The sequence below is a fragment of the Diceros bicornis genome, chromosome 20, assembly GCF_020826845.1.
Source record: "Diceros bicornis minor isolate mBicDic1 chromosome 20, mDicBic1.mat.cur, whole genome shotgun sequence".
Taxonomy (NCBI): Eukaryota; Metazoa; Chordata; class Mammalia; order Perissodactyla; family Rhinocerotidae; genus Diceros; species Diceros bicornis.
This window is the reverse complement of record NC_080759.1, coordinates 8101571-8361836: the sequence shown is the minus strand read 5'-3', so window position 1 is coordinate 8361836 and position 260266 is coordinate 8101571. Positions and strand designations below refer to the sequence as shown.

Sequence of the window (260266 nt, the reverse complement as noted above, 5' to 3'; positions counted from 1 at the left end):
TACTCAGCAGTTAAAGAAATTGTTACAAACAATATAGGTGAATCTCAAAAACATTATGTTAAGTGCAAGAAGCCTGACACACGAGTTCATACTGTATGATTCCATGTATATGAAGTCCAAGAACAGAGAAGACTAATCTATAGTGACAGAGCACAGAAAGTGATTTGTATTAATTTTCTACTGCTTTCATAAATTACCACAAACTTGGTGGCTTAACACAAACTTACTATCTTACAGTTCTGTAGATCAGAAGTCTAGTGTGGGTCTCACTGGGCTAAAATCAAGATGCTGCAGGGCTGCATTTCTTTCTGGAGGCTCTAGGGGAGAATCCATTGCTTTGCTCAATTCAGGCTCTTGGCTGAATTCAGTCCTTGTGGTTGTAGGACTGAGGTTCCTGTTTCTTTGCTGGTGTTCCCAGCAGGTGGTGCTTAAGGCCAGTTGCATTCCTTGGCTTGTGGCACCAGGCCACAACAATGGGTCTTCCTCCATCTTCAAAGCCAGTAACAATGGGTCATGTGCTTCTCACACTTCAAGTCTCAACTGCCTCTTCTTCCACAGTTGCATCTTTCTCTGACACTCTTCTGCCTTCTTCTTCTACTTTTAAGGACTCGTGGTTACGTTGGGCCCACCCAGGTAATCCAGGATAATCTCCCTATCTCAAGGTCTTCAAAGTTCCTTTAGCCATGTAATGTGTTCACAGCTATGTTCAGATTCTCAGGTTCTGGGCATTAGGGCAAGGACACTTTTGTGGGGGCCGGGGGGGGGTCATTATTCTGCCTACTACGTGGTTGCCTCAGACAGGGAGTTCATTGAAAAGGAGCAGGGGGGATCTTTTTGGAGTGATGGAAATGTTTTATATCTAGAGCAGGATAGTGGTTACACAGCTGTACACAACTGTCAAAATCTTTTTAATTATAATTTAACTTCTATATTGCATTTTCTTTTTTAAGTGTTTTTATAGTTTGCTAGTAATTATTAATTTAGAAGCTGCTATGTGCTAGGCACTGTAGTAAGCCCTTTAAGTGCATTTTTTCTCCTAGTACTCTGGTGTTATCACATAACTGATCAGTTCAATAATGCAGTATAGTAGACTAGATTTTTTCAGGTACATATTGTTCCACTTTATGGCTATTTTCCATTTGAATTTAAAGGCCAAGGAGGTTTCCCCTTGCAACAGTATAGTACATCAATCTATCAAAATTAATATTCACACAGTTATGAAAAATCTGTTTAAGAAAATAATATAAGTCAATATTTATGGTTTTTTAAACATTTAATAAATTCATTCATACTCAAGAAAAATTTATTGAAGTCTTTTATACCAAGACATTGCTTTAGGAGCTAGGGATAAAGCCATCAATAAAACAAAGTCCTGCCCTAACAGAGCTTACTTTCTAGTGGAGGAGACAGACTAATATATAAAAATGTCAGGTTGTGATAAGTACTATGAAGAAAAGCAATAACTTATTGAACTCTTACCATGTACCAGATGGGCACTGTTCTAAGCAATAAATATGTATAATTATTACCCCTATTTTACCCATGAGGAAACGGAGGCATAAAAAGTTTAACTTGCCCCAAATCATACACCTAGTAAGTAGTAAAGCCAACTTTCCAAACCAGGCACTCTGCTTTCAGGCTTGACCCTCTTAACTAAAGCAGGATACGAGGATAGAGAGTGACAGGGGTGCTAGAGATTGGCCAAAGAGGATCCCCATGGAAGAAGACTTTAGAAGCTCATTTAAGTAGGAAGGCGAACAATATCCAGTGTCCTAGACCATATTCTACTAATATCCACTACTCTAGACTGCGAGAATGTCAAACGCAAAGGCATCTAGGAGGAGGTGCTTAGCATGACAGAAGACGAGCAAGAAGGCCAATGTGACAGCAAGATTGGGCAGATGGTGTGGTGGGGACTTGGAAAGCCTCTGGAGGGCTTTGAGGAAGGGACTGGATTGAGCTGATGTGTTTCAGGGTAACACAGCATCAGGGTAGGAGAATGAAAGTGGAATCGAGAGGAGAGTTAGGAGGCTTTTACCAAAGCCCAAGTGAGAGAGGACGGGGACTTGGACTAGGTAACATATTCATTGCCTCTTATTTGTAAGTTTGCTGTTTAAGGTAAAAAATGAATCAGACACAAACGCTGCCTTCAATATAATTATTACAGTAGGGAAGATAAGATGTAAATAACTAATTCAAGATTTAGAGAGATTTGGTGCTGTAAGGGAGTGGCAAAATTCAAAATATAGAGGTTACTTTTAGCTGAAGGGAAGAGGAGGTGGCATTTGATAGACCTAACGGACCAGTGGGGTTGGAAATATGATGGCAAGGGGATTAATTCCACCTGGAGTGAAATGTGTAATCCCATTAGTAGTTCAGCTTTGCATAATTGTGGCTTTTGGGTATGGAATGAGTAGGCCTACAATTAGAAAGGAAGATTAGGAGCAGGGCATTGAGGGTACTTGAATACCAGGTTACAAGTTAACCACAGACCTGTTAGGTAATCATATGAGGGTTAATTGTCTAGCCCTGAAAAAGCATCAGGTGAAGTTACACTGACTGATACTTTTCAAATGCCTTCCTTCACGTAGAGTTTCTCATTGTGGAGTTGCCTCGATTTTCCAGAGGAGCAGGATAGGAATGCCTAATATGGAAGACTGCAAATTGTCCAGTGGGCTGGACACTGACTGGCCTAGGAATAAGACCCTCCACCATAGCTGTGATCTAAGGGCCAGTCGCTTATTCTCTGACTTAGAATGATGGGTTTTGGATCCAACGAATGTGAGATGATCCCTTGCAGTCCTATGAAATCAAGGCAATAGTCCTAAATTAATCCAAGGGAACCATTAGAGTCACCTATTTAGTCAACAGATGCCTAATATATATAAAACAGTGGATGAAACAAAGAGGTCTGATATGGCCTCTGCCCTTACAGGGAGGCAATCGTTACTGAGCATATAAAAACATGTAAAAAAGAATGAAGAGATACATGCTGGGAGAAAAGTAAATGTAATATCGTTCTGAGTTCAGAAGCAGAAGAAAACTCTTTCTCCTAGGAGATTCAAAAAACCTTTACGGAGGAGAGGGCATACATTGTTAATCAGGAAAAATCAGTGGATTTAGCTATGATTTTGAAGCTTGACTTGTCCATATCCTGGCTATGTGACAAATCTGCTAAAACTCTGAGTTTCAGGTTCCTCAGCTAGGAGCATCACAGAGTTTTTGGATGATCAACGGCACTTTTCATCTACTCCCACCTCTGACTCCACCAAACAGCTGACTGTAAAGTACAGTTGGGCACCAAGGCAAGACTTAAATTGTGCTTTCAAGTTTCTGCTCTGTACTGTACCCCATGTTACTCAGCTCCAGTCTTTAGAGTCTCAAGCTACTCAGCCTTCTGGAAAGACTACTCACTACACAAAGACTGCCTATTGTGCAGAGTAACCCTGGGAGTGGATTGTGGAAGAGAATCCTACTCCAACTTCCAGGACTAGCATGAGCCCTCTCTCATTCTCCATCACTTTCTCTCAGGCCTCCTCTTTTATTACTTGCACTTCCTCTTCTTCTTTCCCTTTTATCTGCCTCCATCTTCATGCCATCACTTAACTTTGCAAACTGAAAGTCCTTTGAGGACTAAAATGAGGCTTTGTAACCAAGTTCCCCTTGCTAGACTGCTATAATTAATCACAATAAATAGAGCCTCAGTGCTGAGGAGACGTTTTTGCATGAGAGCCAATTCAAGAAAAATTTAAATACATACAGACCACATTCTAAATATAACAGTTTTTCACTATCTTCTCAAGTACTAATTCTTTAACACTCTTACCTCTGTAAACCAATTTGCATGTCCCAACGCCCACACACATACACCTCTAAAGATTTAAAGATTCTTAAATTTCAAAAGGAAGAAAGCACAGCAAGAGATGGAGAGACAGTCTCCTTTGCTTGATACCTGGAGCCAACCATGCCTCAAGCTAGGTACTCCTTGGACTTGTCAGTTTTGGGAGCAAATAAATTTCCTTTGTTACGTAATCCAGTTGGAGTTGGGTTCTTATCACCTGCAACAAAAAGTCCTTATAATAGTTATGATGCTAATGAAGTTCTTTGTCCTCTTAACCAAAGTCACCCTGCCCATAAGAGATGAAAAAGGGAAGAAAATAAAGGGCTGATGGGAGAAGGAACTCTGTCTAATGTTATCATATTGTAATAATTTATCTTCATATCTGTAAGAATGTGAGCACCTTAAAAGCAGGTAACCCTAGGCACAGTGTGTAAAACATAGTTAAAGCTCAAAAAGTATTTATTGATTGAATAAACTTGATTTATTCACAATTTAAAAAAAAAAGATTTAAGGGCCAGCCCCTTGGCATAGCAGTTAAGTGCGCACACTCCGCTGCTGGCGGCCCGGGTTCGGATCCGGGGTGCGCACCAATGCACCGCTTGTCAGGCCATGCTGAGGCCACGTCCCATATAAAGTAGAGGACGATGGGCATGGATTTCGGCCTCAGGGCCAATCTTCCTCAGCAAAAAGAGGAGGATTGGCAAGGATGTTAGCTCAGGGCTGATCTTCCTCACACACCAAAAAAAAGATTTAAAGATTCTTTTGAAATCTATGTACTCTTACGTGTACATAGAACGTTCTTCAAGGATACCCAAGAACTCTTCAATACATTTTTGGTTGTGGAGGAGGACTTACTCTTTATGGTATAACCTCCTTGACTGTTAGATGTAGCATCTAAAACCTAAAAAAAAAAAACAGCAAAGCTACCATCAACAATTCAAGGAACAGAGGTAAGAGGTTAAAGTATATACCAGCTCTACAAATGGGACAGTCAGTGTATATGATTGAAGAAGTTATTTCACGATGTTTCTCTATATCCTGGGTCTTCTTTTTCAACTCCTGTTTCTATCTCCATTTTAGTGTGAATGTCCCTGATTTTCAGTCAACACAATCAACCACTCCCCATCTTTAACTTCATTTTTTTCAGTTACATATGTGCATAGTTTTAAGTTAGTTCTTTAAATCTTATAACAAAATCAGCACACCTCTGATCAGCAGCCCATTCCTGCTGTCCAAAAGGAACCATTTTCTATTCTTTTAACTGTGTGATTCACTGTTTACAGTCATAATTCTCAATAATGTCCTTATACTGCTATTTTTTGGTTATACAGTTTTAAAAATTACCCACTAACTTCTTACAATGGAAGATGAGGGTTTAGCTCTTTTATACCACCACCAGCACACATGTACACTCATATATATCCCTCTCTCTCCCCACTCTCTCAATACAGTTGAATCATAATTTTTGGTTAAATCAGTATTCAGTGTTTCCATTACTGTGACTGTATGATTTACCATAGTGCCCTATGTACCCTATTGTGATTACATTTCCCTTTTTTCTTTTAACAACTTTTAGTTTGCTCCAGATTTAATACTGCCTTGTTTATTTTCATTTGCCTAGTTTTTTTATGCCTATCACTAATTTATCTCCAACTCTACCAGAAGTGTAAATCTCTTCTCAGTACGCTCAAATACATCAGGTAATTTATCAACTTCATTGTTTCGCTTGGCGATGTCCCACTTAGAGCCAACCATCCCTGTCAATCTCCAGCGTGCACTGACTGCTCTCTATGCCTACTGAAAGGTGCCAGCCTAGGATCATCCAAGTCTTGACAATTTCCTTTGCCCCTCTTCTGTGTTGGAACTACTGTTTCTTAGATCCCACATCTTCCTCTTTTTTCATTTTCATCCTTGTTTTGGGAGACTACACACTCCAATAACTTCCTAAGAAAGGGTACACAGGAGATAATTTTTTAGACTTTGTAAATCTGAAAATGCCTTTATTCTACCTCATGGTTGTTTCGTGGTTTGGCTTGGTACAGAATTATAAACTGAAAATCATTTTCCCTCAGAATCTTCTAGCTTTCAACATTGCTGTTGAAAGTCCAATTCCTTTCTGATTCTGGATCCTTTGTATGCTGATTTTGTTTCCTTTTAGGGTCTTCCCATTATTCTTAATGTCATATGCCAGCACAGTGTGCCATGGGATGAGTCTTTTGTTCACTTATTGTGCAGGGCACTCAGACGCAGTTCGGAAAACTCATGTTGTTCACTTCTGGGAAGTTTTCTTATATTATTTCTTTAATAATCTCCTCCCTGCATTTTCTCTGGTCTTTTTTTCTGGAACTCCTATTAGTTGTATACCAGACCTTGTAGGATGATCCTCTAATTTTCTTATCTTTTCTATAGTCCATCTTTTCGCCTTTTTTCTGGGAAATTTCCTTGACTTTCTCTTCCAAACTTGCTATTGCATTTTTAATTTTTGCTATCATATTTTTAATTTCCTAAAGCTCTTTTTTTTTTTTTTTTGGTGAGGAACATCCACCCTGAGTTAACATCTGTTGCCAATCCTCCTCCATTTTGTATGTGGGTCGCCTCCACAGCATGGCTTGACAAGTGGCATAGGTCCACACCCCGGATCCAAACCCGTGAACCCAGGCCCCCAAAGTGGAGGGCACCGAACTTAACCACTATGCCACTGGGTCAGCCCCTCCTAGAGCTCTTTGTTAAACTTGCTTCTGGATGCATTCTTATCTTTTATTTCTCTGATGATATAGATGGTAACTTATTTTTATTTCTTAGCTTTCTACTTTTAGAATTGCCTGTTACCTTGGAGTTTCTTTTTATGTTTGTTTGTTTTGGTCTTTTTCTTTCAAGTTGGAGGATTTCCTCAAATGTCTGGTGCTCCCTAGATGGCTATTAATAGTTAAGAGTAAGACACTAAAATATTGATTAGAAGCTCTGTGTCAGTCTGTAAGCATGTCAAGTACTGAGCATCACTTTAAGAGTGACTCAGCCTTTTCACTGGACACTCTAACCATCAATATTTTTAAGACTTTTCTCTTGGGCTGGTCCATTCCACAGAGAAGCATGCTCTTGTCTCATTTAGGAGGATATAAATTCAGCTGCCTGCATTTAGGGGACTGAGTGGGCGAAGAGAACTGGAGGTTTCACCATTTGGTATGAAGAATTTTACTTCATCTGAACTCCAGAGTTCTTTTCGTTTGGCCTCTCCAGAACATAAAATAAACCTCCAGTCATCTGCCAGGACCAGGAAGAGGCTGCACTTTCACTGTGCGCAGATGTGCAGGAGGGAATCGACTAAGCCTCTTTCCAGCTCCACCGACACCAATTTCATAGGTTCCTGGTGCCTCCAATTCCTGAGACTCGATGGAGTCTATTGCATGAACCAGCTTGCTTCCTGGCTTTCCACCGCTAGCTTAGATTTCAACTTTCTTGGGCTGTCTGATACTTCTATTACGATTCTTCAATGTGCTTTCCTGCCTCCAAAATGTTGTCGGTATTGTCTCCTCACCCATCCTTGAGAGTTTTGCAGTTTTTTTTTAAATCCCTTTACTGTCTTCAGGAAAAAGAGAGAGAGAGAAATGTGCATATTCAATCTGCCATGTTAAACCACTATACCCTCTGTGAAACACTGCCTTCCCTTTTCTGAGACACCACTATTTGGTCTCCCACCTCTCTGGTGTTCTTGCCCAATTTTCTTAACTGGCTTCTCCTGCTCTGTACAATCTTTACATATGAAGGGCCCCAGGGGTTGCTCCTGGGCATCTACTCTTCTTTACAGTTCTCTAGATGACCTCATGTGTGTGAGGGTTTAAATACTATCTAGAGCAAAAGGAGGCTTTAGCTCTCACCCTGACCTCTGCCTAGTGAACCTCTCCTCTTGCATATCTCTAAGCATTCCAAAAGTAGCAGAATTTATCATTTCCTATCTAAACCTGCTACCCCCTAAAAGCTGCTCATCTCTTAGTCTTCTCTGTTTGTTACTCAAGCCAAAACTTCAGTCATCCTTGATTCCTTTTTCGCTCACTCCAAGCATGCAAACCATCAAGATCCAGCAAGTCTACCTCCAAAATATATCCAGAACCCATCCCTTTCTGTCTAGCACTACTAGTACCATCCAAGCCATCATCTTTTGCCTGGCCTCCCACAATAGCCTCTTAATGGCTCCCCTTGCTTCTCTCCTCCTGCTTCCCCTCCACCTCCCCACCTACACACATTCTCTCCACAATGACTAAGGTAATCTTTTTGCAAAACAGATTATGCCACACCTTGGCTTAAAACCCTGAACGTGGCTTCCACTGCACTTATGATACCCCAGACCCCTTAGCTTGGTCTACAAGGACTTATATAATATTACCCTCTCCAATCTCTTTAATCTCATCTCTACTCTCCCCTCTGCCCTATATTCAAGCCACACTGGCTTTTCTGAACATGACAAGCTCATTCCTATCATTGGGTTTTCACAGACTCCTTCCTCTATCCGAAATGTTCTCCTTGTCATTTAAGCCTCAATTTAAATGTCACCTTCTCAGACCATCCCTGACCACCAAGTCTAAGTTCGAAATTATTTTCAAATAAAAAGCTAAAACAAAAAGATTGGCTTTGGTAAACAATTTGAGAAGTAATCTGGCAGGTTAAGAACCTGACAATATTCTTGAGACAATTAGTGTTGTGGAAATATCACAGATCCGGAAAAAAAAAACAAACCTAAGTTTGGTCCCTGTGTTACTAATGTGTGATCTTGGGAAAGCCACCCAAAGCCTCTCCGAGCTTCAGTTCCTCCACCCGAGTGTTGGAATGATCAAACGAAAGAAGGTACATATATAAAAGCCTTTCCTCTGTAGTAAAGTGTGTAACAATAAGTAGGACTAGAGCCATAACACGTTCTCACTTTCACAAACTGCGGCTGCTCCACTGTCACTTTCCCGAGATACAAGGCCGTCCCCTTGGCTAGCTCGGGGGGCACACAAACTTGCCTCTCCAGGAGGCCCACACGCGCACCACTCGCCTATCCAGGTGCCAGCAGCAGCTGCGCGAGAGCGCAGGCGCAGAGCCAGGCCACGTGAGGGCCTGGCCAGGCTCCCCGGGGCCGCAGCCTCGCTCTGGCCCGGCCCCCTCTCGAACCACTTCGCGGGATCTCCATGGAAACGCATTCTCGCAGGAACCGGCAGCCGCCAATGGGAAGGGAGCGAGTGCCGCGAACAGCCCAATAAGGAGGGAGCGGCGCGGGGTTTAAACCTGAGGCCGGCCCGGCTCCTCCTGGCGTGCTGCGCAGGAACGGCTGTTGGTCGGTGGTGGGTTCAGGTTCCTGGCTCGTCGGGGGCTCCGTTGCTCTGCTTCTCCCCACTGAGCTGCTGCCTGGTGAAGAGGAAGCCATGGCGCTCCGGGTCACCAGGGTGAGCTGCTGCGGACGGTGAACAAACGCGGCCTTACTGGTGCGCTGCGTGTCCTCGCCCTATCTCGCCTTCCGGAGGCTCCCCCCCGCCCTCGGCAGGAGCGGACCCAGGCAGCGATCTGGGGAGGTGGAGGGGGGTCGGTGGGCCTCTGGCATGGTGGGGGAGTTTGGGGGACGTACGGACAGAGAGAGGAAGGTGAGAAAGAGAACTGGACGGGCCTTGGATAAATGTTGGGGAGGCAAGTGGAGGGTTGACGGGAAACCAGGGCCCCTGAGTGAGCTCCCACCGATTGCTTAACCCCCTTCCCGGAACGAAGGTGCCTGCAGTTGAAGGTTTTTCGGTTTTCTTTCAGATGTAAATTCGTGGTATTTTAGGGCCGGCGGGGACTAAACCTCGATGGGTGAAAGAAGAAGTTCTGGGAGGAAACTAACTTGTCACAGCCATAGCGTAGACCCTGGGACCCCGGTTTCCCTTGGACCCATTTGCAGCCGCCTTTCCTTCCGAGAGCCTCTCTCTTGTCCCACCTTAATTAACCCTTGACTCACTCTAACCTGGCTGGGCCAGCTCTCAAAGTGCTCTTGCTTCTTTCAGAACACGAAAATTAATACTGAAAACAAGGCGAAGGTCAGTATGGCAGGCGCAAAGCGCGTGCCTGTGGCAACTGCTGCAGCCTCCAAGCCCGGGCTGAGGCCAAGAACAGCTCTTGGAGACATAGGTAACAAAGTGAGTGAGCAGCCGCAGGCCAGACTGCCTCTGAAAAAGGTAACTATCTCCCGATTCAACTTACCTGAGTCCACCTTCTAACTGTGACTCTTGATGGAGGAACATTCCATTCTCTCCTTTTCATCCACAGGAAGCAAAAACTTTAACTGCTGGAAAAGTTATTGCTAAAAAACTACCAAAACCACTGGAAAAGGCGCCCGTGCCTGTGCCAGAGCCGGAGCCCGAGCCTGAGCCAGAACCCGAACCTGAGCCTGTTAAAGAAGAAAAACATTCTCCCGAGCCTATTTTGGTAAACTTATTGTGCCAGTTTAGAATCTGTTGATTGTTTGTTGCCCCTCGTTTTACTAATGCATGGAATAGCATTTAAATAAATACTAAAAATTGTAACATTTATCCAGTGCTTAGCAGGAGGTAGTTTCTGCTAAGGGCCTTACATGCATTGACATAATCTTATACTCTCTTACCTAGTATTATTACCTCTACTTTTTTTAGATAGTGGTTTAGAAAAGTATTAAGTATCTTTTCAAGGGTCACACATCTAATCAGTGGCACATATTGGATTCAAAACCTGGCTGTCTGGCCTCAGAACCTGTGCTTTTAATCGTTTTGTTCTATTGCCCCTCCTTCGTTAATGGTATTGAGTAGTAGCTGCCTGGACCAGTGATTTTGCTGTCTTTGGTACAAGCCATCACTGTCCAATATTTGTTGACTGAAACACAAATTATTCTCTTGAATCTTTTTTTCTCCCTAATATGACCACTGAATAATTAATAAGCCTGTAACATTGCAATATATAAAGATGTAAAGCAGAAAGAAAGTGTAGCTCTTCAGAGAACAGGTAAGAAGATGAGTTAATGTGTAGCCTCAAAAACTAAGAACTTTTTATTAACTATCAGGTATGTAAATATATCTACTCCTGTGAAGGAAAATCAGACCATCTAAAAGAGGCTACTTTGCTGAAGTTGCAGTGAACTACATTCTGAAGCTCTAATTTTAAAAACTTAGTTAAAACTTCTTGGGAAAATATCTGTAAAAGTCATTCAGCCTAGCTCCTTATATCTGAGGGTAGGAGATTTGAGGCTATTGCTTTAGTATTGACCTTCTGGACATAGCACATGAAACCTGTAGCATGCAGTCTTTAATTGGCCATACCAAACCACCTGAGGTTTCCTTGAAAGTCCCATACTGATTCTTGCCTTGGCTTTCCCACTTATTAAAAATGCCTTTCCCACCTTCTGTCTCTTTTAGCTAATAACCTTTGCATCCTGCAAAACAGCTCAAGCATCAATTCCTGAAACTCCCTAACTTCCCCCAACCCCACCCTTGTTCCTAGAATCAGTCTCCTTACTTCATTTACTTATTTCTTCTAAATTCAAAGCCCCTTGAGGACACCATAAAGCCAGTGCCTAGCACAGAGCTTGACTTGAAGAAAGTGTTCCATAAATGTTTGAACAATGGGGTGACTGGAGCTTGAAGAAAATGGTTAATGGTGATGAAGTCAGTTAATCCTTGGTAGAACTTATGTTCTCCTGAGCAGTGAGAAGCAGTCCATGTTTTCACAGAAAGTCTAAAGACTGACTTGTCATTCCTTTGGATTAACTTCACATGTTGCTGATAAACAGATTAACTACTTATCAGTTTCCTTTGGAGGAAAGTCTAGAATATGAATTTGCTTCTCTGTTTTACCTGTTAGTGTTTAGGTTCTGTTCTCTTCAAATTGGCTCAGTCTAAGTTGGCATTTCAGTTTTCATATTAATCACTTCCTAAAGAGAAATTGAATACATTTGAAAAGAAGATCCTTTTCCATTAAGGAAATGAATTACATGTCTGTTCAGCAGATGGTCTCTTGAGTTGGTACCAGTAATCTGACCTTCATGCCCAGATTGGATGCTCTTGCTATTATTTCAGAAGGTCTCTCTGTTTCAAGGTTGATACTCCCTCTCCAAGCCCAATGGAAACATCTGGATGTGCCCCTGCAGAAGAATATCTGTGTCAGGCTTTCTCTGATGTAATTCTTGCAGTGAATGATGTGGATGCAGAAGATGGAGCCGATCCAAACCTTTGTAGTGAATATGTGAAAGATATCTATGCTTATCTGAGACAACTTGAGGTCAGTATTATTAGTCTTTGTTTTTTCTAAAGTGCACCTAGCTTTATTAAAGATATTTCCATTAACAGTTTACAATAGTTCAAGGATGACGTGAGCAGCATTTCTTAACAGTAGATTTCACTTTCAAAATCTCCTTCATAGAATACCAAACATAAAAAGTTGCTAAACAGACCAATGAAGTCTTTATTTTCCATTTTGAACAGGGAGATTTCCAAGTGAGAGCAGATACTACTATGGCTCTTTGTAATGGAAAGTCCGCAGATTGAAGGATATATTTATATCCATCACAGTTAGGAGCCAGCAAGTCCCAAACATTGGGTTTAAGAAGGCTAACAGGCAGGAGGTGGATGGTAGTGCAGAAGATGCTGAAAAATTACAGCCAACCCCAACACATGGCATTTTGAGTGAATGTGGCTGATGGGTGTGCCATATCAGGGAAATTGTTGTTTGTGTCCAAGAGGAATTTTCTTCCATTTCATCCCACTTCTGAAACTTTCTATTAGTGGCATTTGCCCTTTCCCCCCAAAACTAAGGAAGCATTCTGTATGCTAACAACATGAGCTATACAGTTACTAAATTGACCCAATTGTTGGTTTATAATGCATTCTCTTCTCTTGGCATCATTAACATCTTCAGTTTCTTGCCTGGTTCTTTTGGGGATCTCCATTTTCTACAGGATTGTCCTGCAAGAAGACTTCTTTGCCAGGACCTGCTTTGGGTTTCTTCTCCCTTTTTAAAGTTTGTGTTCTAACTGTGGAGGAGTGGGCTTAGCAGATGTATGTGCTGGTCCTTGATGGTTCATTCTTCTCTATCTGTGGTGTTTTTGGGGTTTAAACCCTGGAGCAGGAGAGTGGTAACACATTAGGTTCCAGCTGATCTGGGAGCTGCTGCTATTTTCTCTACTTCATAAAGCTCAGGTTCTGGGTTTAGAGTCTTAAGTGAAAAGATCTGAGATGATAGTATGGCATCTTTATTTGGGAAGAAGTGAGTGCGGCGTGTGGGCCAGTAGCAGTGATGGTTAATTGAACATAGATTTGCCAATATGAAAAACCTGTCACATTTTCCTATTTAATGTTGGCTTTCTTCCTCAGTGATAGAGCTGTTTATAGTGACCATATGAATAATTAAGCTTAGAACTATTAGAGATTCTAAATGCTCCACAGCTATTCTGTAGTGACTGATATTTTTGGTCAGAAATGTCACGTGGAGTCTTGCTTCTAAGGATAATCCAGCTTTTTTTTTTTTTTTTTTTTTGCAGGAAGAGCAAGCAGTCAGACCAAAATACCTACTTGGTCGTGAAGTCACTGGAAACATGAGAGCCATCCTAATTGACTGGCTAGTGCAGGTTCAAATGAAATTCAGGTTACTGCAGGAGACCATGTACATGACTGTTTCCATTATTGATCGGTTCATGCAGGTGAGCATAATTCAGTAATTGAGGGTTCTTCCTTCCAGGGTCCTAGCATAGTCAGAAGAAACAGATGTTTTCAGCTAAAATCTGTCTTGGTGGAGAGGGTGTCATTAACTGAGATTTTGTTATGGGAGTAGGTCTTTCCCACCTCTCATTCATAGCTCTGTGTCTCCTTTTTCAAATACGTGTTACTTAATCAAGGTGAAATTCCCATTGCAGAATAATTGTGTGCCTAAGAAGATGCTGCAGCTGGTTGGTGTCACTGCCATGTTTATTGCAAGCAAATATGAAGAAATGTACCCTCCAGAAATTGGTGACTTTGCCTTTGTGACTGACAACACTTACACTAAGCACCAAATCAGACAGATGGAAATGAAGATTCTAAGAGCTTTAAATTTTGGTCTGGGTCGCCCTCTACCCTTGCATTTCCTTCGGAGAGCGTCTAAGATTGGAGAGGTACAGATTTCTTGAGAAATCTTTGATAATGGTACATTAGGGAATACTGCTAACCAAACGGATCTAATTCAACTGACTTATATACCTGTAAGTACATGAGGAAGGGATAAAGGTGTTCTTTATTTCCAATCAGGCTGTATATTATTAAAACCTTCCATGAGCAATTGCATTTGAGCGTTTATAGACAAACATTTGTAGTCATAGTTATGGGCATCTCGGATATTGCCAAGGCAGAATTCTCTGACAGAAGCTCAGTGACCTGTCTGCTTTGTTCTAGGTCGATGTTGAGCAACATACTTTGGCCAAATACCTGATGGAACTAACTATGTTGGACTACGATATGGCGCACTTTCCTCCTTCTCAGATTGCAGCAGGAGCTTTTTGCTTAGCGCTAAAAATTCTCGATAATGGTGAATGGGTAAGCTCTGTCCCACCGACCTAGGTTACCCTAAGCTTTTAAATTGTAAATAGTATTTGCCTGAAGACAGAACCCTTTTCATTAAAGGGCAATTCAAATGGTTCCTAAATACGGGATCTGTTGAGGGAATGATTAAAAATGGTATCCTGTTTGTGATGTTTTCATAGAATGTTTCCATTTCATTACCTAATTTCATCTTTCTACTCCTTTGAGACTCAAAGGCAGAGCAGTTACTACTTACAAATGGAGTAGCTCAAATAGGTCAAATGACATACTAGAAGTTCATTCATATTCATTGATTCAACAAATATTTCTTCTATGTGCCACATGCTGCCCTAGGAATAGAACTAGGAGTGAGAAAGTCAGCCTCAAGGATCTTGGAGTCTGCTGACTTGTCCACTCCAAAGCTAATTACAAAAGTGTGATTAGGTTCGAGCACATTAATATATAATAGCTTTAAGCACAGGATCCTAGAGAAGCCTGAAAGAATACCTGGGGAAGAAGGGGTCTTAAGCTTATCTTAAACTTTAATTATGATCAGTCATACAGTATCCATCTCCCTACCCTAATCTCGAATAACATCTAGAAATTTTATGAAAACTATTGTTGGTGAGCATTTTTAACATTAACTTTTGTTGTCATAGACTCCAACTCTACAGCATTACCTGTCATACACTGAAGAATCGCTTCTGCTTGTTATGCAACACCTGGCTAAGAATATAGTCATGGTGAATCGCGGGCTTACAAAGCACATGGTAAGTCAATCAGTTGCATGGTAGAATGTTGGGGAAAAAAATGAAAATAGTGAAGACTTCATGCCCACAAATGCATAGCTTATTTTTGAGGAGTTGATGTTTTAAGTTAATATCTGTACCATTGGATCTTAGGATGTTTTCCTTCATTAATTACTATGCTTTTCCCTTCCAGACTATCAAGAACAAGTATGCCACATCTAAGCATGCTAAGATCAGCACTCTAGCACAGCTGAATTCTGCACTAGTTCAAGATTTAGCCAAGGCTGTGGCAAAGGTGTAACTTGTGAACTTGACTTGGAGTACTATAATATCTGCAAATAAAATTGGCACCATGTGCCATCTGTACATATTATATGTTACATGTATTTACTTTTAATAAAGTTTCTGGTCCTTTTTACTTCTTATACCTTAACTCATTTGAATGTGGCTCCTTCCCACTTTAGGGTAACCTAAAAGTTGTCTTAAAGATATGGTGGGAAATATTAAAAACTTTTTCAATTTACCTGGGACCTAATTAATATATATAATTGTTGCTTATTGGTTCTTATTGTTTTATGTACCTGGCTTTTACTTTATTAATATGAATTACTGAGGTCGTGAAATCATTTAAAAAACCCTTTTTAGTGCATATAAGCCCAGTCATCATGGAGAACCTGCTGCCTAGTTCTACTAAAGTAAAAGTCTACCATCTCATCCCTAGTCCCCGTTTTCTGTTTTCTTCTGGTGGTTGCTTCCATAATTCTAAGTAATCTAATTTTACCATTTTCTTGAATTATCAACTTTAGCTAGTATCTTTTTCACTTATTTTTTTAAGAATTTTAATTTATATTCTAAACCTAGTTTAGTTTTTGTTTATTGGTTAAGAAAATAAAACAGGATCCTCAAATACAAAAGTATCTAAAAAAGATTACCACTCTCCCCCTTACTCTTCTACTGTCTCGATTCCATCTATATGAAGGATATCAGCAATTTGGGATGTATCCATCCATGCCTTCTATAAACATAGACATGGATAGAAATTGTTATGGGGGTTTTAACAAATGGGATCATTCTGTATAGTACTTATAATTCCTTTCAACATGTATAGGCCTTAACTGTATTGGGGCATTACATTCCAATATATGGATATACTATAGTATATTCAACCATTCACCTGTTGATATTCAGATTTCTTTTTCTCTTTTCACCTGCAGACAATGCTGTTTAAATATCATTACATACCATGCTTTTCTTTATGTACACTGAGTTCTCCAAAGAGTATGTATGTTTTAAGTTCTGGCAAGTACTGCCCAGGTGACTTTCTCAATGTCATCAGCAATGTACAAAAGTGCTAGTTTTCTCTGCATCCTTGCCAGAACTGAAGGTAACCATTCTCTTCAGTTTCGGTAAATTTGGCAAAAAATATCCTCTCTTGTTTGCTGTTTTAATTTATGCTTCTGATAGCTAGTTGAATAAATTATTGTTGTCTATTTATCAATATGTAAGGCTTTCCCAGTTTGTCATTTGCTCTTAGACTGTGCTGTCTTTTGCCATGGAGACATTTTAAGTTTTTATATTATCAAATCTATTTTTTTCTGTAGTTGCTTTTGGATTTTCAGTCTTAAGGTCAACTCCATCCCCAAACCATAAACATCTAAATTTTCCCCATTTAGCTCTATAATCCCTCAGTAAACTTTTTCTGTGTGGTATGAGGTAGGATTCTTACTTCCAGATGGATGCCTATTCGTGCCAGTACCACGGGATTAAAATCATTCTTGTCCAATTGAAACATCAGTGCCCATCTGTTGTTCCCTGACCTACTTGTTTTTTCCTGAGATAATAGTTTTATATTAAGTTTATCTGGTGAGATGAGGTGACCACTATTTTTGAAATATTTGGGAGCAATTTCAAACACAATGAAGTTTACAGTTACATCCAGTTACTGATAAGCTCCTTTGAGATTTTGACTATACGTTATGTGTATATGTATAGTACATTATGTACTAGTTCAAGATGGACTGACATTGTTTTCCCATCCAGAAACTTTTCTCCAAGGCTTGTTGCATGCCCTTCATAACATAATACAATGTTAGAATTTAATTATATAATTGCTGGACTTTCTTGTCAGATTAATTACTAGGTTTATGGTTTTTTGTCACTTGTGAATAGGATCTATTTCCCACTTCTATTTTTATTGCTAGTTGTATTTTTCTTAACCAGTTGACATCAATTTTCTTGATTTGTTTTTAGTGGAGTTTTCTAAGCCTTAAGTCCAAAAATTTCATTTTTTCAATGTTCATGGCATTTATTCTATTAGAATCTCCAAAATAATCGTTGATAATCGGTAGATCCCTCTCTTGTTTCTGGCTTGGACATCTCTATTACTTTTACTATTTAATATTTTTGCTGCTAGTCTTTAAGTGGTCTTTATATTTTAGGTATTTCTCTTCCTGTTTAGAGTTAATAGGCAAGGCAGTGGAATTGCATTTACTTTTTCAGCTTATGATATCATTAGGGTTTTTCTCTTTTAATTTGATATATAGTACTGCACATTAGAGGTTTTCTAAAATGGAAAGAATTCTTGCTCATGGTATATATATTTAATCTGCTAATATTTCACTTAGAAAATTTTGCATCTCATTTGGGAAATTGGCTTGGTTTTTGTTGCTACTGTTTTCTGGTTTTTGTCTTATTTTACCAGCTTTAAGGTAGATTAAAGAGGTTTTCATCTTCAAGTAGTATAATTTGAAATCCTTATTTGTTCATTGAAAACTAGCAAAATTAAACTGTGAAGTCATTTGGCCTGGAGCTGCTTAAAATGGTAGTTTTCCGTGGTCTTTTAGGGCTTTTCTTCCCTCTGTTAATAGATAATCACCCATTCTAGATTTTTTAAATTACAGCTGTAGAGGTGCATGATATAATTAATCTCTTCTGTATTATATCTTCTTTCTCATTCCTGATACTGAATACTTCTGTTTTCTAATCAGCCTTGCCCAGGAGGCTCTTTTATTGGTGTTTTGAAAGAACCAGTGCTTTGTGTTATCATTTCTACTACTTTTATTTTGTAGTTTTAGCTTTTATGTTAATACTCATCATTTGTTATTTCTTTTGGTTATTTTCTAGTTTAAGTTAAATACGTAATGTATTTTAGTGATAAAAGCCTTTACACATTTTCCTCTGAGATAGCTTGTTGCTGAAGTCCTCCTTTTCATCAATTTCTGGTTAAATTATAATTTCTTTTGTGGTCTTTGATCTGGAGGTTTAGGTAATTTTCTAAGTAGTTTCATTTTTAATTTTTTTGTGAGACACCTTTATGTGGGCGATTTTTAATTTCATTGGTGATGTGATCTGTACAAAGCCTTTTTGAAACTTAATGTTTTCTCTGTGGATAAAATAAGTGACTTCTGTTAATATTTCATGGACATGAGAAAGGATTGTATTTCCTGATAGGAGACAAAGTTCTAGTGATATATGTAGGCAAATATTAAACATTAGGTGGAGGGAGAGACAAAGTGTGTGTGGGGGGGGGGGGTTATACATATTCGTCTGTGTGTGTGTACGTGCATATATTCCTTTTTTTTTCAGAGCCATTTGAAAGTAAATTTCAGGTGTCAAAGATCATGTCACCTTAAAATGCATCTCCTAAGAATTAAAGTCATCTTCCTAAAAAACCACAATCTTTTTTTTTTTTTTTTTTTTTTTTTGTGAGGAGATCAGCCCTGAGCTAACATCCGCCAATCCTCCTCCTTTTTTGCTGAGGAAGACGGCCCTGGGCTAACATCGGTGCCTATCTTCCTCCACTTTATATGGGACGCCGCCACAGCATGGCCTACCAAGCAGTGCGTCGGTGCACGCCCGGGATCCGAACCAGCGAACCCCGGGCCGCCGCAGCGGAGCGCGCGCACTTAACCGCTTGCGCCACCGGGCCGGCCCCAAAAAATCACAATCTTTTTATCACACTAAGAAAATGAACAACTCCAAGGGCCGGCCCAGTGTCGCATGCAGTTAAGTGCATGCGCTCCGCTACCGCGGCCAGGGGTTCGCCGGTTTGGATCCCTGGCGCGCACCTATGTACTGCTTGGCAAGCCATGCTGTGGCGGCGTCCCATATAAAGTGGAGGAAGATGGGCATGGATGTTAGCCCAGGGCCAGTCTTCCTCAGCAAAAAAAGAGGAGGATTGGCAGATGTTAGTTCAGGGCTGATCTTCCTCACCAAAAAAAAAAAAAAAAAAAAAAGGAAAATTAGCAACTCCATATATAATGTGTAGTACATATTCAAATTTCCTCAATGGTTCCAAAAATGACTTGCAAACTTTTTTTTCCAATCCAGGATCCAATCAAGGTTCATTTGTTTTTCCATATAGAACAATTTCCCTGCTTTTTGTTTTTCAAGGCATGGACATGAATTGTCTAGGCCATTTGCCTTGTAGAATATCCCTCATTCTAGATTTCTTGTTTCATTGTTTCTTCATGGTTAAGTTCAGGTTATGCATTTTGGCAAGAATATAGGTGATTTGTACAACTTACGCGCATCACATTAGAGTCACATATCAGATTGTGACACTACTGATGATACCAAGTTTGATCACCTGGTTAAGGTGGTAACCATCAGATACAGCTCTGCTAAGGTCTGTTCTCTTTTTAGTTTTAGCATCCATTAATGACCTTTGGCTTTGAATTATTTATCTCACCAGGAGTGGCATGTTGGTAGTTATCCCTTCTATATTATTTGACATTCTCTAAAGAATAGCTCCCCACCCATACCTGCCCTTTTTTTACTCTGAATTTTTTTTAATTCATTGTTAATGATCCATTACTGCAGTGGCTCTCAACGTGTCATCCCCAACCAGCAACATCATCACCTGGGAACTTGTTAGAAATGCAAATCGGAGTCAGTGACATGGAGAGGCACCCAGCAGTCCTCCCCATGATTCTGATGCATGCTCAGATTGGAGCACAACTGCATAGTCTTTCCCCCAAATTTGGCCAATGGACACCTGATAGGCAACTGCTTAAAAGTAGATTGATGTGAGATATTGGAAGACATCTTGGATAAATTGGTAAGGTGAAAAGAGAACAATAGGATCACTTTTATACAAAACAAAAAATGAAAATGCTCTTCCAGGAGTTTGGGGATAGGAGAGGCGAAGCTAACGTCTTATTTTATGTCCTACCGTGCCTTTTGAATCTAACTTGTACCAAGAGCTGTTTTACTTTGATAACAGAGAGGGAGAAAGGGTTGAGGTACAGAGTTGCTGTGCTCGTGCCTCAAGGACAGTGTCCTTTACATAGCTGACCACGATGAAAAAGTACAAATCACTCGAGCATATATGTCCTGCGTTTTCTCCATTACCCGCTTACTGTCCAGCGAAGAAAGCTCAATTGTAATCTGCGGAATCAACAAGCTAACACGAGGCAGCACCCTACTCTGTTACTACTGCGAACCTCCTGATAGCTGAATTTCATGCTGCAAGTCTGGGGTTCAAGTGTCTGCACTGGCCCCTAGGGGGCCGGGGGGTTCTCTGAACTTGGACCACTCGTTTCTCTGCCAAACGAGGGGTCTGGACCTTATGAGCTCAGATGAAAAGTCTGCTTAACCCTCCAATGTTTCTCTTTCCCAGCCTGCTGGGGACACCCATTTTCCAAGGCCACGGAGGGAAAGGGAATGCCAAGGTGGGTCAAAAAACTGCTGTCCTGGAGCTCCCCCCTCCCAGCGCCAATGATGAATGACAATTTATGTCGGGTGTTCCCTTCCGAGCTGCGGTTCCCGGGAGCCGGGGAGCGTCCCAAACGGCTGTAACCCAGCACTCGACAGGGCTGACAAAGTTGTTCGAACTTGTACTAGTGGTCTGCAATGATTTCAACTAGTAGAGCTGGGGTGAGAGAGGGTACAGCAGTAATCAAGGCAACCGGAAGAAGAGGCGGGAAGGGCGGGGCCGTGGGACGGAAGGGGCGGGCAGGATGCGACGGCTCTTCGGCCCCTTCCGGGCGTCAAATTAGTGGCGGGAAAAGCGGCGCGTTCGGCGGCCGTGTCTGCCGGGCCGGCTTGGGCGCTGTTCGCGTCGGCCGGTATGGAGAAGCAGTCCGAGGAACAAGCTGCCGCCGAGCCCGCGGACTCCGGAGGGGAAGGCGGGCCGCCGCAGTTCGCCGGCGCCCAGGCTGTTCGTCCCGAGGACCGCGTGACCCTGTTGCTCAGGTTGTTCTCTCTGGCCGCTAGGCCGGAGCCAACTGGGCGTGGTGGCCAAGAGCTCCGCCCTTTGCTGAGAATGTCCAGGGTTCAAATTCACTCTCAGTCACTTAATGGCTGCGTGACTGCATCATTCGCTTAAGCATTTTAAGCCCCTTTCTTCATCTTGGTGGAGAAAAATGACGCCCTCCTAGCAGAGTTGCCACGGGGGTTAAATGAGATACCCTGGGACTAGCGTTTAGCATAAAGCCCCTGAGCCCACGGAGCTGTAAATTCCCTCTCGCTTTCTTACTCCCTTGTGTCCTAGGGCCGTGATCTTCAAGCGGTTTATGGGGTGCATCCAAGCCCCGAGTTACTGGGGAGAGGTTGCCCCGCCCCTTTCTTTTATAGCTGCGACCCTTTTCAATGCAGAAGCGTTGTTACATTTTCTACCAAGGCGGCGATATTTATACTTTTTCACTAAGCAGTTGCTAGGGGAAGATTTGACAAGAAGGAAGATCAATTTTCTAAACCAGTGGGCAAACTAAGGCCCTGGGCCGAATCCACCCTACTGCCTGTTTTTGTGTGGCCCCTCAAGCTAAGAATAGTTTTATGTCTTTAAATAGTTGAGGAAAAAAAATCACAAGAGGAATATTTAATAACAGGTGAAAATTATAGGAAATTCAAATTTCAGTGCCCTTAAGTAAAGTTTTATTGGAACACAACTTTCCTGCTGCAAGGGCCGAGTTGAGTAGTTACAACAGAGACCATATCACTCTCAAAGCCTAAAATATTTACTATCTGGTCCTTTACAGAAAAAAATTGCAGACTTCTGTTCTAAATCATAAGGGGAAATTTTTTCTTTTTTTTGATAAGCATTGTAACTGTATTTTAGCTTTACCATTGCTTTGAAAGGCCTTGGCTAATAATAAACCTCATAACCCCACTTTAAAAATTCCCTCCTACCTACAATATAAAATACTAAAATATTAAAGATAGACAATCTCCTTTTTCATCTGTTAAAAAGGAACTATTCTTTCAGTGTGTCTTATAAAATGCCAGCCTACTTAACCTCTGAGAAATTGCTCTTTTCATTTGGAGTTTCAAAACATAAGGAATTTATGCATGGAGCTTGAGAAATTTGTCTGATGTTTCTTAGCTACTTAAATAGGTCTCAAAGTCACAAAGCAAACAGTTTCAGAATTATGAAACTACCATGTAAAATGTGAAACATGTTGTAAGTACAACTTAATAACTAATTACCATTTTACCCATAGCTTTTCTACTTATTTTATGTATGACTGTGAGGTAAATAGAATCATAGGACAACGAAGAAACTATATAAATTACTTATCTATCCAAGGATTAGTATCTTTGTTATTTTTCTGTATCTCCTGAGAATGTTACAGTCTGTTAGTAATTCATTACAGTGTTTGCAGGTTTCACTGTTTTCATCTATTTCTTCTTTGTGTAGCAGCTCTCATTAAGCCCCATTTCATTGTGGCCCATTAAGAATAAATTTAAAAATCACATTTTTAACTCTTTCTCAAAATGCTGTTTTCCCACTGTATTCCACTTTGTGTCTCCTGTGAGGCCTTACAGTTCTTTATGTCCATTTTAAATAAAATGAGGCCAAACTGGAAGACTTTAATGCTGAGTTTATTTATATTCATTTTATCACATCAGCTTCTGAAAAAGATGAATTGGTTTATCATACAGTAATGAATAAAACCTCAATTAGTAAATATATGACTTTCTCTTCTTATCTGTTTACAGGCTGAGAGCACAGACAAAACAACAACTATTGGAATATAAATCAATGGTTGATGCAAGTAAGTATTTTAATTTTCAAATAAGGTTTTGTGAGTTTGATGATGAACTGTATTCCAGGGAAAAGAAAATCAACTTTACAAAAAATTATTTATTTCACATAAGAAGGCAAAAAGCAGGCTTGCCCTAACCCTTAGGAACTAGTTAGGGATTCAGGAAATATATATAAAACAACTAACAATGCAAGACAGTTAAGTTCTATTGATCAGAGAATTGGGAAATCCCTGTGGGCTGAAGGAATCATAGAACCTGCTACTATCAACAACTTGAAGATTAAATTAGCAGATCAGATGATCATTAAGTAATCTGAGACCTATACTTTGAGAAACACTGGATGATAGGAATAAGAGGCAGCAGGGAGATCAGCTTAAATACATGAGTCACAATTTTCCATTTAAACACAAAAAATTTAAATTTATCTTTTTAAATTATTAAAAGTCTCAGGGACCAAGAGAGTAGTAAAATGATGGGTTCTTCCCTAAAGTCTTCCTAAAGTAATAACTGCCAATTGCCACCTGATGTATAAGCCCTTGGGTCACAAGGATAGATTTTGGTGAGTCTTTCTTTGTGGCTTAAGGAATAAAACCAAATAATACAAGAACTGTGGAAAAACCAAGGGACCACATAGATGTCATCGTCATTTCACCTGAGTCCATGCTTGAACTTAGGTAATTTTGGACTCTGCTCAAGCTCTTTTTTTTTTTGGTGAGGAACATTAGCCCTGAGCTAACATCTGTTGTCAGTCCTCCTCTTTTTGCTGAGGAAGATTGGCCCTGGGCTAACATCTGTGCCTATCTTTCTCTACTTTATGTGTGGAACGCCTGCCACAGCATGGCCTGATAAGTGGTGCATAGGTCTGAGCCCGGGATCTGAACCTGTGAACCCCAGGCCATGGAAGCAGAGCGCGTGAACTTCACCTCTATGCCACAGGCCGGCTCCTCAAGCTCTTTTTTAAGGCCATAGATCTGAAAGCAGTTCTGATATGCTTTCCATCCGATATTCAAGGGTTTCTAAGTTCATTTTATGCAAAAAAAAAAAAAAAAGACTAAAACATGGGTCCCCTAGCCTCTTTCCTGCTTACTGTAACTAGTAAATTATGGAACTGGGATATGAACCAGCCTTCTTGCCTTCGAAGCCACAACCCTTCCATTCTATCAATAATGCTTACCTCACATGATCCATAGGTCACTGTCCTTCCCCTGCAGGAGCTAACGGTCTCCTTGTTTCCAAAGCCCGTGCTTCTTGTATTAAACCAATGATCTTTACCTCAGAGATGAGAGATAGGACATAGCTAATGCTTTTGCTGGCATAGGAGCCCACATAATATAAAAAGATAGTCTATCTTCTTAGAGGACAAGGTATAGGAGAAAAGCAATTCAAAGTGTGGACCATTGAGGAATTATCTCTATAGGTATTCCTGCATTCATTCAGCTCATTTTTAAGTGTTTGATATGTCCCTGCCACCATGCGAGGGCATGGAGAGATGGTCTTGAACAAGATAGACTTTGCCCTCTTGGAGCTTAAATTCTATGCAGCAAAACAGGTAAGCAAAGAAACATGCAAGATCATTATGAAGTGTGGTAGGTGCGAGGAAGGAACTAATGGTTTGATGGGGGGGAGGTGCTGCTTTAGATAAATTAATCAGAGATGGCTTCTCTGAGATGACATTAAAGCTAAAATCCAAGTGATAAGAAAGAGTCGTCCTTCTCATATGATCCTTGTTTTCCTTGTATAGATTATTGCATCTTTAAGGGATTGTAACATCTGAAAACTTGAGTAGATTTAATAGTCCACACTATAAAATTTCTACAACCAAAGGAGAGGACAGATTTAAAGCAGGCCATGAGAAGTTAGGTTGTAGCCTTTGAAAGAATATATTTATCTAAAATTGATTATTTTACCATTAAAAAATATATTACTGAGACTTTATTGCTTGAAGGATTTTTTTTTTTTTTTTTTACAATAAGTACATCTATTTTAGGGGTACAATTTGATGAGTTTTGACAAATGTTAACAGCTGTGTAACCACTACCACAATCAAGATACAGAATATTTCTGTTGTATCTCCCCTGTGCCACTTCACAGTCCCCACCCTTATTCCCAGCAACCACCAATTTGATGTTTGTTACTACAGATTTGTCTTCTAGAGTTGTGTTGTCCAGTACAGTAGCCACTAGCTTCATGTGGCCTTTTAAAGTTAATTAAAATTAAATAAAATTTAAAATTCAGTTCTTTAGTTGCACTAGTCACATATCAGATGCTCAATAGCAACATGTGTCTAGTGGTTGCCATATTGGACAGCACAGATATTAAACATTACCATTGTCACAGAAAGTTCTATTGGACAGCACTGTTCTAGAATTTGATGCAAATGGAATTATATGATATGTATTTTTTGTGTCTGACAACTGTCTTTTAATTAAGACTTAATTCACGTAATATAAAATTCATTTTAAAATGTACAATTAACTAGTTTTTAGTGTATTCACAATGTAGTGTAATCATTACCACTATCTAATTCCGAAACGTTTCCATTACCCTAAAAAGAAAGTTGGTACCTGTTAGTAGTCACTCCCAATGTCTGGCTACTTTTGCACGTCATGTATTCTTGTTATTCCTCCATGTTGGTTTTTTTCAGTAATTCATTCCTTTTTATCGTGGAGTATATTTCATGATGACTGTACCACAATTTGTTTATCCAGTCACCTGTTGATGGATATTTGAATTGTTTGCAGTTTTTGCCCATTATAAATAAAGCTGCTATAGACAATTGTCATTTGTATGTGCCTTTGTATGGACATTTATTTTCATTTCTCTTGGTTAAATATCTAAAAGTGAAATTCTGGGGTCATATGGTAACCCCAAAGTATATGTTTAACTTTTTAAGAAACTGCCAAACAGCTAAAATGGTGATACCATTATGGTACACTCCCTCCAGCAGTGTATGAGATTTCCAGTTACTCAATATCCTCCAAAACTTGGTAGTTGGTCTTTTTAAATTTTAGCCATTCCAATAAGTATGTAGTGGTAATCTTATGTGGTGTTTTTTTTTTTTTTTTGTGAGGAAGATCAGCCCTGAGCTAACATTTATTGCTAATCTGCCTCCTTTTTTAATCCCCAAAGCCCCAGTAGATAGTTGTATGTCATAGCTGCACATCCTTCTAGTTGCTGTATGTGGGATGCAGCCTCAGCATGGCCGGAGAAGCGGTGCGTTGGTGCGTGCCTGGGATCCAAATCCGGGCCGCCAGTAGCGGACGGAGAGCGCGCACTTAACTGCTAAGCCTCTTATGTGGTTTTAATTTACATTTCCTTGATAGCTAATGATATTGAGTATCTTTTCATGTGCTTATTGGCAATTTATATATCTACTTTTATGAAGTAGATATATAAATCTACCTTTATGAGGTGTCGGTTCAAATCTTTGCCCATTCTTAATTGGATTGTTAGTCTTACTAAGTTTGAGTTCTTTGTTTATAAATGAATACAGTCCTATTCTTAATTTTTTGAGAAATCTCCATACTGTCTTCCATAGTGGCTGCACCAGTTTGCACTCCCACCAGCAGTATATGAGAGTTCCCTGTTCTCCACATCCTCTCCAACACTGATTATTTCTTGTCTTGTTAATTATAGCCACTCTGATGGGTGTAGGTGATATCTCGTTGTAGTTTTGATTTGCATTTCCCTAATAATTAGTGATATTGAACACCTTTTCATGTGCCTGTTGGCCATCTGTATATCTTCTTTAGAAAAATGTCTGTTCAGACCTTTTGCCCATTTTTTCATTGGGTTGTTAGTTTTTTGTTGTTGAGATATATGAGTTCTTTATATATTTTGGATATTAATCTCCTATCACATGTATGGGTTGCAAATATCTTCTCCCAATTGTTAGGTTGTCTTTTCATTTTCTTGTTGGTTTCCTTTGCACTGCAGAAGCTTTTTAGTTTGATGTAGTCCCATTTGTTTATTTTTTCTATTGTTTTCCTCCCCTGGTCAGACATGGTATTTTGAAAGTATGCTGCTAAGACTGATGTTGAAGGTGTACTGCCTGTGTTTTCTTCTGGAAGTTTTATGGTTTCAGGACTTACATTCAAGTCTTTAATCCATTTTGAGTTAATTTTTGTGTATGATGTAAGATAATGGTCTAATTTCATTCTTTTGCATGAGGCTGTCGAGTTTTCTCAACACTGTTTATTGAAGAGACTTTTCTTTCTCCATTGTATGTTCTTGGCTCCTTTGTTGAAGATTATCTGTCCATAGATGTATGATTTTATTTCTGGGCTTTCAATTCTTTTTTTTTTTTTTGGTGAGGAAGATTCACCCAGAGCTAACATCTGTTGACAATCCTCTTTTTGCTGAGAAAGATTGGCCCTGGGCTAACATCCATGCCCATCTTCCTCTACTTTATATATGGGATGCCTGCCACAGCATGGCTTGATAAGTGCTGTCTAGGTCTGAAACCAGGATCCGAACATGTGAACCCCAAGCCACCAAAGTGGAGCACGTAAATTTAACCACTACGCCACCAGTCCGGGCCCTGGGCTTTCAATTCTGTTCCATTGATCTGTGTGTCAATCTGTGTGTTTCTGTGCCAATACCCTGCTGTTTTGATTACTATAGCTCTGTAATATATTTTGAAGTCAGGGATTGTGATGCCTCCAACTTTCTTCTTTTTTCTCAGGATTCTTGGGCTATTCAGGGTCTTTTGTTTTTCCATAGTAATTTTAGTATTCTTTGTTCTGTTTCCATGAAGAAGGTCATTGGGACTCTGATAGAGATTGCATTGAATCTGCAGATTGCTTTAGGTAATATGGACATTTTTACTATGTTTATTCTCCCAATCCATGAGCATGGAATATCTTTCCATTTCTTTATGTCATCTTCGATTTTTTTTCAATAATGTCTTATAGTTTTCAGTGTATAGGTCTTTCGCTTCCTTGGATAAATTTATTCCTAGATATTTTATTATTTCTGTTGCAATTGTAAATGGGACTGTATTCTTTTTTTTTTTTTTTTTTGGGAGGAAGATCAGCCCTGAGCTAACATCCATTGCCAATCCTCCTCCTTTTTTTTTCCCCAAAACCCCAGCAGATAGTTGTATGTCATAGTTGCACATCTTTCTAGTTGCTGTATGTGGGACGTGGCCTCAGCGTGGCCCGAGAAGCGGTGCATCGGTGCGCACCTGGGATCCGAACCTGGGCCGCCAGTAGTGGAGCTCGGGCACTTAACTGCTAAGCCATGGGGCCGGCCCTGGGATTGTATTCTTGAGTTCTCTTTCTGCTAGTTCATTATTAGTGTATGGAAATGCAACTGATTTTTGTAAGTTAATTTTGTACCCTGTAATGTTGCTGTAGTTGTTGATTATTTCTAATAGTTTTCTGGTGGATTCTTTAGGATTTTCTATATATATGATCACGTAGACCGCAAACAGCGAGAGGTTCACTTTTTCCTTTCCAATTGGGATACCTTTTATTTCTTTGTCTTGCCTAATTGCTCTGGCCAGAACCTCCAGTACTATGTTGAATTGGAGTGGCAAGATTGGGCACCCTTGTCTTGCTCATGTTCTCTGAGGGATGGCTTTCAGTTTTTCACCATTGAGTATGATGTTGGCTGTGGGTTTGTCATATATGGCCTTTATTATGTTGAGGTACTTTCCTTCTATACCCATTTTATTGACAACTTTTATCATAAATGGATATTGGATCTTGTCAAATGCTTTCTCTGCATCTACTGAGATGATCATGTGATTTTTACTCTTCATTTTGTTATTTATGGTGTATCACACTGATTGATTTGCGGGGTTGGATCATCCCTGCGTCCCTGGTATAAATCCCACTTGATCATGGTGTATGATCCTTTTAATGTATTGCTGTGTTCGGTTTGCCAGTATTTTGTTGAGGATTTTTGCATCTATGTTCATCAGCAGTATTGGCCTGTAAATTTCCTTCTTTGTATTGTCCTTGTCTGGTTTTAGTATCAGGGTAATGTTGGCTTCATGGAATGAGTTAGGAAGCATTCCATCTTCTTCAGTTTTTCAGAATTGTTTGAGAAGGATGGGTATTAAATCTTCTTTGAATGTTTGGTAGAGTTCTCCAGAGAGGTTATCTGGTCCTGAACTTTTGTTTTTTGGGAGGTTTTTTGATTACTCATTTAATGATACAATCTCATTACTTGTGATTGGTCTATTCAGATTCTCTATTTCTTCTTGATTCAGTTTTGGGAGGTTGTATGAGTCTAAAAATTTATTTATTTCTTGTAGGTTATCCAATTTGTTGTCATATCCTTTATCATAGTGTTCTCTTATAATCCTTTGTATTTCTATGGTATCTGTTGTAATTTCTTCTCTTTCATTTGTAATTTTATTTATTTGAGCCTTCTCTCTTTTTTTCTTAGTGAGTCTGGCTAAGGGTTTGTCAATTTTGTTTATCTTCTCAAAGAACCATCTCTCAGTGTCATTGATCCTTTCTACTGGTTTTTGGTCTCTATTTCATTTTTTTCTGCTATAATGTTTATTATTTCCCTCCTTCTGCTTACTTTGGGCTTTGTTTGTTCTTCTTTTTCTAGTTGTATTAGGTGTAGTTTAAGACTACTTATTTGAGATGTTTCTTGTTTGTCAAAGTGGGCGTGTATTGCTATGAATTTCCCTCTTAGCACGGCTTTTGCTGCATCCCTTTAAGAGTTAGTATGATGTATTTTCATTTTCATTTGTCTCCAGATATTTTTTGATTTCTCCTTTGATTTCTTCATTGATCTAATGGTTGTTCAGTAGCATGTTATTTAGTCTCCACATATTTGTGACTTTGCCAGCTTTTTTCTTGTAGTTGATTTCTAGTTTCATAGCATTGTGGTCAGAAAAGAATGCTTGATATGATTTCAATCTTCTTAAACTTATTGACGCTTGCCTTTTTTCCCAACATATGGTCTATGTTTGAGCATGTTCCATGTGCACTTGAGAAGAATGTGTATTCTGCTGTTTTTGGGTGGAATATATATATCTATTATATATATAATAGATAATATTACATATAATAATAATATTGTATGTTATATTACTAATTTATAATTTATATCATTAATTTATTTATAATATAATTTATTATATTATATATAATACGTATATTATAATATATGTAATAGATATACATAGTTCTTTATATATCTATTAAGTCTATCCTGTGTAGTTTTTCATTTAGGTCCACTATTTCCTTGTTGACTTTCTGTCTGGATGATCTATCCATTGATGTAAGTGGGGTGTTGAGGTCCCCTACTATTATTGTGTTGCTTTTGATTTCTACCTTTAGGTCTGTTAATAGTTGCTTTATATACTTTGGTGCTCCTGTGTTAAGTACATACATATTCCTAAGTTTCATATCCTATTTGTGGAATGTTCTTTTTATCATATACTGCCCCTCTTTGTCTCTCATTGCCTTTTTATCTTGAATTCTGCTTTGTCTGATATAAATATGGCAACATCTGCTTTCTTTTACTTGCCATTTACTTGGAGTATTGTCTTCCATACCTTCACTCTAAGCCTGTGTTTGTCTTTAGAGCTGAAACGTGTTTCCTGGATGCAGCATATTGTTGGTTCTTGTTTTTTAATCCATCCAGCCAGTCTGTGTCTTTTGATTGGAGAATTCCATCCATTTACATTTAGAGTGATTATTGATATATGAGGGCTTAATACTGCCATTTTATCATTTGTTTTCCAGTTGTTCTAGATTTCCATTGTTTCTTTTCCTTTGTGTTTCTGACTGCCATTTCAGTTTGTTGGTTTTCTGTGATGGTTTTCTCAATTTTCTCTTTATTTATGATTTGTGCTCTGCTCTGATTTTTTGTTTAGTGGTTATCTTGAGGTTTGTATAAAAGATCTCAGAGATGAGATAGTCCATTTTCTGATAGCCTTTTATCTCCATTAGCCTAAGTCAGTTCCATCCCTTTCTTCTTCCCCTTCTACGTTTTTGTTGTCACACATTATTCTGTTTTGTGTGGTGAGTTTGTGATTAAAATGAAGTGTTTATAGTTATTTTTGATGCTTTCCTTCGCTTTATCTTTTATGTTATAATTGTTTGCTAAGCTGTTCTGATATAGAGCTGCAATTTTCTGATTTTTTTCTGCTGAGGATAATTTGCCCTGATCTAACATCCGTTGCCAATCTTCCTCTTTTTGCTTGAGGAAGATTCACCCTGAGGTAACATCCTGAGGTAACATCTGTTGCCAATCTTCTTCTGGTTTGTATGTGACTTGCCGCCACAGCATGGCGGCTGACAAGTGGTGTAGGTCTGTGCCTGGGAACTGAACCCGGGCCATCAAAGTGGAATGCAGTGAACTTAACCATTTGGCCATGGGGCCAGCCTCCCCCCACTTATTTTTGCTGAGTAAGATTAGCCCTGAGCTAACATCTGCCAATCTTCCTGTTCTTGTATGTGAGTCACTGTCACAGCATGGTCACTGACAGACGAGTGGTGCAGGTCTGCGCCTGGGAACTGAACCTGGGCCACTGAAGCAGAGTGCACTGAACTTAACCACTAGGCCACCGGGGCTGGCCCCGGTTTTCTGATTTTGTCTGTCTTCTTGCTTAAGGCTTTTTAAACCTTTGCCTTTTTTTTTCAGGTATGAGGGCATCCTTGATCATTTCTTGTAATCGGGCGGGGGGGGTCTAGTGGCGATGAGCTCCCTTAGCTTTTGTTTATCTGGGAAAGCTTTTATTTCTCTATCGTATCTGAAGGATAGTTTCTCTGGATAGAGTATTCTTAGCTGAAAGTTTTTGTGTTTCAGTATTTTGAATATAGCATTCCAATCTCTTCTAGCCTGTAAGGTTTCCACTGAGAAGTCCACTGAAAGCCTGATAGGGGTTCCTGTGTAGATTATTCTTTTCTGCCTTGCTGCCCTTGATATTTTTTCTTTGTCATTGACTTTTGCCAGTTTTACTATTATATGCCTTGGAGAAGGTTTTTTTTTGCACTGATGTAAGTAGGAGTTCTATTGGCTTCATATACTTGTAAGTCCAGTTCCTTCCCCAGGCTTAGGAAGACCTCAGCTATTATTTCTTTGAACAAGCTCTCTGCTCCTTTTTCCCTTTCTTCTCCCTCTGGAATACCTGTAATCCTTATGTTGAATTTCCTAATTGAGTCAGATATTTCTCAGAGTTTCTTCATTTTTTTTGTCTTAGTTCTCTCTCCTCCTCCACCTGAAGCATTTCTGTATTTCTGTCCTCTAAATTACTAATTCTGTCCTCCATAACTTCAGCTGTTTTGTAAGGTTTCTAGATTGTTTTTTATCTCATTCATTGTGTTCTTCTATCCAGAATTTCTGTTCATTTTTTTTTTAGGGTTTCAATCTCTCTGTTGAAGAATTCTTTCTGCTCATTAATTTTATTCCTGAGTTCATTGAACTGTCCTGAGTTTTCTTGTAACTTGTTGAGTTTCTTTATGACAATTATTTTGAATTCTCTGTCATATAGATTGTAAGTTTCTGTAAGTTCAGGATTGGTTTCTGGAGGCTTGTCATTTTCCTTCTGCTCTGGATGTTAATGTAGTTCTTCATGGTGTTTAAGGAAGTGATCCTTTGCCAGCACATAGTGGTAGTTTCAGGTCACAGATTCCACCTGCCACCTCTGGGTGGGGCAGGAGCTGTGTTGTCTGAACCTGCCTTTTCTGCTGCAAGTTGTGCTGATAGGGCTTAACTGTGTTTGCCTGCTGTCCACAGCCACTTTGCAGGTCACAGATGCACGCGCAGGTACTCTGGTGAGGGACTGCTGCCTTGGCCGGAGACCGGCCAAGCTGGTGCGCTGGATGGGGGAGAAGGGCACTTTCTTTCATGCATGCAGGCCTGTTCTGTGCTAACAGGTGGTTTGCTTGGGCTGCTGCGCTTGATGGGGGTGCCCACATGGTGGCTGAGCTGCGCCATTCGGTGTGATGCATTCCTGCAGGCTGGGCTGCAATCCAGAAGTGAAAGCGTTTATGCACAGGCCTGCCTGCTCCCCTGCCTCCTCTTATAGTCGTGTGCTGGTTGCTGTGTGAGGACCCGTGACCTAGATTGCTGCCACTGGGGATTGGGAGGGGTTCCACTCATCTCCTTCCACTGCTTCCCGGGGATCCAGTACCCCCACCTTCAGATGTATGGTTGCATGCATCTCTCAGACGTCCTATTGTGCTTTGTAGGGAATCCTCTGTTGGATAATCAATGTCCATTTGGTTGTAAATTAGGAGGAAGAGACTAAGGGAACACCTCACTCTACCATGATGCTGACGTCATTCGGTTCTAGAAGTTTTATGGTTTTAGGTTTAACATTCAGTTTTGTGATCCTTTTTGAGTCAATTTTTGTGTATGGTGTAAGCTTAGGGTCAAGGTTCATTGTTTTTCAATATGGCAATCCAATTTTTCTAGTATTATTTGTTGAAAAGACTTTCTCCATTGTATATGTATGGGTCTATTTCTGGGCTTTTTGCTCTGTTCCCTTGAGTTGTCTCTGCTTATAATAGTACCACACTGTCTAGATTACTGTAATTTTATAGTAAATCTTGATATCAGCTATTGTAAGTCCTCCAACTTTGTTCTCCTTTGTTCTCTCAAAATTGTTTTAACTATTCTAGGTCCTTTGCATTTCTATATGCATTTTTTTTTTTTTTAAGATTTTATTTTATTTTTTTCTCCCCAAAGCCCCAGCAGACAGTTGCATGTCATAGCTGCACATCCTCCCAGTTGCTGCACGTGGGACTCGGCCCCAGGATGGACGGAGAAGTGGTGCCCCAGTGCGCGTCCGGGACCCGAACCCGGGCCACCAGCATCGGAGCGCACGCACTTAACCACCAAGCCACGGGGCCGGCCCGATTTCTATATGCATTTTAAAATCAGCTTGTCAATTTCTACAGAAAAAAAAAGCCTGAGAGGGGCGGGCCCTGTGGCTTAGCGGTTAAGTGCATGTGCTCCGCTACTGGCGGCCCGGGTTCAGATCCCGGCCGTGCACCGACACACCGCTTGTCCAGCCATGCTGAGGCGGCGTCCCACATACAGGAACTAGAAGGATGTGCAACTGTGACATACAACTATCTACTGGGGCTTTGGGGAGAAAAAGGGAAAAATAAAAGGAGGAGGATTGGCAATAATTGTTAGCTCAGGGCCGGTCTTCCTCAGCAAAAAGAGGAGGATTGGCATGGATGTTAGCTCAGGGCTGATCTTACTCACCAAAAAAATTGAAAAAAAGCCTGATAGAATTTTGACTGGGATTTTATTGGGGTCTATAGATCAATATGAGTGAAATTGTATTAGCAATATTGATTCTCCCAATATACATGCATGGTATATTTTCGATTTCAGTATTTGGTAGTGTTCAGTGTAGAGGTCATACACATATTTTGTTAAATTTATCTTTAAGTATTTCATGTTTTTGAATGCAATTGTACATGGTATTTTTAAATTTTAATTTCCAGTTTGTTGCTAAAATATATAAACATACAGTTAATTTTTTGATGTTGATCTTGTTCATTTTTAATCCCTCTTATTTTCTATCATTCTAAAACTGTTCTGTACAATATGGTAGCCACTAGCTCTACCTGAGTGTTGAACACTTGAAATGTGGTTAGTCATCTTGGAGAAGTGCTATAAACATAAAATATGCACAGAAGAAAAGATTGTGAAGTATTTTATCTGTAATTTTAAATTGATTACCTGTTGAAATGATAATATTTTGGATCTATTGGGTTAAATAAGCTATGTTGAAATTATTTTCACTTGTTTCTTTACTTTTGTAATGTGGAAACTAGAAATCAATTGGTTTGTGTTCGTGGCTCCATTATATTTCTGTTGAACAGCGTTGTTCTACAATGTTACTAACTTCAAAAAATTATTTATTTGTAGATGAAGAAAAAACTCCAGAACAAATCATGCAAGAAAAGCAAATTGAAGCGTATGTCTTACTTTTAACTTTTATTTGTTGTTTTTACTAAGATTTAATAATATTATCTATCTTATAATATTATCTTCCTTTCCTTTATTTTTCCAAGCAATTTGTCATGCATGTATTGAGAAGCTGTTGACTTGGGATGTGGACTTAAATGTGCATACATGAGTGGTCATATTAGCACTTTTGGCATCCCCCCTTAACAAGATACTTAGCAGAGTATCTCAGGAGGCACCAGTTTACCAAATTTGTAAATACATTGGTGTGGTGAGCTGTAGAATACTTTTATTTAGATAGAAGCATTTTTACTTTTTTCAAAGGTTTACTTTATACATTTATTCCAATAGTTACTTTTCTGATATTACTGAAATTCTTTTGTTCATGCTTCTTTGATAGTAAAATTGAAGACAAGGAAAATGAAATTGAAGAGGTGAAAATTGCTTTGGAAATGAAAAAGCTTGCATTAGACAGGTAATTATTACATTTTAGGTATAAGCATTGTGAATTGAATGCAAAATGAGTATGGCATGAGGTAGAGGGAATATTTTAATTAGTCTAAATGAATTAATCCAGTGAAATGATGATTAGATAATGGCCACACAAATCTTGAGCCCTGAGAGAAAAGTTACATCATTCATTAATATCTTCATTTGGAGAAGTTACCTAAGATAGGGTTAATAAGGAAATGTCAATCAAGACAATATAAGTGTGAGGTTAAATCCCATTCAATTTGAAAGGATTACGTGGATTCATTTATTTCATTAACTACTAACTGAGTAAAAGAATTGTCATTGAATTTAAATATATTTTTAATTATAGGTTTTGCATCTGTATTTTAAAATTCATTCAACAAATATTTGTGCGCTTACTATGTCCTCAGCTTTATGCTAGGTGCTGGTATACAGTTGTTAATAAGACAAACATGGTCTTTTATAGATTTGTGATCTGAATTAATAATCTCAATTAATTGAAAGAATCTTAAAATTACTTCTTTGTATTTCTGGCCTTACCAGATTAATTTCTTCATACATTTAATTGAAAAGTAGTGAAAGCCCGTTTTTTAAATTGCTTCTTAGCAGTGAAGTTTTTTTCCTCATCTCATATGCTGGCTCATTTTATAGATCATATTGTTTAACTGAGGTGACTTCAGAGCTATTAAGGTATCTCCTTTCAGTGAATCTAATTTTTGTGTGTGTGACAGAAGGAAAGAAATGACTCTAATATTGCTGAGTTGATTGCCTTTTTATTATTACTTATTTATTAGCTATTTGAATTTAAAAGTAATTTATGGAGCTTGTTTGTATGTAGGCATGTTTTGAAGTTATAGTCAAGTATGGCCTTGTGTTCCCTAACTCCATTTCAGGCCCATGGTGATCTCTTTAGTGCCTTAATGCTCAATGCTTCCTCCAGGCCCTGCACCAAGGTGGATAGCTTGGAGAGCAAAGCTCCGGCTGGATTTCAGGTCAACTGGGCCCTGCAGACCGGCAACGCACAACCACATGCAACTGCCTCATCCATCTTGGTGTTACTTCATATTTCTGTGACTCATTTATCAAAGTCTTTCCCATACAATACTGTTTAAAAACCTACTTATGTTTTATGTTATATTTAAAGAGAAATCAATCTTGTATTTTTACATTTTCTTTTCAATGTACTATAAATGTTATTCATGTTTTATAATGCAAGCTTTTTTTCTGTCATAGGATGCAACTTTCGACTGCACTTAAAAAATACCTGGAGAAAAGTGACACCAAGACTAGGTAATTTTTTTTCTGGATTTGCTAAGGATGGGAATAAGAAGGGAAATCTGCATAATGACTTCAGTTTCATGAAATATTTTTTTAAAATTAATTTTCACTGCCTTCCACCTATATATCGGAAATAAGAAGTCATGGAATTTTTGTGGGCCCTCCTCAGCATTACAATAGCTTTTGTAGTCCCGTTGATATCTTGTTCGGATGCAACCCTAAGAAGCAATGGAAGTTTTATCCAGACAGTCTGAAAATTTTGAAGGAAGATTTTGAAAGTTAACTTTTGTTCAGTATTTACTGTAAAACAGGAACAATGCTGTCTCATTTAATGAGACAACAACAACCCAATGAGATAGGAAGTATGCTCCTCATTTTTCATTGGCAGAAATGAGCTTATATACATTTAACAGTTCGCCAAGGAATATGAAATAAAGACTTTGGTAGTCAGGGTCCTCTATAACCTGGTCCTAAGTGTCTAACCTTAGGGGCCTTACCTGTGATCTTATCTCTCAAAGCTTTAACAATCTTGTGATAAAAAATCCCCTCCCTTTAGCACCAGAAAAGTGCCAAGATGGATCTGAGCTCTTCCCGTATCTGGGCATCTTAGTCCAGACTGATAGACATGCTCCCATATCACGTTTAACTCCAGGATTACATAACTCCTAAAACCTGAATTTGGGCTCTCTAACCATTGCTCCCCCATAGAAGGAGACCTTAAAACATTCTTAAGTTAAAGGGTTACAGGACAGATTCATCATATTGACACACAAAGATGACAGAAAGGTCAAGTAGGCTGAAGCATTGCCTTTAGGATGTTTTAAAGTTTACAACCAAGTACAGCTGTAACTAGGAGAAAATGAGTTCAGCTCTCCCAGGACTGTGCAAAGATTCCCTTTTTTCAGCCTCCCCAATAAACTTCTACAATGTTTCTCATTCCTGGCTGATTATCAGAATAATTAGTATTATCACAGTGATCATATTGCTGGTCCTGTCCAAAATCTACTGACTCAGAATTTCTGAAGACGGGGAGTGGGTGGGGGAATGGGGGAAGAGCTGGCAATCCACATTTAACAAGCCTCCCAAGGAACTTTGTGGCAGTTTGAAGTATGAGAGCCACTGTTCTTGTCCAGTCCTAGTGCACACCCTTTTGCTACCGCCATAGCAAACTACTTGACTTAGGTGGTGTAGGTAGTTACTTCACGTCCTTGAAGATTCAAGGTTTCCCTTGTTCTGCTCTGTGCACAACTCTTACAGTGCTTCACATCCACTGGTTGTAATGAAACCATACTATGGTTGTGGATTTATGTTTCTCTCCCACCAGATTTTTTCCTCTTTGAAAACAGGTACTGTGTTTTAGTCTAGTTTGCATTCCTGCTGCCTGGCACAGTTCTTGGCATGTAGTAGGCACTCAGAAATATTTGTTGAACAAATAGGGATAAAAAACAGCTTATTCAGTGAAACTATTCTGTATGGTAGATACATGTCATTATACATTTGTCAAAACCCATGGATGTACAACACCAAGAGTGAACCCTAATGTAAACTGTGGACTTTGGGTGATAATGATGTGTCAGTGTAGGTTCATTGTTTGTAACAAATGGGCTACTGTGGTGAGGGATGTTGATAGTGGGGGCAGCTGTGTAGGAGCAGAGGGTATATGGGCTTAGCTTCCACTCAGTTTTGTTGTGAACCCAAAACTGCTCTAAAAAATAAAATTTGTTTTTAAAAAAAGCAACTTATTAGCAAGTTATTAGGGTTTTTTTCCCCTAAGTATGAGGTTTTTAGAAATGTTCCTACATGCTTAAATTTGATATTCTTTGTCATCTGTGACTAAAAATTTTTCTAGGGAAATGCATCTCTAATTTTAAACAGAAATTTAGTTTACATCAAACTTTTCCAGATTTATGTTGTTAAATGGTGACTTTCTATTGAAGCGTACAGTGAATTTAATGAAAGTAAATATATACTAATTGATTTCTTCATTAATGAGATTTATTATTTTTAACTAAAGTTAACAAATTGTATTTTTTATTCCTTTTCAGTGTGCTCATGGATCACATGAAACACATATTAAAGCTAAATAAATTAATAATGAAATCACAGCAGGTAACTTTGCACATTAGGCTGCTTATGCATTCTCATTTCAGTAACACCTTCTGGCTGGTAACTGTATTGTATGTGATTAAATAGGATTACCCAAAGGGACTGGTATGGTTATAATTCCCTGTCTTTAAGGTTTCTCTGTCTTTTTCATAACTCCATTATTTCTGACTAATGTTGCTAATTATCTACTTATAATTTAAGCTACTGCCTTCTCTTTTTTCTTATGTGGAAATAAAGGTATTGAAAACTGGAGCTTTAGAAAATATAAACTAATAGATAAAATTCAGTGATTTAAGTATTACAGATTTGTTCTTAGGTAATATGCCTTAATCTTTTTATTTCTATTATAGGAATCTTGGGAATTGGAGGAAAAACTGCTTGATGTTAGGAAGAAGAGATTGCGTATGTAGAACAGTTTTTGTTTGTGTTTTTTTTGTAAACACATTTTCACCTACTATGGAGACTGATAAGGCCAGATCTCTCAGTCACTGAGAAATTTCTTGATGTTCAAATTTTCTTAAAAGTTTTGACATGCAGTTTAAAAAGTAGTATATAAAATGCATTTTGCTTGATTTATTTTTGTTGTTTTAGAACTTTAAATCACAAAATTAATACATTCTCAATGGGGAAAAAAAATCAAATGATCCAGAAAAGTATAAGGTGAAAGCAATGCCTCCTTCCTGTGTGACTACAGTTAGGCATATATCATTCTGGGCCTTTTTCCATGCCCATACAAACATATTTATATATGCATAATTTTTTTTTGTGTGTGGGGAAGATCAGCCCTGAGCTAACACCCATGCTAATCCTCCTCTTTTTGCTGAGGAAGACCGGCTCTGAGCTAACATCTATTGCCAATCCTCCTCCTTTTTTTTTTTTCCCCAAAGCCCCAGTAGATAGTTGTATGTCATAGTTGCACATCCTGCTAGTTGCTGTATGTGGGACACGGCCTCAGCATGGCCAGAGAAGCGGTGCGTCGGTGCATGCCCAGGATCTGAACCCGGGCTGCCAGTAGTGGAGCGTGCGCACTTAACCGCTAAGCCATGGGGCCGGCCGAATATATGCATAATTTTTAAATGATCAATTCATACATATAGTTCTACAGCTTTTTAACTTAATGAACATGAAACGGCTTTTTGCATTGAAATTATTGAAATTTTCATTTCAAAATAATCCACGTTCTCTAGAATATTTGGAAACAGAAAAGTATCATAGGAAAAGTTAAATTTTTTATTTTACCATTAAGAGATGATCAATCTTCAATGCTTGTTTCTTATAAAATAAAATTGGCATCATTTTATTCTGTGTTGTAAACTGCTTTGTTCATTTAACAGCATAGGCATGATTTGTTATTTTAAATATTATACAGACTTGCCTGTTTGTAAGTAATCTCAGGGTCACAAGTAGTCTTGGTCATCTGACCTAATAACCCTTTGCATATTTAATTTTTTTCCATTGCATTCCAACCTACTTTTGATACATCACTGTCAAGGAACCAAGCTCCTGGGGCCGGCCCCGTGGTGTAGTGGTTAAGTGCTTGCGTTCCGCTCCTGGCAGCCCAGGTTCCCATTCCAGGTGCACACCAGTGCACCGCTTGTCAGGCCATGCTGTGGCGGCGTCCCACATAAAGTGGGGGAAGATTGGCACATATGTTATCCCAGGGCCAGTCTTCCTCAGCAAAAAGTGGATGTTAGCTCAGGGCTGATCTTCCTCACAAAAAAAAAAAAAAAAGGAACGAAGCTCCTGAGACACACCCATTTATGTTTTCAAATAGTTTATTCTTAGAACATTTTGGGAATTACAAAAAATGGTTGATGATGTTTATCCTTGGAGAAGGGAATCTTACTTTTCATTGAAAATTTATCTTGTTGATGGGGCCGGCCTAGTGGCACAGTGGTTAAGTTCTGCATGCTCCGCTTCAGCATCCTGGGGTTTGCTGGTTTGGATCCCGGGCACGGAACTACACTACTCATCAAGCCATGCTGTGGCAGTGACCCACATGCAAGATAGAGGAAGATGGGCATAGATGTTAGCTCAGGGCCAATCTTCCTCAAGCAAAAAGAGGAAGATTGGCAACAGGTGTTAGCTCAGGGCCAATCTTCCTCACCAAAAAAAGAAAGAAAGAAAATTTTTCTTGTTGATATGTCATTTTTGTAAATAAAGGGTGAAAAAGTATTTCCTTACATATATCTCCTGCCTATTCTTTTGGCAACCCAGAGTAAGTCCTCTTTGACATGATGCCACTTCAGACATTTGTAGACAGCTATCATTGTCATACATACATACCTTGAACATTTCACAGAGGGCATTACTGGGTATAAAATTAAAATATTGGTCATTTTCAGATCAAAATGGAACTGAAACCCAAAATGCTACTTACAAAAAAATTTTCTCTTGACTGAAATAACCAGCAACTGTTCTGATTCATAATTCTTCAAGATTCTTATTTGTAGAAGTTGTCATATAGTGTATATTGTTTTATTTTTACTCATAGAATTAAAACAAGCTTCAGAAAGTAAGCTTTTAGAAATACAGACTGAAAAGAACAAACAGAAAGATGATTTGGACAGTATGGAAAATTCAGACAAGATAAAGACCATACAACAAAACCTACAGATGGAAATACAGATTACTACAGTTATTCAACATGTGTTCCAGGTAACATTTATATAAATTAGGAAGGGAGGTAAAGAACTTTTTTAAATGATTGATTCTATTAGTTTCAGACTGACTTTCAGTTAGTCTTGGATCTTGACAAAATAATTAATTCAGTATTGGTCTGTTTACATATAGTATTTGGAATTCATGTATATTTAATGTATAAGGCTTTGATTTTTCATTATGGTTAGACCTCAGGCATTTATAAATGGAATGATTTTAGCAGCTCTGTGGAGGCAGAACGTTATAATGGTTGAGAGCACTAGAATCCAAGTTGGGAGGTGGGAAAACATGGATGGGGTGATGGGAGTCTACATTGCTACTTAATACTTGCTGACCTTGTGCAAATTATTTAACTTTTCTAAGCGTCAGTTTCCTTGTTTAGAAGGAGTGGTTGTGAAAACTAAAGATAGTTCATGTTAATCTGGTTAGCATAGAGTCTGGCTCAAGTAAATTCTCAATAAATGTTGGTAGTTATTATCATGTCAATTTTTAAATTTTATGTGTTCCTTTGTTCTGGAGGTTTTTCGTTACATTTTGAATTATAAAATGTGTCTGGAGCTGTTGAGATGAAGTACTTAAATTACCAGTTTTCAATTATGAAGATACACAGTTAAAACTGCCTATTATATGTAAAGCAAATGCCTGTTATGTATAAAGCATATCCTTATAGAATATAAGGTCTTATATCTCACCATAAGAAGTTCTTCCCCGGGTCTTATGCCTACTTTTTAGTAGCAGTGGGTGATTTGATTAGTAACCAAATCCCCTAGGATAACCTTAAGTGGAGGATTGCATCATAAGTACACAATCATTTACATTTTCTTTGGCACATGTTCCTTCCCACTGCTTTGAGAGTTGTATTATTCTGCATTTATTAATTTTTATTCATATCCTCTAAATTAGTGTTAATTTTGATTTGATGAACTCATTGCTTTGTTAAACAGAACATAGCTTTGGCCAACTTAGGACCTATCTTTGTTCCTAAAGGAAGATCAGCCCTTAGGAGTTCAGTCATGTTTGCAGGCTTACTTCCACCTGCCTTTGTAAATTTGACTGGATTTATATATACTAGCTCTTTCATTCACTTACAGCAAGAATATGCCTTATATAGGCCAAAATTTTAATATTTTTATACATTACAATGTAATACTTATACTCTAAAATCTCTTTTAACAGTATTTCAATTAGTAACTCAATAATATTGAACCATAGTTTTTCAAAGAATAATGACCAGAATTTTCAGTAATTATGACTATAATTATTCCTCCATTATCTACCAAAAATATTCTTCACCTTTTTCAGTGTCTTGAAACTTTGCAAGGGCTGAGAACTAAGCTCTTCTTTTACCTCTTTTTAAAATAGGGCATCTTATATACTCTTAAATTGTTTTTCACCATAGAAGTGCAAAATGAACTCTGAACCAGAGCTGCAGTCTTTTTCCTTTAATCTAGGATACCACTGCAAGTATCCTTAATTAGGTAAAAACTATCCACAAAAACTGATGAAGCATAAATAATTGTTGTAAATATTCCCTAGCATTATGGCAATCAAGGCTAAAGCCTTCCTGAAAGTAGAAATGACGATACAAGAATGTATTACTATTTTTTCTCATGATCACAGTAAATGTTCACACCTAGTTCAGTAAATATTTGATAAGATCAATGAAGGAGGATTTTTAAAAATCTTGTTAGGGCCGGCCCCGTGGCTTAGCGGTTAAGTGCTCGTGCTCCGCTGCTGGCGGCCTGGGTTCGGATCCCGGGCGCACACCGGCCCCGTGGCTTAGCGGTTAAGTGCTCGTGCTCCGCTGCTGGTGGCCTGGGTTCGGATCCCGGGCGCACACCGACGCACCGCTTCTCTGGCCATGCTGAGGCCGCATCCCACATACAGCAACTAGAAGGATGTGCAACTATGACATACAACTATCTACTGGGGCTTTGGGGGAAATAAATAAATAAAATTATAAAAAAAAAAATCTTGTTAAATTTTTAAAAGTACTAACTGTAATTTCAAAAAATTCTTTTTTTTAATTACAGAACCTCATTTTGGGGAGTAAAGTCAATTGGGCAGAGGATTCTGCCTTTAAGGAAACCGTTCTGCAGCTTGAGAAGAATCTCACCATGATCTAATAAGAATTCTATTTTGGCATTTTTTGTTTCTGTCTTTGATATGTCATTTAAATAGTAAATTTCAAGTGAAATGTTTTTTCATTGTTTTTGAAACTATTCTAATACTGCTTTTTTTTTTTGTAGCTTGAGTTAACACTATAACATGGAATCTACTCTTTTAAATAGGACAATTAAAGTGACCGGCATACTCTACAAGAATCTGAAAATCTTAGCCTTGGAAGGGTTCCAAAGACATGTAGTTCAACTTTCCATTGAATGTGGACATTTTTTCTACAACATTCCTGGCAGTGCCCAACTTGCATTTGTAATACTTCTGTGCATTTATTTGTTTGTCAACCAAGATATTAGAAAAAGTAGAAAAGCATATCCACATCATTATTTTTCTTTCAACTGTTGGTTGTATTTTATTCAAATAAATCTCATTTTAGATTTATCTCACTATAGATTCTTTTTTTTATTGAGATATAATTGACATATAACATTGTATAAGTTTAAGACGTACAACGTGTTGATTTGACCACTGTGGCATTAGCTAACATCTCCATTAAGTTACATGATTATCAATTCTTTGTGATGAGAACATTTAAGATCTAGTCTTCTTAGCAACTTTGAAGTATACAATACGGTATTGTTAACTCTGATCACCATGCTGTGCGTTAGATCTCCAAAACTTACTCATCTTCTAACTGCAAGTTTGTACCCTTGACCAAGATCTCCCCAATTCCCCCACTCCCCATCCACATCTTTAAATAGAGACCCAGATAAAGCACGTCGGTCTTGAAAAAGGAAAAGAAAAACATATCTGAATAGTTTTACTTCATTTGTTTTGATAAATCATAATTTATGTGTAGTTTTATTCTCTTTTGCCATAGTGTATCCTTGGAAATTGTCTACATAAATTGTTGTAAAACAAGGTAAATTTTTCTGATAGGAAAACATTCTGGGAATTACCTTACTGATCCAAATATACAGCATTAAATAAATCACAGATGCATACTTGATCAGTGAATCCCAACTCAATGGGTTATCAGCATCATCTGAAAAACTTTTTGCATTTTCCAGGGATTTTATTGTCCTGTGTGTGCCCTCTTAAAGCCTAACTCTGAGAGAAAAATTATATTAGTCTAGCTTTTCCTGAAATCAGGCTGAACAACAACAAATCTCGGTGGCTTATAACAATAACATTTATTTCTCTCTTGAATCCATGGTTTGGCTGATTATTGTAGGACCCAGGCTAAGGGAGCAGCCACTATCTGAAACACGTTCTCTTGGCTTACAAGGCCAAGTCAAACTACACAAGCACATTTAAAGTTTCTACTTGGAAGAGGTGTACATTATTTCCACCCAGGTTCCATTGACCAAGCCCAACATCACTGGGGCAGGAAAGCAGACTTCTCCCACAGCAGGGGAGTGCTGGGTTTCAGAGTAGGGGAAAGAAAATGGATTTTTGCTGAAAAGAATACAGTCTAGGGGCCAGCCAGGTGGCGCAAGCGGTTAAGTGCACGCACTCCACTGCAGCGGCCGGGGGTTCGCTGGTTCGGATCCCCGGCACGCACCAACGCACTGCTTGTCAAGCCATGTTGTGGTGGTGTCCCATATAAAGCAGAGGAAGATGGGCACAGATGTTAGCTCAGGGCCAATCTTCCTCAGCAAAAAGAAGAGGATTGGCATCAGATGTTAGCTCAGGGCTGATCTTCCTCTCACACATGCACAAAAAGAATATAGTCTACCACAGTCTGCTATCTTGGTCTTAAATGTTAACTTCTCTTCTGCATGTAAAAGACACACTCCTCTCTCCAAGGAAGATAAGCTAACAATATCATCCAATCATAACAACTTCAAAGTTTGGAATCTCACCATAGGCTTCACATCAGGTCCAGATGTGGCTCTTCTTGATCTGGAGACCTATGAACTGAAAAGACAAGTTATATTGCTTCACACAGCCATCAAACAATAGTGGATGAGGTCTGTAGCAATTCTGAAATATTTCTTGGTAAATGATAGGAGGTGCCCCTTCCTAGGGGATAGAGAACACCTTTTGATTAGGCTCTTGTGCTACTCTCTGAAAGCAGCTGTTTGTCTGTGGTTCTCCACTCTGCCCTTTGGGAGGTTCTCCCTTTCCATTACTAACCTTGGCCATATCTGCAGAGGGTGTTAGAGAGTATGCCTTTCTGAACAGCTTCCTTAATTGGGGACTGAAAGAACTTTTTACATCTCAAACAGTCACAGTCTTTTAAAATCAAGGCTAGCGGTGCTTTCGTTAATATATTTTTCTCAAAAATGCTGCTGTTGGCAGTGGTGATGGTTGTTTTCGTTGGTTGATTCATCTAGATCAGGGATCAGCGAATTTTGGCTTACCAGCTGCCTGTTTTTGTAAATAAGTTTTATTGGAACAAAGCCATGTCCATGCATTTACATATTATCTGTGGCTGCTTTCCCTCTACAATAGCATAGTTGAATTGAACTGAGTAGCTGCAACAGAGATTATATGGCCTCTCCACCCCATTTTTCTTAGTCATTGACTTGAAGAAACCAGTTACCCTGTAGAAAGTTCTCTATTCTGATTTGTCTGATTGCTTCCTAGTAGTTTATGTAGCTTGTTTCACCTCTGTATTCCTGTAAACTAGAAGTTAGATCAATCTGCTTTATTAAATGTAGTTTCAAATTTTTTCATCAAGAAAATTCACCAATTGTGCTGGGTACTTTATATTGTTTCATATCAGGAGGCTGTCATGCATGCTGAGTTCTGCCTAACAGATCTACAGTCAATGTCAGGAACAGGGTACATGGAACAAGAAAGGAGTTACAGGCCAGGTAAGATAGGGACATTAAGAAGACACAATACAAGAGGTAGAATCAGATGGTGTGCTCAGGGTCCATGAAAATAGCCAAATAATAGCATTCATACACAAAAATCATGGGACCTGAGTGGGGTGAGTAATCAGATGATCTGATGACAGGAGGCTGACTGAAAGTGAGCAGCAGGAAGAGAAGATAGGATTTGGGGATTGAGGCAGTTCACTTTTTTTATCTTCATCCTAGAAAGAACTAATCCAGAAGGGGCCTGGATGAGACTTCCTTGAAGGAGTACGAATGCCAACACTTAGAAATAAACCCACAAGCAAAGAAAAGTCAGAGCATTTTCCTGGCAGACTCCCCAAAACAAAATCCACACCAATATGACCAGTAATTTGCCCTACATTTGACATTTTCTGAATGTATCATCAGGTATTCCCACGAGATTTCTTGGTATTAGAGGACTTGGAAAGTTTATCTTTTAATAAAAACTCCAAATCCTGGGACTTTTTTGCCCACTTTCTTCATCTCTTTCTCAAATAGAGTCATAAAGAAAAATGAAAAATGTTTATTTTATTTAGAGAAGTAGCCAAGATAGTCTGTGTCTTTTAAATGACTTCAGAAAGAGAATCTAATATTGTAGTTTTTTACATAGAAACTTGCTGTTTCTCTGTATGTAAATAAAAAGTCTGTGTACTAGGAATCTAAACTGCTGCTGCTTTTGGGCTTTTTTTTTCTCCCAACTTTATTGAGGTCATTGACAAATAAAATTGTAAGATATTTAAAGTGTATAACATAATGATTTGATATAGGTATACATTGTATGAGGATTCCCACAATCAAGTTAATACCATCACCTCACATATTTACCTTTTTTTTTTTTTAGGTGAGAACATTTAAGTTCTACTCTCTGAGCAAATTTCAATTATACAATACAGTTATCAACTAAAGTCACCACTTTTGAGCTTTAAGAACACATTAGTCTATCTGGTTTCAGCAATGTCAACTTAAAAGTTTTTTAAATAGACTTTATTTTTTAGAGAAGTTTTAGGTTCACAGCAAAACCGAGCAGAAAGTACAGAGAGTTCCAATATACCTGCTGCCCCCACACATGCACAACCTCCCGCACTATCACCATGCTTCATTAGAGTGGAATATTTGTTACAATGGAACCTACATTAACATGTCATTATCATTCAAAGGTTGTACATTCTATGGGTTTTGACGAATGTGAAATGACATGTATCCACGATTATAGTATTATACAGAATAGTTTCACTGTCCTAAAAAGCCCCTGAGCTCTGCCTATGGTCAATCCCTCCCCCAACCCTTGGCAACCACTGATCTTTTCACTGTGTCCATAGTTTTGCCTTTTCCAGAATGTCATATAGTTGGAGTCACCCAGTATGTAGCTTTTTCAAGTACCATCTTTTAATCCCACCAACAATGTACATGAGTGCCTCTTTCCCTCCAGCCTCCCCAGAGTGTGTTGTTCAAATTATGTATGTTGGCAAATTTGATGGATGAAAGTAGTGTTTTACTGTAGTTTAAACTTTTCTTAGGATGAGTGAGGTTGAATTCTTTTAATATTTTTAAGGGCCATTTGCATTTCTTTTTCTGTGAACTGCTTGTTCATGTCCTTTGCTCATCTAATCACTTTATCACTCTGATTTTAGAATATGTGCTGCTAACACAAGCTTTGAAAGCTTTTTAAAAAATAGATTTTTGGAGGAGTGACGTCAGCATCATGGCGGAGTGAGCTTTCCCGTGAATTCTTCCCCCACAAGATACAACAAAAGCAACAGCCACAGACCAACAACGGAATCCCAGACAGTGAAAAGCTAGAGCAGAGGGATCCACACTGCCGCACATCTGAGAGCGGAACATACTGGGCCCCCGGAGGAAGTGGGGAGAGGTAAGGAGAACTCCACTCCCTCCCCATCAGATCAGCGATCCCGGTCCGCGCGGCTCCCAGAGAGGGGGGAGGGGCGGCCCTCGGCGGGAAACTGTAGCTCTTCGGGCTCTCTCAGCCAGTGGGAAACTCCCGCACAGAGGGCTCAGAGGAGCCACAGGGCTACCATCAACATCTGAGCACCCCAGAGAGCGGATAAAGAGGGGCAAACGAGAAGCCTCCCACGTCAGGGACCCAGAGGGCAAAAGAGAGAGCTCCCCCCTCCCCGCAACCCGGAGTCTGCAGCTCGACCAGATCTAGCGATCCGAGGCAGACCTGAACAAACTGGACTGGACCCGTGGATCGCAGTGGGGAAAAAACAAAACAAAACAAAACAAAACTGCGGATCGCAGCAGAAAAACTGGGGCAGAGCGCAGGGGGCTTAGACTACACAGCCCTTTACCACCAGACAGTGGCGGCAGGTGGAAATTGCAACCAGAGACTTCCAGGATGAGGAAAATCAAAACCAACACAGGAACCACAATGCAAAAATATATGAAATCACCAGACCAGAAACAAAATGACAAGCACCCAGAAATCAACCCCGAAGACACAGAAATCCATAAACTAAATGACAGAGATTTCAAAATAGCTATCATAAAAACACTCAACGAAATACGAGACAACACAGACAAACAATTAAATGAGATTAGGAGTTTCTTCACAAAAGATATTGAAATCATAAAGAAAAACCAATCAGTGCTGATGGAGATGAAGAACACAATGGAGGAGATAAAGGAGAATCTGGAATCTTTAAAGAACAGAGCTGACAATATGGAGGAAAGAATTAGTACCTTAGAGGATAGGAATACAGATATACTCCAGATGGAAGAAGAGAGAGAACTAAGACTAAAAAGAAATGAAGAAAGACTCCGAGAAATATCGGACTCTATTAGAAAATGTAACATAAGAATTATAGGTATTCCTGAGGGAGAGGAGAGGGAAAGAGGAACAGAGAGCCTATTCAAGGAAATAATAGCTGAAAATTTCCCAAATCTGGGGAAGGAGCAGGAAATACCAGTAAGCGAAGCCAACAGGACACCTATATATATTAACAGACAAAGGCCTTCACCACGACACCTAGTGGTAAGGCTAGCCAGGGTGAACGACAAAGAAACAATATTAAGGGCAGCTAGACAAAAACAAAAAATAACGTACAAAGGAACTCCCATCAGGCTCTCAGCGGATTTCTCAACAGAAACTTTTCAGGCTAGAAGAGACTGGAATGGTATATTCAAAATACTAAAAGACAAAAACTTTCAGCCAAGAATACTCTATCCAGCAAAAATATCCTTCAAATATGATGGAGAAATAGTAACTCTCCCAGATAAACAAAAGCTAAGGGAGTTCATGGCCATGAGACCCCCACTACAAGAAATACTCAAGAAGGCCCTCAGGCCTGAAAACAAGAAGAGAAAGGGAACACAAAGCTTGGAGTAAGGAGAAAAGTAGGTAGACAAAATCAGAGAAATAGTAGATCTTTACCGGAATAGGTTAGCAACCACTTAAATACTAAACTCAAAGATCAAAGGAAGAAATTCACCAAAAATAAATTTAACCTCATCACTGTAAACACATAGCCACAACACAAGATAGAATAAGGTATAACAAGAGCAACTTAGAAGGGGAAGAGGAAAGTGACTGAATTGACTTAGTATAAGGAAATAGGAGGCTATCAGATAATGGACTATCTCATACACAAGATTTTTTGCCCAAACCTCAAGGTAACCACTAAACAAATAATCAAATTAAAACCACATATGATAAACAAAGAGAAAACTAGAAGAATCATAAGACAGAACAACCAAACTGAATTGGCAGTCCAAAACAAATGGGACAAGAAACAAAGGAAATGCAAAAGAACCAGAAAATAAGTGACAAAACAGCAACATTCAGCCCTCATATTTCAATAATTACCCTAAATGTAAATGGATTGAACTCTCCCATCAAAAGATACAGAGTGGCAGGATGGATTAAAAAGCAAGACCCAACAATATGCTGCCTTCAGGAAACACATCTTAGCACTAAAGACAAGCACAGGCTCAGAGTGAAAGGATGGAAGACAATACTCCAAGCTAATGGCAAACAAAAGAAAGCAGGTGTTGCCATACTCATATCAGACAAAGTAGACTTCAAGATAAAACAGGTTAAGAAAGACAAAGAAGGGAAATATATAATGATAAAAGGGACACTCCATCAAGAAGACATATCACTTATAAATATATATGCACCCAACATAGGAGCACCAATGTACATAAAGCAACTATTAACAAACCTAAAAGGAGAAATCAACAACAACACAATAATAGTAGGGGATCTTAACACCCCACTTACAGCAATGGATAGATCATCCAGACAAAAAGTTAATAAAGAAATATTAGACTTAAATGAAAAACTGGACGAGATGGACCTAGTAGACATATACAGAGCACTCCACCCAAAAACAGCTGACTACACATTCTTCTCAAGCACGCATGGAACATTCTCTAGGATAGACCATATGTTGGGAAACAAAGCAAGCCTCAATAAATTTAAGAAGATTGAAATCATAACAAGCATCTTTTCAGACCATAAGGCTATGAAACTGGAAATGAACCAGGAAAAAAAAACTGGGAAAGTGACAAAAATGTGGAGATTAAACAACATGCTACTGAACAACCAATGGATCATTGATGAAATTGAAGGAGAAATCAAAAACTATCTGGAAACAAATGAAAATGATAACATGCCATATCAAACCATATGGGATGCAGCAAAAGCGGTCCTGAGAGGGAAACTCATAGCGATACAAGCCCACCTTAACAAACAAGAAAAAGCCCTAATAGGCAACCTTAAATTACACCTAACAGAACTAGAAAAAGAAGAACAAACAAAGCCCAAAGCCAGCAGAAGGAGAGAAATAATAAAAATCAGAGCAGAAATAAATGATATTGAGACCAAAAAAACAGTAGAAAGGATTAATGAAACAAAGAGTTGGTTCTTCGAGAAGATAAACAAAATAGACAAACCCTTAGCCAGGCTTACTAAGAAAAAAAGAGAAAAGGCTCAAGTAAATAAAATTAGAAATGAAAGAGGAGAAATTACAATGGATACCATGGAAATACAGAGGATTATAAGAGAATACTATGAGAAATTATATGCCAACAAATTGGACAATCTAGAAGAAATGGATAAATTCTTAGACTTATACAACCTCCCAAAATTGAACCAAGAAGAAATGGAGAATCTGAATAGACCAATAACAAGTAAAGAGATTGAAATAGTAATCAAAAACCTCCCAAAAAATAAAAGTCCAGGACTAGATGGCTTCTCCAGTGAATTTTACCAAACATTCAAAGAAGATTTAATACCCATCCTCCTCAAACTATTCCAAAAAATAGAGGAAGATGGAACACTTCCTGAATCATTCTATGAGGCCAACATCACCCTGATACCAAAGCCAGACAAAGACAATACAAAGAAAGAAAATTACAGGCCAATATCACTGATGAACATTGATGCAAAAATCCTCAACAAAATATTGGCAAACCGAATACAACAATATATTAAAAAGATCATACACCATGATCAAGTGGGATTTATACCAGAGACGCAGGGATGGTTCAACATCCGCAAATCAATCAACGTGATACATCACATCAACAAAACAAAGAATAAAAACCACATGATCATCTCAATAGACGCAGAGAAGGCATTTGACAAGATACAACATCCATTTATGATAAAAACTCTCAGTAAAATGGGAATAGAAGGAAAGTACCTCAACATAATAAAGGCCATATATGACAAACCCACAGGTAACATCATACTCAACAGGGAAAGACTGAAAGCCATTCCTCTGAGAACAGGAACGAGGCAGGGCTGCCCACTCTCACCACTCCTGTTCAACATAGTACTGGAGGTTTTGGCCAGAGCAATTAGGCAAGAAAAAGGAATAAAAGGAATCCAAATAGGTAACGAAGAAGTGAAACTCTCAGTATTTGCAGATGACATGATTGTATATATAGAAAACCCTAAAGAATCTGTTGGAAAACTGTTAGAAACAATCAACAACTACAGCAAAGTTGCAGGGTACAAAATCAATCTACAAAAATCAGTTGCATTTCTATATGCTAATAATGAACTAACAGAAAGAGAGCTCAAAAAGATAATACCATTTACAATTGCATCAAAAAGAATAAAATACCTAGGAATAAATCTTACCAAGGAGGTGAAGGACCTATACAATGAGAACTACAAGACATTATTGAGGGAAATCCACGATGACATAAAGAAATGGAAAGATATCCCATGCACGTGGACTGGAAGAATAAACATAGTTAAAATGTCTATATTACCTAAAGCAATCTACAGATTCAATGCAATCCCAATCAGAATCCCAATGACATTCTTCACAGAAATAGAAAAAAGAATACTAAAATTTATATGGGGCAACAAAAGACCCCGAATAGCTAAAGAAATCCTAAAGAAAAAGAACAAAGCAGGAGGCATCACAATTCCTGACTTCAAAACATACTACAAAGCAATAGTAATCAAAACAGCATGGTACTGGTACAAAAACAGACACACAGATCAATGGAACAGAATTGAAAGCCCAGAAATAAAACCACACATATACGGACAGCTAATTTTCGACAAAGGTGCTAAGAACATGCAATGGAGAAAGGAAAGTCTCTTCAATAAATGGTGTTGGGAAAACTGGACAGCCACATGCAAAAGAATGAAAGTGGACCATGTGCTATCGCCATTCACAAAAATTAACTCAAAATGGATCAAAGACCTGAAGGTGAGACCTGAAACTATAAAACTCATAGAAGAAAATATAGGCAACACACTATTTGACATTGGTTTTAAAGGAATCTTTTCAGATGACATGCCTATCCAGACTAGGGAAACTAAAGAAAAAATAAACAAGTGGGACTTTATCAGACTAAAGAGCTTTTATAAGACAAATGAAACCAGAATCAAGATGAACAACCAACCAACCAGCTGGGAGAGAATATTTGCAAAACATACATCTGACAAGGGGTTGATCTCCATAATATATAAAGAACTCACACAATTGAACAACAAAAAAACAAACAACCCGATCAAAAAATGGGCAGAGGAAATGAACAGACACTTCTCCAAGGAAGATATACAGATGGCCAATAGGCACATGAAAAGATGCTCAACATCACTAATCATCAGGGAAATGCAAATCAAAACAACACTAAGATACCACCTCACGCCTGTTAGAATGGCTATAATCACCAAGACAAAAAACAACAAACGTTGGAGAGGATGTGGAGAAACAGGAACCCTCATACACAGCTGGTGGGAATGCAAATTGGTGCAGCCTCTATGGAAAACGGTATGGAGATTCCTCAAAGAATTAAAAATAGAGATGCCCTATGATCCAGCCATCCCACTACTGGGAATCTATCCAACGCACCTGAAATCAACAATCCAAAGAGGCTTATGCACCCCTATGTTCATTGCAGCATTATTCACCATAGCCAAGAAGTGGAAGCAACCTAAGTGTCCCTCGACTGACGATTGGATTAAGAAAATGTGGTATATATATACAATGGAATACTACTCAGCCATAAAAAGAGACAAAATCGTCCCATTTGCAACAACATGGATGGGCCTGGAGCGTATTATGTTAAGTGAAATAAGCCAGAAAGAGAAAGACAAACACTGTATGATCTCACTCATATGTGGAATATAAACCAACACATGGACAGAGAAAACTGGACTGTGGTTACCCGGGCAGTGGGGGTGGGGGGTGGGCACAAGGGGTGAAGGGAGTCATATATGGGGTGATGGACAAACAAAAATGTACAACCCAAAATTTCACAATGTTAGAAACCATTAAAACATCAATAAAAAAAAATAATAAAAAAAAATAGATTTTTGATCTCCTCCTGAATCATACTAAATCAGAAGGGCCCATATTTGGGCGTGGTAACTTGTATTTCTAAAAACTGTCCAGATTTAGAAACCACTGACCTAGATCATCAAAACAAATTTGTCACTCTAAATATTTTACAATAGCTTAAGGCTACATTACCTATAAAGTTATGCTAAATGGTCATAACATATTGTGCATTAAAAATTATAACAATATAAACATTAATATTTACCATAGAATTTAATATGAATTTAGGAGAATGATATGGATGGCTTATGTTTCAAAAAGAAAAATTTGAGCTTTTGAGTACTCTCAAACTTGAAGCAGGCAGAGTTTTAATATCAGGACTAACGGTAGAGAAAACAGGAACAGAAGACCAAATCACGCAATGCCAATAAGCAAAGGAATATGAGGTGGTCTTGTATAAACCTGGAATTAACCACTCTTTCTGAGTTTGCAGCTAACTCCCAAGTTTTAATAAGCTCGTTCATTTTAGGAAGCCACAAGAGTTTGTATTACTTATTTGGCTTCAGATTAAATTTTGGACTCTACTGAAATTAGAAACTGGCTGTCTGGAAAGGGAATAGTCTTAGATCACTCATAGGCTGATGAGCAAAATAAACCCAACATGACAAACCTTCGTCTGCAAAACGAAACAACGAAAAGCACGCGGCTCAGTTCCTAGGCGGGAAGAGGGGCAGGCGGGGTCGGGCGCACAGGGGTGTGGCTAGCTCCCCCGTAGAGAACGATCCCGCCAGGAGCGCCAGCTCGCTCCGCCTCCGTGACGTCACAGGCAGGGCCGGCCCCCAGCTGCCCGTGACTAGTGTTATCGCTGCAGCTCGCTAGCGCCCCGGAAGCTGCCCCTTCTCAGGGGGTCATGATGGGCAGCAAGATGGCGTCCGCCAGCAGGGTCGTTCAGGTAAAGAGATTCTGTCGCCTTTCCGCACCGTGGGCGGTAGGAATGGTGCTGACTATAGCAACGGCGCTGGGGCGGAAAGGCGGTGGCGAGGCTGCGCGGTGGCCGCGGCCCTGAGTAGGGCCGGCGGCGGCGCCCGGGGGTGTGTGTAAGACTTGAACCTTGAGCCCATGGGGTCGGGCTGTGAGGCGGGAACCCGAGCTGAGGGTTCGAGTCAGGCCGCGGGAGTGCCGCATCTCAGCAGGTAGGCCGTAGCTGCCTCAGGGTCCCTGCACTGTCCTCCGCCAGGACCTCGTTAGCGCTCCTAGGAGTCTGCGGGCTAGGCTGCCCCGGCAATAGGCGGGCCAATCGGCGTCTAGTACTGTCTGTGCTGTCCCGGATCAGCCAATCGGAAGGAAGACAGTAGCGGCGAGTGCAAGTCAGCGAACCCTGTATCTGACCCGCTGTCCCTTCAAGGTCTTGGGAATGGCCGGAGAACTGGCCCCGCGGGCTGCGTCCTCGCCCGGGCCGGTTCTCCCTCGCCAATCCAAGCGTCTGGTTACAGGCTGGATGTGGGGAATAGGAAAAAAAAAAAAAAAAAAAAAAAGGATATTATTTATCTGTAATATATGTTTTAGTGTTGGTTTCCTAAGGGTTTCTTCCTGAGTTTAGATTAGCAGCCAGGGGAATTTTATTGTTAATCCACACATCAGTTACTAACTCTTGATAGCTTTTGTGTTTGCTTCTCCAGCTGTGGTCTCTAGCTTAAATAGGAGAGGTAAGATTGGTGTATAAAGGGACACAACCTCCACCTTTGTGGTTGGTTTACACGATCTTTTTAAACTCTAAAAATGTTTTATTGTCCGATTAACTTCTAATTTTGATATGAGAAGTGCATTTCCCTTTAACATCTCTTAAAAGACCTTTTCTTAAGGTTGTTTCAGTCTGAAAGAGAATCCTAGATTCTAGTCTTTGGTCCTGTTGCAACAAATGATCCTCACTTATTCATTCAGTGAGTAGTTAGTAAGCATTAAAGATTCTGTGAGGACAAGGGGAACATCTGACAAAGGACTGGTATCTATAATGCATATATAACCATATATATCCATAACATATAGCTCAATTTAAAAATGGGTAAAAAACTTGATACTACACAAAATAAGCTACCCAAATGAGCAGTAAGCCTGTGAAAAGATGCTCAACATCATTACTTGTCAGCAAAATACAAATTAAAACCAGGAGGTACTACTGCACCCACCAAAATGATTAAAATTAAAAAGACGGACAATACCAAGTGATGATGAGAATATGAAGCACCAGAAATCCTCATACATTGCAGACAGGAGTATAAAATGGTACAGCCACTTTGGAATATTGTTTTTTCAGTCTGTAATAGTTAAACATACCTATCCTGTGACCCAGCAATTCTGCTCATAGGTTTATACCCAAGAGAAAGAAGTGTATATAAAAAGACTTATATAAAGATGTTCATAGTCTCTTTATTCATAAAACCCCCAAACCAGAAACAATCCAAATATCCATTAGCAGGATAAACAAATTATGGTAGATCTGTTAAAATGGAATAGTATGCAGCAATAATAAAGAACTAACTACTGATACATGAAAAAAAAAGATACTGTGAGATATACAATAAGGAATGGTTTGTAACAGAGCTACAAAGACTTGTACTCAGATATTCATAATACAAAACAATATGTGCTAACATTATGTAATAATTACATTAGCAAAATTTATTGAGTACCTCTGTGCCAGGCCTATACTCAGTGCTGGGACTACAGTGCCAACAAGACAGACACGGTGCCTCCACAAAGCTTAGAATTTGGCTGTTGATCCCTACTTTGAAGAAAGAGTGGTATTTCAACAGACTGACTGGCACAAACTGGTGAGAATTCAAAGCATGGTGTCAACATTAAGTGGAGAATTTGGCTGGACTACAGGGTATTTAGAAATAATTTTAGAAGAGTAAGTTATAGGTATTAATTAAATGCCTGGTGAATGCCAAGCAGTGTACATTTCATAGGTCTGAGCGGATGTAAAAGCAGAAGGGTGCTAGTTTATCCTTTAGGAAATCATTTGGCTGCATGAGACATAGAGGAAGAAGATGGGTGGTTGGATTAATTCAGAGAGTAAGATTTACAGGTGAGGTGAAAATAAGCCTCCAGCAAGGAGGTTGAGAGTGCTGGTAAGAGAATGTTGAATGGACTGTGTTCTAGGCTAGATAAGAAAGGAAGTAAAGTCAGGATGGAACCAGTTGACTGGGAGAAAAGGGAATGATCAAGGAAATGAAGGACTTGATGAAACTGGTAGTGGGAAGTAACAGAGAAGAGAGTTATAGGTTAAAAGGTTGTAGTTGAGGTTAGATTTTAGGTTAAGATTTTAGGGATAGTACAGCTCTGAACTCAGTCAAGAATTAAGAGTAAAATTAAAGAAACTGTCAGAAGTAACACTAAACTGGAAAGAATATAAAGGTAAATAGGCAACTCAGAAGTTTTACTAAAGGAAATAGTGGATGAAAATGAAAAAAAAAATCACAGAATATTGAAGGAAGAGATTAAAAGGATTTAGGGAAGGGGATAGAAGTAGATAAAGACAAGAAGATGCAACATTTGTATAAGTCTCTGAAAAAGTAAAAACAAATAGAATAGAACAAATCTCAAAACCTATAATTTAATAAAACTTTCCTGATACAAAAGAAGACTTAAACCTATTCCTTGTACTTGAGAGAATTGACCCATTATGGTTGACTAATGGGTATAGTCTAGTAAAATCATTAGATTTTAAAGAAAAAATTCTTTGGTGATCCAGACAACAAGACCAAGCACTTAGAATGAAAGTTATCAGAGTTTTCAACAATAATACTTCATAAAGGAGGACATGTGGATAGTATATTTAAAGTAGTTAAGGAGAGAAAATGTGAATCAAAGATTTAGCTAACTACACTGACCTTCAAGTATAAAGGCCACAAACTCTTCTCAACCTTTAATAACTAAGGGTATATTGTTCCCTGGAGCCCTTCCAACTAGATCTTCCAGAGAGTGAGCTTCAGACAAGTAAGGAATACTTAGTTGTACTTGGAGTTGTTTTGATATAGGACCTAGATATGAGCAGTCAATGTATTTAACTGTAGAATTAAGACTAAATAATGGAAATGAGGGTGAAAGACTTGTTGGTAATATTATTTGTTCTGTTAGTATAGATCTAATATAACTTGAAAAATGGAGGAATAAGTGGAGAATATACCGAAGGTGGAATAAACTTGCTAATTGCCTCTGGTTATTAACTGATAGTAAAAGATGGTAAGGGAAAGCAGAGAAGACATTGCCATCATCTACTTTCATTCTTTCTCATAATAATGAATCAAGATAGTAACTCAAAAAGAGGCAACCTAGAGTATTATTTAAAGGTAGTAATATAAAGATAAACACTATACAAAAATACAAATATTTCTAAATACAACAAAAAACACAAATGAAAGATCATATGACAAAGGAATTTATATTTAAATAATCATAAAATGATATGACAGAAATATAGCAAACTTGTGAGTTATATCTATAAATGTAAATAGTCTAACTCTTCTTTAGAAAGTGTTCTCAGATTGGCTATCAAATGAATATCCAATGCTATACTGCACATAAGAGGCACAGCTAAAACTAAGAGACTTAGAAAGGTAAAAATAAAAGGATCGTCAACTGATCTTTGACAGAGGAGCAAAGGCAACACAATGGAGGAGAGAGTGTCTTTTCAATAAATGGTGCTGGAACAACTGGATATCCACTTGCAAAAAATCTAGACACAGACCTTATATCCTTCACAAAAATTAACTCAAAATGGATCGTAGAACTATATTTAAAATGCAAATCTATACAACTCTTAGAAGATACCGGGAGAAAATCTAGATGATCTTGGGTTTGGCAGTGACTTTTTAGATACAATACCAAAGGCATGATCCATGAAAGAAATAATTGATAAGCTGAATGTCATTAAAATTAAAAACTTCTGGTCTGCGAAAGACACTATCAAGAGAATGAGAAGCCAAGCCACAGACTGGGAGAAAATATATGCAAAAAATATATCTAATAAAGAACCGTTAGCCAAGATATACAAAGAGCTCTTAAAACTCTACAATAAGAAAACAAACAACCTGATTAAAACATGGGCAAAAGATCTGAACAGATACCTAATCAAAGAAGATATACAGATGACAAATAAGCATATGAAAATATGCTCAACATCATATTAGGGAATTGCAAATTAAAACAATGAGATACCACTACATACCTATTAGAATGGCCAAAACCCAGAACACTAACACCACCAAATGATGGCAAGGATGCAGAGGAACAGGAACTCTCATTAACTGCTGGTGGGATTACAAAAGGGTACAGCCAGTTTGGAAGACAGTTTAGCAGTTTCTTACAAAACTAAACATAACTTTTACCATATGATTGAACAGTTGCACTCTTTGGTATTTACCCAAATGAACTGAAAACTTATGTCCACACAAAAACCTGCATGCAGATGTTTATAGCAGCTTTGTTCGTAATTGCCAAAACTTGGAAGCAACCAAGATGTCCTTCAGTAGGTGAATGGGTAAATAAACGTGGTACATCCAGACAATGTAAACGTGGTACATCCAGACAATGTAATATTCAACACTAAATAGAAATGAGCTATCAAACCATGAAAAGACACAGAGGAAACTTACATGCATATTACTAAGTGAAAAAAGCCAATCTGAAAAGGCTACATACTGTATGATTCCAACTATACAACGTTCTAGAAAAGGCAAAACTAGGAGACAATAAACAGATCAGTGGTTGCCAGGGGTTACTGGGGAACGAAGGGATGAATAGGCAGAGCATGGAGGATTTTAGGGCAGTGAAACTGTTCTGTATGATACTATAATGGTGGATACGTGTCAAAACCCATAGAATGTACAACACCAAGAATGAACTCTAATGTAGAACTTTGGGTGATTATGCATGTTAATGTAGTTTTATCAATTGTAACAAATAGATAACCCTTGTCGGAGATGTTGATAGGAAGGTTGGGGTGAGGGGGGTCCAGTGGGCATATGGGAACTCTTAACTTTCTGCTCAGTTTTGCTGTGAACTTAAAACGGCTCTAAAAAGACAGTCTATGCATAGGTGAAAATATGCCAAAAAATGCAAATATAAAAGCGGGATTTACAATCTGGATCTCAGATAAGGTAGAATTCAGACCAAAAAGCTCTAAAAGAGACAAAGGACACTTTACAATGCTAAAGGCTATAATTCACAGTTAAGATATGATAGTCATTAATTTTGTACTCAATTACTCAGCAGCTTATTTCATAAAACAAACTATAGGCGATGCAAGGAGAAATAAAGACATTCTTGGAAGAGAATTCAACACACCTTTTGAAGACAGATTAGTAGATAAATTGTTAAAGATCTAGAAGTCCTAAAGAACATAATAAGATTGATCTCACAGATAGCTACTATGTACTTTACACTTTTATAATAAATAATAAATCTACTTTTCAAGTGCATATGAAACATTCATGAAAATCGATCACATATTAGGCTCCAAAGAAAACATAATCATATTCCAAAATATACAAATAAAATAAACATCATTCTCTAAGATGCAGCAGAACTAGAAATTAATAACAAAAGTAAACACCAAACTGGTCCTTCCATCTCTATTTTTTAAATTTTTTATTTATTTTTTGTGAGGAAGATCAGCCCTGAGCTAACATCCGATGCCAATCCTCCTCTTTTTTGCTGAGGAAGATTGGCCCTGGGCTAATATCCGTGCCCATCTTTGTCTACTTTATGTGGGACGCCACCACAGCATGGCTTGACAAGCAGTGTGTCGGTGCGCGCCCGGGATCCGAACCTGTGAACCCCAGGCGGCTGCAGGGGAGCACACGCACTTAACTACTTGTGCCACTGGGCTGGCCCTCTAGTTTTTTTTTTAATATTCTATTAATGTTTGTGTAAAGGGAAAATACAGAGTGAAATTGTAAAATGTATTGAAAATAACAATAATGAAAACACTACAGCTAAGGTAGTTATCAGAGGAAAATTTGTAACATCCAATACCTATCTTAATAAAAGTGAATGATTTAATAAAATAATAAAATAAAAATAAATGAATTAAATATCCAACTCAATAAACTAGAAAGTAAAAATAAATAAAAAATAAATGAATTAAGGGGCTGGCCCTGTGGCATAGTGGTTGAGTTCGTGCGCCCCACTTTGGTGGCCCGGGATTCGCAGGTTTGGATCCCGGGCATGGACCTCACGGCTCATCAAGCCATGCTGTGGCAGCATCCCATATAAGGTAGAGGAAGATGGGCTTGGATGTTAGCCAAGGGCCAATCTTCCTCAGCAAAGAAAAGAGGAGGATTGGCAACGGATGTTAGCTCAGGGCTGATCTTCCTCGCAAAAAAATTAATTAATTAATTAAATATCCAACTCAATAAGCTAAAAAAAAAAGAACAAAGTAAACCAAAAGAAAGAAAGGGCATCTGACAAAAGCCTATACCTATTAATGTTAAAAACAATCAAATAGGAATTGATAGAAAGTTCTTTAACATGGCCCTCCTACTAAAATCAAGAAAAATATAAAGATGCCCAATTTGTTTAACATTGTACTGGAAGTGTTAGCAAATGCAACTAAACAAGAGAAAACAATTAAAAGCATAACATTTGGAAAGGAAGAAGGAAAACAATTTCTATCTGCATATAAACAAGAGACTTTAGGAAAGTAGTAAAATGAACTTACAGAAATTATATCTTTCATGTGTGAAAACAACTACATGATATAATGGAGGAGAAACTCCATTTATAATTAATATATAAGTAAATCCAGGGATAAACTTAACAAAAATGTTTACAACCTATATGAGGAAAAACTATCTCCTGAAAATCACAAACGAAGGCTTCAACAAATAGACATACCATGTTCTTGAATAGGAAGATTGAGCATCATGAAGATGTCAATCCTTCCAAAGTTAGTTTAAAAATTCACTGCAACTTCAATAAAAATACCATCTGCTTTTTTTCTGGAGCTGGAAAAACTGATTATAAAGTTCATTTAGAAGAATAAGCAATCAAGACTATTAAAAAAAAACAACCCTGGAAATGAAGGGCTGTGAGAAGGAGGGTAACTAACCCTATCAGATGTTAACATAGTATAAAGCCTCTATTAATAAAACAGTATGGTGTTAATGCATGAATAGACAGACAGATGGGACAGAATAGAAAATCTGGAAATAGATCCAGATGTATATGGAAATTTAGCATATGATAAAAGGTAGCATCTCAAATCAGAGGAAATGGACTTTTTAATAAGTACAACTGGAAAAAGATTAAACAAGATCCATTGCCCACACATTATACAAGGATAAATTTCAAATGGATCTGATATCTTATTGTGAAAAATGAAACCAAAATTGCAAAGAACTATACACATGCACAAATGAGTGCGTATAAAACTGATAAAATCTGAATAAGCTGTGAGGACTGTACCGGTGTTGGTCTCCTGGTTTTGATATTGTATGGTAGTTATGTAAGATATTACCATAGTGGGAAACTGAATGAAGGGTACATGGGGCCTCCCTGTGCATTTTTTGCAACTTCCTGTGAATCCATAATTATTTCCAAATAAAAAGCTAAATGAAACCATTCAAGTACCAAATTACACACAAATTTCTTTATAACCTGGGAGTGGGGAAAACCTTCCCAACTATGACTCAAATCTAGAAGAGCAAGGAGGAAAATTGATAATTTGGGCTGCACTAAAAAGAAAAAAACAACCTTTTACTCACCAAAAAAATAACACTATTAAAATTTTTAAAAACCCAACTAGGTAAAAAAAATTTTAACAAAGGGTTAATAGGCATACTATATAAGAACTTGTAAGCATGGGAAAATGGGCAAGAGCTGTGAACATATTCTTCACAGGTAAAGAAATGAAAATGGCTCTTAGCCATATGAAAAAATGGTCAGCCTCATTTATAATAAGAGAAATAAAAATTAAAACTACATGGAGGGGCTGGCCTTGTGGTGTAGTGTTTAAGTTTGCATGTTCCACTTCGGTGGCCCAGGGTTCGCTGGTTCGGATCCTGGGCACGGACCTACTCACTGCTCATCAAGCCATGCTGAGGCGGCTTCCCATATAGAAGAGCTACAACTCCACAACTATGATACACAATTATGCACTGGGGCTTTGGGGAGAAAAAAACCCTACATGGAGATAACATTTTTCATCAATTAGATTTTATTAAAAATATACAAGTTAGATAATGTAAGTCTGTTGGGAAGACTGGGGAAGCAGCACTCATTCGTTGCTATAGGAATGCAAAATAAACCACTATGAAGGGAAAATCTGGCAATATCTCTGAAAATTATGTTTTTATCTTTTGACACAGCAGTCCCTTTTCTAGGAATCTATCCCACCGATACACTGGCAAAGGTAAGAATAGTAGAAGAGGGCTGCTGCTGGTGGTGTAGTGGTTAAGTTTGTGCTCTCCACTCAGTGGCCCAGGGTTCACGGGTTTGGATCCTGGACGCGGAGCTACACACCGCTCATCAAGCCATGCTGTGGCGGCTTCCCCCATACAAAATAGAGGAAGATTGGCACAGATGTTAGCTCAGGGACAATCTTCCTCAAGCAATGAGAGGAACATTGGCAGCAGATGTTAGTTCAGGGCCAATCTTCCTCACCAAAAAAAAAAAAAAGGAATTGTACAAGGATATTGACTTTATGCATTACTTGTAATAGATGAAAGACTGGAAATAACCGAAATATCCATTAATGGGATTGGTTGAATAAACTCACGGCATTTACCATGAATTCATATTGACCCCTCAGATTCCAATCTTAACACCACAGCATTCTTCCTTGCCCTTCCCCGTCCCATATTTGTATTTTCTTTATCTCACAGGGAAACCCTGTGAGCATTTCCCGCAAACATCAACGTATGTATGTATTCATGTGCTCAGTCCTAAATACATACAAAATGGTTTCAGAATAGCTATATCTATACCACTACCAACACCAACCCACTAAGGAAAACGTTCCAGATTTCTTTGTATTTCTTTTTGCCTTTAGACTGCAGGTATATATTTCAAGCACTATGAAAGTTACTTGGATTAGCTCCTTTTTTTTCCTTAGTTATGTTATCCAACTAATATACAGTTAGTAATTTGTTTCTCTTTGTATTTACATTTAAAGTTTAAAAAGACAATTTCGAGACAGGAAAATTTGAGCATAAGCTAAGTATTAGATGATATTAAAGAATTATTTTTAATTTGTTAAGTGTGGTAAAAGTATTGGGATTATGGTTTAACAAAAGTCCTTTTCTGTTAGTGATACATCTGGAAGGTATTAACAGTGGATGAGGTGATTGGGATTTGCTTAATGGAGGAAGGGGTGATGAAATAAGATTGACTGCATTACTCTTGAAGTTGTGTTTATCAGAGTTTATTATACTACTCTTTCTACGTTTATGTAGGTTAAAATTTCTGTTAAAAAAGGGGGACACCAAAAAGTGTGGGAATGTAATCTATAAGTGCATATTACCTCATATTTTTAAGGGTACAAAAGCAATGTTGAAATGGATTCTTTCTCTCCGGTGTATGTACGTTTGTGTGAGTGTGTGCATACATATTCCCATGCTTATACAGTTAGTTCTAACTTACAAATGGTCTGTTCACTCACTTGGCAAAATTTCCTGAGCGTTTACTATGTACCAGGCACTGCTGTAGAAGTGCTTAATTCTCTGACTCTGCCTTTCCAGGAGCTTATATCTCCTGCAATCATTGGCTTATTTATCTGTCCTCTCCACAATATTTTTTCTTTTTTTAAATTTTTTTGTGTGAGGAAGATCAGCCCTGAGCTAACATCCATGCTAATCCTCCTCTTTTTGCTGAGGAAGACTGGCTCTGAGCTAACATCTATTGCCAATCCTCCTCCCTTTTTTTCCCACAAAGCCCCAGTAGATAGTTGTATGTCATAGTTGCACATCCTTCTAGTTGCTGTATGTGGGACGCGGCCTCAGCATGGCCGGAGAAGCGGTGTGTTGGTGCGCACCTGGGATCCGAACCCGGGCCACCAGTAGCGGAGCGTGCGCACTTAACCGCTAAGCCACGGGGCCGGCCCTGCACAATATTTTTAAGATGTTCAGGATGCCATGGAAACACAAAAGAGGAGTTCTTAGGAGATTTTGGAATCAGGGGAAGCTGTGATATTTGAGTTGTTTTAAAGAGATAAGCAGTCAGGTGAAAGCAGAGGCATGGAAGTGGGGTGGGATTGGGGAGATTTCCTGGCAGAGGATACAAGCTCTAGATTGAATGAGGATGGAAATGGCATGATAAACTAGGGAAATGAAAAGTACTTCAGAATACCTGGAGTAAAAGACAGTGGTGGGGAATGAGGCTAGAGAGGTAGGGAGAGGCTAGATCATGATGGACCTTGTGAGTGCCAAATATGAGTTTGAAGTTTATCCTGAAAGCTGTTGAACATTTTTACAACTTTTAAATGGGGTATTGACAATAGGATTGATAGAACATTCTTTCAAGAAGCTTGGCTATGAAAAGGAAGAAACAGTTACTAGAGGGAGAGAGAAGTTTTGTTTTTTTACATCAAAGACTTGAGCATGCTTTTATGCTGAGGGAGACAACTATATTCCAGCATTTTCTCAAAGCAGCAGAGTTAAGGTGATGAGTTTTCAGGCCAGTCCCAACAAGCTGATTTGCTTCTGTACTCATATAAAATGTATAATATGTAGTACATATATAGAAATATATTGCAGATAAATACACACTTCAGTCTCACTAGATACACAGCAATTTATAGATTACTGGAGTTGAAAATAGTACTCTGTTCATTAGAGTCTTAGCATTGTATATTCAGAAGACTTCATACTGAAAGTTCCATTCAAGGTCCTCTATAGCATTATCTGGAATTTTAGGGATAAAACATTAATGATATTCAAATATCTGTTATAAAAACAGTGTTCTAAAAAGATATTTCTATGGGTATAGGAAAAAGACTAAAAGGGCTATCAAATGTCTAAATCTGTTTTATGTGGGTTTTGGGATTATAGATAGTGTTTTCTTCTTTGTGCTTCTCTGCTTTTTCTTCCCAATTTTTTTTACACAGAACGTGTTACTTTTGTAGTCAGAGAAAGTATTTTTTTAGTTACCTAATTTTCAATATGGTTTTTGTCCTATTCTAAACTGCTGGGTATTAGCGTAGCAGGCAAACAACATTCAATAACAAGTCAGGAAACTTCCACTTCTTACCAGTCAGCAGAGCAATATATAAGTCATGCAACATAAAATCTATGCCATCTTCTTCATAGGGTTGTTTTGAAGTCAGTTGGTAAGTACAGTAAAATGTCTTATGATGTATAAAGTACAACGTTATTATGAATTGCAGATAAGTTAATAGTTTATAGACCAGCTTTCCTGACTGGGGAAGAGTAAAATAGTAAAATTTAAACTTGCTGTCAAATACTAAGTTATTTTAATGAAGCTGTCTATTTATGAGGTTCAATAGATTGTTTTTTATAGTTAATGAGGTTGTTTTAGTGCTTCATCTTTTTTTTTCATGTATTTTGTTTTTCCTTTAGGTAGTCAAGCCACATACTCCATTAATAAGGTTCCCTGACAGAAGAGACAATCCTAAACCCAATGGTAAGTTGAATATTCTATTACAAAACAATATTTCTCATTTTAAAATCAGATGGATTATTGTAGCTTAGATCAAAATGGTGCCTTAGGTTGCATGCAAGTAGAAATTTTTTGTTACCTCCATTTAAAAAAGGCACAGTGGATGCCTCTGAATTTTTAATGATACTGAGTTTATATAGGGGAATTTTTGTTCTACTTTTCTGCTATCCTTTAGAAGAATCTCCTATGGTTACATTTGCAGCGATTGTGAGGAATAATAACCGTTCCTATATTTCTCTCCCAGCTAACCTTCTTTTCTTTCATTCACTCATTTATCTGTTCACTTAATCAGTAAATGTTTCTTCGATTGCCTTAGACCTTACCAATCATTGCCTATAAAGTAATTGAAGATTCTGAAAAAGTCTTGTTTTTCTGTGACCCCTCCTTTTTACCAGATCCTCTCTCTCTGTCTTTATTATAAGACATTTGATCTTTAATTCAGGGAGAATTTTAACATTTTTACAACTTTTAAATGGGGTATTGACAATAGGATGGATAGAAGATTTTTTCAAGAAGCTTGGCTATGAAAAGGAAGAAACAGTTACTAGAGGGAGAGAGAATTTTTGTTTTTTTTTTTTAAATTTTTTGTTTATTGCAGTAACATTGGTTTATAACATTGTAAAAGTTTCAGGTGTACATCATTGTACTTCTATTTCTGCATAGATTACAGAATTTTTGTTTTTTAACATCAAAGACTTGAGCATGCGTTTATGCTGAGGGAGACAACTATATTCCAGCATTTTCTCAAAGCCGCAGAGTTAAGGTGGTGAGTTTTCAGGCCAGTCCCGACTTTCTTATTTCCCATTGTAAGATATTACCTGTAAACTCCACCATATGACAAAACTTAAGTAAGGTAGGTTATCCTTATGGGTTGAACTCCACTACCTACAAATTTCATTATTTTACAAACTTGTTCAATTTGGTAATTCACTCACTACCTCCTTATTTATTTTAAAAAGAATTTTATGAAATTATATATAGCTCCTCAACTAAGTTACTCTATAATACTTACCTTTTAGAATTAAAATACTTATCATTTCAAGATTTACTTGATTATTCACTAATAGATAACTCAAAATAGTATTTTAAGACAACTGAACAATTTCTCTAATTACATTGTTTTTTATTTCAGTATCAGAAGTTTTGAGATCAGCAGGACTACCATCTCACCCTTCTTCGATTTCACAGCATTCTAAGGGAAGTAAATCACCAGATTGGCTGATGCATCAAGGTCCACCAGATACTGCAGAAATAATAAAAACATTACCTCAGAAATACAGAAGGAAACCTATGTCTCAAGAAGAAATGGAATTTATCCAAGTACGTTGCTGCTCTTTATCACAATACTGTGCAAAACACCTTAACATTTTTGGCTTTTGGAATTTCATATGCTGATTTACATGCTCTTCCCATTGTCTTGTCAAGATGTGTCCATAGCTAAGACAGAGATGGTCAGGCAGGCCAGGACTGTGAGAAATAAACCATGTCCCAGCCCTCAGTAAATGTGCATGAAGGGATATATGTGTACAAGTGTGATATGGTGAATAGCAATAGATATAACCATGTGAAAAAAATCTCTTTAGGGTCCTCAATAATTTTTCAGATTGTAAAGGCCTTCTGAGACCAAGAAATTTGAGGATCACTGATCTAGGTCAACCCTGAGTCCCATCCAGATCTGAAATTGTTTATAACACTGATATGAGTGCCTAAAAGCTATGAAAAACCTGAAATTGTTTTAAAAAAACTAAAGATCATTTGTGTAAAATGGTGTAAATTTGTATAGTGGCCATGAAAACATTTTTTCTGTAAATCTAACACCTAATCTTATTGCTTTATTTTTTGCTTTTCAGCGTGGAGGTCCAGAATAATCAATCACTGACAATGTGGCTGCTGTTTGTCATCAGACAAAAGAATAGTCTTTACAATAAAGGACTTCCAAAATGACAAATGAGAAATTGTACATTAAACAACTCTAATAAATATTCTGTAAAAAAAAAAAGAAATATAGAAAATTTAGATGGACACCTGTATCTCCTAATTTATGTATCTTGGTCAGCTTCTCCACAAGCTTACCTAATGGTTTATATACTTTATACTTATTAAAGTATACATTTTTAAATGTTAGCCTATTAATTTACTCTTGATTATCAAGTATTACCAGTGTTGAACTATTAAAAGCACACAATCTCTCGTAAACTATCACAGGTTTCCCATAATTTCACTTTTCTTTCAGTTTCTGTTTAGATATGGAAAGAATTTATCAGGCAAAATTGCTGCTTTCGGGAAGTGCTTTTCCCGAAATTGGAGGAGGATCAGTGAAATAATGACTCCATTATTTGCTCTTAATTCTCTTAACGTTTTTCATTCACAAATTTACTGCAGTATAATTGGCTTAATAAGCGTATCCTACTGTAAATGATACAAATATAGGCAAAGTAAAACAAGTGGCTTTGTGGTAATAAGACTGGGGTGTTAACACAAAGATTATTTGTAACCTATATTCAGAAACAAATGTCAATGGAAAATGGAAAATAAATTAAGAAATCAAGTGAATATAGCATAGGAATAAATGTTTGAGTAGAAATTGCAATTTATTATGTTTTGAAGAGTGTTAAGATAGTCTTGTTCTTTGGTTTATTTTACTTTTTGATTGAGATCATGTGTGCAAATCCTGATAACCATTAATTTTCTCAAATTTACTGTCTGAAAGCCTCATAAAATCAACCTAAATATTTACCTTATTAAGGCAATTTATGAAACTTTATTAATAGAGTCTTCCTGTGCCAAAGGTATGTATTATTGTCAAAGTAAAGCCTAACAAAGCTCAATAAATTCTCTTCCACACCTTTAATGATTTCTAAAATATGCTTTAAAGAAGTCATCCCTAAAAATAAGAGTAGATCATGAGCAATAGACAGAGTAGAACTGTTGTCAAGTACGTTTCTACATTTGCCCAGTTCCCTATGGGTTAATGTTTACTGTGTTTTTGTTTTTGTTTTTGTTTTTACTATTTTAGAGTTGATCTTCTCTTCTAAATTCTTTTTTCTGGCCTAGTATAAGCATTGGCAAACTTGAATATGAGGTAGGGGTTTGGTGCCGGCAATAAGCTGTTCTGGTGACTCATGAAAAATACATGATTTATGATTTTGTTTTTTAAGAAATTTATTTGGGAAATTTTCTTAAAAACTAGCACTATTCTCATTTTTCTCTTAGCTTTCTCATTTCAGTAAAAAGAAGCCTAGGACATTTTTTTTGCTTTCAGAAACAGAGTGGGTTCAAGTAATTAAGACTAGCTTGAGGGGCCAGCCCATGGCTTAGTGGTTAAATGCGCGCACTCTGCTGCAGGCCGCCCGGGTTTGGATCCCGGGTGCACACCGATGCACCGCTTGTCAGGCCATGCTGTGGCGGCATCCCATATAAAGTAGAGGAAGATGGGCACAGATGTTAGCCCAGGGCCAGTCTTCCTCAGCAAAAAGAGGAGGATTGGCATGGATGTTACCTCAGGGCTGACCTTTCTCCCCCCCCAAAAAAACGACTGGCTTGAGCAATACTATGGGCCAGCAGTTAGAAAGCCCAATACTGGAACTGCTTGCAGGGCACCTTACTACAGCTGCTGCCATGAAAGTCACAAAGAAAAAATATATCACTTTTACAGAATTTGTGAGTACAGGTATGGCAAAAAGGCATGTCAGAGGGAATTGCTGTCACAGGATGAGTTCCCAAGGAGGATGGTGTCATAGAAAGAATTCTGGCTAGGCTTAGAGTAAATAGCCTGTATTTTCATTTAGAGGTTAAGCACTTAAATATATGTAACCATTAGCAAATTGCTTAATTTGTCCAAGTTTCAGTTTTCCTCTCCGGTACTATACAGTGTGACAGGCAGGACCAAATTAGTGTATTGCCCATTACTTTGTAACAAATCACCCCCAAGCTTAGTGACTACAAACAACAATAATCAATTAATAGCTCATGGTTTCTCTGGGTCAGGAATTCAGGCAGACACAGTTCTGTTCAGTGTCTCTCATGAGGTTGCAATCAGATGCCAACTGGGGCTGCAGTTATCTAAAGGCTTGACTGGGGCTGGACGATCTACCTCCAAGGTCGCTCACTCACGTGGCTGGCAGGTTGATGCTGGCTGTTGGTAGGAGGCCTCAGTTCCTCTCCACAGGGCTGTCTGAGTTAATTCATGACATGATGGGCTGACTTCTCCCCAGAGCAAATGATCTAAGCATGCAAGGCAGAAGCAGCAATGCCATTTATGGTCTAGACTCAGAAGCTGCAGACACTGTCTTCTGCCATATTTGATTGGTCACACAGAACAGCCTGTTTTGTTGTGGGAGGAGACTACACAAGTGCATTAATACCAGAAAGCAAGAATCACTGGGGCCATCTTGGAAGCTGGCTACTACCAATGTGTGAAAGTGCTTTGTAAACTGTAAAATGCTATACAGATGCTGGATGGTATTTTATATATACAATGATCTAATGAACCCAGAATATCACCTAAACACTGCCTTTGTTACCCTATTTAAAATGTCCCCAAACAGGAATTTACTTGTCAGCAGCATGGTATAATGGAGTGATTATCAATTCATATGGCATGGCACACTTGGGAACCTCAAGCCTCACAGGTGTACCATCAAATTTAGCTCATTGTTTAGCTTATTTCTACTACAAGTGAGGTTAGATTACTGTTACAGTGATGTCTTTCAGAAGGAACTTTGACCCAAGTCATGTGACACCATGTATCATTAGGTATGACTTGCCACAGTTAAGAGATATAAGTGGTAAAAGATGGTGTGTTTTCTGCAATGTATGAGAATTTTTCCCATGAACATATTAGAGCTCAATAAAGACCCAAGTAGTGACAAAGAGCTGGAAGATAAGCAATAGTAGTTATGTAATGGCTAACATAAAATGAGCACTGTCAGACACTATTCTAAGGGTTTTTTGAAGTGTGAGGTCATTTAAGCCTTGCAGCAACACTATGAGTAGTTCCTATTAGGAGGAAACTAGGAACAGCAAGGTTAAATAATTTGCCCAAGTTACACATCTAGTGATTAAATATTTGTAAGGCCAGTATTCAAATGCAAGTATCTAGATCCAGAGCAAGGACTCAACCTTTACTCTATTACCTTGATCAAATTGTGTCTTGGTATTCCGATGCCTTCCCAACATACCTCTGAAAATCAGGATTCTCAATTCTTAGAAACATCAAATGCTCCAGAGCTCAAAACCTTGGAATTATCCTGTTTCTTCCCAACAACCCATATCCAGACTGTTAGCAAATCCTATTGGCTAGAAGCCAAACATGTAGCACTTAATATAGCCAACTGGATTATTACAATAATTCTCTAACAGGCCTTCTTGTTTTTCCTTGCCCTTCTAAGTCTATAGTTTAGTCTCTCACAACAGTCAGAGTGAACCTTTTAAAACATTGAGTCAGATCATATCACTTGTCTGCTCAAAACTCTGCAGTGGCTTTTCAGTGATATCTTTCTTGTACCACCCTGTTTAAAACTGCAAACCCTACTATCTCTATGCCCTTTCCCGGCTTTATTATGTCTATAGCACTTATCACTATGTATCAACACATATTTTACTTGTTTGTTTTCTCCTCTCATTGGAAGTCAGGGATCTTTGTCTTTTGGCCCGCTGACTTCTCAGAGTCTACAACAGAGCCTGGCACACAGTAAACAATATATATTCATTGAATAAATGAATTAATGTGTTTAAATTTTGATTTGTATGAAAATTTATGACAAAGTTGGGTACTGATCACCAGTTAACATTTAATTGAGCACTTACTCTGTCTAAACTTTCTGCATGTCTCATTTAATCCTCACAACCACCTATGATGTAGTCTATTATTATTTTCATTTTACAGAGTAGAAAACTGAAGACCATATGGTGTGTTTCAAAGCACAAAATTCTTGAGCTGACTTGGATTTTGTTTCCCTGGGTGTGCTTCTTCATAAAGGGAGTGGGCTAAGAATGCCTCTTGACCAGCCCTTAAGAACTGGGCACTCCTCTAAATAATCTGACATTGCGGGGCTAAGCGTTCTTAGTAACCGTGGCGACAGGACGCCCTCGAGCAACAACTAGAAAGCGAGATCAGGGACAAGGCCAAGCTTTCCACACTCATACACACCTATTAAAGCCCGAACTCAGAACATCGTATTAGAACGGTGACCCGTCCCCAGTCGTGAAGAAAATGTCTAAGTTACAGCGGTAACAGGGCGACACAGACATCCATCGCCGAAAACACGCCGCTTCCGGCACCAACAGGCAACCACGTGACAGCGCGGGGCGCATAGCAGCAAACCAGCGAGCCCGGCCTCGCACAGCCTCCGTAGGGCGGGCTCTGGCTGGACTTATTTAATGTCACTCACGCCCATCCCGGATGTGGGGGCGGAGCTAATAAAGCGTCGGAACCAGTGAACGGAAGTGGCTGTTGGGGGATTAAAGGTAGCTTTAAATTCCTGCTGTGTTCAGAACTCGGCCCTTTCAGCTGGAGTCGGCTTCGCGCGACGGATGGCTGTGGACGTGAAGTCGCGAGCAAAGCGTTATGAAAAACTGGACTTCCTCGGGGAGGGACAGGTGAGACTCTGGGGCGGGATTCGGAGGGCCCTGAGCAGAGAGCGCCGAGCCGCCTCACGCTGGCAGGCTGAAGTGGAAGCCAGAGGACTGGCCTGGCTGCTCGTTCCCTTTGGGCGAGGCTGCCCAGGCCCCCTGCCGCCCCGCGGTACGCCCGCAGGTGAGCCCCTGAGCGGCCCCCTCCTTTCCGCAGAGCAGGCTGGAACGGGACGTGGACTGCCCCACCACGTTTCAGGCCGCCGCGAGTCGGCTCCGAGAACCCTGGTTCTTTGCTTCGCCCAAATCTAAAAAAGTAAAAAGGCAACCACAAACAGAAAAACTCCCGCAGACTTAACGTTATTCCTGTTTTTCTCTCTAGTTTGCCACGGTTTATAAGGCCAGAGACAAGAACACCAACCAAATTGTCGCCATTAAGAAAGTGAGTTTACAGTGTGTTGTTTTCCTTGAGTCTTTTTGAAGACGTCTGTATGTGTGAGCTGATGGATGGCCGTTTTACTGCTCTTCACCGTGCTCTGCTAATGAGGAGTTACCATGTCACTTTCAGAGAAAATAGAATTTATTAGCCTCTTATGTTCCAAGGTGGAACTCGGGTTGAACTAGTTTTTGTTCCAATAATTGTAATTGAAAAGAAGAGGAAGCTATAAGTTATGATCGCTCTGTAAACTCAGATGTTGGCAAAGGGGACGAGTACTGCCTATCTGTTGGGTCCTCAGAGCTATTTAATATGATCTTTCCAGGTCACTATTTCTGCCTCACCTGCATCCACGGTGTGTATCATATCTGTATTTTCTGTGTAAAGATTTACCATGAAAGGCTTTCACCAGCATTAACACCATTGATGTGCTGCGTTTTTAAAAATGATTTAAGGAGCTTTCTTACTTGCATTCATTCAAGAAACTTCGGTCATATTTAGCTAACTTTCTATATGCCAAGCACTTTCACTTACATTTTTTCATTTAATCCCCAAAACAACCTTGTGAAGTAGGTAAAATAAATATCCCTGTTTTATAGTCGAGGTACCTGAGGCTAGAGAGATTAGGTGACTTGTCAAGATGACACAGGTAGTAATTGCTAAAGCTGGGCTTTAAATCCAGGTGTCCTGCTGCCAGGTTGCTTGCTGTTTCCGCATACTCTTGAAATCAATAACCCTTTCAAGAAGAGGCTGTTTTTCTCACATCTCAAGGTCTGTTGGTGGGGTAGGTAACCTCCACCTTCCTATTGTTCCTGTTGCTGCTTTGAATCTGTTTCTCCTTCAGATTCCCTACGTCCTTTGAAGCATATTGCCCTCATTCAGTTAACACCTGGCTCCTTCTCTTCGTCTCCACAATTATTCCTGACATTGTTTTTTCACTTTCTCTAACTTCTTTCATGGCGTTGTTTTCCAGCTTATGTTCTATAATCCAGTGCTATAGCTACTATAGCTACTCCCTTGTGCAACGCTTAACTCTCCTGACCCTTTCTAAAGTTACCTTTTCGACTCTACCCCCGGTTCACTATATTCTAGTCGCATTGACCTTTCTGTCCCTTGAGCTCATTAACTTCATTCCAGTCCCAGGATCACTGCATTTGCCTTGCTTTGTGGTTAGCATATTTTTCCTCTAAAACGTGGCATGGCTGATTCCTTTATCATTTAGGTTTCACTCAAATGTCTCCCCCACAGAGAGGCCTTCGCTGGTGGCTCTAGCTAAAACAGGTGTGCCTCCCTCCTTCCCTAGTGTTCTATGCCATATTTCTCTGTTATCTTCATAGCATTTATCAAAATCTTAAATCTTATCTATGAGTTTATTGTCTATTTACTTAGGACTGTACATTTATAGACACTCATTAAAAATATATTTACTTGACTGACTGATACAATCTTTTCAAGCTGTTGGCACATTTTCTGTAGTTGTTTGAAAGTCCTAGTAGGTTTTTTTGTTTGCTTGCTTTTAATATTAATTAGGATTTAGAATCCATCCTGTTTCTCTGTGATAGACTTTTACACTTTGAAGGTGACTCATGGTGGAATCTTCTTTTACGTTTAATTTTTATTTCAAATAATACATCTTTGTGGTTTTAAAAGTCAGTTAAGAGGCCAAGGCTTTTTAACATGCCTGACTCTTCTACTCCTGTTTTTCAGTCCTTGGAGCAATGACTTTCAATTCCTATAACTGTTTAATGTGGTATTTACCTCTATTTCTTTAAGTAATATGCTTGTATCGTTATTTCTTGAGTGGTTCCCACCCCTCATGCCCCCTGTCCCCTCGTTTTAGACATTATCTGTTTCCTACTATAAACATTGAGGATTTGGTGCTTGTGGACCTTCTGCTCCCAACTCTCATAATTTCTGCTCCCGTTCATTTACTAACATTTATGTGTAATTTTACCAAAAAGGAATAATAAGCTATTCTGTGTTCTTTCACCTATTGCATCTTGCTTTTAAAATAGCATTGATCTACCTTATCCTTTCAAACAGATCATATTGAATTTATGTTTTGTAAAAGTTTATTTAACCAATCCCCTATTGCTGGCCTTTTGGAGCGTTTCTCATTTTTCAATATTTGTCTCAAATATATGTATCTCAACAATATATAGTATTGCATACTTTTAAACTTCAAATATAAATGTATAAAATATTTTTCTGCATCTTGTTTTTCTGAATCAACATTATTTCTGAAATCTTGCACATCGATACATGTAGATCTGGTTTAGTCATGCTCACTGATGATTAGATTCTGTTATATGACTACACTAAAATTTGTCTATCCAAACTCTTGTTGGATAGACAAACTGTTTTCTTCAAAGTTTTCCCTTAATACAGCCCTTCTACAGACGTTCCTATGCGTGTGTGAGTTTCTCTAGAAAGTGTATCTATGGTTGAGACCAATTATGAATTACTGCTACCTAGAGAATACACAGCATCAACCTCACCAGATATTGTCAGATTGCTCTCCAAAGTGGTTGGACCGATTTAACCTCCTGTCACATTCTCACCATCTTTGTATTGTCAGACTCTATAACATTTGTCAGTTAGATGGTATACGGTATGTGGTTGTTGTTTCGATTAATACTTCTCTGATTACCAGTAAGATTGGTCATCTTTTCTTAGATTTATTGACTTTTTAGACTTTCTCCTACCTATTTTTCTGTTAGGTTGCTTATATTTTTTTCTTCCTATTGATTTCATGGAATTCTTGATGTATTCTGGATATTGATCCTTTCTTAGAAATATGCGCTGAAGATATCATCTCCCAGTATTTGGCTAGGGTTTTAGATTAGTTATGGTATCTTTTGAGGCACAGAAATTTTAAATTTTAATCTAGTTGAATTTGTCCATTTTTTTCCTTTAGGGGTTTCCTTTTTGTGTGCTTCTGTGCCTCCAGATTATAAAGAATTCTACTATATTTTCTTCTAAAAATTTAAAAGTATCACTTTTCACATTTAGGTCTTTATTCCACTTGGAATTAATTTTTCTCTGTTGTGTAATATGGGGATCCAATATGTTTTTCCCAGCTGTCCCAACTCTATTGATAGGCTGTCCTTTTCCTGGTTAGTTATAACGCCAAGTCCCTCATATAGTTGTAATTCCAAGTTCCAGTGTATTTCCAGATGCATTTCTGCCCAATATTCTTTTCCATTGGTTGATTTTTTTCCATCCGTGCTTAAATACTACAGTGTCTTTAATTACTGTTGCCTTATAAAAAGTCTTAAAATCTGATAAGTTCCACATACCTGTTTTTCTTCTTCAAAATTGTCTTGGTTACTCTATGAGCCATTTGAGAAATTTGAAACAATCAGGAGAATTTGAATATGAACTAGGTATTACATGCCACTATGGCATTATTGTTAATTTTGTTAGGTATGAACATGGCATTATGGTTATGTAAGAAAACGTCCATGTTCTAGAGATGCTTACTTAAGTATAGTATTGGGATGAAATGACGTGAAGTCTGGGATTTGTTTTAAAATATTTTAGCCATCAAAAAGGAGAGGATGAATGAATAAAGAAGTGTGGCAAAATATTGATAATTGTTGAATCTAGGTGATGAAGTAGATGGCTTTGTGAAACTAGTCTATTTTTTATTATGTTTAGAAAACGTAATAGTTTGTTAAATTGTCCTTAGTAATAATTTTTTAAATTGTTTGTTCTTAGCTCCTTACTCTTCCATATAAGATTTAGAATTGATTTGTCAGTGTCCGTGAAAAATGCTGTTGAGCTTTACATTTAGTTGTATTGAATTTAAAGAGAATTGACATATTTATGATATTGAGTCTTGTTATCCATGAACATGATATCTGTGTTTATTCTGTTCTCATTTTTAGGCATGTTTTAATAGTGTTTTTTAATTTTCTTCTTGGAAAGCTTTGTACATCTCTTGTTAGATTTATTCCTAAGTGCCTTATGTTTTTTGGTGCTATAATAAATAGCCTACCTTTAAATAAAAAGTTCTGTTTGTAGTATATAGGTGGGAGATATTTTTAAAGGTAGAATAGCTATATTTTTTCCAGAAGTAATCTTTTTCTTTAAATTCTTGATTACATTTAATTCTATAAAGTAGTGAGTAAGAGAATGTTTAATTTAGTAATCCGTTTTGTGTAAGATTGAACCTATTAATGCAATTTGTTGTGCTTATTCACAGTAACAAGTTTAACTGTTTTCTTTATCACAATTTGTAATTTTGCTTTTAGGAAAATGTGGTCCCCAAGAGCATATTATTGGGCATATTAAACATGTCATTTTACGTTTATATGTTACATATGTCTTCCCAAATAGGCTCGCTTGAAGTGATTTTTTTTAATACCACTTTTTTTTAAATTTTATTTATTTATTTTTTCCCCCAAAGCCCCAGTAGATAATTGTATGTCATAGCTGCACATCCTCCTAGTTGCTGTATGTGGGATACGGCCTCAGCATGGCCAGAGAAGCGGTGCGTCGGTGCGCGCCCGGGATCCGAACCCGGGCCGCCAGCAGCGGAGCGCGTGCACTTAACCGCTAAGCCATGGGGCCGGCCCAGATTTTTTTTGTTTATTAGCCAGTATGCCCTCAGTTATTTGTTCCACGTTTAAACTTGGAAAGATAAAGGAGACATTTATTTTCTTAATTCCGTTATTTGAGTGTGCAATTCAGAAACTTAAGAGACGAAGACTGGTAGGTACTTAATACTTTCTTGTGTGGATAATTTTACCTTTCTGATTCATGATTCCCACTCCCTTCTTGCCTACTAATACTTGCTACATATGAGTTACTACATGTTTTGCCATGGCTAAGTTTTTGAGAAGTTTATGTATTATGTGTTGTCTAAATAATTTAACACATATTTAATGTGTTTGTTTTTTTTCCCTCTACCAGATCAAACTTGGACATAGATCAGAAGCTAAAGATGGTAAGTATTTCATGTAATCTGACAGAACAGGAAAGCTTTGTATTCTCACTAAAGAAATGAGCAGAGTATTAATTAGAGTTAACAGTGGTTCTGAATAGAGTTATTGCAGGGTCCCAGAATAGTAAACATAGACTCAGGATAGAGACAGGCTATCTGTGGTTTCTCCCATTTGGGTGTTCAGAGGAACATTCAAGCCACCTAAGTAAATGGAAGGCAGCAAGGTTATTAGTGGCTTGTCTTGCTGTCTTCATTACTGTTTTAGGTGTTGTTACAAGCCGTTGTTTCTTCTTTTTCTGAGCTTCTAATTACTTTGAAAATTCAGGATATGCCTTCATGAAACTACACAAGGCTTGCTGTGGAATTAGGTATATGAGGGAAAAGATTTCTTTATCCCTTCTTCCAAAACCTTGTTTTCTAGAGTGCTAAAGTCCTATTTAGTCATCAAGAAATAGTTCCTATAAAAAGGACCCATCACCTATGTAACAACTAGTACCAGATCTTATTTTTAATTTTGATTTCTATCCTTTGCATTGGGAAAGATACTATCTTATCACTGTTTGCTGTTAACATCATAAGTTTTCTGTTAGCATAAAAAAATCTACTGCTAACATCCATAGGGCAAGAGAAGGGAAGCTATTGACTTATCGCGTATATGCTACACACTTACGCATGTTGTTATTCCAGCAGCCTTCAGATCTGATATGCTACAGATAAAGCGAATACTTTTTTCACCATTTAGCATAGTCTGCGTTTAGCTATTTTAAAAATAAGGCAATATAAAAGAAAAATAGATATGTCATAAAAATTGTCAAAATAGCCCTTATTTTTCTGTAGAATATTTATTGCTATTTCCTGAGAGACTAACCTTTCCCAAAAAATAAGTTTGTAAGAAGCTTTGAGGTTTCAGAATTATTTTTCACTTTTTGCTTTGCCTTTTTATGTAGGTATAAATAGAACTGCCTTAAGAGAGATAAAATTATTACAGGAGCTAAGTCATCCAAATATAATTGGTGTGAGTATGATCTAAGTTGTTTCTGGGGTTTGGGACCTTGCCTTTTCTGAATGTGGTAGATGTTGGTTGAAGGTTCAGCAAGATGAGTTGTTCTTTGAGCGTTGCAAAAAAGTTTAAAAGTTTATCAGGCTGAAATGTATTTTCTATCCTAATTATTCCTGTTGACAGTATCTTTAAAACTATACAACTGATGAAATAAATTAAATATTGGCATGCAGGCTGATTTTGTCAGAAATCATTTTGAAGCCTAGAGAGCTCTAACGTGTAAGACCTTGAGCAAGTTCCCTCACAATTCTGTGCTGTAGTCCCTGCCTCATAGGGTTGTGAGACTAGCTAATTGAATACACGTCAAGTTCCTGTAATAGTGCCTGGTGTAGAGAATGCACTCATTCAACGAATGATGGCTGCTGCTGCTATTTATAGGATTTTCTTAAGCACCAAGCTTGGGATTTTTTCTGAATTGGAGACTGAGGTGAGATTTTTGTTAATTAATTTCTTAATTGTAGCTGCAAAAATTTGGGGGGCAAGGTTAAATATTTAGTGATTTATGAAAAATAGTGAAGTTTAATATTTTTGCACCTCAGAGTACTAATTCTTAGCAAAAAAAGGATAAATATCAAATTTAATAAAATTATTTAAACTTTACAAGGAATTATCAACAGCCCAAATGCTTCTTTAAGTTTTTTTAAATTACTTAAATTTAAAAAGTTGGTATAGGGCCGGCCCCGTGGCTTAGCAGTTAGATGCGCATGCTCCGCTACTGGCGGCCTGGGTTCGGATCCCGGGCGCGCACCGACGCACCGCTTGTCCAGCCATGCTGAGGCTGCGTCCCACATACAGCAACTAGAAGGATGTGCAACTACGACATACAACTATCCACTGGGGCTTTGGGGGATAAAAAAAAAAGGAGGAGGATTGGCAATAGATGTTAGCTCAGAGCCAGTCTTCCTCAGCAAAAAAAGAGGAGGATTAGTGTGGGTGTTAGCTCAGGGCTGATCTTCCTCACAAAAAAAAAAGAAAGAAAAAAAAAGTTGGTATAATACTGTCATGTGTTAATGGAGAATCACATTTTGAATTTTTTTGAAATTTTGCTTTGCAGCTGCTTGATGCTTTTGGACATAAATCTAATATTAGCCTTGTCTTTGATTTTATGGAAACTGATCTAGAGGTAAGATTAAGATTCTTAGAGGAATTGTTTTTCTCTGTTTATCAAAAGAGAGCCTAAATGTTTATTTTCTAGTTATGAAGATACTGGTAGTCAAAGGAATGCCTAGTTTTGTTAAAATCTGGATCATTTAGCCATATACCCAGTGGTAAATACAGAGATTAGAATTTCGTTAGCATTTCTGCCTACCAAGTTCCATATATCTTATTGACATTATTTTCAGAGAAATGAGTGTTAGGCCTTTGAAAATTTAGACCTTCTTTTCCTTTTGAAAGCCAAGTTTCTTTTTTGAGAAAAATAAGATCTTATGCTTTTCATTAATATTAATTGAATCTCAAAAACTGATAATCCAAGGATGTGAAACAACTAGAATTCTCATACACTGCTAGTGAGAATGCAAAATGGTACAGCACTTTGGAAAGTAGTTTGGCAATTTCTTATGCAGTTAAATATGTACTTAAGGTATGGTCTAGCAATACCATTGCTAGATATTTATCCAAGGGAAACAAAAACACGTCTACACAGAAATCAGTTGGTGCACAGATGTTTAGCTTTATTTGTAATTGCCCAAACTGGAAACAACCCAAATATCTTTCATCTAGTGAATGTATTAACAAATTGTGGTACATCCATTCAATAGAAGGCTAATTGGGAATAAAAAGAAACGGACTACTAATATATGCAGCAGTATAGATGAGTCTCAAATGCATTATGCTCAATGAAGGAAGCCAGGCTCAAAGGCTATATATGAGTCTGTTTATATTATATTCTGGAAAAGACAAAACTAAAGGAACAGAAATCAGATCAGTGATTGCTGGGGGTTAGGAGGAGAGGGCAGGATTGAGTACAGAGGGGCCTGAGGGGATTTTGGGGGATTATAGAAGTGTATCTTGATTATGGTGGTGGTTACACAACTGGATGTGTTTATTAAAACTCATGGAACTGTGCACTCAAAAGGGTACATTTTACCTAAATCTGATTTTTAAAAAAAGAAAATGGGGATTTTTAGCTCATATAACTGGTAAGTCTAGGAATAAACTGGCTTTAGGCACAGCTCACAGATAATGCCCACAGAAGTCAGTCTTGCATAACTCAATTCTATTTTGTTCTCTGTTTCTTTCATTCATGGGCGTAATTTCTCAGTATAGTGGCTCAGGCACTTCTAGGCTTATATCTGTAGAGTTTAATAATCCCTGAGGAAAGGAAGTGCTTTGTTCCCTTTGATTCTAGCAAAAGTACTTGGCCTGATTGATTGGCGTGGCTTAGATCACGTGTCCATCCCTGAAGCAGTTCCTGGACAGCAGGCTGCAGTGTAGTGATTGGCTGAGCCTGGGTCATGTTTCTACCTCTGTAGGTCACAGGTGGTGGTCAGTCCATGTGGACTGAGCTGGAAACAGGTGGTGTCCCAAAGGAATATTCAAGGCTATTATCAGAAGAGGCTGTGCATTCTGGGGCAAGTGAAAACAACAGATGTTCACTACATTGATGCCTGAAAACAAAGTAGGAGACAAAGCACTACTTTCTTTCCAAACGAAAGGTCCTTTCCTTAATGTGTAACTGGAAATTCTAACAATACTTCCTACACAGAAATCAGAGTTAGGCAATCTCTCTTGAGATTCTTCTGTGTGAAAAAAATCTCAATTTTTGCCTATAAATGATTTTATATGGTGGAGTTTATTTGGAATAATAAAATGAACCTGTATATTGTATACCTGCTTTTCAGGTTATAATAAAGGATAATAGTCTTGTACTGACACCATCACACATCAAAGCCTACATGTTGATGACTCTTCAAGGTTTAGAATATTTACATCAACATTGGATTCTACATAGGGTAAGGTTTTTAACCAAGTATGATTGCTTTTTATGTTGTAGTCAAGTTTTAGGTAGCCAATTTATTATGTAAATAGTCTGAATATGTAAATTGTTAAAATAAAGATATAGCTAGACCGTTTTATCCCACCTTCTTCCTCTTTGTGTTTCCTTCAGTTGTTCACCAAGTGGTGCTGTGAGGACTCTAAATTACTATGTGAAATTTAAAAATGAAAGAAACCCAGTCCTTCATTATTTTCGTAGATAAAGAGCTAACTTGCTAAGCGACCTGACTAAGGTTATTATTTTTTTTCAAGGTCAGTAGCTGATAACTGACATAGTAATAGAACCTAGATCTTCTGGCTTTAAGTCCATTGTTCTTTCTGCTATACTATTGTTAGGGAAAAAAACTACAGTGAGAGTCTGAATTAAATTATACAATGTCAAAATACTTTTAGAAAAATAATATTTCTAGTAGCTCTAAAATTCTATGAAGTAATGAAATAAAATTTCTGAAAGGGTTGAGTCATTGTTAGGCACATTCAGCTGTTGGAACAAAGTTGATAATTTAGATAGGTAGACATTCTTAGGTACCCTGTTTAGATAAATAGCTAAGAATTTATAATTTGTGTAGTATATGAGTAATTCTCATATACCATTTTGCCATAGATTTTGAAGAATACTTTCCTCATCCTTTCTAAATGAATAATGTTTTTATTTACTAAAGTTCAAGTATATTATTGTTACTAAGTTAATAGCAGCAACCGTTTATTGAGTGCTTAGTGTGAGCCAGTCATTACGCTAGGCTATTTACAGAAATTATTAAATTTAATCCTCACAGCAACCCTGTCAAGTAGGTAAATTGAAGCTCAGTGAAATTAGGTACCTTGACCCAAGGTCTCACTAAATAATATGACTAATCTTATTTTGCTTTGATAGCATTTCAATGAAAAAATAATATTACTTAAATTTGAGGTGTTACCCTGTTTTTGCTAAGTTCAAAGTTAAGCCAGCTAAATGTATCATTATGGTATTCCCCACCCTGCTCACTTGTTTGTTTAAAACCTCCATGATATAGGACCTAAAACCAAACAACTTGTTGCTAGATGAAAATGGAGTTCTAAAACTGGCAGATTTTGGCCTGGCCAAATCATTTGGGAGCCCCAATAGAGCTTATACACATCAGGTTGTGACCAGGTAAGAATCCCTTAAATAACTGAAAGCTTATATTGTGCAGGAGATTAATCACAAGTGAGTGTCATTTGGTTTTGCTGAAGTATCTTAGCAGAGTTCAGGAGTCATGGGTGGTGTTTTAAAAATATAGCCCTCTTTATGTTATGTATATCTTACCACAATGGAAAAAAAATACAGCCGTTTTTTCAAATGGAGTTGAATTAATTCAGTCCTCAGGCATTTACTTAGTAACTTTTGGGACTAATTTATACTTCTTTTACATTTTAGTTAGGTAGATGGAAACTTTAGTGGCTATTCTTTTACATCATCACTTGATTTTTGGGGCCTAAGTTTATATCAGTCGGTGTGAATGAATATTCTCTAAACAAAGCAGCGCATTCATATTTGGATTTTTCATATTATTAGTACTTGTATTTTCTGCCTATATATATATATTTTTTTTTTTTGGTGAGGAGGATTAGCCCTGAGCTAACATCTGTTGTCAATCCTCCTCTTTTTGCTGAGGAAGATTGGCCCTGGGCTAACATCCATGCCCATTTTCCTCTACTTTATATGTGGGACACCTGCCACAGCATGGCTTGATTAGTGGTGCATAGGTCCACACCCGGGATACGAACCTACAAACCCTGGGCTACCGACGCGGAGCGCACGAATTTAACCACTACGCCACTGGGCCAGCCCCTATATTTTTTATGTATAAAAACTAAGAACCACATTAAATAGGGAGAGTAGATGTTATAATTCTTGTCAGGATGACGTTTGTTAATTTCCAAGACTCTTTTAAGGATCTGAGAAGATCCTCAGATTTTCTATGTATTCTTTTAAGTTATTTTGTCACTTTCTTCCAAATACAGGCGTACCTCAGAATATTGCAATAAAGCAAGTCACACAAATTTTTTGGTTTTCCAGTGCATATAAAAATTATGTTTGTACTATACTGTTGTCTATTAAGTGTGCAATAGCATTATGTCAGAGAAAAAGAATGTACATACCTTAATTGAAAAATACTTTATTGCTAAAAACTGCCAACCATCATCTGAGCCTTCAGCAAGTGGTAATCTTTTTGCTGGTGGAGGCTCTTGCCTCAATGTTGATGGTTGCTGACTGATCAGGGTGGTGGTTGCTGAAGGTTGGGGTGGCTATGGCAATTTCTTAAAGTAAGACAACAATAAAGTCTGCTGCGTTGATTGACTCTTCTGTTCACAAGTGATTTCTCTGTAGCACGCGATGTTGTTTGATAGCATTTTACGCACAGTAGAACCTCTTTCAGAATTGGAGTCAGTCCTCTCAAACCCTGCCACTGCTTTATCAACTAAATTTATGTAATATTCTAAATCCTTTGTTGTAATTTCAACAGTCTTCACAGCATCTTCACCAAGAGTAGATTCCATCTCAAGAAACCACTTTCTTTCCTCATCCATAAGAAGCAACTCCGTGTCTCTTAAAGTTTTGTTCTGAGATTGCAGCAATTCAGTCACATCTTCAGGCTCCACTTCTAATTCTAGTTCTTTTGCTATTTCCACCACATCTGCAGTTACTTCCTCCACTGAAGTCTTGAACACCTCAAAGTCACCCATGAAGGTTGGAATCAACTTCTTCCAAACTCCTGTTAATGTTGATTTTTTTTTTATTTTGAAGTTGTATTGGTTTATAACATTATATAATTTCAGGTGTACATTATTATATATCAGTTTCTATTTAGACTGCATCATGCTCACCACCAATAGTCTAGTTTTTATCCATCACCATACATAAGTACCTGTTTACCCATTTCACCAACCCCACCACACCTTTCCCCACTGGTAGCCACTAATCTGTTCCTTTTATCCGTGTGTTTATCTTCCACATATGAGTGAAATCATATGGTGTTTGTCTTTCTCTGTCTGGCTTATTTTGCTTAACATCATACCCTCAAGGTCCATCCATGTTGTTGCAAATGGGACGATTTTGTCTTTTTTTTATGGCTGAGTAGTAGTCCATTGTATATATACACACCACATCTTCCTTTTATCCATTGATGGGCACTTGGGTTACTTCCATGTCTTGGCTATTGTGAATAATGCTGCAGTGAACATAGGGGTGCATAGATCTCTTTGTATTGTTGATTTCATCTTTGGATAAATACTCTGTAGTGGGATAGCTGGGTTGTGTGTTATTTCTATTTTTAATTTTTTGGGAAATCTCCATTCTGTTTTCCATAGTGGCTGCACCAGTTTGCATTCCCATCAGCAGCGTATGAGGGTTCCCTTTTCTCCATGTCCTTTCTGACACTTATTATTTCTCGTCTTCTTAATTATAGCTGTTCTGACGGGTGTGAGGTGATACCTCATTGTAGTTTTCATTTGCGTTTCACTAATAATTAGTAATCTTGAACATCTTTTCATGTGCCTGTTGGCCATCTGTATATCTTCTTTGGAAAAATGTCTGCTCATATCTTCTACCCATTTCTTGATAGAGTTGTTTGTCTTTTTGTTGTTGAGTTCTATGAGTTCTTTATATGTTTTGGAAATTAACCCCTTGTTGGATATATGACTTGTAAATATTTTCTTCTAGTTGGTGGGTTGTCTTTTCATTTTGTTCATGATTTCCTTTGCCTTGAGGAAGCTTTTTAATTTGATGTAGTCCCATTTGTTTATTTTTTCTTTTGTTTCCCTTGCCCGAGGAGACATGGTATTTGAAAAGATACTGCTAAGGCTCGTGCCAAAAACTGTACTGCCTATATTTTCTTCTAGGAGTTTTGTGGTTTCAGGTCTTACATTCAAGTCTTTAATCCATTTTGAGTTAATTTTTGTGTATGGTTTAAGGTAATGGTCTACTTTCATTCTTTTGCATGTGGCTGTCCAGTTTTCCAAACTCCATTTATTGAAGAGACTTTCCTTTCTCCATTGTATGTTATTGTCTCCTTTGTTGAAGATTAGCTGTTCATAGATGTGTGGGTTTATTCCTGGGCTTTCAATTCTGTTTCATTGATCTGTGTGTCTGTTTTTGTGCCAGTACCATGCTGTTTTGATTACTATAGCTTTGTAGTCTATTTTGAAGTCAGGAAGTGTGATACCTCCAGCTTTGTTCTTTTTTCTGAGGATTGCTTTGGCTATTCGGGGTCTTTTGTTGTTCCACATAAATTTTAGGATTCTTTGTTCTATTTCTGTGAAGAATGTCATTGGGATTCTGATTGAGATTGCATTGTATCTGTAGATTGCTTTAGGTAGTATGGACATTTTAACTGTTTATTTTTCTAGTCCATGAGTATGGAATATCTTTCTTTTTTTTTAATTTTTATTTATTTATTTTTATTTTTTTTTAAAGATTTTATTTATTTTTTTCTCCCCAAAGCCCCAGTAGATAGTTGTATGTCATAGCTGCACATCCTTTTAGTTGCTGTATGTGGGACTCGGCCTCAGGATGGACGGAGAAGTGGTGCCTTGCTGCGCGCCCGGGATCCGAACCCGGGCCACCAGCATCGGAGCGCGCGCACTTAACCACCAAGCCATGGGGCCGGCCCTGGAATATCTTTCCATTTATTTATGTCATCTTCAGTTTCTTTCAATAATGTCTTATAGTTTTCAGTGTATAGGTCTTTCACCTCTTTGGTTAAATTTACTCCTAGGTATTTTATTCTTTTTGTTGTGATTGTAAATGGGATTGTATTCTTGAGTTCTCTTTTTGCTAGTTCGTTATTAGTGTATTATTACGTTATTAGTAGTTATTAGTGCATACGAATGTATGCAGCTGATTTTTGTTAAGTTGATTTTGTACCCTGCAACCTTTTTTTTTTTTTTTTTTGTGAGGAAGATCAACCCTGAGCTAACATCCACGCCAATCCTCTTTTTTGCTGAGGAAGACCAGCCCTGAGCTAACATCCATGCCAATCCTCTTTTTTGCTGAGGAAGACCAGCCCTGAGCTAACATCCATGCCAATCCTCTTTTTTGCTGAGGAAGACCAGCCCTGAGCTAACATCTATTGCCAATCCTCCTCCTTTTTTTTCCCTTTTTCTCCGCTAAGCCCCAATAGATAGTTGTATGTCGTAGTTGCACATCCTGCTAGTTGCTGTATGTGGGACACCGCCTCAACATGGCTGGACAAGCAGTGCATGGGTGTGCACCTGGGATCCGAACCCGGGCCGCCAGTAGCGGAATGCGCGCACTTAACCACTAAGCCATGGGTCTGGCCCCTGTACCCTGCGACTTTGCTGTAGTTGTTGATTGTTTCTAATAGTTTTCTGGTGGATTCTTCAGGGTTTTCTATATATAAAATCATGTCATCCACAAACAGCAAGAGTTTCAATTTTTCCTTTCCAATTTCAATACCTTTTATTTCTTTTTCTTCCCTAATTGCATGGCCAAAACCTCCAGTAATATGTTGAATAGGAGTGGCAAGAGTGGGCACCCTTGTCTTGTTCCTCTTCTCAGAAAGATAGCTTTCAGTTTTTCACCGTTAAGTATGATGTTGGTTGTGGGTTTGTCATATATGGCCTTTATTATGTTGATGTATTTTCCTTCTATACCCATTTTATTGAGAATTTTGTAAATAGACATTGGATCTTGACAGATGTTTTCTCTGCACCTATTGAGATGATATGTGATTTTTAGTCTTCATTTTGTTAATATGGTGTATCCCATTGATTGCTTTGTGGATGTTGAACCCTCCCTGCATCCCTGGTATAAGTCCCACTTGATGATGGTGTATGAACCTTTTAATGTATTGCTGTATTTCGTTTGCCAATGTTTTGTTGAGGAATTTTGCATCTGTGTTCATCAGCAGTATTGGCCTGTAATTTTCCTTCTTTGTGTTGTCCTTTTCTGGTTTTGATATCAGGGTAATGTTGGCCTTATAGAATGAGTTAGGAAGAGTTTCATCTTCTTCAGTTTTTTGGAATAGTTTGAGAAGGATAGGTATTAAATCTTTGTTGAATATTTGATAGAATTCTCCAGAGAAGCCATCTGGTCCTGGACTTTTGTTTTTTTGGGGAGGTTTTTTGATTACTGTTTCTGTCTCTTAACTTGTGATTGGTCTATTTGGATTCTCTGTTTCTTCCTGAATCAGTTTTGGGAGGTTGTATGAGTCTAAGAATTTATCCATTTCTTCTAGGTTATCCAATTGGTTGGTATATAGCTTTTCATAGTATTCTCTTATAATCCTTTGTATTTCTGTGGTGTCTGTTGTAATTTCTCCTCTTTCATTTCTAATTTTATTTATTTGAGCCTTCTCTCTTTTTTTCTTAGTGAGTCTGGCTAAGGCTTTGTCAATTTCGTTTACCTTCTCAAAGAACCATCTCTTAGTTTCATTGATCCTTTCTATTGTTTTTTTAGTCTCTATTTCATTTATTTCTTCTCTGATTTTTATTATTTCCCTCCTTCTAACTTTGGGCTTTTTTTGTTCTTCCTTTTCTAGTTCTCTTAGACGTAGTTTAAGTTTACTTATTTGAGATTTTTCTTCTTTGTTGAGGTGGGCCCATATAGCTATAAATTTCAGTCTTAGGACTGCTTTTGCTGCATCCTATGAGTTGGTATGTTGTGTTTTCATTTTTGTTTGTCTCCAGGTATTTTTTGATTTCTCCTTTAATTTCTTCATTGATCCAGTGGTTGTTTAGTATCCTGTTGTTTAGTCTCCAGATATTTGTGACTTTCTTCACCATTTTCTTGTAGTTGATTTCTAGTTTCACAGCATGATGGTTGGAAAAGATGCTTGATATGATTTCCGTCTTCTTAAATTTATTGATGCTTGCCTTGTTTCCCAACACATGGTATATCTTTGAGAATGTTCCATGTGCACTTGAGAAGAATATGTATTCTCCTGTTTTTAGATGCAGTGTTCTATATATAACTATTAAGTCCACTTGGTCTAGTTTTTCATCTAAGTCTACTATTTCCTTGTTGACTTTCTATCTGGATGATCTATCCATTGATGTAAGTGGGATGTTGAGGTCTCCTATTATTATTATGTTGCTGTCAATTTCTCCCTTTACGTCTGTTGATAGTTGATTTGTATGCTTTGATGCCCCTGTGTTAGGTGCATATATATTCATAAATGTTATGTTCTCTTGGTGGAATATCCCTTTTATCATTATATATTGCCCCTTTTTGTCTCTCACTGTCTTTTTTATCTTGAAATCCATTTTGTCTGATATAAGTGTGGCAACACCTGCTTTCTTTTGCTTGCCATTTGCTTGCAGTATCGTGTTCCATCCCTTCACTCTGAGCCTGTGTCTGTCTTTAGAGCTGAGATGTATTTCTTGAAGGGAGCATATTGTTGGGTGTTGTTTTTCAATCTGCCCAGCCACTCTGTGTCTTTTGATTGAATCTCTTTACGTTTAGAGTGATTATTGATATATGAGGGCTTAGTACTGCCATTTTAGCTCTTGTTTTCTGGTTGTTCTATATTTCCATTGTTTTTTTGCCCTTGTATTTCTGACTGCCATTTCATTTTGGTGGTTTTCTGTGATAGTTTTCTCAGGTTTCTCTTTATTTATGATTCGTGTCTCTGCTCTGATTTTTTGTTTATTGGTTACCATGATGTTTGTATAAAAGATCACATAGACAAGATAGGCCTTTTTCTGATAGCCTGTTATCTCCATTAGCCTAAGCAGGTTCCATCTCTCTCCTGTTCCCCTTCTGAGTTATTGTTGTCTCAAATTTTCTTTTCTGTGTTGTGAGTTTGTAACTAAATTGAAGTGTTTATGGTTATTTTTGATGCTTCCCTTCCCTTCGTCTTTTATGGCATAATTAAATATTTACTGACCTATTCTGATATAGTGCTGCAAGTTTCTGATTCTGTCTATCTGCTTATCTACTTGCTCAAAGTTTTTTAAACCTTTGCCTTTTTTGTGTGTGTGAGAAAGATTAGCCCTAAGCTAACATCTTTTGCCAATCCTCCTCTTTTTGCTGAGGAAGACTGGCCCTGCGCTAATATCCGTGCCCATCTTCCTTTACTTTATATGGGACGCCACCACAGCATGGCTTGACAAGTGGTACATCAGTGCGCGCCTGGGATCTGAACCCTAGACCGCCACAGTGGAGCTCATGCACTTAACTGCTACACCACTGCACCAGCACCAACCTTTGCCTTTTTTTTTTATAGGTAGGAGGGCTTCTTTCATCATTTCATGTAAAGGAGGTCTTGTGGCAATGAATTCTGTCAGTTTTTGTTTATCTGGGAAAGCTTTTGTTTCTCCGTCTTATCTGAAGGATAGTTTCACTGGATAGAGTATTCTTGGCTCAAAGTTTCTGTCTTTCAGTATATTGAATATATCATCCCATTCTCTCCTAGCCTGTAAGGATTCTGCCAAGAAATCCGCTGAAAGCCTGATAGAGGTTCCTTTGTAGATAATTTTTTTCTGCCTTGCTGCCCATAATATTTTTTCTTTGTCACTGACTTTTGCCAGTTGTAATCTTATATACTTTGGAGGAGGTCATTTTGCATTGATGTAATTAGGAGTTGTGTTGGCTTCATGTACTTGTAAGTCCAGTTCCTTACCCAGGTTTGTGAAGTTCTCAGCTATTACTTCTTTGAACAGGCTCTCTCTTCTCTCTCTCTTCTCCCTCTGGAATACCTATAATCCTTATGTTTCATTTCCTAATTGAGTTGGATATTTCTCAAAGAATTTCCTCATTTTTTAAAAATCTTAGTTCTCTCTCATCCTCCACCTGAAGCATTTCTGTATTTCTATTCTCTAAATCACTAAATCTGTCCTCCATAATGTCAGCTCTTTTTTGTAATGCTTTCTAGATTATTTTTTATTTCATTCATTGTGTTCTTCATATCCAGAACTTGGTATTTTTTTAGAGTTTCAATATCTTTGGTTAAGTATTCCTTCGGTCATTAATTTTATTCCTGAGCTCATTGACCTGCCTTTCTGAGTTTTCTTGTAACTTGCTGAGTTTTTTATGACAGCTAGTTTGAATCTGTCATTTAGATTGTAAGCTTCTGTGACTTCAGGTTTGGTTTCTGGAGTCTTGTCATTCTCCTCCTTCTCTGAAGTATGGTGTTGAAGTGACCTTTGCCAATGCATTTGTGATAGTATTCAGGTCGCAGATTTCACTTGCCACTGCCAGAGGGCCGGCAGGAGCTTTTTCTTATCCACCCCCGTCTGCTTGAAATTGTGCTGGTAGGGCTTCTCTGAGTTTATCCAGACTGGCTGCAGCCGCTCTGCAGGTTGTACTCTTCTGGCAGCGCCTCTGGGCTGGGCTGGTGGGTTAGGCACCATAGGCCCAATGCTATGCAGGAGGGGTGCCTCCATGTGGGCTGTGTCACCACTCAGTGGATCCCTCGTGCTGCTGTGCTCCACATGCAGGGGTACCTTCTGAGCAGATGGGGTGCCTTCTTGCCTCTGCTACACTAAGAGTGGTGGGCGCCCATGTGGGTGTTGAGCTGCCACTTGGTGAATCCCTTGGACTGCTATGCTCTGTGTGCAGGGTGCCTTCTGAGCGGACAGGGTGCCTTCTTGCCTGAGTTGTGCTGGGGGGAGGGACCCCCACATGGTGACTAAGCCGCCACCACTCGTTGTAGAGCGTCCTTGCGAGTGGGGCTACCGCGATGTGTTGGGCACTCTCATGCACTGGGCTGCAACTCCGAAAGTGTTTGGGCAGGCCAGGCTGTCCCTGCCTCCTCTTACAGTCAGGCATGGCTGCTGTGTGAGGATCAGTGAGCTGGCTTGCTGCCACCAAGGAAGGGGAGTGGGAGGGGTGTTCCTACTTAGTTCCGTTGCCTCTCGGGGATCCAGTCCACCCCCCTTCAGATGTATAGCTGCATGGATCTCTCAGAAGTCCTGTTGAGCTGTGCAGGGAATCCTCTGCTAGTTAATGAATGTCCATTTAGTTGTAAATTAAAGGGGGAAGACTGAGGGAACAAGTTACTCCCCATGATGCTGACGTAACTCCTCTAATGTTGATATTTTTGATCTCTTCAGAGTCGTGAATCACAAGTTTTTTTTTTGTTTTGTTTTGTTTTTTTTTTTTGCTGAGGAAGATTCTCCCTGAGCTAACATCTGTTGCCAATCTTCCCCTTTTTGCTTGAGGAAGATTCTCCCTGAGCTAACATCTGTGATAGTCTTCCTCTATTTTGTACTGGGTCTCTGCCGCAGCATGGCTGCCAACGACTGGTATAGGTGTGCACCCGGGAACTGAACCTGGGCCGGTGAAGTGGAGTACACCGAACTTAACTACTAGGCCACAGTGGTGGCCCCCATCACAAGTGTTTTTAATGGCCTCTAGGGTGGTGAATCCTTTCCAGAAGGTATTCAATTTCCTTTTTCTAGATCTATCAGAAGAATCAGTGTCTGTGGCAGATATAGCCTTAAGAAATATATTTCTTAAATAATAAGACTTAAAAGTCAGAATTACTTCTTAATCCATGGGCTGTAGAATGGATGTTGTATTAGGAGGCATGTAAACAACAGTAATCTTGTTGTACATCTCCATCAGAGATCTTGGGTGCCCAAGTGCGTTGTTAATGAGCAGTAATGTTTTTGAAAGGAATCTTTTTTTCTGAGCAGTAGATCTCAACAGTGGGCTTAAAATATTCAGTAAACCATGTTGTAAACATATGTGCTGTCATCCAGGCTTTATTGCTCCTTTATAGAATATAGGCGGTGTAGATTGAGCATAATTCTTAAGCGTCCTGGGGTTTTCAGAATGGTAAGTGAGCATTGGCTTCAACTTAAAGTCACCAGCTGCATTAGGCCCTAACAGGAGGGTCAGCCTGTCCTTTGAAGGTTTGAAGCCAGGCATTGACTTCTCCTCTCTAGCTAGGAAATTCACAGATGGCATCTTCTTCCAATATAAGGCTTTTTCACCTACATTAAAAATCTATTGTTGGGGCCGGCCCCGTGGCTTAGTGGTTGAGTGTGTGCGCTCTGATACCGGCGGCCCAGGTTCGGATCCCGGGCGCACACTGATGCACTGCTTGTCCAGCTGTGCTGAGGCGGCGTCCCACATACAGCAACTAGAAGGATGTGCAACTGTGACATACAACTATCTACTGGGGCTTTGGGGAGAAAAAGGGAAAAAAAAAGAAAAAGGAGGAGGATTGGCAATAGATGTTAGCTCAGGGCCAGTCTTCCTCAGCAAAAAGAGGAGGGTTGGCATGGATGTTAGCTCAGGGCTGATCTTCCTCACCAAAAAAAAAAATAAATCTATTGTTTAGTATAGCCACCTTCATTGATTATGTTAGCTAGATCTTCTGGATAACTTGCTGCAGCTTCTGCATCAGCACTTGCTGCTTCCCATTGCACTTTTTTTGTGTGTTTTTGAGGAAGATCAGCCCTGAGCTAACATCCATGCTAAACCTCCTCTTTTTGCTGAGGAAGATCGGCTCTGAGCTAACATCTATTGCCAATCCTCCTCCTTTTTTTTTTCTCCCCAAAGCCCCAGTAGATAGTTGTGTGTCATAGTTGCACATCCTTCTAGTTGCTGTATGTGGGACGCCGCCTCAGCATGGCCGGAGAAGCGATGCGTCAGTGCGCGCCCAGGATCTGAACCCGGGCCGCCAGTAGCGGAGTGTGCACACTTAACCGCTAAGCCACGGGGCTGGCCCTGCACTTAATTTTTTTTATTTTTTTACTTTTTGGTGAGGAAGATCGGCCCTGAGCTAACATCTGTGTCAATCTTCCTCTACTTTATGTGGGACGCCGCCACAGCATGGCTTGACGAACGGTGTGTTGGTCCGTGCCCAGGATCTGAACCCCTGAATCTCAGACCGCTGAAGTGCAGTGTGTGAACTTAACCACTCTGCCACTAGGCCGGCCCCCCCTTGCACTTTTATGTTATGTAGACAGCTGGTTTCCTTAAACCTCATGAACTAACTTCTCTTAGCTTTAAACTTTTCTTCTTTAGCTTCCTCAACTCTTTCAGCCTTCATAGAATTGAAGAGAGTTAGGGCCGTGCTCTAGATTAGACTTTGATTTAAGGGAATGTTGTGGCTGGTTTGATCTTCTATCCAGCCCGCTGAAACTTTCTCCATATCAGCAGTAAGGCTGTTTCGCTTTCTTATCATTCATTTGTTCACTGGAGTAGCACTTTTAATTCCCTTCAGTAACTTTTCCTTTGCAGTCACAACTTGTTTAACTGGCGCAAGAGGCCTAGCTTTTGTCCTATCTCAGCTTTCGACATGCCTTCCTTACTCAGCTTAATCATTTCTAGCTTTCGATTTAAAGTGAGAGACATGTGACTCTTCCTTTCACTGGAACACTTAGAGGCCATTCTAGGGTCATTAATTGGCCTAGTTTCAATATTGACATGTCTCAGGGAATAGGGTGGCCTGAGGACAGGGAGGGAGAAAGATGAGGGAATGGCTGGTCGATGGAGCAGTCAGAACATACACAACATTATCAGTTTAGTTCACCATCTTATTTGAGCATGATTGGTGGTGCCCCAAAACAATTACATGTAATTGTTGTTACAAGAGTAACATCAAAGATCGCTGATCACAGATCACCATAACAAATATAATAATAATGAAAAGGTTTGAAATATTGTGAGAATTACCAAAATGTGACACAGAGGCACAAAGTGAGCAAATGCTGTTGGAAAAATGGCGCTGGCAGACTTGCCCGATGCAGGGTTGCCACAAACCTTCGATTCGTAAAAAATGCAATATCTGCGAAGCACAATAAAATGAGCTATACCTGTAGATCTCATTGAACATCAATCATCTGAGGCCTGAGTAGAAGTAAGGGATATAAGTAGTTGTTCATGTAATTGCTGGAAGGATTAAGACCATCATTCAGGAACTCTTGAAGCTCAGGAAAATAGGGACCCACGTACAGGAGCGTTGTATACCAGGGCTTTTCATCTACTAATTTCTCATATTTTCTCTTCTTACAAATAAAATGCTGCTAAAAGTTTGAGTTAAAATGAGGACTGAGAATTGACAATTAGATTAGTGTTGTGGACATCACTCATAACCTTGACAGGAGCAGTTTTGGTGGAGTGGTGGGATGAAAGGCTGATTGAAGGGGGTTTAAGAGGATGAGAGAAGAGGAATTGGAGACGGGGAGAACGTACAAGTCTTCAGACTAACCAGAGAATGAGAAGGTAGTTGTTAGTAGATGTAGGGTCCAGAGAAGTTTTTGTTGTTTATTTCTTTGCTTTTCAGCTTATTTTTTAAGGCCAGAGAAATAATGGTATTTTTGTACATTGATAGTAAAAGTCTAGTAAAGAACCAAAAGTTGATGTAGGAGAAAGAGGAGAGAAATGTAGGAGCAATATCCTTAAAAATAGGCAACAGAGCATGGTACCTAATGCCCAAGTTGAGGGATCGGCTTTGAAAACTGTCAAGGGTAGTTCATCTGTGGTTGCAGATGGGAAGGCAGGTGTGTGAGTACAAATGACTGCAGGTGAGTCTGTAGAAATTTTTTTTCATTACTTGCATTTTTTCAAAAAGTGAAGTAGGAAGTAAGGGCATCAGCTGAGAAGAGAGGTGGTGTTGAGGGTTTATTTCAGTTGAAAGAAGATGTTAATCATCTAAAAGAGTGGGAGAGTGATTGGACCAAGGATGTTTATAATTTCCTTGCAGCAATGTGGAACTACATGGGTTTATAGCCAATTTTTCTTGAGTCAATATACCTAGAAAAGTGAATTCATCAGTGGGATGATGTTTCGCTGAGCACTTTTTAAGAAATACTTTAATAGTTCTGTTCTAAAATGACAATATTTCTTTCTGTTCTTCAGGTGGTATCGGGCCCCTGAGTTACTATTTGGAGCTAGAATGTATGGTGTAGGTGTGGACATGTGGGCTGTTGGCTGTATATTAGCAGAGTTGCTTCTAAGGGTAAGTCTTGAATTGCTATATACACTTCAATATTGTTATAGGTATTTATTCTTATAATTTGTGTAAGAGTCATCTTCCTAGAGATAATTTTCAGAGAAGAGCACCATCCTTACAACAAAAAGCCAACAAACAGACCAACCGGGAAAAAAAAAAAAAAACACCTACCCCAAATGCAACTGTTTTATTAATGCTAATGTGAGATGAGAAAACTTCCCATTTAGGGCCATAAAGGCTTTTATTATAGATCATTTCTATGTTCTGAAATATAACTATAATAAAACCTTCATTGGGTTCTAATATGGTATTATCTCTACAGTAACTAAATGTGTTAGGATGAACTTTTGTACTCCTAGGACTTTTTTTCTTTGGGACTATTTAAAAGTACACTTTAAAAGATATTGTAATACCAACCACTGCAACTGCAACTCTGTGTAACTTTAAACCTTGTGTGAGAGGATCATTTTAGTTCTGTTCAAGCAGAGCAAATATGGTGGTCCTATAGCATTTTTCTGACTAAGACCATCTTATAATAAAACATCCCAACATCCTTTCCCTGCCCTCACTGGAGAGAAAGTTGCTGACTTGGAAACTTTTCTTTGGCTATTAAGTTTAGTTCAGCTCTTTTGAATAAAGAAGGCAAAGGAATATTGGGGAAATTTTCTGAATCTGAGAGTTTTTTCTCGCTACATTCCAGATTCCAGCCCCTACTCTCCCTTCTCCTCAAGCCTTTGTGTTTAAAAAAATGTGAAGCCAAGACACAAAAATATAGCTATTTATTTCCTTGAACACAGAAAATAGCTTGTGTGCTCCAGAGAGAAAAGTTACCTTCTTAAATGTCTTTTTTAGTTCAGTGTTAAGTTCTATACATCATTTTGAGAAACTCTCCCCTCCAGGTGTTTGCAGAAGAAACCCTCATGTTTAGACTTGAAGATGACATAGTAACCCCTGTGCTAGTAATGGGTCCTATGAATCAGCTGGCATGACAACTCTGCTACTCACAGGAACACAGAGTTTACCAGAAGTTTATATTTGAGAATCTGTCAACTCCCAAAAGCACAGTGCATTCATGACCAAGAAAAAAACCAGAATCTCACAATCTTTAATGTTATGACTGATCACTCCATTGAGAAAGTAAGTGGAGAGAGAGAGCGTTGAGAATAGATGGGTTAGAAATTGTGGATCTGGTTGAAATCTTAGAGTCTTGTTAGCCATTGGCATTGTTGCTGGAATCATTAGTAAGGGGATGAAGAAATCAACAGATAGCCCTAACTGGTGAAGAATTGTTACCATTTGGCCATATTTTTTGTCCTGCACAATTGAAGAAAAATGTGTCCTGTTTTAAACCGTCCCTGTGCTTATTTGAAAATATGATCCATGGAAATGCTGTCCACACAGTTCTGAATCTGTGGTGAGATCCTGCAGTCCAAATAGGTAATAATTGAAAGCAGGATAGTTCAGAAGATTTGCTATTATAAGCATTCAACCTTTTATATAAAGTTTATAAAAGTAAATTTAAAAACTACTTAAACTAGAAAACAGAGGAGCAACAATAAGTAAGCCTATATCAAACCAAAGAAGTCAGTATTTTTAAAATCATTTTAAAAGCAAATTGATCTGCATTCTGAACATTCTCTGTTATTGTTAAATGAAAAGGAATCTACGAATATTTATACCAGTGAGTACTTAGGTCCAGTACTATGTCATTAAATAGCACAAATGTACTTTTTAATTTATGATGTTTATGTTCTTGTCTTTTAATCATTATTTGAGACAGATAGCGATTAATAGAATATCTAACTTAGATATTACCTACTGAGCAACTGCCTTTATCTGGTTTAGACAGTTTCAAAGACAACCTTTTAGTTTGTAAACAGGAAGTCTGTAGTTTGGGGAAGATATTTTATGTCTTACAGTAAGGTCGCTGGACATCTTTCAGACCTGCATTAGAGATTTCTCTAGAGATGATGTGGTGATACAAAGGTTTGATCAACCAGCACCTGCCTGCCCTCCTCTTACTTCAATTAAATGATGAGGATCCAGAGCTAATGGCTTGGCATATGACTGATCTTCAGCACTCTGTCATTCCAGTACTTCAGTTTGGCTGTATCAGCTCAGAACAGAGCTTCCATTAGTTGTCTTTGTGGAGGCTTTTGGATGCACAGGGGTACTAGAGGCTAAAGCATTCCAGTTATTCAAGACGTATATTGTTGGTTATGCCTATTGCATAAAAAATACTGCTGATTTTTTGATATTTGGTTTGCGATCCCTGCCTCCCTATAAAGACATGAGAAAGGAAAAATAAATTTCTACAATATCAATTCTTTAAAAAGATGAATCTCAACACAATTTAAAAAGAAATTTCATGAGTGGAGTCCTGTTGAAAAGAACCAGAGAGAAATCCTTCTTGGGTTCCTTTATCTTGGTACTGTTGAACTCAGTACCTCTCTTCCTTTTAGGATTATTTGAATTCTTTTTCCTAAAACTAAAAAGTTTTCATTCATATGCTTAGTCACAATAGTATATTGGTAAAATTCTGATATCTTCCAAGAAGTTATTATAGAACAGGAAAAAGAAAACAAGAAGAAGCACAAGCTAGTCCTGTGGTAAGGTTTGTGTTTTCAGTAATATGTAGATTTTACTTGAATATTGTACAGTTAAATATGGATGGCCCACTAGCCCATATTCCATATTTAACAAATGAAGATCAGTAAGACCATTAGCTCTTAAGAACGAGATTGTAGGGGTCAGCTTGGTGGCGTAGCAGTTAAGTTCACACATTCTGCTTCAGTGGCGCAGGGTTTGCTGGTTCGGATCCTAGGCACAGACCTAGTCACCACTCATCAGCATTTAAAAAAAAAAAAATGAGTTTGTAGAAGAGCTGCCTGCCTTATGAGCTTATACATGCTATACATATTCTTAAATTTAGCCATTCAAATTACTAAATGGAAATTACAAATAGTTATTCATCCCTAGAAAAAAAAACAATAGTCTATTTTGGGTTACATACTGAACCCAGTACCTGCTCATACATGACAGTGGATTTCGTGGTCAATATTGCATTGATGCTTAATTCAAAGAAGACATTTCTTTCTTTTTTTTTTTTGAGGAAGATTCACCCTGTGCTAACGTCTGTTGCCAATCTTTCTCATTTTTCCATTTTCTCCCTAAAGCCCCAGAGCATAGTTGTATAGTTATAGAGTTGTAGCTCTTCTATATGGGACGCCGTTTCGGCATGGCTTGATGAGTGGTGAGTAGGTTCACACCCAGGATCCAGACTGGTGAACCCCGGGCCACCGGAGCGGAATGCGCGAACTTAACCGCTATGCCACCAGGCCTGGCCCCAAGAAGACATTTCTAAATAAAGCGATAATTATATCTTAAGGATTTTAAAGATGGCAGGGCAAAAATCTGCCCCCCCTCAGAAATTGTCTCTAAAAAGAAACAAACACAGATGCCTGTAACACAGTGCCAGAAGATATGAAGCCAGAAATGAAGAAGGCTAAAAGTCTACAGGAAAGGATACCAACTAGAGGTAAATTTGGTTCAGCACACAGAATCCTAAAGTTGTTTAGTAGTGAGAGGCACCTAGGATCATTAATGGCAATAATGAGGTGCAGGACTAAAAACAGAAGGGTTGATTGAAAAATCTGTATATGGAGCAGTTAATGCCAAGGTTCCCAACACAGCCGTGTCACTTCCTTTCACCAACTATACTTCTGTCTAGCTTATCCATCCCACCATTTGGAGAATGGTTTATTCTCCAAAGAAATTAAAGCAGGAATCTCCAGAAATGGCCATCCTTAGGCACAGTGGAGGATGGGGTTGAGTGCCAGGGTGAAAACATGCAGATTACATGAAAGTCTGCACACTGAACAGTAAAACCTTCAACTTATATTCCTGTTTAGCTCCCAGAACCCTGGCAGCCAGTGAATAACTCATTTAATCCCAGGTAAAAGATTAGAGGATCCTTCACTGGAAGGACTGAATGTTCCCAGAGAATAGACCCACAGATAACTGTCATTAAACTCCCTGCCCAGTCTTTCTAAAGCCGATGAGTTAACAAGATCTCTTCATAGACATAATGCTTTTAATCAGCTTTTTAAATACCTTTCCTTTAAATATGAATGGTTAGCCAATGATCTCCAGATAGTTATCTAGTATTTTCAGATATTTAATGACTGCTTCCAACATGTAAGGATCACCAGAGAATTGACAAAGATTATCAATCATGTATTTGATGAAAGTGTCCAATATGAAAGACAGACTGAAACAAACTAAAAAAGGAACCTGGAAAAAATAGAAACTATCAGGTAGCAGAAGAAAATCCACCCCTCCCCCAGTCTTCAGAGAACTAGAAATATACTGCATCTGTAAAACAAGAATACAATGCTCTTTTACTAAAGGAACAATCAAAGAATGAGAGATACTTGAAAATTTTGAAATAGGATAGCTAAAAGCAAGCAAAAACAGTGGAAAAAGTTGGAAAAGTAAGCTAAAAAACTCTTTCATTAAGTAGAACCAAAAGATAAAGTGATGGACTGTAGTAGACAAAAGATAAGAAAATTAGCAGATTGATCCAGGATTGATCATAGAATATAACAAAAGAGAACGAAGAAAATAGAGAGTAGGAAATGCACAAGAAAATATCCTGACATTGATGGATGTGAATAAATTGAAAGTGTCAGAAAGACCCTGCACAATGAATGAAAGAAGACTTATGCCAAGGCACATTGTGAAATTTCAGAATACCAGGGGATAAGAGAAAGATCTTATTTCCTCAGAGAAGAAAAACACAGAAAGCTTACATAGAAACCAAAATAAAGAATTAGGGAAAAGAAAGGCATCAGACTTCTGAACAGCAACCTTGAAACCTGGAAGACAACAGAACACGTTGTGAGGGAAAATGATTTTCAACCTAGAATTCTATGCCCATTCATATTTTCAATTAGCTGTGAGAATAAATACAATTTATTACCCCAAAATTTTACATCCAGTTCCTTTCTTCAGAAGTTATTGGAAGATGTGCTCTACTGTAATATGAGAGTAAATCAAGAGAGAGATGTGGGATCCAGGGAACATGAGATTCAAGACAGGAAAGAGGTGAATAGAATTCACATTTAATAGTGAAGGAAAACAAGTATGCGTCAGGGCTAGAAAGCAACTAGTTCGGATTGTACCAGGTGGGATGACGACTTCAGCAGGCGAGGGCTCTAGGGAAAAAGTGGAACTGATGGATTTTGATAGGTTTGATCATGTAGAGAACGATATTGAATAACTGGAATCTTAGCCTTAGGTAGAAACTAAGTTACCAAAGGGGTGCAGTGGGAGGAGTTGAGGGAGGAGGGCTAGGAAATCGCTCCGTCTAGGAAAACCAAATTATTTTCCAAGAAGGGAAACTTAATATTAGATGTGCACTGAACAAAAATTACGTACTTATGAATGAGAGAGGGGTGATGGGTCAAAGGACTAATTTTTATTATGAGTTTATTCAGTGTTTGAACACAGTGTATTTATTAATTTAATACAAGTAAAACATTTTTTTAAAGTTTTAGTTCTAGTTCTAAAGCAGGTCTTCCTTTAGGGGAAAAAAATCTTTTTAGTGTTTATTATTTTCAAACATGCAGAAGCAGAGAGAGTAGTAAAATCAGCCTCTATGTACCCACCAACCAGCTTCAACAGTTTTTAACACCTGGCCAACTTTATTTTATCAGTATGCTCCCACACCACATTATTTTGCCACAAGTCTTAGACATCATATAATTTTATTCATATGTTGCTATTTCTCTAAAAGATAAGGTTTTTTTTAATCATAACTGCAATACCATTATCATCTGAGAAAAATGAAGAATAAATCCTTTACGATGTTAAATAGCCAGTCTGTTTTCAGATTTCCCCAGTTTTTCTCACAAATGTCTTTTATAGTTGGTTTATTCAAATTGGGATCCAAAATTCACACATTAGGCAGCACATTTTAGTGTAAATTTTTTACATTAGACAAAAACACCCTTGGGCCGGCCCCATGGCTTAGCGGTTAAGTGCGCGCGCTCCGCTGCTGGCGGCCCGGGTTCGGATCCCGGGTGCGCGCCGACGCACCGCTTCTCTGGCCATGCTGAGGCGGCGTCCCACATACAGCAACTAGAAGGATGTGCAACTATGACATACAACTACCTACTGGGGCTTTGGGGGAAAAATAAATTAATTAATTAAAAACAAAACAAAAACAAAAACACCCATCCTTAAAATCTGATTAAACTTGCAAGCTTGCCCACAAGACTAAGGCTATAATGATGAGTGTACCTCTTTTCAGACCTCGTAGTACAATTTACATTGCTGATCTGCAAAGTAGGAGATAATCCTTTGAGGTATAAGGAGAAAATGTGAGCATGTCTAAAAATATTTGTGAAATGCTATTTAATATACCTTCTAGTTTCTATTTTTTTGTGCACATTTAATATACATAATAGCACAGTGTTATAAATATATAATTTATGTAGGGCTTGTATTAAGTATGGATCCAATTGGAAAATAGAAACCACACATTAATTTGAAGAGGGAAGTTTAAAGAATTATTAACTATGACAAGAGATTGGAATAGTGAGGAATTGACTAATAAAAAGTAAAGAGGGGGCCGGCCCGGTGGCGCAAGCGGTTAAGTGCGCGCGCTCCGCTGCGGCGGCCCGGGGTTCGCTGGTTCGGATCCCGGGCACGCACCGACGCACTGCTTGGTAAGCCATGCTGTGGCGGCGTCCCATATAAAGTGGAGGAAGATAGGCACAGATGTTAGCCCAGGGCCGTCTTCCTCAGCAAAAAAAGAGGAGGATTGGCGGATGTTAGCTCAGGGCTGATCTCCTCACAAAAAAAAAAAAAAAAAAAAAAAGAGAACTCTAGGGGCCGGCCCTGTGGCGTAGCGGTTAAGTGCGCGCGCTCCGCTGCTAGTGGCCTGGGTTCGGATCCTGGACGCGCACCGACGCACCACTTGTCAGGCCATGCTGTGGCGGCGTCCCACATAAAGTGGAGGAAGATCATCGGCATGGATGTTAGCTCAGGACCAGTTTTACTCAGCAAAAAGAGGAGGATTGGCATGGATGTTAGCTGAGGGCTGATCTTCCTCACACACACACAGAAAAAAAGTAAAGAGAACTCTGAAGAATATAGGAATAGCAGATATAAGGAGCAGCCACCCTTTACCCCTAGGACTGAGACAGAGAACCCAAGGAAGAGGACCTCCAGGGCTGAGATCTAGACCTTGTTGAAGAGGGTACGGTGTGGCTCACTGGATAGCAGAGAACTTGCTATGGAGCTGTGCTGGCAGAATTTGCTGAAAATTGGCTCTCTAGAACATGTTGGAAATCTGTCCTCTTGGGTGCTGAGGAAGGCTGTTCAGGGGCAAGCCTTTCTTTGGAGGCACTCTGCCATGAAACTGCCTGCGGGGGGTTCTAGAGGGAAGCTACTGGCCTCTGTGCCCTGCTGGAGCTGGGCACTGGAGACACTGCCCACACTGCAGGCACCCAGTGCCAGAGAAGCTGAGAGTGTTGTGGGAGTCTGCTTGGGCAAGCCAATTGGAACTGGGAAGCAAAACTCTTCTTCCTGTAATGTCTCTCCAGCATCCCCTACTGGCAAAGCTTCCGTTTGCAAAGGAAAAATATTGAAAGGATCCGTTTTCACAGAAAAGGCAAAAAGGGTAAATTTGGAATAAATTGATAACTGGCAGAGTTTGATGCTATTTTTTTTTTTTTTTTTTTTTTTTTGCTGGTAGAAGTTCACAGTAATAAACATGTTAGAATGTTAGAGACCTGGTACTTAATCTCCTGTCTTCCCAGCAAGTCTGTAAACTTTTTCAAGGCCTTTAAGTAGTGCCGAAGACCTCTATTATTCACAGAGAAAACTCTTTTTTTCTCTTTTATGTATTTAAACAGATGTCTGAGAATGAATTGGAAAATAATGTCTATGTATAGTAAGGATTTTGATCATTTCTTGTCAACTTACTAATTTTTAACTTGTAATTATTCCTCCTCTTTTAAAAAGTTTGCCAGTATACCTCTCCAAGGGAAGAATTTGCCAAGAAATTAAGTAAAATTGGAATATAGATGTGTTCTCTTGCCCTCTAGCTTTTGCACCTGCCCTTTTTCTAGGATAGTTTTCTTGTTCCATCTTAGACTTTTCCTCTAACTCACTCTTCTTCATCTTTCAACTTTCACTGCTACTTCCTCTAGGAAGCCTTCCCTGACCTATCTAGAGTGGGTTAGGTGCTGTTCCTGTGTGGGCTAGGATCCTCTATTCTCACTGAACGTATCATCTTGTAAATGCCCCTTTACTTGTATCACCATTGTTCACCACGTCTACCCCAGGGGAGCATGGGACTGTTTCGTTCCCTCATTTACATGCCTAGGGCTTAGCACAGTGCCTGTTACGTGGTAAATGTTTTGGAATGAATAAAATGGGCAATGTGGTGCTGTTTACTTGGTTAGCAATGGCAGGATCTAATGCCACATCCAGTATACCTCAGACTACATTTTAATTTTTGTTACAGTTTAGTTTTTCTTATTAAATGTATAGTATTATTTATATAACTGCTATCGCAAACCACCTTGAAATATCTGCCTCTTGCTTTCTTTCAGGTTCCGTTTTTGCCGGGAGATTCAGACCTTGATCAACTAACAAGAATATTTGAAACTTTGGGCACACCCACTGAGGAACAGTGGCCTGTAAGCCTTCATACATTTTCTTTAAAATTTAGTTAGGATTCTATATAGTGCTGTCATGTGGATATTACTTAAAGAAATGTATTCATTGTCTTAATTTACTAGTAATGTATACTCATTGCAAAATTTATACAAATTAAAAAGTTAAAATTGTGATATACCATCCAGCCTCCTATATAAATTAGCCGTTCCTTATCCCAATAATTCCCATGCCAGGCTATGTGTTTGGTGTAAACTGTTGCTATGAAGATACACACACAAACACATACACATGTACAGAGTTGCATTTTCTGTCTTTTGTTCTTTAACAAAAATAGGAGCACACTCTATAATTTTTTTGTAACCAACTAGCTCTTTTTACTTAATATTTATTACTGACCTTTTCAACAGCTGCATAATATTTAATTTTATGGATATTTCTTGTTTATCGACATCTTATGGATTTAGGTATATCTATAGAATTTTCACTAACAATTAAGATGTTTCATGTTAATGTTATAGAATTAAGATGTATTATGATTATTTTCAACCCATTACATTGTCTACAAAAAAGAAATATTCAGTCTGTGGTAAAATTTACAATTTAAGTTGCTAAATTTTATATATTACACTTCAGTAAAATATTTTTACTTGTTCATTCTTAAATTAAAATTTTAGACGTTTTGATTTTCCTTCCTATTTTAGCCCCATCTCCTGTGTAATAAATAAATACTAGAAAGAAAAATTTTAATCAGACTCTACTTTCTGGTTAAAACTGTAATGAAATTATCTGAAGCTGAAATAAAGTCTAAGGAGTTTCTTTTGTGCTGTTATTTCCTCAACTTTCTAGTTGAAAGTTGGCTGTATGTTGTAATTGTAAAACATGCCCTAATGGCTATCATTTATGGAACACTTACTATATGCCATTAATTGTAGGCTTTTTATAAATTATATTAGTTAATTCTCCCAACAATCCTATTAAGGAAGTACTATTATTCCATTTTTGTAGATGAGATGACTGAGGCTTAGTGAGGTTAATTTACTTGAGGCCACCCAGTGTCAGAGCAGGGACTGCAATATGGGTCTGTCTGACTTCAGAGCCATGTTCATGATATTTATTCTGTAATTTTCTGTTTGACATGATTTTCTAAATATTAGCTGCTTACTGATGTTTCCTTTGGATTTTTTTTTAATTAAACTTATTTTGAGATTCTTGTAGCTTTATATGCAGTTATAAGAAGTAAGAGAGATATCCCTTGTAACCTATGCCCAGCTTCCCACAATGGTAACATCTTGACAAATTAGTACAATAACCAGGATGTTGACATTGATAACGGTTAATATACAGAACATGACCACAAAGATCCCTCACATTGCCCTTTTATAGCCACACCTACTTTCTTTCCACTCTCACCTCCTCCTCAACCCCTGGCAATCACTAATCTGTTCTCTATTTATATAACTTTGTCATTTCAAGAATGTTATAAATGAAATCATATAATATGTAACCTTTTAGGATTGACTCTTTTCACACTCAGCATAATTCTCTGGAGATTCATCCAGGTTGTTGTATTATCAATAATTCGTTCGTTTTCATTGCTGAGTGAAATGTATGTACCAGTTTGTTTAACCACTCACTCATTGAAGGACAGCTGCATTGTTTCCAGTTTGGGGCTATTACAAATAAATCTTCTTTAAACATTTGTGCACAGGTTTTTGTGTAAGATTAAGTCTTTATTTCTCTGGGAAAATGCCCAGGAGAGCAGTTGTGAGTCATATGGTAGTTGCATATTTAGTTTAAGAAACTGCCAAACTGTTTTCTAGAGTGGCTGTACCATTTTATATTCTCACCAGCAATATATGAGTAATCTGTTTTCTCTGCATCTTCTCCAGCATTTGGTGTTGTCACTTTTTTATTTTAAGCATCCTGATGGGTGTGTAGTGATAGCTCATTGTGATTTTAATTTTTACTTCCCTAATGACTGATGGTATTGAATATCTTTTCATGTGGTAAGCCATCTCTATACCTTTAATGAAATGTCTCTTCATGTCTTTTCCCCATTTTTTAATTGGATTGTTTGGTTTATGGCTGAGTATTGAGAGCACTTAATATATTGTAGATACTAGTTCTTTGTTGTGTACTGTGTAGTTTGCAAATACTTTCTGTCACACTGTAGTTTCTTTTTATCCTCTTCACAGAGTCTTTCCAGAGTAAAAGTTTTTAATTTTGATCGTCGGTTTTATAAATATTTTCCTTTTATGAGTCAAGCTTTTAGTGTCAAGTCAAAGAACTCTTTGCCTAACCCAAATATTTTCTTGTATTTCTTTTCCTAGAATGCAGTTAAGTCTGTGATCCTTTTTGAGTTAATTGTTGTATGAAGTGTGAGACTTAGGTCGAGGATGATTTTTTTTTTGCATGTATATGTCCAATCATTCCAGCACGATTTGTTGAAAAGACTATCTGTCCATTAAATTGCGTTGCACCTTTCTCAAAAATCAGTTGGGCATATTTGTGTGGATCTATTTCTAGGTTCTCTCTTGTGTTCCATTAATCTTAATAAAAGTAGTCTTATACCACAGTCTTAATTAAAGTAGCTATATATTAAGTCTTGAAATCAGATAGACTGATTCCTTCCACTTTTGAACTTTTTCAAAGTTATTTTAGCTCCTTTGCCTTTCCATATAAATTTTAGAATAATCTATCTGTATAATAATTTTGCCAGAATTTTGGTAAGAATTGCATTAAACCTGTATATCAATTTGAGTAGAATTGATATCTTATGATGTTGAGTCTTTCAATCCATGAATATGACAGGACTCGCCATTTATTTAGAGCATTGATTTATTTCACCCATGTTGTGTAGCTTTCAGTTTGTGAGTCCTAGAAATATTTTGTTAGATTTTCACCTATTTCATTGTTCTTTTTGAGTGATTCCAAATGCCATTGTTTTTAATTTCAGTGTCCACATGTTCATTGGTAGTATATAGAACTACAATTGATTTTTTTCTACTCACTACTTCTAGGAGTTTTTAAATAGATTTCTTGGAATTTTCTATGTAGATCATCATATCATCCATATGACGGTTTTATTTCTTTATTTGAGACCTATATCCCTTTCAATCCTTTACTTAAGTTTGAATTATAAACATATTTTTACAGGACATGTGTAGTCTTCCTGATTTCGTGACATTTAAGAGTTTCCCTGGAATCCCGTTACAACACATCTTCATTGCAGCAGGAGATGACTTGCTAGATCTCATACAAGGCTTATTCTTATTTAATCCGTGTACTCGAATTACAGCCACACAGGTATTTTAGCATATCTCTTTTTATTAGGAAATATGAGGATAATCTTAACTGTAGCATTGATAAAAATAGAAAATCTTATGAAATTCTCTTTTTAACATTTTTGAAGTAATGGGAAGATGTGTTTTTGTTTTGTTTTAAGGAATAACAAATTATATATTTTCCCAAGCTATAAGCACTGTTCAGACTGGCATTAAATTACATCATGCACACATAACTACAAGAGAGTTTATTCTTGTTTAGGAACATATAAATATATATCTGTTTTGTAATTAATTGGCTTTCAAGTAAACTAGAGAGGAAAACAAAGTTTTTGTATTTGTTAAGATACTGGTATATTTCAATTAAACTCTACGTATTAATTTAAATCTTGTGCCAAGCCTAATGCCAAAAGCATTTTGTTTTATTTTTTCCATAAAATGCAATCCAGGCATGCATTGCTGGTCATTGTTACAGTCAGAAAGTGATAGTGGGGAGAAAATGGTATAGTCTGATATAACTCTACGCTTACAAGAAATTGAAAGATAGTCTAAATAGAACAAACACTGAAACTGACAGTTGTTTAAGGGAAATAAGAATCAAACTCAAGAAAAATTTGAAAGACCAAGAATATCTGCTCTTATAAAAGAAGGGGGAAGTGTTGTCTTACACAAAAGTATAAGACCCATAGATTTGGAAAAAAAAAAAATTTTCTTTGTTTTAAAACCAAGCACACAAACAAAAAAAAGGGTAGAGTCACAAACACTTGAAATTAGGGCAAGGAAATGCAGAGTACAATACAGTACAATGATTTGGCTTCATAAAGGAAGAGACATTAAAATGAAATGTCACAAGTCTTCATATCTAACGAAACATGTTAATGCACAATATATCAAGGACACAAAGTAGATTCTTTTTCACTTGTTTATTAGACTACCAAATCATTGTTTAATGCATTTACTTGTATAAGCTTTCTTTTTTTAGCAGTACATGCTACATTAATACATACATCTAGATATTTTACCATTAGAATTACTCTTCTAATTTCAAACAAGCAACTCATTGTTACCTTTTCACCCGTATGTATATACATATTATCTCCATCGTAAGAAACTTGAGACCAGATCAGATTATCTAGAAAGTTGTTTTCATTAATAGTAAAACTCAAAACCTATAAAAAAATTCTAGTTGTGATAACTTATTTGGGTTGTATTTTGATATAATGAATTTTTTAAAATGGGATTGACTCATGGCTCTCTCTCTTAAAGTTGAAGTGAGATATTCTTCCTTTCTTAGATCTCTGTGTAGCTCAGAATTAGCTTAATTTACTTATGGAACTGCTATGATTTGGAAGTAATACTTTAGAAATGCAATTCTTTTGCAGTAAGGAATCTCTGAATCATTACTGTAAATAATATAATGTTAGGAGGGAAATGCTTGAAAAGTTTATATGGACTTCTCTTTTTTCCTAAGAGGATTATCCAAAAGGAAATATCTTAAATTATTCTAGCTATTAAACTGTACTGTGATGCTAGTAAAGTAAGAACTTGACAAATTTGTCATTTAGAATAAAACTATTTTTATTGGAATTTTGGACAGATGTAAAGAAAACATCATATTATAGAACATTCGACTGATAGTAAATAGAAATAACCTTAGGCAAGTCCTTCCAAGTAAAATTTCTATCAATTTGTAGTGGATTGTTGAGTTTTAATCCATTGTTTCCAACCTATTGCATCTTTTTAAAAGCTTTATTTTTAAGAATTTATATTTACATGATTTGGAATTTGAATACATATAGAGGTTGTGACAGATAATCTTGGAAGTTCTTTTTAAGCAACTTTCTCTCTTTGTGTTTTGAATTATAGAGCCCATAATGTGTAGAGAGCTGAATATACAATACCTTACTAAGGATATTTCATATTTAATATAGTCTATTTTATTATGGAAAAATTAGAAGGTAATGTCTGTTTCTTATGGTAATGGAATTATCAGCCAATCTTAGGCTGCTAGAGGTTTATTTGTAGTAATTTGCATGTCCAAATAGTTGAAATTATTTTGTTTTGGGAGGGGGGTATTCACATAGTATTTCTAATGCTCCCAACAATTTTGGAGGTTAGATTTTCTTAAACACAGTTTAGATACTCACTTAAAGCCTTACTTTCTTTGGTATCTTTTCTTTTAAAAGGCATTGAAAACTAAGTATTTCAGTAATCGGCCAGGGCCGACACCTGGATGTCAGCTGCCAAGACCAAACTGTCCAGTGGAAGCTTTAAAGGAGCAGCCAAATCCAGCTGTGGCAACAAAACGGAAGAGAATAGAGGCCTTGGAACAAGGTAAAACTCATTTTTGTAAGAAACCAATTCAGAAAACTCCAAATAGCTACTGTATAGCTAATGACTGAAGGGCAGCTAAGAAATGGAGATTGTGAGCTATTTACTTTTTGTAAATTTAGATTGTATCAAGTAGATAGAATGTGGTACTTTAGCTGTATTTGCTTCCATTGAGAATACTTATATCATGCTTTTTAAAAGGATACGGGCATTTTTGAGTATACCTCAGAGTCACAAAAACTATCAGTGTGTACCTACTCTCTTCAAAAATTCCTACTGGTACACTGAATGCTTAATGTTTAACAAGTGGTATTGGAAAATCAAAGCAAGTAAAATACATGTAGTTGGAATGCAATGATTGGTTAAACTTGCCATAAGATCGAATGTCAACAACCTCATATATATTTGTTTTTTTTCACCTAGGAGGATTACCCAAGAAACTAATTTTTTAGTTATAGAGAACACTGGACAGTATTTTACTACTGAAGGATATAGTCAAAAAGGCAAATATTGGAAAAGTAGTAAACATTAAATAAATGCTGTAGAAGAAATTTGTAAATATTCTACATGTGTAAAATATGTAAAACTGGGTTATTTTTATTAAATGTATTTTAAAACAAGCAATTCTGATTTTTCTGGTTAGAGTGCAAAAGCAAGATAAGTTCAGTTCTCTGAAATGTAGAATTGAGAATGCATTAAGGAAACCTTAATAAAAATAATTATCAGTTATTTTGATGATCTGGCCCACATAGCATCACGAATTTGTAGTAGTGGGGGTAGTAGTATTTAAAAACAGAAAAATAGTAGTAGTAATGTAGCAAATACGTACACTTAACAAATGTTAACATTTAACAAATGTTAAATAGGAAAAAAAGAAAAAAGCATTACAGATAAAATTGAGATCCGTTTAATACATCATTCCATTCTACTTATTCCTTTTCACCCTCCTCAAAAGGGAATGAATGACTCTCAGGAAATGAGTGTATCCTCCCATGATTTTATACTGCTATTTTATGAGAATGCATGTAGTAATATACAGCATTGTTTTGGGTCTTAAAATTTTATATTAGTGACAGACTGTACATCTCATACTGCAATTTTTTTTTACTCAAGACTTAATTCCTTCCGTGTTAATATGTATAAATTTAGTTTGCCATATAATACCTTATGTATACAACACTACTTACTCATGCTCTATTTATGGACTGTGTTCTTTTTCTTTTGCTGCATAAAAATTACCATAAATATAGCAGCATAAAGTAACACAAATTCATTAGCTCACATTTCTGTAAGTCAGATATCTGGCATGGCTCAAAATGTTTTTGCATAGGCCAAAATCAAGGTGTCAGTAGACGGAGCTCTTATCTGAGCCTCTAGGGAAGAATCTGCTTCCAAGCTCATTCAGTTCATGCAGTTTTAATGCATGTGCCTCGTCTCCTTGCTAGCTGTCAGCCAGGGGCCCCTCTTATTTTCTTAAGGCTGTCCGCATGCCTTGTCACATGGCAGTCTACATCTACAAACCAGCAATAGTTTGTCAAATCACCCACGTGCTTTGAATCTGTCTGGCTTCCTCATGTGCTACCAAGAGAGAAAACTCTTTTTTGGTGGGGGAAAAAAGGCTCACCTGATTGGGCTATCCATATATTAAAGTCAACTCACTTGGAATTTTAATTACATCTTAAAAATCCCTTCATAGCAGTACCTAGATTAGTGGTTAAATAATCAGGATGTAAATTTTGAGAGGGCCACCTTTAGAATTCTGCCACATGGACATTTAGGTTATTTTCAGTTTTACACAATTACAAAAAAATGGAATGCTTATATACATATGCAAGAGTTTCTCTAGTGTACATACTTAGAATTGTAATTGTGTGCATTTTCAGTTAGTATTGATACTGCTGTATATCTCCCAAGTAGTTGTATCAATTTACACTCCCAATTCAATAGTTCCTAAAAATGAAGAAGCCCCTTGTCTTAGACCATATACAAAAATTAATTCAAAATGGATCAAAGACCTAAGCATAAGACCTAAAACTATGAAAACTCTTAGAAGAAAACATAGGGGAAAAACTTCTTGACATTAGATTTGGCAAGGACTTCCTGGATATAACCCCAAAAGCACAGGCAACACAAGTAAAAAATAGACAAATTGGACTAAATCAAAATTAAAAACTTGAATGCATTAAAGGACATAATCAACAGAATGAAAAGACAACCTATGGAATGGGAGAAAATAATTGCAAATCATGTATCTGACAAGGGGTTAATATGCAGAATATATACAGAACTCGTATAGCTCAACAATAAAAAAAACTGATTAAAAAAAGGGCAACGGATTTGAATAGACATTTCACCAAATATGACATAGAAATAGCCAATTAGCATATGAAAAGATGCTCAACATCGCTAATCATTAGGGAGATGCAAGTCAGAACCACGAGATATCACCTCATAACCTATTAGGAAAGGTACTATCAAAAAAACTCCAGAAAATAACAGGTGTTGCTGAGGGTGTGGAAAAATTAGGACCCCTGTACATTGTTGGTGGGAATGTAAAATGGTGCAGCTGCTATGGAAGACTGGCATTTCCTCAAAAAATTAAAAATGGAATTACCATATGACACAGCCATTTCACTTCTGACTGTATACCCCCAAAAACTGAATGCAGGATCTCAGAAATATACATTCATCAACACTGAAAGTATCTGTTTCACCTTTTCATCTCTAGCACCCACATAATTTTTTTGATCTTTGCTAATTTGATATATCATTCTAATTTACATTTCTTTCATTTATACTATGGTTGAATATTTCTTCCTGTTTGCTAACCATATATAATCCCTCTTTTGTGATCTGTTGATTCAGATTGTCCATCTGTCAATTGGAGCATTACAGATTTTATCAATTTATATGAATTTGTTTTATATATATACTACAGTCATGCATCACTTAACAATGGGGATATGTTCTGAGAAATGCATCGTTAGGTGATTTTGTGGTTGTTCGAACATCATAGAGTGTACTTACACAAACCTAGATGGACAGTCTACTACACACCTAGGCTATATGGTACTATTCTTATGGGACCACTGTCGTATATGCGGTCTGCCATTGACCGAAACGTCGTTATGTGGCCCATGACTGTATACACATATATGACATGCGTATACACACACATATTAAAAAAGAACCTTTTGGGGCCGGCCAGGTGGCGCAAGCAGTTAAGCGCACGCACTCCGCTGCGGCGGCCCGGGGTTCACCAGTTCGGATGCCGGGCGCGCACCGACGCACTGCTTGGCAAGCCGTGCTGTGGCGGTGTCCCATATAAAGTAGAGGAAGATGGGCATGAATGTTAGCCCAGGGCCAGTCTTCCTCAGCAAAAAGAGGAGGATTGGCAGATGTTAGCTCAGGGCTGATCTTCCTCACCAAAAAAAAAAAAAAGAACCTGTCTAGTTTTGGTCATTTTTTTTGAACTTCCAATTTTAGTATTGTTAAATAATCCCAAATCTTTCCTTTCCTTACCTTTTATTTTATATTAAATTATATATATTAGATCTGTGTATGGTCTTTATCATATTCCATTGACCTGCTGGTATCACACTGCTTTAAATAAGGTAGCTTTAGGGCTGTCCTGTGGCTTAGCGGTTAAGTGCACGCGCTCCGCTGCTGGCGGCCTGGGTTCAGATCCCGGGCGCACACCAACGCACCGCTTCTCCAGCCATGCTGAGGCCGTGTCCCATATACAGCAACTAGAAGGATGTGCAGCTATGACATACAACTATCTACTGGGGCTTTGGGGGAAAAAATAAATAAAAATTATAAAAAAATAAAAAAATAAATAAGGTAGCTTTATATTACTATTAGGACAATACATTTTAATATCTGATAACAGTAGTTTCTTATCATTCCCCCATTTTTCAAAATTTATTTGCCAAGTTTTCAGACTTTACTAATTATTAATTAATGCCAACTAAATGCTGTTCCTTTAACAACTATAAATGGTTTATATTGTTACCTTATTACCCTATTGTTATCTCATCCATTTAAGTATAGCCATATATCTTTTCACTAGAGATCATAATTAGATAAAAGTTTTATTATAACCGCTGATGATGTAATGTATTTTCTTTGACATAACTGTGATGCTATTAATATAGGAATATTCCCAATAGGTATTAAAGATGATTACTATGTAATAGTTACAGAAAGAGGAGATAAAATTAAATGGCCTAAAATTCAGTGTCAAAACCAGGAAGGTAATTCAGAATGGTCTGAGTGCCAGAATTCTGTGTAGATCTGGCTACAAGATGTCACCATTCCGACAAAAAAAGAAACCATGAAGGTAACTAGCAATGACTTTGAATATACTTCCCCCAGTGTCCCACCATAATAATTTTTTTATTGAAGTTAACTTAAGGAAATTATTTTAAAACTTTATATGGCAAATGAAAAATTCTGAAAAACACAAATAAAACAAGATAAATTTATTTCAAAAATTAACATTCAGTCACTGCTAGGCATTATTTCTTAGAGCATTAATTTACATTATATTGTTGCTTGAGCCAGCCAGTCACTGATCCCGATAGTCAGTCTAAATAGTTAAATATTTTTTTGTTTTTCTCGAAAGTCACTATTTTTTTTTTTTTACTTTTTTTGTTTTTCTCAAAATTCACTATTTTTTTTTTCTTTGTTTTGTTGTGTTTTTCTGAGGAAGATTCGCCCTGAGCTAACATCTGTTGCCAATCTTCCTCTTTTTTTGCTTGAGGAAGATTAGCCCTGAGCTAATATCTGTGCCAGTCTTCCTCTACTTTGTATGTGGGTCGCCCCCACAGCATGGCTGATGAGTGGTGTAGGTCCATGCTGGGATCCGAACCCATAAACCCAGGCTGCTGAAGCAGAGTGTGCCAAACTTAACCACTAGTCCATGGGGCTGGCACCACTATTTTTTTGTTTTTAACATGTTGGCAAATACTAAAAATTTCATAAAATATAGTAATTTATAAATAAAGTATGTCAACACAAAATACTAATAAATTTCTTGTAGAAAATGTTGGAGTATTTAAGCTGCCTCCTAAAATTTAGAAATACCCAGAAACCATACAACTTCTGAATATGTGGCAACATTTACACAATCCTTTTTCAAAGTCTGTTGGTATAAATAGCTCTCAGTTCTAATTTCAACTGGTTTGTCTTCAAAACATGATATTTGATGGCAAAGAACGGGATCTTTTAAGAGTTCTTGTGTAGTTTTGATCTGTATGAAGGCACTGGACTGAACAAATGCAGCCCACAGAATTAAAAATTTGAGCACTTGAATGTACAGGATCATGCAAAACAGAGAATTCTGAAGTTTTGTGCCAAGGGTTTTTTAATGGAAAATTGTCTTCCAGAGGATTTTTTTCTCTGTTCTCCTTTGAAGCAGTGTCTTTTTCTTCCAGTGCCCGAGCAAGCATATAGCTAACATTTCTTTGATGAGCCAAAGCTTCTTCTTTATCATTCAGCTGCATGCACAGAAATTAAAAATGTGCCGGTTAGTCAGTAAACCACAGAATAGAGAAGTAGAGTCAGAAGTATTTCATCAAAATGTTCAATCTTTGATCTGTCACGTCAGTCAATATGAATAAATTAATTAGGTGTCCACTGATTCCCAAGCATTATGCTACATGTTACTGAGGATTTTTTTTTAAAGGAAGAACAGAAAACAGCATTCCTTCTGTTGAAAATTTTGTAAGTTATCTGAAGAGAGGGGGAAAATATATATATGGTGTGTGTGTATATATGTATATATAATATCAACATGCTTATTTCTGTAAAAGAATGTTGAAGTTACACATATAAAAAACTTTTATATATTCATATGCAGATAACTTTAACAGGCTTCTATAGGTAAGTATGTTCATATAACGTCAGTCTCTTAGTTATCCCCCATCTATGAAATGGGGATAATGGGACTGATTTCAGGGTTCTGGTAATGATGAAAGGATACAATCATTGTGAGGAAGTGCCTTGAACACTTTAAAAACTCCTGAATAAAAAGAAAGTCTTGTCATAAACTGTAGTTTAAGAGCAGATGACAGAGGTGTCGAGGTAATGATGGGGAGCCCCCTCTTTTCAGAGGTCTAGCTTTACACTTGCACAGGAAGAACATGGATGGGAGAAGTGGGAAGAACACGCAGGGAGTTTAAGGAGATGAAGATCATAACTCTGGAGGATGGTACCTCAGCTGGGAAAAGGGCATAAAGGTATGGAGTGATGAAGAGTTGAATTAATAGGAAGCAAAAAGAATAACCACAACCTGTAACAAAAAGAAAGCGAAGATACTAACCAAATCTATTAGCATCTTAAAGCCTTCCTGAGGATTATCCTGCTCTTCAATCCTCCTAGAACTGTTTTCTGAAGGGAGCATACCCAACAGTTTCTGCCCTAAGGTCTTCTTACTCCTTTGTGATGGTAGTCCTAAAATTGAACATGAAAATCCAGTTAAGACATAAAAAGACACTCACTGATGTACTTCCAGGAAAAGAGGTAAGTATGAACCCAGGCTGATTCATTCCTAAATCAGTCAGGAAGCTGTCGTCTTCAGGAGACCTCTAGCATAAGTGAGTCAGACAGCACAGTGTAGTGGGAAGAGCACAGAATTTAGAGCCAGGACGGCAAATGCAGGTGACAGGGCCACTGTGAAAACCCAGAGCAACGCCCTGCCTGCTGCTGTCTCATCACACAGCTGCTCCTCAGCCCCAATCATGGCTGCCCTCTGGGAGAGAATGCAGCCCATGCTACCAGATCATTTCAGTCTTCCAGAGGAGCCAGCAATCCAGATTTGTATGTGAAATCTCCCAATTGTAAATGTCAGTCATATACCCACATTATTTGAGGACACTTATGCAGATCCAACAAAATATGTCTGCAGGCCACAGGTGGCCTCTGAACCCTGCAAACTCTGCTTCAGAGCCAGAAAGACCTGAACTTGAATCCTCATTTAGCCACACAGTAACTGTATGACCTTGGACAAGTTCTCTGAGCTTCATTTCCTCATCTCTAGAATGAGAATAACAGTACCTATGCCTCAGGGTTGCTATGCCATTAAATAATAGAGCACGGGGGTTGGGGGGGTGGTCACGGGGGTGTGGAGTGGACAGTTAGTGTTTCATGGGAACAGAGTTTCTGGGAAAATGAAAAGGTTCTAGAGATGGATGGTGGTGAGGTTACACAATGTGAATGTACTTAATGTCACTTAAAAATGGTAAAAATGGTAAATTTTATGTATATTTTACCATAAAAAAAGTAACAGCACAGTTGTGAAAACACCTAGCCCGGGTACTGACATAATGTGTAAAAGTTCACATCCTGAAATATGTACAGTGATGTTCTTCATCCATAGAAAGGATGCAGTTTGTGGCAGAAGGTACAAAATTTATAGATTTATACGAAGAAAATTTCAAGAATGGTTTTGGAATGCTATGGATGGTCTAATAGAAAACTGAGAGCAGATAAGGGACAAGTCCCTTTCCAATCCTGATAAACTGCAGTGACTGGGGCTCACCCCTGACCTCTTCCGTGAACAACTGTGGCAGAGGCGAAAAGCCAGACAAGTTGATGCGCTCATCACCTTTGGTGAGTGGATGAATCTGTCTCTTTTCAGTCTAAAAAAAAGAAATATGTTTATAACCTATCTGTCAGAACTCATCTAAGGTGCCATATCAAGAAGAAAAGTTGATGATACCTTAAGTGTTAACCAACCATAAGAAAATGACCTGTAACACTCATCCTGCACCTCTTCAGATTATTGAACTGTACTAATAAATTGAATCCAAGTCTTGTCACTAAGAAACTCACAAAGAGCTGCTGAAATTGCTACAGATTGTAAAGGCTTTTCAGAGATAAATCAGTTATTTTAAATTCCGTTTCCAGTCTCTCTCAGTGCCTTAACAGAAAACAAAGATTGAGAGCTATACCTTTCAAGTCATATTTTTTATGGAAAAGTTCCTGAGGTTTGTCAATGGCTAAGAAAGCCAGGAATTCTGGAATATAAAATGAGTACATACTCAAGTGCTGAAATGAATATGAATCTACCTGTTAAAAAAACCCAGCTTTGTCTACATAGCACTATCCTTATGGCCAACCTCCATGCACAGTTGGGGGGCCTTCTATGCAGGTGACAGGCATTCCCCTTCTTTTCTTCTTTCTCCCATCACTCTTCTCCCAACCTTCCATCAAAACAATTAAGATCAGATTTCCAGAGGGATTTGCCTTCATTAACACCAACGCTGTCCTCAAAGAGTATACCTTTAAAAATTTTGCAATCCAGCTCCTGTCAAGGGCCTGGCGGAGAAAAGAGGTGCCTGAGGAAGATCACCTACACATTTGTTGTCCATGACAGAACTAGATATTCTTAATGTTTTCCACCGATTCCTAAAAGGCTGTGTACATGAACTGTTAGCGTAATTCCCTGGCAGATCACCTACCCTGAGTTTGACATGAAGTTTGATACCTTCAGCTTTTATCAAGGGATTATTATAGAAAACAGCCATATAAAATAATAATTTGGTATTTATTGTAAATGACTATTGGACTTAGCCATTATATTTGCTCAATGGCATCTGTAAGTTTCATGTCAGAGGACTAGAAGTTACTTTCAGGACAAAGTGAAATGCCTCTTTAAGAATGCAAGTTGAGAAACATATTTTCCCTTTTTGCCCTGACTTCCATCTGATGAACACTAAATATATAGCCTTTATGATCTGCTTTTACCCACTTTCATAGTTCTTGTTTACTACTTCTATTTTTATTATTTCTATTCTATTTTTATTTTCCCTGCTTCTTACCATTTTAGCAAAGAGATGGACAAAGTTTAGTTAATGAAGCTAAAATTCACAACACTTGACCTGTACACTATTACTAATAGATACTATTTGAAAAGAAATATTTCAAACAAAATAGGTGTCTACTATTAAAGTTTCACTTTTAATATTATAAGATTTTTATTAGTTTTGAAGTTCATCTGAAAATGAGACATTGGAATTAGGATTAGAGATTTGACATTAGGAAATATTTAGAAATATAGTCATTTATATTAAATTTTAATATTAAAACATTTAAACTTAGAAACTTCACTTTAATCTTTCTTGACTGATAGTGGTTTCAAATTGGAATTTAATTGGAATTTTAAATGGAAGCAATATGAATTCTATGCATAATCCTGATAAATGAAAACTGATATTGACTATTTAGAGAAACTAAAATTTCTAGAAAATAACAGCTACTTTGTTTAAACTAGAGGACCTACTTCAATTGTAATTTTATTCTCTCATGCCATTTTTATATATTTTGTTTGCAGTAAACAATGATATTCAAAAATGGCCATGGACATGTGATAAGCTTGTGAACCAAAACCTAAACCTTAACTTCTGTTTGTTTTTATAAGAATATTTCATTAATTTGTCCAACTTAAGGTTTTTCCTCTACCCCGCAATGTCTCTCCAGAATCACACATTTCAATAAAATGTAATTAAATAAATACATTTAATGTTGGGTTTCACTCATTTTCAATATTACTTCCTTCTTTGCAATTTCCCTTTAATCATCTAGTGCTCTGATTATCAATTTTTTCCACTAAACATGGTCTTGTTTAAATGAAATAGAAGAGTACTAAAGAGATTCTCCTGTTATTTTATGGTTTTGTTGATCCCAATAACTCATCTGCATATGTAACATCCAATGACTCCCTTTTTCCCATAGTTGCTAAATTTTTAAATAAATCAGAATGATATATGAAATTTTAATTATATTCTCCATCGTATTAACTGTGCTTAATCAACTCTGATTATAACCAAAAACAACTGAAATTATGCCTGAGTATTGCCATTATAATTCATATTTACCATCCTCTTTAAGGTGCTTCCAATTTATCCATTTTGTTGCTTTTTTACACATTTTATCCATTTGTGTCAATCTTAGTGCCTGGTCATTTTTCCTCATTAATTGTTGTTCAAATGCAATTCTGAATGCATCTGCCATTATGTAAGCTTCTTCTTTACTCTTCTGCAAAAGTTCCAACTGGTTTTGAAAGAAAGTTTGAGAGGTGTCAGAGGCAAAACCAGAACAATTCTTGCCTCAATGCTGAGTCAGATTAGCAAATGCAGTCTCTGTGTCTAGCATGAGTCTACTGTCTTTGATCTATTTCATCTGCTTAAACTAATTAGTATTTGCTGATTCTCTTCTGCAGTAGCTGCCCTCTCTGAACTAGATTACCAGAAGTTTCCCTTCTGCTGTCAATTCCCTGTTAATCCAACTCTTGGACCTGATTACCCTAGACAGGCCCTGCGTGTGTCCTGCCCAACGAGGAAAAAGGGAGGATGCCAAAGGCTGCATTTCAATTCTGCTTGGGCCATTCCAAACAATACCACTGAAAGTAATTATGCATATCATCTTTCAGATACCTCCCATAGCTGACCCTGACTCTGACCTATGTAATCTTATGCTTTTCCTAATGAATTGTTAATGTTTAGCTGTTAGCTTTCCTGTATACTCTGAATATTTTAAATTTCATACCTTCAATAAAGGTAAAATATTTTTTAAAATTATGGTCCATGTACTGCATTTGTTATTAAAGCCTAATTATAATGGCAGCTATCATTTGATTAAACGCCAGGCATGTGCATGGCACTGTGCAAAACATATGTCTACTTCCTCTATTTCTCACAACAACCCTCCAAACTAGTTAATACCCGCCATTTAACTTATGTGTCCAAAGCCACAGAGCTAGAAAATGATGGAGCTAAGATTCAAACTTAGGTCTGCCTGGTATAAAGGTTCCTTCCACTGTACCTTGCTGCTTTTCTAATAAGCTTCATGTTTATCTCCCCATTAATCAGTGTTGTGGATCCTAATGATTTTAAGCATAAATGCACTTTTTCCTCTAATATATAGTAATTTTAGGGCCATGTACAGACAAAAGAAACAGAATTTAGGAAATATTAACTACAAACTTAGGCAAATAACTTTACTTGGCTACAATATTGTGCCAAGTTCTATTTGTATTTTGGAACCATGTAAACAAAATCCAGTTTATATGTTAATGCTATTGTATAAAATTATAAGTTCCATAGCCAAAGACTATTAAAGCTAATTATTGCAGATACTTCCATTTATTCTACTTTTAATAGAAAAACAAAACCAAAGCTTTTACTGTTTTGGTAATTCGATACCTCTTGTTTGAGCTGCAGAAGCATTTTCCGATCAGTCGCTGCCGTTTTGGCACAGGAACAGGGGCTCCCTCTGGGACCATGACAAAGGCAGGCTCCAAGGACGGCAAGCTTCAAATCCAAAAGCATTATGCTGTGACTAAGTGTCACACTGCCTAGCTGCACACACACAGGGGCACACACACACATATACTAATGCACATTTCTATTCAAGCATCTGAGTCAAAGAAACCGGAAAGGAAAACAAAAAGAAGAAAGCTGAGACCAGGATTTTGGGATCCAAATGGAAATTAACTACAAATGAGGAAAGAATGTTGTTACTTGGATCAAAAACAAAAAGGAATTCTTCTTTCCTTCTTTTCACTCTCCAAAACCTTTAACCTGGCAGCAGTTTCCTATAGTTCTGAGTACTTGGCAGGAACTTGACCTAACAAATATTAACATCCACAACATGGATTTCCTGTCCCTGGGCATGGCCCTGTGGCCCAGCATTCATTACTGCCAGCCTGTACCAGGGAGACTTGCATACTCAGAAATGATGAATGAATTTTAATGTCAATGAGGAAAACAATCAACCCTCCACCCAAAAAAAAAGACTCTCTGATCTTGTAATGTGAAACACTACTAACATAGCTTCTGCTAAAACTGTAAAAATAAGAAAAGGGGCAGAGTGGCTAGCACATCCCCTAACGTCTAAGAATGTCATGCATGAAGGGTATGATACCAGCACGGCTGAAGAACTCACCTGGGCAAACCCATGGGCCTCTCTCACTCAGTCTCCAATTGCTAGGTATGGTACTATCCTAGAGCATGTAGCAGACAGCGATGGTGGAAAGAAAAAGAAAGTAGAAAATTTCCCTTCTGCTAAACTTTCATACCTGCTTACCTACCTCAAGACCTCTAACTTCTGAGAAGCCACTTTTATCATGGCACGTGTTTTCCTGAGCCATCTTCTGCTGTTTGATATCAAGCATGGCGAGGGCCTCCAAATACTGTTGATTCAAAACTAGGAAGGGCCATATAAGAAAGTGTTATGAGGTCTGACTCTGGCCTCACCTAATCTAGTTATACCCAACATCATATACTCATTTCTTACAAGCAATGCATATACAGCTGCTATTGCCCACAAAATCTGGCCCTATCCAGAAAATCTGTCTGATAGAATAGTGGGTATCGAGATAATATCTATAACTGTAGATAAAATTATTATTTTTTTTTTGGTGAGGAATATTAGCCCTGAGCTAACATCTGTTGCCAATCCTCCTCTTTTTGCTGAGGAAGATTGGCCCTGGGCTAATATCCATGCCCATCTTCCTCTACTTTATATGTGGGACACCTGCCACAGTATGGCTTGACAAGCAGTGCATAGGTCTGTGCCCGGGATCCAAACCTGCGAACCCTGCGCCGCCGAAGCAGAGCATGCGAACGTAACCACTACGGCACCGGGCCGGCCCCAAAATGTTATTATTTTTAATGTGGGAGTATCTTAACTTTGCAACTGAAGTCTGGTCTTCATTTGCTCTTGGAAAATTTGTAGGTTTTCAAAGAGAAAACTTATACACAGGCAAGTTATTCAGAGATTTTGTGGTTAGTGAGATAACCAGATAATAATATCTCATGTATTATGTCAAATGTACCAGCTATCCAAACTCTATCAGATTTTTCTATTAAGAGAAAAATAAATCATTTGAGAACAAGAGAAGTCCTGCTATCTACTGGAAAGCAGAAAACAGTAACTTTTCCCCTCTTGTGTCAGGGTGGAGTGGTAGGAAGGAAGGGGGAGGGCTTGTGGTTATGAGTAGCTTCTGTCCCAAGACCTAAGCTAACACAGGAGAAATCTCCATCTGCTCAAATCACTGGGCTTGAGAAGCACCATCTGTGTGTGCACTTCTCACGCAGGGGCGTTGCCACAAGTCACTTAGTGCACTGTAGTGCCTCTCTTGGGCCCATGACCTGATTCAGGGCTTATTTTGTCCCCTTCAAGCCACCACTTTAAAATAGTTTCCGCTATTTAAAGAAGTTTCTGCTTCTATTAAGAAGGGAGAATCAACATCTTCTCTTAAAATTTTACAAAAAGTTGGTACCACCTTAGTATTCTTAAAACTCCTTAATATTCTTTCATTAACTTTTGTCATAAGGTGCCTCATTATATAAGGGGTGTGTGTGTGTGTGTGTGTGTGTGTGTGTGTGTACATATATGTGAAAAATTTCAAGTTCTTAATGAGTCAAATAATATCTTGAAAAATTAAGAATATTTGTTTTAGTAATAAAGTCATAGAAGACACTTTTCTGAGAGAAAATAATGTTGAATAACTATACAATTACAAACTTTTCCTTCTAGTGTCCCAATGAAACACACCTACTCAGGTTCCGCAAACATCAGGTGCTCTACCATTTTATTTTACACGAGTATAAAAACTAAAGGATACGGGGCCGGCCCCGTGGCTTAGCGGTTAAGTGCGTGCGCTCTGCTACGGGCGGCCCGGGTTCGGATCCCGGGAGCGCACCGACGCACCGCTTCTCCGGCCATGCTGAGGCTGCATCCCACATACAGCAACTAGAAGGATGTGCACCTATGACATACAACTATCTACTGGGGCTTTGGGGAAAAAAAGGAGGAGGATTGGCAATAGATGTTAGCTCAGAGCCGGTCTTCCTCAGCAAAAAGAGGAGGATTGGCATGGATGTTAGCTCAGGGCTGATCTTCCTCACACAAAAAAGAAAACAAAACAAAACTAAAGGATAAAGGAGAATGGGGAGAAATTGCTTAATAGGTATGAGGTTTTATTTGGAGGGATAAAAACTTTCTAGAACTAGATGGTTGCACAACATTATGAATGTTATGAATTGTTCACTATTAAATGGTCAATTTTATGTTATGTGAATTTCACCTCAAAATTTTAACTTAAAAAAACCTAAATGATGCATTTCTCCTCTCTATTGTCCTTTAAATAAATGACTTTGAAATACTAGCAGTTAGTCTATTGATATGTGTTCTTAACATAGGACACTCTATATAAAACTGATCTTGTAACATAATATTTTTAAAGTCATCAAAATACCACTCTACTTACTTGCATTTTCAGATTTCAGCATTTTAATTTCTTCTGTTTTCAGTTTCAAAGTTTCTTTGAGGACTGCATTTTCACAGTTTAGCCTGGAAAAAAAGTACCCTCCAAATAACTAAAACATTAATACTTAGTAGTTGAATGAGAATATTTTTATCCCATAATTAAAACACAAAAACACAAATATAATTTTTCCTACTTTAAAACAGTCTAGAATTTATATATGTCACAAAACAAGAACAATTAAAAGCAGTGTGGTAAGATTTTGAACATATTCTTAACCCTTCTGTATACTTAGTTGAGATAGAATCAGAATCAGAAATACCTCTCAGGCATCCATTTTGAATACTCATTTCTTTACTAAAGTTTTAATCAACTTAATAACCATTTGAACACAAACTATATGCTTAGGCCACCTTCAAAAACTTGCATAAAAAGATACGGAGTAGGTACAAACTTCCAATTGTAAGATAAATAAGTCCTGGGGATGTAATGTACAGCATGGTGACTATAGTTAATAGTACCCTATTGTATATTTGAAAGTTGCTAAGAGAGTAGATCTTAAAAGTTCTGCTCACAAGAAAAAAATTTGTAACTATGTATGGTGATAGATGTTAACTAGACTTACTGTGGTGGTAATTTTGCAATATATACAAATATCAAATCATTATGTTGTACCCCTGAAACTAATACAGTGTATATCTCAATTTTAAAAAAGATGGGGCCGGCCCTGTGGTGTAGCGGTTAAGTGCGCACGCTCCGCTGCTGGAGGCACCACTTGTCAGGCCATGCTGTGGCAGCGTCCCATACAAAGTGGAGGAAGATGGGCATAGATGTTAGCCCAGGGCCAGTCTTCCTTAGCAAAAAGAGGAGGATTGGCATTGGATGTTAGCTCAGGGCTGAACTTCCTCACACACACACAAAAAAAGCAAAATTAAAAAGATACATAGGGAGCTTTATCTATTGAATAAAAATTTGAATTACAAGAGTTTCTAAACTGCCCAGCATCAGGGGCTTAAAAAAATTGTTTTTGTAATTAAAAACAGTAGCCAGATCATTTGGTCAATTTATAACTTTTAATAAAATACTTATCAAAACATTTTGTGTTGACGTTTGTGAGGAATGTTATATGCTCTGGTCTGAATTGGCCTCAGATCATTAAAATGGTGGTCATGAAGCTAAATCTTCTCAATTAAAAGTGAAATGTAAATCTAAGGCATTCTTTTTCCATGAATTATTTAACAAATTAATAAAATGTGAAATAGGTTTCTCAAGCAAGGTCTGTAGCCCTTGAGAAATAAAGCACTTTTGTTAGCACAGCCTCTTCCTAAGACTCTAGGTCTGTGATTTTCAGACTGAATTCTGAATAACTCTAAGGTTATGAGGAAATTCTTCAGATGCTCACAAACATTTTATTAGATCCACCTAAACTACTTTGTAAACTGTAATTTTAAAAAAGAACCTACTCAAACGCATTAACTTTGCTATCTTGTTAACTGTTTTTGTGCAGACCTCATAATAAAGCATCTTCTGTCAGCTCTGCTTAATTGAAGAGCATCCTAAAAGGCAATCTATTGACCAAATGGAAATCTGTGCATGTGAATCAGAATTTTCTGGTTTCTGTGCAGCCAAAACAAAATATTACAAAAAGCCCCAAATGGGTAAACAACACTATCAGATTTCCAAAAATTAAAACATATGACACGTTCTCTTGATGAGGCTGTGGGAAACAGGCACTCTCACGCATCGCTGTTAGGAATGCAAAGTGGTACAAGCCTTTTAGAGAGGAATTTGGCAACATCTAATAAATCTACATATGCATTTACCTTTTGACCCAGCAATTCTATTTCTGAGAATTTACCCTGAAAATACATCTCCAACAACACAAAAGTATATAACTCAAGGTTATTTATTGCAGCATTCTTTATAATTGCAACTGGAAATAACCTAAGTGCCTATATATATAGGAGAATGGTTGAGTAAAGTATGGCACATCCCCACAATGCAGTGATTTCCAGGATATATTGTTAAACGGATAAAACAAAGTGCAAAAGAGTCTCTATAGTAAACTATCTTTTGTGTAAGAAAGAAGTAGGAATAAGTAAATATATGTATATCTGCCCATTTGTGCAAACAGAAACACAGAAAGGATAAATCAGAAAAGAATAAGATTGGTTGTCTACAGGTGGTGAGGGGGAGGAAGGATGGTAGGAGGTTGGGAATGGGGTAGAGGGGATGGGGGGAGAGGGGCAGTTCTCTGGGCATACCTCTCTAAATAGTTCTGACGTCGGGAAGCATGTCAGTGTTTCACAAAGTCAAAGATAAACAAGATAAATAAGTCAAGGATAGTGAAAAAAAAACCCTAAAATAGAATAAATAGAAACAAATGAATTAGCATAACCATAATGAAGGGAAAAAAGAAATTAACAAGTTTTGAACACAGTATTTTGATTATATCCCCTTAGGCTAAAACTAAAACTGTAAACAAATATTGAACTCTAGTATAGTAGGTTTGATTTTACAGTGGTATGTATTAGCAATTCTAAAGCTACCTTCTGCATATTCTCTGATGGAACAAATTAGTAAACATATTGGGTAATAAGAGCCAGGTTTCTCACTGTGGAAGTTACAAATGTGGAAAGGGCAAGGCTAAAATGAACCCTGTGGTGGCGGTCTGCACTTAGAGATATGGGTATGAACTCCGGGTTTTGCATAGACTGACAGATGGATGATAGATAGATAGATAGATAGACAGACAGACAGATAAATGTCAGAGAGAGAGATGACAGAGAGAGGTGTATGTATGTGTCAGAGAGTGTGTGTGTGTGTGTGTGTGTGTGTGTATTTTCCAGTCTGTCCTCTAAGAGGACCTTCTAACAAGGATTCCCCAGTAGCAATGAGCACACCTAGCACTCATATCTTGATTTCTAAACCCCATTTTCCACTAAAAGGAACCAGGGATCCTTGAAGAAATGCCTAATATGGTAGGCAAACTGGCCTAGACTATCTTTTTGTACTAGATAGCTTTTGTACCAGAAAGCAAGAAAGTGCTCAAGGAAAAACAGGGAGGTATCAAAAAGCCATAGGAGACAACTTGAAGGGGCTCCCATTCACCAAAGTTGGAGAATTTTAAGCATCAAAAGAAATTATGATAGTAATGGCTTTTAACCCAATGACTAATGCCCGAATCCATGAATTCATATTGGTGTAAACAAAGGGGGAGAAGAAAAAGCTCTTTTCTACAGTAAAATGCCAACAAATAAGGGCCAGCATACGGTTAAGTTTGTGTGCTCTGCTTCAGTGGCTCAGCGTTCGCAGGTTCGGATCCCAGGCATGCACTGACGCACCGCTTGTCAAGCCATGCTGTGGCAGCGTCCCATATAAAGTAGAGGAAGATGGGCACAGATGTTAGCCCAGGGCCAATCTTCCTCAGCAAAAAGAGGAGGATTGGCAACGGATCTTATCCCAGGGCTAATCTTCCTCACACACACACACACAAAAAGGCCAACAAATAAATGTAGAAGGAATAATGGCATTAGAAAATTACCATTTGGCAACCATCGTAGTAATAGTTGCTTCAGGCAGAATAATCAGTAGATGTAAAAACTAGTGGGTGAAAGTGTAACTCACAGTATATTTACATAATCTCAAAGTATCTCCCCACAGGGTGCTTATTAATCACAAGGGGAAAAACAGTGACTTTATAGTGGAGAAGAGGGCAGACACCACACCTGAACCAAGTGTTCAAGGTTCACATCCTAGGAATGGGACAAATCAACATCACATGCCTCCTGATAGATGCACTAAGAATACAACATTGGGGCCACGTGGCTTAGCGGTTAAGTGCGTGCGCTCCGCTGCTGGTGGCCTGGGTTCGGATTCTGTGTGCGCACCGACGCACCGCTTCTCTGGCCATGCTGAGGCCGCGTCCCACATACAGCAACTAGAAGGATGTGCAGCTATGACATACAACTATCTACTGGGGCTTTGGGGGAAAAAAATAAATAAATAATTAAAAAAAAAAATACAACATTGCTTCCATGGTAATACTGCCCAAAACGCATAACCCAAACTTAATCCAGAAACACCAGATATCCCCACTGTGGGGTATTCTATAAAATAACTGGCCTGTCCTCAAAAAATGTCAAGGACAAAGAAACACTGAATAATTGTTTCAGATTAAAGTAGACTAAAATTTAGACATGGCAACCAAATGCCATATGTGATTCTGGATTGGATCCTGAAGCAGGGGAAAGCTTTTTCTCTTTTGCTTTAAGGGTATAATTAGGATAATTGGCAAATCTAAATAAGGTCTGTAGATTAAATAATAGTATTGGGTTAATGCCTTGATTTAGATAATTATACTATGGTTATAAAAGAGAATGTCCTTTTTTTAAAAAATGGAACTGAAGTAGTTAGAGCAATAGGGCTTATATATGCAACTTACTCTTAAACGGTTGAGGAAAAAAATTCTATCTACATCTACATATTTAACTACAAAGAGAGAGAAAGAAAGAGAGGAAGAATGATAAAGCAAATGTGGTAAAGAGTTAAAATTTGGAGAACCTTGGAGAAAGATATATAGGAATTCTTCGTACTGTTCTTGCAACTTTTCTGTTAGTCTTCAATTATCTCACATTAAAAGTTAACGAATAAATTAAATTAGGTACTAATGCCATCTATAACCCCAGATATCAAAACAATTTCTCAATGATTGACTTTATAATAAATGTATGTTATAATTTAAAGTTATTAAATAAATTCCCACTAATAAAAGTGTTGCTCAAAAGATTCTGTTTGAAAAAACAGTGCCAATCCTAAAATAACTTGGAAAACATGACTCTTACACTATATTTTAAGATACAGTTTATACCATAATTTTTTCTAAAAAAATTAACACTAACAGAAAAATATGGAACTGGTAAGTGGATAACCAATAAGAATTTTATAATATTTATAGTGAGCTCAAAGAGGAAGAAAGCCTAAGCTATATTTGAATTATACACATTTTAAAGATTTCCAGAGAAAAACTATGGAATAATAATATACAAACCTGTCATATTTTTGGGTCCAAGATTCCTCTATATTTTTAAATCTATTCTGATCAAATTCTATTTCCCACTGCAAGGCATTTATTTCCTATAGAAAGAAAATAGCATTTTCATGGAAAATTACTAAAATAAATCACTTGAAGCTATTGTGAATAGCTGAAATAAATTATTTAGTCATTTCACAGAAATAGGTTAAAGAGAAAAAAATTATTGTTCATAGAGTCTCTGACATTCATAAACACATATAACAGGCCTCTTTAGCACTCAAAAAACCATTGCCAAAGCTTACTTACCATAGGAAACATTTCAGATTGTTTAGCTTCAAAATTTGCTGGCCCAAACCTAGTGAGATTTCTCATCACCCCCCCCCCCCCAACCCGTGCAGACCCCACAAGCAAAATACACTCCTGGGGTCTGAGCCCAGGACAGTCCCAGCAAGGGAGGGTGCAACAAGCACAGACATGTGACTGTCTCAGGTGACTTCTAACTACTTTTTCAGTGATGATGAGATGGTCAGAGAGAGGCAGGCTCTGCCAGGCAAGCAGAGGAAGAAAAAAGGAGAAAATAGGAAATGTCAGTTTGGCAGGCCTCTTAATAACTTAAAATGGGGAAATAAACCTTAATTCTTTGCCCATGTGACAATCTACTTTGGATTGTAAGTGACCAATGAAAGGACCACTTGAAAAGTGAGGTGACCAAAAGGGAAGTGGCCATTTGAAATTGAAGCACCACTAGCAGAGGGGATGCACCAATGACATACCCATTAGTATGGTGATTTTAAGCAAATGCTATTTGAAAGCTTATTAGGTTGAACAAGTCCATGCTAAAAGTGGCAAATACCTTCTCCAAGGATCTCTTCTGTTCCATAGTTTTTTGAAGCACTGCCTGGGTGTGACTTGTGGCTTTGCCAAATATTGCCTAAGAAAAATAAAAACTGTATCAGTATAAATTAAATTTCTAATCACTCCTACATGCATGGTGAAGTTCATATTTTCATTTTAAAACAATAGAAAATTAACTTGAGACAAGAGTTTCCACAGAGACCACGTTTTGTGGAGAGTTTGCGAGTTCAAAAGTCAGAAGACTATGGTTTAGCTCTTTCCCAATGAATGTGAGAATGAATAAATGAACTTTCCACACAAAGACCTGCACATGAACGTTCATAGCAGTGTTATTCATAATAGTCAAAAAGTGGAAGCCCAAATGCCCATCAAGTGGTGAACGGATAAACAAAATGTGCTATACAGTATCTATACAAGGGACTATTATTTGGCAATAAAAAGGAAGAAAGTACTGACACGAGCTACACCACGCGTAAACCTCAAAAACATGCTAACTAAAAGGAGCCAGATACAAAAGAATCCAGACACATATTCTATGATTCTATTTATATGAAATAGAAAAGGCAACTCGATAAGACAGAAAGTCCATTAGTGGTTGTCTGGGGTTGGGGATGGGAATCAGGAGTGACTGCTAACGTGTATGAGGTTCCTGTTTTGGGGTGTTGGAAATGTTCTAAAATTTGTGGTGATGGTTGCACAACTCTAAGCTTAGTAAAAATGAATTGTATTGTATGCTTAAAATGAGTGAAATTCATGGCATGTAAAGTATACCTCAATAAAGCTTTAAAAAAAATCTATACCTCAAAAAGAAAATCAATTATATTAAGCACTGCTGCTTCTGTTTTAAAAGCTAAAACCATACCACTTATTACTTAAATGTGTAAGTGATGAAAGTTTAAAAATAACTTCTTACCATGCTTTGAAGAATTTTCATTGCTTCCTGTTTACCTTCAAGTTGTCTTTGAGATGCCTCAAGTTCAGTTTTTAAAATTTCTACCTCCTGAGGACAGAAATAAAAATTAATCTTCCCATCTGCAAGATTTGCAACCCAAAATGATCAGTTTGTATGGTTTACATTTAAGCTCAACATGCACTTTGACCCAAAGCACTGTGACCTTACAAATGAGGTTGGAAATTCTTCTAGGCTTTATAAGTGGACCAGAAACGCTAAAATTGAGAGCCTCACCATCAGGTGCCAGTTGTGACTAAAAGCCCAAATCTTTTGCCTTTACCCATCTAGGCCACACAGCTAATAGCTTGAAAAAAATCTTTAGACCACATAAAATAAGCACATGATCATCCACATAGCTACAGTAGCTGTTGTGGTTTGAATTGTGTCCCCCAAAAAGATAATTAAGTTCTAACCCCTGTTACTGTGAATGTGACCTTATTTGGAAATAGGGTCTTTTCAGATGTAATTAAGATGAGGCCATATGGATTAGGGTGGGCCCCAATCCAATGACTGGTATCCTTAAAGATGAGGAAGATTTGGACACAGACACTCAGGGGAGAAGGCCATGTGATGACAGAGTCAGAGACTAGAGTGATGCAGCTACAAGCCAAGGACTGTCAAGGATTGTCGGGAGCAACCACCAGCTAGGAAGAGGCAAAGAAGGATTCTCCTCCAGACGCTTCAGAGGAACAAGGCCAACCATCACCTTGATTTTGGACTTCTAGCCTCCAGAAACAAGAAAGAAATAAAAAATTTTTTTGTTCTAAGCCACCAGTTTGTGGTACTTTGTTACGGCAGCCCTAGGAAACTGATCAAGTAGCTTTCACCAGAAGAGTCGCAAACACACACTAAGATGGGCTCTCTGTTTCCCTAAGGATAGGCACCCCTCACAGAAACTCCTCCTCCCAGCAGGCTGGACGGCCCCTCAGGCCACCGAGGATACATTCTGCTCTTCTAAATTCAAGGAGGTGAAATTTTTAAGTCAGGTTATTTCCAGCCGCACATACAGGGAAGACAGATGGAAGGAAGTGATGAACTGTTTTCTCCAGGGGGAGATTAGAGAAGTAGTAGAAGATTAGGGGCAAAAGGAGAAATAAATAGCTTTTCTGAGAGATGAGGAGGATAAGAAGCAGAGGAGGCCAGTCGAAAGGTATGAACTTCAGATTGTGGCTCGTCAGGAATATCTGGAAAGCCAATATTTGCCTTTCAGACAATTTTAGCATTACATAAAATATCTATCAGTGGACTTTATTCACATGAGAATTTTTCTATTAGCCAGAGTACCTACCTCTAAAGTTTCCTGAAGACGTTGCTTTAATTCTACATTTGACAATTCTGAATTAGAACCTATTAGGAAAAAAAAAATTGAATATTTTCTTTAACTAGTTAAATACAGTAAATTCGTTTACAAAATATCAAGTACAGATTTCTCCTAAATTGCAAAGAGGAAATAATCATAATAAACCAAATAATGATAAAAATAGGTACCTTAAAACATTTCACAAATGAAAAGACACATACTTTTGAATAAAAAGACTCTAAAAAAAGGACCCTAAAATAAAAATGTTGTTAATAAATTGGTTAATTACTACATCCAAACACAATATTAAAAAACATGAATGTTGGTGAGTGAAATAAATAAATTTCGGTGTTTGGCTTAAGTTTGATCAATATAGTGAAATGAATATCTAAGAAATAACCTGAATTTAATTTCTTTCCAAGAAGAGTGACTAGAAGTCTCCTGTAACTTCAATTATTCTCTCCTTAATGTGATCAATTGAGACATGAAACTGAGCTTCCCAGGAGCTTCGTTTTCCTTTCAGTCTCACCGGCAATGGAAAAACATTAAAGTGGTAAATTATAACAAGAGGATAAGATGAAATAAAAGGAAGAAAAAAATTTTAGAAAGAATATTTTGAAGGACATTAAAAATTTCTCAAAAAACTTTTTTCTTTGCTATTCTTTCATCAACACGACAGTACTGAAGGCAAAACCTAAATCATGTTTTCACTCTGCTGATACAGGTTTCCAAGGAGGCACAAAGCTGACATTGGGCTGGCAATGATAGGTTTTGTTCTGTTAATACCTGTAGTAAGCAGAATAATGGCCCCCAAAGATGTCCACATCCTAATCCCCAGAATCTGGGAATATATGGCAAAAGGGACTTTGCAGGTGGGATTAAATTAAGTGCTTGGAGATAGGAGATTATCCTAGATTACCCAGATGGGCCCAATGTACTCACAAGAGTCTTTATAAGTGAAAGAGGGAGGCAGGAGAGTCAGTGTCAGAGATGCAGCATGAGCAAGACTCAACCAGCTATTGCTGGCTTTGAAGATGGAGGAAAGGGACCACAGGCCAGGGAATGCAGGCGGCCTCGAGAAGCTGGAAAAGGCAAGGGAATGGATTCTCCTCTAGAGTCTCCCAGAAGGAATGTAGCCCTGCCCACACCTTATTTCAGCCCAGTGAAACCTGATTTGGACTTTTGACCTACAGAACTGTAAGATAATAAATTTGTGTTGTTTTGAACCATTAAATTTCTGGTAATTTGGAAATTACCTACTAGTAATAGGAAACTAATACAATATTCTTACCTAGAATCATATCAATTTTGATAAAAAGACAAAAGTCCATAACCCAACAAAATAGGAGCTCATACTATTACTATTACATCCTGTTTATATCCCAGTGGTTTCCTCATGTTTTTACAAAGGCATCTTAGCATCATGTCCAGTTTTCAACATCTTGCTTGCAAAACAGTATCCATCATCTATGCATGAGAAGGAATTTGAAGAAAAATATATAAATAATCCCATCCTAATTTCAAGAAGGATTTTGAAAGATGGGGCTAGATCTCCAGCTGCAGCATGTTTTTTGTAAATCTGAAACCATGTTTTTAAAATTATTTTGTGTTGTTCTAATCTGTGTTCGTTCCACTTTGGAGGGGGAAGTTTTACAACGTGGATTACAAAAGATTCAGCCACACAAGAGCGGTGCCACAGTGCAGACATGGACTTACCCTTGGGTCCCCAATCATTTTGGACTTGTAACATTCTATCACAATACGATGCTGAATTTTCTTCTTTCCTTAATTTAAGGCATAATTTATTTTTGGATATAATAAATTAATATTAATTTTGTTTTGATAATTTTTGAGAATTTCATGATATCCCTAAAATAAATGGAAGCATATGTGTTCTGTCCAGAACACTCCTTCCTCAGATAAGCACCTGGCTTGGGCATCAATTCATTCCGGTGCTCAAATGTCACCTCCTTAGAGAAGTCTCCTCTGACCCTTGCCTGAAATAGCAGCACCCTGGCCCTCCAATCACTCACTATCCCTTCACTGACCACTGACTGATATTATATAGCTGTTGATTTTGTAGGTTTATCTTCTGTCTCTTTTTCTAGAATGTGAACTCCATGACATTAGGGCCTCTGACTATTTTGTTCCCTGATGTTATTCTCAGAGCCTACAACTGTCCTGGAGACCTGATAGGTACCCAATAATATTTGTGGAATAAGAAAAAAAAAAGGATAAATGAAGCATACCACTACATCACAAAAAAACCAAGGTAGGCAGTCATTTACTGATATCACTAACAAATAGGTATTAATGCAGCATATAACTACTGTACTTTGCAATTTTACAATACTTGGAAATAGAAACATCAATTACTTTTGTACTATCACCAATCCTAAGAAATGAATAAATATAAATTTCTAAAATCCACTATGGTGACCCGCTTTTGGGTGTTGACAGGGTGACAGCGTTGATAAAATTCACAGGGGAGAAGGAGGAGGAGAGGACGCTAGGCTTTCTTACCGGTGCTGCTTTGTCGTCTGTAAGGGGAAATTCTGGACCCTTCAGGAGATGTATCTTGCAAGCTCTTATGCTGGGAATACTGAACAATGGCACCACTTTTTTCTTCCCCATTTCTCATAAATGGGGGAGGGCTAAAGTTCTTTCCATCTGATCTTTTCCTAGATGTAAATAAATGTGAAGCTTGCACTTCATAAACACCGCCGGGCCTTCTTCCGTGGCCATACCCTAAATCGCCTTCTGCCATGTCATCCTCCTCTGTTTCCCAGGTCTGCACCACTGCCTCACTCGGCGGCCTCGCCACCCTGCTCATCAGTCAGATGCCGTCTTTACCATAAGGAAAAGGAGATTATCTGTGGTTAAGAAAAACAGTAGTCAGAAAGCCGTCATGATGATAAAAGTTGGGTTTTCCAGGGAAGAAAAGTTTCTGTATCTGTATTATGCAGCATGACTGTCCCAGCGATGCACCAGAACACAACCGCCACTTGCAATCCCATTCAAGGTATTTAACATTTTGGGGCTTTTTAGGTAAGGAAAAAATCTAACTTCTTATTTCAAAGATCGCAGTGCACTGTAAGGAAGCAGGAAGGGCTTTTATCGATTCCAATAATCTACTCATCACAATAAAGCAGGTCAGCCTTTGCCAAGGACACAGAACACTCCTGACATACGAGCTTGTAAAGGAAAAGGTTTGATTTTCACAAGCCTAAGAGCTATATAAAATTCAGCAAAGTCTCTGAAAACCAAACTTCCAGTGACTAAGACCATCCTGCCTCTGTCCCTTCACGGCCCCTTATCCACCTCAGGTGCTCCGGGCTGCTACAGTCTCCTACAGCTCCACTCGGTTCTTCCGCTATTTCTGGGCAGACACAATTAGCAGAGGTTTTCTATTTGGGGCAGTGATTGGTGGGAGAGAAGAAGGTGCCCCTCCCTCTCTTTCTTTCTCAAATCCTGCCACACCCGTATTCAGAACCCTGCACTGTTTCCCAATGCAGTCAGAGTAAAAGCCAAGGCCCTTTCAATGGCTGATCTCTGCCGCCACCCTCATTCTAGTCTGGCCACCTTGGCCTTCCCGGTGTTCTCCACTGTGCCAGGCCTTCCTGCCCAGAGCTTTATGTTCCCTCTGCTTGGAATGCTCTTCCCCCAGACAGTTGCATAGGACTTTTTCCCCTTCCATTTACTCAAGAACTTTCACTTTTTCATTTAAAGGAACCACTTTGTGGCTTCTCTTTGGCATATCCGAAGTGCCAGCATCACTACTCCTGTGCTGTGGGGCCATTATTAAGTAAAATAAGGGTGACTTGGACACAAGCACTGCGATACCACGACAGTCAATCTGATAACCAAGATGGCTAAGTGACTAACATGCAAGTAGCGTATTCAGCGTGGATACAGTGGACAAAGGGGTGATTCACGACCGGGGCAGGATGGAGCAGGATGGCCAGATTCCACCACGCTACTCAGAATGGCGCACAATTTAAAACGTATGAATTGTTTACTTCTGGAATTTTCTATTTAATATTTTCAGATGGCAGGTAACTGAAACTGCGGAGCAAAAGCGTGGATAAGGGGGGACTACTGTACTATTATTGTTTAAGAGTAGACAAACTGAAGCTCAGAGAGGTTAACACAGGTAACAAGAGAAAGAACCAGATTCTGAATCCAGACCCCTGTCCCAGTGGTCAGAGCCACTGATACAGTCTTAGCTGCTGCTTTCTATCATGTGGAGAATTTCAGTGAGCTTAATATCAGAGTAAACTAAGTTTCTATTATTTATGACACCAAATAGAACTGAAAGTAAGTCTAAAATAGCTAGTGGAGCAACATTCAACAGGGTCTATTGGACTCATTCTTTTCCTCAAATTTTTATAAAATCATCTTGGTTTTTTTACAAGGTTATTTCCTAAATAAGTAAGTTTGTCTATTTTTATTTGTCAAGGTAGATAGGAGATTATTTATTGAATCAAAGAATAATCCCTAAGAGGCTGTCTCACCTCTAGAGCAGTAGATTCCTGCTTGTAAACGCAACTGTACACCTCTGTTAAGGAGGGTGTGGTCAGGGTTAGGCAGCCAGCAGTGAAGAAAATGGAATTGGTCAACACAAAGGAAAAAAGCAGTAAGAGGAAAGAGTAAGCAATCGAGGGATTAGCTAAAAATATTTTTTAATGCGCCACATATATTCAGGCATCATGGGTACTTCTTCCTGCTGTTCAGAGTTGAACGTAATGAGCTTCCATGTAGTCCAATGGTCTGCTGTTTTTTAAAATGTAACTTTGGAATCTGTTGGCTGTGTACTCTCCCACTTTTTATAAGCTAATAGTAATATGAATATGTAATGCAGTACAAATTACACTTGACTTTTGGAATACATTTCTTCTAAGAAAGGGAAAATATTTGAAGTTACTAATGTTCCATTCAACCAGTTTAAATGCATTCAGTGTTGACAACCAGGGAAGCAGCAGAATGTGTGAGAGAGAAGCCCTGACTCAGGAGGTTTGGGTTCAAATCTTACCCCACCACTTGCTGCTCTGTGATCCGAGGCAAGTCCTTTAACTTCTTTTTTTTTTTTGTGAGCAAGATCAGCCCTGAGCTAACATCCACGCTAATCCTCCTCTTTTTGCTGAGGAAGACCGGCTCTGAGCTAACATCTATTGCCAATCCTCCTCCTTTTTTTTTTCCCCCCCAAAGCCCCAGTAGATAATTGTATGTCATAGTTGCACATCCTTCTAGTTGCTGTATGTGGGACGTGGCCTCAGCGTGGCCGGAGAATCGGTGCATCGGTGCGCGCCTGGGATCCGAACCCGGGCCACCAGTAGCGGAGCGCGCACACTTAACCGCTAAGCCACAGGGCCCGGCCCAAGTCCTTTAACTTCTTAGAGCCTGTTTTCAAATCTCCAAAATGGGTTAAGCAAAACTGTTTTATAGGGTTATTTTTTGGGCACCATCAATATAATATATTTGAAATCAATGTTTATTGAATTAGAATTTGAGTATTAGTTTCTTCATTTGTCAAATGAAGGAATTGGATAAGATTTTTTGGTTCTTTAGAACTCTCAAATTCTGGTTCTATATCAGCATTTTCCAAAGTATGTCCCATGGAACTAGCTGACCTATTAGCAGTTGCTAGGAATAAAAGGGTTCTTTTGGTTTTATTATGGGATGTGTTTTCCTATGCCAGTCCAGACATACATGACTTGCCCAAAATTACTCAGGTGGTGGCAGAGCCAGAACTAGAAACCATGATCTCTGGCTCCTGGCCCAGTGCTCTGGGAAAGGCCATAGGATGAAGAGATTGCAGACTGTGGGCAATCTTCTGACTTTTCCACTAAAACACTTCTTAGAAAAGTGACCAGTGTTTTCCTAATTGCTAAATCCAAGATCTCAGCCTCCTCCGCCTCTGCAGAAGCTGTGACACTACTGACACCCAGGCCCCTGGTCCACCTCGGCTCCTCTACCCCACAGGAGTCCCCGACTGCCTCATATCTGCCTGCTCATGCTCCTTTTCCTCTTCCTGTCCATTTTGTATATGTTTGTCTTCCACCCTTAAACACTCTTAAATATCCATCTCCAGCTGCATGTACTGCCAGCAATTCAAACACAGCTTGTTCAAAAACAAATTTATTATCCTCCCCAACCTCATCCCAGGTCTCCTCCTGAGTCCTCTATTTTTGCAAATGCATCAACCATGCTCCAAAACACCCAGACCCAAACCTTTGGAATTTTTTTTTTCCTCTATACTCTCTTTGGTCCCTTCAGTTGCCAAGTCCTCTAGGTCCACAAAATCTCCTAAAACCATATGCTTCTTGGGCCAGCCCCGTGGCTTAGCGGTTGGGTGCGCGCGATCCGCTGCGCCCGGGTTCGGATCCTGGGCGCGCACCGACGCACCACTTCTCTGGCCATGCTGAGGCTGCGTCCCACATACAGCAACCAGAAGGATGTGCAACTATGACATACAACTATCTACTGGGGCTTTGGGGGGAAAAAAAATAAATAAAATTATAAAAAAAAAAAAACATATGCTTCTTTGCGCATTAACTTCACAGCTCTGGCTGAATTTCTCATTACGTCTCTTGGGCTAAACCAATAGTTTCCTACCTGACCTATTCCAAGCCATACTACACACTGCTAAGTCAATCATCTCCAAGCACAGATCCAGTGATGTCCTTCTCTTGCCCTACAACATCCCATGGCTCCCATGGCATACATAATTAAAGTAAGTGTCACCCTGTTTTCCACAAGGAGACTTCAGTTTTCACTCCCTGTTTCATTTGTCAGTACTCCCGGGGCAGGATCTGTGCTTTCACGTAAGAAGGACTGCACCTGTGCCCAGGCCCCCTCAGCTTGGTCACCTTCAAGCCTCTGCTGGTACCATTCTCCACATCAGGAATGCTCTGTCCTCTCAGGTCCCCCTCAGTTCATGACCGTCACTGTCTCCAGTAGCCTTTCTGACTCCCGTGGGCCAAAAGTGATTTCTCCTACCTCTGAGCCCTCCTAGCTCTGTATTACACTTTCTTAATAATCCTTACTTCCTACCTTTTTGGTGTAGTGGTCAAGATTCGGCGCTCTCACTGCTGCTGCCCGGGGTTCACTTCCTGGTCAGGGAACCACATCACCATGTCTTGTACTGTGACCGGGGCGTGTTGCTGTGACGCTGAAAGCTCTGCCACAGGAATTTCAAATACCGGCAGGGTTACTAACGACTGACAGGTTTCATCAGAGCTTTCAGACTAAGACAGACTAGGAAGGACCTGGCCACCCACTTCCAAAAAAACTGGCCATGAAAACCCTAGGAATAGCAGGGGAGCATTGTCTGATACAGTGCCGGAAGGTGAGAGAGAGGATGGCAAAGAAAAAAGACCGGAAAAAGATGGGCTGGGTTCCGCTCTGCTGTACACAGGGTCACTGGGAGTCGGAATCCACTGGATGGCACTAACAACAGACTTCCTACCTGACTAAGGTTTTGATTGCACACACCCCTAGCGCAGGGAATATTTGTGTCTCATTTGCTTGTGCAAAACAGGCATTCCAAAGATATTTGGTGGACACAATTGAAAGAGAAAACAGGTTTCTATTTATGTTTTTACACGCAGGGCTGCCCCTAGACCCACTGCAAGACACAGCAGGGCTGCCAAGGCACTTGCTGCTGCTGAACGCGGCGGGCGGGGCGCCCCCTGACGAACTGCGAAGCGTGCGCGCGGCCGCTGCGGCGCACTGGTGGGCGGGGCGCCCCTGTCGGACTGCGAGGCGTGCGCGCGGCCGCTGCGGCGCACTGGTGGGCGGGGCCGGCCCCTGCCGCCTCTGGGCGCGTCCGTGGCCGCTGTGGCGCGTTGCTGGGCGGGGTTGTTAGGGTGCCGGGCGGGGCTCTCAGCCGCTGCGCCCACTAGTGCTCGCAGGTTAGGGGGAGAATTCCAAAATGGCGCCCGGCAGCGCCGCGTTAGCAAGGAGTTGTGGGATTGCACCAATGTCTCCTGCCGGTGTCTCAGTCCAGGGGAGAGTCCCAACTGGTTCCTGCGTCTCTGGCAGAAGCTTTAACGTTAGTAAATGGGTCTCTTTTACCTGTGTTCTTTGCGCTTTTCCAACTAGTGTTTTTGCGCTGGTTTCTGGGTCCAGTGAGTCTGCGCGAGCCCTTTAAAGAGCGGGTTTTCCATTCCCTACGGTTCTACAGTTTATAGTTTCCTGGATCTAATGCCCTTTGGTTTTTAAAGTCAGGTGTTTTGGGGGCTGTCTCTCTTGTGGAGATCTGAGGGTTGGGTTTCCTGATGTGGAGCTCGCAATCCCTTGCTCAGAGAAGAGTTGAGATCCCTCCTGCTTGTGGGTGGCTGTGGTTGGGGGTGGTTTTTTCCTCAGCTAGACCATTTTTCTGCTTCTCCTGTCGCTCTTGATTTTATCCTTTTATTCTTTGTTGTGGAGGCTCTGTTCATCCAGTTTTCAGGTCCCTATAGTTCTAAATTTGCTGTGTCCGTGGGAGGAGGTGAGTTCAGGATCTTCCTACGCTGCCATCTAAAATCCTCTTTCCTGCTTATTTAAAAATTTTTTTTTTTTGTTGAATTGTACTTGTTCCTTATATATTCTAGATATTAATCCCTATTTAGATATATAATTTGCAAATATCCCCTTCCATTCTGTAGGTTGCCTTTTCACTGTGTTGATTGTGTCCTTTGATAAATAAAAGTTTGTAACTTTGACAAAATCCCATTTATTTTTGCTTGTATTGCCTGTGTTTTGATGTCATACCCGAGATATCATTGGCAAGTCCGATGCCATAAAGATTTTCCTGTTTTCTTTTAGCAGTTTTATATTTTTAGGTCTTAAATTTATGTTTTTAATCTCTTTTGAGTTAATTTCTGTGTATGGTATAAGTTAAGGGTCCAAAAATCAGGGGATATCTGATTTTTCCAACACCATTGTTGAAGATGTGAAAAGTTAACATAAGTGGAGCCATTTTTAAATAGAGCTCTGGCAGCCATTTCAGAGGAACTGCCTGCATGTCTTACTCCTTGAACCTTTGGACTGTTTGAACTAGGCCAGATCTTTGGACTTAGCCAAAACCAATATTGTCTTCCAAACAACTGTTTGTAAAGCTAACAGGAAAGCAGACATCCTGACCACAAAGGTCAGGATGATTATGGACTCTCTTTCTGAAGATAGAATCGGTAACCAGCCGTGTATAGTTAAAGAATAACCTAGTTTATTAACACCTATAGAAGATTGTTTTTTCTCTTCTTTTCATGTAATTGCCCCTTTCCTTTCCCTGTAAAAACTCTCGTCTTTCACCCTGTAATTGGGACACTATTTGGGCTTCTACTTGAATCTGTGCTACTGGAATTGCAATTCTTCGATCCCAAATAAATGCTTTGCCTCTTAAACTGGTTTCTGTTTTTGAAGGTTGACAAGGAGACTGTTCTTTCCTCTCTGAGTAGTCTTGGCACACTTGTCAAAGATTATTTAACCACAGTGACAAGGATGTTTTTCCTAGTTGTCCATTGTATTCCATTCATCTATTTCATCTAAATGTGCCAGTGCCACATTTTTTTATTACTGTACCTTTGTAAAAAGTTTTGAAACCAGAACATGTGAGTCCTCCAAAGTTGTTCTTTTTTAAAGTTCGTTTGGCTATACTGGATCGCTTGAGATTCCATATGAATTTTATGATGATTCTTTTCTTTTTTTTTTTTAATAATATTATTTATTTCTTTTTCCCAAAAGCCCCAGTAGACAGTTGTATGTCGTAGTTGCACATCCTTCTAGTTGCTGTATGTGGGACGTGGCCTCAGCGTGGCTGGAGAAGCGGTGCCTCGGTGCGTGCCCGGGATCCGAACCTGGGCCGCCAGCAGCGGAGCACGGGCACTTAACCGCTAAGCCACGGGGCTGGCCCAATGATGATTATTTTCTATTACTACAACAAATGCCATTGGTATTTTGATACGGATTGATTGAATCTGTAGATTGCTTTGGATAGTAGGAACATCTTAAGAATATTGTGTGCCCATCCATGAACATGGGATGTATTTCCCTTTATTTGTCTTTTTAAATTTCTTTCATCCATGTTTTGTAGTTTCATCGTATGAGTCTTTCACCTCCTTGGTTAGGTTTATTCCTAAGTATTTTATTCTTTTTTAAACTATAGAATTGTTTTCTTAATATACTTTTTGGATTCTCAATATTTTTGTATAGAAATGCACCTAATTTTTGTATGTTGATTTTGTGTCCTTAACTTTGCTGAATTGGTTTATTGATTCCAGCAGGTTTTTTTGGGGGGGGTGGGGGCTTCTTTAGTGTTTTCTACATATAAGATCATGTTAGCTATGAAGGGATATTTTTACTTCTTCTTTTTTTATTTGGATGTCTTTTTCTTGTCTTGCCTAATTGCTTTGGCTAGGAATCCCATACTTTGTTGAGTAAAAGTAGTGAGAGTGGGCATCCTTTCCTTGTCCTTCATTTTAGAAGAAAAGCTTTCAGTCTTTCACTTGAGTATGATGCTAGCTGTGGGCTTTTCATAAATTGTTTTAATTATGTTGAGGTAGTTTCCTTTGATTCCTAGTTTGTTGAGCATCTTTATTATGAAAGGATATGTCAGATGCCTCTTCAGCATCTGTTTTAATAGATGATGATCTAGTGTTTTATTATCCTTTATCCTGTTAATGTGGTACTTGCATTGATTTTTGAATGTTAAACCATTCTTGCATTCCAAGAATAAACCCCTATCGGTAATGGTGTATAATTCTTTTAATGTGTTGTTGAAATTGGTTTACTAGTATTTTGTTGAAGAAATTTGCAATATAACTTATCAGGAATTTTGTCTATAAAATTGTAGTTTTGTTTTTATTTTTCTAACTTTGATATTAGACTAATGCTGGCTTCACAGGATGAACTTGTAAGTGTTCCCTCCTTCTCAGTTTTTTAAAGAGTTATCAGGAAGATTGGTGTTAATTCTTCTTTAAATGTTCGTTAGAATTCTCCAGTGAAGCCTTCTAGCCCTGGGCTTAGCTTTGTTGAGAGGATTTTGATTACTAATTCAATCTCCTAACTCATTACTGATTTGTTTAGATTTTCTGTTTCTTAATTATTCAGTCTTGGTAAGATGTGTTTCTAGAAATGTATCCGTTTCATCTAAGTTATCCAATTGTTGCCAGACACTTGTTCATAGTATTCTCTTATAATCTTTTTTTATGTCTATGGCACCAGGTTAATGTCCCCTCTTTCATTTCTAAGTTCAGTTATTTGAGATTTTTCTATTTTTCTCTTATTTTACCTAAGGCTATATCAAATTGTTGATCTTTTCAAAAAACTGACTCATATTTTCATTAATTTTTTTAATTTTCTATTTCATTTACCTCTGCTCTAATTCTTTATTATTTCCTCCCATCTGCTAGCTGTGGGTTTTGTTTGTTCTTTTTCTAGTTTCTTGTAGTGTAAAGTTAGGTCGTTGATATGAGGTACATCTTTTTTAATATACTCATTTAGAACTGTAAACTTCCCTATTAGCACTGCTTTCACTGTATCCCCTAAGTTTTGGTACGTTGTGTATACATTTCCATTTGTCTTAATATATTTTAAAATTTATTCTATGTTACACTAACAATCAATAACCAATCTATGGATAAGAAAGATAGAGTGATATTTATTGAGCCAATGCTGAGGATGAGCCTGGCAGTGCTATCTTCGCTAGAGAAGAACGCACTCTGGAGAAGCGTGGTTTACAGCGTAGTTATATACTGTTTCAGAACAAAGAACGTGCATCAAGCATGACAGGAATACATTTTTTTCCCCAAAGTCACAAGGAGCTACTTTGCTGCAGTTTAGCATATACACAGCAGGTCAATTTGACTTGGTTCTCTGGGAAGAAAAGCTTATCTTCAAAGAAGTACTTGTATTGCCGTCAGAGAAAGGGAGACATTCATTCCTATCTTTAAAGAGTGCATTCTTTGCTTTGGGAAAGTACTTGAAGCAGATGTACGATGCATGTTTGGAGGGCTATAAGTCAGGCTGTTCTGGAAAAAACAAGTTTTAGGCCAAATCAGGGTTAAACCAGAATGACTTCCCCATATACCTCAATATGTGAAAACTTTTTATTATTTTTATTATCTTCATCATTTGTGATTTCTTCACTGACCATTTGTTGTTTAAGAATGTGTTGTTTGACCTTCTCCCTCAGACTTATTTCACTTTGCATTATACCCTCAATGTCCATCCATGTTGTCACAAATGGCTGGATTTCATCGTTTCTTATGGCTGAGTAGTATTCCATTGTGTATATATACCACATCTTCTTTATCCATTCGTCCATTGATGGGCACTTAGGTTGCTTCCAAGTCTTGGCTATTGTGAATAACGCTGCAATGAACACAGGGGTGCATGTATCTTTACGCATTAGTGTTTTCAAGTTCTTTGGATAAATACCCAGCAGTGGAATAGCTGGATCATAAGGTAGTTCTATCCTTGATTTTTTGAGGAATCTCCATACTGTTTTCCATAGTGGCTGCACCAGTTTGCACTCCCACCAGCAATGTATGAGAGTTCCCTTCTCTCCACATCCTCTCCAACACATGTTGTTTCCTGTCTTGTTACTTATAGCCATTCTGACGGGCGTGAGGTGATATCTCATTGTAGTTTTGATTTGCATTTCCCTGATAGTTAATGATTTTGAACATCTTTTCATGTGTCTGTTAGCCATCTGTATATCTTCTTTGGAGAAATGTCTGTTCAGGTCTTTTGCCCATTTTTTAATTGGGTTGGTAGTTTTTTTGTTGAGATGCATGAGTTCTTTATATATTTTAGAGATTAACCCATTATCAGATGTATGGTTTGCAGATATCTTCTCCCAATTGTTAGGTTGTCTTTTCATTTTGTCGATGGTTTCCTTTGCTGTGCAGAAGCTTTTTAGTTTGATGTAGTCCCATTTGTTTATTTTTTCTATTGTTTCTCTTGCCTGGTCAGACATGGTGCTTGAAAATATGTTGCTAAGACCGATGTGGAAGAGTGTACTGCCTATGTTTTCCTCTAGAAGTTTCATAGTTTCAAGTCTTACATTCAAGTCTTTAATCCATTTGGAGTTAATTTTTGTGTATGGTGTAAGGTACGAGTCTACTTTCATTTTTTTGCATGTGGCTATCCAGTTTTCCCAACACCATTTGTTGAAGAGACTTTCTTTTTTCCATTGTTTGTTCTTGGCTCCTTTGTCAAAGATTAGCTGTCCATAGATGTGTGGGTTTATTTCTGGGCTTTCGATTCTATTCCATTGATCTGTGTGTCTGTTTTTGTGCCAGTACCATGCAGTTTTGGTTACTATAGCTTTGTAGTATATTTTGAAATCAGGGAGTGTGATACCTCCAGCTTTGTTCTTTTTTCTCAGGATTCCTTTAGCTATTTGGGGTCTTTTGTTGTTCCATATAAATTTTAGGATTCATTGTTCTATTTCTGTGAAGAGTGTTGTTGGAACTTTGATAGGGATTGCATTGAATCTATAGATGGCTTTAGGAAGTATGGACATCTTAACTGTGTTAATTCTTCCAATCCAAGAGCATGGAATATCTTTCCATTACTTTGTGCCTTCTTCAATTTCTTTCAGCAACGTTTTATAGTTTTCGGTGTACAGATCTTTCACCTCTTTGGTTAAGTTTATTCCTAGGTATTTTATTCTTTTTGTTGCAATTGTAAATGGGAGTGTATTCTTAACTTCTCTTTCTGCTACTTCGTTGTTAGTGTATAGAAATGCAACTGATTTTTGTATGTTGATTTTGTATCCTGCAACTTTACCATTTCGTTTATTACTTCTAAAAGTTTTCTGGTGGATTCTTTAGGGTTTTCTATATATAAAATCATGTCATCTGCAAATAGTGACAGTTTCACTTCTTCCTTTCCAATTTGGATCCCTTTTATTTCTTTCTCTTGCCTGATTGCTCTGGCTAGGACTTCCAGTACTATGTTAAATAGGAGTGGTGACAGTGGGCATCCTTGTCTGGTTCCTGTTCTTAGAGGGATGGCTTTCAGTTTTTCACCATTGAGGATGATATTAGCTGTGGGTTTGTCATATATGGCCTTTATTATGTTGAGGTACTTTCCTTCTATCCCCATTTTATTCAGAGTTTTTATCATAAATAGATGCTGTATCTTGTCAAATGCTTTCTCTGCATCTATTGAGATAATCATGTGATTTTTATTCTTCATTTTATTAATGTAGTGTATCACGTTGATTGATTTGCAAATGTTGAACCATCCCTGCATACCTGGAATAAATCCCACTTGATCATGGTCTATAATCTTTTTAACGTATTGTTGTATGCGATTTGCTAGTATTTTGTTGAGGATTTTTGCATCGATATTCTCAGTGATATTGGCCTGTAATTTTCTTTTTTTGTGTTGTCATTGTCTGGTTTTGGTATCAGGGTAATGTCAGTTTCGTAGAATGAGTTAGGGAGCTTCCCCCCCTCCTCAATTTTTTGGAAGAGTTTGAGAAGGATAGGTATAAAGTCTTCTTTGAATGTTTGGTAGAATTCACCAGGGAAGCCGTCTGGTCCTGGACTTTTATTTTTGGGGAGGTTTCTGATAACTGTATTGATCTCCTTACTGGTGATTGGTCTATTCAAATTCTCTACTTCTTCTTGATCCAGTTTTGGAAGGTTGTATGATTCTAAGAATTTATCCATTTCTTCCAGATTGTCGAATTGGTTGGCATATAGCTTTTCATAGTATTCTCTTATAATCTTTTGTATTTCTGAGGTGTCTGTTGTAATTTCTCCTCTTTCATTTCTGATTGTACTTATTTATGCCTTCTCCCTTTTTTTCTTGGTGAGTCTAGGTAAAGGTTTGTCAGTTTTGTTGATCTTTTCAAAGAACCAGCTCTTCGTTTTATTAAGTTTTTCTATTTTTTTAGTCTCTATTTCATTTATTTTTGCTCTGCTTTTTATTATTTCCCTTCTTCTACTGATTTTGGGCTTTGTTTTTCTTTTTCCAGTTCCTTTAGGTGCATTGTTAGATTGTTTATTTGAGATTTTTCTTGTTTGTTGAGATAGGCCTGTATTGCTATAAACTTCCCTTTTAGAACCGCTTTGGCTGTATCCCATAAATTCTGGCATGTCGTATTTTCATTTTCATTTGTTTCCAGGTATTTTTTCATTTCTTCTTTGATTTCTTAGTTGACCCAGCTGTTGTTCAGTAGCATTTTGTTTAATCTCCACGTATTTGTGGCTTTTCTGAGATTCTTCCTATAGTTGATTTCTAGTTTCATACCGTTATGGTCAGAAAAGATGCTTGGAATTATTTCAGCCTTCTTAAATTTATGGAGACTTGTTTTGTAGCCTAATATGTGATCAATCCTGGAGAATGTTCCATGTGCATTTGAAAAGAACGTGTATTCTTCGGTTTTTGGATGGAATGCTCTGTATATATCTACTAGGTCCATCTGTTCTAGTGTGTCATTTAAGGCCAATGTTTCCTTATTGATCTTCTGTTTGGATGATCTATCCGTTGGTGTAAGTGGAGTGTTAAAGTCCCCTACTATTATTGTGTTACTATCTATTTCTCTTTTTATGTCTGTTAATAATTGCTTTATATATTTAAGTGCCCCTACATTGGGTGCGTAGATATTTACAAGTGTTATATTCTCTTGTTGGGTTGTTCCCTTGATCATTATGTAATGCCCTTCTTTGTGTCTTTTTACAGTTTTTGTTTTAAAGTCTATTTTGTCTGATATAAGTACTGCTACCCCAGCTTTCTTTTCATTGCCATTTGCGTGAAGTATCTTTTTCCATCCCTTCACTTTCAGTTTGTGAGTGTCTTTAGGTCTGAAGTGTGTCTCTTGTATGCAGCATATATATGGGTCTTGTTGTTTTATCCAATCAGCCACCCTATGCCTTTTAATTGGAGCATTTAGTCCCTTGACGTTTAAAGTAGCTATTGATAAGTATGTACTTACTGCCATTTTTTAACTTTTTTTTCTCAGTGTTTTATTAGTCCTTCTCTGTTCCTTTCTCCTTTATACACAATTGATGGTCTGTTTAGTTCGACCTCTGTCTGAAAGCTCTACTCTTTAACTCTTCTCCTACCTCATTTTATGTTTTTGGTATCATATCTAACCTCTTTTTTGTGCGTTTGTATCCATTACCCTCTTATCATGGAAATAGATAATTTTTCCTATATGTGGTCTTCTCTTTTCCCCTTAAATCAGTCCGTTTAACATTTCTTGTAGCACTGGTTTCTTGGTGACAAACTCCTTTAATTTTTGCTTGTCTAGGAAATTTTTGATCTCTCCTTCCATTTTTAATTATAACCTTGCTGGGTAGAGTATTCTTGGCTGTAAGTTTTTTCCTTTTAGCATTTAAATATATCGTCCCACTCTCTTGTAGACTGTAAGGTTTCTGCTGAGAAGTCACCTGATAGCCTTATGGGGTTTCCTTTGTATGTAACTTGTCTTTCTCTCGCAGCTTTTAGGATTCTCTCTTTATCTTTACTTCTAGACATTTTGATTATGATGTGTCTTGTTGTGGGCCTCTTTGGATTTATCTTGTTTTGGGCTCTCTGTGCTTCCTGTACCTGGATGTCTGTTTCCTTCCTTAGGTTAGGGAAGTTTTCATCTATTATTCCTTGAAATAGATTTTCTGCCCCTTTATCTCACTCTTCTCCTCTGGGACACCTATAATATGGATGTTAGTGCGCTGATGTTGTCCCAGAGGTCCCTTAGACTGTCCTCACTCTTTGTAATTCTTTTCTCTTTTACCTGTTCAGCTTGGGTAATTTCTTCTAGTCTTTCGTCCAGCTCACAGATCCGTTCTTCTGTATCCTCTACTCTGCTTTTGAGTCCCTCTAGTGAATTTTTCATTTCCAGTATTGTATTCTTCATTTCTGATTGGTTCTTTTTTCTCTCTTCCATTTCTTTGTTGACATTCTCACTGAGTTCATCTATTCTTCTCCCCAGATCAGTGAGCATCCTTGACACTCTTTGTTTGAACTCTCTGTCAGGTGGATTGCTCATTTCTGTTTCACTTAGTTCCTTTTCTCAGGTTTTGTCCTGTTCTCTTACTTGGAACGTATTCCTTTGCCTCCTCATTTTGCCTCTTTCCCTGTGTTTGTGTCTATGTATTAGGTAGGTCACTTATGTCTCTTGCTCTTGGATAGGTGACCTTATGTAAGTGATGCCTTAGGAGGCCTGCAGTGTGCTTCCCTCAGTTCTCAATATTCCAGAGGTGACCCCTATGTGGGCTACATGTGTCCCTCTGTTGTGGCCTGTTTGCTCTCCCTGTAGGCTCCCAGGGAGGCTGAGTTATGCTCCTGGCCAGCTGTTGTAATGCTCAGCTGCTTGTAATTGTTGTGGGCCCTTCAGTCTCTTTATCAGGTGTGGGGAGCCCCAGCACCATTGGCTGCAAGTTCTAATACCACATTTGTGTTGCAGTATTTCTTTCAAGCGAGTAGGCCCCCTGTGTGGCAGGTTGTTAGGCTCAGGGGCTTACAGTTGCTATAAGCCTCCAGCCTTTAGGTCTCTTGTCAGCTCTCTGAGGATTGCAGCTGGGTGCGGCTGGCCTCAGGCATGGGAGCACCCAATTGTTTCAGGCTTTGGAAGGTGGGGCAAACCCCCATGTGGGTCTTTGAGAAGCACAAGTCTTCTGCGGCTGAGAAGCCCTACCGCCCACAGGTCCACACACACAGTCAACACAGTCTTGCCCCATGTCTGCGCCCCGACCTCCCGAAGTGGACCCAGTCTCTCCACAGCAGGAGCCTCACACACCCACTGCCACCCTACAGTCTCCACCCGCTCTTTGTGCACCCCTTGCCCCACTGAAGTTGGCTGAGTTGCCAGGCTGCAGAGAATCCAGTCACCAATCTATTCAGGCCCACAAGTTGCCTGAGGGCTTGTTGTTGGGTGGGGCCAGTCTCCAGGGTGGGCTGCCTGCCCTGGCTGAGCTGGATTAAATCGGTACTCTAGTGGCTGGGGCAGACCTGGGCTAGCAGTTCCCAGGGAGAACTCCAATGGCGTCTGTGCCAGCACACCCACACCTGGCCACAACAATGGCCGCCGCCAATGTCCAAGTCCCTGGAAAGGTCTCACCCCTCACCGAGGTGCACTCAGGGCCTATCAGGTGAGTCTCCCTTCACCAAAGCACTGTGTACCTTTCTTTCTGGTGACTTTAGGTTGCTTTCTGAAACGGGTGAGTTTGCACATGGGCCCTTTAAGAGCCGGTTTTAATTTCTTTGTGAACCAGGTTTTCTGGGGGTTCTCCCCAATGTTTTAGTAGCAGGCAAAGCCAGATATTATGCCACTCAACTTGATTGTGCTGGGTCCACAAAATGCCCACAGCAGGGGCACTCCCCGGCTCAGGGCCCCGCCCCTTCACGGAGGGCTGCATACCTTTGGTCTGCTCCTGGGCGGCTGTGAGGCACTGAAGCTTGTGAAGGCGGCATTTTTCCTCTCCCGAAGGGAATCTCTGCCTTTTGCACCTCAATTAGGACTTTCGTTTGTTGCAGGAGTTTCTCTGATCCAGTTTTCGGCTGTGTCTCAGGGGTAATCTTTCCACGAGTAGTTGTAAATTGACTGTGTCCATTGCAGGAGGCGAGGTCAGTCTCCTTACGGCGCCATCTTGACTTTGAATCACACCCATTATTTCTTATTTCTCCTGTAGTACACTAGCAGTGTGTGCTTATTGATATGTTTGAAGGCCCTAGGGTTCTCACTGTGCCAGATCGCAAAGGGTTTCAATTTGTAGCCTGCAACATTATCCCCAAGTAAGACTATTATCTTGTCTTTAAAAACCTTGGTACCTAGCATTGACTTGGCCTCCATATGAATGAAAGTCCTTTCAGGCATCCATTTCTAGAATAAGAAATTTTTGTCCATATTGAATATTTGTTCTGGCAAGTAATTTTCCTCCACAATCAGCTTATCTAGACTTTCCAAAAATTCTTCAGCTGCCTTCACATCAGCAGTTGCAGACTCACCACTCACTTTCATGTTATGCAATGAATAATGATTCTTGAATTGTTTAAACTACTTAGAGCTAGCAGTAAATTCAACATTGTCTTTAGGTCCAGTCTTTTCTTTTAATATTGGAAACAGTCTTTTTGCTTTGGCTGTGATTGTCATGGCACTGAGAAGGATACGCTCCTGTGTCTGGTCTTCAATCCAGGATATTAGGAGTTTCTCCATGTCTGATATAGGCCATTATCAAATTTTTGTTAGTCTCATTGCCTTCAATGAAGCAGATCCTTTAACAGCTTTCATCACTTTGTTCTTGTTCTTCAAGATTTTAGCTATGGTGGGATGGGACATGCCTGACTGATGAGTTCTAACCATCACTGATTTTCCATATTTATAGTCCTTAATCACTTTTAATTTTGTTTCCATATCAATCACTCGATGTAGCCTCTTATTGACAATTTAGAAGTCGATTTTATACACTTAGAGGGCCATGATGAACAAAACAACATGAGATTAAACCAAGCACAAGAAAATATAATGCAATTAAGAGATGCAAAGTAAGAGTAAACACGAGATGTACGAGGCTACTGCATGTGTAACATGGCATATTGTTTTACAGTATTTTTTTAATAAGTAGAAAGAGTACACTCTAAAATAATGATAAAAAGTATAGTATAGTAAATACATAAATCAGTAACAGTCATTTATTATTATTTTCAAGTATTATGTACTGTGCATATTTGTATGTGCTGTACTTTTATATGACTGGCAGTTCAGTAGGTTTGTTTACACAAGCATCACCACAAACATGAGTAATCCATTTCACTATAACATTATGATGGCTACAACATCACTAGGTGATAAGAATTTTTGAGCTTCATTATTATCTTTTGTGACCATTGCTGTATATGTGGTCCATCATTGACCAAAACATGATTATGCAGTTCATGACTGTATATAAAAAACAAGCAAACAGAAATTTAGGAGTTGAAGTATACAACTGAATTGAAAAATTCACTAGAATGCTTACCAGAAGACCTCAACAAGCAGAAGAAAAAAATCAGTGAAGTAGAAAGCAGGTAATTTAAAATTATGCAATTGAGAAGTGAAATGAAAAAAGAATAAAAGAGTGGAGAAAGATTAAGGAACTTATGGGACACCATCAAGTGGAAATTTTATACATATAGGTGAGAGTCAGAAGGAGAGAGAGAAATGGAGCAGAAAGTTTATTTGAGAAATAAAGACCCAAAACATCTCAAATCTGATGAAGGAAATGAACATCAAGATTCAAGAGCCCAATGAGTGTCAAGAAAGAAGAATGCAAAGCAGTCCACAATGAGACACATTATAATCAAATTATGAACAGTCAGAGATAAAGAGAAAATTTTGAAAGCAGAAAGAGAAAAGTGACACGTGACATGCAACAGAGCTTACATAAGGTTATCAATGGATTTCTAGGCAGAAACGAGGGTGGCATAAGGGAGTGGGATGATATATTTAAAGTGCTGAATGAAAAAAAGAAACTGCCAAAAAAAAATTAAACTATCTGGCAAAATAGTACTTCAAAAATGAAAGAAAAATAAACACTTCCTGCAAATACAAAAGATGAGGAAGTTCACCACCACTAGACTACCCATATAGCAATGCTAAAGGGGTTAGAGTATCAAAAACAAAATGAATGAAAAAGACTGAAGAAAACCTAACAGACTTATGGGACACCTTAACTCTGGTATAAAGGTTAAAGGACAAAAATATTAAAAATAACAGCTAAAACAATTTGTTAAAGGATGCACATATAAAAAGATATAAATTGTGAAATCAAAAACATGAAAGGAGGGAGTGAAAGGGTACAGATTTTGTATGCATCGTCTGATATATATAGATATAGATCAGATATTGATATAGATATATGATGTAGCATATAAGCCTCATGGTAACCATAAGGTAAAAACCTACAGGAGTTTTCCAAAAGATAAGGAGAAGGGAATCAAAACATACCACTAAAGAGTATCATCAGTTCACAAAGAAGACAGCAAAAGAGGAAGAAAGGATGGCAGTGTGTGTCGTTATTTACCAATAGTTACTCTAAATGTAAATGGACTGAATTCTCCAATCAAAAGATAAAATAGATGGGTGGATAAAAATCACAAGCAAATATATACAGTAGACCACTTGAAATTTAATAACACATATAGGTTCAAAGTGAATGAATGAAAAAAGATATTCCGTGCAAGTGGAAACCACAGACAAAATATACTAAACCAAAAATGGTAAAAAGAGACAAAGGTTATTATATAAAGATAAGAGGATCAATTGATTAAGAAGATATAACAGTCATAAATATATATTAACTCAACAATGGAGCACCAAATATATTAAGCAAATACTAGAAAATCTGAAGGAAGAAATTGACATTACAATTATAGTAGTGGTCTTTAATACTCCACTTTCAACAATGAATAGATCATCCAAACATAAAATCAAAAAAGAAATATGGGACTCTAACCACACTTTAGTCCAAATGGACGTAACAGAGAAAGAAATAACATTCCATCCCACACCAGCAGAATACACGTTCTTCTCAAATACACACAAAACATCCAACGTAGATCATATGATACGTCACAAAGCAAATATTAGGAAATGTAAAAAGACTGAAATCATACCACGTGCCTCTTCTAACCATAGTGTATGAAACCAGAAATCAATAAGTGAGGAAAACTGGAAAGTTTACAAACATATGGAAATTAAACACACTCCTGAACAACAAATAGGCCGATAAAAAATCAAAAGAGAAATAAAAAAAATCTCAAAACAAATGAAAATAGAAACACAATACACTAAAACATATGGGATTCTGTAAAAGAAGATCTTAGAAATCTATGTGATAAATGCATATATTAATAGAAAGATTGAAAATTAAAAAAACCTAACTTTATACCTCAAGGGACTAGAAAAATAACAATGAACTAAGTCCAAAGTTAGCAGAAGGAAGGAAATAACAAAGATCAGACGGCAAATATAAAATTCAGGCCAGAAAACAATAGAAAAGTTCAGTGACACTAAGAGCTGCTTTTGAAAACAAAACTGACAAACTTTTAGCTACACTAAAAAGAGATAAGGCAAAATCAAAAATGAAAGAAAAGGCATTAGAACTGATATCACAGAAATACATAGAATAATAAAAGACTACTATGAACAGTTATATGATAACAAATTAGATAACCTAGAAGAAATGGATAAATTCCTAGAAACATACAACTACCAAGGTTAATCATGAAGAAATAGAAAATATGATCAGATTAATAACAAGTAAGGAGATTGAATCAGAAATCACAGACCTCCCAACACACAAATGTCCAGGACCATATGATTTCACCGATGAATTCCACCAAATATTTAAGGGAGAATTAACATCATCCTATTCAATCTCTTCCAAAATATTGATGAGGAAGTAACACTCTCAAACTCATTTTATGAAGCCAGCATTACCCTGAAACTAAAGTAAAACAAGAACACTACAAAAATAAAAACTCCAGGCCAGGGGATTGTGATGTCAGCATCATGATGGAGTGAGCTATTCCCTTTGTCTCTCCCCTCTAATTTACAACAAGTTGGACATTCATTGACCAACAAAGGACTTCCTGCATAGCACAACAGAATGCCTGAGAGATCTGTGCATTTATACATCTGAAGGTGGGTGGACTGGACCTCCAGCAGGCAGTGGAACTAGGGGAACAGGCCCCCCCCGCCCCCAGCAGTGGCAATCGAAAACTTAGATCCTCACACTGGCATACAGTGGTGGTGATCCAAAACGTGGATCCTCAGTGGTGGTGATCCAAAACGTGGATCCTCACACCAGTGTGTGCACTTGTGACCAGAGTTTGCAAGATCAAGAATGGCACTCACATCTTAGCACCTGCCCCCCCATACCAGTGGTGGCAGAAATGGTACACATTCTGAGGATTCAGGACACAAAACAGCCAGTGACCCAGGCTCCTAGTGGCACCAGTCTTTCCAGCAATGGGGACAGCATCCAAAACAGGGACATCTCCAGCAGGGGTGGGTGCCCTGACCTAAGATTTCAAAAAGCACACCAGCATGAGCCAACAACCGGTTGTTGTAGGACCAGCACTCAGGGCTTAGCCCCTGCACTGGCAGGTGACACCTGTAACCTGAGGCTTCAGGAGCCACAGCAGAACCTGTGACTCAGTCCCCAGTAGTGGCACCTCCAACACTTTACCAGCAGCAGGGACTTCATACAAGACCCCTGGCCCCTGGCAGTGACAGGGACACCCATGAACCCAGCAACTCTGGCAGTGGTTCTGCCAGCAACCCCAGATAACCCAGAAGCAACAGTGCAAGTGGTGCACAGGGCAGCAGCACCCAAGCCTGTGGGGAGCCAGTGAGGGAATGCAAGACCTAAGTGAGCCCAAAGCAGCAGAAGTGCTTGCAGATTGGTGACCCCAGTGGTGACACCTGAGACTGCAGCAACATCATAAGAAGCAAGGCCACAGCAATCTCAGAGGCACAAACAGCACAATGATGGCTGGCACAGGGAGTGGAGGGTGGAAATATCAGTCTCTCAAATACAACCAGAAGTAGTTCAGAGCCAAAGTAACCAAAGCGTTACCCAAATAAGAAAAGACTTTACAACCACAAATGTGTCAGTAGAGGATAAACTCATCAAGTACAATCAAGAACTAAAGTAGCATGGCAGAACAGAAAGAAAATGATAACTCTTCAGAAAACAAACTTGAAGTCACAGAAGACTTCATTCTAACTGACAGAAAATTAAAAATAGCTGTCATGAAGAAACTCAATGAGTTACAAGAAAACTCAGAAAGAGGTAAGTGGACTCAGGAATAAAAATAATGAACAGAAGGAGTATTTCACCAAAGAGAATGAAAATCTAAATAAAAACAGAAAATCTGGAGGTGAAGGACACAATTAATGAGATGAAAAATAAAGTAGAAAACATTGAAAATAGAGTAGACCATATGGAAGAGAGAATTACTGAGCTCAAACATAGAAATCAGGAAATGATTCAGCTGGAGGAAGAGACAGAACTAAGATTTTTTTTTAAAATGAAGAAATTCTATGATAAATATCCAACTCAATTAGTAAAAGCAACATAAGGATAATAGGTATCCCAGAAGGCTAATAGAGGGAGAAAGGAGCAGAGAACTTATGCAAAGAAACAAGATCCAAGAACTCAAAAGTGGGGGGAAGGAACTGGATATAAATACATGAAGCTAATAGAACTCTTAATTATCTCAATGCAAAAGACCTTCTCCAAAGCACATTATATTAAAACTGTCAAAGTCAATGACAAAGTCATGGGTGGCCAGGGAGAAGAAAATATCATACAAGGGAACCCCCATCAGGCTAAAAGCAGATATCTGAGAAGAAACTCTACAGGCTAGGAGAGAGTGGAATGATATATTCAAAATATTGAAATATAAGAACTATCAGTCAAGAATACTCTATCCAAGAAAGTTATCCTTCACATATGAAGGAGAAATAAAAGCTTTCCAAGACAAATAAAAGCTGAGGGAGTTTGTCCCCACTAGATCTGTATTCCAAGAAATGTTGAAAAGATCCCTCCTACCTGAAACAAAAAGAGAAAGGTTTACAAATCTTTGAGCAAGGAGATAAATAGACAGACAGAATCAGAAAGTTGCAGCTCTATATCAGAATAGGTTAGTAAACAATCATAACATAAAAGATAAAGGGAAAGAAAGCATCAAAAATAACTATAACAACTTCAATTTGGTCACAAACTCATGACACAAAAAAGAATTATTTGTGACAACAAAAACATAGAAGGGGAAGAGGAAAACGATACACTCTGTACAGGCTAATGGAGGTAAGAGACTGTCAGAAAAAGGACTATCTAATCTATGAGATCTTTTATACAAATCTGACAGTAACCACCAAACAAAATATCAGAGCAGAGTCACAAATGAGAAATAGAGAGAAAAGTGAGAAAAACATCACAGGAAACCACCAAACTGAGATGGCAGAGAGAAATACAGGGAAAAATAATAGAAGTGTAGAAAAACCAGGAAATGAAAGATAAAATGGCAGTATTAAGCCTTCATATATCAAAATCACTCTAAATGTAAATGGATTGAATTAATCAATCAAAAGACACAGAGTGGCTAGATGGATTAAAAACAAAATCTCAACAATATGCTCCCTCCAGGAGACCCACCTCAACTCTAAAGACAAACATATGCACAGAGTGAAAGGATGGAAGATGATACTCCTAGCAAATGGCAACCAAAAAAAAGTGGCTGTAGCCATATTTATATCAGACAAAATAGACTTCAAGCCAAAAAAGAAAACAAGAGACAAAAAGGAGCATTATATAATGATAAAAGGGACATTCCAACAAGAATACATACACTTATTATTAAATACACACTTAACAAAGGAGCACCAAAGTATATAAAGCAATTATTAACAGATCTAAAGGGAGAAATTGACAGCAACACAATAATAGTAGGAGACTTTAACACAGCACTTACATCAATGGATAGATCATCCAGACAGCAAGTCAACAAGGAAACAGTGGCCTTAAATGAAACACTAGACCAAATGGACTTAAAAGAATGTTCCATCCAAAAATTGCAGAATACACATTCTTCTCAAGTGCACAGGCAACATTCTCAAAGATAGACATTCTCATATGTTGAGACACAAAGCAAAACAATAAATTTAAGAAGATTGAAATCATATCAAGCATCTTTTTTAATGACAATGGTATGAAACTAGAAATTAACTACAAGGAGAAAGGTGGAAAAGTCACAAATACGTGGAGACTAAGCAACATGCTACTGAACAACTATTGGATCAATGAGAAAATCAAAGGAGAAATCAAAAAATACCTGGAGCCAAATGAAAATGAAAACATAACATGCCAAAACTATGGGACATGGCAAAAGTGATACTATGAGGGAAATTTATAGCAATACAGGTCTACATCAACAAACAAGAAAATTCTCAAATAAGCAATCTTACCCTATATCTAAAAGACCTAGAAAAAGAACAACAAAACCCAAAGTCAGTAGATGGAAGGACACAATAAAAATCAGAGGGGAAATAAATGAAATAGGGACTAAAACAAACAAACAAAAACAAACAAACAAAAACAATAGGGTCAATGAAACTAAGTTGAAAGTTTTGTTCTTTGAAAGGTAAACAAAACTGACAAATCCTTAGCCAGACTCACTAAGAAAAAAAGAGAAAAGGCTCAAATAAATAAAATCAGAAATGAAAGAGGAGAAATTAAAATGGATACCAGGGAAATACAAAAGATTATAAGAGAATATTATGAAAACTTGTATGCCAAGAAATTTGATAATCTAAATGAAATTGATAAACTCTTAGAATGATACAACCTCCCAAAACTGAATCAAAAAGAAGCAGAGACTCTGAATAGACCTTTACACAAGAGATTGAAAAAATATTCAAAAACCTCCCAAAAAACAAAACTCCAAGACCAGACAGCTTCTCTGAATTCTACCTACCAAACATTCAAAGAAGATTTAATGCCTATGCTTCTCAAACACTTCCAAAAAATTGAAGCAGACAGAATGCTTCCTAAATCATTCTATGAGGTCAACATTAACCTGATACCAAAACCGGACATGGACAACACTAAAAAGGAAAATTACATGCCAATATAACTTGTGAACATAGATGCAGAAAACCTCAACAAAATATTAGAAAATTGAATACAAAAGTACATTAAAAGGACCATACACCATGATCAAGTGGGATTTATTCCAGGGATGTAGAGAATTTTCAACATCCACAACTGATTCAATGTGTTACACACATTAACAAAATGAAGAATAAAAATCACATGATCGTCTCAGTAGATGCAGAGAAAGCATTTGACAAGATTCAACATCCATTTATGATAAAAAACCCTAAATAAAATAGATATAGAAGGAAAGTACCTTAAGATAATAATGGCCATATATGGTAAACCCACAGCCAACACTATACTCAAAAGTGAAAAATTGGAAGCTATCTCTAAGAATGGGAACAAGACAAGGATTCCCACTCTCGCCACTCTTATTCAACATAGCACTTGAACTTTTAGCCAGAGCAAGTAGGCAAGAAAATGAAATAAAAGAGATGCAAATTGGAAAGAAGTAAAACTCTCACTATTTGTGGATGACATGATTATATATGTAGAAAACCCTGAATAATTCACCAAAACCCTATTAGAAATAATTAACAAATACATTAAAGCCGCAGGATACAAAATCAACGTACAAAATTCAGTTGCATTTCTAGACACTAACAAAGAACTAGCAGAAAAATAAATCAAGAATATAATCTCATTTACAATTGGATATAAAGAATAAAACACCTAGTACCAAATTTAACCTATAAGAGAAATCTATAAGACATTATTGAAATAAATTGAAGAAGACATAAAGAAATGAAAGATCTTCCATGCTCATGGATTGGAAGAATAAACGTAGTTAAAATGTCCATTTTACCTAAAAATATCTATAGACTGAATGCAATCCCAATCAGAATCCGAATGACATTTTTCAAAGAAATAGAACAAAGAATCCTAAAATTTATATGGAACAGCAAAATACACCAAATAACCAAAGCAATCGTGAGAAAAAAGAACAAAGCTGGAGGTATCACACTCTCTGAACTCAAAATATCCCACAAGGGCCAGCCTGGTGGCATAGTGGTTAAGTTTGCCTGTTCTGCTTCAGTGGCCTGGAATTTGCAGGTTTGGATCCTGGGCGCAGACCTACACCACTCATCAAACTATGCTGTGGCAGCCACCCACATAGAAAATAGAGGAAGATTGGCATAGATGTTAGCTCAGGGCCAATCTTCCTCAAGCAAAAATAGGAAGATAGGCAACAGATGTTAGTTTAGGGACAACCTTCATCACACACACACGCACACACAGAAATACTACAAAGCTATAGTAATCAAAACAGCAGGGTACTGGCAGAAAAACAGGCACACACATCAATGTAACAGAATTGAGAGCCCAGAAATAAAGCCATACATCTATGGACAGGTAATCTTTGACAAAGGAGGCTAGAACATACAATGGAGAAAGGAAAGTCTCTTCAATAAATGGTGTTGGGGAAACTGGTCAGACACATGCGAAAGAATGAAAGTAGACCATTGTCTTACACTATACATATAAGTTAACTAAAACTGGGTCAAAGACTTGAATGTAAGACCCGAGACCATAAAACTAGAAGAAAACATAGGCAGTATGCTCTTTGACATCAGTCTTTGAAGTATCTTTTATTTTTAAAATTATTTTATTGAGGTTATAATAGTTTATAACATTGTGAAATTTCAGTTGTACATTATTATTTGTCAGTTACCATATATATGTGCCCCTTTACCCCTTGTGTCCACCCCACAACCCCCTTCCCCTCTGGTAACCATTTATCTGTTCTCTTTGTCCATTTGTTTATCTTCCATATATGAGTGAAATCATGCAGTGCTTGTCTTTCTCTGCCTGGCTTATTTTGCTTAACATAATACCCTCAAGGTCCATCCAAGTTGTTGCAAATGGGACAATTTTGTCTTTTTTATGGCTGAGTGGTATTCCATTGTATGTATATATCACATCTTTATCCATTCATCAGTTGATGGGCACTTCTGTTGATTCCATGTCTTGGCTATTGTGAAAAATCCTGCAATGAACAAGGGGTGCATAAGTCTCTTTGAATTGTTGATTTCAAGTTCTTTGGATAAATACCCAGTAATGGGATAGGTGGATCATATGGTATTTCTATTTTTGATTTTTTGAGAAATCTCCATACTGTTTTCCATAGTGGCTGCACCAGTTTGCATTCCTACCAGCAGTGTATGAGGATTCCCTTTTCTCCACATCCTCTCCAACATTTGTTATTTTTGTCTTGGTAATTATAGCCATTCTAACAGGTGTAAGGTGATACCTCAGTGTAGGTTGGATTTGCATTTCCCTAATGACAAGTGATGTTGAACATCCTTTCATGTGCCTCTTGGCCATCTGTATACATTCTTTGGAAAAATGTCTGTTCAGATCCTCTGCTGACTTTTTGATCAGGTTGTTTTTGTTGTTGTTGTTGAGTTGATGAGTTCTTTATATGTTTTGGAGACTAACCCCTTGTTAGATATATGATTTTCAAATATTTTCTTCCAGTTGGTGGGTTGTGTTTTTCATTTTTTTCCTGGTTTCCTTTGCCTTACAGAAGCACTTTAGTCTCACATAGTCCCCTTTGTTATTTTTTCTTTTGTTTCCCTTTCCTGAGCAGACGTGTATTCGAAAAGATGCTTCTAAGACTGATGTCCAAGAGTGTGCTACCTATATGTTCTTCTAGGAGTTTTATTGTTTCACATCTTACATTCAAGTCTTTAATCCACTTTGAGTTAATTTTTGTGTATGGCATAAGACAATGGTGTACTTTCATTCTTTTGCTTGTGGCTGTCCAGTTTTCCCTACACCATTTATTGAAGAGACCTTCCTTTCTCCATTGTATGTTCTCAGCACCTTTGTCAAAGATTAGCTGTCTGTAGATGTGTGGTTTTATTTCTGGGCTTTCAATTCTGTTCCATTGATCCGTGTGTCTGTTTTTGTACCAGTACCATGCTGTTTTGATTACTATAACTATGTAATATATTCTGAAGTCAGGGATTGTGATGCCTCCAGTGTTGTTGTTTTTCCTCAGGATTGCTTTAGATATTTGGGGTCTTTTGTTGCTCCATATGAATTTTAGGATTCTTTGTTCTGTTTCTCTGAAGAATGTCATTAGGATTCTGATTGGGATTGCATTAAATCTGTAGATTGCTTTATGTATTATGGAAATTTTAACTATGTTTATTCTTCCAACCCATGTGCATGGAATATCATTTCATTTCTTTATGTCATCATTGACTTCTTTCAATAATGTCTTATAGTTGTCATTATATAGGTTTTTCACCTCCTTAGTTAGATTTATTCCTGGATATTTTCTTCTTTTAGTTGTGATTGTAAATGGGATTGTATTCTTGAGTTCTCTTCCTGTTAGTTTGTGATTAGAGTATAGAAATGCAGCTGATTTTTGTAAGTTGATTTTGTACCCTGCTACTTTGCTGAAGTTGTTGATCATTTCTAATAGTTTTCTGATGGATTCTTTAGGGTTTTCTTTATATAGAATCATGTTCTCAGCAAAGAGCAAGAATTTCACTTCTTTCTTTTCAATTTGGGTATCTTTTATTTCTTCTTCTTGCCTAATTGCTCTGGTCAAAACCCCCAGTACTATGTTGAATAGGAGTGGCAAGAGTGGGACCCCTGTCTTGTTCCTGTTCTCAGAGGGATGGCTTTTAGTTTTTCCCCATTGAGGAAGATGTTGGCTGTGGTTTTGTAACATATGGCCTTTGTTATTTTGAGGTGCTATCCTTCTATGCCCATTTTATTGAGAGTTTTTATCATGAATGGATGTTGGATCTTGTCAAATGCTTTCTTTGCCTCTATAGAGATGATTATATGATATTTATTCCTCATTTTGTTAATGTGGTGTATCACATTGATTGATTTGTGGAAGTTGAACCATCCCTGCATCTCTGGTTAAATCCCACTTGATCATGGTGTATGATCCTTGTAATGTATTGCTGTATTCGGTTTGCCAATATTTTGTTGAGGATTTTTGTTCATCAGCAATATTGGCCTGTAATTTTCCTTCTTTGTGTTGTCCTTGTCTGGCTTTGGGATCAGGGTGATGTTGGCCTCATAGAATGAGTTAAGAAGTGTTCTGTCTTCAATTTTTTCGAATAGTTTGAGAAAGATAGGTATTAAATCTTCTTTGAATGTTTAGTAGAATTCTCCAGAGAAGCCATCTGGTCTTGGACTTTTATTTTTTGGGAAGTTTTTGATTACTGTTTCAATCTCTTTACTTGTGATTGGTATATTCAGATTCTCTATTTCTTTTTGGTTCAGTTTTGGGAGGTTGTATGAGTCTAGAAATTTATCTATTTCTTCTAGATTGTCCAATTTATTGGCATATAGTTTTTCATGGTATTCTCTTATAATCCTGTGCATTTCTGTGGTAGCCATTGTAATTTCTCCTCTATTTTTTTAACTTTATTTATTTATTTATTTATTTATTTATTTATTTATTTATTTATTTATTTAATGAGGAAGATCAACCCTGAGCTAACATCCAGGCCAATCCTCCTCTTTTTGCTGAAGAAGACTGGGCCTGAGCTAACATCCATGCGGATCTTCCTCCACTTTATGTGGGACGCCACCACAGCCTGGCCTGACATGCAGTGCATTGGTGCGCACCCGGGATCCGAACCTCGGCAGCCAGCAGCAGAGCACGTGCACCCAACTGCTATGCCATGAGGCTGGGCCCCTCCTCTTTTGTTTATTTGAACCTTCTCTCTTTTTTTCTTAGTCCAGCTAAGGGTTTGTCAGTTTTTTTTTTTAATGTCCTCAAAGAACCAGCTCTTAGTTTCATTGATCCTTTCTACTGTTTTATTTTGTTTGTTTGTTTCTATTTCTTTTATTTCTGCTCTAATTTATCATTTCCCTCCTGCTGACTTTGGGATTTGTTTGTTCTTCTTTTCTTAGTTCTGTTAGATGTAGTTTAAGATTACTTAATGGAGATTTTTCTTGTTTGTTAAGGTGGGCCTGTATTGCTATGAATTTCCCTCTTAGAACCTCTTTGGCTGCATCCCATATGTGTTGGTATGGTGTATTTTCATTTTCAATTGTCTCCAGATATTTTTTTTCTTTTTTTGTGAGGAAGATCGGCCCTGAGCTAACATCTGCCAATGCTCCTCTTTTTGCTGAGGAAGACTGGCCCTGGGCTAACATCCATGCCCATCTTCCTCTACTTTATATGGGACGCTGCCACAGCATGGCTTGACAAGTGGTGCGTCAGTGTGTGCCAGGACACAAACCGGCGAACCCTGGGCCGCCGCAGCGGAGAACGTGTACTTAACTGCTTGCGCCACCGGGCTTGCCCCTCCAGATATTTTTTTATATCTCTTTTAATTTCTTCATTGATATTTTGGTTGTTCAGTAGCATGTTGTTTAGTCTCAACATGTTTGTCACTTTCCCAGCTTTTTTCTTGTAGTTGATTTGTAGTTTCATAGCATTATGGTCAGAAAAGATGCTTGATATGATTTCAATCTTCTTAAATTTATTGACGCTTGCCTTGTTTACCAACATATGGTCTATCCTTGAGAATGTTCCACGTGCACTTGAGACGAATGTGTATTCTGCTGTTTTTGGATGGAATGTTCTATATATATGTATTAAGTACATCTGGTCTGTGTTTTCATTTAATTCCACCATTTCCTTGTTGACTTTCTGTGTGGATGATCTATCCATTGATGTGAATGTGGTGTTGAGGTCCCCTACTATTATGGTGTTGCTGTTAATTTCTCCTTTTAGGTCTGTTAATAGTTGCTTTTTGTACTTTGGTGCTCCTGTGTTAGGAGCATATATATTCATGCGTTATGGCCTCTTGGTGGAGTGTCCCTTTTATCATTATATACTGCCCCTATTTTTCTCTCATTGCCTTTTTTTATCTTGAAGTCTACTTTTTCTGACATAAATATGGCAATGTGTGCTTTCTTTTGTTTGCCATTAGCTTGGAGTATCATCTTCCATCCCTTCATTCTGAGCCTGTGTTTGTCTTTAGAGCTGAGATGTATTTCCTGGAGGCAGCATATTGTTGGGTCTTGTTTTTTAATCCATCCAGCCACTTGGTGTCTTTTGATTGGTGACTTCAAGCCATTTACATTTAGAGTGATTAGTGATATATGAGGGCCTAATATTGCCATTGTGTCACTTGTTTTCTGGTTGTTCTGTATTTCCCTTTTTTCTCATCCTGTGTATTTCTGACTGCCAATTCAGTTTGGTGATTCTCTGTGATGGTATTCTCTTCATTTGTCATCTGTGTCTCTGTTCTGGTTTTTTGTTTAATGGTTACCATGAGGTATGTATAAAAGATCTCATAGATGTGATAGTTCATTTTATGATAGCCTCTTATCTTCTTGGCCTAAGCATGTTCCATCACTTTCCTCTTCCCTAAGTTGTTGTCACAAGTTATTCCATTTTGTGTTGTGAGTTTGTGATTAAAATGAAATAATTATAGTTATTTTTGATGCTTTCCTTCCCTTTACCTTTCATATTATACTTAAGTGTTTGCTAACCTGTTCTGTTAGAGAGCTACAATTTTCTGGTTTTGCATTTCTATTTATCCTCTTACTCAAGGCTTTGTAAACTCTTTATTTTTTTGGGGGGCGTATGAGAGCCTTCTTGATCATTTCTTGTGGGTGGGGCATATTGTGGTAATGTACTCTCTCAGCTTTTCTTTATCTGGGAAAGTTTTTCTTTCTCCATCATATCCGAAGGAGAGTTTTGCTGGATAGAGCATTCTTGGCTGAAGGTTTTTGTCTTTCATAGTTTTGAATATATAATTCCACTTTCTCCTAGCCTGTAAGGTTTCTGCTGAGAAATCCGCTGAAAGCCTGATAGGGGTGATAGGATTTACTTTGTAGCTTATTTTGTTCTGCATTGCTACTGTTAACACTTTTTCTTTGTCATTGATTTTTGCTAGTTTTACTAATATATGCCTTGGAAAAGGTCTTTTTATATTGATGTAAATAGGACTTTTGTTAGCTTCATTTACAGTAATTCCATTTCCTTCCCCAGGTCGGGAAGTTCACAGTTATTATTTCTTTGAACAAGCTTTCTGCTCCTTTTTCACTCTCTTCTCCCTGTGCAGTACCTAGAATGCTTATGTTGTATTTCCTAATTGAGTTGGATAATTCTCAGAGAATTTCTTCATTTCTATTTAGTCTTTGTTCTCTCTGCTCTTCCATCTGAAGCATTTGTATATTTCTGTTCTCTGAATTACTAATTCTGTCTTCCATAATATCAGCTCAGTTTTTGTATGATTCCACATTTGTCTGTATCTCATTCATTGTGTTCTTCATGTCTGACGTTTCTGATTAGCATTTTTTATAGTTTCAATTGAATTTGTGAAGAATTCCTTCTGTTCAGTAATTTTATTCCTGAGTTCATTGAACTGTCTTGCTGAGTTTTCTTGTAACTCATTGAGTTTGTTTATGATAACTATTTTGAATTCTCTGACATTTAGATTGCAAATTTCTATGCCTTCCAGATTGATTTCTGCCTACTTGTCATTTTTCTTCTGGTCTGCAGTGTTAATACGCTTCTTCATTGTATTTGATGGGGTGGACTTTTGCTGTCACATTGTTGTAGTATCTGGTCATAGATTCTTCCTGTCATCACCTGGCAGGGGCAGAAGCTGTGTTTTCTGAGCCTGCCATGACCCCTGGAAGTTGTGCCTGTTCATTGGAAGCTGTGCCAATGGGCCCTGTCTGCATTTGCATACACTGGCTATCTCTGGTTTACACACATAGGCACAGGTGCTGTGGTGGGGATCCCCTGCTCTAGCTGACTGGCCAAGCTGGTGCACTCGGCAGGAAGGGGGGATTAGCACTTTCCTTCACAAGCCAAACCCCATGTGCTCCCACTCTGCACTCACTGTATGCCTGCCTGGGCTTCTCACCTTGGTTGGGATGCCCCCGTAATTGCTTAGCCACCTTGGTTTGGAGCATTCCTGCAGGCTGGGAGGCAACTCTGAGAGTGAAAGCATCCCTGCCGAGGGCTGCATTTTCCCCCTTGCCCTCTCAGAGTTGCAAGCCAGCCACTGTGCAAGGTCTTGCACCCTAGAACCCTGCCACTAGTGAGGGAGAGGAGATCCACTTACCTCCTTCCACTGCCTCCCAGGGGTTCCACCACCCCAACCTTCAGATGTATGGCTGCATGAATCTCTTGTATGTCAATTGTGTTATTTGAATGTCCTCTGTTGGTTTATGAATGTCTAGTTCTTTTCATCTTAGGGGGGAGAGACTAAGGGAAGAGCTCACTCCACCATGATGCTAATGTCACTCTGCCTACAGTATCTTTTTGAAAACATGTTTACTGAAGAAAGAGAAACAAAAGAGAAAATAAACAAATGGGACTACATCATACTAAAAAGCTTCTGCACAACAAAGGAAACCATCAACTAAATGAAAATACAACTCAACCACTGGGAGAAAATATTTGCAAATCACATATCCAATAAGGTATTAATTTCCAAAATATATAAAGAACACATACAATGCAACAACAAAAATGAACAACTCAATCAAAAAATGGGCAAAGGATACGAACAGAGATTTTTCCAAAGAAGATATATAGATGGCCAACAGGCACATGAACAGATGTTCAACAATGAAAATCAAAACTACAATGAGATATCACCTCTCACCCATTATAATGGCTCTTAAAAAGATAAGAAGTAACAAATGTTGGAGTGGATGTGGAGAAAACAGAACCCTATACACTGCTGGTGGGAATGCCAACTGGTGCAGCCACTATGGAAAACATTATGGAAATTGTCAAAAAACTAAAAATAGAACTACAATGTGATCCAGCTATTCTACTTCTGGGTACTTGTCTCAAGAACATGGAAACACAAATTCAAGAAAATGTATGCACCCCTACGATCATTGCAGCATTATTCACAATAGCCAAGACTTAGAAGCAACCCACATGCCCATCCATGGATGAATGTATAGGATAATGTTGCATATATATACAATGGAATACTACTCAGCCATAAAAAGGATGAAATCATGCCATTTGCAACAACAAGTGGACCTTGAGGGTATTATGCTAAAGAAATAAGTGAGACAGAGAAGGACAAATGCCATATGATTTCACTCATATGTGGAAGATAAACAGACACATAGATAAGGAGAAAAGATTGGTAGTTACCAGAGGAGAAGGAGATGGGGGTAGGGCAAAAGTGGTAAAGGAGCACATATGTATGGTAATGGATGGAAACTAGACTTTTGGTGGTGAAAATGATGCAGTCTATACAAAAACTGAAATATAATGATGTACACCTAAAATTTACACAATGTTATAAACAAATGTGACCTCAATTAGAAAACAAACATACAAAAAAAACTACAGGCCAATATAACTGACGAATATAGATGTAAAACTTACCAACAAAATACTAGCAAAAAAATTCAACAGAACACTAAAAGGATCATACACCATGATCAAGTGAAATTATTCCCTGGGATGAAAGGGTGGTTCAAAATATGCAAATCAAAAAAAAGTGATACATCAGATTATCAGAATAAAAAATATAAAACATATGATGGAGGAGATTGGAAGATGGTGGCATATGATGATTTCAAACTTGCTTAATTTCATAGAGACAACAAATCTACAACTCCTTTGGAAAAATTTCCTCTGTGACAGATCTGGAAATGGGATAAAAAGAACCTCCACAACAAGGGACAACACTGACAGGGGTAGAGGAGGCAGAAATACAGACCCACTGAGGAAAAAAACAACCCCTAAATACAGCACTTCACAGCTGGGAGTGATCTCAAATGTATGCAGCTTTCCCCAGAGGAATGGGAGGTCTGAGCTGTACATTAGGCATTCCAGCCCTTAGATTCAGTGCGACAGAGACATGTTGGCTCTCCTGGCTTTAAAACCAATGGGGAATCTGCCTGGGAAAGCTATAGAACTTCAGAGAAAGATAAACCTCTTAAAGGGCCATGCGCAGGTTCATCCAACTCGGAAACCAGCACAGAAACACCAGATAGAAAAGTGCATAATCTACTGATAAAAGAGAGTCACTTTCTAAGCTCAGAGCACATCTCAGAGAAGGAGGAAGTGGCTGGGCCCACCCTCAGGGACTGAGACACTGGAAGTAGCCTTATTGTAACCTAGTTCAGTCATGCTGACACAGTTGCTGGCAGTCACCATTGGATTACTTCCTCCAGCCTGTTATTGCAGGGGTCTGCCTCACCCACTACAGCACCTAAGGCAATTGAGCACAGCCAGGCAGCAGCCAACCTGCCCCAGGCACTGGCCCCACCAACCAGCAAGCCTGCAGTGAACTTTTGGGCCCATGTCAGTGGGGCATGTGGGCCTGCAGAAGACGTGTTTTGCTGGCCATCACAAACATCCACACAAGGGATATGCCCTTCCTTCCAACACCTGAAACATTGTGTGCTGCCACACCTGGGGCTGGCTCCACTCATGTGTGCTCTTGATGCAGCTGTGAAGGGCAGCATAGCCAGATTTTGCCAGAGGCCTGCCACACTGAAAAGAGAGCCAACTATAGCCATGTGCTGCAGGCAGCTGCACAAGAGGCCTGCAGCAATTTTGAGCCCCTGAGCCTAGCAACCATCCACACTGGGGGCTTGATTCACTTAACAGCAAAACAGCAGCAGTGGTGTGCTTTAGACTTCCCAGACAGCTGTTCTGGGGCTTGCCCCATCCAATAAAGTGACCATAGCAGTCACATGTGGCCAAGCCTTACAATCAGCTGGCCTGGGGTCTAGCCTAGCCTACCCCATGCCAGCATCAATAGCAAACCCACCACAACAGAAAGGCACATGCAGCCCACACAGGGGACACCTCTGGAGCATTTGGTATGAGTGATGAAAGGGGAGCATGTTGCTGGGCCACATAAAGCATCTCTTACATAAGGCCATATTTCCAAGATCAGGGGACATAATTGATTTACCTAATACATAGATATAAGCATAGAGAAGTAGGCAAAATGAAGAGACAAAATAACATGTTGCAAATAAGGGAACAGGACAAATCCTCAGAAAAAGAACTGTACAAAAGAGAGAGAAAATATCTACCTGATAAAGAGTAACAACTAATAGTCATAAGAATGCTCACTGATCTTGGGAAAAGAAAAGATGAACACAGTGAGAACTTCAACAAAAAACTGGAAAATATAAAAAAGAACCTCAGAAATGAAGAATGCAATATGGAAATGAAAAATTCACTCGAGAGAATCAATAGCAGAGTAGATGATACAGAAGAATGGATCAGTGAGCTGGACAATAGAGTAGAGGAAATCACCCAAGCTGAACAGAAAAAAAGAATTTAAAAGAATAAGGACAGTCTAAGGGACCTCTGGGAAAACATCAAGTATAGTAACATCTGTATTATAGGTGTCTCAGAAGGAGAAGAGAGAGACAAAGGGGAAGAGAACTTATTTGAAGAAATAGTAGATGAAAACTTCCCTAAAGTGGGGAAGGAAACAGACATCCAGGTACGGGAAGCACAGAGAGTACCAAACAAGATAAACCCAAAGAGGCCCACACCAAGACACTTTATAATTAAAATGTCAAAAATTAAAGAGAGAATCCTAATAGCTGCAAGAGAAAAGGAACAAGTTACATACAAAGGAAACCCCATAAGGCTATTAGCTGACTCCTCAGCAGAAATTTTAAAGGCTAGAAGCGAGTACAATGATATATTAAAAGTGCCAAAAGGAAAAAAACCTACAGCCAAGAAGATTCTACCTGGCAAGCTTGTCATTCAGAATGAGAGGAGAGATAAAGAGTTTTCCAGATAAGCAAAAACTAAAGGAGTTCATCACTACTAAACTGGCCTTAAAAGAAATGTTAAAGAGACTTATTTAAGTGGAAGGAAAAGGCCACAATAAGAATCAGAAAATTATCAAAGAAAAAATATCACTGGTAAAGGGAAATATACAGGAAAGGTGGTGGATCAACCTATAAACCCCTATAAAGCTAGGATGAAGGCCACAAACGTACTAAAATTATATATATGATAAGACGTTAAAAATACACAAAAATAAAATAGGTAAAATATGATATCAAAAACAAAACATGGAAGGGGGAGTAAAAGTGTAGGGATTTTAGTAGGAGGTGAAACTTAAGAGACCATCAACACTATAGATTGCTATTTAACTAGGTTATTATATATGAATCTCATGGTAACTACAAACCAAAAACCTATAATAAATACACAAAAAATAAAGAGAAAGTAACCCAAACATAAAATTAGAGAAAGTCATCAAATCACAAGGGAAGAGAGTAAGAGAAGAAGAAAGGAACAGAGAAGAACTACAAAAATATCCCCCCAAAAGTAACAAAACGGCATAAAGTACATACTTATCAATAGTTACTTGAAAAGTCAATGGACTAAATGCTGCAATCAAAAGACATAAGGTGGATAAAGGGATTAAAAAAAAAAACCAAGAACCATATATATGCTGCATAAAAGAGACACATTTCAGACCTAAAGACACTCACAGACTGAAAGTGAAGGAATGGATAAAGATACCCTATGCAAATGGCAATGAAAAGAAAGCTGGGGTAGCAATACTTATATCTGACAAAATAGACTTTAAAACAAAAACTGTAACAAGAGACAAAAAAGGGCACTACTTAATGATCAAGGAAACAATCCAACAAGAGAATATAACACTTGTCAATATTTATATATGCAACATAGGAACACCTAAATATATGAAGCAATTATTAACTGAGATGAAAGGAAAATTGATAGCAACACAATAATAGTATGGGACTTTACCACCCCACTTACATCAATGGATAGATCATCCAAACAGATCAATAAGAAAACATTGGTCTTAAATGACATATTAGACTGGATGGACTTAGTAGATATATACAGAACATTCCACTGCCCAATTGCTGAATACACATTCCTTTTGAATGCACATGGAACATTCTCTAGGATGGATCATATATTAGGCCACAAAACAAGTCTCAACAAATTTAAGAAGATTGAAATAATACCAAGCATCTTTTCTGACCATAACTGTAGGAAACTAGAGATCAACTATAAGTAGAAAACTGGAAATGCCACAAATCGTGAAGATTAAACTAAATGCTACTGAACAACTATGGGGTCAATAAAGAAATCAAAGGAGAATTTAAAAAATACCTGGAGACAAATGAAAATTAAAATATGACATACCAAAATTTATGGGATACAGCAAAAGTGGTTCTAAGGGGGAAGTTTTTAGCAATGCAGGCCTACCTCAAAAAACAAGAAAAATCTCAAACAATCTTACAATACACCTAAAGGAATTAGAAAAAGAAAAACAAAGCCCAAAATCAGTAAAAGGAAGGAAATAATAAATAAAGCAGAAATAAATGAGGTAGAGACTAAAAGACAATAGAAAAGATAAGTGAAACTAAGAGTTGGTTCTTTGAAAAGATAAACAAAATTGGCAAAACTTTCACTAGACTCACTAAGAAAAAAAGAGAGATGGCTCAATAAATAAAATCAGAAATCAAAGAGATATATGTATATATTATATATATTACAATAGACACCATGGAAATACGGAGAATTAGAAGAGAATACTGTGAAAAGCTATATGCCAACAAATTGGATAATCTAGAAGAAATGGATAAATTCTTAGAATTATACAACCTTCCAAAACTGAAACAAGAGAAATACAGAATCTGAATAGACTGATCTCTAGTAAGGAGATCAAAAAAGTAAGAAAAAAGTCCCAAAAAACAAAAGTCAAGGACCAGATGGTTTCCTCAGTGAATCCTACCAAACATTCAAAGAGGATTTACTACCTATTTTACTCAAACTCTTCCAAAATTGAAGAGGAGAGAAGGCTTCCTAACTCATTCTATGAGGCCAACATTACCTTGATACTGAAACCAGACAAGGACAACATAATAAAGAAAACTATAAGCCAATATCACTGATGAACATAGAGGCAAACATCCTCCACAAAATTTTAGCACATCAAATACAACAATACATTAAAAGGATCATACACCATGATCAAGTTGGATTCATCTCAGGGATGCAAGGGTGGTTCAACATTCACAAATTAATCAACATGATACACCACATTAACAAAATGAAGAATAAAAATCATATGATTATGTCAATAGATGTAGAGAAAGCATTTGACAAGATACAGCATCCGTTTACATTAAAAACTCTGAAGGAAATGGCTATAGAAGGAACATACGTCAACATAATAAAGACCATATATGATAAACTCACAGCTAATATCGTACTCAATGGTGAAAACCTGAAGGCTGTTCCTCTAAGAACAGAAACAAGGGTGCCCACTTTTGCCACTCTTACTTAACATAGTTTTGGAAGTCATAGCCTGAGTAATTAGGCAAGAAAAAGAAATAAAAGGTATCCAAATTGGAAAGGAAGAAGTGAAACTGTCATTATTTGCAGATAACATGATTTTATATACTGAAAACCCCAAAGAATTGACAAAAAAAGTATTAGAAATAATAAATGAATACAGTAAAGTTGCAGGGTACAAATTCAACATACAAAAATCAGTTGTATTTCTATCCACTAACCAGGAAATAGCAGAAAGAGAAATCAAGAATACAATCCCATTTACAATCACAACAAAATGAATAAAATACCTAAGAATAAATGTAACAAAAGAGGCGAAAGACCTATGCACTGAAAATTATAAAACATTGTTGAAAGAAATCGAAGAGGACACAAAGAAATGGAAAAATATTTAATGCTTATGGATTGGAAGAATAAGCATAGTTAAAATGTCCGTATTACCTAAAGCAATCTATGGATTAAATGCAATCTCTATCAAAGTCCTAATGAAATTTTTCTTGAAAATAGAAAAAAGTATTCTAAAATTTATCTAGAACAACACAAGACCCCAAATAGCCAAAACAATCCTGAGATAAAAGAACAATGCTGCTTGGGCCGGCCCCCTTGGCTTAGTGGTTAAGTGCGCGCACTCCGCGCTCCAGATTCAGATCCTGGGCACGCATCGCTTCTCCAGCCATGCTGAGGCTGCGTCCCACATACAGCAACTAGAAGGATGTGCAGCTATGACATACAACTATCTACTGGGGCTTTGGGGGAAAAAAAAAAGGAGGAGGATTGGCAATAGATGTTAGTTCAGAGCCGGTGTTCCTCAGGAAAAAGAGGAGGATTAGCATGGGTGTTAGCTCAGGGCTGATCTTCCTCACACACACACAAAAAACAATAAAAAAAAAAAAATAAAAGAACAATGCTGGAGGTATCAACTCCCTGAATTCAAAATATATTACAAAGTTTTATTAATCAAACTACATGGTACTTGCAGAAAAACAGACACACAGATCAACGGAACAGAATTGAGAGTCGAGAAATAAAACTACACATCTATGGACAGCTAATATTTGACAAAGGAAGCAAAAAAATACAATGGAGAAAAGAAAGTCTCTTCAACAAATGGTGTTGGAAAAACTGGACAGCCACATGCAAAACAATGAAAGTACACCATTATATTACACCATTCACAAAAATTAACTCAAAATGGATTAAAGACTTGAATGTAAGACCTGAAAGCATAAAACTCCTAGAAGAAAACATAGGCAAATATGCTCTTTGACATCAGTCTTAGTATATTTTTGAATACTGTGTCTCCTCAGGAAAGGGAAACAAAAAAAAAAATAAACAAATGGGACTACATCAGACTAAAAAGCTTCTGCAAGGCAAACAATCCATCAACAAAATGAAAAGACAACCCACCAACTGGGAGAAAATATTTGCAAATCATATATCCATCAAGGGGTTAAAAAAGACAACATCAAAAAATTAGCAGACGATATGAACAGACATTTTTCCAAAGAAGATATACGGATGGCCAATAGGTACATGAAAAGATGTTCAACATCACTAATTATTAGGGAAATGCAAATGAAAACTACAATGAGACATCACCTCACACCTGTCAGAATGGCTATAATAAACAAGACAAGAAATAACTGTTGGAGTGGATGTGGAGAAAAGGGAACCCTTATAAACTGCTAGTGGGAATGCAAACTGTTGCAGCCACTTAGGAAAATACTATGGAGATATCTCAAAAAATTTAAAATAGAAATACCATATGATCCATCTATTCCACTACTGGGTATTTACCCAAAGAACATGAAAACACTAATTTAAAAAGATATATGCACCCCTGTGTTCATTGCAACATTATTCAGAATAGCCAAGAATTGGAAGCAATCCAGTGCCCATCAATGGATGAATGGATAATGAAAATGTGGCATATATATACAAAGGAATACTACACAGCCACAAAAAGACAACATCGTGCCATTTGTGACAGCATTGGATATTATGCTAATTGAAATAAGTCATACAGAGAAAGACAAATACCATATGATTTCACTCATATGTGGATGATAAACAAACAAGCACATAGATAAGGAGAACAGATTGATGGTTACCAGAGGGGAAGTAGGTGGGGGGAAGGTGAAAGGGGTAAAGGAGCACATATGTATGGTGATGTATAAAAACTAGATGTATAATGATGTATAAAAACTTTTGGTGGTGAACACAATGCAGTATATACAGAAACTGAAATATAATAATGTATACCTGAAATTACACAGCGTTATAATCCAATATGACCTCAATAAAATAATTTTAAAAAAGATAAAAATCACATGTTCATGTCAATAGATGCAGAAAAACCTTTTGAAAAATACAAGACCCTTCATGATAAAAACCGTTAACAATTTGGGTATAGAAGGAACATACATCAACATAATAAAGACCGTATATAACAAATCCACAGCTAACATTATACTCAATGGAAAAAAATTGAAAGCATTTCCTCTAAGATCAGGAACAACACAAGGATGACCATTCTCATCACTAATATTCAATTTAGTACTGGAAGTCCTAGCATGAGCAATTAGGAAAAACAAATAAATAAATCCATCCTAATCATAAAAGAGAAAGTAAAATTGTTTCTATATCTTGATGATATGAACGATATCGAAAATACCAAAAAGTGGGTTAAAAATCTGTTGGAATTAATCAATGATTTCAGTAAAGTGGCAGGATACAAGTCAACATACAGAAATTAGTTGCATTCTTTTACACTAAGGATGAAGCATCTGAAAAAGAAATAAAGAAAACTGTCCCATTCACAATAGCACCGTAAACAATAAAATACTTAGGAATACATTTAACAAAGGAAGTGAAAGATCTGTACAATGAAAACTACAAGACTTTGCTGAAAGAAATCGAAGAAGACACAAACAAATGAAAAGACATCCTGAGTTCATGGATCAGAAGAATTAATATTGTTAAAATGGCCATACTACCCAAAGCCATCTACAGATGCAATGCAATGCCCATTAAAATATCAAAGATATTTTTTGCAGAAATAGAAGAAACAATCTGCAAATTTGTGTGGAACCACAAAAGATTGTGACTAGCCAAGGCAATCCTGAGAAAAAAGAGCAAATACGGAGGTATCATGCTTCCTGGTTTCAAACTATTCTACAAAGCCATTGTAATAAAAAGAATATGGTAGTGGCACAAAAACAGATACATAGACCAATGGAACAGAAAGGAGAGTCTAGAATTAAATCCTGGCGTATAGAGTCAACTAATATTCGAAAAGGGAGCCAGGAACACCCGGCAGGGAAAGGATAGTCTTTTCAACAAATGGTCCTGGGATAACTGGAGAAACACATGCAGTACAATAAAATCAGACCCCTATCTCACACCACTCACAAAAATTAACTTGAAATGGAACTAATATCATAAAACCTAATATTATAAAATTCCTAGAAGAAATTTAGGGAAGAAGCTCATTGATATTGGTGTTGGTAATGATTTTTTGGACTTGATGTCAAAAGACAACAAAAATAAAAATCAACAAATGGTACTACATCAAACTCAAAAGCTTCTGCTTAGGAAAAAAAACAACAAACTGGAAAGACAACCTGCATAATAGAAGAACATTTTTGCAAACCATATATTGTATAAGGGTTAATATCCAAAATATAGAAGGAACTCATACAACTTAACAACAACAACAACAACAAAACAGATTTAAAAATGGGCAGAAGAACTAAATAGGCATCTTTCAAAAGAGGACATCACAGTGGACAATAGGCACAGGAAAAGATACTCAATATTACTAATCATCAGGGAAATGCAAATCAAATCCACAGTGAGGATGGCTATCATCAAGAAGTCAAGAGACAACAGGTGCTGGCAAGGATGTGGTGAAAAGGGAACCCTTATACACTGTTGGTGAGAATGCAAATTGGCCCAACTACTGTGGAAAAGAATATGGCAGTTTCTTAAAAAATTAAAAATGGATCTACCATATGATCCAGAAGTTCTACTCTGGGTATATACCCAAAGGAAATGAAAACAGGATTTTGACACAATTTAAGCACTCTCATGTTTATTGCAGCATTATTCACAATAGCCAAGATATGGAAACAACCCAAATCCCCATCAATGGATGAATAGATAAAAAATGTGGTATATAAACACAATAGAATACTATTCAGCCGTGAGAAAGGAGGATATCCTGCAATTTGTGACAACATGGATGGACCTTGAGCACGTTATGCCAAGCGAGATAACTCAGACAGAGAAAGACAAGTACTGTTTGATATCATTTATATGGGAAATCTAAAAAAGTCAAACCTGTAAAAAACAAAGAGTAAAATGATAGTTACTAGGGGATGGGGGTAGAGAGTTAAGATTGATGGTGTTTGGGGGTACAAACTTGTAACGAGTAGCAAATAAGCCGTAGAGATCTAATGCACAGTATAATAAACATAGACAATAATATTGTACTATAGATACGTAATGAGACAAATATTTCTACAACAGCAATCATATTATATAATTATGTCAAAGTAACATGCTGTACACCTTAAATTTACACATGTTATATGTCAAATTTATTCAACAATAAAAAGAAAATTAGACTTTAACCTAAAATGGTAAAAAGTGACAAGGAAGGTCATATAACAACAAAGGAACAAACTCATAAAGAAGATATAAGAATTTTAAATATATATGCACTCACCATTGGAGCACCAATTGATATAAAGCCAATACTAACAGATATAAAAGGAGAAATAGACAACATTACAATAATACTAGGGGACTTCCATATCCCACTTTCAGCAATGGGTAGATCATCCAGACAGAAAATCAACAAGGAAACATTGGACTTGAACTATTCATTAGACTCAATGGATCTAGCAGACATATATAGAACATTTCATCCAAAAGCAACAGAATTCACATTATTCTCAAGTGCACACAGTACATTTTTCAGGTTAGATCATATAGTAGTCCACAAAAAATGTCTTAGCAAATTTAGTAGATTAAAATCATACCAACTATCTTTTCCAGCCATGATGGTGTGAAACTAGAAATTAACAACAATAGGAAGGCTGTAAAATTTACAAATATGTGGAAACTAAACAACACACTTCTGAACAACCATGGGTCAAAAAAGAAATAAAAAACTATCTCAAAACAAATGAAAATGGAAACAAAACACAGCAAAACCTATTGGATGCTGCAAAAGAAGTTCTTAGAGGAAAGTTTATAGCAATATATATATATATTAACATGTATATGTTAAGAAAACATATATATATATATGTTAGGAAAAAAGAGAAATCTCAAATAAACAACCTAACTTTACATTTTAGGGAACTAGAAAAAGAATAATAAAAAAAGCCCAAAGTTACAGAAAGAAGAAAATAAAGATCAGAGCAGAAATAAATGAAATAGAGATCAGAAAACAGAAAAGATTAACCAAACTAAAGCCGGATTTTAAAAAAGATAATAAAAATTGATAAACCTTTAACTACACTGATGAAGACAAAAAGAGAGAACACTCAAATAAATAAAATGAATAATGAGAGAGGAGACAACACAACTGATACCACAGAAATACACAGGCTCATAAGAGATTACTATGAACAACTATATGCCAAAAAATTGGAAAGCCAAGAAGAAATAAATTCCTAGAAACACACAAACTGTCAAGACTGAATCATGAAGAAATAGAAAATCTGAACAGATCAATAATAAGTAAAGAGATTGAATCAGTAATCAAAAACCTCCCAACACAGAAGATCCCAGGACCAGACCGCTTCACTAGTGAATGCTACCAAATATTTAAGGAAGAATTAACACCACCTAACTTAATTCCAAAAAATTGATGAGGGAATACTCTCAACCTCACTTTACAAGGCCAGCATTACCGTGATAAGAATGCCAGATAAGGACACTGCAAGAAAAGGAAACTATAGACCAATATCCCTAATGAATATATATGCAAAAATCCTCAACAAAATATTAGCAAACCAAATTCAACAATACACTAAAATGATCATACACGAGGCCAAGTGGGATTTATCTCTGGATGAAAGGATGGTTCAACATATGCAAGTCCAGAAATGTTATACACCACATGAAGAGAATGAAAGACAAAAATTATATGATCATCTCGATAGATGCAGAAAACCACTTGACAAACTACAACATCCTTTCATGATAAAAACCCTCACAAAATGGGGATAGAAGGATACTTGAACATAACAAAGGCCATATACAACAAACCCACATCTAATAACATACTCACTGTTGCAAGATCGAAAGTTTTTCTACTAAGGTCAGTAGCAAGATAAGGATGTCCACTGTCACAACTACTATTCAACATAGTACTGAAAGTCTTAGCTAGAGCATCAGGCAAGATGGAAATAAAAGGCATCCAAATCAGAAAAGAAGTAAAATTGTCATTATTTGCAAATAATATGTTTTATATATAGAAAATCCTAAAGACTCAGCCAAAAAACCGTTGGAACTAATCACAAATTCAGTAAAGTTGCAAGATATAAAATCAATATGCAGAAATTAGTTGTGTTTTGATACACTAACAATGAAACATCTGAAAAAGAAATAAAGACAATATCCCATTCACAATAAAATCCAAAACAAGAAAATAGTTTGGAATAAATTTAACCAAGGAAGTGAAAGATCTTCACAATAAATACTACAGGACTTTGATGAAAGAAATTGTAGAAGACATAAACAAATGGAAAGATATCTTGAGTTCTTGGATTGGAAGAATTAATATTGGCAAAATAACTGTACTACCCAACGCCATCTATAGAATCAATGCATTCGGTATCTCAATTCTAATGGCATTTTTCACACAAATAGAAAAAACAGTATTAAAATTTGTATGGAATGATGAAAGTCCCCAAATATCCAAAGCAACCTTGAGAAAGAAAAGCAGAGCTGAAGGCATCACACTTCCTGATTCCAAACTATGCTAGATATATATAACAAGTAAGCCTTATATATCATATATAATACATAACTTGCATATATATCATATATAATGAAATATTGTTATTCAGCCTTGAGAATAAAGAAAATCCTGCATTTGTGACAACATGAGGACATTATGCTAAGTGAGATGTCAGACACAGAAAGACAAATACTGTATGATATCACTTATATGTAGAATCTAAAAAAGCTGAACTTGAAGAAACAGAGAGTAGAATGGTGGTTATCAGGGGCTGGGGAATGGGGGAATTGATATGTTGGCCAAAGGGTATAAACTTGTAGTAAGAAAATGAATCAGTTCTGGAAATCTAATGCAAAGCATTTTGATTATAGTCAACAATACTGAATTATATACTTCCAAGTTGCTAAGAGTCTAGATCTTAGTTGTTCTCACCACAAAAAAAGAAATAATAAGTATATGACATGATGGAGGCATTAGCTAAAGCCACACTGGTAATCATATTGCAATATATAAATGTATAAAATCAACACATAGTATACCCTAAACTACACAATGTTATGTGTCAATCATATCTCAATAGAAAAAAACAAAAATTTATCCCATCACTACACAAAACAATTGTACTGCAAAACAAGAAAATCTCTTCCTTCCCATAAATCCAAGCAGAAACTGATTTGTTTTTTGTCAATATAAATGAGATTGCATTTTTAGAGTTTTATATAGATAAAATCATGAAGTCTTTTTTAATATATTCCTTCACTCAGCTTAATTATTTTATGATTCACCATGCTGTGTATTTCAATAATTTTCTTGCATTTTTTAAAGACTTTATTTTTTAGAGCAGTTTTAGTTTATGTTTAATGAAATTGCATATAGGTACAATCATTTCTATATACTCCCTGCCCCCACACATGCATAGCCTCCCATATTATCAACATTACTCACTAGAATGTTACATTTTTTCCTAAGGATGAACCTACATTGAGAAATTATAATCACTCAAAGTCCATAGTTTATCTTAGGGTTAATTCTTTAATGCTGTATATTCTATGAGTTTGGACAAATGTATAATGACACATACCCATCATTATAATACCATACGGAGAGTTTTCACTACTCTAAAAATCCTCCGTGATCTGCCTATTCATCTCCCTCCTACTCATTCCTAGCAACCATTGATCTTTTCTTTTTACTTTTTTTTTAATACTTTTATTTATTTATTTTTTTCCCCCAAAGCCCCAGTAGATAGTTGTATGTCATAGTTGCACATCCTTCTAGTTGCTGTATGTGGGACTTGGCCTCAGCATGGCCGGAGAAGCGGTGCGTCGGTGAGCGCCTGGGATCCAAACCCGGGCCGCCAGCAGCGGAGCGCGTGCACTTAACCGCTAAGCCACGGGGCCAGCCCTAATCTTTTCATTGTCTCGATAGCTTTGCCTTTTTGAGAATGTCATAGTGTAGAATCATTCAGTATGTAAGTATGTAGCCTTTTCAGTTTGGCTTCTTTTATTAGTAGTATGCATTTAAGGTTCCTCCATGTTTTTTTTATGCTTTGATAGCTCATTTTATTTTAGTGCTGAGTAGGATTCCATTGTTTGGATATTTATACACCCACCTACCAAAGGACATCTTGGTTTCATCAAAATTTTGTCAGTTTTGAGTAAGGCTGCTCTAAACACCCATGTGCAGATTTTTTTATTGACGTAAGTTTTAAACTTCTTTGGGTAAATACTAAGAAGTGCTATTGTTGGATCATATGGTAAGAGTATGTTTAGTTCTGTAAGAAACTGGCATATGTCTAAAGTGGCTATACCATTTTGTATTTTCGCCAGAAATCAATGAGAGTTCCTGTTGCTCCACGTCCTCACCAGTATTAGATGTCATAAGTGTTCTGGATTTTTGCCATTCTAATAGGTGGGTAGTGGTATTTCATTGTTTTAATTTGCATTTCCCTGATGACATGTGATATAGAGCATCTTTCCATATTTTTTGCCATCTGTATATCTTCTTTCATGAGGTGACTGTTAAAGTCTTTGGCCTAGTTTTTAACCAGGTTGATGATTTTCTTATTTTTGAGTTTTAAGGGTTCTTTGTATATATTTTTATTTTTTTATTGTGGTAACATTGGTTTATGACATCGTATAAATTTTAGGTGTACATCATTATACTTCTATTTATGCATAGATTACATCATGTTCTCATGTTCACCACCCAAATACTAATTACAATCCATCACCACACACATGTGCCTAGTCATCCCTTTTGCCCTCGTCCCTCCTCTCTTCCCCTCTGGTAACCACCAATCCAATCTCTGTCTTTATGTGTTTCTTTGTTGTTATTTTTAGCTACTACTTAATGAGTGAGATCATATGGTATTTGACCTTCTCCCCCTGACTTATTTCACTTAGCAAAATACCCTCAATGTCCATCCATGTTGTCACAAATGGCTGGATTTCATCGTTTCTTTTGGCTGAGTAGTATTCCATTGTGTATATATACCACATCTTCTTCATCCATTTGTCCCTTGATGGGCACTTAGGTTGCTTCCAAGTCTTGGCTATTGTGAATAACGCTGCAATGAACACAGTGCTGCATGTATCTTTACACATTGGTGTTTTCATGTTCTTTGGATAAGTACCCAGCAGTGGAATAGCTGGATCATATGGTAGTTCTATCCTTAATTTTTTGAGGAATCTCTATGCTGTTTTCCATAGTGGCTGTACCATTTTGCATTCCCTCCAGCAGTGTATGAGAGTACCCTTCTCTCCACATGCTCTCTAACACTTGTTGTTTCCTGTCTTGTTAATTATAGCCATTCTGACAGGCGTGAGGTGATAGCTCATTGTAGTTTTGATTTGCATTTCCCTGATAGTTAATGATGTTGAACATCTGTGCGTATTGGCCATCTGTATATCTTCTTTGGAGAAATGTCTGTTCAGGTCTTTTGCCCATTTTTTAATTGGGTTGCTAGTTTTTTTTGTTGGTGAGATGTATGAATTCTTTACATATTTTGGATATTAACCTCTTATGAGATATATGGTTTGCAAATATCTTCTCCCAATTGTTAGGTTGTCTTTTCATTTTGTTGATGGTTTCCTTTGCTGTGCAGAAGCTTTTTAGTTTGATGTAGTCCCATTTGTTTATTTTTTCTATTGTTTCTCTTGCCCAGTCAGACATGGTGCTTAAAAATATGTTGCTAAGACTGGTGTCGATGACAGTACTGCCTAGGTTTTCTTCTAGAGGTTTCATGGTTTTAGGTCTTACATTCAAGTCTTTAATCCATTTGGAGTTAATTTTTGTGTATGGTGTAAGATAATGGTGTACTTTCATTCTTTTGCATGTGGCTGTCCAGTTTTCCGAACACCATTTATTGAAGAGACTTTCCTTTCACCATTGTATGTTCTTGGCTCCTTTATTGAACATTAGCTGTCCATAGAAGTGTGGGTTTATTTCTGAGCTTTCAAGTCTGTTCCATTGATCTGTGTGTCTGTTTTTGTGCCAGTGCCATGCTGTTTTGGTTACTATAACTTTGTAGTATATTTTGAAATCAAAGAGTGTGATAGATCCATCTTTGTTCTTTTTTCTCAGGATTCCTTTAGCTATTCAGGGTCTTTTGTTATTCCATATAAATTTTAGGATCCTTTGTTCTATTTCTGTGAAAAATGTCATTGGAACTTTAATAGGGATTGCATTGAATCTGTAGATTGCTTTAAGAAATATGGACATTTTAACTATGTTAATTCTTCCAATCCAAGAGCACAGAATATCTTTCCATTTCTTTGTGTCTTCTTCAATTTCTTTCAACAATGTTTTATAATTTTCAGTGTACCAGTCCTTTATCTCTTTGGTTAAATTTATTCCTAGGTATTTTATTCTTTTTGTTGCAATTGTAAATGGGATTGTACTCTTAATTTCTCTTTTTTCTACTTCGTTGTTAATGTATAGAAACACAACTGATGGTTGCATGTTGCTTTTTGTATTCCACAACATTACTATATTCATTTATTATTTCTCAAAGTTTTTTGGTGGATTCTTTAGGGTTTTCTATACATAAAATCATGTCATCTGCAAATAGTAACAGTTTCACTTCTTCCTTTCCAATTTGGATCCCCTTTATTTCTTTTTCTTGCCTGATTGCTCTTGCCAGGACTTCCAATACTGTGTTCAATAAGAGTGGTGAAAGTGGGCATCCTTGTATGGTTCCTGTTCTTAGAGGAATAGTTTTCAGTTTTTCTCCATTGAGAATGTTGTTAACTGTGGGTTTGTCACATATAGCCTTTATTATGTTGAGGTACTTTCCTTCTATACCCATTTTATTCAGAGTTTTTATCATAAATGGATGCTGTAGCTTGTCAAATGCTTTCTCTGCATCTATTGAGATGATCATGTGATGTTTATTCTTCGTTTTGTTAATGTAGTGTATCACGTTGATTGATTTGTCGATGTTGAACCATCCCTGCATCCCTGGAATTAAATCTCGCTTGATCATGGTGTATAATCTTTTTAATGTGTTGTTTTATTTGATTTGTTAGTTTTTTGTTGAGGATTTTTGCATCAATTTTCATCAGTGATAAAGACATGTAATTTTATTTTTTTTGTGTTGTCCTTGTCTGGCTTTGGTATCAGGGTAATGTTGGCTTCATAGAATGAGTTAGGTAGCTTCCTCTCCACTTGAATTTTTTGGAAGAGTTTGAGGATAGGTATTAAGTCTTCCTTGAGTGTTTGGTAGAATTCACCCTCTAGGAAGCCGTCTGGTCCTCGGTTTTTTTGGGAGGAGGTTTTTTATTTCGTTTCAGTCTCCTTACTGGTGAATGGTCTATTCAAATTTCTATTTCTTCTTGATTCAGTTTTGGAAGTTTATATGATTCTAAGAATTTATCCATTTCTTCTAGATTATCCAATTCATTGGCATATAGCTTTTCATAGTATTCTCTTGTAATCTGTTGTATTTCTGAGGTGTCCATTGTAATTTCTCCTCTTTCATTTCTGATTTTATTTATTTGAGCCTTCTCTATTTTTTCTTGGGCCTAGCTAAAGGTTTGTCTATTTTGTTTATGTTATCAAAGAACCAGCTCTTCTTTTCACTGATTTTCTCTGCTTTTTTTTTTTTTTTTTTTTGGTCTCTATTTCATTTATTTCTGCTCTGATTTTTATTATTTCCTTTCTTCTACTGATTTTGGGCTTTGTTTGTTCTTCTTTTTCCAGTTCCTTTAGGTGCATTGTTAGATTGTTTATTTGAGACTTTTCTTGTTTGTTGAGGTAGGCGTGTATTGCTATAAACTTCCCTCTTAGAACTGCTTTTGCTGTATCCCATAAGTTTTGTCATGTCATATTTTCATTTTCATCTTGTTTGATTTTAAATGATAGATTGATTGTTCTCCGCATTATGCATTGCGTTTTCCTGGTGCTTTGTATTCTTGTTAATTTTTTATTGGATTCTAGATTTTATTGGCTGCTGAGTATTTTTATATTTCCATAAATCTTCTTGAGCTTTGTTATGGATGTAAGATGTAAGTTAAGGAGGTTTGCCAATAATTTGATAATTTTATAATTAATTAGAGAGGACTACAGCAGTGCTTACTCTGTGGCTAATTATACTCTACTGCTGAGGTCACAACTTCTTATAATAAAAATTTCCCATGGATTTGGATTTATTCTTTTAGCTTTAATTCACTTGTTTTCTATCTTTCAGGGATGACTGTCTGCTATATCTACATATCAGTATTATAAATTATTATTTTCATACATTTTGCCTGATTTTTTTCTTTTGGTGGTGTTGTTTCAGGCAAAAGTGTAAGCTTAGCCCTTGTCATTCCATCTTGGGTGGAAACTGAAGTAACTGTTAGTGTTTCAATGGGAAGTATAATGAATTTTTAAGCCATTTGGGAAGTACTAAGATCTTTACAACATTGGGTTTTCTTTTCATAAACATGATATTTCTTCCTATTTATTTAGATCTCCTCTTTTACCCTTCTACAGAGTTTCTTTTCAATAATTATTGTAGACACATTGAAAACTTATAATTAAATATTTTATACTCATATTTACTTTTGTAACTTTTATGCTGATATATAGAATTGCAATTTAATCTTGTGTTTTGGTTTTGTATCCTTCAAACTTACTCGTTTTCTTGTTAGTCTTAATAACTTGATAGAAAATTATAATATTTTAATATAAAAATTTTAAAGATCCTCAAATAAAAATCAGTTATTTTCTTTATTCTAATTACATCTCTGTCATGTTCATTTCTGGGACCTCTAGAACAGTTTTGAATATGTGGCAAAAATGAGCATATAAATTTTGTTCTAGATATAATGAAAATGATTTTAACATTTGATCATTAAAAATGACAGATGAGAAACTGATTGCTTTTTCATCATTTGAGATGATATTTTATTTTACTTGTAAATTTTAAGACAGTGAATTACAGTCTTATAATTTTTAAACATTAAAGCAACTTGTGTCTTCCACAAACCCAACTTGGTAGTTATGATTATTTACTGCAGCATTCAATTTCTAAATTTTGTTAAATATTTCCCTCAATTTTTGTGACTGTGATTACCCTTTAATATTATTTTTCTATAATATCCTTGCTGAGTTTTGATCACAAGGGCCTATTAGCCTAATATAATCACATGAAGAATCATTTGGGGTTATTTTTTTCCTATTCTCTGAAGAATTTTCTGTGAGATTATACAACATTGTTTTTTGTTTGTTTTTTCAGTGTTTGGTGGAACATTAAAGGAAATTAACTGAGCATCATTATTTATTTGTTGGAAATTTTAAACTACTTATTCAATGTGTGTGTTTGTGTGTGTGTGTGTACAGGTTACAATAGATACTGTTGAAGCATTCCACATATCCTCTATGTCTTTGCATATCAGTGCATATAAGCTCACCTTCACACAAATATCTGCTTTTCTTGCCTGAGTGTTTCTACTCCCTCTTGAGCTCAGCTTAGTACCAGACCAGGGGTACCAAAGATGTAATGTATTGTATGCCCAGCACTCCAACAATGACTCTGACAGGATTTGGTGTATGCATACCCCAACTACCTTGCCCTTCTAATGGGATAACTCTGACGTGCAATTCTTTATAGCTGCTCTGAAAATTCTCTGATGATTTAGTTCCAGTAGCCAAAAGTGGTAGCTTGTTTGATAACCCTTTTTTCTCTCATTTTGTTTATTTTATTTTTAAAAATTATTGCACATATTTAATGGATACGTTTTGATGAGCTTTGACATATTCATACACTCATGATACTATCACTACAATCAAACTAATAAACATATCCATCTCAGCCCCCTATCTCCTGAAAACCACCATTCTATTCTCTGCTTCTATGAATTTGACTATTTTAGATACCTTGTATAAGTAGAATTATGCAGTATTTGTCCTTCTATGACTGACTTATACTTACTATAATGTCCTTCAGGCCCATCCGTACTGTCACTAATGGTAGGATTGTCTTCATTTTTAAGGCTGAATAATATTCCTTTGTATGTATATACCATATTTTCTTTATCTAATCACCCATTAATTGATATTGGGGTCATTCCCATATCTTCACTATTGTGAATTACACAGGCATACCTTGGAGATATTGCGAGTTCCATTTTAGACCACTGCAATAAAGTGAATATCACAAAAAGCAAGTCACACTAATTGTTGGTCTCCCAGTGCACATAAATGTTATTTTTACACTACACTGTTGCCTATTAACTGTGCAATAGCATTTTGTCTTAAAAAAAATGCCATACCTTAGTTAAAAAATACTTTGTTGCTAAAAAATGCTAACCATTATGTGAGGCTTCAGCAAGTTATAAGCTTTTTGCTGGTAGAGGGTTTGCCTCAATGTTGATGACTGCTGAATGATCAGAGTGGTGGTTGCTGAAGGCTGAGGTAGCTGTGGCAATTTCTTAAAATAAGACAACAATAATGTTTGCTGCCTTGATTGACTCTTCCATTCAAGAGCAATTTCTCTGTAGCATGCAATGCTGTTTAATAGCATTTTACCCCCAAAAGAACCTCTTTCAAAATTGGAGTCAATCCTCTCAAACTTTATCAGTGCTTTACCAACTAAGTTTATGTAATATTCTAAATCCTTTGTTGTCATTTCAGCAGTCATCACAGAGTCTTCATCAGGATTAGTTCTATCTCAAGAAACCACTTTCTTTCCTCATCCTTAAGAAGCAACTCCTCATCTATTAAAATTTTATGAGATTGAAGCAATTCAGTCACATCTTCAGGCTCCACTTCTAATTCTAGTTGTCTTGATATTTCCACCACATCTGCAGTTACTTTCTCCACTAACGTCTTAAACCCTTCCAAGTCATCCACAAGGGTTGGAACCAACTTCTTCCAAACTCCTGTTAATGTTGATATGTTTACTTCTTCCTATGAATCATAAATGTTTTTAATGGCATCTAGAATGATGAATCCTTTCCATAAGGTTCTCAATTTACTTTGCCCAGATCCATCACAGGAGTCACTATCTATGGCAGCTATAGCCTTACAAAATGTATTTCTTAAATCATAAGACTTGAACATTGAAATTACTCCTTGATTCCATGGGCTGAAGGATGGATGTTGTGTTAGCAGGCATGAAAACATCACTAATCTCGTTGTATATCTCCATCAGAACTCTTAGGTGACCAAGTGCTTTGTTAAGGTGCAGTAATATTTTGAAAAGAATCTCTTTTTTTTTTGAGCAGTAGGTGGTGTTTTTAACAGTGGGCTTAAAGTGTTCAGTAACTTATGCTGTAAGCAGAAGTGCTGTCATCTAGGCTTTGTTGTTTTATTTATAGAGCACAGACAGAGTAGATTTAGCATAATTCTTAAGGGCCCTGGGATTTTCAGAATGGTAAATGAGCATTGGTTTCAACTTAAAGTTAACAGCTGCATTAGCCCCTAACAAGAATGTCAGCCCATCCTTTGAAGCTAGACATTGACTTCTCCTCTTTAGCTATGAAAGTCCTAGATGGCATCTTCTTCCAGTATAAGGCTGTTTCATCTACATTAAAAATCTGTTGTTTAGTGTAGCCACCTTCATTAATTATGTTAGCTATATCTTCTTGAGAACTTGCTGCAGCTTCTATACCAGCACTTGCTGCTTCCCTTTGCACTTTTATGTTATGGAATGACTTTTTCTTTAAACGTCATGAACCAACCTCTGCTAGTTTTAAACTTTTCTTCTGCAATTTCTTCACCTCTCTCCACCTTCATAGAATTGAAGAGAGTTAGGGCCTTGCTCTGGATTAGGCTTTGGCTTGAGGGAATGTTGTGGATGCTTTGATCTTCTATCTAGACCTTTAAAACATTCTCCATATCAGCAATAAGGCTGTTTTGATTTCTTAAATCATCCATGTGTTCACTGGAGCAGCATTTTTAATTCCCTTCAAGAACTTCGCCTTTGCATTCACAACTTGGTTAACCAGTGCAAAAGGCTTAGCTTTTGACCTATCTCAGCTTTCAACATGCCTTCCTCACTAAGCATAATCATTTCTAGCTTTTGATTTAAAGGGAGAGATGTGTGAATCTTCCTCTCACTTGAAGAATTAAGAGGCCATTGTAGAGTTACTAACTGGCCTAATTTTAATATTGTTGTGTCTCAGGAAATAGGTAGGCCCAAGGAGAGGGAGAGAGATGGGGAAAAAGCTGGTCAGTAGAGAAGTCAGAACACACACATTTATTGGTTACGTTTGCCATCTTACATAGCCACAGTTTGTGACACCCCAAAACAATTACAATAGTAACATCAAAGATCACTGATTTCAGATCACCATAACAAATATAATAATAATGAAAAAGTTTGAAATATTGTGAGAATTAGCAAAATGTGACACAGAGACACAAAGTGAGCAAATGCACTTGGAAAAATGGTACTGGAAGACTTGCTCAGTGCAGAGTTGCCACAAACCTTTATTTGTAAAAAGCACAGTATCTGTAAAATGCAATAAAGTGCAGCCCAATAAAACAAGGTATGCCTGTACTACAATGAACATGGGAATGCAGATATCTCTTTGATATCTTGATTTAAAATCTTTTGGATATATAACTAGACATTGGACTGCTGGATCATAAGGCAAGTCTATTTTTAATTTTTTAGAAATCTTCATACTGTTTTCCATAGTAGCTGCACAATTTTACATTTCTACCCACAGCATACAAGAATTCCCATTTTTTCCACATCTTTACCAATGCTTGTTAATCTTTTTTATTTTTGATAATAGCCATTCTAACAGGTGGGAGGTGATATCTTATTGTGATTTTGATTTGCATTTCCTGATGATGATTGATATTGAGCATCTTTTCATATATCTATTGGCCATTTATATGTTCCTTTGGAGAAAATTCTATTCAAGTTCTTTGCACACTTTTTAATTGGAATATTTGGGTTTTTCCTATTGAGTTGTATAAGTTCCTTATATATTTGGAAATTAACCCCTTATCAGATATACAGTTTGCAAATATACTTTCCCATTCCATTGGTTGCTATTTCATTTTGTTGATTGTTTCCTTTGCTATGCAGAAGCTTTTTAGTTTGCTGCAGCCCAATTTGCTTATCTTTACTTTTGTTACCTGTGGTTTTGGCAACATATACAGAAAATCATTGCCAAAATCAGTATTATAAAGCACTCCCCCTGTCTTCTTCTGTGAGTTTTACAGTTTCAGGTCATACCATTTTATTGATAAATACCTATATTAATAAAGAAGAAAAATCTCAAAAACACAACCTATCTTTACAAGGGGCTAGAAAATAAACAAACTAAGCCCAAAGTTTACAGAAGGAAGAATATAATAAAAATTAGAGCACAAATAAATCAAAGCGAGGATAGAAAAATAACAAAAAAGATCTACAAATGTGAGTTAATTTTTTTGAAAGATAAAATTGACAAAACTTTAGCTAGACTAAGAAGAAAAAGAAGAGCCTCAAATAAAATTAGAAATGAAAGAGGATACATTACAACTGATGCCACAGAAATACAAAGAATCATAAGAGAATACTACTATTATATGCCAATACATTGGATAACCAAGAAAACATGAATAAATTCCTAAAAATAATAAGACTGAATAAAGAAGAACTAGGAAATATAAACAAAGTAATAATGAGTGAGGAGACTAAATTAGTAATCAAAAATCTCCCCAACAAAGAGAAGCCTAGGACCAGATGGCTTCATGGGTAAATTCTACTAAACATTTAAAGAAGAATTAAATACTTTTGAAGACGCCAATCCTTTTGAAACTCTTCCAAAATATTGAAGAGGAAGGAATAGTTCCAAACGCATTTTATGAAGTCCCCATTATCCTCATACTGAAGCCAGACAAGAAAAATATAATTAAATAAATTACAGGCCACTATCCCTGATGAACACAGATGCAAAAATCGTCAACAAAATTCTAGCAAATTTAATTCAACAGCGCCTTAATTATACACTATCATCAAGTGGGATTTATCCCCGTTATGCAAGGATGGTTCAACATGTACAAATCAATAAAAGTGATACACATTAACACAATAAAGAATAAAAATCACATCATAGTCTCAATAGATGCAGAAAAAGCATTTGAAAAAATTCAACACACGTTCTTGATAAAAATGCTCAACAAAGTAGGTATAAGGAACATACTGCAACATAATAAAGGCCATATATGACAAGCCCATAACTTTCATTAGAGTCAATGGTGAAAAACTGAAAGCTTTCCCTCTAATATTAGGAACAAGACAAAGATGCTCACTCTCACTGCTTCTATTTAACATATAGTGGAAGTCCTAGCCAGACCAATTAAGAAAGAAAAAGAAATTAAAAATCCAAATTGGAAAAGAAGTTAAGTGGTCTCTGTTAGCAGATGACATAATCTTAAATGTAGAAAATCCTAAAGACTCCATCAAAAAGCTGTTAGAATAAATAAATTTAGTAAAGTTTCAAAAGATAAAATCAACATACAAAAATCAGTTTGTTTCTATACATTTACAATAAAGTATACAAAAAGTAAATTAAGAAAAACAATCCTATTTATAATAGCTTCAAAAATAATAAAATACTTGTAGAGACTGCTGGGAAGCTGATGGTGTAGGAAGACTCTGAATTCACCTCCTCCCATGGACACAACAAATTTACAACTACCCTGGGAAAAATTACCCCTGAGAGAGAACCGGAAACTGGATAAAAAGAACCCTCACAAAAAGGGACAGTGCTGACTGAGGTGGAAGAGGCAGAAATTCCTTTCTGGAGAGGAAAAAGCCACATTCTAGCCATGGCACTTCATAGCCAGGAGAAATCTTAAGGTATGAAGCATTCCCTTGAGGAGCAGGGGATCTGAGCAGGAGAGCTTTGCCATAATTAGTAGCTTTTGAACTCAGCACAACGGAGATGAGTGCCATAATATCCGGCTTTGCTGGCTATTAAATAAAATGGGGAATACCCCCAGAAAAGCTATCAAACATAACAGAAAGAAAAGCCTGCTCTTAAAGGGCCCATGCACAAATTCACCCATTTTGGAATGCAACCTAAAATCACCAGAACAGAAGGTACACAGTCCTATGGTGAAAAGAGAGTCACGTGATAGGCTCTGGGCACATATTAGTGAGGCAGGAGGGAGAGAGCACCACCTCCCCAGGGACTTAGATTTGGCAGCAGCCATTATTGTGACCTAGTACACGTGTGCAGATGCTGGCAGATGCCATTGGAGTTTTCCCCTAGTCTGTTAGTGCAGGGGTCTGCCCCACCCCCTAGAGCACCAATTTAATTCAGCTCAGCCAGGGCAGGCAGCCTGTCCTAGGGACTGGCCCCACCCCACAGTAAGCCCTCAGGCAACTTAGGTGGGATGTGTGGGACTTGGCAGTGGGGCCAGTAGGTTCACCCCCTGTGGGGCATGGCATGTATGAGGGGCAGGCCTGCACTGGTGGAGTCTGTGGGGCCCCTGCAGTGAGGTGAGTGGGTCTGCTTCAGTGGGCAGGGTATGTGCATGGGGCAGGACTGCACTGATGGGGTACATGGGCCTGCAGGTGATGAGGCTTACCAGCTGAAGTAGACTTCTGCCTCTCAAACAGCCACATAGGGGATTGGCCCCACATTCCAATGCCTGAAACAATTATGTGCTGCCATACCCGGGGCTGACCCCACCCAGCTGCACTACTTGGAGAGCTGACAACAGCATTGCAGGCCAGAGGCCTACAGCAATTGTAAGCCCCTAAGCCTAGCAACCAACCATGCTGTGGGCCTACTCATTTAGTAGAAAAACTGCAGCAGGAATGTGCTATTACACCTTGCAGCCAACTGTGCTGGGGATCCCCATACCTAATAAAGTGACTGAAGGGACCATAACAGCTACACACAGCTGAGCATTACAACCAGCCAGCCAGGGGGACAGCCTAGCCTCCCCGTACAACTGCAGCAACAGCAACCCCAACACAACAGAAGGACACACGTAGCCCACACAGGGAATACTCTTGCAACACTAGGAACTGTTGATGAGAGGGAAGCATGCTGCGGGGCCTCATAAGGCATCACTTGCATAATGCCACTTCTCCAAGGTCAGGAGATGTAGCTGATCTACCTAATACATAGAAATAAACACAGAGAAAAAGGAAAAATGAGATAAAGGAATATGTTCCAAATAAGGGAACAATACAATTCCTCAGAAAAAGAATTAAATGAAACAGAGATAAACAATCTACCTGATAAAGAGTACAAACTAATAGTCATAAGGATGCTCACTGACTGGGGAGAAGAAAGGATGAATTCAGTGATAACTTCAACAAAGAAATGGAAACTACAAAAAAGAACCAATGGAAACAAAAAATACAATAATGGAAATTAAAAATTAATTAGAAGGAATCAATAGCAGAGTAGATGATACAGAAGAGCAGATCAGTGAGCTGGATGAAAGATGAGAAGAAATCACCCACGCTGAACAGAAAAAAGAAAAAAACGAATGAAAAAGAATGAGGAGAGTCTAAGAGACGAGACCTCTGGGACAACATCAAGTGTACTAACATCCATAATATAGATGTCCCAGAGGGAGAAGAGAGACACAAAGGAGCAGAGAAGCTATGTCAGGAAATAATAGCTGAAAAATTTCCTACCCTAAGGAAGGAAACAGACATCCAGGCACAGGAAGCACAGAGAGTACCAAACAAGATGAACCCAAAGAGGCCCACACCAAGACACATCGTAATTAAAATGTCCAGAATTAAAGATAAAGAGAGCATCCTACAAAAGTGCAAGAGAGAGACAAAAGGTTACATACAAAGGAAACCTCATAAGCCTATCAGCTTACTTCTCAGCAGAAATCTTACAGGCTAGAATGGAAGAGCACAATATATTTAAAGTGCTGAAAAGAAAACCCTACAGCCAAGAATACCCAGCAAAGTTATCATTCAGAATGGAAGGAGTGATAAAAAGTTTTTGACACAAGCAGAAACTAAAGGAGCCTATCACCAATAAACAAGCCTTACAAGAAATGCTAAAGAGATTTGTTTAAGTGGAAAAGAAAATACCACAAATAGAAATAAGAAAATTATCAAAAAACCCAAAACAGAACAATAAAACCACTGATAAGGCAAATATACAGTAAAGGTATCAGATCAACCACCTATGAAGCTAATGTGAAGGTGAAAATACAAAAATACTAAAATTATAGATTTCCATGATAAAAGGGTAATGCATAAAACACACAATAAAGAGGTTAAATATGATATCAAAAACATAAAATATGGGAGGAGGGGACTAAAAGAGGAGAGCTTTTAGCAAGAGGTCAAACTTAAGAGACCAGCAACTTAATATAGATTACTATGTACATAGGTTATCATATGAACTTCATGGTAATCACAAACCAGAAACCTATAATAAATACACAAAAAATTAAGAGAAAGGAACCCAAACATAATACTAAAGAAAGCCAACAAACCACAAGGGAAGAGAGCAAGAGAAGAAGATAAGAACAGAGAAAAATTACTAAAACACCCAGAAAAAAAGTGACAAAATGGCAATAATCACATACTTATCAATAGCTACTTTAAATGTCAATGGACTAAATGCTCCAATGAAAAGGCATAGGGTTGGGGTCGGCCCCGTGGCATAGTGGTTAAGTGTGTGTGCTCCACCGCTGGCGGCCCGGGTTCGGATCCTGGGTGCACACCGAGGCACCACTTGTCAGGCCATGCTGTGGCGGCATCCCATATAAAGTAGAGGAGGACAGGCACAGATGTTAGCCCAGGGCCAGTCTTCCTCAGCAATAAAAAAAGAGGAGGACTAGCTTGGATGTTAGCTCAGGGCTGATCTTCCTCACAAACACACATACACACACACACACACACACACACAAAAGGCATAGGGTGGGTGAAGGGATTAAAAAACAAGACCCATATATATGCTGCATACAAGAGACACAATTCAGACCTAAAGACACTCATAAACTGAAAGTGAAGGGATGGAAAAAGGTACCCCATGCAAATGGCAATGAAAAGAAACTTGGGGTAGCACTACTCATATCAGACAAGATAGACTTTAAAACAAAAACTGTAACAAGAGACAAAGAAGGGCACTACATAATGATCAAGGGAACAATCCAACAAGAGGCTATAACACTTGTAAATATCTATGCACCTAGTGTAGGAGCACATAAATATATGAAGCAATTATTAACAGACATAAAAGGAGAAATAGACAGTAACACAATAATAGTAGGGGACTTTAACACTCTGCTTATGACAATAGATAGATCATCCAAACAGAAGATCAGTAAGGAAACATTGGCCTTAAATGACACATTACACTGGATGGACTTAGTAGATATATAAAGGACATTCCATCCCAAAACTGCAGAATACACATTCTTTTTGAATGCACATGGAACACTCTCCAGGATAGATCACATATTAGTCCACTAAACAAGTCTCAATAAATTTAAAAAGAGTGAAATAATACCAAGCATCTTTTCTGACCACAAAAGTATGACACTATAAATCAATTACAGGAAGAAAATTGGAACAACCACAAATACGTGGAGATTAAACAAAATACTACTGAACAACTGTGGGGTCAATGAAGAAATGAAAAGAGAAATCAAAAAGTATCTGGAGAAAAATGAAAACATGACATGTCAAAATTTATGGGACACAGCAAAAGCAGTTCTAATAGCAATACAGGTGTACTTCAACAAATGAGAAAAATCTCAAATAAACAATTTAATAGTGCACCTAAAGGAACTAGAAAAGGAAGAACAAACAAAGCCAAGAATCAATAGAAGGAAGGAAATAATAAAAATTAGAGCAGAAATAAATGAAATAGAGACTAAAAAAAAAGAAAAAAGAAAAAAGAAAAAAATAGGAAAATAATCAATGAAACTAAGAGCTGGTTCTTTGAAAAGATAAACAAAACTAACAAACCATTAGCCAGATTCACCAAGAAAAAAAGAGAAGGCTCAAATACATAAAATCAGAAATGAAAGAGGAGAAATTAACAGACTCCTCAGAAATACAGAAGATTATAAGAGAATACTGTGAAAAGCTATATGCCAACAAATTGGATAATCTAGAAGAAATGGATAAATTCTTAGAATTATACAACCTTCCAAAACTGAATCAATAAGGAATAGAGAATTTGAATAGACCAATCACTAGTAGGAGATTGAAATGGTAATCAAAAACCTCCCAAAAAATAAAAGTCCAGGACCAGATGGCTTCCCTGGTGAATTCTACCCGACACTCAAGGAAGACTTAATACCTATCCTTCTCAAACTCTTCCAATAAGTTGAAGTGGAGAGGAAGCTTCCTAACCTTACTATGAAGGCAACATTACTCTTGATACCAAGGACAACACAAAGAAAGAAAATTACAGGCCAATACCACTGATGAACATTTATGCAAAAATCCTCAAAAAATATTATCAAATTGAAATCAAATATACATTAAAAAGTCATACACCATGATCAAGTGGGATTTACCGCAGGGATGCAAGGATGGTTCAGCATCCACAAATCAATCAATATGATACACTACATTAAAAAAATGAAGAAAAAAATGACGTGATCATCTCAATAGATGCAGAGAAAGCATTTGACATGATGCAACATCCATTTATGATAAAAAATCTGAATAAAATAGGTATAGAAGGAACATACCTCAACATAATAAAGGCCTTATATGACAAACCCACAGCTAACATTATACTCAATGGAGAAAAACAGCTATCCCTCTAAGATCCGGAACCACACCAGGGTGCCTACTTTTGCCGCTGTTATTAACATAGCGTTGAAAGTCCCAGCCAGAGCAATCAACCAAGAAATAGATAAAAAAGGGATCCAGATTGGAAACGAAGAAGTGAAACTATCACTATTTGCAGATGACATGATTTTACATATAGAAAACTTGAAAGAATCCAGCAAAAAACTTTTAGAAATAATAAGTGAATACAGAATTTTGCAGGATATAAAATCAACATAGAAAAATCAGTTCCATTTCTATATACCTACAATGAACTGGCAGAAAGAGAAATTAAGAATACAATCCCATTTACAATTGTAACAAAAAGAATAAAATTCCTAGGACAGACGAATAAACTTAGCCAAAGAGGTGAAAGACCTGTGCACTGAAAACTATAAAACATTGTTGAAAGAAATTGAAGACACAAAGAAATGGAAAGATATTCTGTAAACTTGGATTGGAAGACTGAACATAGTTAAAATATCCATACATCCTAAGTCAATCTACAGATTCAATGCAATCTTTATCAAAGTTCCAATGACATTTTTCAGAGAAATAGAACAAAGAATCCTAAAATTTATATGGAACAACAAAAGACCCCAAATAGCCAAAGGAATCCTGAGAAAAAAGAACAAAACTAGAGCTATCACACTCCCTGATTTCAAAATATACTACAAACCTATAGTAATCAAAACAGCATGGTCCTGGCACAAAAACAGACACACAGATCAATGGAACAGAATCAAGAACCCAGAAATAAACCCATACATCTACGGACAGCTAATTTTTCACAAGAGAGCCAAGAACATACAATGGAGAAAAGAAATTCTCTTCAATAAATGGTGTTGGGAAAACTGGACAGACACATGCAAAAGAATGAGAGTAGACTATTATCTTACACAAAGCACAAAAACTAACTCAAAATGGATTAAACACTTGAATGTAAGAACTGAAATCATGAAACTTTTAGAAGAAAACATAGGCAGTATGCTCTTCGACATCAGTCTTAGCAGTCTATATTCAAGTACCACATCTGGGCAAGTGAAAAAATAGAAAAAATAAACAAATGGGACTACATCAGACTGAAAAGCTTCTGCACAGCAAAGGAAACCATCAATGACTACGCCAAAAGACAACCTACCAATTAGAGGAACACATTTGCAAACCATATATCTGATAAGGGGTTAATATCCAAAATATATAAAGAACACATACATCTCAACAACAAAAGCAAACAACCCAACTAAAAAATGGGTAAAAGATCCAAACACATTTTTTCAAAGGAGATATACAGATGGCAAACAGGCACATGCAATGATGTTCAACATCACTAATTATCAGGGAAATGCAAATTAAAACTACAATGAGATATCACCCCATACCTGTCAGAATGGCTCTAATTAACAAGACAAGAAATAACAAGTGTTGGAGAGGATGTGGAGAAAAAGGAACTCTCATACACTGCTGGTGGGAGTGCAAACTGGTGCAGCCACTATGGAAAACAGTATGGAGGTTCCTCAAAAAATTAGGGCTAGAACTACCATACGATCCAGCTATTCCACTGCTGGGTATTTTTCCAAAGAAAATGAAAACATGAATGCATAAAGATACATGCACCCCTATGTTCATTGTGGCATTATTCATAATAGCCAACACTTGGAAACAGCCTAAATGCCCTTCAAGGAGCAAATGGATAAAGAAGATTTGGTATATATACACAATGGAATACACTCAGCTGTAAAAAATGAAATCCAGCCATTTGTGACAACATGGATCGACCTTGAGGGTATTATGCTAAGTGAAATGTCAGATGGAAAAAGTCAAATACTGTATGATCTCACTTACAAATAGAAGATAAAAACAACAACAAATAAACACACAGATACAGAGATTAGATTGGTGGTTACCAGAGGGGAAGGGGGGAGAGCAGAGAGTGAAAGAGGTGATTAGGCACATGTATATGGTGATGGATGGTAATTAGCCTTTAGGTGGTGAACATGATGTAAACTACACAGGAATCAAAATGTAATGTTGTACATCTGAAATTTATATAATGTTATAACCCAATGTTACCTCAATAAAACAAAAAACAAAACAAACAAAAAATAAACTACTTACAAATAAAATTAACCAAAGAGGTGAAAGATTTGTACTGTAAAAACTACAATATATTCATGAAAGAATTTAGAGAAGGCACAAATAAATTGGAAAATATTCCATGTGCATGGATTGGAAGACTTAATATTGTTAAAATGTCCATTCTGCCCAAAGTGATCTACAGATTCAATGCTATTCTCATAAAAATTCCAATGTTATTTTTTACAGATGTAAAAAAAATCTAAAAATTCATATGAAACAACAAAAGGCCCAGAATGGCTAAATGGATCATGAGAAAATAGGAAAAATCTAGAGGCATTACCATTCCTGATTTCAAAATATATTACAAAAGTACAGTAATCAAAACAGTATGATACTGGAATAAAAAACATGAACACATAGATCAATGGAACAGAATAGAAAACCCAGAAATAAATCTACACATATACAAACAACTGATCTTTAACAAGTGTAACAAGAATACACAAATAAATCAAGAAAGAGTAGAAGAACAATAGAAAAGATCAACAAAACTAATGATTGACTTTTTGAAGAGATAAAGAAAATTGACAAAGCTTTACCTAGACTAAGAAAAAAACCCAGAAAAGTCTCACATAAAATTCAAAATGAAAGAGGAGACATTACAACAGATGTCATAGAAATACAAATCAAGAGAATGCCATGAACGAATTATACACCAACAAATTGGATAATCTAGAAAAAAAATTGATAAATTCCTAGAAATATACAACTGACCAAGACTGAATGATGAAGAAATTGAAAACATGAACAGACTAATAACGAGGAGGTTCAAATGAAGACAGCTAATTTAAATATCCTGGGAAGTATTTCAGGTACTATTACAAAGCATATATAAAATTTTTAGCTTCTGAGACTGAAGAGGATATGGAGAAAAGGAAACCCTCATACATTGCTCATGGGAATGCAAACTGGTGCAGCCACTATGGAAAACGGTATGGAGATTTCTCAAAAAATTAAAAATAGAAATACCTTATGATCCTGCTATTCCAATGCTGGGTATTTATCCAAAGAACATGAAAACACTAATTGGAAAAGATATATGCACCCCTATGTTCATTGCAGCATTATTCACAATAGCCTAGACTTGAAAGCAATGTAAGTGCCCATCAACAGAGGAATGGATAAAGAAGATGTGGTATATATCTATACAATGGAATACTAATCAGCCATAAAAAAGGACAAAATCATGCCATTTGCAATGACATGGATGGACCTTGAGAGTATTATGCTAAGCAAAATAAGTCAGACAAGGGAAAATACTGTAGGATTTTACTCACATGTGGAAGATAAACAAACACGTAGATAAGGAGAACAGATTGGTGGTTACCAGTGGGAAAGGGGGTGGGGGGAGGGCAAAAGGAGTAAAGGGTCTACATGTATGGTGATGGATGAAAACTAGACTTTTGATGGTGAACACGATGCAGTCTATACAGAAGCCAAAATATAATGATGTACACCTGAAATGTGCACAATGTTATAAACCAGTGTAACTGGTTTTATTATAAAATAATAAAAAATTTTAAAAAATTAAATGTTAATCCAGTAAAAATACATATTGACTGGTTAGTATTTAGTCACCTTATTAATTAGTAAGTACGTATCGACCACTTAGAATTCATTCTTTCATTTATTTGCTAATTCAATCACTATTTATCTACAACTAATAGTCCTCAATCACTTTTATAGATAATAGAGATACAATAATGAATTTAAAAGACAAGAATCTCTGCCCTGGTGTGATTTGTCTCATATGCAACTAAGGAAAACATACTTAGCCAGCAATGGAGATATAAAAATGAACAATACAGTCATCATAAGTGTCCTCAAGAAACATCATGACATCTGGGAAAGAATTTACCACCCAATTTCAATTCTGTGATACATGTTAAATTAACAGAGGACACACCAGTTGATATTGAATTCCAAGAATATGCATTACCCACAGAAGGTGAAGTGAGGTCTACCTTATCTAAGTCTAATTGAGTAGAAAGGAGGAGACTATTTGCAGGCAGCCTATATCTCTTCTGGTCAGCAAGCTGGCCCACTGCTATAGAGCTGTTTTTCTTCAGAGAGTTCATGCTTGTTTGCATACAAACCCTAATTATATTTCCAGGTTATATTCATTATAGTACAGAAAAAATAATACCAATGGTCATGTTTGAAAGAATTATTCTACAGCTCTTCCACTAACCAGTAATGCCTTGAGCACTGTGGATGGCTCCAGAAGTGCTCTGGGAGTCTAGACAGGAGATTAGAGAGAACTGAGAAGAGACAGAACCATTGAAAAGATTACTACTAATATTGGTTTTTTTTTTTTTTCAGGGAAAGAGAATCAAGATGTGTAGTCAAAGATATAGAAGATATGATGAGTTAATAGTTGGAAATCAGAATTGATAGACTTGAAATAAGCTGGAAATAATTGGCAAATTAAGTGCAGATGACTGTAGATCTTTATATCCTAGTTTCCATAACACGGCTGAGGCATGCAAGAAGCACTGCAAGAGTCTTAGGAGATCAGACAAAGATGGGATCATATCTTCATGATGTGTATATTTTAATAAACTTATCCCATCCAACAGTATTCTTTTGAAATCACATTTCTTACAAGAGAGAATTCAACTATTGTGAAATAAATAATTCACGTAACAAGAGTGGATCTTCTTTCATGTTCAAATGAGTACATCCTTGGGCCAATTTCCTCACATTTAATTAAGATAATTTGACTGCTTATTCAAATGTAATCTCCGTCATCATGAAATTTCCAGGTCATTATTAGACTTTAAGATAAATCTCATTATGTGAAAAAATGTGTAGCTGAAGTCATTTCCACTGGTTCTGAAAGGTAACATGAATACACCTCTCTGACAGTTTCCTGGTGGCTAATCCTTCTCTGCATGTTCAGCAGGGGCTTGTAAGTTCTGATGAATTCCTTTGCCACAGGTAGATCAGCATCTATGCCACAGAAATAGAAGCATAACTGCTACAGATCATAACTTACATGGAGGCTTGAGAAGATCAGTCTATAATTTAAAATGTAAATATCTAATGGGATAAATAATTTTATAGGTTATATTTTAAAAATCAAGTCAAAAGGAATTTACCATTATTTTATAATAAGGGATTCTATCTGTATTAAAAGCAAAGATATATTGATAGGGAAAAAGTTATTAGTGAATTGTGTAACAATAGGTGAGAACCTATCTCAAGCAGAGCTGTCCAGATTTCAAACCTTTTTATTTAAAAGATTTATTTAAAGCTTTTTTAAAAAGTTTTTTTTACATTATTTAAAACCTTTAAAAAATTACATCAATAAGAATGATTTTGTTGTCAAGCATGCAACATCATTGATGTCTAAAAAAAATATCACTTTTGAGGTCTTAAATTTATTAGCATACTTACATATTTACTGAAGGCATCTCTCAGGGATTCTTTGACTTTCTCATTTCGAAGGCTATAGATGAAAGGGTTCAACATTGGTGTTAAAATGGTATTCAGCACTGTGGCAAATTTGTTAATTTTCATTGCATTGCCCTTTTTTGGGCGAACATAAAGGAAGATGGAGCTTCCATAATGAAGTGTAACCACGGTGATGTGTGAAACACAAGTAGAGAATGCTTTCTGCCGTCCCTGAACAGAGGGGATTCTAAGGATAGTAATAACAATGTAGGTGTAAGACATTCCTGTCAGGAGCAAGGAGCCCAAGAGCAAAACAGCAGAGGCAATAAAGTCAGCCATCTCAGCCAGAGAGATATCTGTACAAGCCAGTGCTAGCAGGGGGGCTCTGTTACAGAAGAAATGTTGGATTTTATTTGGCCCACAAAAGATTATGGGTGCAGTTAAGATAGATGGAGCCAACATTGACAAAAATGCTCCCACATAAGATCCCAGAAGTAACAATATACATGTCTGTTTGTTCATGATGATGGCATACCTCAGTGGGTTGCAGATGGCAACATATCGATCAAAGGACATGACAGCCAGGATGAAGAATTCTGTAGATCTCAGAAGGAAGTAGAAGATAGACTGTGTGAGACATCCCACAAAAGATATTGCTTTGGTGAGGGGAAATATGTTGGCTACCATCTTAGGCAACACTGTGGAGGTGATGGCAATCTCAAGGAAAGAAAGATTGGCTACAAAGAAATACATAGGTGAATGCAGACGATAGTCACCACACACCAAAAGGATGATCATGGAGTTGCCAATCAGAGACGTCATGTACGTGAGCAGGAATGTGGAAGAAAGAAGAATTTCTGCTTCTTTTTCATTCTGAAACCCTAGAAGAATAAACTCAGTGACTCTGGTCTTGTTTCTCTGATCCATAACGTCCCCAGTTCAACCTGGAATAATAGAGTTTTTATGATTAATCCTTGCATCTTAATCCTGGATATACCCTGTCAATATCCATTAACTAACTTTTGTTTCCAAGGAGGGTTGTTAATTCAAACAAATGGTTATATTTTCAAAGTATAAATATCTCCTGAGATGAACTGTATAAGATTTAAGTGCTCAGGTGTGAGATTCACTCATTACAGCAGAATCAGTTCCACACTAAGATTGTGAGGACTTATACCTTGGGAAAACCTTTGGGACTTCTATCAGCGTAGGGAACCTAACAGTGGATTCAAGTCATGTGAAACAGACTCTTAGAAGTCACCCTTTGGGATAGATCTCTTATTGTGTGTTATTAATCCATTCACAATGTAATAGTATTTTGAGGTGCTAATAGAGTTGCAGTAAAATCTAATTCTATATTAATTTTTATGTGCCAGGACATTCTTTTGAGCTAACTGTATTATTTTATATGTGGAATAAAATTATTTTAAAATAAGTGACCATCATTATATAATAGGCACTTTCCAAAATCTCATGACTCCTGACTCACTGGCTCCAACTCCACATTGTCAAATCAGCTTCTAACAATATGAAATCAGCCTCACGTAATCTCTACGAAATCAGGCTCCATAGTGAATGAGATTATTACAGGTCTAATGTGGGTAAGGGAAAGGGTAAAACATGACTTCATTTACCACTATTGACTGTGTTTCTCTTAAGGTTTAGTCAGAGAGAGCAAATGCTCAGCAAGTAGTCTGGAAATATTGAACTTCTGAATTTTGACTAGCTGAGAGAAGCAACTCCAGCAAAAGATTGCCTACTTCATAGTAGAATTTGTAGGCCAGAAATATAGAAAAAATAGGGACATGTTGCAGAGAAGGGATTTTCTTACTTACTCACTAACCTGATTATTTGGGAGTATGTAGATTACATCATATATCTAGGTGATTGAAGGCAAAAAACACAGGTTAGGTGCCAAGAGATATTTCATATCCCATATTACAAGATACATAAAAGTTTGATATTAAGAATTTTAGATAACTGGGATTTTATTGCTTCTTTTTAATAGATTGATGGCTGAGGCTTGGAGAGGTGAATTAAAATTTGTCAGTCTCATAGAAGTTCGGTGGTAGAAATGAGACAATATCCTGAGTCTTCGGACTTGCATTTGCTGTTCTTTCTGGCTCAAAATATTAATTCCTTCTCTCATTCATTTCATTATTATACATTTACTGCTTAAGGAGGATTAGACCAAGGACAAAGATGAATTTCTGACATATGCATTCAAGGATGAAAATGGAAAGTGAAATCTATTTGGATTCATGTTGGTGTTTTCTCTGTGGTTCTTTGTAATGAATTTTTAGAATCTTATCACACAAATTAATTATTTTAATTACCAAGGCCTAAAATTTTCAATATGGTGACATTGTGTGAAGGGTTTTAATCAGATTGTTTGCCCATAATCATGCCAAAGGGAAGAAAATTTGATGAATTTGGTGGAGAAGGGAAAGATGATTTTGGAGTAAGGGGTAATACTAGGACATGCTCTTTCTGTAGACAAATAAAAGGGTAGTTTCAATTTGAGCAAATGAGGGGCATCTTGAGGGCACTATGATAATAACTGGCAAATGCAGGAAAGGCATAAACTAAACCATCAAGTGAAGACACTTAAGGACCCATATGGTTAACTACAAAATTTTGCATAAGGCTGGAACTAAGTGAAAGAATGAGGAGAAAGAACAGGAGGAAATCATAGTGATAGGGAGGATGAAAAGAAAAGAAATGGGAGCAAATAACACCAGTTGTAAGAGAAGAATATTGTAAGATCTCTACTTGCCTGCTGAAGAATACCTCAGAATTTTTATGGATGTTTACATTCATGTTTTCAGAACTGAACAGGGTCTCCCTTGTTACAGCTGCATAGTTTTGATGAAATCCATAGTTGGAATCACTTCTGTGGATTCATTCCTTTTTCTGACAGCCTCAGAATGTTGGGAAACAAAGGGGTGAAGGATATAGCCATGATTATAAAATAGTTTATAATGGCTTTGTCTGGAAATAATTGGTCTTCTCTCTTTGACTTGGAGGAAAGGCAATCAAGACTACAAAGTTTCTATGACCACATCCCTAAATCACTGCAACTTAGAAAGAGGATTAAAGCCTATATTCATCATTGCTGTTCCTCTGGAGGCAGGGCTTCTACTGCATCAATGGTCTGCAGAGAATAAATTATAAAAACAGTTATAATTAAGCAAGAAGTAAAAGTTTCACAAGTTTGGTGAAGAGAACATTTCTATAAGAAATGCACTTTTCCTCCTCCCTCCCCCTCAAAAGAAACAGCAACTTCTACAGATGTTTTGGTCCACAATTAATCATTAAAAGTGTACAGTGTAACTTATTGCCATCGACTTAGGAGCCAAGTTGTCACCTTCATCAACATCATCATAATTAGCATCAGAATCTATATTTATTGAATACTTATGTTTTAGATACTTTGTTAACATTTTTACATATATTATCTCTCTTACCCTAATGACAGTTATGTAAGATAGGTGATATTATTCTGATTTATGGTATTATTTCATATGATTAATATGACAAAGTATGTAAAATGTTAAAATGCTTTATGATTTTATACACTATAAACCATTATTTAAAAATAAATTACTTATTACACATTGCATTAAACGCTTTTGCATATTCTTTTTTTACTATGATTTTTCTATTTATGTATGTATGTATGTATGTATGTATGTTGTGAGGAAGATCAGCCCTGAGCTAACATCTGATACCGATCCTCCTCTTTTTGCTGAGGAAGATTGGCCCTGAGCTAACATCCGTGCACATCTTCCTCTACTTTATATGGGATGCTGCCATAGCATGGCTCGACAAGCAGTGAATCAGTGCTCACCGGGGATCCGAACCAGCAAACCCTGGGCCACCGCCGCAGCAGAGCATGCGCACTTAACTGCTTGCCCCAGCAGGCCGGCCCCTTCCAGGCATTTTATCTAAAAAAACATTTTATTGATGTATAGTCAACATATAACATTGTATTAGTTTCAGGTGTAACATAATGATTGGTATTTGTATACATTACCAAATGATCACCACAATAAGTCTAGTTACCATTCATCATCATATATAGTTACAAACACTATTTTTCTTCTGATGAAAACTCTTAAGATTTACTCTTAGCAACTTTCAAATATGCCATAGAGTATTAACTATAGTTACCATGTTGTACATTACACCTCCATGACTTATTTATTTTATAACTGGGAGTTTGTATCTTTTGATCCCCTTCACCCATTTGTTTCTCCTCCAATCCCCTCCCCTCTGGCTACCATCAATCTGTTCTCTGTTCCTATGAGCTTTTGTTGTTTTGTTTTTTAGATTCCACATATAAATGAAATCATAAAGTATTGGTCTTTCTCTGTCTGACTTATTTAAATTAGCATAATGCCCTCAAGGTCCATCTATATTGTCATAGATGGCAAGATTCCATTCTTTTTTATGGCTGAGTAGTATTCCATTATGCACATATACGTATATGCATATATATACCACATTTTCTTTATCCACTCATCCATCGATGTACACTTAGGTTGTTCCATATCTTGGCCATTGTAAATAATGCTGCAGTGAACATGGGGGTGCATATATCTTTTCATTTATGATATATAACTAGTGTTTTCATTTTCTTCAGATAAATAGGCAGAAGTGGAATTGCTGGATCATATGGTAGTGCAATTTTTAATATTTTAAGGAGACTTTATACTGTTTTTCATAGTGGCTGCACCAATTTACATTGCCACCAACAATGCATGAGGGTTCCCTTTTCTCTACATCCTTGCCAGCACTTGTTGTTTCTTATCTTTTTGATAATAGCCATTCTAACAGGTGTGAGGTGATATTTCCTTGTAGTTTTGATTTGCATCTCCCTGATGATTAGTGATGTTGAGCATCTTTTCATGTGCCTCTTGGCCACCTGTATGTCTTCTTTAGAAAAATGTCTATTCAGATCCTCTGCTGGTTTTTTAATTGAATTTTTCTTGTTTTTTGCTATTGAGTTTTATGAGTTCTTTATATATTTTGGATATTAGCCTGTTATGGGATATATGATTTGCAAATATTTTCTCCCATTCAGTAGGTTTCCTTTTCATTTCGTTGATGATTTCCTTTGCTGTGCATAAGCTTTTTAGTTTGATGTAATCCCACTTGTTTATTTTTGCTCTCGTCTTTGCTTTTGGAGTCAGATCCAAAAACTCATTGCAAAGACCAATGTCAAGGAACTTACTGCCTATGTTTTCTTTTAGGAGTTTTACAGTTTTCAGTCTTCTATTCAAGTTTTTGATACATGAGTTAGTTTTTGTGTATGGTGTAATATAGTAGTTCAGTTTCATTCTTTTGCATGTGGCTGCCCAGTTTTCCCAGCACCATTTATTGAAGAGACTGTCCTTTCCCCCTTATATACTCTTCCCTCCTTTGTCATAAATTAATTGATCATATATGCATGGGTTTATTTCTGGGCTCTATTCTGTTCCATTGATCTATGTGTCTTTATTTATGTCAATACCATACTGCTTTGATTAATATAGCTTTGTAATATAGTTTGAAGTCTGAGAGCGTGATGCCTCCAGCTTTGTTCTTCTTTCTCAAGATTTCTTTGGCTATTTGGGGTCTTTTTGTGCTTCCATGCACATTTTAGGATTATTTGTTCTATTTCTGTAAAAAATGCCATGAAATTTTGATAGGGATTGCATTGAATCTGTAGATTGCTTTGGGGAGTATGAATATTTTAACAATATTAATTCTTTCAATCCATGAACCTGGAATATCTTTCCATTTGCTTTTGTCCACTTTTTTTTTTGTGTGTGAGGAAGATTAGCCCTGAGCTGACATCTGCTGCCAATCCTCCTCTTTTTGCTGAGGAAGATTGGCCCTGGGCTAACATCCATGCCCATCTTTCTCTACTTTATATGCAGGACGCCTGCCACAGCATGGCTTGATAAGTGGTGAGCAGGTCCACGCCTGGGATCTGAACACACAAACCTCAGGCTGCTGAAGTGGAGCACGTGAACTTAACCACTATGCCACCAGGCCATTAACCAGTATGCCACCGGGCCAGCCCCTGCATATGTCCACTTTTAAATATTCTGATTCACTGAGACATGAGGTGTGATCCCTGCCATGAAAGGCTTATAATTTAATCAAGGGTGAAAAAGACATACACATGTGAAAAAACCAATAATTTTTATAAATATGTTAATTCCTACTTATGAATATATAGTGAGGAAAATACATTTCTGTACATTAAGAAATTGTGGGAATAATGATTCCAAAAGAATATTCCATTACAGCAAATTATCTTTCTTATAGATTAGAGAAGTGGTTATAGAAACAAAAGCTACACATATAAATCACCCAATCAATAGACTGATGGTTTCCATTCATACAGACATCTGGTCATTCAGATAAAAACTCAGGATAATCTGTTTCAGCCTTGGATGTTTAATAAGCTATCTTCCCAAATAATCTGTTTTTACTTTTTCTCTTAAGCCTCTAGGATGAATTATAAAATTTTGGTAGCCTTTCATGATCTTTTTCTGTCTCTTCTAGGTCCTCATATTCTCTCTCTTTTCCCTCACTCTCCATCTCTACTGGACTTCATTTAGTTCTTTATGTACCACAGGCTATTTCTCAAGTTATAGTTAACATATCTAAATTCTCTGTGACTGGAATTTTCTCACTACATTCTACTATGTTTACCAGTCTAAAGCCTCACATAATCTGAATAATCTTTTCTTCTATAAGCATGACCAGATTCTCAGCTAAAGTAGCCTCTATGCAAATTCATTATACTTTTATTGTATCTGTAGCATTTCTAATACTTACATTAATTATAATATCGGTTTTCCCAAATAACCTAAACATTTAATGGGATCTGAAAATGTATTTGCTTTATTCATACTCTATCTAAAATATTAATCCCATTGTCTGTAAACCCATCTCCATAAAGATAGTATGAATGGATTAATGAATGGATGAATGAGTAATGCAGGAAAAAGAGTATGTTGGGAAAAGAAATTCAACTCTATTTTGTAAACTTAATTTAAGTGGCTAAGGAACAGCCAAGTGTGGATTTAATGTATTCAGGAGGATAAATAAATTTGGAATTTATGTCAGAGCAGAAGGGTCAGAGTTCAAGGTCTTTGAATTTATGGACATAGAATAGATTACCAAGGGGAGAGGGCAGCAGAGGAGATGATAGAGTTCAGAGGAAAAATTTTTTAAGTGGTGTTAGATGTAAAAATTTTAAGGAGAACCTTGTCAAAGTGACAGTGCCATAAAAATGTAAAATATTGGGAAGTTTAAGAAATAATAAGTAAGATGTCATCATTCACCATTTCTAGAATAGACTTAATGGAGTGATTAATGATGTCAAAGAACTTTTTATCACTTTCATCAGATAATAAAAAGTTTAAATGAAAAAACTCCTTAAGATTACACTCTCTAGAAGTTAAGATGTAAATGAATTCTACAAAGTAACAGGATTCAGTAACTAGAACACATTGAGAGAAAAGTAAAAAATGATTTTGTTTCTTCTGTTTTGTTTTCATTGTGGTGAAGACACTTGGTTATGCTGAGTGTAATTGTGAGTAGAAACAGAAAGTTTGAAATTATAAGAACAGTGTTTCACTAATTAAACCATTACTTCTGGGAGTGACATCACAAAGATGGCAGAGTAGGAGATCCCAGCCTCTGTTCCCTCACAAAGATAAACAAGTAGTCAGCTATTCACAAATGAAAAAAGCTCTGGGAGAGCTCAGGTGTCCATTCAAGAAGCTGCAGCAACACAATAGAGCAAAAAACCTGAGAATAACTGCACAGAAAGGGTAGGAAGAATAGTTCCATTTTCCCCACATCATCCCATCCCCCAGGCCAGCACTGCTCAGTGCCAAGAGTGAACTCCTTGGCCTGAAAGAGTTCCCGTCACCAGGAAAAGGACAGGGAATGAGTGACCACCTTTTATAGCCTTTCGGGGACACTGCATGAAGGACTCCACCAAGAGACTGGCACAGTGGAGACAATTAGAGATGGCTAGGAATAAGGAAGAAGAGCAGGGGCTACCAGTATCAGCAATGTGGCTGGAGTCCCCACAGTTTCCAGTGGCCTGCTCTGGAGAGGACCCCAGAAGACTTTGCAGATGCTGCAGACCCTCCTCCTAAGCTTTCATCATTGAGACCCTCCTCAGAGGCCCCAGCAGACTTCTCCACAGAAGACCCCAGCAGTTTTCACTCCTGAGGAAATCAACAGCCAGCAGAGCCACCACAGACCCCCTGCAGATTTTGCTGCTGAGTTTTTGCCCCACAGATTTTCATGTTCACAGACACAAGCTGCCTGACTCCCTCTTTACTCCCTTCTCCTCCTCTTCCTGCCAGAGCTGGGATCCTTACCAACAGACTACCACGGCCTCTGCAGGTGTGTGCCTGCAAGAGGCCAGACTAGGTCCCTGCAGCCAACTCCCACCACCCCCATGCACACCTGTGGAAAGTTCCTGCAGCCACACAACTGCACAGAGACAGTCAAGACTACACAGCTGCTTGTGGGCTTGGTTCCAGCCCTGTGTTCTGTCACTGGCCAGCACCACTATGAGCACCTGCAACCAGCCCCTGCAGCTAGGCACCTGCAATGCCACTGGTTTGACTCTCTTCACTGTCTTCCACTGTCGTACTTGTTCTCACAACTAGCCCCTAAAACTGCATGAGTGTATATCAACAGCCCAGGTGTCTGCAGCTCTTGGGTGCTTGGAGCTAGTCCCAATTTCTATCACTGGCCTGTACAGCAGACATGCACCTGTATGTCACTGCTCCAACTACCTGTCAATGGCCACCACTGCCATGCACATGCCTATGTCTAGCCCCTGCAGTCATATGAATCCACATTGATAGTCCAGGTCCCTGCAGCTGCTCGTATACCAGCATTTGGCCCTGGAGCCTGCTGCTAGCCCTGGCCCTTGCCACTGTGCATGTGCCTGCATTAGGCCCCTGTCACCATACAGGAACCTGTACTCATCCCTGCAGGCAAGCTTGTGCACACCACTGGCTCCAGCCATCAATGCCATCTACCTTGGTCCCTAGTTGCTGAACCTGGAATGCTGCTGAGGACCCCAACAGCCTTTGCAACCTCCTTCAGCTCTCACCAAGGATCAGGTGGTTGTCAATGCTCTGGACACTACCTGCCTGAGCAAACAAGACACCAAGCCCACCCGGACTCAGAGCCACCACATGCCCCTGCACTTGGTGCCCTACATATCTTGACCTGGAATCTCGCTCTCGTGTGGCCCACCTACAAGTAAAGATCTTTCCTTACCAAAGTCAGTCCTAAAAGTTTGGAAAAGGTGACTGCTTCTTCAAATGTGCAGATATAGAAGTGATGTCAGCAAGACATCAATTTGAACCACTCTCTGTGTATGAAAATACCTTCCCAAGAGCCAAAGATTACAGGTGAGGAATTATAGCACCTGATTAAAGTGCATAAATAAGAAAAGATGCATTGAGAAAGGTAGAAAAGAGATTCACATAACCCCCATTATCCCTCCACCAAGCCCAGGCAGCCCAGCTCAGAGAGAGACACCTTCCTCAGGCGAGGAGAGTAAAGTGAGCATCCAACTTCACCACAGACTTCAGAGTTGGCCCACCCCAGCACTAGGCCAGCTCATGTGCCTCGGTGGCTCCTGCATGCTCCAACAAACCCAGGCTCTAGGCATACCCCAGTGCCTACTGGCTCCAGTAGCCCCAAGTGGCATCTTTGGCACTGGGCTCCCATGAACCTAGACAATGGCTTACCCCAGCATCTTCCTACCACAGTAGCCTCAGGCACCTCCCATGGCCCCAGGCAGCTTCCACAGCAGAGCTCCAAATGGGCCTCCAGATCACTCTGACACTTGTGGCTCCAGTAGCCCCAAGTGGATCCCATGGCAGCAGGCTTCTGGCAGGCTCCTATAAAACCAGACCCATGTGTCACCCCAGCACCTGCAGGTTCCAGCATCCCCAGGTAGCTCCCACAGCCCTAGGCAGGTTCAATGGCACCAGGATCCCAGTAGTCTTCCACAAACTGAGGTCCCCAGGTCACCCTGGCACCAACCATCTCCAGCAGCCCCAGGAAGATCTTGCAGCCCAGGAAGCTCCCATGGCAGCAGTTTCCCAGCAGTCTCCAGTAAATCCAAGCCCTAGTCTCACCCTAGAATCTGCTGGATCCTGCAGCTCCAGGCAGCCCCCACACCTCCAGGTGCCAGACTTCCAGACGTCTGCTGTAAGTTCAGGCCCCAAGCTGACTTGGGCACAAATCAGTAATAGTGGCCCCAGGTAGATCAGCAGCTGTAGTAAGTGCCTATAGCTCCAGGCAGCTTTCTTGGCTCCAGGCTCCTAGAGGGTTCCTGCAAACCCAGACTCCCAATCCACCATGGTGCTGACCAGCACCTGCATCCTTAGGTGGCTATGGTGGCCCAAGGCTCCCAGCTCACCCCAGCACCAGGCCACCTAATGACTCCAGCAGCAGTCACATTCCTGGACACCAGCAGATGGCCCATCCAGATTTTTGGGTGGGGTGACTGGTGAAGAGCTTTGCCTGTCAAAGTCAGTTTGTAAAGACTGGAAGAGGAGCCTACTCCCTTAAGTGTGCAGACACCAACGCAAGGCCACAAAGATTATGAATAATCAAGGAAACATGACAACACCAAAGGGAACTAATAAAACTCCAATGGCTGACACTAAATAAATGGACATCTATGAACTGTCTGAAAGAGAATTCATGATAATTCTCTTAAAAAAATTCAGTGAATTACAAGAAAACACAGATAGACAACTAATAAAATTAGGAAAATAATTCATGAATAAAATTAGAAGTTCAACAAAGAAATAGAAAAAATTAAAAAGAATCAAGTAGAAAACTAGAGTTGAAGAATACTAGAGAGACTTTCCCAGGTGAGCAAAAACTGCAGTGAAAAATTCAATAGAGAGCTTCAGCAGCAGACTCAACCAAGCAGAAAAAAGAATTCATCAAATAGAAGACAGGCAATTTGAAATTATCCAGTTAGAAAAGCAAAAAGCAAAAAAGAATGAAAAAAAGTGAAGAAAGGCTACATGAATTATGGGATATCAAAAAAAAGTATGTATTGTAGAGTCCCAGAAGGAGAAAAGGGAGAAAGGAGCAGAAAGCTTATTTAAATAAATAATGGCTGAGAACTTCCAAAGTCTGGGAAGAGATTTAGACATTCAAGTCCAGGAAGCTATTAGCTCACCCAAGATTTCACCCCAAAAGTATCTCCTCCAAAACATATTAAAATAAAACTGTCTAAAATCAAAGATAGACAGAATTTTAACAGCAGCAAGAAAAAAAAAATCTCACATATAATGAAACACCATAAGGTGTTAGTGGACGTCTCAGCAGAAACATTGAAGGCCAGGAGAGAGTGGGATGATGTATTCAAAGTAATGAAAGAAAACAAGAACTGCCAACCAAGAATAGTTTACCTGCAAAGTAGTCCTTCACAAATGCAAGAGAGACTTTCCCATGTGAGAAAAAACTGAGGAGTTCATCACTATGAGACTTACCTTAAAAGAAACGCTCAAAGGAGAACTTCAATCTGAGATGAAAGAATACTATAATTAGTAACATGAAAATGGATGAAAATATAAAACACATGGGCAAAGGTAATTATATAGTCAAATTCAGAACTCTAATACTGTAATATGGGCAGGCATTAATATTTAACTCTAGTAGAAGGGTTTAAAGCATAAATGTATTAAAATAACTACAATAATTTGTTAATTGGTAAACAATATAAAAAAGAGGTAAATTTTGACATGAAAAATATAAATAAGGGGGCCAGCCTGGTGGCATAGCGGTTAAGTTCACACTTTGGCATTTGGCAACCACTTTGGCAGCCCAGGCTTCACTGGTTCGGATCCTGGGCATAGACCTACTCACCGTTCATCAAGCCATGCTGAGGCTGCACCCCACATAGAAGAGCTACAATTCTACAACTATGATATACAACTATGTAGTGGTGCTTTGGGGAGAAAAAAGCAAAACAGAAAGATTGGCAATAGCTGTTAGCACAGGGCTAATCTTCCTAAAAAAATATATATGTATAAATTAAGTTTGTGTGTGTGGGGTAAAAGGGTAAAGTTTTTGAATGTGATCAAAATTAAGTTGTTATTGGCTTAAAATAGACTGTTAATCTATAAGATGTTTTATTTAAGCCTCATGATAACCACACACAAACAAAAAAGCCTACAGAAGATACGCAAAAGATGAGAAAGGAATTAAAGGATATCACTATGGAAAATTATCAATCCACAAAGAAAGACAGCAAAGAAAAAGAAAGAAAAAAGGGAACTACAAAATAGGCAGAAAAAATTAATAAGGTATTGTTACTAAGTCCTAACCTATCATAATTACTTTAAATGTAAATGGATTAAATTCTCCAAACAATAAGCATAGAGTAGCTGAATGGATAAAAAACAATACCTGATTAGATGCTGCCTACAAGAGACTAAGCTCAGCTTAAGGAAGCAGGCTCAATGTGAAGGTGTGGAAAAAGATATTCAAAGCAAATGGAAAACCAGAGAGCACAGTAACTATACTTATATGGAAAAAACAGATTTTCAGTTAAAATTATAACAAGTGACAAAGAAGGTCATTATATAAAAAGAAATGAACCAATTCATCAAGACAAGGTAACAATTTTAAATATATATGCACCCACCATTGGAGCACCTAAATATATTAAGCAAATACTAACGGTTCTAAAGGGAGAAGTAGAAAACAATACAATAGTAGGGGACTTCAATATCCCACTCTCAAAAATAAGTAGATCATCCAGACAGAAAATCAAAATGAAGACATTGGACTTAAAGTACATCTTATGCCAAATGGATGAAACATACATATACAGAATATTCCACCAATATCAGCAGAACAAACATTCTTCTCAAGAGCACATGAAACATTCTCCATGATAGAACATTTGTTAGGTAACAAAATTAGCCTTAACAAATGTAAGAAGTTTGAAATCATACAAAATATCTTTTTCAATGACAATAGTATGAAACTAGAAATCAATAACAGGAAGAAAACTTGAAAATTAAAAAATATGTGGAAACTAAATAACACACTTCTACACAGCCAAAGGGACAAAAAATAAAAGAGAAATAAAAAAATATCCTGAAACAAACAAAAATGGGAACACAACCTAGAAAAACATATGGGATGCAACAAAAGCAACTCTAAGAGGGAAGTTACAGCAATAAACACCTACATTAAGAAAAAAAGAATGATTATAAATTAAAAAAACCTAAATTTAGACCTCAAGAAACTAGAAAAAGAACAAACAATGTCTACAGTTAGAAAAGAGAGGAAATAACAAAACAAAAACAAAAACAATAACAAGATTGAAATATATATAGTGCCTATAAGAAACTCACTCCAATTTTCAGGAAACACAGAGGCTCCAAGTGAAGGTATGGAAAAGATATTGCATGCAAATTGAAAACAAAAGAGAGCAGGGTAGCTATACTATATTAGGCAAAATAGACTGTAAGTCAAAATGGTAACAAGACACCAAGAAGGTCATAAAATAATGACAAATGGGTCAATTCATCAAGACAATATAACAATTGTAAATGTAGATTAATCTAACATAGGAGCACCTAAATATATTACGAAAATACTAGGAGGGATAAATAGACAATATAATAATAATAGAAGACTTCAATACCCCACTTTCAACAATAGATAGATCATTCAGACAGAATCAATAAGAAAACATTGAACTTGAACTATACTTTAGATCAATGGACCTAACAGACATATACAGAACATTCCATCCAACAACAGCAGAATACACATTCTTCACAAGCACACATGGAACATTTTTCAGAACAGATCATATTTTAGGTCCCAAAACAAGTCTTAGCAAGTTTAAAGAGATTGAAACCATGCCAAGTATCATTTCTGTTCACAATGGCATGAAACTAGAAATCAATAATAGGAAGAAAACTAAAAAATTCACAAATATGTAGAAATTAAACCACACATTCCTGAACAGCCAATGGTTCAAAGAAGAAATCAAAAGGAAAACTTATGGGAGGTAGAAAAAGCAGTTCTAAGTTCTAAAGTTTATAGCTGTAAATGCATACATAAAGAAAAAAAAGATCTCAAACAAACAACCTAAGTTTACACCTAAAGGAATTACAAAAAGAAGAATAAGCCCACAGTTAGCAAAAGGAAGGAAATAATAACTTTTTGAGCAGAAATAAGTGAAATAGAGAAGAGGAAATCAATAGAGAAGATTAACAAAACTAAGGGCTGGCTCTTTGAAAAGATAAACAAATTGACAAACTTTTAGCTAGACTAAAGAAGAAAAAAAGATAGAGGACACAAATAAATAAAATTATATATGAAAGAGGAGACCATTACAATGATACCACAGAAATACAAAAGATCATAAGAGACTACTGTGAACAACTATATGCAAAAAAAATGAACAATCTAGAAGAAATGGATAAATTCCTAGAAACTTATAACTTACCAAGGCTGAATCAGGAAGAAATGGAAAATCCGAACAGACCCATAATGAATAGGAGATTGAATCAGTAATCAAAACCTTCCCCAAAAAGAAAAGCCCAGGACCAGATAGTTTCATTGGTGACTTCTATAAAACATTTAAAGAATTATTACCAATCCTTCTCAATCTCTTCTAAAAAATTAAAGAGGAAGGGACATTGCCAAACTCATTTTACAAGGCCAGCATTGCCCTGATACTAAACCCAGATAAGGACAGTACAAGAAAAGAAATCTACAGAACAATATCCTTAATGAATATAGTTGCAACAATTCTCAATAAAATACTTACAAACCAAATCCAACACATTAAAAGGATTCAATGCAATCTTTATAAAAATCGCAATGACTTTTTTTCACAGAAATCAAAAAGACAATCCTAAACTTTGTATGGAACAACAAAAGACCCTGGATAACCCAAGCAATCTTGAGAAAGAAGAAAGCTGGAGGCATCATGTTTCCTGATTTCAAACTATACTACAAAGCTATAGTAATTAAAATGGTATGGTACTGGCATAAAAACAGATACATATACCAACAGAACAGAAACAAGAGCCCAGAAATAAACCCTCATGTATATGGTCAACTAATATTTGACAAAGGAACCAAGAATACTCGATGGAGAAAGGATGTTCTCGTCAATAAATGGTGTTGAGGATATTGGATATCCACATACAAATGAATGAAATTTGACCTCTGTCTTATACTACTCACAAAATTTAACTCAAAATGGATGAAGTACTTAAATATAAGACTGGAATTCTTAAAACTCATAGAAGAAAACATAGGGAAAAAGATGCTTGACATTGGCCTTGGTGATGATTTTTTGGATATGACACAAAAAACACAAGTAACAAATGAAAAAATAAACAAATGGGACTATATCAAACAAAAAATTTCTGCACAGCAAAAGAAAAACCAACAAAATGAAAAGGTTACCTAACAAGTGGGAGAAAATATTTGTAAACCACCTATCTAAGAGTTTAATATTATATAAGGAATGCATACAACCCAATAGCAAGAAAAACAAGTAATCAGATTAAAATATGGGCAGAAGATCTGAATAGACATTTTTTAAAATAATTTTATTTATTTATTTAATTTTCCCCCAAAGCCCCAGTAGATAGTTGTATGTCATAGCTGCACATCCTTCTAGTTGCTGTATGTGGGACACGGCCTCAGCATGGCCAGAGAAGCAGTGCGTCTGTGCGCACCTGGGATCTGAACCCAGGCCCCCAGCAGTGGAGCATGCGCACTTAACCACTAAGCCACGGGGCCAGCCCATGAATAGATATTTTTGCAAAGAAGATATACAAATGGTCAGAGGTATATTAGGGAAATGCAAATCCAAACCACAATGAGATGTCTCCTCTCACCTGTTAGAATGGCTATCATGAAAAATACAAGAGCTAACAAGTGTTGAGGAGAAGGTGGAGAAAAGGGAACACTTTTGTATAGTTGGTGAAAATGTAAATTGGTGCAACCACTATGGAGGTTCCTCAAATAATTAAAAATATAACTACTATATGATCCAGCAATCCCACTTCTGGGCATTTATCCAAAAGAAATAGCTTCACTTTCATGTTTATTACAGCATTATTTACAATAGCCAAGATATGAAAATAACCTAAGTGTTTAGCAATGGATGAATGGGTAAAGAAAAAATATATATAATATATATTTTATATATCTGAATTTTATGTTATAAATGAATAATATTTAGCCATAATAAAGAAGGAAATCCTGCCATTTGTGATAACAGGGATGGATCTTGACGGCATTATGGGGTTGGGGGAAATGGGGAGATGTTGGTCAGAGTACAAACTTCCAGCTGTAAGGTGGATAAGTTTTGGGTATCTAATGTACAGCATGGTGAATATAGTTAACCATACTATACTGTATACTTGAAAGTTGCTAAGGGAGTAGATTTTAAATGTTCTCACTATACCATAAGAATGATAACTATGAGAGGAGATGAATGTGTTAAATAACGTTATTGTGGAAATCATTTTGCAATATATATGTGCATCAAATAATCACATTGTACACCTTAAACTTACACTATATTATAGGTCAATTATATCTCAATAAAAATGGATAAAAAAACATTCTTTTTCTCCAACCAAAATCAATAATCCTTCTGCATTGCTCATTTTAACTGCTTTTATCATAACTGTTTTCTTTAACCTCATTCAGACCTCCAGCCTTTTGACAACTTGATATTTTCAGATCCACAGTCTATATTTGAGATCTATGCAATATTAGGAGGGTGTATCAAACCTGTGATGTTTTGCACACAGAAACTGGATGTGTCTGTAGTAGCACCATCATCATTAAAGTGATATGTCACTTTATCCAGATAGAAGTCCAGGTAGGAGCATATGGCTGTATAAGCAAGATTTCTTCCCCATCACTTATCATGGAAGTAGGACAAGTGACGATGAAAATTGGTCATTTTGGCAATTACAGTATTGTTTACTTCTCACAATATATGGTAATAGAAAAATTCCCCAAATAAGCAAACCATCAAAAAATGAAAACTCGTTACAAAGATGTATCATTGAGTGTCACCAATATTTCTGTAAAATATAAAAAGAAGGCATTGTTTTGTCTTTCTATTCCCAAATACACAAAACCACCCATATAATTACTCAAGCTAGTCTTTCCTTCCTTTTAAGACAGAGAGTCTTTTTCTTTTCATAGAACAAAATACCACCTTGTGATATGTCTTTTTAAAATTCTAAAACAAAAACATAACCTTTATTTCTCTCCCTGACATTCACTTGATAGTTCCTATTCAAATTAATCCTTCTTAATTTTTCTTTTTAAATTAACACATATACTTAAACATGTAAAGAATTTACACGCAGTTTCACAAAACAAATTAGAGTGACGTCAGCATCACAGCAGAGTGAATTGTTCCCTTTGTCTCTTTACTCTAAGTTACAACCAGTAGGACATCCATAGACCAACAAAGGACTCTCTGCACAGCACACCAGAATGTCTGAGAGATCCATACATCTATACTTCTGAAGGTAGAGGGACTGGACCTCCTGGAGGTGGTGGAACCAGGCGAGCAGTGGTGGCAACTCCTGAGACCAGAGGTTCCAGGAACTGAGGTAACATCTATAAACAGAGGCCCCAGGAATCCAAGCAGCCCATGCTCCCAGAGGTGCCAGGAATCACTGTGGGTCCACAACCAGATGCTCCAGGAACTGTGATGCTACCTGTGACAAAGGTCCTCCCTCTCCCCTGGTGGCTGTACCTCTGACCCTGGCCTTTCCAGCAACGGAGGTTGCATCTAATACTCTGATACCCCCAGCAGTGGTGGTGGCGGTACCTGTGACCTGACATTCCAGGAATCATGCCAGTGCCCCAAATCAGAGGCTGCAGGCATGACTCAGCTCCTGCTCTATCCCCAGCAATGGTGGGTGGCACCCATGACCTGAGGCTTCAGGAACCACAGCAGTGCCTGCATCCCAACCCCTGGCGGTGCTGCCCCTGACACTAGCCCTGCCAACAGCGACGGCTGCACACAAGACCTCAGGCCCCTATCAATGGCAGCAGTGCCTGTGACTTGAAGTTCCAGGAACCATGCAGGTGTCAAAGACCAGAGACTTCAGAGCCCCAGTGGCACTTGCAACTCAGGTATCCCTCCATAGTGGTGGTGGTGTTGTCCACGACCCTGGCCCACCTAGCAGTGGCAGGGACACCCACGAACTCAGCACCCCTGGTAGCAGCATTGCCAGGACAACAATAACCTGGGAGCAGCAGTGTAGGCACGTGGCAGCAGCACCCAAGCCCATGGAGAGCCTGTGGAGAGCCAGGTAACAGTGACAGTGGAGCACATAATGCTGGCCCCTCCAGCTGCAGAGGTGCCTGCAACTTTGGCCACCCTATCCATAACAGTGGTGCCTACAGGCCCAACAAATCCAGATGTGGTAGAAGTGCCTGTGACCCTGGCTCCCCCTGCCCCAGCCACTGCAGTGGGGAAACATGCAATGCAGACAACCCCAGAAGTACCAGAGGTGCTCACAGCATAGTGACCCCAGTGGCAACATCTGTGATTGCAGTAAAGTCATAAGCAGCAAGGCACCAGCAAACATGGAGGTGCAAGTAGCACAATGAAGGCACTCACAATGCCTCTGACAAAGGCGGTGGAGGATGGAAAGCACAGGCTCTCAAATACAATTAGAAGAAGCTCAGAATCAAGGTAAACAAAACTTTACCCAAATAAGAAAGGTATTTGCTACCACAAATGTGCCGGGAAAGGAAAAATTCATCAAGCACCATGAAGAAACACAGTAGCCAAAAAGAAAATGACAACTCTCCAGAAACCAAACTTGAAGACTGCAATGTAACTGACAGAGAATTCAAAATAGCTGTCATGAAGAAACTCAATGAGTTACCAGAAAACTCACAAATTTGACAGTTCAATAAGCTCAAGAATAAAATTAATGAACAAAAGGAGTACTTCACCAAAGGCATTGAAACTTTTAAAAGACAAACAGAAATTCTGGAGACAAAGAATACAATTAATCAGGTGAAAAATAAAGTAGAAAGTATTGAAAATAGAGCAGATTATATGGAAGAGAGAATTAGTGAGCTCAAAGATAGAAATCTAGAAATGATTCAGGTGGAGGAGGAGACAGAACTAAGATTTTTAAAAAATGAAGAAATTCTATGAGAAATAACTGGCTCAATTTGGAAAAGCAACATAAGGATAATGGGTATCCCAGAAGGAAAAGAGAGGGAGAAAGGAGCACAGAGATTATTTAAAGAAAAAAATAATAGCACAGCAAAGGAAACCATCAACAAAATGAAAAGACAACCTAACAATTGGGAGAAGACATTTGCAAACCATATATCTGATAAGGGGTTAATCTCCAAAATATATAAAGAACTCATACGTCTCAACAACAAAAAATCCAACAACCCAATTAAAAAATGGGCAAAAGATCTGAACAGACATTTCTCCAAAGAAGATATATAGATGGCCAACAGGCACATGAAAAGATGTTCAACATCATTAACTATGAGGGAAATGCAAATCAAAACTGCAATGAGATATCACCTCACTCCCTTAAGAATAGCTATAATTAACAAGACAGGAAACAACAAGTGTTGGAGAGGATGTGGAGAGAAGGGAACACTCATACACTACTGGTGGGAGTGCAAACTGGTGCAGCCACTATGGAAAACAGTATGGAGATTCCTCAAAAAATTAAGGCTAGAACTACCATATGATCCAGCTATTCCACTGCTGGCTATTTATCCAAAGAAGGTGAAAACACCAATGTGTAAAGATACATGCATTCCTCTGTTCATTGCAGCATTATTCACAATACCCAAGACTTGGAAGCAACCTAAGTGCCCACCAAGGGACAAATGGATGAAGAAGATGTGGTCTATATACACAATGGAATACTACTCAGCCATAAGAAATGATGAAATCCAGCCATTTGTGACAACATGGATGGGCATATGCTAAGTGAAATAAGTCAGAGAGAGAAGGTCAAATACCATATGATCTCACTCATTTAGTAGTAGATAAAAACAAAACAAACAAACACATAGAGACAGAGATTGGATTGGTGGTTACCAGAGGGGTAGAGGGGAGGGAGGGGGCAAAAAGGATAATTAGGCACATGTGTGTGGTGAAGGATTGTAATTAGTATTTGGGTGGTCAACATGAGAACATGATGTAATCTATGCAGAAATAGAAGTATAATGATGTACACCAGAAATTTATACAACGTTATAAACCAATGTTACCACAATAAAGAAAAAGGAAAAAAATTACTTGAATTAATAAATTATGTATAAATTTATTAAAAAAAAGAAAAAATATAATAGCTGAGAACTTCCCAAATCTGGGGAAGGAACTGGATATACAAGTACATGAAGCTAATAGAACACCTAATTATCTCAATGCAAAAGACCTTCTCCAAGGAACATTATATTAAAACTATCAAAAGTCAATGACAAAGACAGAAGACTAAGGGTGACCAGAGGGAAGAAAATAACTTACAAAGGAACCCCGATTAGGCTATTAGCAGATTTCTCAGCAGAAACTCTACAGACAAGGAGAGTGTGAAATGATATATTCAAAATATTAAAACATAAAAACTGTCAGCCAAGAATACTCTATCTAGCAAAAGTTTTCCTTCAGAAATGAAGGAGAAATAAAGGCTTTCCCAAACAGACAAAACCTGAGGGACCTCATCACCACTAGACCTGCCTTCCAAGAAATGTTGAAAGGAGCCCTCCTACCTGAAACAAAAAGGCAAAGGTTTACAAAGCTTTGAGCAAGGTGATAAATAGACAGAATTAGAAATTTGTAACTCTATATCAAAATAGATTAGTAAAAAAGTATAATATAAAGGCTAAAAGGAAAAGAAGGATTAAAAATAACTATAACTGCTTCAGTTTGGTAACAAAGTCACAATACAAAAAGGGATAATTTGTGACAACAGAAACATATAAGGCAAAGAGGAAAAGAATAAAACCTGCATAGGGAAATGGAGATAAGATGCTATCAGAGAAAAAGGACTATCTCAACTATGAGATCTTTTATAAAACCCCAGGGTAACCACAAAACAAAAAACCAGAGTAGAGTCACAAAACATAAAAAAAAAAAAAAAAGGAAACTGAGAAACATCACAGAATACCACCAAACTGAAATGGCAGTCCAAAACACAAGGAAAAAGAAATAATGAAAATATAGAACAACCAGAAAACAAAAGATAAAATGACAGTATTAAGCCTTCATAAATCAATAGTTATCCTAAATGTAAGTGGGTTGAGTTCACCAATCAAAAGACACAGAGTGGCTGGATGGATTAAAAACAAAACCCAACAATATGCTGCCTCGGGAGACCCATCTCAACTCTAAAGACAAACATAGGCTCAGAGTGAAGGATGGAAGATGATACTCCAAGCAAATGGCAACCAAAAGAAAGTTGTTGTAGCAATACTTATATAAGACAACATTGACTTCAAGCCAAAAAAGATAACAATAGACAAAGATGGACATTATATAATAATAAAAGTGATATTGCAACAAGAAGACGTAATACTTATTAATATATATGCACCTAACATAGGAGCACCAAAATATACAAAGCAACTATTAACAGACCTAAAGGGAGAAATTGACAGCAACACACAATAATAGTAGGGGACTTTAATACCCCACTTACATCAATGGATACATCATCCAGATGGAGAGTCAATAAGGAAACACTGACCTTAAATGAAACACTAAACCAGGTAGACTTAATAGATATATATAGACTATTCCATCCCAAAGCAGCAGAATACACATTCTACTCAAGTACACGTGGAACATTCTCAAAGGTAGACCACATGTTGGGACACGTTGGGCAAGCCTCAATAATTTAAGAAGATTGAAATCATATGAAGCATCTTTTCTGACACAGTAGTATGCCAGTAAAAATCAACTACAAGAAGAAAGCTGGAAAAGTTACAAATATGTGGAGACTAAACAATATGCTACTGAACAACCATTGGATCAATGAAGAAATCAAAAAGTACCTAGAAACAAATGAAAATGGAAACACAACATACGAAAATCTATGGGATGCAGTAAAAGCTGTACTAAGAGGAAATTTTATAGCGATAGAGGCCTACCTCAAGAAACAAGAAAAATCTCAAATAAACAATCTAAACCTACATCTAAAAGAACTAGGAAAAAGGACAAATGAAGCCCAAAGTCAGTAGAAGAAAGGAAATGATAAAAATCAGATTGGAAATAAATGAAAGAAAGACTAAAAGGAGAATAGAAAAAATCAATAAACTAAGAGTTGGTTCTTTGAAAAAGATGAACAAAATTGACAATCCTTTAGCTAGGCTAACTAAGAAAAAAAAGAGAAGTCTCAAAACATAAAATCAGAAATGAAAGAAGATAAATTACAAAAGATACCACAGATATACAAAGGATTTTAAGAAAATACTATGAAAAGCTATATGCCAACAAATTGTATAAACTAGAAGAAATGGATAAATTCTTAGGTTGATACAACCTCCCAAAACTGAATCAAAAAGAAATAGGGAATATGAATAGACCAATCACAAGTAAAGAGATTACAACAGTAATCAAAAACCTCCCAAGAAGCAAAAGTCCAGAACCAGATGACTGGTCAAAAGTCCACCACTCCCTTGCCACAATTTCCAAATATACTGAGAGAGCTAAGCCTCAAACCAGAATGAATGCTGCCTTTCAACATATGTGTCTGAATCCAAACAACAGCTAAGTGATCTTAAACCAAAGTACACAAAGAAGACAGTATCACAATAAATTGATGATATCCTACTCCAACTAGACACTTAATTTTGCTCCCAAATACACCTTTATGTCTTTAGTCAGCTGTCAATTTCAATTTACAAAAGGAGTATGACATATTTTTGCCATTTCCTTCAAACCCTATCCTCACTTTTCCATGGTAAAAAAGAGCTGATAACATTATCTCAGAATAGAAGGATGAAACATAATCCATATAAGTTCCCAGTGAGATCTTTCACATTAACTAGTCTCCATTTCTTTAGACCCTCATCAGATTGAAATTATCATCTCTCTTTCCCTCCTACAGTAAATGAAATACTTTTCCTATTGAATGTTGACATCACCACATTTGTCCTAGATCTCTCCCTTTTCAATCTCAGGCTATCAGTTATCATTCTGTATATTGCATCCAGATTTTTCCTCACTATTGGACACTTCCCACAAGTGATCAAACTTACTCAGACAATAAAGTCTTCTATTTAACAAAAATACATTAGCGCTTTTCTCACCTCTTCACAATGCATTTCTCAAGGTAATTGTTTACATGCACAATTGCTTCCATTTCTTTTTTTAAAAATTATTTTATTGAGGTCATATTGGCTTACAATATTGTGTAAATTTCAGGCATACATCACTATATTTTGGTTTTCGTATAGACTGTATTGTGTTCACCACCAATAGTCCAGTTTTTATCAATCATCAGACATACGTGGCCCTTTATCTTTTTCACCCTCCCCCCACCTACTTGTCCTCTGGTAACTACTAATCTGTTCTCCTTATCTATGTGTTCGTTTGTTGATCTTCAACACATGAGTGAAATCATATTGTATTTGTCTTGCTCTGTATGACTTATTTCACTCAGCATAATACCTTCCAGGTCCAACCATGTTGTCACAAATGGCAAGATTTCATCTATTATATGGCTGACTATTCCATTGTATATGTATACCAAATCTTCTTTATCCATTCATCTGTTGATGGGCACCCGGGTTACTTCCACATCTTGGCTATTATGAACAACGCTTTGATCAACATAGGAAAGCATAAGTCTTTTTGTTGATTTCATCTTCTTTAGATAAATACCCAGTAGTAGAATATGTGGATCATATAGTATATCTATTTTTAATTTTTTGAGGGATCGCCATAATATTTTTCATAGTGGCTGCACCAGTTTGCATTCCCACCAGCAGTGTATGAGGGTTCCCTTTCTCCAATCATCTCCAACACATATTATTTCTTGTCTTGTTAATTACAGCCATTCTGAGGGGTGGGAGGTGGTATCTTGTAGTTTTGATTTGCATTTCCCTAATAATTAGTGATGTTGAATACCTTTTCATGTGCCTGTTAGTCATCCATATACCTTCTTGGGAAAAATGTCTACTCTTTCCTCTGCCCTTTTGTTGATTGGGTGGTTCATTTTTTGATTGTGGAGTTGTATGAGTTCTTTATATATTTTTCAAATTAACCCCTTGATGGATATATGATTTACAAATATTTTCTCCCAGTTGGTGGGTTGTCTTTTCATTTTGTTGATGGCTTCTTTTGCCATGCAAAAGCTTTTTGAGCTCATGTAGTCTCATTTGTTTATTTTTTCTTTAGTTTTCCTTGCCTGAGCAGACATGGAATTTGAAAAGATACTGTTAAGACTGATGTCAAAGAGCATATTGCCTATGTTTTCTTCCAGGAGTTTTATGGTCTCAGGTCTTACACTCAAGTCTTTAATCCATTGTGAGTTAATTTTTGTGTATGGTGTAAGATAATGATCTACTTTCATTCTTTTGCATGTGGCTGTACAGTTTTCCCAACACCATTTATTGAGGAGACTTTCTTTTCTCCATTGTATGTTCTTGGCTCCTTTGTTGAAGATTAGCTATCTATAGATGTGTGGTTTTATTTCTGGGCTTTAAATTCTGTTCATTGATCTGTGTGTCTGCTTTTGTACCAGTACCATGCTGTTTTTATTACAATAGCTTTTGAGTATATTTTGAAGTCAGGGAGTGTGATACTTCCAGCTTTGTTCTTTTCTCCTAGGATTGCTTTGGCTATTCAGGGTCTTTTGTTGTTCCATATAAATTTTAGCATTCTTTGTTCTATTTCCATGAAGAATGTCATTGGGATTCTGATTGGGATTGCATTGAATCTGTTGATTGCTTTAGGTAATATGGATGTTTTAACTATGCTTATTCTTCCAATCCATGAGCATGGAATATATTTCCATTTCTTTATGTCTTCTTCAATTTCTTTCACTGATGTTTTATAGTTTTCAGTGTATAGGTTTTTCATCTCCTTGGTTAAATTCATTCCTATGTACTTTATTCTCTCTTTTTTTTTTTTTGGCGAGTGTAAATGGGACTGTATTCTTGATTTCTCTTCTGATTTTTTGTTGTAATTCTAGTCCAGGCCAGCTCCAGAGCCATACGTACAAATGTCCGTTTGGCATAATTTTTTGAAATCTCTCATATGTGGATCACTAATCTTCTCCTCCAAGTGTGCAGAGCCAAGTACTTCCAATGTTAACACTTCAGAAAGAAGTTTTAGATGATATAATTTAAGTCTGGTTAAATGTAAAACACAATATATTAATCAGTGATTAACTTTTTCAAGGTAAGATACTAGAGTTTTAAAAGTATATTAATCCTTAAAGCCCAAACCAATGATGCTTCCTTCCCTATATCACCCACTTCCCATCCTATCTCAGATTCCAATGCATCACTTTCTTTCTAGCCAAGATTTGAAGCAGATGGATCTGATAAGGACTAACAAGAGTCCTCACAAGCCAAGGCCCAGGAGGAAGAGGAAACCTCAAGTTTAGAGGAAGGTGGTTAAGAGAAACCAAGAACATGTGGTGAGAGAAAATTACATGAGGAAGTTACATGACTACACTTACACCTGAATCTCAGTAGATATGAAACATGCTGCAAGGCTGTGAAGAAAATACAAACTGTTGCCACTGAGTGGGAATAAGGGAGTGAGATCAAGTATCCATTCCTTATGGTTAGGCTCTTCTGATGATTGATTCATCATTGAGTCTCTTCCTATGATGGATTCATCATCAAACCTAAAAATCAAGCCTATCTCTTCTCCCAATTGGACTAATTATCAAACCTAGAATCAAGCAAATCTCCTCTCTCTTGTGAACTACTCCAATGACTTCAGAACTATTGCTCACTTTTAGCCTTTTTCTCTAAACAGCAACAAGATTTGCAAATGCAAAATATATCATTTAATCCCCTAATTAATATCCTTAGAAAAGCAACCATTTCTGTTAGTGTATATTACAAAGACCCTTCACAGCTATTTAGGACCTACATGGACAAACTTTTGTGTTTCTCTTCTGACTTATACCATTTCTTTATCCCACTGTACCCCAGGCTTCTTCTCCTGCTACTCACTCCACTCTCTCTGCCTGGGCCACTCTTTCCATCCTTATTTTCCTCATCCTTAAAGTGTATGCTAAAGCACTACTAAAACACAGAGAGCTTTTATAACCCTCATTTATAATTCAGACCTCAGTGTTCTCTGTTCACATACCAGTTTGCACTTTATTTTTTCATATTAGTCATCATAAAAAGAAATAAGTAATTACTCATTTGATAATTCATTACATATTTAAATCCTGTTCCAGACTGAAGGTTATATTAAGGCAGTCTCCTTTGGGCTTTTCTATATCATTGCATTAACAGGCAACCCAGAGAGCAATATGGGATAAGGAATTAATGAATGGGGTAATGAAATTCTGGAGATGAATACAACAACTTAATTTTAAAATCACTAGAGGAATTCAAGGGCAAACTTGAAAAGGCATAGAAAATAATCTGTGACTATGAAGATAAAACATTTATTGAGTGTGAGAGACAAAAGAGAAGAATAAAGAAAATTTAACACAGTCTAAGAGACTTATGGAACACCACCTATCTGACTTATATAGACATTATTAGAGTCCCAGAAGGAGAAGAAAGAGTGAAAGAGGCAAATGTATTATTTGAAAGAATAATGCCCCCAAACTTCCCAAGTTTGATGAAAGACGTGAATCTACAAATCAAAGAAGCTCAATGAACTGTAAGTAGGATAAATCTAAAGAGACCCACACAGACACATGGTCAAATGGTGAAATCCAAAGACAGAGAGAATCTTGAAAGCAGCAATAGAGAAGCAACTTGTCAAATACAAAGGATCCTCTATAAGATTAGCTGTCAATTTCTTAGCGGAAACCTTGGAGGGCAGAAGGCAGTGGCATGAAATATTTGAAGTGCTGAAAGAAAAAAAAAAACCTATAAACCAAGAATTCTATATTTGGAAAAATGTTTTTCAAAAATAAGAAGAAATTAAGACACTCCTGATACACAAAAGCTGAGGGAGTACATTACCACTAGATATGCCTGACAACAAATGCTAAAGGTAGTCCTTTTGGTTGAAGTGAGAGGATTATAGACAGTAATTCTAAGTCATATGAAGGTATAAATATTTCTAGCAAAGAAAAATATAACACTCAGTATTATTATAATTTTGGTTTGTAACTCTTATTTTCTACATCACTTAAAATTCAAACTCATTAACGTAATTTTAAATCTATGTTAATGGAAAGTTAGCATCATGGCAGTATAAAATGTCCATCCTTTTGTCCCCCTTTTTTAAAACAACTAATTAGACATTCATCCATAAACAAAAGTGCCTCTGTGGGAGTTGTTGCCCCCAGCACCAAACATCAAGGCACCTGGGAGGAGTCTCCCCACCTGTGCATCCAGTAATAGGTACACAGACCAAGGCATGGACTGTGAAAACAGCAAGAGTAGGCAAAAGTTCCCCAACCCTTCTTCGCCATGGTTGTAAAAAATATGGAAACTGCTGATTTGGACAGACACCCACAGACAAGAGAGACTTTGTAGAAATCCACTCTCACCGAGGTGAGATTCCAGCATGCTGTTGGTGCAGCATTACCCTGATACCAAAACTAGATAAGAATACTACAAGAAAACAAAACTATAGACTAATGTCCCTGATAAACATACATGCAAAAATTCTCAACAAAATATTAGCAAACCAAGTTGAACAAAACATTAAAAGAAATAACACCATGACCAAGTGGGATTTGTCCTTGGGTTTCAAAGATGGTTAAACATATGCAAATCAACAAACGTGATACACCACATTAATAGAGTGAAAGATAAAAATCATTTAATCATCTCAATAGATGCAGAAAAAGCATTTGACAAAATACATCCTTTCATGATAAAAACCCTCAACAAATTGGGTATAGAAGGAACATACTTCAACATGATAAAGGCCATATATGACCAACCCACAGCTAACACCATATTCAATAGCAAAGGTTGAAAGCTTTTCCTCTAAGATCAGGAATATGACAAAGGTGCCCACTATTACCACTCTTATTCAACATAGTACTGGAAGTCTTAGCTAGAGCAAGCAGGCAAGATAAAGAAATAAAAGGCATTCAGATTGCAAAAGGAGGAATTAAAATTGTCCTTATTTGCTGATGATGTGATCTTATCTATAGAAAATCCTAAACACTCAACCAAAAAACTGTTGGAACTAATGAATGAATTCAGTAAATTTACAGGATATAAAATCAACATAAAAGAATCAGTTATGCTTCTATACACTAACAATAAACATTTGAAAATGAAATAAAGAAAACTATCCTATTCAAAATAGCATCAAAAACAATAAAATACTTAGAAATAAATTTAACCAAGTAAGTGAAGAAGAAATAAAACTACTGTCAAAACTACAAGACCTTGATGAAAAATTTAAGAAGACAAACAAATGGAAAGACATCTCATGTTTGTGGATCTGAAGAATTAATATTGTTAAAATGTCCATACTACCCAACGCCATCCATAGATTCAATGCAATCGCTATCAAAATTCCAATGTCATTTTTCACAGATATAGAAAAAAATCCTAAAATTTGTATCAAACCACAAAACACCCCAACTATCCAAAGCAATCCTAAGAAAGAAGAACAAAGCTGGAGGCATTATGCTTCCTGATTTCAAACTATAGTGATTAAAATAGTGTGATACTGGCATAAAAACAGATGTATAGACCAATAGAACATAATTGAGAGGCCAGAAATAAACTCCAGCATATATGGTCAACTAACAGTTGACAAGGGAGCCAAGAAGACTCAGTGGGGGAAAGAACAGTCTCTTCAACAAATGGGGTTGGAGAAACCGGATAACAACACATAGAAAAATAAAGTTGGACCCCTATGTTACAACAATTACAAAAATTAACTTGAAATAGATTAAACACTTAACATAAGACCTGATATCCTAAAACTCCTAGAAGAAAACATAGGGAAGAAGTTCCTTGACATTGGTCTTGGCAATGATTTTTTTGCATATGACACCAAAAGCACAAGTAACAAAAGCAAAAATCAAAAAGCAGGACTGCATCAAACTAAAAGCTTCTGCACAGCAAAAGAAATAATCAACAAAATGAAAAGTTAACCTAGGGAGTGGGAGAAAATATTTTCAAACTATATATTGGATAAGGGGTTAATATCCAAAATATATAAAGAACTCATACAACTCTAACAAAAAGTAAAAACAATCTGAAAAAATGGGGCAGAGGAACTAAATAGACATTTTTCCAAAAAGACATTTAAAGGCTAACAGGTACATGGAAAGATGCTCGACAACACTAGTCATCAGGGAAAAGCAAATCAAAACCACAATGAGATATCACCTCATACTCATCAGATTAGCTATTATTAAAAAGACAAGAAATGAGTGTTGGAGAGGATGTGGAGAAAAGAGAAGCCTCGTGCACTGCTAGTGGGAATGTAAAGTGGTACAGCCACTACAGAAAACAGTATGGAGAGGCCTAAAAAAATTAAAAATAGAACCATTATATGATCCAGCTATTTTACTTCTGGGTATTTATCCAAAAACTCAAAAACACTAATTTGAAAATATATATGCACCACTATGTTCATTGCAGCATTATTCACAATAGCCAAGACTTGGAAACATCCTAAGTGCCATCAACAGATGAATGGATAAAGAAGATACTGTTCCGCCATAAAAAAGATGAAATCTTGCCATTTGTGACAACATGGATGGACCTTGAGGGCATTATGCTAAGTGAAATAAGTCAGATGGAGAAAGATAAATACCATACAATTTCACTTATATGTAGATGATAAACAAATAAACACATAGATACAGAGAACAGAATGGTGGTTACCAGAGGGGTAGGAGGTTGGGGGGAGGGCAAAAGAGGTAAAGGGGTACACGTGTATGGTGACTGCTGGCAACCAAACTTTTTGTGGTGAACACCATGTAGTCTATACAGAATCAAAATATAATGATGTCTACCTGAAATTTATGTTATAAACCAATTTACCTCAATAAAATATATATGTGCAATTAATAAAAATTAAATTTAATTTAATAAAAAATTAAATAAAGTGAAAATTGGGTGGAAAAAAAAAAGAACCAAGATAAATCAAACAGAGAATGGAGACGAGAGAAAATCAAGGAAACCGAAAGTGAAGTGAATACACTGGGGCCCCGCTCCTAAGATGTCACCCTGCCCTACCCTCTATCCGGTGTGCCTGTGAGGTTGACCCAGTGGGGTACAGGGGATAGCACAGTGCGGACACCTTCACTTCTCACCAATAGGTAGTCCCAGCTCTAAAGGGCCTGAAGAAGAGTGGATAAGGGGCTTTACCTCTTCAGCAGACATAGCCTGAGCCTGGGCTATTTCTGCTTTTATGTTCGCCATTCCTTGAGAAGAGGAAAAGCCATGCCCCCTTGGATTTACTCTGCATGTTTCCCTATGATTTCATTACCTTCATGTATGGAGGATTTGTGTGGGACTACACTATGGGGTTGCCGTCCTACAGACCGGGTGTAGGCAGACGAGATCCGGCGATCAGATAGAAGGTGGCAGGAGACAATGATAGGGACAGGAGCCCTTTCCGTCATACTTGTTCCCTTCATTTCGGTGAAGCCACGGAGCGCGACTATACCTGTGCGCTCCCTCTCTTCCCCAAAAGGGGGCCCACATCTTGTGGATTCTACGTTTGCGCATGCGGTCCCGCCGAGTTCCCCCCACAAAAAGCAGTCCAGGCTCTAGGTTGGCAGTGTTTCCGCATGGTCCGGGAGACCCGTCCTTACAGAGGTGTCCAGGCCTTGTGCCGGCGCTGTTTGCGCATGCGCCTTCCGCCCCGTCCACAGGCGCGCCCACGCCTTGTGCATGTGGTGTCTGCGCATGCGCTGTCCCCCGCCTGGGTCTCCCGAGAGTGACTGCCCACGCGCCCGTCGTACGGTCGGCCTTCGGTGGGTTCTCTGTGTTTGCGGAAGGGCGGTGTCCCTTCCTGCCAGGTGGCTGCGAGGATGAAGACGCACTGTCTTGTGACAGCACAGGTCACAATGGACAGGAAAAGTTTAAAGGCGGCCCATGGAGGGGTCCGACGGAGGCGGCGGTTCCCGCGGGGACTTGCGGGTGCTGGTCGTGCTCACGGGGACGCGGGGCCTGCTCGGTGCAGCTGCTTCGCCTCTGCTCTCGGAGGGCGGGTCTGTTCCAGGCTGGACCGTGCCTGCCCAAAGGCCGAGCGGTCGGTCTTCAGCCCCCTTCGCGGGGCTCCGGGGAGGGGGCGCGCTGCGCGATGTGGTGAGATCAGTGCGGAGGAGCCGGGACCCTCAGCGGGGCGGAGTGGAGAGCCCCGAGGAGGAGAGCACGGGACGGGGGAGGAGAGAACCTGACCGGGAGGGACACTGACCAAGAGAGGGCGGGATCTTGATCCAGACGAGAGGAAGGATTTTACCCTGACCAGGGAGGGAGGGGGCGCTAGAGAGGGAAGACCCATCCAGAGGGTAGAGTAAGTGAAGAGCTCTGAGACAGAGTGACTTGTCTTTGCTTGGATAGACGTGATGGCCACTTTTCCTGGGTGTAGTGTACCCACACTGATAGTGAACTTATGTAGGCCTGAGCCAAGGGAGGGTGGGAAAATGAAAGTTTGAGGTTTGTGAGACAGTCAAGGGCCAGCAGGGCCACTTCACCAAGTTGTGCAAGTTGTTCTCTGGACTAGGGCAGCTGGCTGAGGGGTGAGGGTAAGGGTCTACGGTCTGGCCTGCACTCTGTTCCCCAAGCCGAGCAGTGATTCTCGTGCTGGCCCACTTCAGCCAAGCGAAGATGCCTTCCTTTAATTCCCACAGGGCCCTGTCTGCCGGCAAACTGCGGCCAGAGGCTGTGTCTGCCCAGAGGACCCCTTTGTCTAAATCACAACATGGCGTGATGTGTGGGTTAACTCCTTGTCCCAGGGGCTGTGCTGAGGTGCCAGATAACGGACCAGAGATAAGGTGCCTCCTCTTTTCAGTTGTCTTAATAAAAGATAGCCATGGATAGCAACAGGACGTTATCATATCACAGCTCGCAAAGCTGCCATGTATTGCACATGTTCAACAACTCCATGGGGAAACTGCAGCGGCAACTGTACAATGGCGAGTATTCTATACTCAAGGACATGCGCATGTTTGAGAGCGACTTTATCCAGGTGAATGATCCCATCCTCCCCCCCTCGTCTCCCTGATTCTTTCTTGCAATCCCCTCTTCTATACTTCTTTTCATTCTACAAAAATTTATGGAAGACCTATTATGTGCTGAGTGTGCAAAGATGTTTTCAGACCTCTCAACCAGGTAGAGGAAACAGACAAGTGGTTTTGTTTTTCTTTTCCCACTTAGTGATTTATACACTCAATTTTATCAGGTGGCGACTCTGCCATATTTGTTTCAGATTTAATATTTTTTTAAAGAAAAAATATGGACATGGTTTAATCTCCCTGGATGCCCTTCCCTGATTCCATTTTCCTTTCTCTCCAGTTACCACTGTTCTGAATATGGTCATTATCATTCCCATGCAGGTTTTGTCCTTTTTTATGTGTGTACTTATTAAACGTTTTATGACTCTTGGAGATACAGTGTACTCTTGTTTTGTATGTGTGGACTTTAGACATAATGTTGTACTGGGTGTGCCCTTGGCAGCTTGCGTTTGCTCACTTGGTGTGTTTTGTAGGAACTTGAGGCTCGAGATACCCCTTACATTTAAGTGGTGCTCTATACTATCCAAAGCACTTTGGTGTCTGTTTCCTGTGAGCCTCATCACAACCTAGTTATGTAGGCAAAACAAATGTGCCCGTTCTACTTGGGAGCAAAGTGAGTTCCAGAAAGTGAAATGACTTTCCCAGACCAAAAAATGGCCAAGGCCCAGGCTTTCTGACTTCCAGCTCAGGGCCTTTCTACTCTACACTGCTTTCTGGATGATGGTGTGGGTCATATCATAGCAGTATGAACTAGACTTTGGGAGTGAATAACCACACACCTTTTAAGTGTGAAAGAGAAGACTAGGGGAGAGTAGACATGAGAGTCAGCCAGGGAGCTCCATGACTTTACATCTGTCACTGATTCTCAACCTTGGCTGCTCCTTAGAAGTACCTGGGAAGTTTAGCAAACACTGATGCCTGGGACCCACCTCCCAAGATTCTAGTAGTAGACTTGGGACAGTCTGAGCAGCAAGAGGTTTTAGAACTTCCAGTTTATTGTGATGTGTAGGCAGGATTGAGAATCAGTAAGCACGCATAGACAAGACACAAGACATAGATTATTATTCTTGCTGAACCATTTAAGAGAGAGGTGGAAGTGGCTAGTATTATGCCCCTTTACCCTTAAGTTTTTCATGTATCTTCTAAGAACTTGGACATTTATTTATGGAACCATGGCACAATTTCAGGAAATTTGATATCGATAGAATGCTATTATGCAATATGTAGCGCATGTTCAAATTTTCTCAGTTGTCCCAATAATGTTCTTAGTAGATGTTTTTCCCAATCTAGGATCATGTATTACATTTAGTTGTCACATCTCTTTACTCCTTTAGTCTGGAATGATCCCTTCATATTTGATTGTCTTTTGCATTGGCATTTTTGAGGCGAAAAAGCTGTTTTTAATAAAATGTCCATTTTGTAAAAATTCTAAAATTGTTTACCCCGCCCTGTACTGTGAGTTACTTGGGTTGTGTCCAATCTCTTGCTATCAGAAATCGTGGTAGCGAACAACTTTGTACATAATTTCTGCGTGTGTGCAGGTACATGTAGAATAAATTTTCCGAGGTGGAATTGCTGGGTCTCAGGCTAAACATGCATTTGTTATTTTGATACTGATCACAGGCACTTCTGAGCAGGGATGTGCATGATCACGGATATTTTGAGGAAGTAGACTTGGGCTCTTATGAGAGTTCAGATTGGAAAGGGAAATGCGTCAGAGCTATTGCCGTGGTACTGAGCTTGAACTGTGTGTGTGGGAAAACTAACATCCCTTTGAGTTTTTGCTTCATGCCAGGAACTGTGCTACAAGCTTTATTTAGGAGTGAAGCAGAGGAGGACAGGTAGAAGAGAATGTAAGACAGTGCTGCTTTCCTCTTTCTTCCAACAATAGATCAGCAAAAGAGGAGAAGTGATTGATGTGCACAACAGTGTACAAATGGTGACTGTGGGTATTGCATACACGAGCCCCAACCTCACAATACCTGATGTGATGCTGCTGGCACGACCAGCAGTGAGCTGTGCAGTCAATGCCAGACATGACCGAGACACCCAGGGAAAGGCCTTCAAGTCGACAAAGAGCTTGGAGCTGACCAGGTGAGTCCAGGAGTTTTAGTCCCTCCCTGTAAGAAGTATACGGAAGGGACAAGACCGTGAAGCATATGATTAGCCATAATGTAAAACCCCGAGTGAGAGGAGCCTCTACAGCACGACCAGCAGCTGTGGCATGGATTCAGAGGAGGAAAGATCAGATACAGCCACAGGGGTTCACCAAGGCTTGGTGGAGAAAGTGGCCATTGATTATGTAATGAGGGTTGTGGGAATAAGACCAGAAAGGAATTTGGAGACTATAGTGGGAAGGCCTTGCATGGCAGAGTAAGTTAGGGGTTAACACGTACTGTTTTTGGTAGGTGGTTGGGAGCCATAAAGGTGTTAAACTGAGGCATGATGAGATAAGTGATGTACTCCGAATCAGGGCTGCACCTGTCAGAGCTGAGGAGGTGACTGTGAGAGCTGAGGTCAGGTGGGCAGGATTTGGTAAATCCTTTAATAGAGGGAGTGGACTGGTTGGGCCAAGAGACTCGTGGCCTCTTCCTTCCTGTTTATCCGCACCTAATCTCCCCCTCCTTTGCTTCCTACAGGCTGATTCCTTTGAAGTTTGTAAAGTTATCCATCTACAATCAGGAGAAAAAACAGCTCCACTTGAAGCTTGCCACTGGCCGCTCTTTTTACCTACAGCTGTGCCCCTCTTCAGATGCAAAAGAAGATCTGTTTGCACACTGGGAAGACCTGGTGTACCTCCTGAGACCGCCAGTGGAGGCTTATAGTGGTACCCAGGCTGAACCAGCTGGTGACATGATGGACGTACCTGTGTTGGAGGCAGAGGACAAGAAGAGCCCAGCAGTAAGCCTTTGCAGAGACTCTCGGAAATGGGGCCAGGGTGCTTTGGGAGAGAGCAGCTGAGGCTCTCCCAGGCTGCTGTCCCAGGCTTACTGGGTAAATGCATTGCCTTTGGAAGAGCTCAGGCCAAATGAGGCACCAGGTGTAGACCTTGCCATATTGGAGAGGATCCAAGTGCTTCTGAATATCCAAGGTCCCTTAGATGTAAACTCCCCTAATCTCATACCCAATGTTTTAATGCCCTCAACAGCATCCTGACTGTTCAGTCTATTCTAGAACACTTGCTACTGCAACCCAGGCAGTCTGATCTGTTGTGGGACATTTTTAACTGTGAGAAAGTCTTTCCTTTATTTGAGTCATGCACTGATTTTTGTATACATCTGTGCATTGCAGCATGATTTGTGCACATGTACACAATTTGTTTGTAGGTATCAGAATGTAAAATGGGCATAGCTCTTGACCAGTAATCTCACTTTTAGGAATCTATTTTGCAGAAATGCTAAGACAAGTGTATAAAATAAAAGTGTGAGGATGCTCACTGGTGAATTGCAGTAGTGCTCTCCCTGGCACTGAAACTGTCCAAGCAAAACTGTAGTGACCATTGTGGGATTGCTGTAGAGGGGATTCCTGCATCCACTGGGAGATGACTTGATGACCTCAAAGGTTCTAATTATGAGCTCTTGGGTGGTTCAGCTTCAGGAAGACAGATGACAGCTCTTTCTAGTTTCATTTATTTTATTCTCTACTTCCTTGTTTTTCTTCTCGGCACAGGCCATGGAGCTCCATGGAGGAGGGGGCCAAGATCAGGTCAGCATCAGGAGCCTTCCCATGGTCGCTGAGGTGTCTGGGGCCACCTCTCTTGCTTATGCTGGTGGGGAAGAAATCCAACAACGTGCTTCCCACACATACTGTATGCTTAGGAACCCACTCTCTTTCCTAATTACGGCATCTACAGGGCCTGACCAAGGGGCAGCAGCAGCAACATCTAAGGACAGCATGAGTGTGGTTACAGGAGGGGAGATTACCAGCAGACCTGTTACAGAGACCACTGAAGGTCCAGGAGCGGAACCCTTTGTCTCAGCCTTGGAGAGTAAAGACAACATGAGTGAACAGGATGGAGGCCAGAGAGTCTCCCAAACCCAGGCTGAAGCCCTGAGGAAGAGAAGGAAAAAGGCGAGAACTCCCCCTAAAAGGCCTTCCCTGCGTAGTAGGATGGGAGAGGATAAGTCAATCCTAGAATCCCGTGGAACCACTCAGAGAGATAAAAAGGAGAAGGACCACAGCGGCCCAGGGGGCCAAGAACACGACTCCTCCCCCAGCCTCAGCTCCACCCGAAAGATGTCTAGGTGGGTGGCCAGATTTCCCTCCCTTCTTCCTTTCTATTGGATTTATTTCATTTTCAAATGCCCTGTACTCAGGTGTGTGTCGTAAATTAGGATAAATGAAACACTAACCCTCTACTCAAGTAGCTTGCAGTCCAGTAGAAGGGATTACAAACTTTTCTCCTTTTCTCGTCTTTTTCACTTGCTCTGGAGAATCACAAATGCTAAATCATGGATAGCACAGGCAAACAAGCACTAGAATAAGGGGTAGTGTGAACCTGATATGGTCTGGCTGTTTCCCACTGAGCTATGAGCTCTGTGAGGATAGGGACATGCACAGAGGTCAACTCCATTGTGCAGTGAGTAGATGGCTCCTCTGGGAAGAAAACTGGAAGTCTTGTTTCTTACCTGCTCTGTGCCGCACTGTACCTGGACTGCGTGCACATGTCTGATTCTCACAGCCAGCAATGATAAAGTTCTATTTGTCTCAGTTCTACAGATGAAAGAAGTGGAGGTTCAGAAGATGTAAGTAACTTGGATAAAGACACACACACTGATGAGTGATACAGTGAGGATTTCAACCTGTATTTTTCTAGCGACTAACCTGTGCTGTCTGCCAACACTTGGGAATTATTTCTTTTAATTGCTAATTTGAAAGGCAAAAACGAGTACACTTAAAAAAGAGACAAAAACTTACTTCAGACTTATGAAAAGTTGCAAAAAAAAATAGTAAGTTTCCCCTATATTCCTCTCCCAGCTTCCTCTCATAATAACACCCTATATAACCATAATTCCATGATCAGAACCAGGAGATTATTGTTAATACAATCATGTTAACTCAGCTAAACATTTGAATTTCATTAGTGTTTTGGTTCCAGGATCCCAGAGTGTATTTACTGATTATTTCTTTGCAAAAACCTATTTTTCCCTAAGTATTTTCCCACTGCTTTTAGCATTCATCAGTGGATTTTGTCTGCCACATTTATTCCTGTGGTGTTTGCCTAATGGAGATTTTATATTTCCCTGATTGCCTCTACATGTATTAATTGGAATTCTACTGTTAGGAAGAATCATCCTTTCTCCCTCGTTTATATTTTCATTCAATTATTTATTTATGACATGGATGCTTATTCTATGGGTTATAATCCTCCACTGTTATTATTATTATTATTATTTGCTTAAATTATTCTATCTAAGACCTTTAGAAACTCTTTCAGTTTGTCTACTGTGTTCCTTCAACAAGTCCCCATCTTTTTTGGCACTTTCTGGCACTACAAGATATTCCAAAATCACATTTTTCATGTCCCAGCCCTGCAATTGACCACTTCTCCAAGGAGTCCTGGCTCTTTTTATTGGAAAATAGTGTTTATATATCAAAATCTTGACACCATGTGATATTTGTTTTGACTAGACCTGTTCTGTTTTGTTTTTCAGGTTATCTCAAAAATTGTGGAGGAGCCGATCTAAAACTAGGTCAGGTGGGATGCCGTAATCCAGAGATTGGTTCCCTTATCGCTTCCCTTCTTCTGTAGCTCTTCCTAGTCTGGGAGGGAACACACTTTAGCCATTCATGGAGCTCGAGGATATCACCTAGAATGGTTCTCAAATGTCAAAACAGTCTAACACACCTGTTTCAAAGATGTGCAAACATAACTTTCCTGAAGTGGGTCAATTCATTCATTTCTTGAAACAATTAAATACCTACTACATGCCTTGCCCCATGCTAACCACTGGTATATATAAAGACAAATCAGGCAGAGGGGAGAGTATATGCTCAGAGATGGGGTATAGCTTACATAGAAGCTCAAAGGCATAAAGACAGCTGGGTGTTTAGGAAACTCACAGCTCAGTGTAGTTGGAGTAGCAGGAGATGCAGTAGAAAGATGTGCTCAGGTAGGTCATGGGACAGGATCTACAGAGGTATGTGGGGCAAAGGAGTGACTTGACCACAACTGTGCTTAGAATGATCACTGCTCAGGTGAGTGCAGGAAGACTGGAATCAGAGAAGCCAGTTAAATGATGGCCATGCAGGGGGAGATGATAAAAGGCCCGAACAATGGACATGAAGAGGGGTCATGGACATGAACCCCATAGAACATGGTAAGTGATTAGGTGAGGGAGTGAGTGATGGGGAGAATATGAAATGACCCCCTAGTTTCCTGCTTGATGGTCTGGGTGGATAGTAGTGCTGTTCACATAAGTGGGAAGATACAAGAAGATGAGCAAATACAGCGTTAATGAACTCAGTTGGACAGATCTGACTTGATCTTTCTATTTCAAGATGTTCCAGCTTAATAGGACATCTGATGATCCAGTATTTTTTAAGTAGACATTGATCTGTGCCTACTGTATGCCAGAATCTGTGCTTTCGACAGAGCAGGGTGAGGTATGCAGCCTTATAAATAAAGCCCTCTGGAAGCTCAGAGTCTCTGTAGGGAGATAAGATGTATTAAGGGTGTAAAACTACAGCATGAGACAGAATTTGAGCAATGCCTTCACAGTACCACATGCTAGAGGATAAGAGGGAACATGTTCTAGACAGTCACTAGACAAGTTTGGCTGAAGTACAGTGTTCCCGTGAGGGAGCACAGATAGATTGGAGATAAGATGGTTAAAATGGGTGGGTCCAGATTGCCACAGGCCTCAAATGACATGCTTAGAAGTTTGCACTTGATTGTGGGCTTTTTTTTTTTTTTAAGCCGAGGAATGATATCAATAGTAGGCTTTGGAATCAGAATCCAGGAGTGAATTAAGTGAAGGTCAAGATAAGAATCTCTTTCTCATTTTCTCTGGGGTACCTTTATTGATCATCATCCTGACTTTTCCAGGGTCTTCAGATAAGAGCCCCAGAAAAAAATTGGCTCTTTCTTCAGAGCCCTCGCTACTGCACAGACAATAGAGCAAGGTTCTGAAAGTGAAAGATCCAATGGGATAGAATCTTTACTAGGAAATCATAAAGCCCGCTGTAGATAAGGTAGAGAGTGTGGAGAGCAGCATGGAGGCATCATGCCGTCAGCAGAGTGTGGTGTGGGGCTAGAGGTCACTGGTACCGTGACAACTGCAACCAAGAAGGCAGTAACCTTGAAAGCCCATCATAAGAGGCACCAGGTCATGGGGAGCAAGCTGTTTGCACATATATTGCCTTTTACATTGAATAAGTATGACTTCCTTTTTTGCAATGAAACACTGTTGTCTTTTTGAATTTACATGTTCCACAGCCTGGTAATGATCTTGGAAGATTCTGTGACACCAACTAAACTGAAGCCTGAGACCCCAGGCTTCTGTGTAGCACAGCCCCACCTCCCCTTTTGCTCAACAGAACCAAGAGGGGTGCTGCTTCTTGCTTTACCCACTGCCTGCCTCTGGTTCCCCAGACTATGACTGAAAGTCACGTTCTGTGGGCCGAGAATCATTTCTATCTCCCTCTCCCTCTTCTGTCTGAAGGTCCATGAACATAGATGTTAATTCCTAGTCCATCGATTAAGAAAAAACAGGACTTGTGTCCACTTAGGATAGTCAGAGGAGGAGAGGAAGAGTACAGCAGCATTTCTCTGTGATCAGAATAAAAAAGGCTATTAACTACACTTAGCAAATCCACATCTAGGTCAATACCCTGAGGAAGCTCATATGTGTATTCCAGGAAACAACCATGAGAATTTTGGAGTAAAGCATAGGAAATATCTCCAGTGTCCATCAACTGAATAATTGAAAAATAATTATGGTGTATGTATACAGTGGGACATTGTACAACATTGGCAGTTATACATATTGCTGTGGGTGAATCTCACTGCTGAATAAAAGAAACAAGTTGAAGAAGAAGAAATTTAGTTCCATCTATAGAACAATTAGAAAATGAGATCAAACAAGACATGATTGCATATTTAATAGTTTCTCTTGAGAAAAGCTAGTATGTCTAGGGTGGAAAAGAGATATATCATCTGGAAATTATACACGAGAGATTCAACAGTGTTGAGAATTGTCCTATTTCATAAGGTGTTGAGTATACAGGTATTTAATTTTCATTTTTTTTTTTTGAGCAAGATTGGCTCTGTGCTAACATCTGTTGCCAATCTTCCTCTTTTTCCCTTTTCTTCCCAAAGCCCCAGTACATCATTGTGTATCATAGTTTTAGAATTGTAGCTCTTCTATATGGGACGCTGCCTCAGCATGGCTTGATGAGCGGTGAGTAGGTCTGTGCCCAGGATCCGAACCGGCGAACCCCAGGCTGCTGAAGTGGAACTTGCAAACTTAACTGATTTGCCACCGAGCTGGTCCCTAATTTTCACATTTCTGAAAGGATGGTCCCTAAGTGATGTAGTTATCGTCTTAGAAATAACCAATTTATTTTAATAACTTTATTTTTCATATATTCACAAGTTATATTTGTCAAAAATCAAAGTCCAAAGGATAATTTTTTAGTAAGTATGAAATACAGATTTGCAGTGACAAGAAATCATTATGTTAGTTTAGTTGGCTGCATTTTTTCTTTTTTATGGTATATAAAATAATGATATATATTCCAACTGATGGCATCTTCTTTCAAATGAAATACTGATTATTTTCTTTAAGCCATGCATATATGTTACATATACCATTTTGTGTGTATGACATATTTTATAATACTCTATTATTGGGGCCGGCCTGGTGGCGCAAGCGGTTACGTGCGCGCGCTCGCCTGCGGCGGCCCAGGGTTCGCAGGTTTGGATCCCGGGCACGCATCGACGCCCGGCTCGTTAAGGCATGCTGTGGCGGCGTCCCATATAAAGTAGAGGAAGATGGCCATGGATGTTAGCTCAGGGCCAATCTTCCTCAAGGAAAAAGGGGAGGATTGACATCAGATGTTAGCTCAGGGCTAGTCCTCCTCACAGAAAAAAAAAAAAAAGACTCTATTGTCTGTCTTAATACCTCCATCTTGTATAGGGGACAGAAAATACACAAATAACTATAATTTAGGACTACTCAATTGGGGAATATGAGGGATTGTAGCAGAGACTGCTAGTTGACTACCCAATGTCCATTCTTGCTTTCCTTACTACAACCTTAATTTTATTGGAAACAGGGCCCCCATAGCATTGGCTTCTTATCACCTGGGGACAAAGAAGGAAGTATGGTTTATTGACGTTATTGGTAAGTGTTCCTGTTTGTTTAGAGTGAACCTCTTTATTCTTCATCACTTTTTAAAAATCTTTTTTTGACAAAGCCTGTTAATTGTCTTTTCTCTTGTGAGATGTTAAGATTTTCCTGTTTCTTTTATGTCAGACTATTTAGAATTGTATTTTGATCAACTGAATGATATTCAGTCACAGTTCCTACCTGCCATCTGTGGGCTTTGCTTCCCATGTCAGTTCAATTTTAAAGTATTTTCAGTGCTATTGTTATCTATCCCACATGTGCACCAGTAGTGGATGGTTTGGAGTCTGTATGGTGGTATACTGCATACTTTTGTTCTCAAAGATATGGATATGCTCTTTATATTCAGATTAAAGCATCTGCAGCCTGGAGAAGAGCCTAGGAGTTGATACACAAATTTATGGGATTGCTGTCTTGAGCTCCCTTATCTCAGCTACCTCACTAACATTTTCCTGTTCCTAGGGAATCTTTTCCTGGTCTTCCTACTAGAAACTGGGACTTTAGTTACTTTACTCTGATGTGCACTCTTCATGACTGTGTCTGCTTCCCTTCCAAGCAGTGAGAGGATATAGAGTAAGAGACCAACAGGAGTGTTTGCTTCCCACACTCTACAGAATCACAGCTCCTGTAGTCAGAAGTGTTCTTTAACCACATTTTAGGTGCCTGCCTGGTCATTGTTGTCACTGTGGTGCTGTAGGATTACTAGGGGCTGGGGCAGAAGAGAAAGAAAAAGAATTTTCCCCACTCTGAGCTGAAGGGTCCCCCATTCCGCTTCTCAGTACAGAAATGAATAGCTTATCTTGGAGCTCTTTCGTTAGCTGTCATTGTAAAGTTCTGGGTTTCAAGCTTCTTTTGAATCTAGGCTAAGAGAAACTAGAAGAAAAAAAAAAAGGACAAATATGCTTGTTAAGTGCTGTTTCAATATATATTTTCCTTCCCCAATCCACCTGCTACTATTTACTTTTTAGAGTCCTCAAATCCATACACTCTTTCCATGGTTTTTAATTGCATTCACTGGGAGAGACAGGGTAGAGTCGTTCTCTCTATAACTTAACTGAAAGTGAAACCTTGACCCTTAATTTTTAAAAACATTTTATTATGAAAAATTAAAATATATGAAAATAAATAAGTATTGTCAACTCCCATGTACTTATCAGCCAGCTTCAACTAGATAGCTCTAAAAAGGTTTCATCTCCATCACTCATCTAGCCACAGACTAAACTAATTTAAAGAAAATCTGAGACGTAGTACCACTTCATCCATAAGTATTTCATTATGTATCTCTAAAAGATAATGCATTTATATGTGAATTTATAAAACCAGAGCCACAATACTGTTACCAAAAAAGTTAACAATCGTGCTTTAATATTTCAGTAACTATTTAAATTTCCTCAGTGTCTCATAATGTTTTCAACAGATTCATACTAAAAAAGATTCAAACTAGGTCCACACCTTGCATTTGGCTCATATGTCACTTAATTTTATGGCGTAAAATGTGGTCTGCCTCTGTAAATGATCCACGAACAGTTGAGAAAAATGTATATTCTGCTGTTGCTTTGTGGCGTGTCCTCTAAGTGTCATTTAAGTCCGGTTGGTTGAGAGTTTTGTTTGTCTACCATGTCCTCACTGATTTTCTTCTTATTAGTTCTATCAATTACTGAGAGATTAAAATCTCTGACTATAATTGTTGATTTGTCTATTTTGCCTTCCAGGTCTATAAGTTTTTTTCTGCATGTATTTTGAATGTTTGGTGCATAAACATTTAGGATTTTCTATTTTTTTTTTGAAAAATTGGCTCTATTATCATTTTGAAATCATCCTCTTTATCCCTAATGATATTCTATACTCTGAAATCTGATTTGCTGGATATTAATATAGCCACACGAGCTCTTTGGCGATTAGTATTAGCATGGTATGTTTTTCTCATCCTTTTATTTTTAATCAGTTTTTTTCTATGTAGTGAGTTTCTTATAGACAGAATATAGTTGGGTCATGTTTATTTTTATCTAATTTGACAATCTTTCTCTTTTAATTGAGTCACTTGGATCATTTATATTTAATGTTACTGATGATATATTTGCATTTAAATGTACCACATTTCTTTTTGTTTTCTATTTGGCCCATCTATTCTTTGTTTTCTTTTTCCTATTATTTTGGCATTGTTTTTAATTAAGCATTTTTTTTGTAGGATTACATTTTATGCCTGATGGGTTCTTGGCTAAAAGATTTATAGTGTACATATTTAACTTATGATAGTCTAATTTCAAGTAATACTATGTTAGTTCATTTAAAATTAAAAAGCATGCTGTAATTTACTTCCATCTGTCCCTCTCCTGGACTTTGTGCTAAACTTGACATACATTTTACTTTTACTTAAGTTAGGAAACCCACACTACTACTATGTTATTGATTTTGCATTAAACATTCAATTATTTTCTCAAGAGATTTAAATATTTAAAAATATATAGTTATCTGTACGTTTATCATTTTCCATTCTTTTCACTCCTTGTGTTCACTCTCTATCTGCTATAGTTTTCTTGTAATTATAGAATGTCTTTTAAAATTTCTTGTATTTCAGGTGTGATGAACTCTTTTGGCATTTGTATGTCTGAATAAGTCTCTATCATATCTGTTTTTGAATATATTTTTGCTGGATAAAGAATTTCATATTTCCTTTTTAAAAATTTTTTGGTACTTTAAAGAAATTACCATTTTCTGGCTTGCACTGCTTCCATTGCCAAGTCTACTGTAATTCTTCTTTTTTACTCTCTACATAATGCATCTTTTTTCCTCTTTTTGATTTTTATTTTAACTTTTTCCAGCTTTATTGAGATATATTTGACATACAACATTGTGTAAGTTTAAAGTGTTCAGTGTGTGGTTTGATACATTTATATGTTGCAATATGGTTACCACTGAATCATTAGCTAACAGCTGTATCATGTCCCATAATTTTCATTTCTTCTTTGTAGTAAGAACAATTAAGATCTAGTCTCTTAGAAAGTTTATAATTTATAGTTTATATAATATAAATATATGGTTATATGATTTATAATACAGTATTGTTGACTATAATCATTACATTGTGCATTAAATCTCCAGAATTTATTTATCTACTAGTTGCAAGTTTGTACCCTTAAACAACATCTCTCCAATTCGGTCACTCTCCAGCAGCTGGTAACCATAATTCTACTCTCTGTTTTTATGTGTTGGGCTTTTTTAGATTCCACATATAAGTGAGATCATACTGTTAGGCCATTATGTTTTAGCCATTCAATACTCCTTGGCAATTGGCTTACACTCTTTTTATCTCAAATGCCATGTTGTTAATTATGCTAGTTATGACATAAGGAGTATACTTCTCTTTTGAAAAGCATTAGTGAAACATTAAAAAAAGAGTAAGACAAATTACCAGCACCAGGATTTTTAAAAAATGTGATATTACTAAAGATCCTACAGATATTAAAAAGATAATATGCAACAGTATGAAGACATTAACGTAAATAAAACTGACAACTTAGGGCCGGCCTGGTTGCATAAGCGGTTGGGTGCGCATGCTCTGCTGCGGCGGCCCGGGGTTCGCGGGTTTGGATCCCAGGCACACACCGACGCACCGCTTGGCAAGCCATGCTGTGGCAGCGTCCCATGTAAAGTGGAAGAAGATGGGCATGGATGTTAGTCCAGGGCCAGTCTTCCTTGGCAAAAAGAGGAGGATTGGCAGATGTTAGCTCAGGGCCGATCTTCCTCTCACACACACACACACAACACTGACAATTTAGATGAAATGGATAATTTCCTTGAAAAATTTAATTCATAACAACTGGTTCAATAAAAATGCCTTAATTTGTTTTATATATTTAAAAAAATATCCAAGAGAGGGGCCGGCCCGGTAGCGCAAGCGGTTAAGTGCGCGCGCTCCGCTGCGGCGACCCGGGGTTCGCTGGTTCGGATCCCGGGCGCGCACCGACGCACTGCTTGGCAGGCCATGCTGTGGCGGCGTCCCATATAAAAGTGGAGGAAGATGGGCACAGATGTTAGCCCAGGGCCGTCTTCCTCAGCAAAAAAAGAGGAGGATTGGCGGATGTTAGCACAGGGCTGATCTCCTCACAAAAAAAAAAAAAAAAATCCAAGAGAAAAGTTCACATCTTTGTAGCTTCCTACATGAAGTCTTATGAATTTTTGTTTTGTTTTGTTTTTGTTGAGGAAGATTAGCCCTAAGCTAACATCTGTTGCCAATCTTCCTCATTTTTTACTTGAGGAAGATCAACCCTGAGCTAACATCTGTGCCAATCTTCCTCTACTTTATGTGTGGGTCGCCACCCCAGCATGGCTGAAGAATGGCGCCCATGAACCCAGGCTGCCGAAGTGGAATGTGCCAAACTTAACCACTATGCTATGAGACAAGCCCCTCTTATGAATATTTACAAAGAAATTATATTACACAAGCCATTTTTATAAAATAGAAGAAGAAACCTCTTTCAACTCATTTTATGATCCCAAAAATCCACATTAAAATAGTAATAATAATAATAACTGACAAAGACATTCCAGAAAAAGAAACAAAGACAAGTATTCTTCATGAATGCAGGCAAATAAGTCCTTAAAAATATTAGTAAATGTTCTCAACCTCTATACTAAAAGGATGATATGTCCTATATTACTGGATTTTATTACAGGAATGCAATGCTGCTTCTATCTTCAAAAATCAATCAATTAATCTACATATAGTCAATTAAATAGATGCAGAAAAATATTTGAAAAAATAAACACCTGTTGATAATGAAAAAAATGATGAAGAAGAAATAGAAATAAATTTCCTTAACCTTGTGAACATGCTAATCGCATACCTCCTGGAAAATAAACTAATTGTATTTGCTAGCAGGAAAGTCTTTATCTATGGATTGTTTTGGTAGAATATATGTGGTTGTCTAGGATTATGTACAGCATATAAAACTGGAATCTGTGTATTTATGGGGTATGACTTCCTACAAAATGTCATGTACTATTACCAACATTAAGACTATAAAAGATTTATGTTTCTTAACCAAAACATTGCAATCTCTGAAAGGGTTTTGATTGTGCATATCATCCACATGCTCATTAAGTTGAGCTGGAAGCATGTCCTGATGTGGCAGGAAGTGACCTATGCAGCAGCACTGGAGAGCTCAGAAGTCTCCCTACTTCACCAATTACTGTTAATTGGCTTTATGCTTGAAATTATACACAAACTTGATACTTAATGAGATCTCTTTTGTGAGTGTGACTTGGTAATGCAATATTTTGTCTTATGTCAGATGAAAGGAAAAATAAACAATTGATGTTAAGAAAGGAGTACATATGGGACTAAAAGAGGGACAATATTAAGCTAGCTTTATACCTTAATATACTAAATGATAAATTTACATTTATAAAATGCTGCAGATATAATTCAACACCAGACCAAAAAAAAAAACATCCAATATAATGTGATAAAAATAAGCAACATATAAAAATTAAGAGGCAAGAAGTCTAAAATAAAAGGTTATAAAATATATATAACCAATTACAAACCCAAAAATGATTTGGAAATACTAATATCATACAAGAAGGATAACTCTATAATATAAAATAGAGTTAAGAAAAAATGTTAGGAGGTAATGGAGGAGTGTGCTTCTAAATGTTAATTCAGTGAGAATGTATCAATTTATGAAGTAGATGCAGCATACAACATGACGGTATAATATATGATGGTATAACAAAATTTTATTTTTAAAGTCAAAATTTGGATAAAATGAACAAATTATTAAAAATTATAAATATAATAGTAATAATTATTTTTATGATGATGAAATGGATTAAGCAGATAATTTTGAAATGTCATAAAGAAAATTCCAGGTTAAAATGACTTCAATAACAAGTTTTATGAAAAAAATTAAATATTCAAGTCTTCTATAATATCTCTTATTGAATGAAATGTAGGGCATACACTCTAATTGGATGAAATTGGCATGAACCTGATGCAAAAGTCAGATATGGAGAGTATTTATAACAAGAATAAATATAGATGAAAAACTTTAAAAAATATATTAATAAACAAATCTAGTAACATGTGAGATGGATAATGTGCAATGATGATGACCTCTTGGTTTCAATTCAAGAATACAGTTCATCACTGGATTTACGTTATAACTCAACCAATATAATTTCCAACTTTAACAGAACAAATAAAAGCTATCTGGATAATCTTAAAAAATGAGTAAAAATATTTGATAAAACTCAACATTTTTCATGATGGTATATACTCTTACAAGCTAGGAACAGAGGGAAATTTTAGATTTGATAAAATGAAAATTAAAAAAAAGCCTTCAGAAAACTCCATACTTGATTGTGAAACTTTGAATGTGTTTCTCTGAGATTGAGAGAAGATAAGCGTTACCTCACTTCTACTCAACATTATAATGGAGAATCTAGCCAGTGCAGAGGGCAGTATATAAAAAACAAAAACAAACTAAAAACAAATGTGTTAACAAAGAAATTCCAAATTCCATAATTAAACTATTATAATAATTTGCTATTCATGGCAATACTTGAAAGCCACAGAGATTCCTTTTCTGTGATATTACTGGCTTTGAAACTTCAATTTGATAATTCAGTAGTGATACAGATAAATAATCATAGTGTATTTAATGGAAAAGATTTCTTCTACCTGAAGATTAGAAAAAATAAATTTATTGAAAATACAACAAATATTTACATTTACACCAACAGTGCACCAGAGCTCCCTTTTCTCTACATCCTCACCAACAATTGTTATCTCTTGTCTTTTTGATAATAGCCATCTTAACAGAAGTGAGATGATATCTCATTGTGGTTTTGATATGCATTTCTTGATGATTAGTGATGTTGAGCACCTTTTCATATATCTGTTAGCCATTCATATATATTTTTTAAGAAATATCTATTCAGGTCATTTGTCAATTTTTAACTCAGGTTATTTGTTTTTTTGTTATTGAGTCATAAGTGTTCCTTGTATATGTTGAATATTAACCCCTTATTATATGATTTGCAAGTGTTTTCTCTCGTTACATAGATTGCCTTTTCATTCTGTTGATTGTTTCTTTTGCTGTGCAGAAGCTTTTTAGTTTGATGCAATTCCACTTGTCTACTTTTGCTTTTGTTGTCTGTGCTTTAGATGTCATATCTAAAAAATTATTGCCCAGACCAATGTCAAGAAACTTATGGAAAACAGCTTGGAGGGTATTCAAAAAATTAAAAATATAACTACCTTATGATCCAGCAATCCCATTTTTGGGTATATATGCAAAGGAAATAAAAGCAATTTCTTTAAGAGTTACCTGCACTCCTATGTTTATTGCAGCATTATTCACAATAACCAAGATATAGAAACAACCTAAATGTCCATCAGTGTGTGAATAAATTAAAGAAGTTGTGATGTGTATATACATATTATGTATAATTACACATATTTGCATATATAAAATTCAGCCCTTAAAAAGAAGGACATCTTGACATTTACGTCAAATTTGGTGAACCTGGAGGTTATTCTAAGTGAAATAAGCCAGACACAGAAAGACAAATATTGCATGATCTCATTTATACGTGGAATCAAAATTAGTCAAACTCATAGAAGCAGAGAGTAGAATGATGGTTGCCAGGGTCTGGGGGAAAGGGGAAATGTGAGGATGTTGGTTAAGAGGTACAAAGTTTCTGTAGATGAATAAATTCTGGATATCTAATGTACAGCATGTTGACTATAGTTAATAATAATGTATTGTATACTTGAGATTTGCTAAGAGGGTAGATCTTAAGTATTTTACCACAAAAAAAGGGAAGAAAAATATGGTAACGATGTGAGGTGATGGATATTACCTCCTTTAATTAGCTTGATTTTTGTGATTATTTCACTATGTATGTATATCAAAACATCAAGTTATACACCTTAAATATATATAAATTTTATTTGTCAATTATATGTCAATAAAGCTTCAAATAAATTATGATTGAAGTATAATTACAGTTAAATTATACTCCAAAAAACTCACAATGTAAGATATGAAAGGAAGAACCAAAATGGCCATTCACATATATTATACATGTGGATAGAAACAATTCAGAATAATTTACACATAAGTGATTGGGCTTAAAAATAGTTTATTAAATTATATTATATAAAATAAACCAAGTTAATAACCAGTTAACAGTTTAATTGAAAATCAACAATAGTTACAAATAAAATTACATGAAATGATACAATTTACAAATATATAATCATTGAGGTATTCCTAAACTCAGTGTTATAAAATGTTAATTCTTTCCAAATTGATTTATAGATTCAATTCTATTCCAATCAAAACCAGAGCAGATTGTGTTGTGGCATGTGTCGCATCATTTCAAAAATGTGTATGAAGTGAGGATGGTCATGTATAGTTAACTCAGAGCAGGGTAGAATAGGCACACTGCATTTCAACATTCATAACAAAGTTTTGCTACTCAAAGCAGGGTGGTTTTTGTGCAACAGTGGACTAGTAGCCCAATAGGCAAATCAGAGCTCCCAGAAACACACCCACACGCAGTTGATTTACAAGGTAATATGCACTCATACTGGAGGACAGTGAACAATCTTTCAGTAAGTGAGATTCAGACAATTGTGTATTTACATAGAAAAAATGAAATTACTTCTCATTTCATAATCAAAAATTTATTCTGGACAAAGTATAGAGCTAAATGTGAAATGTAAATGAATAAAAATTTTAGACAATTATAATCAAGAATATCTTATTAAAGTATGATCAGAAAAAGAATTTGTAATCATATTCTAAATAAATAATATTAAAAGGGCAAAAATTTAACTTCAATAAAGAAAGTTATTCACAAAAGAAATCAATAGGAGAGCAAAAAATAAAGCTACATAATGGGAGAAATTATAATCACTAAACAACTCATCAACAATACACAGATCTATTTAAAATCAATGAACTAAAAGGCATTTAAGCAACAGAAACAGACAGAATATATCATGAACTTCACAAAAGAGGCACTCAAAAAAACAATGAAGAAAAGGGATGTTCAGCTTCACTAATAATACAAAACATGCAAATATAAACCATAGTGAAATATATCAGTTCAGCCACACGTTTTCCTAAAACCAAACTCCAAAAAATTCCATAACCTGGTGAATGTTAAGTAAGGCCAACACCAATACCGAAATTGGTCCTCCTGCTTTGAAATTATCTAGTAAATTCTACTGTATGCATATGTAGTTCTGGCATATGTGCTTATGTGTGGTGCATATACAAGATTGTGTATTCAGAATATATGTATGATATATGTATTTAATTGTTCTCAATGCACCATTAACAACAGCACGAAAACTGGGAACTAACCAAATGCCCATCACCATTAGAAAAAATAATTAACTTGAGATATATTTATATAAATTATGAAAATAAACTACAGATTTGTATAATTATAATTTGTATAAGTTCAAGGAATGATTTCAAACCACAGTATTGAGTGAAATAAGTCTGTCATGATAGCAAAAATACTATATAATAACATTTCTGTGAGTTTCAGACACAGACATAACTACACTATATTTTTAGGATAACAATGAAAATTATGAACAAAAGCAATGGAATAGTTAATATAAAGTCAAGATATTTGTTTATTAAATGAGTGATTGTATTATATTTTGAAAAACTTGCTCTATTAGCCTTGTCAGATGTCTCCATATATCTATAAAAGAATTAGCACACCATCAACATATTTGGAAAGTATACTTTATAATTAAGAATTAGAAGAGAATCACCAAGGGAATAATGGTGCACTCTAAATGAAGTGTTAGTTCTATACTTAGAAAGCACGCACACACACCACATATCTTTACAGAATGTACTTATAAGATTGATCATATTTAATAAACTTAATATTGGCTGCATATCTGAAAAGTAAATGTATATTAATGACAAGAGAGTCATTTATATCTAAGAAGCTTCCCCAACTCATGTCTACTAAAGAAAAATAACTCTGGGAGCTACATTTCAATGAATAATTTGGGGAGAATATGGTATCTGAAGATAATTTATAAGACATTAAATGTTTAAAAAGATGATTACGCATTTCCCTATGATCTCTTTCCCTTATATATGAATCAATAACCTCAGTCTCTTTTCCCATTTCTTTCTCCATTCTGCTGTTTTTATTGCATTAATAAATAATGCATTATTGCATTATTTCATTTTATCAAAATCATCTGTGTGTGTGCACGTGCCTGTAAATAATATTTTTCTACACACGTCCTATCTTTTTTTTATCTGGTCAAACTGTCAAAAGTCAATGACAAAGAAAGAACATTAAAGGCAGCCAGAGGGAAAAATAAACAATAATCTGCAAGGAAACCCCACTAGGCTAAGAGCAGATTTCCCATCAGAAACTCTACAGTCCAGCAGAGTTTTCAACTCTGTATCAGAATAGCTTAATAAAAACTTAATTATAACTTAAAGGTTAAAGGGAAAGGAAGCATTAAAGATATCCATAACCACTTCAATTTAGTAACAACTCACAATACAAAAAGGGATAATTTGTGACAACAAAAACATAGGAAGGGAAAAGCAAAAGGATGGAACCTGCATAGGCAAATGAAGATAAGATGTTATCAGAGAAAAAGGACTATCCCATCTAGACACCTTTTATACAAACCTCAGGGTAACCACAAAACAAAAATTAAGAGCAGAGTCACAAAGCATAAAAAAAAGAGGAAAATTAGAAACACATTTTTCTATGTGTTTCTAATAGAAACACAAAACTGAAAACCATGAAACTGAAATGTCAGACAGAAGCACAAGGAAAAAGAAAATACGAAAATATAAAGCAACCAGCAAACAAAAGATACAATGGTAGTATTAAGCCCTCCTACATCAATTATCACCCTAAATGTAAATGGATTGAATTCACCAATCAAAAAACACAGAGTGGCTGGATGGATTAAAAAACAAGACCCAACAATACACTGCCTCTAGGACACTCATTTTAGCTCTAAAGACAAATGTAGGCTCAGAGTGAAGGAATGGAAGATGATACTCCCAAGCAAAGGGCAAGCAAAAGAATGTGGGTGTAGCTATACTTATATCACACAAAATAGACTTCAAGCCAAGATAGATAACATGAGACAAAGATTGACATTATATAATGATAAAGAGGCAATCCATCAAGAAGACATAACATTTATTAATATATGTGCACCTAACATAGGAACACCAAAATATATAAAGCAATTATTAACAGACGTAAGGGCAGAAATTGACAGCAACACAATAATAGCAGGAGACTTTAATATCCCACTTACATCAAAGGATAGATTATCCAGACAGAAAGTCGACAAGGAAACATCAACCTTAAACAAAACATTAGACCAGATGGAATATATATATAATATATAATATATATAATGTATAAAATGTATAATATACAAAACATTTCATCAAAAGCAGCAGAATGCACATTCTTCTTAAGTACACATGAAACACTCTCAAAAATAGACCATATGTTGAGACACAAAACAAGTATCAGTAAATTTAAGAAGACTGAATTTGTATCAACCATCTTTTCCGACCACAGTGGTATGAAACTAGAAATAAATGACAAGAAAAAAGCTGGAAAAGTCACAAATATGTGGAGATTAAACAAAATTATACTGAACAACTATTGGATCAATAAAGAAATCAAAGGAGAAATCAAAAAATACGTGGAGACAAATGAAAATGAAAACACAACACCCCAAAATATATAGGATGCAGCAGAAGCAGTACTAAGAAGGAAGTGTATACAATACAGGCCTACCTCAAGCAATGGGAAAAGTCTCAAATAAACAATCTAACATTACACCTAACAGAACTGGAAAAAGACGAGCAAATGAAGCCCAAAGTCAGTAGAAGGAAGGAAATAAAATCAGAGCAGAAGTAAACCAAATCGAGACTAAAAAGACAATAGAAAAGATCAATGAAACTAAAAGCTGGTTCTTTGAAAAGATAAACAAAATGGACAAACCCTTAGCCAGACTCACTAAGAAAAAGAGAGAGATGGCTCAAATAAATAAAATCAGAAATGAAAGGGGGCAAATTAGAACAAACAAAACAGAAATACAAAGGATTACAGGGGAATACTATGAAAACCTATATGCCAGAAAATTGAATAACCTAGAAGAAATGGATGCATTCTTAGAATCATACAACCTCCCAAAATTGAATCAAGAAGAAATAGAGAATCTGAATAGCCCAACCACTAGTAAGAAGATTGAAACAGTAATCAAAAACCTCCCCCAAAACAAAAGTTCCAGACCACATGCTTCTCTGGTGAATTTTACCAAACATTCATAGATTTACTGTCTACCTTTCTCAAACTCTTCCAAAAAGTTGAAGAGGAACCAAGACTTCCTAACTCATTTTACAAGGTGAACGTTACCTGGATACCAAAACCAGATAGGGACAACACGAAAAAGAAAATTACAGGGGCCGGCCCGGTGGCGCAAGCGGTTAAGTGCGCGCGCTCCGCTGCGGCGGCCTGGGGGTTCGCTGGTTCGGATCCCGGGCGCGCACTGACGCACTGCTTGGCAAGCCATGCTGTGGCGGCATCCCATATAAAGTGGAGGAAGATGGGCACAGTTGTTAGCCCAGGGCCGTCTTCCTCAGCAAAAAAAAAAAAAAAAGAGGATTGGCGGATGTTAGCACAGGGCTGATCTCCTCACAAAAAAAAAAAAAAAAAACGAAAATTACAGGCCAATATTGCTGACGAACATAGACGCAAAAATCCTCAACAAAATATTAACAAATTGAATACAATAATACATTAAAAGGATTATACATCGTGATCAAGTGGATTTGTTCTAGGGATGCAAAGATGGTTCAATATCCAAATCAAATCAAACAAAGCAAATCAATCAATGTGATATACCACATTAACAAAATGAAGAGTAAAAATCACATGATCATCTCAATAGACACCAGAAAACTTTTGATAAGATTCAGCATCCATTGTGATAAAAACTCTCAATAAATTGGGAATAGAAAAAAGGACCTCTACATAATAAAGGCCATATATGACAAACCCATGCTATTTACTCAGTGGTGAAATTGAAAGCTATCCCTCTAAGAACAGAAACAAGACAAGGATGCCCACTCTTGCCACTCTTATTCAACGTATTTTTCGTAGTCCTAGCCAGAGCAATTTGGCAAAAAAAAAAAAAAAGAAAGAAAAGTTATCTGAATTGGGAAGGAACAAGTAAAACTGTACCTAATTGCTGATGACATGATTTTATATAGAAAGCCCTAAAAAATCCACCAAAAAACTTTTAGAAATAATTAAAAATACAGTAAAGTTGCAGGGTAAAAAATCAACATACAAAATCAGTTGTGTTTCTATACACTAACAACAAACAAGTAGAAAGAGAAATCAGGAATACAATCCCATTTACAATTGCAACAAAAAGAATAAAATACTTAGGAATAAATTTAACCAAGAGGGTGAAAGACCTGTACACTGAAAACTATAAAACACTTTGAAAGAAATTGAAGAAGACACAAAGAAGTGGAAAGATATTCTGTGCTCATGGATTGGAAGAATTAACGTAATTAAAATTTCCTTATCACCTGAACCAATCTACAAATTCAATGCAGTCCCAATCAGAATCCCAACATTTTTCACAGAAATAGAACAAAGAATCCTAAAATTTATATGGAACAACAAAAGACCCTGAGAGCCAAAGCAATTCTGAGAAAAAAGAACAAAGCTAGAGGTATCACGTTCCCTGATTTCAAAATATACCACAAAGCTATACTAATCAAACAGCACGGTAGTAGCAGAAAAACAGACACACAGATCAGTGGAACAGAATCAAGAGCCCAGAAATAAACCCACAAATCTATGGACAGCTAATTTTCGACAAAGAAGGCAAGAACATATAATGGAGAAAAAAAAATCTCTTCCATAAATGGTGTTGGGAGAACTGGACAGCCACATGCAAAAGAATGAAAGTAGACCATTATCTTGCACCATACACAAAAATTAACTCACAATGGATTAAAGACTTGAATATAAGACCTGAAACCATAAAACTGCTAGAAGAAAACATGGGCAGTATGCTCTTTGACGTTGGTCTTAGCAATATCTTTTTGGATATGTCTCCTCAGGCAAGGAAAACAAAAGAAAAAATAAATGAATGGGACTACATCAAACTAAATAGCTTCAGCCCAGCA

At 37.6% G+C, this 260266-nt stretch overlaps 6 protein-coding genes across 14 annotated transcripts; 5 read left to right on the top strand and 1 right to left on the bottom strand.

Annotated features, from left to right (window-relative positions):
- The first annotated feature begins 9128 nt into the window (after positions 1-9128).
- On the top strand, positions 9129-15538 carry CCNB1 (cyclin B1). Of its 2 annotated transcripts, none has more exons than XM_058563929.1 (9): positions 9129-9261; positions 9853-10023; positions 10115-10273; positions 11912-12094; positions 13353-13511; positions 13725-13961; positions 14239-14379; positions 15024-15134; positions 15307-15538. In XM_058563929.1, the coding sequence occupies exons 1-9, from the start codon at positions 9241-9243 to the stop codon at positions 15412-15414; spliced, it is 1290 nt and encodes a 429-aa protein (XP_058419912.1). In that variant the 5' UTR covers positions 9129-9240; the 3' UTR covers positions 15415-15538. The 2 variants fall into 2 exon arrangements, with proteins under 2 accessions (XP_058419912.1, XP_058419913.1); XM_058563930.1 differs by having other exon boundaries at positions 9236-9300.
- Positions 15539-21113: 5575 nt separating this feature from the next.
- Positions 21114-44078, top strand: CENPH (centromere protein H). 3 transcript variants are annotated; one of them, XM_058563928.1, is made up of 9 exons: positions 21114-21308; positions 23055-23110; positions 34962-35010; positions 35401-35475; positions 36708-36764; positions 38798-38861; positions 39209-39260; positions 41353-41516; positions 43811-44078. In XM_058563928.1, the coding sequence occupies exons 1-9, from the start codon at positions 21184-21186 to the stop codon at positions 43817-43819; spliced, it is 651 nt and encodes a 216-aa protein (XP_058419911.1). In that variant the 5' UTR covers positions 21114-21183; the 3' UTR covers positions 43820-44078. The 3 variants fall into 3 exon arrangements, with proteins under 3 accessions (XP_058419911.1, XP_058419910.1, XP_058419909.1); XM_058563927.1 differs by having other exon boundaries at positions 43769-44078; XM_058563926.1 differs by having other exon boundaries at positions 21115-21308; positions 43553-44078.
- A 10485-nt stretch (positions 44079-54563) lies between these two features.
- MRPS36 (mitochondrial ribosomal protein S36) lies at positions 54564-69784 on the top strand. Its single transcript, XM_058563447.1, has 6 exons — positions 54564-54641; positions 55135-55207; positions 63630-63670; positions 66834-66897; positions 68066-68253; positions 68784-69784. Exons 1-6 carry the CDS (start codon positions 54564-54566, stop codon positions 68799-68801), a joined length of 462 nt encoding a protein of 153 aa, XP_058419430.1. The 3' UTR covers positions 68802-69784.
- A 3584-nt stretch (positions 69785-73368) lies between these two features.
- CDK7 (cyclin dependent kinase 7) lies at positions 73369-135400 on the top strand. 3 transcript variants are annotated; one of them, XM_058563922.1, is made up of 12 exons: positions 73369-73533; positions 73889-73948; positions 78860-78893; positions 79838-79905; positions 81005-81073; positions 82794-82904; positions 83961-84079; positions 96743-96842; positions 105461-105547; positions 108684-108833; positions 110998-111145; positions 135201-135400. In XM_058563922.1, the coding sequence occupies exons 1-12, from the start codon at positions 73468-73470 to the stop codon at positions 135383-135385; spliced, it is 1197 nt and encodes a 398-aa protein (XP_058419905.1). In that variant the 5' UTR covers positions 73369-73467; the 3' UTR covers positions 135386-135400. The 3 variants fall into 3 exon arrangements, with proteins under 3 accessions (XP_058419905.1, XP_058419907.1, XP_058419908.1); XM_058563924.1 differs by lacking the exon at positions 135201-135400 and adding an exon at positions 111566-111766 and having other exon boundaries at positions 73372-73533; XM_058563925.1 differs by lacking the exons at positions 79838-79905; positions 81005-81073; positions 135201-135400 and adding an exon at positions 111566-111766 and having other exon boundaries at positions 73502-73533.
- On the bottom strand, positions 113021-141032 carry CCDC125 (coiled-coil domain containing 125). 3 transcript variants are annotated; one of them, XM_058563920.1, is made up of 12 exons: positions 140613-141032; positions 136083-136406; positions 133548-133606; positions 132221-132307; positions 131306-131383; positions 130468-130553; positions 125421-125503; positions 123237-123352; positions 122350-122457; positions 121024-121198; positions 117468-117598; positions 113021-116643 (listed from the first exon to the last, which is right to left on the bottom strand). In XM_058563920.1, exons 2-12 carry the CDS (start codon positions 136390-136392, stop codon positions 116335-116337), a joined length of 1542 nt encoding a protein of 513 aa, XP_058419903.1. In that variant the 5' UTR covers positions 136393-136406; positions 140613-141032; the 3' UTR covers positions 113021-116334. The 3 variants fall into 3 exon arrangements, with proteins under 3 accessions (XP_058419903.1, XP_058419902.1, XP_058419904.1); XM_058563919.1 differs by having other exon boundaries at positions 136083-136432; positions 140613-141031; XM_058563921.1 differs by lacking the exons at positions 113021-116643; positions 121024-121198 and having other exon boundaries at positions 117485-117598; positions 136083-136432; positions 140613-141030.
- A 436-nt stretch (positions 141033-141468) lies between these two features.
- Positions 141469-243421, top strand: LOC131419114 (Golgi-associated RAB2 interactor protein 4-like). 2 transcript variants are annotated; one of them, XM_058563918.1, is made up of 5 exons: positions 141469-141612; positions 183309-183390; positions 239307-239568; positions 240337-240911; positions 242322-243421. In XM_058563918.1, exons 3-5 carry the CDS (start codon positions 239521-239523, stop codon positions 242377-242379), a joined length of 681 nt encoding a protein of 226 aa, XP_058419901.1. In that variant the 5' UTR covers positions 141469-141612; positions 183309-183390; positions 239307-239520; the 3' UTR covers positions 242380-243421. The 2 variants fall into 2 exon arrangements, 1 of the variants encoding a protein (XP_058419901.1); XR_009223145.1 differs by lacking the exons at positions 239307-239568; positions 240337-240911; positions 242322-243421 and adding an exon at positions 207250-207838.
- The last annotated feature ends 16845 nt before the right edge of the window (positions 243422-260266 follow it).

What these genes read in the sequence shown, in the direction of transcription:
- LOC131419114 (XM_058563918.1), top strand. Translation starts at nt 239,521, where the DNA reads ATGATGGACGTACCTGTGTTGGAGGCAGAGGACAAGAAGAGCCCAGCA. An exon ending in AGGACAAGAAGAGCCCAGCA is followed by an intron (nt 239,569 to 240,336) that starts GTAAGCCTTTGC and finishes TTCTCGGCACAG; the next exon opens with GCCATGGAGCTCCATGGAGG. An exon ending in TCCACCCGAAAGATGTCTAG is followed by an intron (nt 240,912 to 242,321) that starts GTGGGTGGCCAG and finishes TTTGTTTTTCAG; the next exon opens with GTTATCTCAAAAATTGTGGA.
- CCNB1 (XM_058563929.1), top strand. Translation starts at nt 9,241, where the DNA reads ATGGCGCTCCGGGTCACCAGG. An exon ending in GAGCGTCTAAGATTGGAGAG is followed by an intron (nt 13,962 to 14,238) that starts GTACAGATTTCT and finishes GCTTTGTTCTAG; the next exon opens with GTCGATGTTGAGCAACATAC. An exon ending in GCGGGCTTACAAAGCACATG is followed by an intron (nt 15,135 to 15,306) that starts GTAAGTCAATCA and finishes TTTCCCTTCCAG; the next exon opens with ACTATCAAGAACAAGTATGC.
- CDK7 (XM_058563922.1), top strand. Translation starts at nt 73,468, where the DNA reads ATGGCTGTGGACGTGAAGTCGCGAGCAAAGCGTTATGAAAAACTGGAC. An exon ending in GTCATCCAAATATAATTGGT is followed by an intron (nt 79,906 to 81,004) that starts GTGAGTATGATC and finishes TTTGCTTTGCAG; the next exon opens with CTGCTTGATGCTTTTGGACA. An exon ending in CCACTGAGGAACAGTGGCCT is followed by an intron (nt 105,548 to 108,683) that starts GTAAGCCTTCAT and finishes ATATTTTTACAG; the next exon opens with GACATGTGTAGTCTTCCTGA.
- MRPS36 (XM_058563447.1), top strand. Translation starts at nt 54,564, where the DNA reads ATGTTTCAAAAAGAAAAATTTGAGCTTTTGAGTACTCTCAAACTTGAA. An exon ending in CCGCCAGCAGGGTCGTTCAG is followed by an intron (nt 55,208 to 63,629) that starts GTAAAGAGATTC and finishes TTGACACAGCAG; the next exon opens with TCCCTTTTCTAGGAATCTAT. An exon ending in CCACCGATACACTGGCAAAG is followed by an intron (nt 63,671 to 66,833) that starts GTAAGAATAGTA and finishes TTTTTCCTTTAG; the next exon opens with GTAGTCAAGCCACATACTCC.
- CCDC125 (XM_058563920.1), bottom strand. Translation starts at nt 136,392, where the DNA reads ATGAGCAGGGTGGCGAGGCCGCCGAGTGAGGCAGTGGTGCAGACCTGG. An exon ending in GTCTTCAGGAAACTTTAGAG is followed by an intron (nt 132,308 to 133,547) that starts GTAGGTACTCTG and finishes TTCTGTCCTCAG; the next exon opens with GAGGTAGAAATTTTAAAAAC. An exon ending in TTCTGCAGCTCAAACAAGAG is followed by an intron (nt 121,199 to 122,349) that starts GTATCGAATTAC and finishes TTTCAAAACCAG; the next exon opens with TTGGAACTTTTGCAGAAGAG.
- CENPH (XM_058563926.1), top strand. Translation starts at nt 21,184, where the DNA reads ATGGAGAAGCAGTCCGAGGAACAAGCTGCCGCCGAGCCCGCGGACTCC. An exon ending in AAAAAGCTTGCATTAGACAG is followed by an intron (nt 35,476 to 36,707) that starts GTAATTATTACA and finishes TTTCTGTCATAG; the next exon opens with GATGCAACTTTCGACTGCAC. An exon ending in TGTTAGGAAGAAGAGATTGC is followed by an intron (nt 39,261 to 41,352) that starts GTATGTAGAACA and finishes TTTTACTCATAG; the next exon opens with AATTAAAACAAGCTTCAGAA.